Source organism: Musca vetustissima, unplaced genomic scaffold (assembly GCF_032173495.1).
Source record: "Musca vetustissima isolate MV318-11 ecotype Yass unplaced genomic scaffold, APGP_CSIRO_Mvet_v1 utg4171, whole genome shotgun sequence".
Taxonomy (NCBI): domain Eukaryota; kingdom Metazoa; phylum Arthropoda; class Insecta; order Diptera; family Muscidae; genus Musca; species Musca vetustissima.
In genome coordinates this window covers 1-279,603 of record NW_026879586.1, presented here as the reverse complement: position 1 = coordinate 279,603, position 279,603 = coordinate 1, and the positions used below count along the sequence as shown (strand labels likewise).

Genomic DNA, 279,603 nt, shown 5'->3' with positions numbered 1-279,603 from the left:
CGCCTTATGGTCCTTGAAAAAATATTATCCTTGGAAAAAATATTCTTTAAAAAATCCACGCCTTATGGTCCTTGAAAAAATATTATCCTTGGAAAAAATATTCTTTAAAAAATCCACGCCTTATGGTCCTTGAAAAAATATTATCCTTGGAAAAAATATTATTATAAAAATCAACGCCTTGAAAAAATATTATCCTTGGAAAAAATATTCTTTAAAAAATCCACGCCTTATGGTCCTTGAAAAAATATTATCCTTGGAAAAAATATTCTTTAAAAAATCCACGCCTTATGGTCCTTGAAAAAATATTATCCTTGGAAAAAATATTCTTTAAAAAATCCACGCCTTATGGTCCTTGAAAAAATATTATCCTTGGAAAAAATATTCTTTAAAAAATCCACGCCTTATGGTCCTTAAAAAATATTATCTTTGGAAAAAATATTCTTTAAAAAATTTACCCCTTTATTTAAGTTTGATAACCCCAATTTTTCATAGCCACTGTTTAAACTTGCCACCGAATTTCCGTAGCATTTACAGATCACGTGGAAAAAAATAATAACTGTTGGAAAATCTTATATTCAGTAGCCTTTACTTCTGTATTATGGCATAGTTTTCCACCCCGCCAACAAATGGAAACCCCCAAAAAAATATTATTTCCAACTACCAAAGATGTATTGTCTGTATTTTTGGTCATAAATTGATGGGGCGGCATAGATTTTTAGTTTCAAGATAAATGTTTTGTTTTGTGCGATTTAACTACCATTGGCTGTTGGAAGCAGCAATTGTTGACAGACAGTAGCATTGGCGGGAGATCGATCGTAGAGTAACAACGGCAAAGATCGATCCACACACAACACCGTCGTCTCTCACAGAAGTTCATGCGATCAATTTCGTGGAGTTTTTTTAGTTTGGTTTATTTGCATGTGATTGAAATGTGACTTTAATATTTGTATTGATGCAATAAATTTATATGAGACTTTGTCTGTCTGCCTGCCCTTCGATCGTTCCTTCGGTTTGTCTTTCTTCGTATTGATTTTGGCATTTTTTGTATCGATCGATGCGGCAAACAACAATATGAAAATAAAGATATGCAAATCAGTGGCCTTATAACAAAAGGAGTTTTATTTTTCAGTTTTTTATTCTGAAGAAAAGATCTACAATAAACAGCTTTAATGATGTGCCCTGAGTTGTTGTTTTGGGATTTTTGGGGGCTTTGGTTTTGGATTAGAATAACGACAAATAAAATATTGTTTGAAAATCGTGAGAGAATTGTTTATATCAACATGATAAATATTTATTATGATTGGAAAAACGTTTCGTACATGAAGAAGATAAGTTTTGTGAGGATCAGAATATTTTTGTTATGAAAGGGAAATGTGGAGTTATTTAAATAGCAATGTTCATAGAGAGGTAATTGTTATTCTATATATCAAAAAAATAATATATCAGAATATTTTACATTAGGGGTTTCCAATATGGATTTGACAACTGTGAATTAGATTATGCTCAATTTTTTGAGAATGCCCAGAAATTGGCTTCTTTCGATCGTTTGATTAGGACATCTGAGCGGTATTGAATTATTAAATAATATCTGAATACGTAAACACCTGTAAATATTTAAGTGTAACTCCCAACCACTCCTCTTCTCGGCTCAATGTCCTTCAGGGGTAAATCTATACGCTATAGAATACAAATTTTGTAATTTTTCACACAAAAGTCAGGGTCCATTTGACAGCCATGCTTATTCTTTGGCCCAATCCCCTTCTCCATGTAAGAGAAGTTTGGGGCCATAATTGCGGCCTCTGGAGCGACTAGAAAAACCGGCAAAAATTAAGTATTTGGTCCATTTCATCCCCTAAATATTAACCGATCTTTACCAAAAACAATAGGGGTCTTCATTGGCCAGAACCGGTTCTACATGCAACATTTTGTGGAGATTGATCCATAACTGTGGCCTGTATCGTGTTTACAAAATATAATGGACAGACGGACGGACGGACACACATGTCTAGATCGACTCAGCTAGTCGAGATATGACGATCGATATATATAAAGGTGGGTCTAGGACCAATATTTCGCGGCGTTACAAACTTTTGGGGCTGCACAAAGCTATAATACCCTGACAACATAGTTGTGTAGGGTATAACAAGCCGAATGTTTGAATTTGTATTTAATGTCGATGGTTTTGCTGCATGTCCCGAACACAAAGTGTCTGAAGACAAAGGTTCCGTATGTAATATAACTAAGGATTCAAGAAATGGAAGACTTTTCCACAAGACTTTTCGGATCTCCAATCCGAAACGACCCAACTCTCACTCACCTCAACAACAACAACAAATTGTAGATTTCATGAACGTGTTATGTACAGCCTTGTTTTTCCTCCTAATATTTGGATTATAGAATAGGATTTTATTATTCGAAAGTCTGCATTTTTGAGGTTACTTTATGGACTTGTATGATGGAAGAAAGAAGATCATCTCGAAGAACAATTGAACGACTACTTCATAGAAGAACATAATGTCTTCTTCATAGAAAAACTCTAATGAAATCACATTTGCAGTTTGATCTTCCAATATTTGCATTCTGCTTTCTGGTCGTCATATTATTCGCATATGGCGAATAATGTACCATGTTTTCAAGAATTTTCAGATGTGTAAACTTTGATTGTTTACCACTAATTTTTGAAACATTTTCTGCTCCGAATGCTTTGATATTTAAAGATGCATTTTTAAGATCCGTAAACTTAGCTTGAATAAGAATTAAATGTCTTCTCATAGAAGAGCTGAAGGACCTCTCTGAAAAGAGCACAAGGCATTCTTCTCATAAAAGGAAATAATGTATTTTTACAGAAGAACATAAAGTCTTCTTTTCATCGAAGAGCTGAAAGTATTCTCATAGAAGAAACGAAGGACCTCTAAAAAAAACAACTCAAGGCCTTCTTTTCATCGAAGAGCTAGTCGAATGGCTTCTCATATAAGATCGGAATGACTTTTTTAGAAGTCCACTAGGTATAACATGGGAACTCTCATTCACCGAAGCTTTTATTTAAGCACACAATAACTTATTATTTGGAATTAGGGAAAATATTGGGTTGGGGAAAAATTAATACATTATTTTTTCGGCAGTCGGCTGTACCGATAGATTCCGTTCAGGAATATTTAATGTTAAAGATGCAAAACAAGATGCAAAATATATTCAAAATAAGTAAAAAAGTGTCAGTCGGTATTGCCGACAGATATATACCCTTAGACTATGGTTTGCGGAGGTCTTCGGAATTACACAGATATAATAATTCAATTTACATAAGGTATATGTTTTTACAAAAGTGATATCGGATTTAATGTTTATCAAATCGGTTTCAAATCGCTTCAAATTGAAATTTATAAAATATTGACCCTTTGTGGGGGAGGTACCAGAAAGAGTGGGTCAATGGATCCCATTTTGGACTTTATCTATGCTTGGTAAAGATAATAGGTTGTACAAAGTTTGGTTCAAATCGGATAGTCCGTTCGCATGATATTACTAAAATTTATTTTCTGCAACATTTTGAGCAATTTGTGTAGAAAGTACCAGAAGGAGTGGACCGATATTCCCCATCTTCTTTGCTTCCTGCGAGAGTTATCGTGAGCACCAGCCGACCAGACAGACGGATGGACATTTGTAAATCGACTTCAAATTGTCTGAAACGGATTTGGTCCAAAAAAATATGTGGTCTAAAACTAATATTTTGTTGAGGCACATGTTTGCCGTAGCAAAGTGCATATACCCTCATTAGCCATAAGACTGAGGGTATAAGAATAGCTCCTTTAGATTCATAGGTGTTTCTTTCGAAATCTCTTCATTTGGAAATAAAACTGATTCACGTTGATAGTTATGCTCCAGAAGATCTTAAGTGATGACTAAAACTATTGGCATAAATCTCTCATTAGAGCTCCTTTTTCTTTGTGGCGTTTTTATGTAATGTGGAGGAACACCGGTGGCCCCATAAAGGTTATATTTTTAGAGCAGGATAAAAGTAGTTGTCGATTTGCTTGTGTCCGTCTATATGTTGAAATCTTGAGATCACAATATTTTTTGTGGAACTTTAAACAGTTTGCCCATGTATTGGTGCTACTCGGTTCATGTATATGACACACATAACGGTGCAGCGTTTTAAGTATATATATATAACAAAGTTTCCTCAAAATGTAGGTATTCGGCATTTCAGATTTGTTGGTAAACTACTACAAAATTTTGAAATTTGTGTCTATTTTTTAAACAGTCTCCTGAATTTTATTTTCTCTTCTCAGATGATAAAGAGCTCCTGGCAATTTAAATTGTAATAGGCTTCATGGAGATGTCTCGACCCATTTTGGGAATCTTGAATATGGAGGGTTTATAAAAGCCCTGCCAAACTTGACGAAGTTTTGGAGAGGCCCGTAGAAAAACCAGTAAGGAAAGTACTAAAGTCGGGCGGGGCCTACTATATGATATCCTTCACCACTTTGGGTATATTCAACAGATGAATGCTAACAGACGTCCGATTGCCAAAATTGTGTGGCAATCGGACAAACTTTGGGTCTTTAGTGCACAATTTACATAAAATCGGAAGAAAAAATACGTAGGAGCTATATAGAAATTTGAACCGATTTTCATATCACTCCAGACTCATTTCAGTACACTATGCCAAATTTAGTGCAAATCGAAATATGTATAGGGACTTTGGTACACCATTTATATTAAATCGAAAGAAAATTTATATAGGACCTTTATGTAAATCCAAACCGATTTTCACGAAACTTAACGTGCACTATTCTAGACTTAATTAAGTACGATATGCCAAATTTCGTGCAAATCGAAAGATATATGGGGACTTTGGTACACCATTTAACTAAAATCGGACGAAAATATATATGGAAGCTATATCTAAATGTGAACCGATTATATCATAAATGTGACCTGTACTTTGGTAACAAGAATACATGGACGGACAGACGGACGGATCCTATGATCCTATGCATATTCTCAAAAGGAACCTTGGGTATATCTCGATTATTTTTGCCTGTTACAAACATATACACAAAGACATTATACCCTGTACCACAGTGTGGGGAAGGGTATAAATACTCTTCACTACGAGTGAGTAATAAGGAAAGAAGTAAAACAAAATAAAGGTCAATAATACTATCTTTGTGATGATTTAGTAAATGTTCTCGATACCGGTTAATGTTTGGGTATAGCTCCGATATAAACTCACAAGCCTTTATTTTTAAGGCCATAAGCGCATTTTTCAACCGAAGTGACAACATTATCGCGCGTCATTTCCGGTATGTTTAAGGTCATAACCTAATTCTCCAACCTGAGTGTATGTAGTTTTTTTTTTGCAATTTACGATAGCATAGCCTCCATTTTAGGTATTTTGAATGTCCATTTTGTTGCGGAGTGTATAAAAAATTGCCCGTCCAATTTTATGCAATACAGGGCTAACTTTTCTATAGTTTGGCATTTTTAATTTTTTGACTTCGAATCCAACAAAACAAGCCACCTTCTTTAGTTTGATTGTGAAGATTATATTGTTAACAAAATCCACGATGTTTGATGTTTTGCACATCTGCTGTTCTGCACATTAACTACAAACGTCTGTAATAGAAAAAAATAAGATTGTTTCTGAGGGAACTGTTTTCTAATATAAAGTTAGATTTTGTATTAGGAATCTTGACTGAAAAATGTTGTTTCCTAAAGGCTATTCAAATAAGCATATCCCTGAGGAGATTTTTCCTAATTCCATATATCATGTTTCCAATGTTTACCATTAGAAAACTTGAAGGGGACATTTTGGTTCCTAACGAATATATCTCCTTCAAAATGGCTGACACTAAGATGTTCGCTATTACTTATAACTTTATTGCCAAAAAACCTCCAAAAGTTTACTTTGAAAATAAAAGAATGGCAACAAAACTCGTAACCTTATCAAATCATGCATCTTCAAACCTAATAAAGCACCAAATAATACCTGATGAAAACAAAAATCCATGGCAACCAGAACAAAAGTGGACAGAAAAAAAGAGCCAAAAACGCCTGATGACCATAAAAAATAATGATGATAGTTATAATCATAAGCTATTGTTTTCTTTCTACTCAACACAACAACTCAAATGAGCATTTCGTTTCGTTCCATCTATCCATTTCGAAACAATTGTTCCGAAATCAAGCAAAATTGAGGAAAAACTCCACTCCACATGGCCATTAAGGGACGACGATACGACGTAGAACCTGAAAAAACGTGGGTCTCTTATTTTAGATGATTTTTTTGCAGTTCGAAAAATTTCACGTTATAATGAACCCTTTCAGAAAGGATAGGCACATGTCGCTCTCGCTTTCACAGTGGGATATTCGGTTAGATATGTGTGTCGGCCATGCTGACTGCTGGCCTGCCAAGGAGGTGGTTCCTTAGCGTTCAATCGCAATCAAAATTTTTCTGATCATTTGTTTTTCTTTTGTAGTGGATTCTGGTTTTTGGCTTTTCTTAAGCCCAGTGATGCTGATGATGATGACAATGATGATTCCACCGCCAGGAAGAGGACAGCCAAGGAACATATGCCGCCATGCCAGCGAAGTCGGTGCCCCTGTCGCTTTCAATAGCCAAACAAAATGACTTTGTAAGGCACCGTCCTTGTTGCCATTGTTATGGTTAAAGGTAGCCTTTTTTCTTGGCAAACAATTGAAGTTTTAGTTTTTTGGCCAACTTCATTGAATGCACTTGAATGGAATAGCAGCTTTGCATCTCCTCGCCGAAGCCAAGCAGCATCGCCAACAACAATTCCTTAAACTGCGTTTAATCAGATAACATTTGGGAGTTTCTTTTGTTCGTCTATAAAACGGCAATCGTTGTCGTTTTTTCACCGATTTTTGTTTCTTTTGTAGAGAACATTTGTCGTTGTCGTCCTCCTCAAAACGGCAGCAATAGCTACAAGTCAAGCAATCAACAGTAGCCAATGGTGGCAGTCATACCGTCTGGCATAACAGTCAAATGAATATAGGCTTTTGTATGTGTGTGTCTGATGGAGAGGAATTGTCAGTCCAGCTTCCGAAAACTTCTCAACTACAAATACACACCCAAAGTGGCGGCATAGCGGCCTTTGATGCTACACCAACAGCAGGGACATCGGTTAAACGATACTGCCGAGCCGATCTGTATAATAGGAAATGTTGCAAGTACTTCTTGCTTCTGTTGCACTTATGATCGTTGTCATCATCATCTGTAACATCATCAGCAACAGCATGTAACGAATTAAAGAAAAACTGCTACGAACGTACACCCCACTGTTGTTGTAAAACCGTGGACGGTGGGACAGTGTTTTTGGCTAGAAATATTGTTGTGTTTTAAAGATTGCGAAATATTGATTTCAGACCAGCAACGGGGTGCAACTATAACAGGTAAAACAAAGTAGGTAAAGATCGCCGGAGCCGAACATTGTAGTCCACATTCAAGATTCTATAAAAAATACTATGGGAAAATAAATACAAAGTAATAGGCTCTCATGTTTTAAAATTGAGCTCTGAATTTCAACATACCATATGTGAAGGCTATGTATAAATATGAAATCCGGATTTCGAAGATACAGTCCATTCAATGTGAAAATACGACTTAAATGGGATGGGAATCTTAATATGGGAGTTATGTTAGAACTTGGCCCTATATTAAAAATTGTCTAAAGAGTTGTTATCACCCTTCCAGAAGCCGGAATGCCAAAATTACTGACGGAAAATAGGTCATGACTGTTATATACACAGAAGAAAATTTGTATTGCATAAATTCTGTTGCTAACAACCGCCGATTTTTCACTCGCTTGATTGTCACTAGTTTTTGCATCCCATTGTTTCCTTATTTCAAACACTCTTGTAGACCTCTACATTGATGTTACAAAATTCACATGTGTATTTTCCAAATTATTTCGATATAAATGCCAAATACAATATATCAAACAAGTGTTGATACGAACAACACGCCACCATCCAACACATACACCAAAGTTTTTTAATCACTCCGTCTCTCTCTCTCTCTCTGACAAGAAACCAGTATTAAAAGTTTTATGAATTGAATTTATTAAATTCAGAAATGCTGACATCGGCAACACTTTCAGAACACTATTTATATTATGTAGGATTTTTTCTGTGTCAAAATATGGGTATATATCAAAATATTCTGCCAATGGTTTTATTCGTCCTCCAAGAACCCGGAATTAATTACAAACAATTCGGTGCGAAAATACGGCTAAAACTCTTGGAATATTATAAATGGGTCGAGAATTTTAAATTAGCATGGAGATATATTGATAATATTCTGCATAAATATGTTTTAGTTTCCAAATGCGGAAAATGGGACAGTACCGTTACATGGGATTTAAACCAAAGTTTGGATCGGTATACCCCATTTGTAATATTAAACATCATACGGGTAGTAGAAATGTCTGTAATTTATTTAAAGCCACTGTGCTTTACTACTACCACTATTGCGGCTGCTGTCATTCGCTGACTACTGTTGTATGTAGCCTGTTTTCTGCTACTGGTTATATGGCTTATGCAGTTATGGTTGGAATAGGCAGCATTAATTATATCATTATCCTTGATCTGGCGATTAATTTTGTTTTTTTTTTTGCCTCGGATTTCCTTCATTGTCATTGTATTGAAGATCTTTTTAGACGTTATAGTGGATATGAAGCAGTCATCGCATTATAAAATATTACGATTATGTTTCTCGTTTTATAGAAATTCTATACTATAGACATATCCATCGTATCTGCGGGTCCGACGAAAAACGTAACGTGTTAATCCGTCATTTAATTGGGTTCAAACCACTTTCCTATTATCATATCTATCAATAGATCACCGCAATTCATAACCTTTGGACGCATGGGCAGCGAGATTAGCGAGCGATATACGCTTCATTGTACTAATCCTGCTGACCTTTAATCAGCAGGTTAGTCGGCGAGCATTATCCGAAAAAATATCGGGGCAACATTTAAGTCGCTCTCGGACTTCTGTCTAGTTTAAAGGCGAAAATATGGACGAAGAGAAGGGTATTGCGCCGTAAATCATATCTTCAAGTCGGTAAAAACCACCACAATATATTTTGGAGGAGGTTTAATAATCGGACTTCTGTCTAGTTTAAAGGCGAAAATATGGACGAAGAGAAGGGTATTGCGCCGTAAAGGTAGAGAGAAGGGTATTGCGCCGTAAATCATATCTTCAAGTCGGTAAAAACCACCACAATATATTTTGGAGGAGGTTTAATAATCGGACTTCTGTCTAGTTTAAAGGCGAAAATATGGACGAAGAGAAGGGTATTGCGCCGTAAATCATATCTTCAAGTCGGTAAAAACCACCACAATATATTTTGGAGGATGTTAATGGTGGCAGCAGAGGCACAAAATCATCCAAGGCGCTTGGACCTGTTGAAGTATCTAAGACGCTTGAGCCAATGTTACAGCAAAAGGTCTGTCTGTTGTGAACTACGCGGCTCCAATATGGTCCGTCAAAGTTAGTGAAACGCAATGGAAAAGGATTCAACCTGCTGGGCATACTCACTCACCAAAATCCATCTTCACTATGAACACAACTAATATAAGTCACAGCCTTTTGCTTGGCATTTTGGCCAGCCTAGGAATTAGAAACAGACCCCATTAGCAGAAAAATTCAAGACAATAAAAGCTGCTACAACACCAACATAGATCCTTTTTTGGTAAGAATATGCGAAAATACGAAATTACAGTCAAATTAGATGGATTGGTGATATAACCATTAAAATGTCCTCTGGCACTGCCAGGTTTTGAAACTCAATTTTTGGGGAAAAAATTATATTTATTAGTTTTATAAACGAAAGTTTTGATGATTATCTTCAAATTACTAATAATTTTCATTATTATCACCAGCTCAATCTGCATAAATGACAGTATTTGCATCTAATATTTTGGCACAAGTCAATGTTATATAACATTTTTATACCCTTGGGCAAACGGAAACGAGATAGACACATGGTTCCTTTTGAGAATATGCATAGAATCACTATCCGAGTCGATTTATGCCTGTCCGTCTGTAGATGTTAAATTGTAAACTAAGTACAGGTCTCATTTATGATATGATTTGGATGAAATTTGGCATAGCTCACCTATTCGCCCCAAGGACGAACCCTATTGAAATTGAAGAAAATCGGTTCATATTTATATATAGCTCCCATATATAGTTTAGCCCAATTTAAGGTAAATGGCGCACCAAAGTCCCTGAAAATCAATTTGCACGAATTTTGGCACAGCGTACTGATTTAAGTGTAGAATGATGTGTGCAAAGTTTCGTGAAAATCGGTTCAGATGTAGAATATTCATTCAAAAAGGCGACGTCTTTTAGGATACATATGTAGAATATTCCCAAAGTGGTGAAGGGTATCATATAGTCGGCCCAATTCGACTTTACTACTTTCCTTACTGATTTAGATATAAATATTGTCACAAAATATGGCCTTTTGACTTTGATATAATGTCATTTCTAAACCGTTCTAAAACCGATATAAAATTTTACTTTTGTAAAGCTAAGAGTCCGCAGATTCGAAATACATAACATTTTATCCGTTCTAACTGAAATGGACTTGAATGCGGATTTCATAAACGCAACACTCAATGTGCGAACTCCTTACCAAAATTCCAATCTCAAACAATTCATCGATTTTTTTTTGGTTCGCTCCGCAATATAAAGTAGACAACTAATTTAGTTCCATAGTTGTGTTCTATTAAATCGTTCAATGGTAAACGTCAGTTTATTCGGCCAATAAACGGATTGAGGCAAACTTTACAATTTGTTAGCTAAAACGGCTATCGTGCCTCCCAATATTCAAATGGAACAATAAAATGTGATACATACGAGGTCTGTTCAATGACCATTATTTTTCAACAAGTACACATTTCTGCATTAATTAATAACTGTATTTAAAATAATCACCATCAGATATATCCCAGCGTTTTGTCCAAATTTGGGAAAAGAATATATTCAATGGGGACCAAGTCCGGTGAATGCATGATAACCGTTTACTTTTTGTGTATATGTGAAAATCCGTATTTGTTTCCTCCACAATTTATGCAAACGGCACATAATTTCAAGGTAGTATTTTATAGTGACCGTACGACCCTTTGAGAAGAATTTAAGATGCGTCATGCCATTCGAGGAAAAAAGTGAATAAAACCTTTGACGAAACTTTACGCGCTTCGAACTTGGGTTTCTGGGAGTATCAGTTGGCCTTTTTGAGGAAATCTGACGCTCGTTTCCGGACGATATGCCAATATCATCATCGGTCGTTGACGTGTTCGATCGACCTGAACAAGCATTGTCATTGGCATCTTCTTGGCCTTCCTTAAACCAAACACCAGAGCGAAGTTTTTTCGTATTCTGATAGGGGAGACTGGGGCACCTTCGGCACTTTTTGTTTAGAGCTCTATATCTCAGTACTTGTTCAACGTATATAAAAACTTTATGGCTGATTATTGTCCTCTGACATAGTATTAGTTAAAATTTTTTACAGTTTTGTAAAAAAAGTAAAATTCGCCGAATGTGCCCCAACCCAGGGTAGCTTCGGCATTTGATGGGGCACATTTGGCACCATAGTCATAGCCTGGTAATTATCATCGCTACCAGTCTGGTTGAAATTCAGATTCTCTAAAGGCTCTATTTGGTTTTAATACGCGACACAATGTTTGAATTTTAGGGCTATATTTTCTAGCGGCGAACGTTGAAATCTCAAGGTCGCACACACCATCAGAAATAAATTTTTTCTATCTCATTTTCGTCAATTCAAGCACGTTTAGTCTCATATTTGTAATTTCGAACCATATTAAAGGATTATTTTTAAAGACAAACTCAAAAACATTTTAAGGAAATAATATTGCACTATCTGTATATGGCCGAATATGCCCCACTTTAAAATGCCGAATCTACCCCGAATGTACTTTTTAAAGTTTTTTTCATTTTTTCTATCAGTCTTGTAAAACATAATATTTTTAAATATTTCTATAATAATACACATCGTAATTAACGACTTTTTAATAATATTGCCTTAAAATTTTAAAAGTTTTATACACGAAATTCTTACGAAATGGAATGGAAATATTATAAAAACATCTGTAAAAATACAAAACCCCGTGCATCTAAATAAATTTATAAGCTAGAAATTTCAAACTTTGTGACAGTTATTTATAATATAATACCTATATATCGAAACTAGTGATGTACGGTGAGAGCTTCATATCGAAAAGACGATTGCCGAATGTGCCCCGATCTCCACTACTACTCCTAAGAATTTTGGAATATGCATAGCCCTCATACAAACGTACCGTGCAACAGATGGCTGTTAAAAACATTTTCAATAAAATACCCTCTATTCGTTGACTATTTCGATTTTTAAAGGATTATCAACAATTTACATTAGCACCAAAGCATATGCATTTTAAATTCCAATACATAGTGTTATTTGGTATTTAGAATTCACTTGACCAAATTCGGTATTTTAGGAATAATTTATATCTGTCCACGTTATGGATGAGCCCCCATATAACGGTACCCCCAACTACTCGGTATTTAAGGAATTTTTGGCTCTTTGGCTGTCATTTAATATTTTGAATATTGGTCCACTTTTTACAATAGTCTTCATAAAAACGGTATGGGCTATTATTCAGTAATTTTATTTGTAATTTTAATGCTTTTGAGGTCAAATCCTACCAAAAACGTACCATGGCATAGCCGGCGAAATATGTAAAAAATACAGGTATTTTGAATGTCCTTCGCATGATTGGAGATATAAAAAGTTCGGCCCGGCCAAAATTTACAACGCTTTTTTTTAAATATATATTTTTGCAGAATGCCATCATGTGGTGGTAGTGAAACGAATGATGTCCGATATTTATGAACAAAAAACACTCTTTGAGTATCACTATGTCAGCTCATAATTTTATAAGATTCGGAATTTTATAATTTAAATTATTCAGCCCATATAAATATTGTACTATATACGTAAGTTGATATTAAGATTCTCAGAAGTATACCAAAATCGTTTAGAGTATGTTAGCGGTAGTGTTATATTTTCGAACATAAAGTGTACAACTACGAAGCATCTGTAGATATTATTTGGAATAAAAGTCAACATTTTTTAATTTAAATCACATTAAGCATTAGCAGAATCTATGCATTTTTCGAAGAAGTATCTAACTTATAAAACGAAATTCCTTTCTGTAGTTTATAACATCATACATTTCTATTAATTTTCAGTGATCAATAAATGTGTAACTAAATGATGTCTCAATTCCCTTGTATTGGTGTCTCTTGATCAATGCCTTAACACTATCGGGTAAGTTCTTTTGTACAAATACTTTTTAAACCTATAACATATGAATCCAAAGTTCCCAATAAAATAATACTAATGTGTGGAACTTGGAAGATGCCAACAAAATTCCCACAAGGAGGGATCTTTGACATGTTCATACTATCAAGTGCAACTAATCATATCATAACATGTCATATCATTTATTTTGACTAATTAATAATACAAACGTAAGACATGTCAACTAACCACTAAAGGAGACCCAAATCGAACCCAAATGAATGAAATGTCCCCAAAAATTTGTAATATTTCTCCAATCAAACAAAACATGTCATTTTGACTGCCAGACAACAGTGCTGATGGGCCAACAACCTGCAACCGCAAACATTGGCCTCAAAGGAAATTCACCTAACAAAAAGTTACTGCTTGCATACATGGTTGGGCATTGTGGGAATTTTGTAGAACGGTTGCATGTTTGCATTATAAAATGTAAAGAAGCCCAAAAGAGGCAGTAACAACAACGATAATACAAAAGAAACAACAAAAACAAACACATCATTATTCAAACAAATTATTATCCAAATTTCAAAGATATGTTGCATTGATAAACGACACACAGGCGTAAAACACTTAATGAAGGGCCATGCAGCAGGAGAAGAAAAAACGTGCTGCAGATATGTTTCGAAGAGGATGGTATTGCAAGTTGAGGGCTTATAGATGACATCTAATCTATTAAATAAAATTGATAGACGACTTTATATCGGGATTCTATAGATCGAAGACGACTAGAAGGAATTCTAAGGGCAATCGGTAGTCAGAAGTTAGAACACCTTATATGAGTTATTTATTCATGGAAAACCTAATATCAGAACTCATATATCTGAATATAGAACTTCTAACAAAAAAAGGTCTACTATCGATAGCTGATATAGAAAGACCTCTTATGAAGAAGAACTTTAAATTTTCTATGAAGAAGTACTTCATCTTATACTTCTGAAAGAAGAAGACCTTCATCAGAACTTTCCATGAATAAAAACTTTCTTAAGATTCTTGTTTAGAGAAAATCCTCAACAGTTCCTACTATGATGAAAACCTTATTAGGATTTTTCCATGAAGAAGACCTTCATTAGATATTTCTATGAAGGAGACATTCATCGGATCCTTCTATATAGCTCTATATATGCTCCATCAGATGCTTCTACTATAAAAGCTCCATCAGATGATTCTATGGATCATACCTTCATAAGATACTTCTTTGAAGAAAACGTTTCACAAATCCTTCAATGAAGAATAACTCCATCTTCATCTGATACTTCATCAGCTCTTCTATGAACAGGACCTTCATCGGCTCTTTTATGAACAGGACCTTCCTCTGCTCTTCTATGAATAAGACCTTCCTCAACTCTTCTATGAGGAAGAAGATCTTCAGCTCTTCTATGAGGAAGAAGCTCTTCTATGAGGAAGAAGATCTTCAGCTCTTCTATGAGGAAGGAGATCTTCAGAAGACTTTCTGGCTCTTCTATGAAGAAGACCTTCTAGCTCTTCTCTGGAGAAGACCTTCTGCAGCTCTTCTATGAAAAAGACCTTCAGCAGCTCTTCTATGAAGATGGCCTCCAGCAGCTCTTCTATGAAGAAGACCTTCAGCAGCTCTTCTATGAAGAAGACCTTCATCAGCTCTTCTATGAAGAAGACCTTCATCAGCTCTTCTATGAAGAAGACCTTCATCAGCTCTTCTATGAAGAAGACCTTCAGCAGCTCCTATATGAAGAAGACCTTCAGCAGCTCTTCTATGAAGAAGACCTTCAGCAGCTCTTCTATGAATAAGACCTTTAGCAGCTCTTCTATGAAGAATATCTTCATCAGTTCTTCTATGAAGAATATCTTCATCAGTTCTTCTATGAAGAATATCTTCATCAGTTCTTCTATGAAGAATATCTTCATCAGTTCTTCTATGAAGAATATCTTCATCAGTTCTTCTATGAAGAATATCTTCATCAGTTCTTCTATGAAGAAAACCTTCTTTGGCTCTTCTATGAAGAAGACCTTCTTCGGCTCTTCTATGACGAAGGCCTTCTTCAGCTCTTCTATGAAGAAGATCTTCATCAGCTCTTCTATGAAGAAGACCTTCATCAGCTCTTCTATGAAGAAGACCTTCATCAGCTCTTCTATGAAGAAGACCTTCATCAGCTCTTCTATGAAGAAGACCTTCATCAGCTCTTCTATGAAGAAGACCTTCATCAGCTCTTCTATGAAGAAGACCTTCATCAGCTCTTCTATGAAGAAGACCTTCATCAGCTCTTCTATGAAGAAGACCTTCATCAGCTCTTCTATGAAGAAGACCTTCATCAGCTCTTCTATGAGGAAGACCATCAGCTTCTCGACGAAAAAGACCTTCAGCTCTTCTATGAGGAAGATATTCAGCATCTCATATGAAGAAGATCTTCAGCTTCTCGATGCAATTGACCTTTACCTCTTTGAAGAAGAATATCTACAGGTCTTCAATTCCAGATCATTTTCACACCACCCTCTCTCTCCGACTCACCCAGTATTTACAAAACGACAATTTCAATATGACACTGAAATTAACAAACAAATACGATTTACGTACACACAGACACGAACTCCAAAAAAGAAGAAGACGACTAATCCGAAGGTAGGTATGTGTATAATGAAAAGTTAAAACAAATATTTGTCGAAGATTGTAGTTAAAGTTAGTTCATTTCTTCTGATTTTTTGTTCGTGAGTTAAAGGCGGCAAATATCAGGTAGCCTTTAGATAGCTACCACACAATAAAAAAAAAAAAACAAAGTGAACAAAAACAAACGACATTAATGATAACAACCAGAGAGGAGGGATATTTAAGATGTGGAACTGTGGCAACAATACCCAATATTTACCCAAGTACAACGTACGTAACCCAATAGCCGCAACTGAAGCTCAAATTAATTTTTACGACTCCCTCACAATTACAAAAAACAACAAAAAACAAAAACAACAACAACTAAAAGTCAACAGCTGGAAGCTTAAACATGCTTCGAACAAAACTTTTAATGCTGAAGAGCGTAGAGACGACGAACTACGTTCGTTCGGAATGCATACCTTCAAAATATCATTGATATTGAAAAATGCTCGTGTTAGGTATCTTGTCCTCTGGCCTCATTGCTTGTTAAACAAGGAGGCAAATTTTTTTCACCATCTGAATGCCGATCTATTATCAGTTAAAGGCTCGCTGAACAACAGCAGAAGCAACCTAAAAAAACAACAACAACAAAATGAAAAGGAAAACAAACAGAGTCACAAGACTGCCAACGAGGTTACCATCATCAGCAAGAACGACAACAACAGGGCATATAAAAATGCCATGGACAAGTCACAGCTACACCTCCAACTCCAAAGCAGCGACCAGTGTCATCAGTAACCTAGCTATATGTACCACCAACACACAGATCCACACAAACATCCTGAAAAAAAAACAACAACAGCGATTGTGTCCTTTGTTATTAACATTTGGTTACTATTTGTGCATATTGCGAAATGAAATAACAGGGGCGGTGGTAGATGAATTACTCAGGGGAATAAAATAACCTATAGAGAGAGATTTACTTCTTCTATACATATGAGATCGATATGAAGAAGACCTTCAGTACTTCTATGAAGAAGATCTTCATCAGTCCTTCGATGAATAATACATTTAGCTCTTTCATAGAAGACACTTAGTACTTTAGAACAGGACCTTCAGATATTTTGTGATAGCAGATCTTTAATTTGCGGAAGGTCTACAGGAGCTACAATATTTATTTTTGACCTAATAATGAAATGCGAATTTTTATCATAAACCAGTTTTGCCAAAGAAACGAGGTACCATTTGATTCGAAGTATTTGATACAAGAAAATGTTTCTATGCATTTGGTTCATCTTCAGAGACCCACACGGTCGATTACTATTTTGGTTTCATACGCAGACGGCGATAATATTCTAACTTCTTCTGAAGCACCGTAATTTTGTGCGGAATCAAATGAGCAATACCGAACGTGTGCTAAGAGCTGTCAATCCATGCTCGTGTATTTTTATATACATGGGATCAACATTACCTGGATAGCTTGCTTCAGATTCTACGGGAATGAACTGAATCGAGACCAACACCGGACCATTGCTCTGCTCAGTTTGTCATAACCGCATCCATCATAGGACCATATCCGTGAGATGCATAGAATGCTGAGAATGTGCATATTTCTGGTATTGTTGTTTTACAGTAGTATGTGACCAATGCAGACCTGAGTGAGATGTCGTCTTTGTATTACGTCACTTCCCTGTAATCACCACAACAGCATTCTGCGAGGGCATCGCTAATAATGTATAATTTCTCCAATTTAATGCAATTTATTCCACGGGATACTCAATGAGTTCAACGTTTTGCAGGGAGAATGAAGTATGACTTAATTTATCATCCCGTAATTTCCAATCATCGCTTCAGAGACCTGTTCAACCCTTCTGATGTTCTGGTAGCAGAAAAAAACTTTCGAGATAACATAACAGCTGCAGCTCATCGCTATATATTTGCGGATCGTGTACCCGAATTAATACCTAACATCCCAGCAAAGACAGCGGGATTAGCAAACGAGTAACGATTAAGTCGCTCTTGAACTCAGGAAGGAAGGATGCTCGGACTCCTTTAACAGCGTCGAGGTGACAGGTCGGACGATTTTTATCCGGCGATTTTCTTCAAAGAACCAGAAGCGTAAAAATATCAAAGGCGTCTGGATAATTTGCATTGCAGATTCCCGAAGTAATCGATGCTGCTGAAGCTAGGAAAGGATGCCACCACAGTAAATCTAACAATCCGATTTCATTGTTGTCGCCGGTAGTTAGGACTTTTGGGACATTGTTATGCGAACACCACCGAACCTATCATCTACAGGAATTCCGGAAGCTGCAGAGCACAACGACAGATATTCGGTTGCCTTTGAATGTACAGGTGGATAGGTTATAATTTCGACCACTAATTGCACACAAGGTTCTAGGGTCATATTCGATAGCCGATAGAAATCGTTCGCGCATATCACATCTATTTGCGATATGGTCTGGAGTAAAAACATAATGTTCGAAATTCGCTAGGCGGTAGTACTTGGGGAAACTTTGGTGAACAAAGTATATAGCAATAGATCGATCTGTGGAAAACTATGCGCCTCTTGTGTGGTCGGCCAAGGTAAGTGCAACACAATGAAAATATATTCATTTCTGTCCTAAGGACTGCAACAGTATGTCTCCTCATGACTCAAATTACCACTTACAGGAGGTTGTCGATGCAATATCGGTTTGGGGGTTACAAAATCAGTCATCTTAACCACCACATGGATAAGCATCCATCATCCATACATTCCATGTTGCGCCCTGAAGACTGTAACAGGTTGTTTCCTCATGACTCCAATAGACCATTTACAAGAGGAGACAAAGATCCTTCCATGGCATCCGCACAACAAGATTTCGATGCCATATCCGATTGATATCACAAAATCTGTTATCTGAACACCACCTTATCTGGAGAGGTCCAGATATACAAAACAATGCCGAAGAATATATTTGTATTCACACTGATGCTGTTGAGGACACATTTCAAGAATACAAGCCGAATACATCGATTGCAAAAGTTACGGAGACAAACCAGAGTAGTTTTGGCACAATTGAGATTTGGGCGTGAAGGCGTCTCAATGCGTATTGGATGCGAATTGATATCATTATGGATTATATCTATTCGGCATGTGGTAATGGCTCAAAAAATTTAAAATATATTTAGCTCCAAAGTGCAACGCACATCAAATTCGCGTATTGATATTATCGTTCCCTAGTGGTTGTTGTATTTTCGATAACACATAACTCCTTAATTTGAAGATTCTAGGTTTATTCCTCCACAGTTGTCAATTTCGTACACGTTCACAACTATGTTCCTAGTTCGCTCTACTTTACCACTACATGCGCTCATTTCTCTCTCTATCTCTCTCTTTCCGACAAAAATTCTTACCTCTCTCCCCTCACTTGGTGATTGTTAAATTGTTAGCCGTTTATTTGACTATTGACACTCGATTGTGGGTAGTTTTGTATTCAATTCCACTCATATCGTCGTCTACATTCGTGTTAGAAAATTCACATATGCATTTTCCAAATTATTTCGATATAAATGCTAAATAAAGAAGTGTTGATACGAACCACAAACCAAACCCAATGACGCAGAACATATAATAGCGAATTATTTTTGTTGGTGTATTAACCCTTTCAGTGTCAAAAAAAATTTTTGTCGGAATAAAAATTTACAATTTTTTACTTAAAATCATATGAAGGCACAGAGTTTAGAAAAAAAGCAATTCTTATTTTAACCCTCGGACAGTTTTGTCTGTCTTTCAGCAAAAACAAAGACATCAATTGTAACGGTACATAGGATAACCGAAAAATTGCAAAGGAAGAGAGTAATTTTAAATGTCGAATATATTCGACAAAAACACTGAAAGGGTTAAAGAAAATAAAAAAATTGGTTCTAAGAGACTAATAGAAGGCCTTTTATTTGTAGAAGAAACTGCCCTAATTCTGGAAGGTCAACAGAAGAATGTCTTTCTATAGAAGTCCAATATAAACCTCTGGTTTTCGCTACACCTCTGTGTTCTGGCACATTGTCGCAAAACAAATATCGATGCTCTTTGGTGTAGTAATAGCTGTTGTTGTCGTTGTTTTTGTTCTCCATGTACTTTGCTATTCAGCGTAGCGCCCTTTAGCATCTCATTGAACATGAGCATTAAAAACAAGCGCACACACAGTGACACAACAACAACATACAAAAAAAAGAAAAACCCAAAAGTTCCAGGAGTCAACAACTGGCAACCGGTGGTGTTGGTGGCAATGTTCTTGGGGAGTTGGTCCCGGTGATTTCTTCCATTGCCGTATGCTGCTGCGGTATTGTTGGCGGTGGTGGTGATGGTGCTGATGGTGTTTTTAGCTTGTCCTGTGGTCCCTTCCTTGTCAATGTCGTCTTCAGTTAAACGACAAATATACTTTCTGTAGGCCGTTGCACCCCCACACTTTGCATTTCGGGCGAGTATTTGGCAGATCATGTTATCTCTAAAATGGTACTGTGCCGGGGTATGAACTACAAGACAACATGGTCAGTAGGTTTAAATTACAAACAGTTTGTGGTGTTTGATGTTTTTTTTTTTTTTTTTTGCGATCCTTTAGTTTGTGGTGTTTGTCCGGGTGTGCACCTACTTCTCCAATTCCGCTGTGTACTTGCATGGAATCCCAAAGAGAGCAAAAAAGAAACGGAAAACAAAACAACCAAAAAATTGCACCCAAAAAGTATAGAAAGAAAAGTTTCCACCAGGTTCATTATGTTTGGAAGTTAAGTAGTGCAAGTGTTGTTGTTGTTGTTGTTGCTGGTGGTGGGGTTTTCGTAGATGTTTTTACTCTTTTGTTTGCTGATTTTTTTCGTAGGGAGTTAAGTTCGTGCATTGGCGGCTTTTTGGTCTTTCATCCTTTTTAGAGATTTAAGTGGACAAGTTACAACTTCGTACATGGGTGTTTTTTGCATCGCTGTTTTTTGTTGTTTTTGGGTTTGTTTTCAAAATTTACCTTGATTCTGATGAGGGTGATTGGGATGCTGTTGTTGTTGATGCTGTTGCTGTGGCGGCTGTAGCTGTTTTCACATGTCGAATTAGAACATGTAATTTTGTGTTTCTCGTCTTGTTCTTGATTCTAATTTTGCATGTAAATGCTCTGTTTAGTGGTGAACTTTTCACCAAACCGAATCCACAAAAAATAGTTTAAACAAATGTGTCATTGTAAAACGATTACACGGTGATTGAAAGCAGTTGTTTGTATGAAGTTTAGTATTTGTTTTATTCTGTACAGGGTATGTATGTAAATATTATATATCTTAAACTACGATTTTCCACGGAACCTTGAATTTTGTGCTACATAGCAGAAACAGGATTGTTTGCAAACATCTTTCTATTAATAAAACTATGCAACAAAATGGAGCTCATGATCTGAATGGTGTAGACTTAATTATGGACATGAAATCCATTGGCGAGTATATTTTGAACCCAGAAGAACAATTTACCCCATATATCAACTTGTTGGATTATGACAGGATGATTTTTTTGCTGGTAACTCTAAAAAAGTTTTAGTAACTAGATGAACGAAAGAGTATTTACTTAGCTGGCTTGTGGAAGAACGTTTGTTCCAAAAGCAGAGCATAAAAAAGGTTTCCAGGCGTCCAATTTGGAAGACCATGTTCCGAGATGTTGTCTACGACTTGAGCTTTCCATCGGATTTGTGACCTTCGCCTTCTTCTTGAATCATCAGCTGGTTCGCTTTAGTATACCTTTTGAGCTGGGGCATTCTCATCCATTCTCACGCCTAGTCAACGTAGTCGCTGTAGCTCAATACGTGTGACTATGTCCATGTCCGAGAATAGATGGCACAGCTCATGGCTCGTTCAAGGGCGATATTCTCCGTCAATGCAGATCGGCCCATAGATCTTTCGGATAATTTTTCTCTCAAACAATGCAATAGCTGCCTCATCTGCTTGCGCAAGTACCCATGCATCCATATAATAGCACGGGTAGTATCAGAGTCTTGCAGAGTGTGAGTTTGGTCTGGCGAGTGGTGGCCTTGTTTTTGAATTGCTTACTGCTTACTTTGAATTGCATCTGTTGGTCAGCACTATATTTCTACGGATTTCAAAGCTGATGTTATTAGTTTTGTTCATTGTGGTACCGAGGTATATAAACTCGAAGCTGTAGTTTTTAAGTTCCACAGTTGGTCCGAGTGCACTGGATATCTTGCACGTTGATACCATTAGCATGGTCTTCTCGTTTGATCTGCACGCAATGTTCGACCCAATATGTCGATGTCATCGGGGTAGGCGAGTTTACATTTACATCTCGTATTATCTTTTCCAGCAGGATGTTAAAAAGGTCACACAACAAACTGTCACCTTGTCTGAATCCTCGTTCGGTATTGAAGTGCTCTGAAAAGTTCTTTATCTGCTGACCTTGTGCCAATTAAAGTTATCCTGCATAGCCGTATTATTTTGCAGAAGACAGACATGGCTTTAACACTAGATAGCCGAAGGCAGTCATTTTGACCGTTTTTCAATTTCAAGTTCAAAAACAATTGTGTATATTATGACCCAGCTTTTTAAAATTTGGTGACTTTTTGTACCACATAGAACTACGTTTATTAATCATAGTAGCTGCTTCCTCCCCTCTTTCATTCCCCGTATTCACATGTGCTATACCTATATAGCCTAAAAGCGGTCATTTTGACTTTTTGTGAAATATTAAATAATCAAACTACTTTTATTATTGTATAAAGTAAATTTCTTATATGACAAGATCACTGCAACAACATCGAAAACCGTTTGATACTCTAGAAACACAAACGAACACACAAATCGGGAGAAATAAATTTTATATTTTCAGTCGATTTCACTCTTAGAGTAAAGACTTCCTCTTTTTTACCATTTTGCCCGCGTTCTTATTTTTCATAAAGGGAAACTCGAGAGCCCTCCCCCATAAAACAAATAATAACAACGTTTTGTATGATTGTAAATAATGTAAAAAATATGAATAAAGAAGTTAAAAAAAAATTCTTTACAAAATAAATTTTTTTTCAGAATGAAGTCATTTTGACCGATTTTAGGCAATATAGGTATATACAAAATTCCCGTCTTTCTAGTGTTAAATACATCTGAACGGATAGTGCTGTCGAATGCGGCTTTATAGTCGACGAATGTGGCGATGTGTTTTTCGTGGGTCTTTTCCAGGATTTGGAGCAGTGTGAACATCTGGTCAACAGTGGATTTGCCAATAATGTCATTGACCATTGGCTTCAGTCGTTCACACAGCACACTGGATAGCACTTTATATGCGACGGGAAGAAGACTAATTCCTCTATAGTTGGCACATATCGTCTTGTCATCTTTTTTTGTGCACGGGACACAGGATGCTGAGATTCCAATCATTGGACATGCATTCCTCTATCAAAATTATACTAATCAGTTGGAGCATGCTCCTGACCAGCATCTGACCACCAGTCTTGAATAGTTCGGCTGGTAATCCATCGGCTCCTGCTGCTTTAATACTCTTCAGCCGATTGATTGCTATCCTGGCCTCATCTTGGCACTCTATACCGTCATCTCTTATTGGTTCCGGGGTATCTTCTTCGCCGCCACTATTTGATACCAGAAGCTTTTCAAAATGCTCTTTCCAGATCCTCAACACGCTGTCTGTATATGTCACCAGGTTTCCATCTTCATCTCTACAGGAAGATGTGCCTGCACCAAAGCCTTCGGTTTGGTGTTTTACTCGTTGGTAAAATTTTCGGACTTCATTCTGACTCCTGTACATTTCGATTTGCTCACGTTGACTTTTTTCTTGTTATTTCTTAAAATAAGTTTCTCCCCTCTCTTTTTTTCTTCCGATAATTCTCCATCGTATTACGTGTTGCTACTGTCTGCAGGGATCCTTACACGCCGCGTTTTTCACATCAGTAGCATTGCGACACTCCTGATCTTACCATGGTGGTTTTTGGTACCCAAGTGTTGCTTTTGCTGCAGTTTGTTGGGAGTGGGCAATTCTTTGCCATTGTGCTTCTATACTATTATAGGGACAAGAAGTGCTATCGTCTAGCAAGTGGGTAAAGTTGGGCGAAGTAGGCCACTGCTACCTGTTGTGTCTGCAGCTTTTCGACGTCGAGTTTCCGTGTTACATTAGATCTCACCTTTGCTTCTACATTAAGACAAGTACCAACCTTGACTGCTACAAGGTAATGTTCCGAATCGATATTCTGTCCTCTGATCGATCGAACATATAAAATTCCTTGCTTGATCAGGAGAAATCCAGGTGGCCTTGTGTATATCGAGATGCTTGTACATATGGTGCTGTTAACTACCATGTTTTTTGCTGCCGCAAAGTCAATCAACCTCATGCCGTTGTCGGATGTTTCTTCATAGAGACTGAATTTTCCGACGGTAGGGCCAAACATATTTTCCCTCCCGATTTTTGCATTAAAATCTCCTGGCAGAATTTAATGTCATAGCCAGGGCCGTGATCATATTCAGATTCTAGGTGCTCATAAAAATATTGTTGAACATCGCTTTTATACGGATTATAGCAAGTATGTCATCTACTGGAGTGAATCTGGAGACGAGGTGTTTTATTCTCCTATTAACCATAAATCCGCAGACAAATTCACGTCTCGTTTCATCACAGCTATAATACAGGGCGTAATCGTCTGATTTACTTACGTCAGTCCCTTTGCATCGCATTTCCTGTAAGGCAATAATATCGACTTTGTACTTCTTGAGTACATCAGCCAAAGCGAAAACTGCGGCTATTCTGTACAACGTGCACACATTCCAAGTGCAAATTCCCAGATCGTGGTTCTTTATAAGTTTGCGGGGGTTGTCAATATTAGGTGGGTTTGGTTTTCTTTTCCGTTGCTTTTTCATAGTAAGAGGTGTTCTCCGAGTGAGGGCAACTAACCCGACTCTTCAACCCATTTTTTTAGTTCTTATGGATAAACTAGCGACGTATATCAGCTCACTATTTCAACATAAATATGAATAAGTGATCCTACATTATTTCAAATAATTTTATTTGCCTCATCAATTAAAATCCTTGTAAGGCCGAACATCATTGTTAGATGATACGACAATATAATTTCGGTACGCATAGAGAACAGCCTGCCCTCGATTTAGTCATGCGATGACAGTAAATAAATTCCTCTAAGACGGCACATATCAAGCTAATTAAGAATGACATCAAAGGCCAGAGCAAGTAATGTAACAACAACAAAAAAGTAATTCGCCCAAAGGAGACAGAGAGGCTTTGCTATGCCTCTTAAGACGACACATAACAACATATTAAAGTTGGAAAAATAGACACAGCCCCGTGTGACTGGCTGGCTGGTTGGTTGGTTGCCTAGCTGGGCATCCTTTCATCTAAATGGCGGATTAAATGGCAACATTTCGTTTCATTATTTATCACCATTGGCCCATGGCATTAAGCCACGCGTTTTACTTTATTTTCGCCACACACAAACATCTAGTAGGCTTTAAGGGAATTGCAATATATTAGTGTGAGTGTGTGTGTTTCACATGTGGGTAGGTCTCATTTGTCCATGTCGTCGTCCTTATGGTCCCACCAACATCGTCGTCATCATCATCACCATCCACTGAGATAGCTAACGTCTTCCCATAATCTGCCATAGATAAAAAACGAAAAACAAAAAACAAGTCTGATAGGCGGTCATTGCCAATATTTTTGCAAAATTGCAGAGCACACAAAAACCTCCAACTCCAACATAATGGTTGACTTTATTCCGCTGATCCTTTTTTCTTCTCTCTAAAAACCTTTTGCAAGAAATACCAAACACAACTTTGCTTAATTGAGCAACATTACCTGGTGGTAACTTGAAACGCTCTACTCCGATCAGGCTCGGTTCGTTCTTAAATATTTCTCTACCATTTTTTTCCCTCGATGTTCCCAACCACCAAGTCGTCGTCCCCATCTATGCCATGATGACAATCGCGTTACTATCGGTAATTAGCGATTGATTGATAATTAACAAGATACAATTTTGTAAGCGCTGATGTAGTTGAAAGATAACTATTCTCTTTTATTCATAAAAACAGCAACAACAACAGCAGCGATTTAAAAAAAATAACAAACGATGAAATCCAATCTTTATATCGAACATAGCTCACAGAATATCTCATTAAGGAATACTGTGGGATAAATGAGTACTGTGCAAACGGAAATTGATTAGAGCTACAACAACTTTTGTCGATTTTCTAGCTATAATTTAGACTCGATAATAACAGGTTCGATTAGGTTAACATGTGGGTCAGAGATGGCGAGAATAAAATAATAATTAACGTCTAGAGAGCTAAATATCGTGTGGATTGAAAATGTTACATCTTCCTTATGAAGAAGCCAAACCATTTTTAGAAATATCTAACGTGATTTTAAACATGCGTAATACCGATCGAAGGGCTGGCGTATGGGGATGATAGATACCAAGTAATGGCTCTGATTTGCTTTAATATGGCAAAGCCCAGGTATCCCTTGGTCCCTTTTTCATCTAAATTGTTGATACTGACCACCCCGCTGTGTCACCTACGGTAGCTACTTTCATCATCCCTTGCGCTGATATGTACCACGAGTCCACCCATGAGAACTATAAAAAATGGGTTGAGACGTCGGGTTAGTTGTCCACACTCAAAACCCGACGACCCCCGAAAACGTATAAAGGACCACAATCTGCAAACCTGCACTTGGAATGTGCACAGGCGCAGTTTTCGCTTTGGCGGATGTACTCAAGAAGTACAAAGCCGATATTATTGCCTTACAGGAAATGCGATGGAAAGGGACTGGCGTAAGTAAATCAGATGATTACTCCTTCTATTGTAGCTGCCATGAAACAAGACATGAATATGGCAGCGGATTTATGGTTAATAGGAAAATGATCTCGTCTCCAGATTCACTACAGTAGATTACCGAATAGCTATAATCCATACACATGCGAAGTTCTTCTATATCAGTCAGTATGAACAGACTGAAGACAGTTCACTAGAGCATAAAAAAGTCATATGACCACTGTACTGGTCATGACATAATAATTCTGCTAGGAGATTTTAATACAAAAATCGGAAAGGAACATATTTTTCCCCCACCGCCGGAAAATTCAGCCTCCATGAAGAAAAATTCGTCTACGGCATGAGGTTAATTGACTTCGCATTTCAAAAAAGAAAGAACAAAAAACGTGATCAAATCAAAATGTACAGGAAATTTTATCAAGGAGTAAAACACCAAGCCGAAGGCTTTGGTGCAGCCACATCTTCCTGTAGAGATGAAGATAGAAACCTGGTTACAGATACATATATTGTGTTGAGGATCTGGAAGGAGCATTTTGAAAAGCTTCTGATGTCAAATAGTGACGGTGAAGAAGATACCACAGAACCAATAATAGACGAAGGTATAGAGTGTATACCACCTAGCCGAAATGAGATCAGAAGAGCAATCAATCGACCAGCCGAACTATTCAGATTCTGGTCAGCAGCATGCACACCCTGATTAGTACAATTTGGCTAGAGGAATACATCCCCAATGATTGGGAGGCAAGACGATATGTGCCAACTTTAGAGGAATAAGTCTCCTTTCCATCGCATATGAAGTTCTATCCAGTGTGCTGTGTGAAAGACTGAAGCCAATGGTCAATGATATTATTGGACCATACCAAAGCGGCTTTAGACCAGGCAAATCCACCATTGAGCGGATTTTCACTTTGCGCCAAATCGTGGAAAAGACCCACGAAAAACACATGGACACATTCCACCTATTCGTCGAATTTAAATTCGAGCCCTTTATTACCGAACGAGGATTCAGACAAGGTGACAGTTCGTCGTGGGACCTGTTTAACATCCTGTTGGAAAAGGCCATACGAGATGCAAATGTGAACAGAAATGACACGCTGTACACCAAACTGCATATGTTACTCGCCGACATCATCGTCAATGGGTCGAATATTGAGAGCGGTAACAGCCACCTGTGAACAAATTAAGAAGGAGTCAGCCAAAGTGGGACTGACAGTAAAAAGCGAGAAGACCTAGCTGATGGTATCAACGCACAAGACGTTCAGTAGACTCGCACCAACAGTGGAACTTGAAAACTACAGCTTCGAGGTAGTGAACGATTTTATATACATCGGTACCACCATATATAAAACTAATAACATCAGCTTTGAAATCTGAAGGAGAATAGGGTTGGCCAACAGATGCTGAGCAAACAACTCAAAAGCAAGGCCACCTCCAGTCAGACCAAACTCACGCTCTATAAAAATATCGCCGTCGAATGAACTATGACCTGTACCATCTGTTCTCGAACATCGACATAGACATTGGAGCTGCAGCGACTACGTTGGCTAGGCCATGTTGTGAGAGTGGATGAGGATTTTCCCACTCAAAATGAATATAAAAGCGAGCCTACTGATGGTTCACGAAGAAGGGGAATGCCACGGCTTAAGCTCGGCTTATGGAACAACCGTTCTGTCACAAGCCACCTAGGTCAGTAAATGAACAGCAATACGTTGGGCTAATCACAAGATGTACACCCGATTTTCCTTATGAAACTCATTCTCAATACCCACTCAATTAGGATAGGAGAAATTAATATGTTAATGAGTGTTAAATGGATCTATTCCAACTTCAAAAAAAAATTATTCTTTCTTTGACAGTATAGTGTCAAAGAAAGAAACTCTTCAGCGTATTCTCCTTAGGGGCGGAAACACTATTGGTTGCTTGGTCTTAAGTCCAGCCTCACGTTTTCACATAAAAAGTATTGATTGAGGAATAGATCTGGTTGAAACAGATACAAACATGCCAAGGATCCGGAAATGAATCTGCCTTATCCATACCATAAAAAATTCTACCTCTCAAAAATCTCCCGCTTTGTTGATTGTGAATATTGCGACCAGATTATCGTTCTTCTGTATAGTATTTAGACCTGCATTTAAGACCTTTGCATTTAATCCAGTTCCAAAAGAGGAGATGAAAAACGTTTAGAGAGCACCATCCAGCACGATGCGCCTGACAGTTCATTGTCATTCAAAGCCTTAGTTAGGCCGGCAAACCTTTATTCTGGAGGACAATCCTACCTAATCGTAGTCTTTGGTGGTCAACGTCGAGAGAAAGATCCAATGACTATCGTCGATGGGCTCGTTGAAATCAGTGTAGGCAACATTGCAGAGGAATTAATTTTTATTTAAAGACTTAATTCCGGAGTTTCTGATCCAGTGCGGATCCAGGGTTTCTGATCCAATGTATACGAGAACAAAGTGGCAATAATTGATTCTTTGCAGCAGATTATTGTTCCTCCGGCGATCTCATACTCTTAATTTCCAAAGATGAGAATTTGCTTTCTTTTGGAACAGCTCCCACTAAAGTCGCTGTAATTGCTACGAGCTCTTTTTCTGACTTTTTACTCATGTTTGCCACGATTTTTCCCCTTTAACACCATAGGTCTCGACAGGAGTAGCCACTGTACGCGATGTAGAAATTCTATATATTTCTGGTCCTATTCAGTTAGCTCCTTTAATACGACTTTACGAGCATTAGGTATTTCCTGATCCGATATGCATATCATTCGAGGTATGATTTCTTTCTATACAACTGTATGCCAATTTTTAGTATGCGAAAGTAACCCCTTTTCCAACTTTCAATCCGCTTTTAGTCCACTGTACCCAAAATAAAATACAAGCAAAACCAAAAAAATATATAAGAACGCACATTAACTACATCATTGGAGACAAGTATGAGATTTTTTTAAGCATAATTGGTGGAACGTTTAGTCTGTGATCTGCTCTGCTCTACCATAGAGGGACAGTACAAAAAAGTCAACATCATCAACATTGTTATAGTTTCTGGATGTGTCCTCATCATAGTCGCCTTCACAGCTCTTCTCAACTCTGATGTTAATGTTTGTCTGTCTGTGTGGTTGTTCCTTCCTTGCTTCGAAGTTTTTTTTTCATTTGGGTCGATCGCTTAACTCTGGGGTGAAGTTATCACGATCGGCAATAAATCATCTTTTACAAACAACGCGTTACTGTCAACGATTTTACGCTTTACGCCACATATCCTATACGGATGACGACGGTGCTGATGATGATGATGTAGGAAACAAACTCACAACCGATGAAGAAGACATCTTCTTTGGGAGAAAATATATAGACGCATTGCGTTCGAAGTTGAAGTTAAACAAACAAACCAACGATTGGACAAACATAAAACATGACTTGATTGAAATGTTTCGTTGTCGCTTCACTAACCAGGGGAGAAACAACAACAACAGTACCACCTCGTCGTCGTCTCATTTCGTCGTCCTCGTCATCATCATCATTATTATCAGTCGAATAAGATCAGAAAACAACAGCTTCCAATTAATCCATGGTCAAAAGTTTGTCATGGTCGCCTATCTTTTTTCGTTCTCATCTGACTTCAACTTGACTATGGTTGATTGGTGTGCTATCCCAGCTTCGTTTTCATCGTTGGCCCCTGAATTGAGCTTATTATCCCTCCCAAAAAAATGTGTTGCATGGATTCCTCAAAAGGCGTATATGAAATCTACTGCCAATTTTATTTAATAAAACCGTTTATTTTCCTTATGCACATATTTTGGAGGACCCTACATATTTTTTGTTATCAGCATCACCAGTCATGCAGTTATTCCATACGCTGAGTAATCCCCAAAAGGCGAACAGTGGGGGAGAGGGGAACTAGAATTTGAAAAATAAATTCTTCTAAAGAGCGTTTTTTTACATAATTTGAAGACCTATACAAAGTCTTTCATCGTCAGAAGTACTGTAGAAGAACTTCTAGCTCTAGAAGACCTGTCACTAGAAGGTCTATAGAAGCCGTACCAACCTCAGAAGGTTTATAGGTCTTCTATATTCAAAAGGTCTTTAAGGGGACCCCCCCCCATTCTCGGGGTCAAAATTTTTGTTGACTTAATTCTAATATACACTAATTCAAGAATGTCTCTGCAAAATTTCAAGTAAAAATATCAAGAACTCTTGAAGATATAGCCGATTTATTGTGTCAGCATCAAGTGACGGCTGAAGGGCTTCTCAAACTTAAAACGCGTTTTTCTCTAAACATTTTTCTGCGAATGGCGGGCACGATAACTCAAAAACTAATAATCCAATCGGTTCCAAATTTTGCAACGTTTCTCTGGGAGTGTATAGCTCTCGTATGAACTAGGATAAAGCCAATCGGTGAAGATCTTCCTTATTTTTTAACTTGGTTTTTGGTAAAAAATCGGCGATTTTTCAAAAATATTTTTTCAAAGGTCCGCCATTTTGTTAATTTTGGAGCGAAGTCAATAATCCTAGTTCATACGAGAGCCAGACATGTACTCTTTCTAACACCGTTGGAATTTTCGGATTCCGATGTTCCAGTGAGGAGTTATCATGCCCGCCATCAAAAATAAGGACTTTTCTTTAATTACAAAAAACAATAACAAAATTTTTTTGTAAATTATTTTTCTTCTCTTTTAAATCTTCAATTATATATGTGCAAAGTTACAAACCTTAACAAGCATTGGTATTGATTTACCAGCCCATTGAAAATCTTGAAAAATTAAAATCGAGAATGGGGGGGGGGGGGTTCCCTTAAACAACAGAAGACCTATAAAAGGTCTTAAATGACTCAGAAGGCTTATAGAGGGTCTTCAATATTCAGAAGATTTAAAGAAGGTATTTTAAATGCTGAAGACCTATAGAAGGATTTCTAACACTATACGACTCATATAAAGTATCCTAAGTATCTTCTGCCTCCAGAACACTTATAGAAGTCCCACTAACTCCAGAATGTCCTCTATCGCGAAAATACCTATTCAAGGTCTTCTATCTCCAGAAGACCTATAAATGGTCTTCTATCTGTAGAAGATGTTCTACCTCAAGAGGACCTAGAGAAGGTCTTCTATCTCCAAAAACCGAGGAAGTCCAATAAAGGTATTATATCCGTCTTCTATCTCTAAAGGAACTGTAGAAGGTTTCCCATCTTCAAAAGCTGAGGAAGTCATATAGAAGGTCTTCATCTGTAGAAGACGTGTAAAAGCTATAGAAGACCTGTAGAACGTCTTCTATATCCTAAAGACCTATAAAAGGTTTTCTAACTCCAGAAGACCTATAATAGGTCTTCTATCTGTTAAAGATGTTCTATCTCTAGAGGACCTATAGAAGGTACTATATCTCTATATTTAGAAGACCTCTAGAAATGGCGGATATGTAGCAGGTTTTATATTTCTAGGGGACAGAAATGGTCTTCTATCTGTAGAAGACGTAAAAGTTCTTCTTCCATTCTCTAGAGGACCTGCTTTCTCTTGAGGATCTGTTGAAGTTCTTATCTCTCCAGAAGACCTATAGAAGGTTTTCTAACTCCAAACGATCTACAAACGGTCTTCTATCTGTAAAAAAGAGGACCTGTAGAAAGTCTTCTATCTCCAATAGCTGAAGAAGACCTATATAAGGTATTATATCTGCAGGCGACCTGTCCAAGGTGTTCTATCTCCTAAATACTAATAGAAGATCAATAGAACGTCTTCAACCTCTCGAAGACCTATGAAAGGCCTTCCAACTCCAGAAGTTCCACTGAAGATCTTCTTCTTTTTATAAAAGACTGAAAGAAAGTGTTCCCAGAGCCTATAAAAGGACCAATGAAGGATCTTCTGTCTCCAGATGGTGTACAAAAGCCTGTCTTTATCCAGAAGGCAAGAACAAGGCCCCCTATCTCTAGTATAACTTTTATCTCCAGCAATCTTAGGAAAAGTCCTATATCTCCATTAGAACAATAGAACATCTTCTGCCTTAACATGATGTGTAGAAGTTCTACTACATTCAGAAGGCCTCCCATCTCCATTGGAAAAATGTCTCCTACAAAAATGTATTCTTTATCCAGAAGACCTCTTAAAGGAGAAAAAAAAAATATCTTCCGTCGCAAGAGGAAATTCTTCTGGCCTTTAGAAGGTCTTTTGCCTTGAAAACACCTATATATGGGCTTATAACTTCAAAATATCTGTATGAGGTATTTTATCTTTAAAGGCCCGGTAGCGAACCTACTTAACTCCAGGAGACCTATATAAGGTATTCCATCTCTAGAAGAACTATAAAGCCTCGGAAGGCCTATAGAATCCCTTCTATCTGAGGAAGTCCTATTGAATATCTGTTGCAGGTCTCCTGGAGGCATATAAGAGTTATTCTACAGACTTATATAGGGACAATGAAAACATATAGATGGTACTACATCTCCCAAAGCCTTTATATCTGCGGTGGACCTAATGCAGGCATTCTGTCTTGAAAACATCTCTAGGAGGGCTTCAATCTCTTGAAAACCTATAGAAGTTATTTTAATTGCGATCTTCTACAATAAAATTAACCAAACATCCCCCACTGTTCTCAGCATTTTCATCACAGTCTCATTGCAAAAAAAGCGTAGTTTTGATTTTTGTTCCCCCTTTTCTACTCCTCTTTCCCCCTCCTCTCATTTCCATATGATGTCATCGTCGCAACGACGACGACATATCGTTAATCTTGTGTTTATTGTACATATTTGTCTGAAATACTTATGGATGAGATATATTGCCAGTTTGACTGGGATCTTTACCTTCCTCCATGTTTTTCCCTTTTTTTTAGTTTTCGTTTGGGTTTCACTTTTGGGGGTTAATTATTCTTATCAGTGTTGATAATTAGTAACTCTGGCGAAAGAGGCCATCTCACAACGACTAAAATAAGTAGCTTTGCAATTAACACTTCACAAGGATCCCAATGATCGCCTCGTTCGTTCGTCCACAACCAGTGTACGTGGGGATCCCATCCACACTCATTGTCGATAGAGTATGGCATAAACGCTTATCGTGACAGTTCATTAAATTTTTCATCTTCGGCTAAATTCGCTAACAATATTATTATTTTTTCTTCAAGTCGAAAATTTATAAGATTTAAAATTTTCGGAAATGATTTATGGCTTTTGGTGTGCAAAAAAATGCAAATGAACTTGGTTGGCTGGTTTGAATAAATAAATGAGGAACTAAATAAAAAGGCAAAAGGGATGGGAAACATATTGGGTATTGGGGAAATAATTAGCCAAAGCCATGCGGTATTCATAATTAGATCTGTTGTTTACGGAAGAGAACATAGGTAGACGAACTCGTTCCGATTTCCTATTTCATGGACATTTTGTATTCTTCCTCCCAACAGGGCTTCGAAAGAGACATTAACGATGAAAACCACTCTGAAGCTTATTATCCCTTAAAAATACCTGTAATCGATCCGAAGTTAGTAGGTATATTTATAATTATCCAAGTCATACAGATAAAATTTCATCAAATGAAAATACACAGTTGACACGTTTCCTTCGATAGTCACCAAATACAAGGATAAGTAAAATGGTAGAGGAGGATGGTTCAGGTCACCTGCTAGAAGTCGTCGTAATAAAAATAATATCGTGAAGACACTGGAAGTCCTTATAGGGGAGATGTAGGTAATCTATACATAGCCAATCGTACAAAAACAAGGACATTGAACTTCTATGTATCGGAAGTTGTTCAAGATGTGAAAGGCAAGTGTCAGGGTACACGAACAGTCCGGTATTGATTGTGAAGGGGTGAACCTCCAAATAACACCAATGAGGGAGCCGTAACGATAAATGCAGGCCATCAAAATAATCTTCAATAGGAGATAGACATTGTATCTTCGAACAAATTTCGAACTCAAGTTAGTTAAGAACAAAAAGCTAAAACTATAGGCATCACTTTAGCTATAGGTATTCACATTAAATTATGTATGTATTGTTCATGAGGTAGACAAGTATCAGAGCGAACTAAGATATCAACAAGGATAGTGAAGAGGTTATCAACGAACTGGCTCCCTGATTTAAGCCCGGCTTCAGCATACAGGTCATATAAATAAATTTCCATAGGAAAGAGTAGGCAGTGCAATTCGTATGGTGATATAGATATTGGATAGGACGATTCAAGAGACGTAATCAAAATGACTGGAGAAAATTGTAATAAAGGCAATTTTTCGTCGGGAGCCTTTTCAGCCCTCCTTCTCTGTCGTTATTGTGGCCCTATTTCACAATAATATCTATTAACTAATATGGTGTACATCGTTACTAACGAAAGTTGCCACGAATACACTAAATCCAACCCAACAATCTGTAATTTTCGACTCTCAAAATGGAGGTTATGGTCTTGCGGGATTAATGCCTTTGGAATGTATATGAAGAACCTAGAAGAATAAAATCAACATAGGTAAAGGTTTTTAGTTATGGATTGATTAATTTTTCACTGTTAAATTTAAAGTTCTGGAAATAATTTTTGGAATGGAATTTCTTCAGAAAAATCGAATGAGGAATATTTCTAAAGCTTGGCCTATGGTGAAGTTGTCCTTCTGGATTCTACAGACAAATTATTAACCAGATTCGCAAAAATTAGTAAAATGGCGGATCTAGGAAAACTATTTTGTGGAAAATCGCCTATTTTCGATCAAAACCCAAACTTGAAAATAGGACAGATCTTTACCGACTTGATTTACCTAGGGTAAATCATACAATAGCTATGCTCGTATCTCCAGAATAACGTGCCCGGGTATCGTGCCTGCCATCCGTATAAACACTGTTTTTGAAAAACGCGTTTAAAGTTTAAGAACAACTCATGTCATCGTTGATGCTGACATAATAAATCTGTTATATCTTCAAAAGCTGCAGAAATTTTAAGAAGACATTCATGAGGAGTTAGAGGTTCAAATTGAAATAAAAAAGAAAAATATTTTTTTTTGAAACTGAGAATGGGGTCCTTCGCAAAAACTGAACATTTGTAGTATGAGTCACTATCGTAAAAGCGGCTATATACTCAACATCCGTAAGTGTAGGTAAACACACGATTACATCTAGGAGGTTTGGTATTGCTGCAAAAGCTGTAAAACGGCCTACGGAACCAAAATGATTATAATTAGACATTCCGAGTTATTGGATGTTGACATAAATCAATGCAAACAACGCGCAAAAAATGACGATTTAGGTCCATGTTTCGGCATAACCCTCATATAGAGGTCCCGCCCAATTTTGGATATAAGCCCATTATTTCATCCCGATATTTTTTTACTATCCAAATATTCTTCAAAACTGTACCTAACAATATTCCGGAGAATAATCTCAAAGACCTTCTGCTGGATGTGGTATCCTTCCAAATTTATACTTCCTGTAATAGAGTCCCCAAGAATAGGGTTCTTTCAGTTTACCTTAATATTTCTGTAGAAAACACTTTGAAGGCTCCAGTCGTGTATTGTTTGCCTATAAGAGAGTCTATGTTTATAATTCCAATAGAAGACTCCCTAAACCAATTTTTTGTCAAAAATGGGATCTTTCCTGTCACAAAAATTATCTGAATATATAGAAGCACTTCCTTTTTTAAAGAAATTTTAATTCTATGTAATACCCTTTATAGAAGGCCTCTAATTGTTTTCTCTACAAAAGAGTTTCTAGGTTTTCTTATAAACACATTTAGTAACCAGAATAATGATCCTATGCATAAGTCGCATATAGTGCGGCAGGGACGAACGCAGGGGCCCTCTTCAAAAAGACATTCGGTAACGTCCATTGAGTCACAAATAAAATATGAAAAAAGAGAACATTTCATATAAAATAGTTCGATCGATTGTCTTGGATCGCATATTCAGATTTAGCATAAGGTGAAGACTGCGTCTTATTTTCAAATAAAGGAGGGTGCGGAAAGGGCAACCACTAAGACCCAAAATTACTTCTGTCGCACCCATGTACGTGTTAATAGAAATAATAGGAGAATACATCCAGAAGTCGATTGTTGAAGAAATGAAAAGTGATGTACGCTTTCGGTTTTAGGGGATGAAACTACGGATATTTCTGGAAAAGAGCAGCTATCAATATGTTATTGATTTCGATAAGGTATCTTAAAAAAATCAAAGAATATTTCCTTGTTTATCGACCGCCATAACAAACACAATAATCAGGTTGGGTTTGGATACAACATTTTTCTCAGGCTGAATTTTTCGTAATAAAATTCTTTTTGTCATTTTACACAGAAAGGTCTAGGTTGATTTGACCCAATGAATATTAACCTTCCAAAACAGACATTCTAATTGTCGGCCAGATTCTCTTTCTCATGTGATGTGTTGTGATGATCGGCGTATAACTTAAGCCAAAGGAAGAGCGACTTGAAAAAATTACACATATATCATGTTTTTCTTCCATTTCATTCCCTAAATATCATCTGATCGTCTCCGAAAATTATGGGCGTCATCCTTGATCATTACCGTAACTTCGTGTAAAATTTCTAATCGATCAGCGCGAAAAATAACCACCATCTATTGTGGTAGAATATGTAGATCTCCCACATCTGAGAACTCTCTCATCTGAGTACATACAATAATAAATTTGGTATCAATTTTAAGGTCAACCACTCCGCTTTGATGTACTTTTAACTTATCGGGTCTATATCCCTCAGGAGTACATATATTCTCCATAGAATACAAATTTTTTCATTTTTCACATAAAAAGTCTGGTTCCATTTGACCCTCTTTATATTGACCGATCTTCATCAAAACAGTCATGTTTATACTATGATCAGGCCCCGGATCATAATTGTGGTCTCTAGAGCGATCATAAAAACAAAACAAAAAATATTAATAGAGTCTTCATTGGACAGAACCCTCCCTACATGCAAATATTGGGGTGTGAAAATGTTTGTGTTCAGCCGAGTACTCCATTCATTTATATTAGATTGGAGAAAAATAACTTATTATTTATATATGAAATATAGAACTTTATTTAACATGCTTCGGAATGTCCGATTTGGCCAAATATGCACCTTTGTTGTATGATTTGTTGCCATTTAAAAAATAATTCCATAATGCCTCTAATAGAAGTCCTGCTCTCTATTTGCAAAAAAAAACTCTAGTAGTCGATTTTCACAATCCTCCCTAGATACCGATATTTTTATCATTAAAGCTCTCGAAGTTTCTGACGGTCTAGCGTTGTCCAGGTGGAACAAGGCGCATCTCATGTTGGCCAATTCTGGCCGTTTCTTGCCAATTGCAAATTGTTCAAAACAGTTTTATGGTCGCTCCTGTGCGCTGTTACGACGGCTAACATGCCGGTCAAATTCGATAATTTCTCCGATTTTATCGAAATTTTCGACGACCGGCCTACCTGTGCGAGGTGCATCTTTAACATCAAAAATTTCTGAACGGAATCTACGAAACCAAAATTGCACATAATTGGCAGTTACAGTATCGGAACTTTAAACACCATTCACAATTTTAGCCGATTGGCTTGTATTTTCGCCTTTGTCAAAAAAAGTTTAAAATTTGCCAAAATTTCTCTTTGTTCACTTCCATTTTTAACACCCTATATAATTCACAACTGAATGTACTGCGAGAAGTCACCCTTCCAACGAACAAAAATCTGAAATTGTTTGATCGAGAAATCTACTAGTACAGCCATCTGCCGAAAGAATAATGGATTTTACCTCAACCTATTATCTAATTTACAAACATATTCCTTTTATAGGGATGTGTAAACAGATTGAGTACACATTTGAACTCAAACACCATTCTCAATTTTAACCGCGTATGCAAAGTTTGGACCAGATTTATGCCTCACTAGGTTAGTATCAGCATTAACTAGACCGACTAACAGACTTTACTAAATCGATTCCAAATTGTCTGAAGTTTATTTTGCAAATGACGCTGAACCTAAGTGATCGTATCAAAGTGTCATTATCCTTAATGCTGAGAGTATAAAAGTAATATTAATTCGTAGTAGGGAATCGAAAATACGTAGTATTTCCCATCGTGAAACATTTTGCCAAAGCCTAAATTAACAATGATCTTTAATGTATTTTTTGCATTTCACGAAATGTCCCCTCTCATATTTTGGTCACGACAATTAACAATAAAAAATACACCTTAATTTTCACACCTATCAATGTCATGTTACGCCTTAGGGGATCTTATTAGGCGGTGTTCAGTATTCTCTGTGGTGACACGAAAGCTTTTTTCTGGCATGCAGTTCTCTCTTTTCTTTATGGCATAATGCGACACATTTCATACCTTAATGAACACCAAAAATAAAAATTTAGCTAAAGATTAATTAATTTCAGCAGTAAATGACACCTTTATTCCAACCCCTCTGCATACAAACACACACATACATATGTATGTATTTGCAATATTAATTTTTGTACAATTATGTACTTTCCAAAGAACGTGAAAAGTACTCCATGGCTACTCCATCCCACAGACATTTCATAATTGTGACACAACATCGTTTAATCTTCGTGGTTTTACATTGCCACAGTAGCAGCAAATGGCGGAAGGAATAACAATTTGATGTTGTTGTTCTTGTTATTGTTGTTACCTTTTTCGCGGTTTTGTTTCATTTATTGGTCATTAATAATCGTCACCAGCAGCAGCAGCCAGCAGTTGTTTCGGTTTCTGTTTCGTTTTGGGGCACAAAATGGCGAACAGCCGGAACAGTTGCATTTTATTTTTAGTTGGTTAGTTTGGTTGCTTGCTATTTATTTTAATGTTTTTTGGTATTTGCGTTTTAGCCACGTTGTCAAGGTGGACATGGCTTTTAATTAATTAACTTGCCCCGAAATCAATTTATCAGAATTTATCATTCACGCCAGTGTCCTATCAGGGGGTCAAATGTTTGTTGTGACCAGTTGTGGCTCGTTTCACTTGCATCTCGTTCTTATTCGGTTAGTCCTTTAATGGTTAGGGCGTCCAAATGTGCTGATCCTGCCGATAACAACTTCATTAACTGAAATAATGAGCCACACCACAAGAAAAATTAACCATTAAATAAACATGAACTTTTGTTGTAAAGGAATTGTATGAATAAGTATATTTTTGGGGAATGGAAGTATCCTACGGTAAGTTGGGAATTAAAAATTACAAAGTAATTTATTTTTTAAACGCATTATAAATTATAACGATACGGTAATAACCGGCTGATCGAAAATATGCAGATCAGTTTTTCTTCTTCCCCCGTAGTTATGTGAAATGCAACTCTGCTCCGATCAAATATCCTTCTCTAGTAGATTTTGAGAGAATTGGTTTACGAAAGTGAAACAAAACAAGTTCCGTGTTTTGTTTCACTTTCAAAAATCTTCATATGGAAAATCATTGATTTTATTGTCAGTTTAATCGACCCACTAAAGCTTTGTGACTACATATCGCACCAAATTTACACTGTTGTACATTAAACCTCAATCAATTATCGATTCGTCGCCATTCGCAGCAATTGGCTCTCTGTTACTCAAAAACGTGGAAAATTTTGCGGAAGGATTAAGGTGTGAAATCTGGTTCAAGAATTGAAGCCGAACAACCTACCGCAACGAAAAAATTCAAACAATTTCTCAATGGGTACGAAAATATTCAGATTTGTCGATTTGATGTGAATATCAGTCAAAAGAATTGGAAAATCTGTGAATGCATGCAGAAACCAGTGAGCAAAGCAGTATAGTCGGACGGGGCCGATCATATGATACCCTACACAATTACCACAACAATCTTTCTATCTGCGGTTCTATATTTTGAGCTTGGACAATATATCGCAATATTTGAACCCTCTTGGCCGATTATAGGTCAACAACTCCACTTTCTAACACTGGCATACTTTCCAATTCTTGTTGTTCCAAGGTGTATATTTACGACATAAAATAAAAATTTGGCCACTTTAGGTTTTGGTCGATTTGACCCTCATCTAAACCGCCTTTCTAAGTATTTTGTTAGATCCCTTTCACCGTGTAAATATGTGATGTTCGGCATATAATAATGGACTCTAGAGCGACTAGATATTTTGAAAAATTTTCATTGCATCCAACAAATATCATCTCAACATCACATGTGTCTTTGACCATAAACGGAACTTCAAGTAAAATTTCAAAGCAATCAGCGTGATATTTCCGCTCCATATTGGGGTAATAGTAACACAAAATAATATAATAACACACAAACACCTTTAAATACTTACGTATAACGCCCACATCCGACTGCATTGTCACAATTTGTCATCAATTTACCTGCTAAACATTGACCGATCTTCGCCAGATTCCCTTCCTGGTGTAAAGTTGTTGGCCAATTTTATCCCCTAAATATTAACCGATCATTATCGAATAAAAACAATAAGGGTCTTCTTTGGCCAGAACCCATCCTTCATGCAAAATTTCGTGACAATTGTTCCATAACTGTGGACTGTCTAGATCGACTCAGCTAGTCGAGATACGACGATCGTTCTAGTATCTTTCCCATAAAGGTGGGTCTAGGACCAATATTTCGCAGCGTTATAAACTCTTGGAGCTGAAGAAATCCATAATCCATGTGTATGGTATAAAAATCACAGTTTGGTGTGGTTTATTGGCTTCTTTAAAGATGCTGAGAATCGTAGTGGTAAATGGTGGCCTTGCATTTTCACACCAAATGCAAGAGTCTGACTTGCATGACGTGTGGGGATATGTCATAATTCTGAGTGTATAAATATTACCAAAAACTAGTTGTGTGAACGGCCTAAAGTGTTAAAGCATATGTTGTTCGTCCATTCCTCCAAAAAATAATGTTTACTGCTAAGACCAATTTCTATCGCCGTATTCATATAGCATAACTGTCGTATCTGAGACTCTAGACTAGTGCTGGGCAAGCATAGGAACTGGTGCCCTTGTTTACATGGATCAATAAGTTCGCTCTCTGCGTTCTCTTTTAGCAAGTCATTTCATATGGACGTTTCTCATTTATTCTCCGAGCATATTCTCTCTGCACACCCCTACTCTAGACTTCCAAGTTTTTTTTTAAGCTTCTCCATCCTCTTCCAGTTATTGGTTGATGTACATTATGGTCCGGGTGCATTGAGCCTTACTTTTTGAGATCAAAAGTTAGGGTTAATAGAGAGATGAAAACTTAAAAATACCGGAAATTATATGAGACCTTTATAGGGGGCTAAGTCGGACCATTGACGTATATTGAGAATGTTCTCCAGAGATGCTTTTCACCCTCCAAGAATTCGAAATGCCACATGGTGGGAAATACACCTAAAACCTTCAAAACACAAGAAATGCGATGAGTCATTTGTGGGGATCTGTAACAAATCGCGGGCCGATATATTCTATTGGTAATACCAAATACTATCCTCCTGGTAGTAGCAATTTATGTGAAAAATTTCAAAGCTCTATTAAAAATAAAAAAGAGCAACCGACCGGGTGAGTCTTCGAAGACGAGCCAAATCCAACGAAGTATGAAGAAGTCGCCAATTTCTTACGGAAAACTATCCATTTAGCAATTTTTTACCTAATCAGCCTAGGACGGTCAATCCTGAGGGGTACACCACAATTTATTTGGAGAAATGCGAAAAACGATGATTGTGTATCACGCATCTGCTCCAACCATCACCTTTTTGACCGGCCAAGATGTGGACTAACTTGGCAGCCAATGACATCTTTTCAATTCAACATATGAAGATAAAATGCCCGGTCAACGATTTCCGAAGTTAGAAGATACTGTATACCGTGAAAGATTCTGCATTCAAAAATCAAATTTTGGAGGTGACTCCATATAGGTGGAAAATGCGCTTCGGCAATTTGTTTGAGTACATGAAAAATTTCATAAATCAAGCTGGAGAATATTTCATAATCAAAAAATCTATATTTTTAAATCCAATATTAGGCTAAGGGTATGTCCGATTTGATCCAAACTGTACACTTCGGTCCACTCCTTCTGATACCTCCCCCACAAAATGGTCAAAATTGTGCTATAATATCATGCGAACATCAAAGTCAAGCCAAACTTTGCACAACCTAATATTTTTTGAGAATACCTGTATATTATTGGAATATGGGGCTTGTCGGTACACCCGTACTAGTACCTCCCCCACAAAAGGCCAATATTTTGAAGATGGGGCTTATCGGAACACCCGTTCTAGTACCTTCCCCATAAACAGCCAATATTTTGAAACTCTCTAAATCTTATATGAAACAAACTTGGGTCATTGTAATATTTTTACATAGCCTAAATCGAGTCCTAAGATGGGTCAACTCGTTCTGGTACGTCCCTCACAATCTGTCAAAATTTTAAACATTTTTAAACCAAAGCAATAGTGTGGAATGTCCGATTGCTCATCGTTTCTTTCAAACTTACTTCAAGTTGAAGGATGGGGCCAACCGTTCCACTCGTTCTGGTAACTCCCACACAAAATAATCAACAATTTCCTTATAATAAATTTTATAATATCATCCGAACGGACTATCCGATTTAAACTAAACTTTGTACAACATAATATTTTAAGCATGCCTGTACATTGATGGAAGATGGGACTTAACAACCTCATTTGAAACCTCTTCAAAGATGGTAACTCTTAAAAAAATATATACCTTATATAAAGCGAAACTTTAAACTTGTATTTTTTCCGTAGACCTCCATTAACCATAGGTTACTACTTAGGACATTGAATAAATCAAAAACTTTTTTTGTCTGTTTTTCTAGTCGCTCATAAAGCCTCGATTATGAACCGAACATAGCAATCGCCTTTTTGTATTGAAAATTCAAAAAGTCGAAGTCGAAATTTGATCTTTGAGGAAATCGCAAAGTCGACTTTTCACGATCGACTTTCAATTTTCTTCATAAATACTCAATTTGTTTTCACAAAGCCCAAATTGCCCAAAAATTACACATTCCAGAACTTTATTTTATTTGTTGCCTACAATTCATATAAAAAATCAAATTTACAGTCCATTTCGAAAATCGGTTTTGGACTGTTTTGTCAAAATCGAAAAGTCTGAAAATCTACTTTTTGGTAAAGGCAAAAATCGTCTAAAGTCGACTTTTGCATGAAGTTGGGGTTATGGTCAATTACGGCATCTATAGTTTTCAGTGGTGATCGGATGATATATAGGGGATGGCATAGACCAAACTTTTTTGTCTGTTCTTCTAGATGCTCTAGAGTTCATAATTATGGCGCCAACGTCACGAATTGTACTCTTAGAAGAGGTTCCGCTAACGAAGAAGCATGGCTCTTTTGCTGATAATCCGTCAATATTTCACGGGTCAAATTGGTTGTCTAGAGTATCATATGATCGACGACTTCCGACATTACTGCTCTGCTCGCAGGGGTTTAAATAAACATATTATACAATTCTACCCCATTGTACCAAATACTACTTAATCTATATGTTCCAACTATAAAAAGGTGTTGCAATAAGTTATGTTCATCACCTAATGATTCATTAGGTCAACGTATGTGTGTTTTTTACTATCGACATCATCTTGGACCTCTAATGTACAACAAATGTTACTCCACATCGAATGACAATCTAACACCAGAAATCAACTTAATCAAGTCATTTTGTCCTCCAGCTAACCAATTACCAGTGACAATACATGAATAACATTGTCCTCTAATGTTGGCACTTAATAAATTTCTTCACACAGTCTTTGGCATCATCATCTCCCCCCTTCTTCAAAGAATTCAACATAACTTTTTGGCAATTTATTATGGTGCAGTTTAAATTTGACATATTTTTTCATTGGTTGACAGAACACCAAAAAAAACCGCAGGCACCATCACAACAAAAATGGTAGAATTAATGAAACACCAAAGAGGATGGATGGCAACTAGGACGTCGATATTGTCGACACTAGCACACTTTAGTGCTGCGAGAAAAGAAGGAACAACTTAAGGATATCCTACTGTTCGGTATTTTTGTGTAGCAGGTGTTTGTTTTATTATCGGAATCGTTGCTCACTTCCAAGACAGTAACAAAAAAGAACGCCATCAACAACAATAAAGAACTATCAAACCACACCAGCAGTAGTCTCCTCATTTGTTAGTTCGTTTCAATTGCAACACCAAATAGAAATGGTGGTGGTGGCGGTGCAACATTTTAGATACAATATGTTTTATGCCTGGTTGTGTGGTACCTATTTGAATGTTAGTTTGTCGAGGCTTAGCTGAAAGTCACGTCATCTTAAGCTGAAAGAAGAACAGCTGAAATGCCTTATTGTCCGTTGTTAATATTTGCCAGTATGGCGAGACAATGTCGATTTTGTTTGCTTGCAGAAGCAGCAGCAAGTACTCCACTCGGAATGATGATAAGAATTTACTGATAAAATTGTTTAATCATGTTTCGCTTCAAATAACATTTCCATTTCATCCCTAGATGAAAATAGTTTCAATGTTTGTTATGTTGTAAGCATTAAATATTTACTGTTGCCAGTAGCATGCAAATAATAAACATTACATTTTGATGTCAATGTTTGCTGGGTTGTGATGAATACATCAATGATAACACTCGTTGCTTTTTTTAAGATTAAGGTCTTATATTTAAGCCATTTTAATGGCGTGGATTTTTTAAAGAATATTTTTTCAAGGACCATCCAACAAGGCGCGGATTTTTTAAAGAATATTTTTTCAAGGACCATCCAACAAGGCGTGGATTTTTTAAAGAATATTTTTTCAAGGACCATCCAACAAGGCGTGGATTTTTTAAAGAATATTTTTTCAAGGACCATCCAACAAGGCGTGGATTTTTTAAAGAATATTTTTTCAAGGACCATCCAACAAGGCGTGGATTTTTTAAAGAATATTTTTTCAAGGACCATCCAACAAGGCGTGGATTTTTTAAAGAATATTTTTTCAAGGACCATCCAACAAGGCGTGGATTTTTTAAAGAATATTTTTTCAAGGACGTCAGATTAGGTTTTACTTTCATTCATAATGACTTAGCTCAATTAGCAATTGTCACATAAAAACTATACACATTTATATATTTGCAATCAGTCCATGATTTTATCAAGCTGGCAAATCTTTACTACTTAATGCAAAAATCGAATTTTATTAGCATTTTCAACTGGAAAATGTTTCCAATATGTGCAAAAATTTATAATTAAAATTTTATTACATTAAAATATTGCAAATGAGTTAATTGGAAGTACAGTCGGACCTTCATAATACATAATGGTGGCCCAATTTTTCATGTATATTTAAGCAGTAATTAATAAAAAATTTAGTGTCATCTCGCCTAATTAAGAATTTTTGAACTACTCGGAAGTTCAAATCAGTTAATTGAGGCCCCACTGTAACATTTATATTAAATCGACGTTGTTTGCTTCGTCAAAACCTGTATAAATAACAATTTGCTATGAGTTCGTTGAGTCATTTCAACTCATTCATTCCGACACAGTTGGACTACACGATTAGTTTATTCGAAACGTCATTTTAATTATGGATTTTTATTCGGAAAATGTAGTAAACATATATTCAGCGGTACAATTAAAAACCAGTTAAAAATTCCGACTTAATTTGAAAAATAACTATATTGATAGTCGGAGAGAGAGGGAGAGCAAGAAGAGAGTCATAAGTGCAAATATTTACCGTATTCTCTAAATAATTATTTTAATTGAAATATTTTTTATTTATTTTCAGAATACCCCAGATGAATATTCTTCCCGAAGATTTTCGTTCTGTTTTTCCAGGTAAGAACATTGTTTTCATTTTTTAATTAATGTTGAGGCGTAGATTTTTAAAACTAGATTTTTTCCAAGGACCATGAGGCGTAGATTTTTTCCAAGGACCATCAGGCGTAAATTTTTAAAAGTAGAATTTGTTCCATGAGGGCGTGGATTTTTAAAAGTAGATTTTTTCCAAGGACCATGAGGCGAGGATTTTTAAAAGTAGAATTTTTTCAAGAACCTTAAGCTTGGATTTTTAAAAGTAGATTTTTTTCAAGGACCATGAGGCGTGGATTTTTAAAAGTAGATTTTTTCCAAGGACCATGAGGTGTGGATTTTTAAAAGTAAAATTTTTTCAAGGACCATGAGGTGTGGATTTTTAAAAGTAAATTTTTTCCAAGGACCATGAGGCGTGGATTTTTAAAAGTTGATTTTTTCCAAGGACCATGAGGCGTGGATTTTTAAAAGTTGATTTTTTCCAAGGACCATGAGGCGTGGATTTTTAAAAGTAGATTTTTTCCAAGGACCATGAGGCGTGGATTTTTAAAAGTAGATTTTTTCCAAGGACCATGAGGCGTGGATTTTTAAAAGTAGATTTTTTTCAAGGACCATGAGGCGTGGATTTTTAAAAGTAGATTTTTTCCAAGGACCATGAGGCGTGGATTTTTAAAAGTTGATTTTTTCCAAGGGCCATGAGGCGTGGATTTTTAAAAATAAATTTTTTCCAAGGGCCATGAGGCATGGATTTTTAAAAATAGATTTTTTCCAAGGACCATGAGGCGTAGATTTTTCGAAAGAATATTTTTCCAAGGACCATGAGGCGTGGATTTTTAAAAGTTGATTTTTTCCAAGGACTATGAGGCGTGGATTTTTAAAAGTTGATTTTTTCCAAGGACTATGAGGCGTGGATTTTTAAAAGTTGATTTTTTCCAAGGACTATGAGGCGTGGATTTTTAAAAGTTGATTTTTTCCAAGGACCATGAGGCGTGGATTTTTAAAAGTTGATTTTTTCCAAGGACCATGAGGCGTGGATTTTTAAAAGTTGATTTTTTCCAAGGACTATGAGGCGTGGATTTTTAAAAGTTGATTTTTTCCAAGGACCATGAGGCGTGGATTTTTAAAAGTTGATTTTTTCCAAGGACCATGAGGCGTGGATTTTTAAAAGTTGATTTTTTCCAAGGACCATGAGGCGTGGATTTTTAAAAGTAGATTTTCAAGGATTACTGTTATTTAATCCTTTCAGAAATTCTGGAAGATTTACAAGATATTGTTCATGACTATGGACAGCACGAAACATTCCTGTGGCTTAAAAGGGTAAAGTGATTTTGATACAATTTTATCCACTATTTTGTTTTTATTAAAATTATAAAAGCAATAATTTAGGCTTTGGAATATAATTTCCAAAATGCAAATATGAAAATTGCCCAGCTCTCAATTCGTACCTACGAAGAACTAGTTAAGTCGCAAAACTTTAAATCTCCCAACCTGAAACATGCCTACATTTTGGCATGGTGTGCTGAAATTTTTAATATTGCCATCTTAATATTTGACGATGTCCTCGATAATGGTGAAATGAGGAGGGGTATTCGCTCTTGGCATCGCCTGGAGTCTATTGGTCTCAACGCAATAAATGATGCCTTTATAATGGAACAAATGATATATGCTTTGCTTAAGAAACATTTCTCTCATCTGGAATGTTATACCAGCATATCGTGGAATTATTTCGTGAAGTTTCATTGCGTTCGGCATGTGGTAAACATATGGATGTTATGTATTCGAATAAATCTGTGACAGAATTCGATCGGGTGAATTACAATAAAATGGCTATAAATAAGGGATCGTATTATAATTTTTATTTGCCATTTGCTTTGGCAATGTATTTGGCTGGGTAAGTACTAAATCATGTGAATTTTAATTATTTGTATTTATATCGAAACTCATTAGTCTTTCAGATCCCAAAATCCTCCAACAAAGCATGGACATCTTCTCGGAAATTGGTTTATATTTCCAAATACAAAATGATTTTCTAGATTGTTTTGGCAATATTCAGAATAGTGGTAAAATTGGTACTGACATTGAAGATAAGAAATTTTCTTGGCTGGTCGTTACTTGCCTGGAACTGGCAAATGAGGAACAGAAAGAAATTTTAGTGGAGTGTTATGGTTCTAAAGGTAATAACAAAATTGGGATTTAAATTTTATTGTTTTATCAGAAATCGTTTTTCTTTTAGATCCCCATAAAGTCGAAAAAGTGAAAGGCTTGTACAAAGCCCTAGATTTGCCAAGCATTTATTATACCTATGAGAAAAAGTCTTACGACAGGACTAAAGCTCTTATAAATAACTTATCGAATGGAGTGCCACAAGAAATATTTTTAGATATTTTAAATAAAATTTATCAATGCGTTTTCTAAAGACTCAATTACAAACCTCAACAATTTTTTTCAATGGGTACCAGTGCCTTAGGTCTATATTTAAGTGTTTTAAAAATCAGTGTTCATTGACTATGAGGCATAGATTTTTAAAAGAATATTTTTCAAAGGACTTTAAGGAGTAGATTTTTAAAAGATTATTTTTCTCGAAGGACTATCAGTGCGTAGATTTTTAAAAGAATATTTTTTTCGAAGGACTATCAGCCCGTAGATTTTTAAAATATTTTTTTTAAGGTTTTTAATATCTTTTTCAATGACCATGAGGCGTAGGTTTTTAAAATAATATTTTTTAAAGGACTAGACGTAGACGTATGAGGCGTAGATTTTTTAAAGAATATTTTTTTAAAGGACTAGACGTAGACGTATGAGGCGTAGATTTTTAAAAGAATATTTTTTTGAAGGACTGGACGTATGAGGCGTAGATTTTTAAAAGAATATTTTTTTGAAGGACTAGACGTATGAGGCTTAGATTTTTAAAAGAATCTTTTTTTGAAGGACTAGACGTATGAGGCATAGATTTTTAAAAGAATATTTTTTTGAAGGACTAGACGTATGAGGCGTTGATTTTTAAAAGAATATTTTTTTGAAGGACTAGACGTAGATTTATAAAAGAATATTTTTTTGAAGGACTAGACGTATGAGGCGTAGATTTATAAAAGAATATTTTTTTGAAGGACTAGACGTATGAGGCGTAGATTTATAAAAGAATATTTTTTTCGAAGGAGGCGTAGTACTTTAACAGAATATTTTTTTTTGAAGGAGGCGTAGTACTTTAACAGAATATTTTTTTCGAAGGAGGCGTAGTACTTTAACAGAATATTTTTTTTGAAGGAGGCGTAGTACTTTAACAGAATATTTTTTTCGAAGGAGGCGTAGTACTTTAACAGAATATTTTTTTCGAAGGAGGCGTAGTACTTAAACAGAATATTTTTTTTTTTCATAGGACTATGATGCGTAGATCTTTAAATGAATCTTTTTGAAGGACTATCAAAGTGTAGATCTTTAAAAGAATATTTTTTCTAAAGGCGTAGATTTTTTAAAGAATATTTTTTCGAAGGACTATGAGCCGTAGATTTTTAAAACAATATATTTTTCGAAGGACTGTGAGGAGTTGATTAAAAAAAAAATAATATTATTATTGAAGGACTATGAGGCGTACATTTAAAAAATAGTTTTTTCGAAGGACTATGAGGCGTAAAACAATATTTTTTCGAAGGAATATGAGGGGTAGATTTTTTTCGAAGGACTTTTAAAATATTTTTTTTCGAAGGACTATCCGAAAGGAATATGTTTTCAATGACGTTGAGCCGTAGGTTCTGAAATATATATTTTTAAGGACAATGAGCCGTAGGTTCTGAAAAGTATATTTTTAAGGACAATGAGGCGTAGGTTTTGAAAAAAGACGTTCCAGCCTAGATTTTGGAAAGATTTTTTTCAAGAACTATCAAGCGTATATTTTTTTTGAAAAATGTTTATTTATGAACTATGCAGATCACATTTTTTAAGCATTATGAAGCATTGATTTCTTTAAGATATTTTGTCAAGGACTATCAGACTTAGATTTTTAAAATAATATTTTTTTCAGGGACAATCTAGCGGAGATATTTTAGGAATATTTTTTTAAAAAATATCAAGCATCGATTGCTTCAAAAATACTTATTTTCAGTACCTACAACGTAATTTTATTAAGAATTCTTTTTCAAGGACTATCAGGCACAGATAGGCTTAAATTTTTTATTAGAAGATATTAAATTTAAAAACATCTTCACATATTATCAAGTGCAGACTTTTTAAATAACACTTTTTTCATAGACTATTATTAATTTTTTTTTTAAAGATCATTTTAAGGTACATAGTCCATAGTCCTTAAAAAATATTGTTTTAAATTTTAACGCAGTTTTTTGCATAGTTTTGAAAATCTTAGATTTTTATAGAATATATTTTTTTCAAACACTACAGAATATTTTTGTTAAAAGAACTATCTAGTCGTAACCAGGATTTTTATTCGAGACATCGTAAAATTTTAAATATATTTTACGATTAATTGTTCGATATACGATATAACCCCCTAGTGGTGATTAGTATAATTACAAAAAATTTGTTTTGGTTGGTGTCTTTGATATGAGTAATGTCATTTAGCACCATGCAACAAAAGGTGGCATTTTAGTATATATCGTAAAGTAAGAGAAAGTCACACCGAATATTCGATGATTTAAGCCGAAGATTACTCATTGTTTTGATACTCGTAAACATTATGAAAAAAATGTATAAAAAAATCAACTATCAAATACCTTAAAGTAACTAGAATCGTTTTGGTTTGTCAATAAAATTCAGGGCTGAAAAATGCATGACTTGGTTTTATAAAATATACCGAATATTTTTCCAATGAATAGCCAAATTTTTAACATTTTATAGTATCAAGTTATAAATTATAAATACAATTCTCATTATTTCTCATTTAAATATTACAAAGACAATTATCAGTATTTTAATATTTCCCTTCATAATTATTTTTTAATTACCATGAATTGTATAAATGATTACAGCAAATTGTAAATCATTTAAACTGCATTTACTTATATGCCCACTAATTAATATTTATATTTAACAATGCTTTTATAATAATGACGATGCCATGTTTCTATATTTTTTTCATCATTTTTATAAATATGTATTTCCTGGGAGTGGAAACCCCAAATTCTTTCACCAAAAGTTCATTCGGGACGAACTCTTTACAACTACCACCATAAAAGAACCGGAAGCAGTTAAAAAAAAATAAACACCATATACAGACAACCTTATGATTGATCTAGGTTTTATAAAAATATTTCAAAAGCAATGAGCGGAGCAGTATAGTCAGTCGGGGTCGACCATATGATACCCTACACAACTTCCACGAAAATATCAGAATATAGAATCACAGAAAATATCACTTTCTGTGATTTTATATTCTGAGCTTGGGCAATATATCGCGATATTTGCACCCTCTTGACCGACCAGATGTCAACAAAGATTACTAATGGTCAGTGCAGCCCTTCTAATTACTTGTCCATATTCCCTTAATTGTGATTTCGGCTTTCAATTGTGGTTTTTTAGTTTTTGCTCCACCTCATCCCAATATTATTATCTGTTCATCACCGAAAATTAAACCTGGGTCTTCATACCTGGATTCTCATGGAAAATTTCAAAGCGATTAGCGCTATACTTTCGCCCTCTAGTGTTGTTATGTGTTACTAAATATTATCTGAAATATTTAAGTGTAACTCCTACATCCGAGTATATACATCAATATAATTGGTTTCAATTTAAAGGTCAAACACTCCTCTTGGGTATACTATCAATATAAATTTCGTCTGGAGCGACCAGAAAACCCGACAAAATTGTCTTCATTGGCCAGAACCCAACCTACATGCAAAATTTGGTGAAGATTGGTCCATAACTGCGGCCTGTATCATGTTTACAAATTATAATGGACAGACGGACGGACACACATGTCTAGATCGACTCAGCTAGTCGAGATATGACGATCGGTATACATAAAGGTGGGTCTAGGACCAATATTTCGCGGCGTTACAAACTCTTGGGGCTGCACATAGCTATAATACCCTGACAACATGGTTGTGTAGGGTATAAAATGTTTGGGCAACTCAAACATTCCGTTCGCATTATAATCAACATAAATGTTTTCTCAAATGTTAACCTTGTTTTTTATGATATAACATTACTAGTGAATTGACTGAGTCTTCAGTCGTCATCAGTCCGACGAACTCATATTGTATGAGGAAAGAAGAAAATACTCGTTAAGTTCAGCAGGGCTAAACATTCTATAACTCCACCAATAAGTGTCTACCTTTTTATTTTAAATACCTGTAATCGTTCGAAACCTTTCTATGTGGTGGGCTATGGTAAATTTTGGTAGGATGATTTTACCCCAATGAAAACGAAATTAGAACCAATTCTATTAAAATCATACCCATAGTCCTCATAATACCGGATAATTGGACATGAACATAAAAAACATATTTGGTCACTTTAGGTTTTGATTGATTTGACCATCGAAATATTGACCGATCTAAAACGCCGTTCTATGTATTTGGTCAGATCCCCTTCACCGTGGCCTCTAGAGCGACTAGAAAATTTAACAAAAATAAAGTTGCAACCTCTAAATCCTATCTCTAAATCGAATCTCAATAACACCGAAAATTATAGGAGTCGTCCAAGACCATTGACGGAACTTCATGTACAATTTCAAAGCGATCAGCGTGACTTTTCCGTTCTTTAGTGGTAATAATAGTAATACTAAACAATATCAGAATACGAAGATCCCTGTAGATATTTACGTATGAATCCTACATCCAATTACATACAACAATATAATTGGTATCAATTTAAAGGTCAATCACTCCTCTTGGATATATTATTGTCTTTCCTTCTGGAGTAAATACATACAACCGATATTATAAACACAAAAGTCTGGGTCCATTTGACCCGCTAAATATTGACCGATCTTCATCAAAACAGTCCTGCTCATTCTTTGACCAGATTCCCTTCCTTGTGTTCCCTTCGTGATTACAAATTATAATGGACAGATGGACGGACATACATGGCTAGATCGACTCAGCAAGTCGAGATATGACGATCGGTATACATAAAGGTGGGTCCAGGACCAATATTCCGCGACGTTTCAAACTCTGCACAAAGCTAGAATACCCTGACAACAAAGTTGTGTAGGATATAAAAACCGTTGTTATGTCCGATCTAAACATGGATCTGAGTCACAAAGTTTTCATAAGGAGATTGGGACTTTAAAAAAAATTCCGAAAACAGGCTAGCACATTTATACTGAAGTTTTTTCTACCCTCAGCCTTTGCTACGGCTAAAATGTACCTCATCTGAAACATGGTTTTTGGCCACATTTTAGTTTCGACCAAATCCGTATTTTTTCCAAACATAAATCAAATTCGAAACACTGGTTCTGGTGACTCCTCCACAAAGAGTCAAAAGAGTCAAAAACCAAGCCAATGTGATATTTTGACGGAACAGGAACCTCAAGCACCATCGTCCATAATTTAACATATTGCTTGGTCGATTCAAGCAGTCGAGTGAAGGCAATTGGTATACCAAAAGGTCTACGACAAATATTTCGAGGTGTTTCAAATATTGTTATTACATTATTCTTAGCAATATTTTAAACGTCAACTTTTTTAGCTTTATTATTTAAACCATTTCGATTTTTTTTAATATTTTTCACATTGATGCTAATGTTCAATTGTTTTCAATTGCCAATTGTTGTTATTGCTGGCCAATTACAATTCCCATTCAACGTCTGGCGACGTACTAAAATCGTCAATTAACCTTAGCCCGACAAAGACGCCCACAAAACAATTTCGAAGTAATTAGAGAGCCAGAGAGAGAGAGAGGAGAAACTGAAAAAAGACGCACTAACCAGAAAAAAATCTGTGTGCACAAATTGCGCCCCATCCATCAAACGAACGAAAGTTTCTGATGACGACGATGTTTGTCTACGGAACGAACCTTCGAGACAATCTTATCAAAAACCACAAACAAACAAAAAAAGATACTCTATCAACAATAAGAAGAATACAGTAACAACAACAGCAATTACTGAGTAAAAGTTTATAATTGAAATAAACAAAAATAAGAAAAAATGAAAGAAAAGTAAACCAAATGATAGAATATGTGGCTCATTGGTTTCAGACTCGCCTAGGAAAGTCTTGAATGTTTGTTTGTCAATATCTTCGAATAGTGTCGTAGAATTTAATTACCGGCTCTCCATCATAAGATGAATGGTATATTATTGTTCCATTCCGCTTGTAAGATTGTGAAATATTGGTAATTTTGGATTTATAATAATGGAAATATAGTTATTCAGTATCAAATGTTTGAACTACTCTAAATTAAATAGGACGTTTGGTATTGAAAGCGGTATATATCGACCTACGTTTTGGAAAAGCCTCTATATAATTGTTCCGTCCCTGTTTCGGTATACTGAAAAATTAGGTACCATTTTCTTTCTATGGGTGTAAAATACCTCTTCGTCGAAAATTGCAGGTGTTAGTTCGGGTTTTATCATACCTCTTTTTTAAACAAATGTTTTTAATTTTATTCCTGGTTAAAAATATTCAATATATGTCCATGTATTTGCATAGCCTCATATAAAGGTCCCAACCAATATTTTTTTATCTTCAAGACCACAGTCAGTTAACTCCATATAAATATCCCACACCCCTAAAATTTTGCACAGACATTTCTAGTACTCCCAGGATATTTTTGTATTGCAAATGGCACATATCGGTAATCATATTTCACGTCTTTTCGGTATATTCAAGGTCCTGCCAAAACATGAGATTTCTCCTAGGAGCCCCCATTATTTGCACATAATTTCAATGTCATCCAAATCAAACATAACATCGTTTTAATTTGTTTTCTAACAAAAGGGGTATTTGGCATTTCCTGTCCTCCTTGTAAAAGTTCCGCCCATATTAGACTTTGGATGGTCGAAATCACACTAAGTATACCTAATTTTACATTGCAGCCATTCAGAGGATAAAATATTTCTTGGCAGGGATATTCAATACAGGCCCACGTTCGATTTGTCTATTTTAGTTCCATAGTTCCTATCAGTTCCACCCGTCTTTCTTTGAAAAAGGTGGTTCCGGAAGGACCAAACCATTTTGTTTCGCCTTATCTGATGATAATAAAAAGAAAAATTTCACTATTGATATATTCTTTGGCATATCCCTCACATAGACCCGCCTAGGTTTTTAAATGTAATTTCACAGCGGGTTTGGAACAACTCTAGTAAAAACGATCAGACTTTTATGGAATTAAAAAATTATTTGAAATTTTATTTCTATGGTTCCTCTCCAATCCTGTCTCAATAGCCTGATAGCCTATAATGTGCCCTTTCCAAAATGGTGCCATATGTGGACCCTATAAAAATAAGGGAATTCTTTCTACATGACAGAATCTCCTTTTAAATAGAATCTTTTTTTTTTTTTGCTGGACGGCCTTCGTCCGGGTTTTTAAGCCTTTGACCAATGGACAGATACCTACACCGGCTAAGCGACAGAAACTCCTTTTAAATATAATATTTTTTGTGTAGCCGGCTTTCGTCCGGGAATTTAAGACTTTCTCGTATGGACAGATACCAACACCGGCTACGCGACAAAATCTCCTGTTAAAAAAATGGGCTTATGTGTTGACGGCCTTCGGCCGGGGTTTGAACACTTTCTCCTATGGACAGACACCAACACCGGCTACGCTACAGAAACTTCTTTTAAATAGAATATTTTTTGTTTAGCCGGCCTTGGCCGCGGTTTTCAGACTTTCTCCTGTAGGAAGATACCAACACCGGCTACGCGACAAAATCTCTTGTTAAAAAAATTGTCTTATGGGTGGGCGGCCTTCGGCAGGGGTTTTAAAACTTTCTCCTATGGACAGACACCAAGACCGGCTACGCGACAGGGGTTTGTAGGGTTCTAAGGTCCATATATTTTGATCCACAATAGATACAGCCACATGTCGTACCATTTCGGAAAGGAAAAATTTTGTTCTATCATTTGATTCAGGATTGGGAAGGAACCATAATGGACCCAAGTACGACTTTTAGGGAGTTTTTAAACCATATCATATCACCACTATTTATTTATAAGCTTTAAATGATACCCATTTATTTTATTTATAAGCTTTAAAATTTATTTTATTTATTACCTTTAAAATGATACCCATTTTATATTAACCGAATCCGTAGAACCGGGTATAACCGGATACGGGTACCCGAACTTCCGTGTCAAATAAAAATCTCCTAAAACTAGATTTTATTTCCAGTTCTAAATCAACGTTTTCTAAAATATTCGGTTTCAATTTCGGTTCAACATGTATACAACACTAACTAGCTATCAGATGCTACAAAGATAAATATTGAATGCAACATAGAGAAATTGTTGTTGTAATGTTTTTCTAAAACGCATTACTGTAGAGCTTTAAGATGATTCGATAAATAAACAATTTGGAGCCGTAATGAATTACGGAGTTAAATGATATTCAAAAAACGAAACTACTACGACGTTTTCAAGCCGAAAAAGTGCATCGTAATAGAAAGTTGTTGGTTTCAAAACTTGATTAGTACTTTTAATCGTTAATATTGTTGTTGTCATTTAAAACCTCAACAAACATGAGAGTATATAATTGTTTATATAGGTAGGCATTATTACCTGGATAGGTAAATAAGATTGATGCACTCAACCTCTACAAAATCTTTTTTGACAAATAAGCCATTCCGCACCACACCATTTACAATTTGAAAAGCACAATGGGTTGAATCACATAAAATTCGAAAATAACTCCAAAATTTTTTAATAGTCCTCATGGACTCAATAATTACAGAATGTCGGATTTTCATTGGATACAAATTGACACGTTTCGTTAGAGCTTCATTATTAAAACAATCGATATTATCTTTATTATATTTCATACATAAATTTCACATAAAATTGAATTTCTATCAATATATATATATATATATATATATCAAATATATATCAAAATTCTTGCCCCCCATTTTTAGGTTACCCCCGACGTAAATTTTCAAAACGCCGATACACATGTCTTCTTTTTAAGCCCCTATTTCATAATCTGTTGGAATTTCCCGGTAATTATCAAAAAAATTAAATTTGTCTTAACTTCTTAGAAAAATAAACTAAACTAACTATGTTATTTTTCTTTATAAACGGTATTCACTGTTGTTAGCAATTTTATAAAATGTCATTAATTTGTTTTCAATATGTCTACATCCGTTTTGCCAAATATTAATATTTAAATTGATAAGAAAGTTGGTCAGCATTATTTATTTGATTATTCTATCTTAAAACGAACAGATAGAACACTACACATACAAGAGATCGGAAAAATTAAATTACTTTGAAAATAAATATTAATAAAAATACATAAAACCACAAAATCTGAAAATTATTATAATAAATATCCTCTTCAGGATACATTATAGAAATATTACCAGGATACACACTGAGAGGTAGTTAAACTATAGCCCATTGCGGTTTTAATTTATGAATGTAAGTAATTGCAAATAGTAAAACATTTTCATTAATTCACTTAAATCTTTAAGCTAGTGTTCGCAAACTATCGATACTATCGATAGTTTCAGACTTTTTTCTTTCATGAATACTTTTTTGTGATATGAATATACTTCGCAAAAATTTAATTTGACAAAAAAGTATACAGTATTTTAATGCTGATTTGTAAATTATGAGCATTAAAATACTGTAGGTTAACTTAGTTTATAGGATGTTTTGGCACCTATTATGTAGTAACCGCTTTCACTCGGGGACGGTTAATTCTTTGTGCTCATCTCATATTGGATGTGAGGGACCTAATACTTCAGTGACATGTTATGGTCCCTACTGTTACTTTTCTTAGTGACAGATTTTGCAGTTCTGCACAGAGGCTCATCACCCATCTAATGAATCCTCAATCGGATGAACCTAAATGAATTCAGAGGAAGAGGAAAACCTTGCACGGCTGCGACAAGAGGATTGATAATAAAGCTGATAAATTAAAAAAGGTACAAAGCAATTTAAAATATCATTGAATACAGTGCTACAATGTTATTTAACGAAATAGCAGATAAGTAAAAGTTTGAACAACGTGTCCGTAGACGTAGCGCTAGAAATTTGGGGGGTAAGTGCAGTAGGGTGGACCCTTCATCGACCTCTGAAATTATAAAAATAATTTAAATTTACAAATCTGTGATGTGACTGTATACCGGAGATTGATCGATAATAATGTATATTCCAGAAGTCCTACAAAGGTCCCCTTTTTGACAAGAAAGCATCCCATAAAGGCTGGCCACTAGAAACGTGGCGTAACATATTATGAACAAATGAAACAAAAATTGTCATATATGGAAGAACAGGCTCCAGATACTATGTTTGAATTCCCCCAAACTCAGAATGCCAACCTCAATACACAGGCATTTCAACAGGATAATGAACCTAAACATACCAGCAAACTCGCAAAGGTATGATTTGTATCCGAAAGAATTGGCGTAATGCCACGGCCTTCGTAGTCACCTATGGGATGTAGTTCAAGAAACATTATCGTTTTGAATTTCTTACAACTATTTTTATGAACGGAGCAAAATTTGGACTATATTCTTTTATTTATTTTTTTATGGAACAAATATTTTTTAAATAAATTTGTTGAAGATAATAAAAAGAAATAAAGCTGGTTATTTCCGCAATTATTTAGAAAAAAATTATTTAAAATTGTTTTATATGTGCGATATACCACAGCAGTATGTGGTATATCGCACATATAAAAGTATTTAGAAGGTTTCAGTCAAATTTCCCATATATATTCCGGATTTTTCTAGGATATAAATTATACACAGAAAATATTCAATTTAGGCACTGCCACCATATGAATGTCCAGCAACACTTAATGTATATAATCCTACCGATGCGGCTATAATTTGGCGGAATGTTTTTAATAATAATTCATTGCTTGACATATCCCCCGTATAAAGATCCCCCAATTTTAAGTAATATGATAAATTTAGAAGAACTTTCCAAATCTAAATTTCGAACCCAAATAGATGCGTAGAAAATTTTCTCTTAATATAGGTCAAGGTGCCACACTACTTCTAGAGATGGCAAACTACTTCTAGAGCTCTGAGATATGGGTTCACCCAGCACTATTCGAAACATATCGAAGATGGAGAATATCGAACCACTCCCACTGGTTTCTCCCACCCATAATGGTCTAAATTTGTCTAAATTGTCGGGCCACTTCTTTTGGTACCTCCCCCACATATTTTAAAATTTAAAACCTAGAACGAGTTCTAAAGTGAGCCCTATCGGTCAGCTCCTTTTGGCAACTTCCCCACAAAATGTCATTGTTTTTCTACTCTCCACCACAACACCTCGAAATAATCATCGGAGACCCCATAAATATATATGTATGTGTATATTCTTGATCAAATTAAAATTCTATGTCGATTTAGACATTTCCGCACTCTCTGTCTGTTGAAAAAACGATAGAACTTGCATTATTGAAGAAGAACATTGGATTTTTTCACATCCAATGTAACTACTCATAGGATGACAACTATGAAATATTCGGTATAATATCATCCTAGAGAAAATTTTCAAATTGTTCCAAGTTTCCAGAACCTTCCAAATTTCATTATTTGTTGTGAATTCATGCACTTTTTCAAACAAATTGGCTTCAATTTGATATTATGGATTTGCATTGAGTAAAGTTGAAAATCTCCCTACCAAAAAGTATCAATATTGGTCCAAGTTTCGTTGTTGTCCCCATAGAGCGGTACCCGCCATTATTCGGCAGTTTACTGACTTTGGACACGGTTTATAAGCTAATCAGCTGTTATTTGGTATTTTAGATTCTCCCTGGGTGCAATAATTATATATAGATCCAATTTCCAGGTTGCCCCATATAACGATACCTTCAAAATTGGCGACTTTAGGCACGTTTTTTAACCTATTTGGTCTTTTATATTTTCATTAAATCTTTCACTTGTTAGAATAAACTAATAATCGACTAAAAATTAAATTTTTTATATGAATTTTAGTCAACAGACAAAATAAATTTCTGGGATGTGTAATTTTTGGGCTTTGTGATAATAAACCAAGTATTTATGGAGAAAATCGAAGTCGGTCATAAAAGGTCGACTTTGCGATTTTTTGCACACAATACAAAAAGTCGATTGGTCGAAAGCAGATTAACTTATCCCTAGCGTGAAATCTTTCTACCAAAAATTTACAATGACATAGCCCTATATATGTAAAGGTACCGAACGATTATAGATAGTACTTCTCATGGTAAATTATATAAAAAATCGGCCTGGCTGAACTTAACGATGTTTTAATTTTGTACGAATTTCCAAATCTAAAATCTATTTAAATTGGCAACAATTCGTACTGTAAACCTAAAATTGGGAAATTCATAAAAATTTTCTCTTCTCATACTTTATCGCTCGGGCACAGTACACATAAGAGTTTTGAATAAAAAATTATTTAAAAATATACCAAACGAATCGAATGTTATTCAAAACACTTTTCCCTTCAGGTGTGTGCTAATTAGGTGACCGGCACTGTATATGCCTCCATTTTAAATGATCATGTATAAGGCTTAATTTGGATTCTAATGTGTAGATTCATAATTCCGAAACAAATATCAAGACGATTTAATTTCCACACAGAGTTCTGATATTACAAAATCCTACAGTATTTCCAAGAAGTCTACTAATTCCTACCACATGATCAAACACACCAAAAGAACTATGTACAATTGTAATATACAATTACAGAATTTATAAATAAGACCTAACCCAGTATATATGTCCATGTACAGTGGCGACATTTTAAATAGCACGCTTAGTGGAAATTTTTTCACACACCTTTTGCTATTTTCTTTCTTTTTACAGTTATTTTTTTAGTAACATGTTGTTGTTAATATACAATGTAAGCTTAGTCAAAAAATAAGTTTATTTTTAGAAACTGAAAGTTTTTGATTCTTTCAGTCTGTATTCGCCGACAATTTAAATAGCACGTGCCCTAAGATAATTAAAAAAATAAATTTTTGTTATTCAAATAAACGCTGATAAAGAAAAAAAAGGTATACAGTTGAGAATAATTTATTTTTCACAAGAAATATTACTATTCCCATAGAATGGGGAGTGGTCAACACTCAAATCCAATCTTTCGAAGATTTGTCCTCCAATACCGCAATGACGGCCTAACATTTTCCGAAATATCGAAAAACTACATTGTTCGAGAAAAATAGTTTATAACACAATTAAACATTATGAAAAGAACCAATCTTTTGAGAGCATCACACGAAAAAGATCCAGAATAACGTCGCAAAGGACGGATCACTTAATAGTTAAAATGAGCAAAAGTGATCCTTTTTTAACTGCACCGAGGATACGGGAACAAATTCAAGAACAACTGGGACTAAACATATCAACATGTACAATAAAGAACAGATTACGAGAAAATAATTTGTTTGGGCGCATTGCCAGGCGTAAACCACATGTGTCCCAAAAATCGAATAATTCGAGTTAATTTTGCCAAGGCCCATTTAGAAAAACCCCTTTCTTACTGGAATAATGTACTTTTCACGGACGAATCTAAGTTTAACCGCTTTGCCTCGGATGGAAAGTCATACGTAAGGCGAAATATAAACACAGAATTTGATCCAAGGTACACGACAAAAACCATCAAACACGGTGGGGGAAGCGTGCTTGTTTGGGGAGGCTTCTCGTGGTACGGTGTGGGTCCTATAACACGAATAGAAGGTATAATGGACCAATTAGCATACAAAAACATTTTAATGAATATAATGTTACCATACGCTGAGGAAGATATGCCTCTAAAGTGGAAGCCTGTACAGGATAATGATCATAGATCGTTCTAATGCTACAAATTTGAACATTTTATGGACTGAAATCCAAAAGGCATGGTATTCCATCCCTTTAGAAAGATGTCAATCGCTGATTCAGTCAATGCACCGTCGATTCACAGCCGTTGTTAAAAATAAGGGATTTCCTACAAAGTACTGATGGTATTAACAAATTTAAATTTATTTAACACATAATAAAATTGAATTAATCATAAGTTTTTAATGAATTTTAGATGCACTATCATGTGTGCTATTTAATTTGTCGTGAATAAAATCGCTTTTTTTTGTTAAAAAATTATGTAAAAATATGTATGAACACAAAATAAGAAAATGAATCACTATTAATTAATTAACAGCAATATATGTAACCTAAATATAATAAAGGTTTTTAATTTTTTCGTAGCGATTGAAGGAAAATTATCATTTATTCCTCTATATATGAAACGTGCTATTTGAGATGTCGCCACTGTACATACATAGAAACATACGTCACCAAAACATAAACAACATCATGTAAGTCTTCCAAAACCCCTAGTAGTCAACATATGCGTTTACTATGGTGCCGTGTAATTTTATCAAATCAGATATGACCAACAGATTAAGATTAATCACATGTAAATACATACATACGTATGTTACCTTTTGTATGTACTTAGTTTTAACTGTTTAGTTCTTTACTAAAATCGTACACCCTATTCAACCCATTGTGCGTACAGATACAATTCAATTGATTCGGTTTACTTGGCTATGTGTGTATTGGTACGTTCGTTCGTTCAGTCTCTTAACGTTTTCTTCGTTTGGTGCACACCGCACTACTCAGCTTAAAAAACAACATCGACTTTTTTCAGTACCTTTTTGCCCAAAAAAGTACCGTAGTACCCCCGTGACCATTTCAGTACCATTCCAATCCTCCATTAAACCATGATATATATAAATTTTTTGGATTAGAATTTGTTATGACCGTCAAAAGTATTGCAGATAAAGATATTGATGTGATTGCAATATTCTTCTTAAAAAATGAATGGGTTTACGACTAATAACTGTTCAGTTATGATTAGAATTACAAACATTAAATTAATTTATCGGTTCCAATATTTTTTAACCGGATATGTTTGTCAGATACTTAATTTGGCGTTCATAGTCGCCGTGATTACTTCAATAATTTCAAGAGCACTTTGGAACTGAAATTCATGTTAGTTTGGGGTATATTGACTTTCGAAAAAGAGGTAGTGAAATTAACAGGGACCGAAAATAACAGTTATTTTTTAAAATGCGAACAAAAAAATCTTCATGTTAGAGACATGGGACACTAATAGTGTCATATACCAATAGATTCGTACTGAGGAGCCCATTGAGGATATTGAGTGATCTTGAGAAAACACTCTCAGTTCCCATGTTAAGGATTATTTTTTAACGGAAAAAATAAACGTTGATTTTTAACTGTTAAAAATGATTTTTATTTTTTCCGTCAAAAATAAAAGTCTTTTTGTGACTTTTATTTTTTCCGTCAAAAATAACAGTCTTTTTGGGACTTTTATTTTTTCCGTCAGAAAATAAAAGTCCTTTTGGGATTTTTATTTTTTCCGTCAGGAAATAAAACTCTTTTTATGTAAAGAAGTTTATACAACTTGTAATCAGTTATAAAATTACAATTTATAAATCTCTGTCCTTATTACAATAAGTGTACACATAAGTAATCAAGATCAAAGGAAAAAAATATCTGTTATAAATTTTTAAAAAATAGTCTAGTGTACCAAATCATGAATATAAATTAAAGAATCATTCCCCTGACTATTAGGTCAAAGGTTATATAACTGGTACCAAACTCTATATGTTTATTTACGTAAAAAGACTTTTATTTTCTGACGGAAAAAATAAAAATCACAAAAAGACTTTTATTTTTGACGAAAAAAATAAAAGTCCCAAAAAGACTTTTATTTCTGACGGAAAAAATAAAAGTCCCAAAAAGACTGTTATTTTTGACGGAAAAAATAAAAGTCCCAAAAAGACTTTTATTTTTGACGGAAAAAATAAAAATCCCAAAAAGACTTTTATTTTTGACGGAAAAAATAAAAATCATTTTTAACAGTTAAAAATCAACGTTTATTTTTTCCGTTAAAAAATAATTAATTAAAGTGGATTTTTTTTATTTAGGTCACATAATAACAGTTATTTTTTACCTGATTTGATATAAGTTATAACCGTTACGGTCCCTGGAAATTAAAATTAGTCAATATCATACATATTCAAATGCAATCGAAAGAAGCAAGAATTCTTATATTGTTACCATCAGAGAGATAGACTAATCTTGAAAATCGATCTTTATGAATCTGAATAAAATTTTTTTTTATTTTTCTTGAAAAAAGTACTCTTTTATTAAAAAAAGTACTCTTTTGGTACCTTACCACATATTTCATTTTCCATCCCTGCTGTGTGCACACGAAACCGTTTGGCGCTGTGGTGCGGAGAGCACACATTCAAGAAGAAGACAATTGACTCAACGAAAAGTACCGAATTTCATATCTATAAAACCGCATACACTGCATACACCGGTCATCAGTCGACTAACAGTCAGCTAAACATAACACACAACCAACAAACTAAACAAAGTGATAAAAACACAAACTTTTGTGTCTTCTCTTTTTCCGTGAGTGAATTTTAATCTAAAAAATCAAAACAATCAACATGCCTTGCCCCTGTGGAACTGGTAAGTACTAAAAAACACCTCGCTTGCTCTCTCTATAAACTTCTAATCGGTGATAAGGCAAAGTAATGCCAAAAAATTGTGAACGTGAAAAATAAAAATAATTTGTAGAAATTGTGCCAATTGTTGTTAGTTTTTTTCGGTTTTGATTTTTGGCAAAGTTTTCGCTATTCCTTTTTGAAAGGGTAGTTTCGGTTGTGTGATTCGTTTGAGACATTTAATGAAAATCAAATAGAATTACGGGTTATTAAACTGAAATGCTTAAAAAACGAATTTCGGTTGCGTGATTCGTTTGAGATCTTTAGAAAATTTTAAAGGAATTTAAGGATATATAACCCAAATTCTTGAAGAAAAAAAGTTTTATAAATTGTACAAATTATTAAAAAGACTAATTACAACCTAAATGCTTACTTTGCGAACACCGTATTATAAGTTCACAAGGACGAAAAATTATTATCCGGTTTTAAATATTCGGACTATTATTTTTTTTTTTTAATTTATGAATATCACCTTCTAACCCTGTATTTCCTTTCTTTTTTCCCCCCTCCCGAAAATCAGGTTGCAAATGCGCTTCTCAAACACAATCTACCGGTAGCTGCGGTTGCGGTTCATCCTGCAAATGCGGCAGCAGCTGTGACAAGGGTAGCTGCGGCAAGTAAAGGATTCTCTACGAACTGAGATCTTGAGATTCTCCTTTCTAGCTAAACTTTATTCATCTGTAATGCTTCCATAAATGTTTCTCATGCCTGAGATCGAATTATATACTACATATATCATATTTGTAAATTAGTTTTAAATACACATTTCCAAAATTTGTCCTTTTACTACTATTTAAAAACATTATTTTTATAAAATAAAAAAAATCTAAACAAATTATAAGTACTGTTTTTATTGTAACTGATGGGTTTAAAATTTTTGGCTACCACACCAACAACTGAATAGTGAAGAAAACAACACAGGCAATTGGAAAGTTGTAATCAAAAAACAAATTGCTTATGTTTTGATCGTAAGCAAATTAAAAAAAAAGAGTGAATGAACTTTACCGGCTTTCATAAGCAAATTACACATGGCCATGATACACATGACACAGTGTTTTGAAATCGAAATTAAAAGAACAACAAAATTAAAAAAAAATAATATTTGAAATATTTTCTAAGCCCACAAAAATATATTAAATACCTTGGGTTATCAATATTAGACTTCGAAGTCCGGCACTATTTAATCTTAATATATTAAAGATTAACTTTAAGCTCTTTTATATATTAACATGAGTGAGTGACTTAGTGACTGACAGATCATCGCCCAGACGAAGCAACTACGCTAGAAGCTAAACATTTTGAGTGTGGCTTGTTATTGGTAGGCAGGCGTGAGAAAAGGTTTGAAAATACGAACTAGAAGGACATATTTAGTACTAAAATGTACTTTTAGTTGAGCGTATAGAGATGGAATCCTGAAAATAGGAATTAGGATGGCTATTGGAGTACAGGGTTAATGTAGCTTTAAAAAATCGTACTTATGGGTACAAAAAGTACTGTATGGCACTAAATTTGGTTCAAGTTGGATTTATGTGAACAAATAGAGCGGGAGTCTTCAAATTCGGAATTAAAATAACTGTTGGAGTGTAGGATTGAGGTAGTTTGGGAAATTCGTACTTATTGGTGCGAAAAGTACTATATGGTACTAAATTTAGTACAATTTGGATTTTGCTTGAACGGATGGAGCTGAAAACATGAAATTTTGAGTAAAGATTGACGTATAGAGACATCTTTGGAAATTCGTATTTATGTGTAGGAAAAAGTACTATTAAGCGGCACTAGATTTGGCACAATTTGGGTGAACGGAGAAAGCTGGAAACCTAAAATTTGGAATAATGGCTGCAGTTGAAATATAGAAATGAAATATGAAATCATAGTACTTATGTGTACTAAATTGGACTATATTTGTACCAAATATAGTCCAATTATGTGTGAACGGATAGAGCTGGACTCCAGAATTTTGGAATAAAAATTATTATTGGAGGGTAGGATTGAGGTAGTATAAGAAATTCGAATATCTATGTGAACGAGTAGGGATGGAATCCTGAAATTTATTATAAAAATTACTAATGTAGCGTAGAAGAGAAGGAGTTTTGGAAAAACGTACTTGCGTCTACGAAAAGTAATAAATGGTACTAAATTTTGTACAATTTGGATGTTGGTGAACGGATAGCGCTGGAATCTTTAAATGTGGACTTAAGTGTGCATGACTGAGGTAGTATTGGAAATTCGTACTTATGGGTACAAAGTACTAAATTTAGTACAATTGGGACTTTGGTAAAAGGGTAGAACTGGAATCCTGAAAGTTGCAACTAAGTTTACGGTCGGAGTGTAGGATTGTGGCAAGTGTGGAATATGAGTACGAAAACTGGAATTTTTAAATTTGGACTTACGATTACTATTTGAAAGCAGGATTGAAGTAATTATGGAAATTCAATAAAGTGAGTTTAATTACATATAACGATTTTATAGTATATAAAGTTATTTCAGGGTGAACGTAAACCAACAGCTAAAGTGCAACACTAATTACTGTCTTCGTCCAAATTTAAAATGAACTGTCAATTTCCAACAAATTTGGCTGAATATTAATATAATAAATATGTATAGGCCAAAAAATCTAATTTTGGAGGAGTATTGGAGGTATACCAAATAATGATCCGGTCTATCCAGTTTTTCTTCAGTTATTTCATAGACCTAAGTATATGTAAATGTAGGTATCCGAATCTATCAGATCAAATCTATCGATTTTTTGTCACTTTCTCCAATAATAAACACTTGTACAAAATTGCATAAACTTACAATAACTCCTTCTATTTTTGACCGCTGTTAATATAAACTCGTGACATAATGGCTCCGCCACAAAGGGTCAACATTTTGAAAAATTGTTTATCACTTATGAAGCGATACTTTTCAGAATGTTGTATATTTGGCGGTTGGTCTACTCCGACTCACAGTGTCAACATTTTTTAAATTTGTTAATCCAATATAAAGCGAATTGAATGTCCGATTCAGCCCAAGCTATACACTCTTTTGGTATATCCCAATAAAAATAGGATAAGATTTTGGGGCGTGGGGTTTTCTTCCTAACTAAAACATACCATGAAATAGCCCTCGAAATATAAAAGTCCCGAACGACTACAGGATTAACGAATATCCTCTATAAGACAAATTAAGATTTTAATGTGTAAATTCATCCTTTAAAATATATATATAAAACCGATTTAATTTCAGCAAAGAGTTCTAATATTACAAAATTGTATAGTATTTTCAAGAAGACCCTTAATTCCTACCACATAGGTTCAATGCTGTCGACCACAACACCTCCAAAGAACCATGTAAACATTTAACTTACTTACAAAACTTATCAACAAGGCCTGACCCAGCATATATGAATGTCTATGTACATGCATATAAACACACGTCACCAAAACATAAATAATCTACCAAATTCATGTAAGTCTCCAGAACCCCTAGTAGTCAACATTTTACTATGGTGCGTGTAATTTTATAAAATCAGATATGACAAACAGATTAAGATTAGACATATGTACATACATACTTATGTTACCATTTGTATGTAAAACTAAGTACATTTTACACCCTATTCAACCCATTGTGCTTACATAAATAACAGATCCAATTCAATTGATTCGGTTTGTTTGGCTACGTGTGTATTGGTACGTTCGTTCAGTCAGTGCACACCGCACTTCTCAGCTTAAATAACATCCACTGTGTGCACACGAAACCGTTTGGCGCTGTGGTGCGGAGAGCAGCACATTCAAGAAGAAGACAATTGACTCAACGAAAAGTACCGAATTTCATATCTATAAAACCGCATACACTGCATACACCGGTCATCAGTCGACTAACAGTCAGCTAAACATAACACACAACCAACAAACTAAACAAAGTGATAAAAACACAAACTTTTGTGTCTTCTCTTTTTCCGTGAGTGAATTTTAATCTAAAAAATCAAAACAATCAACATGCCTTGCCCCTGTGGAACTGGTAAGTACTAAAAAACAATTTGCTCGCTCGCTTGCTCTCTCTAAAATCTTCTAATCGGTGATAAGACAAAATAGTGCCAAAAATTTGTGAACGTGAAAAGTAAAAATAATTTGTATCAATTGTGCCAATTGTGTTTAGTTTTTTTTTCGATTTTTTTTTTTTTTTTTTTTTGCAAAGTGTTTACTATTCTTTTTTGAATTGTATTTTTGATTCGTTTGAGACCTTTCGAAAAATCTAAAGGAATTTAAGGATATTATATATCCGGAATCCTTAAAACAAAGTTTAACAAATTGTAAAAAATAATATTAATAAAAAAATATTTAAAATAACCAACTAAATGCGTACTTTGCGATCACCGTTCATAATGACAAAAATTACTATCCGGTCTTAGAAATTCGGATTTTTTAATTTATGAATATCATATTTTAACCATGCATTCTCTTTCTGTTTTCCCCTTATTCAGGTTGCAAATGCGCTTCTCAAACCCAATCTACCGGTAGCTGCGGTTGCGGTTCATCCTGCAAATGCGGCAGCAGCTGTGACAAGGGTAGCTGCGGCAAGTAAAGGAGTCTCTACGAACTGATATCTTGAGATTCTCCTTTCCACCTTAAATTTATTCATCTGTAATGCTTCCATAAATGCTTCTCATACCTGAGATCGAATTATATACTACATATATCATTTGTAAATTAGTTTTAAATACACATTTCCGAAATTTGTCTTTTTACTAATATTTAAAAAAAGACATTATTTTTAAAAAATAAAAAACTCAGAAAAAACTATAAATAATTTTTTGTATTGTAATTGATGGGTTTAAAAGTTTAGCTATCACAGACATATACAAGAAAACAATAAAAACAAGTGGGAAAGCTGTAATAAAAAATGCTTATGTTTTGATCGTAAGCAAATTAAAGAGTGAATGAACTTTGCCGGCTTTCATAAGCAAATTACACTTGGCCATAAAGAATACGGCACAGTGGTTTAAAATCGAAATAAAAAAATGAAACTACAAAAATATGTTGTAGATATTTGAATGTCTCAGGTTATCAAAATAACACAATTAGCCGAGCGTCTGGCGCTATTTAATGAGGACCTCTGAACTTTCGATGTGGAGCATAAAATCGACAAAATATATACACTGGTGGCCAATACTAAAGCAACTGAAATTCCAATGTTTTAGCGTTATAATTACCATGTTTTGGTTTGGTTTCGCTTTTTATATATAATTTTTAATGGGATTTTATTACAAAAATATGTGTTTGTTTTCGATTTTGACTTACTGCCAAAATTATATACAAATGGCTACTAACAAATACAGCACACCTATAAAACAGCAAATTATCATGGATTGTGATAAAAATTTATAACAGAAAATTATGTTGGAGAAATATTCATTTAATAAATCCCTGATTCCTCGAACTATAAGTTGGTTCAGCACGGAGGAAGGCTGCAAAAGAACATCAGTTCATTCCAATCAACAAATTGTCCGGGAAGTAAAATACACCCATTTAGGAGGACAACGGAATTCGTGAGAGGGTTATTGTTACCCGCAAACCATCAAGAAAGCCATTTATTTCCCAGAATGAATCGGAAAAGCCAGATTGCTTTTCGCAAAAGCTCACATCAATTGGAATCCGACTCAGTGGAGAAATGTTATCTTCTCTGATAAATTAAAGTTTATTTTTTAAGACTCAGAAGCGAACAAATTTGCGATTAGAAAGCCTAAAAATTAAAGACTCAGGCCTAAATATTGCAAGGGAAGCATCGATCAATTTACCAGATTTATGAAGTAATGGATCAGATTGTTTATACAAATGTATTGGAAAATGCAATGGCTCCCTTCGGTGAAGAAGAAATACCGCTTGTTTGGGTGTTTAGGTTATCAATAACCTCAAATATAATTCAAAAGGTTGGTTGCGGGAGTAAAAAATCAGATTTTTATAATAAAAGAAGAGTTTCACAAACAAACAGGCATACCCTTTTCCAAAGGTTCAGGAGGCGAGTAGAGTTGCCTAGTAGAGTTGCAGCCGTAATCAAACGTAATGTTTATGCTGTCGTTTACTAATGTTTATGAGTTGATTTAGTTTTATGTATACCGAAGATCCTAGCCTCCTTGAAGCTAAATATTTTAATTTCTTTTCCAGAGTATACACGATTTTCATATAGAAAATGTTCTCAAAAAACAAAATCTCCTGAATCTTGAATGAACTAATTGGTTTTTTAGCCGAAATTTCTTTATGTTGACATTTAGGATACCTACAGGGTAGGCCCAGTAATTTTTTAGTATTTTCAATTTAAAAACTAGGCCACCTCGCTAATACTACCTGTGCTGTTGTATTGATCAGAAGCATATGAGGCAGCTCTTGGAGAGAAATCTTTGAGAAAAAAATTATCCAAAAGATCTGCGTCGACGGTGAATATGGTCGTCGAATGAACCATGAGCTACACCATCTATTCTCGGACATCGACAAAGTCAGGCGGATCGAATAGCTGCGACTACGTTGGCTAGGTCGTGTTGTGAGAATGGATGATTCCCCCTCACAACAGGTATATAAAAGAGAGCCAAGTGATGGTTTACAATGAAGGGTAAAATCACGAATCCACTCTGCCACAAGCCAGCTAAGTAAGAAAGAAACCCAAAACCTCCTGAGAGAAAATTGTAAATGTAGCACTACGTTTTTTTATGTATATGGAAGGACCTAATTTGTTTTCTAAACGATATTTCTTTATGTTAACATTTAGGGGATTTTTAAAGGGTGGGTTCAGTTTTGGCATAGTTTCGATAAAAAAAACGCTGAGCAATTTTGAGTATTTTCTAGATTGTAGAAAATTTCCTATATACCAATTATTTAATACAAGCCTGCTTTATTGTGTTCTCAAGGTCATTATCGCATTTTTAAATCAAAATTAGTGCATGTTTGCATTCTCAGAACATAAAATGGTTGCCGAAAAAAGATCAATATATGTAGGTTTATGTTCTGGTATTGTCCTATATAAAAGTCACATTCCATTGTTGGTATTTTAAAGTTTATTTCTAGGGTATTACTGATTACTGTAATTTGGTATTATGGGCTTTCCAAACGGGAAATTTTCTATTCCGTTTGCAACACCTCGAAATATATTAAGTATATATATTCTTGATTAGAATAATTTTTTTGTCGTTTTAACCATGTCTGTTAAAATCACGAAAATAGGATATATATAACGTACCCCAATATCCGACATTTAAAGGCATTTAGACACGTTTCTCACTGGGTAGAAAATATTCCTAATAAAAGTTATTAATATTGATCCAAATTTTAGGGCAGCCTCCATATAACACTACATCTCAAATTTCAGCCGAATTGGATTTAGATTCTCATTGAGTTAAAAATCTATTGTAGAAAATTTCCTATATACCAATTATTTAATACAAGCCTGCTTTATTGTGTTCTCAAGGTCATTATCGCATTTTTAAATCAAAATTAGTGCATGTTTGCATTCTCAGAACATAAAATGGTTGTCGAAAAAAGATCAATATATGTAGGTTTATGTTCTGGTATTGTCCTATATAAAAGTCACATTCCATTGTTGGTATTTTAAAGTTTATTTCTAGGGTATTACTGATTACTGTAATTTGGTATTATGGGCTTTCCAAACGGGAAATTTTCTATTCCGTTTGCAACACCTCGAAATATATTAAGTATATATATATTCTTGATTAGAATAATTTTTTTGTCGTTTTAACCATGTCTGTTAAAATCACGAAAATAGGATATATATATAACGTACCCCAATATCCGACATTTAAAGGCATTTAGACACGTTTCTCACTGGGTAGAAAATGTTCCTAATAAAAGTTATTAATATTGATCCAAATTTTAGGGCAGCCTCCATATAACACTACATCTCAAATTTCAGCCGAATTGGATTTGGATTCTCATTGAGTTAAAAATCTACCTACCTATTGACCCAAGTTTCCGGCTAGCACTCATATAATGGTATTCCTCATTATTTGGGTTATTTTTAGGAGTTTGAGCAGGTGTTTCAACAGATTTGACTTTAATTTGATTTTTGATGTATCATAAAGTGTCAATCTTCCGAACAAAAAATAAAAAAGTGTCAGTCAGTGTTGCCGACAGCTATATATACCCAGCCTATGGTTTGGAGGTCTTCAGAAAGAGACACAGATTTTACTTTTACCTTTAAATAAGAAAAATTTTATCAAAGAGGTTTCGGATTTAATTCTGATAAAATTTTATAAAATATTGACCATTTGTGAAGGAGGTACCAGAAGGAGGGGACCAGTGGGTCCCATCTTCGGACTTAATCTAGACGTAACGATAATCGGTTGTGCAATGTTTGGTTCACATCGGACCTTCCATTCGCCTGATATTGGATTTACAAATATTGAAAATTGTTGTCATTAGTAGGGGAGGTACAAGAAGGAGTTGACCAATGGGTCCCATTTGCCTACTTGATCTAGGCTTGGTAAAGATAATAGGTTGTACAAAGTTTCATTAACATCGGGTAGTCCGTTTGCATGTCATTATAAAATTAATTTTTAGCACAATTTTGACCAGGCTTAGTAAAGTTAACATATTCATATATAATGTATATAAATTTTTGGGATCTAATTTGTAAACTCAATATTTTCTGGGATAATTATTTCATAAAAATCTATATGAAAATTGTTTTTATTTAACAAAAAATAAAATGTAAAAAAAAACATTGAATGAAAATAATAATGTCAAAATGTGAATGTATGGAGATTTCTAAAACTAAAACACGTTTTCTTACAAGTACAACAAAAATAATATTAATCATATATAAGTATTAATACAAATTTTCAAAATTTAGATATCATACAAAGTTTAACTATATACACAATAACGACGAAAAAGTAGAACGTAATAGAAGAAGAATAACACTAATGATAATAGGCAAGATAAGGCAAAAATAAGGTTGAACAAAAAAAAAACTATTTACAAACAAATAAAAAAGAATGTCGTCTTGGATTTCAACGAAAAAAAATACGAAGAAAAAAATAACAAGTAGTGGCGCATTTTGTTGATGGCTACACAAGAACAAATTACGTAGTTACAAATGTGTGCATATGGGTCTTTCCATATAAATAATTAAAGATTAGTGACTTAGTCTTATTTAATGACAATATTTTGTGTTAGACGCTTAACTAAATCGACATTGAAAACATTGGCCAACATGGTGAGTACGGATTTTTTTGGTGGCCGACAATGACGCAGGCCAGCCTCCTGACAGCAGACATTGGGGAAACAATCCAATGTGGAGGTACAGGCTTTGGGATGTAAATCGAATATGGGTGGTGGTGGAGCGGTACATTCCAAATATTCAGTCACTGCGATAAAAAAACAAACAAATTATTAGATTTAGATAAAATAAAAAATAAAATTACGAATCTTTCCGAATTCGATCTACTCGATCAATGTACTCACAATAATTGAAAGACCTCTGCACCGGTACCGGCACCGTATTCAGCTCCGGTTGCGAGGTACGACAATAACGCCGCCTACCATCAGGACAGCAAACTCGCGGCCAACAATCCATATCTGTTTCACATTCCTTCACCTCCCACCATAATTCCGCCAATGGTCGATCGGGACACTTGCGCGGTATCAAACCCAATATTGCTTTAATTAAATCGTTTAATGGTTTTCAATTATTGATCGGATCAGTTCACTTAACTCATTCACCAACTTACGTGAATGTGGTGTCTCTTCCAGTGGTTTAGGGATGCCGGATACACAGCTTTTGGCACCGAATATTTCACAACATATTTCACCACGATTCCACACCGCACAATCATCATCGATTTTACAAATTTTCGGGAATAGCTGAAATCTCACTTCACTCTCTCGGGGGCAATTAAATTTCGCTCGCAAATCATTACTCGAACTATCTTCGACGTTACGTTTATCTTTGTCGGTTTGGGAATTGGATTCTTTGCGCACACCAAGAATATTAAATGTTGGCAGAGCTATACGAAATGGACCATCATCCTTGTGAGTGGATAATGCTGTTACATGGTTGGTTGTAGTTTCAGGAACATATTTTGCAATAGATTTTGTTGTCGTTACTGGTGCCGATGTTGTTGTTTTAATTTTCAGTTTTTCTTCTTTACCCGATATCTGTTGCTGTTGTTGCTGTGGTGGTATATATTTCTTGGGTGGTTTCTTGGTACTCGATGGAGCCGTCCTTGCTGCAGCTGTTGCTGGTCGATGTGGTGCTCTTGTTGTCGGGTTAAGAAATGTCCAAAATTCCGGTGAGAAAATATTGTACTCATTGGGTAGGGAGAAGAGGCCTCGGGGTGCTGAAATGGAAACAAAAATTATAAGTATTTATTAGCCTCTTGTAACCAATAATCGGTCGACAGCTAAAATTACAACTTTTGGTCATCAACATTACGGCGTCCATAACCGAAACCATAAACACTTAACAATTATTTATTTAGAAATTTTGTAAAAATTACAAAATAGTTTATTCGACGACTGGGAGATATCTCTCGCTCACTTTAGCACTATTTTCCCTCTCAATCTCTCTCTCTCCCTACAAACTGCAGCAGTATAGGGCAACAATGCAGACAGTAGCAACACGTAAAGCGATGGAAAATTATCGGGAGAAAAGGAAGAACGAGAAAAACGTGAGCGTGAGCAAATCGAGATGTACAGGAGTCAGAATGAAGCCCGGAAATTTTACCAACGATTAAAACACCAAACCGATGGCTTTGATGCAGGCACATCCTCCTGTAGAGATGATGAAGGAAAACCTGGTGACATATACAGACAGCGTGTTGAGGGTCTGGAGGGAGCATTTTGAAAAGCTTCTGGTATCAAATAGTGGGGGTGAAGAAGATACGCCAGAGCCAATTAGAGATGATGGTATATAGTGGTATACACTCTATACCATCATCTCTAGCCAAGATGAGGTCATAAATCGGCTCAAGAACACTAAAGCAGCAGAAGCCGATGGGTTACCAGCCGAACTATTCAAGACTGGTGGTCAGATGCTGTTCAGGAGCATGCACCAGCTGATTAGTACAATTTGGCTAGAGGAATGCATGCCCAATGATTGAAACCTCAGCATTCTGTGTCCGTGCACAAAAAAAGAGTCAAAACGATATGTACCAACTATAGAGGAAAAGTCTCCTTCCCATCGCATATAAAGTACTATCCGGCGTGCTGTGTGAAATCCTAAAGCCAATGGTCAATGACATTATTGGACCATACCAATGCGGCTTCAGACCTGACAAATCCACCATCGACCAGATTTTCACTCTGCGCCAAATTCTGGAAAAGACTCACGAAAAAAACATCGACACATACAACATATTCGTCGACTATAAAATCGCATTCGACAGCCCTAACCGTTCAGAGGTGTTTAAAGTTCAGCAGTTAAAGTCGAAAAGGATCTATCGGAGCCCTTCAATACCGAACGAGGATTCAGACAAGGTGACAGTTTGTTGTGTGATCTTTTTAACATCCTGCTGGAAAAGGTCATACGAGACGCAAAGGTGAACAGAAATGGCACTCTGTACACCAAACAACACATGTTACTCGCCTACGCCGATGACATCGATATAATGGGTCGAACATTACGAGCGGTAACAGCCACCTTTGAACAAATTGAGAAGGAGTCTGCCAAGTGGCCCTGGCAGTAAATGGCGAGAAGAACAAACTGATGGCATCAACGCGCAAGACGTCCAGTAGACTCGGACCAACTGTGGAACTTGAGAACTATAGCTTCGAGGTAGTTAAAGATTTTATATATCTTGGTACCGCCATAAATAAAACGAATAACATCAGGTTTGAAATTTGGAGAAGGATTGTGATGGCCAACAGATGCTACTATGGTCTAGTAGCAACTGACCATAACTCACCAGACCAAACTCACGCTTTACAAGACGCTGATACTACCCGTGCTGTTATATGGATCTGAAGCATGGGTACTTGTGCAAGCAGATGAAGCAGCTCTTAAGGTGTTTGAAATAAAAATTCTCCGAAAGATCTACGGGCCGATCTGCGTCGATGGTGAATATCGGCGTCGAATGAACCACGAGCTCTACAATTTATACGCCGACATGGACATAGTCAGTCGTATTGATCTGCAGCGACTACGGTGGCTAGGCCATGTTGTGCGAATGAATGAGAATGTCCCAGCTCAAAAGGCATATAAAAGCGAGCCTACTGATGGTTCCCGTAGAAGGGGAAGGCTACGAATTAGATGGAAAGACCAAGTAGAAAACAACATCTTGGAACCTGGTCATTCAAATTGGAGGAGATGCACACAAGACCGACGCGTTTGGAAATCTTTTTAAGCTCGGCTTATGGAACAACCGTTCTGTAACAAACCAGCTAAGTAAGTAAGATTTGGTCCAAAGAAACATAGGGTCTAAAACCAATATTTCGATCAGACACATTTTTGCCGCATAAATGTGTAAATGCTTTTATTAACCAAAAGGCTGAGGGTATACAAATATGTCGATTTGGTAAGAATTGAAAGGAATATCTGGGGCCCAATTTTTGTTAGATGTCCGCAGATGAAATTTGATCCTTCAATTTAATAGGCATGTACTAGACGGTGTTGAAAGAAAATGAATTTGTTTTTCCGAATACAGAACAAATGTTTGTCATAATAATAGGAAAATTTGAACTTCTTCTCGTTTTGATATTCCTCATCACACTATGGAGGCTTTATTTGGGTAAAATACCTCCGAGCAATAAACTTTTAGCATAAGTCCAATTTTCTATATAGTCCCATATATCGTCACCCGTATGAACAGTTAAGGGTTTTTACATATTATCCGCCGATTTTATTATATAAAAAGGTTCGCAGAAGAAATATTAAAAAATTCATTAAACTTCAAGATTAATTAAAAAAAATCCCACTACTGTTTCGCGTTACTCATTGTATGGAAAATGTTTCTTAATTTCTTTTGTTTTTTATTTAATATAAAACAATTAAGATAAATTACACAGATATGTAACCGTATTATCGTCGCAAGTTTTTACACCAGCCACATTACAGACTGACTGGCTGATAGACAGACAGTTGGGAGAGTAAAAGACAATAAAAATGTTGAGCATTACAAAAGCTCAGTCACTCAGTTTGAAGAAGTGATGGACAACTGATGCAATTTTTTTGAATAAGAAACACTATGCGTAACCTCAATACGGTTTTTTATGATTTTGAAAAGAAAAATAAAAAATGGGTGGAAAAATCTTAACAATAGAATGTCAAGTAACTGTTTTCTGCTGTTGTTGGGGTTTATACAACAAACAATTGTATATCAGATATCATCATATTACACAATGGTAGTCACACTGTACACACAACCAATTGTAATTCTATCATATTTACACCTACACTGGTGATTATTTGTATAGGGTTACCATATAAGGAATATTAGGGTAATAAAGTAGTTATGGCCCAAACTGATTTTATTCGCCTATTAAGTTTAAAACTGCTCCCATTTAAAAAATCAGCAAGCATAAATCAAAAATAAGAAAAAATCAATATTTTTAAGTCAGTTTTCTCTCTTTCGAGTAGAGCTTGATGATTGAAGTTCTGTAATGAAAAGTAAGCCGACTCGAAAGAGAAAAAAATGGACTAAAAAATAATTTAAATGATCATTGCCCTAACAGGGCATAACGCAAATAAATATAAATTACAATATTTAAATATTCGTATATTTATTCCATCGACTGTCAAAGATCCCAACAAAGGTGAATATTGTTATTAGTCATAATAAAAGCATAGGTCACTTAAATGCATTCCATTCATTTACGAGCATATACGAATGAAATTAATAAACTCCAAGTTGATGTGAAGGTAATTCAAGTTTGCTCTCTAATACGAGAGCAAAAGATTACCTTCATTCGAAATTATTATAATCATTAAATCAGCAATAAACTATATACATTTTTATAGGTCTTTAAGGGCATTGTGGTTTCTCAAATGAAACCTAATAAACATCTCTCTATTAAATAGTGCAACAAAATCAAATAACTTAATTAACGAATGTCAAGTTCAAGATAGTTGTCATGAAGACGTATTTATATATGGTAATTATATGTTAATTTTTTTATTATATTTTTTAAATGTCTTTCTCATGGTTGCTCATTTCATTTAGACTATTTTTATTACACACATACGTGTATGTATATCGGAGAAATAAATTAGATCAATGGAATATTTATTAACATATCCAGATGTGTAAATTGAACTATTTAAAAAAAAAACTGTTGATATATACAAGATGACAATGATACCTACAGAGATCGAGAATATAAATTTTAATTATTTCAACAAATATAGTCATGGTTCTTTGATATCAAAAATGTAAAACACCAACATAAGTATTGTTTTGGAAAATGTACCATTGCTTCACGTATCAGCTATTTTGAAAATTCAGGGCGGTAGCAAGAAATCGACTGTCCATTGAAAATCGAAACTGTCTAATAAAAACCTATTCGTGTAGAAAATGCTGTAATCACTCTAGCCTCTAAACGAATTGAAATAGATCGGCAACATTTTGCATAGAGTCATATTTTGTCTGCAGGCAGATCAAGTTCGAAGATGTGCTTTATCGGTCCACGTTTAGGCATAGCTCCCATATAAGGGTACCCCCAATTTTCGGTATTTTGGGGTTCATGAGCGCATTTGCCCTCATTTTGGGGTAGTCCCCATATAACCCCTTTTTATACCCTCCACCATAGCATGGAGGGTATATTTATATTGTTTTTCCATTTGTAACTAATCGAAATATTTATTTATTTCTTGATCAGTGTAAAATTCTATGACGATATAGCCATGTCCGTCTGTCTGTCTGTCCGTCTGTCTGTTGTAATCACCCTAGCGTCTAAACGAATTGAGATAGATCGCCAAAATTTTGTCTGCAGGCAGGACAATGGGCTTTATGGGTCCACGTTTAGGCATAGCTCCCATATAAGGGTACACCCCAATTTTCGGTATTTTGGGGTCCTTGGGCGCGTTTTTCAACCGAATTCGCTGAAATTTGGTACATTGGGCTCCTATGGGGTACTAAATGTCTTCACAAAAAATTATAAATATAGGTCCACTTTTTCTAGTAGCTTCCATATAACGGTACCTCCTAATTTTCGTATTTTCCGCCGAATTTGATGTAATTTAGTATTTTAAGTTCTTAATAGTTACCAAACCTCTCCATGTAGGTCCATTTTGTCGGATAGCCTCCATATAAGGGTACCTCCAATTGTCGGTATTTTGGGGTTCTTGAGTGCGCTTTTCAACCGAATCTGCTGCAATTTGGTATTTTGTAGTCGTATGTGGTAACAAATCTCCCTACTAAAAAGTATTCATATTCGCCCCCTTTTTGAGGTCGCCCCCATATAACCCCCTTTTTTATATTAAAATAGTTATATGATTTGTTCCATGTTTGGTTTTAGTTCTTAGACTCTGTTGTAATCATTTCATCTGCGGAAGATACGAAAAAAACTGGAACATAAGGTTCGATAATTAACCTTGTATATATATATATATATATATGAACTGTAACCCGCATTTAGGCCTAGCCCCTGTGTGGGAGGTGCTAGAAGGAGTGGACCGAAGTTTGGATAAAATCAAAATTTTTTGAAACAAATTTGGTCCAAAGAAACATGGAGTCTAGGACCAATATTAAGAACCATAATCGGTTTGTAGAAATATCGGTATAGGTACACTTTTTGGTATGTTCCCTATATTTTTATTTCAAGTACCTGTCTGGAGGTTTTTTCACAAAAACCAGATATTTCTCCGTCAGTGTATCTTCAAATTATGGTTACACCAATTGTTACACTTAATCCAAATGGTATATTACTAACAACAAACACTCGAAATAATAGAACGCCAAAATATTAATTAGGCCCTCCAATCCATTAACTTTACAAAAATTGCAACCACCATCAAATGATGTTGCAATGGACGGACATTGCAGCAACAACAACCGCGGCACAACATCGTTTTGGCTGTTTTGTATTGTGGAAATAGTGCAAGATGTGCGTGCTAACAAAATGATGGCATAAAAATATTATTTATTATTAGTTTTTATGAATGCATTTAACACTCGCTTGAAATTCAATTGATATAAACATTTATCATTTATGATTTCAAAAATTACTGACAGTTTTGTGGCATTGAGATTGTTTTTTGCAGATTTTGATTTTATTCCAAAAAAATCACAATGGTTGCCTAATATTATATGAAAGAAGTAGACAATTGCTATATTCCGTCTGGGTCACCCATTATCTGATGGTGGGGTGTAGTCGTCACTGTTTTTTATAATTTTTCTGTGACGCACAGTGTAATTTTTCAATCCAAAGAAAACATAAAATGCAGTGCCAATTTGGTTGAAAATCGTGTCCAAAATACCAAATATCGGGGATACAGTTAGATGTGGTATATACCAACGTGGATATATATCCCATTTTCAATATTAAACATTTTAGGAATGCAAATAATGTGTGCGTAAAATTTAAAAGCTCTATCGTAAATATTGCGTGATATATCGTGGCTTAATCAGACGAACATGACTTAATCGAAATATAATTTTATTCTGATCGAGAATATATACATTATGGAATATCCGGTGAATATATAGGGTCAGGTTTTGATATAGACCTAACCGGACCGGTTTACCGTTAATTTCCAACATCGTGGCTGTAATTTGGTATTCTGGATTTTTGGGAGGGCAAAAATGTTACGTATATGACTTTGTTTTGACATAGCATCCATATGAAGACCCATCATCATTTCGACTATAGATGGGACTGTAATTGAACCCTTCAGATTCTTAGCGGATAAAAACCTTATTCACAAAAAATCAATATTGATTCATATTATGACATAATCCCAATATGATCCCGACCCATTTCATTTATTTCCATAGACCCCGGGGCATTTTCTCACCGAAGTGGATAACTATTTTCAATATTGGTCCATCAATTGAAATATGGCCGTATAAAACATAATCACAGCAAAATATTGGTCCATATTTTGACTTTTAAATGGGAATTTAATTCTCTCGCACCATTTCATGTACTTTTATGGTCCTCGGCGCATTTTCCAACGCAAGTGGCTGTAATTTGGCACTTAATGTTCATAGTGGTTTAAAAACTTATTTGTAATAAAAATTTAATATAGTTCAATTTTCTAGGTCTCAATAATTTTGCTCTCCAGGTAGATTAGAAATTATTAGAAATGATCAATGTTTGGAATTTTGTTGACATTGCCTCTTTGTACAAGTTCCGCGCATTTGATGTACTTTCATGGTCCTCGGCGGATTTTCCAAATTTTCAGAAATTTGCAGATTGTTAGCAGAGAAAACAATTTGTTAGGAAAATTTTTGGCATAACCTCTTTGAACAAGTTCTACGCATCACAGGTATTTTCCAACCGAAGTGGCTGTAATATTCCATTCCATGTTATTGGTAGGTATAAAAAAATGTCCATATTAGTCCATGTTTAGACATAACCCCCTTACAAATACTCAGTGCCATTTTAAGTATTTTAGGAGTAAACTTGGTAAAAACTTGTTCCCAAAAATGTTTGATATAACTCCATGTTCCATAAAAGGTCCCTTCCCCTTATATAAATGTCCTTTACAAATTTTTCTATGATTATAATCCAAGGCGTGCATTTTCCAGCCGAAGTGGCGGCAAATTGGACTTCATGTTCTTAGTGGATAAAAAACTTCTTCGGAATAATAGGTCAAGGTTTTGACATAGCTCTCATATGATGGTCCCAATTAATTTTGTTTATTTTCATGATTCTAACCATATGTCCAACCGACGTTGCTGTAATAACGAAAGTGCTGCCCATTTTAGGTATTTTCATCTCCTTAGGCTCATTTGTAACTGAAATGAATGTCTTACTATTTTTTAATATTTTATGTTACGAATTCTGAATGTATACCAATTTATTTTTAAATTTTACTTTTTATTAATAAAAAAATTATAAAATTTTTAATTTTATCTATGATCTCGAATATTCTATCTGCAGAATAATAAAAAAAACTGAAAACGAAAGTTAGGTCAATGTTATTTACATTTTTGTCTAATTAAATATGTAGCAGAACAGAAAAAATACTGCAACTATAAAAGCAAAAACTGCAACAACCTGTTCATTCAATATATAAATATTTTACATATATGTATTTTTTGTTAATGCAATTAAAAAATATTAACAATAATATATCGTGTGTATGTTTGATTTGAACGACTCACACTGACCTAACCAATAATTTTTGCTCATATTTGTTCTGGGCAATTTGATCTTGGCTTTGTGGTGGCTCACCATAGACCTCATTTCCACATCACATCACATCGCAGCCATCGACATAGTCAGTTAGGGAGTAGACAACAAATTAAAGTAGCCAAACAACCAGTCAACAAGTCATTGTTCATGACCAGTTATTTCTTCGATCAATCGTTCGTTCGTCTCTTTTCTGTTTGAGATTAAAGCTGCACAAGAAAAAAGTCAGCCAATCTTTTTAAAGGTAAACAACTTTTCTGTGCCACTACTGCGCAGCGTTGCAGAATAATTGAGGTGCGTTTTTTGGAGACATAGACAAGAAATTGCAGTATATTCCAACCACTGCTGATAATGCACGTAACATCCAATTACAGTAGGAGCAAAAAGTCTGTGGTTGTTCTTGAATTAGTGTAATCATATGTTGACGCCCACTATGTTTTCAAATGGGATTTATAAAAATAAATTGAATTTTGAATTCAAATATGGCCGAAGAATGGAAGAATGGAGGCTTTTTCAATGATAAAAAAACATGAAGCTATATACCTTAATGGAACTTATACCCAATACAAAAAAATGTTTTCTAAACGATGTCCTTCAGTTCGTCCCATTTTCACCCCTCATGTCATTTTGATCATGGCAAATGTTAAAAAAATATCTTTGTAGAAAATTTTCAATTAAAGTCTATATTTTTACATAGCTCTAATATAAATGTCTCGCGCCACATAATGTATTTTATTTTTTTGTAGGAAAAACAACTTGTTTGCCAAAAATTTCCAATACAGGTACATGTTTTTTTACATAGTTCACTTATTAAGGTCCGCCCCAATTTATGCATTTTGCGGATCCTAAGAATATTTTCTTGCCGAAGTGATTGTAATTTGTCACAACAGGTTTTTAGTAGTACAAAATTCATTCGCAATATTTTGATATGGGTCCATATTTTGTTAACGCCTTCAATTTGAGTTTCGGGAACCCCAGGTTCTCAGTTGTACAACATTTCAATATAAGTCCATATTTTGATTTAGCTTCCTTTCAGTTGGCTGAAAATCATTCGCTGGTGTCAAACATTTTTAAACCATTCAAAATACCTAAAAACGGTTCTAGCCGTTTATGGGGGGTTTGTCACTGTTAGAGATGGTATTTACCGGGTAAATACCCGGTACCCAAAAATTGGGTATAAACTCATTAACTGGCAAATCACTTGGCATAGGCGGCCAAAATTTGGCTCGGATAGTTTTTATATCAATACAACTACTGGTATTGGAAATGTGGTCCCTGGGTCCAAGTTTTGATGTAGACCCCATATAACCATACCTCCGGTTTTATGTTATTTTTTGTCTATTAGACATTGGTCGTAAAATGTGTCTAATAGACAAATCGGAAGGTACGGTTATATGGGGACTATATCAAAACTTGGACCCAGGGACCATTAGCAATATTTGCTTTGACATTAAAAACATGTGAGCCAAATTTTGGCCGCCTATGTCAAGCGGTTCGGCAGTTGATGAGTTTATACCAAATTTAAATACTCGGTATTTACCCACGTCTTTATAGTATTGATAATAGAAACCCGGAAATAGGGTTAAAGATCTTGTATTACCGATTCAATATAATAAATACCCACAAATGGTTATTTACCCATTTTAGCGGGTATTTGCCCACTGCCCATCTCTAGTCATTGTTAATTGCGGTTAGAAATTTTTTTCCCGTGGTTAAACGAAATACCAAATTACAGACTCAGGTTGGGAAATTTGGCCAGGAAAATGGGGGATATGCGTCTATAACCATAGAAATAAATAAAATATGGTGGGATCTTTAATATACTCTAAGAAGCCTTCTGGGTTCTTAATATACTCTACATATTCTTATATATGTATATTGTTATTTCAATGCAGAATTTTCTATCCACAAAAATCTTGTTGCACAGTGCTATTTAAAACATCCTGCCTGCGAAGTCATGGTTCATTATTCGCAAAATATTGACAAGAGAACTTCATTAAAATCCACAATGGCCATGGTAACTATAATATATATATATATATATTGTTATTACAATCTTTTCATGAAATGTAAATCTCCTTGATTTTTCATTCATAAATGTGTATATGTTTGTGTATTCAATGCCTACCACCATTACCAATTGAATAGTTAAATTATCACAATAAGTAAATAAGTATGTAGTTCAAGTTTAACAACAATAAAAAACAAGATTTGTTCGAAGGTTTCTTTCACGAAATATGTAGTACCTTATACTTGGCAAAATATTGGTAAGATTAGGTGTTGTTGGAAAATGTGCTTGTACGAGTATACCTACAATCACCAACAATGTACAACATGCTATTATCACCTTTTGACCAATAATTGTTTAAAGTTCGTTTTTGTATTGTTTTCATTGCATTATTTTTTGGTTTACTTTGCATTATTCCCTGTTAATTTTAGTAATATGAAAACAATTACTGAAAAGAAAATTTAAGGATTGGTAAAATAGTCGGGATTAAAATACTATTAATATTAGCAAATATTGTATTCCATGGTGGTACTCTTTGGACCTGTGTACTGTTCATCCAAGCGAAAATTGATTGATTCGTATTGTAACCTACAGTAGTACACATACAGCTTTTAATGAAGCTTCAAATGTTCATCCTAATGATTTTAGTTGTAAGAGTACAATATTCTGTCCATTGGACAGGCGTTGGTTATTCCGAACACAATTATCATGAAATCGACCGAAAATATATATTAGAGCCAATCTGAGCGGTTTTACAGATAACATAATACACGCCATTCTAGGCTCAATTCTTATGGCTAATCGATGAGGCACATTAATACGGCAAAAATGTGCCTCATCGAAATCGTTTCTGACCATTTATAATCGATTTACAAATGTTAGTCCGTCTAGCTGGTGTGCACAATAACTCTCGAAGAGAGTAGCCGATTTCATCTAAACTTTGCAATTTTCAATTTTAAAAAAATTTTAATCAGTCAATTGAAATTTGTATGCCCTACAAAACTATGTTGTCATGGTATTATAGTTTTATGTAGCCCCAAGAGTTTGTAACCCGGCGAAATATTGGTTATAGACCCCCCTTAAGTATACCGATAATATACGGGTCATATCTCGACTAGCTGAGTCGATTTAGATATGTGTGTCCGTCCGTCCGTCTGGCCATTCTAATATGTAAACACGGTACAGGCCAGAGTTATAGACCAATTTTCACGAAATTTTGCATTTTCTGGCCCATGAAGACCCTTTTTGTTTTTGGTAAAGATCGGTTTTTATTTAGGGGATGAAATGGTAGCTCTAGAGGCCACAATTATGACTTGAACTTCACGACATTTTCCCTCTGGAAGGGAATCAGGCCAAAGATTAATCATGACTTCGGGTCAAATGGAGCCAGACTTTTGTGTAAAAAATGACAACATTTTTATTCTGGTGCGTATATATTTACTCCTGAATGACCCGAGAAGTTGATAGGAGGAGTGGAGTAAGCGTTAAAATTGATACCAATTATATTGTTGTATGTACTCGGATGTGGGAGTTATGCGTAATTATATTATTTAGTATTACTACTACACCACTAGACAGCGGAAATTTCGTGCTAATCTCTTTAAAATTTTACATGAAGTTCCGGTTATGGTCAAGGACGACGCCTATATTTATCGGTGATTTTGAGATGATATTTATTTTGTCAGATTCTAGTCGCCATTATTACATGCATAACATCACATATTTTACACGGTGAAAGGAGATCTGACCAAAAACTTAGAACGGCTGTTTAGATGTTGAACGGTCAATATTCCGAGGGACAAATCAACCAAAAACTTAAGGTAACCAAATTTTTATTTTATGGTGTAAATATTCTTCCCGGGAAAACAAGATCTGGAAAATATGCCAGGGTTAGAAAGTGGAGCTGTTCACCTATAATTGATCAAGAGGGTGTAAATATCGCGAAATATTGCTCAGATTCAGAATAAAGAACCGCAGAAAGTTTGATTTTCGTAGTACTTGTGTAGGGTATCATATGGTCAGCCCCGTCGTACTATTACATTTTTATTACAAATGGTGGTAAAAATAAATTGTATAATAACATGCAAACGGATTATCCAATTTTAACGAAACTTTGTACAACCTATTATCTTTACTAAGCCTAGATTAAGTAGGAATATGGGACTCATTGGTCCACTCCCTCTGGTACCTCCCCCACAGATGGTCAACATTTCAATATTTATAAATCCAATATCAGGTTAATGGAATGTCCGATTTAAACCAAGCTTTGCACAACGTATTACCTTTACCAAGTCGACATCAAGTTTAAAGATTTTACCCATTGATCCACTTTTTCTGGTACCTCCCCCACAAAATGGTCAAAATTGTGCTAAAAATTAATTTTATAATAACTTGCAAACGAACTATCTGATTTTAACGAAAATTTGTACAACTTATTATCTTTACCAAGCCAAGATCAAGTAGGAAGATGGAATCCATTTGTCGACTCCTTTTGGTACCTCCCCCACAAATGGTCAAAATTTTCAATATTTGTAAATCCAATATCAGGCGAATGCAATGTCCGATATGAACTAAACTTTGAACAACCCATTATCTTTACGAATCCTAGATGAACTCCGAAGATGGGACCCATCTGGTACCTCCCCCACAAATGGTCAACATTTTCTATATTTCTAAATCAACATTTTCAATATTTATAAATGCAATAATAGGCGAATGGAAGTCAGATTTGAACCAAACCAGTCAATATTTTATAAAATTAGTTTAACATTAAATTCGAAACCTCTTATATATATCACTAATAATAAAAACTATGTGTAATTCCAAACACCTCCGCAAACCATAGGCTGGGGATATATATCTGTCGGCAACACCGACTGATACTTTTAAACGATTTAAAAATGTGTCAAAAACAACAAATAATAGGGACATACTAGGGTCAATATTTATAATTTTTGGTAAGAAATTTCTATCCAATTACAATCCAAAAAATCGAATTTATTTGAAAACCGTGTCAAAATTCCAAAATTTGGGAGGTTCCATTATATGGGCGCTACCCTAAAAATATGCCAATGGTGGTTGATTGTAGAAATATTTGCTATCAAATTAAAATCAGACTACCAAATTACAGCCAATTCATTTGAAAAGCATCCCCAAAATACCGAATATTGTGGGATGCCGTTATATTGAGGCTACACCAAACTAGGACCACTATATTCCATTAAATTAAAGATTATTTTAAATTTTGTTAGGGTATAACGTACATAGATATATCCATATAACCTTATCCCCAACTTTCGGTATGTGAGGATTTTGGACAGATTTCCCATGGATTTTGATACCCAATCAGAACGAGTTCCTACCAATTGGATTGATTGAGCTTCTCGATATATGGCTATCATTATACTAAAATTTGCGCCATTAATATTTCGTAGTTTCAGAAACTCTTGGGCCACACAATCTACACTAGTATGTTGTGAAGGTATTGACAATTATATAAACATGTATTATTAATATAAAAATTTACAAAGTTTGGATCAAATCGGAATTTCAATTTGCTTGATATTGATATTAACAAATTCAAAATAATGATGACAACGAATGGGCCGATCTTCGAACTTAATATAAGTTTGAAATAAATATTACGATGTGCAAAGTTTTAATGAAATCGGTTACTCCCTTCCGATTTGGGCCAAAGAAACATGGGATATAAAACCAATGTTTCTCATTAGACATACGGCTGAGGGTATAAGAATGCATGGAAGACCAACTCGTTATCAGAAAACTATGAAAAAATATATTGTTCCAAAAATAAATCGATCGGATTTGATATTTTTGATATCGTGATATTTTGTCATATATGTCCATTTAGATACACTCAGTCTATTTCATTATCTTTGAAAAAATGCGCCAAACAAAAGCTTTTGAAAATATATCTACCTCGTCTATGCTTATCTAAACGATAGAGATTAAAATAATGCAGTCCTTTGGCAAAAGTATTTATCATGCCTAATGTTTGTTTTATCAACACACCATTACAAATATTGAAAAGTTTAACAGTCTACTTACTTGTTGTAGCCACTGCTGTGTTGCTGTTATTCCCTGGCGATTTTCTATTAGCATTTGATCGGCCGACATGATTAGCTGAACTATTTTTCGATTGTAATGTTTGTCCATTCGCTGTGGCTGTTACAATTTTCTGACCATTACGTTCCGATGATGTTGGAGTTCCATGTTGGCGATTTGCAGGTCTATGGTTGGAGCTATCGTTATGGCTGTTCCTTCCAGCATTTGTTGCCAACGACGACGAACTGTGATGATTTGAATTACGTGAGGTTGTGGATGGCACATTTGAATGTTGGGAATTTTTCTGTGCACTACCACTAGCGAGACGTGACTGTGATTTAGGCTGTATTGTGGTTGTGGATATTACCGCCGTCGTCGTTGTTGTTGTCTTTGATTGTTGCTGCCGACCCAAATTGGTGAGAGAACGCAACGTGGATGCAATGGTTGATTCTATTACATTTGTGTGGGAAAAACGTGATCGATTTGCATTTGCTGGCGGTGCGGAACGATGCTGTTGCTGCTGATGTTGTTGTTGAGGTTGACCCCTTACTGCAGTGGGGTGACTTTTTTGCACTGCTGGAGGTATATCGTATTGTTGCACAACAATTTCATTTTGCTTTGATCCGCCAGCATTGTGTCTTCTCGTAATATGCGATGTAGTTTCCGCAGGAGGTACGTGTGTAGGCAGGGTTAAATATTCATCGGGTTGATTGGGTAGTCTTCTTTTGGGGGAGTGACGTGCTCTATCACGTTTATGGGTTGTTGTGGTTGTGGGTGTTGCAATTTCTTCTCTTCTTGATGCACCTGGAACACGATTTTCTTTTCCACTTCGAGATCTTTGACCTTCCACGGTTCTGTGAGTTGTTGTTGTGGAGGAGGGAATATTTTGTGGTTGTTGTCTTCTAGTATTTGCATAACCGTTATTATTGAAAGTTCCCTGAACTGTCCTCTGTTTTAAATTTTCTCCTGCGACCTGTAGCACTTCATTCGTTTGCCCTGTTAACTTTTCACCAAATTTCAATGGCTTTGCTGGCGATATCTGCTGCCGAACAGCATTTACTTCCGCTTGTGATGTTGCATAAGTGGCCGCCACAAAAAGCAGCAACATACCACATGTTGCCTGCAACAAATAGTGGTCGAGCTTGGTTTTCATAGTTGTTTATGGGTGACTTTCATAAAAAACCTATCTATGGATACTTTTAAATATAAAAACACACGTACACACCGACCGACCGGCATATATACCGACACACATAAATTTATTTTTTGTTTCGTTTTGTTTTTTATGTTTTCTTAATTCGCATTGATTTTATTTTGTTTTTGTTTATGCGCAAGCGCGTCTAGTCCGGTTGACTTTACGCAGCATCTAAGAGAATGTATGTTGAGGTCAGGTTGACCTTAAAACACCATTGTGGGGCTAATCAACAGCAGCAGCCGCACCATATATGAATGGGGTTATTGTTCTCCGAGCTTTTTTTGTGTGTGTTTTGATTATAAATTTCGATTTCGTTAAGATGCCGAATATAAAAATAATAAAACCAAAACAAATCAAATCAAATGGCGCTGATTGCCCGTTTATTGATCAACAATTTTTTTAATTAAATTAATGACAATTTTTTTTTCTTTTCTTGGTTTGGTTTCTGTTTTTTTTTTTTTTTTAATTTTTATTATTTTTTAAAAAGACTTAAAATTTGATCAATTATTTTTCTTAAGCTGTGTTAAACCTTTCGTCACTTTAATCTGTCATTTAAAATTTTTTGTTAAATGTCTGCTGTTAACGTCTGTTGTTCCGCTCGCGTGCTCAATGGTCGAAGTCTCGTTTTCGACTGTTGTCTGTTTGAAACTCCAATTCTTTAACTTGCGCACAGATTCGCGCATTCGCATTAAGCCTCAATCGCTACCATGGTTGCTGCTGTTGTTGTTGGCTTAGTACTGCTCTTAGCACTGACTCCAATGGCATGGTATGCATCCGTCCATTTCTTCTCTTGCTCTGAGGTTTAGCTAAGCAGCTAGCTAGTTTAGTTAAGTTTAAAGTGCAGAAAAAATACCAATAGCAGCAGTAGGAGCGATACTACCAATGTACAGTGGTGTAAATATTGAGAGTAATTTTGTATGATTTAAATATAAAATATGTTATTGAAAATGCGAATATAGGTCGGAATGTAGCTCAGCTGTCGTATTTACATTTAGGTGTCTACTGTACATAAAATCAGCATGTTGAGGCCCTCCCAAACCGCTTTGTTGATTATAATTTTCTGCAGAGTCCCACCGTTGTTATTATAAAATTAACGTGCAGTTACTTAAAAACCAGTGAAGTATAGTCGGACGGACTCGACCATATGATACACTACAAAACACACTGAACTTTAACTATCTATGGATCTACATTCCAAGCTTTGGCAATGTTTCTCTAGACCTCTAAACACATTACAATATTTCCCCAAATTCAATAGAAATTTTTATATGAACTGTAGGACTTTATTTAACATGCTTCGGAATGTCCGATTTGGGCTAAATATGCACCGTTTTGTTGTATGTTTTGTTGAAGTCCTTGTTCTCTATTTGCAAAAAACTCTAGTAGTCGGTTTTCACAATCCTTCCTAGATACCAATTTTTTATCATTGAATAAATTTTGCATTGCAAGAAAAAGAATATAATCGCTTGGTGCCAAGTCCGAACTGTATGGCGGATACATTAAAACTTCCCAACCAAGCTCCCGAAGCTCATGGCGAGTCACTGTAGATGAGTGTGGCCAAGCGTTGTCCTGATGGGACACGACACCTCTCCTGTTGGTCATTTCTGGTCGTTTCTGGTCAATTGTAAATGGTTTAACACAATTTAATGGTCGATTTTTAACGATGTAACGAATGCTAACACGCCGGTCAACTACGATCATTTCTCTGATTTTATCGACATTTTCGACGACCGGCCTACCTGTGCGAGGTTCATCTTTAACATCAACAAGTAAAAAAGTGTCAGTCGGCGTGGCCGACAGATATATACCCTCATCCTATGGTTTGCGGAGGAGGTCTTCGGAGTTATACACAGTTTTTATTATTCGTTTTATTTAAGGTATATGTTTAATTATAGTCCTTTTTTAGGATGTACCAGAGGAGAGGGCAGGCGGGTCCCACCTTCGGACTTGATCTAGGCTTGGTAAAAATAACAGGTTATGCAAAGCTTGAAAAAATCGGACATTCCATTCGCCTGATATTGGATTTAAATATTGAACACTTTGGCCCTTTATGGGGGATGTACCAGAAAGAGTGGACCAATGGGTCCCATCCTCAAATTTGATATATTCTTGGTAAAGATAATAGATTGTGCAAAATTTGATTCAAATCGGACATTCCATTCGCCTGATATTGGATTTATAAATATTGAAAATTTCGATCATTTGTGGGGGAGGTACCAGAAGGAGTGGACCGATGAGTGCCATCTTCAAACTTGATCTATTCTTGGTAAAGACAATAGGCTGTGCAAAGTTTGGTTCAAATCGGACATTCCATTCGCCGTATATAGGATTCATAAATATGAAAAATTTCGATCATTTGTGTGGGAGGTACCAGAAGAAGTGGATCAATGGGCCCCATCTTCAAACTTGATCTGGGCTTGGTAAAGATAATAGATTGTGCAAAATTTGGTTCAAATCGGACATTCCATTCGGCTGATATTGGACTCATAAATATTAAACATTTTGTCCCTTTGTGGGGGAGGTACCAGAAGGAGTGGACCGATGAGTCCCATCTTCAAACTTGATCTAGGCTTGGTAAAGATAATAGGTTGCACAAAGTTTCGTTAAAATCAGATAGTCCGTTTCCATGTTATTATAAAATTGATTTTTAGCACAATTTTGACCATTCTGTGGGGAAGGTACCAGAAGGAGTGGACCGATATTCCCCATCTTCGAACATAAGCTAAGTTTGGATGAAACATTAAGATGTGCAAAGTTTGGATGAAACATTAAGATGTGCAAAGTTTGGATGAAATCGATTATTCCCTTCGAGAGTTATCGTGTGTACCAGTCAACCAGACAGACAGGCGGACAAAGGACGGACATTTTTAAATATACTTCAAATTTTCTGAAACGGATTTGGTCCAAAGAAAAATGGGGTCTAAACCCAATATTTCGATGAGGCACATTTCCACCGCATCAAAGTGTATATACCCTCATTAGCCATAAGGCTGAGGGTGCTAAAAAGGGTGAATTATTATTTATTGAGAACCCAAAATATTAAATTTGAGCCAAATTCGATTTAAATAGTTCCCAAACTCCCCAATATATATATAAATTTTGGAGGTACCGTTATTTCGACGTTACCTTTAAAAAGTTGACCAATATTGATAATTTGTAGTAAGGAGATTTTTTAAATTGTTGAATATCGTGCTCCAAAGCTACCCCAAAATACAAAATTATAGGTACTTCGGTTGAAAAGATCCAAAATTTGGGAGATACTGGTGTCTAACCTAAAAACTGGGCAAGTATTGTTATTTTTTAGATTTAAAACCCACTGAAAATTCAAGATATCAAATTAGAGCCGGGTAAAAAAATGTGCACAAACTTCCCAAAAAATGAAATTTGCAGTATGATATGGCTATCCTAAAAAGTGGACCAATATTCGTATCTTTATTGGAAGAAACCACAATTCCATTGGAACCAATTTTATTAAAAAGAGTGCCCACATAAATCCAAAATGAAAAAACCAATGAGCGGAGTAGTATAGTCGGACGGGGCCAACCATAATGGTACCCTACACAACTACCACGGAATTCACACTTTCTGCGGATATATATTCCGAGCCTGGGAATTAGAGGTCAACAGGTCCTCTTTCTTACCCTGGCATCTTTTCCAAATCTTGATTTCCCGGAGTGGGCATCGACACTTCTCTTGGATATACAATCAACTTCTAAGGGTCTATCTCCTAAAGGGATAAATATATTCGACACAGAATACACATTTTGTAATTTTGCACACAAAATTCTGGGTCCTTTTGACCCGCTACGTATTGACCGATCTTCATGAAAAAGTATTTATTATTCAATGGTCAGGCCCCTCTCCTTGGAGTGGTGAGTAAATAAAGTTTTTGATTCATTTCATCCCTTTAAGTTTAACCGATCATTACCAAAAACAATAGGGATCTTATTTGACCAGAACCCGTCCTACATTCAAAATTGCGAAACGATTGGTCTATAACTGTGGCCTATATCGTGTTTACAAATTATATATATATATATATATATATATATATGAAAAACGAGTCCATACTCTCCAAAAATACGAATTTTGGAAGGAAAGGGAGATTCCCTAAAATGTAGAAGCATATTGATTTTTTTTTTTTTTTTTTTTTTTGCTACCCAATGAAAACCCGAAGTACCTAATACGGTTGGAAAACATCCCCAAAATAAGAAAATACTGTACCAAAACGTGGACAAGTATATTCCATTTTCAATACCTAACACCCTATGAGTAGTAGCAACTTGTGTGCAAATTTCAAAGTTCTATCCCCAATATTGCAAGTTTTATTTTGATTTTAACAAAGGGTCTTTCAGACTGGCGAACATGGCTAAATCGATATAGAATTTAATTCTGATCAAGAATATCCCTTTCAGACTTTGGACTTTGGACACTAATAATTCAATTCAAAATAGGATTATAAACTTCTTATTCGATACCTCCAAATAAAATATACTAGATCGTTCCATATGAGAACCTCCTTTATATTATATTAAAAATATGACTGTCTGTTCTATTTAAATAAAAATTTTTGACACTTAATCCAAACACCAACATTATTCTACCTCAACAAAACACTCCTTTTGTAACCACTGTTCTGTTATATTCATACCACCTTAATTGTGGAAAATCATACTCAATAACAACAACAAAAACTAAGTTGTTGGTTTTCAGACTATTCGTGTACGACTTTAAAATTTAAGTCACTGTGGCTCTGTGCCGCTGTGTTTAAGGTGGCAAATTTTTGTTTTATTTGGACGTTTTTTCAATTCCACACTCTTCTCACCTATCGGCTGAAGTACGAAATATTTTGTTGTTGGATTTTTTCGTTATAATAGTATTATCATTTTTATTAGTATACTTTTGTTTTTAATGGTGTATTAAAACCTCCTGAATTTATGGCAATAAACGTGAATGTTAGCCCCAAAAAATATTATTCTTCACATATTTCAATGTAGCAACAAATGTTTTTTTTTTTGCTTTTTAATTTAATTTTTAATTTTACAATAGACTTTGTGCAATTTGTAATTGTTGATTTTTTTTTTTTGCTTTTAATGAGAATTGCCAAAGTCCAATTACCAATATTTGTTGACCCATCAACAAAAGGTTTGAAATTTGAAAAACAGGAAATAGTAGATTTTAGTAAATGTCATACTAAATCTTCTAAAGTTCATGTTACACAAAAGGGCTGCTGTAAAGTTTTTCAAATAAAAAATTTACCTCCGATTAGGACTTTGGATTGCCTAAAGTAAAACAAAATAAAGCTTGGTCATTAAATTTCACATTTTTCAAAATAATATACTTGAAGCTTTTGAGGCTTCAAATTGCATTTTTGAAATAAATAAATAGATTAGACAAGACAACTATAGGTTACATCAAATTAATAGTTTATATACATTTTTGATTTCAGATGTTCCAGTGGTAAGACGTCACATGCCGACGAGAATAAATTTTGTTTAGTAACTGAAAACAAACAATAAGGTATGTACAAATTAAAATTTGGTATTTCTTTTTAAAGTTTTCAAATAAATTAATGTGTTATGTATTTAAATAACAGCTTATAGAAAATCGTTCAAATATAAAATAGGGAATGGAGGTGTAATAGTTAAAAATAACACACTCTTTCTACTTACAAAATTCCCACAACGCACTAACCATTCTAATTTGGCATGACAATATTGTAACTTTTCGAAAATCAGGTATTCTAAAGCACACAATTTCCTTTAAATGGCCTGTATCTACGATTTAAAACTTTAAATCTGCCTCCAAAAATTATTAAAAGTTTCAATGATAAAGCCTTGAATAATATCCTCCAGTTAGATCCCAAAATATTGTACAAAACTCCCTTCTATGCGGCTATAATATTCTCTATTCTAATCCCTTACATGTAAAAAAAACAAGTGAAAATGTCGGGGTCGAATTTGTTATACCTTTCCCCACAAGGTGGGCATTTCAAAATACCTAAAATCAATCGGAGGTAAATTTTGGGGGCACGTTTTTCAATACGTCTGTAAAACGTGGCTCCAAAACCGAAAATACCGTCCACATTTAGAGTTGCCCCTATGCCATAAAAGTTTAATGGCCGGATGCAAAAAATTATATTGGGTTTCTATTTATCTCAAACCTACACCAATTCAAGAATGTCCCTTTAAGTGGAAATCTCAACAACTCTTGATGATATACAAGATTTAATGTGTCAGTATCAAGCGATGGACAAATTGCTTCTCAAAGTTTAAACGCGTTTTTCCCGAAAAAGTATTTTTTACAAATGGTATAAAAATGGGCCCATAACTCAAAAACTAATAATTCAATCGGTTCAAAATGTTAACACATTATTTAGTTTGTACATAGCTATATGAACTGGGACAAATGCAATTGGTCAATATTTTCCTTATTTTCTAACATGATTTTGGCCGAAAATATGTAATTTTTCCAAAAAAAAAACACTTCATATGTCCGCCATTTTCCTAATTTTTGTGCGATGGTAATTATCCTAGTTTATACCAGAACATTATGTCTATTAATTTTCTTATCCTTTAAGTCTTCTCGAACATACATATATGCAAAGAAACAAGACTTCAATATAATACCGTACATTGATTTCCCAGCCGTTTGAAAATGATCAACATTTCAAATCGAAAATGGGTGGGTTCCCTTATGCGGTATTTAAGATTAATACCGCCTCTTCTACCCTATATCTCGTGGTGTTAAGTTTTAGAACTCCTACCACTTATATTACAGGAACAGTTTTTGGTTCATGGTTCAGATCATCACCATTACGTTAAGTTGCTAACTATTTAATTATTCTGCAAGACCATTTCACACATTCTATACATTTCATTGGTGTATTATATTTCTCACATCATTACATCGACGACGTAGACGATGAATTTGTTTAGCTATCATCACAAAAATCTGGAGTGTTAGGAAAATTAAATACGTTAAGGTCTTTTGTGTTATTATTAATATCCTGAACAAGTGTGGAGCCCATTATTTCTGGAAGTATGGACATCCGCATTAACACTAGAACGCCGAAGGCAGTCATTTTGACCGCTTTCCAATTTCAAGTACAAAAGCAACTGTGCATTTAATGACACTTTTTTTTTTTAAATATGGTGACTTTTTGTACCTCATAGAATTACGTTTATTATAAAAAATTTACCAGATTTTAAAAACAAGTGTCATTAAATGCACAGTTGCTCGTCGTCGATGTAATGATGTGAGAAATAGAATACACCAATGAAATGTAAGCGGTCAAAATGACCGCGGTCAAAATGACCGCCTTCGGCGTTCTAGTGTTAATAACAAGTAAACAATTTTTGATACGCTCCATCATGAGAGATATTAAAAATAAATAAAAATGAGATATTAAAAATACCTATATTCGTTCCCGATTTTTATGTGGGGGCTATGCCATCGCAAATTGCTACCAGGAGAAAGCAGTATATCAAACAACAGATACTAATTCTATACATTTCATTGGTGTATTATATTTCTCACATCATTACATCGACGACGTAGACGCTGAATTTGTATAGCTATCATCACAAAAACATCCGCATTAATAACAAGTAAACAATTTTTGATACGCTCCATCATGAGAGATATTAAAAATAAATAAAAATGAGATATTAAAAATACCTATATTCGTTCCCCATTTTTATGTGGGGGCTATGCCAATATTTTGGATACCCAATTTCGTATTTTCAATGCTCAATTTTAGCTCTATCTTAAATATTGCGAACTCTATTTCTACTGACAGACGTATATGGCCGGGCCTTAAACTTGTCGTAAGTCATTATATACATTGTCCGTTTTCTAAAGAAATATTAATGATTCGCACTATTTTATTATTTACTTTATATTTTATGAGAACAAATGCGTCAAATTCTATTTATATGAATATTCTCCGATTTCTCTATTTGCAATTAATGCCACGTTTTTTCATTTCCATACAATTTATTTTGGATATACTATTCCCTCAGAGGATATAGAAAAATACCAGTATTTGTCCCACAAATAAACTAAAACCATAAATGTGGTTTGTCTACTGGTTCAAATTACGTTGCTCTGGTAACATAGACTCAATGCCACAATTCAATTTATTTTGTAATAGAGCGTATGTACTGCTTGCTACTCATATAACCAGTCTGTGCAACAAGTGTCGAATTTGTCTTTACCATTAACAGGAAATTACATTCATTTTTCTTTTCAACAAAAAATATAGCTGCTTTTAAAACGAATGGGAAAGGATGTCAACACCCAACCAATAAAAACTAGATGAACATGTTAACTTTTCGTTAAATCATTAATAATTGACAAGTTTATAGAAAATAAAAAAAATAAAATGTGTGTTTTAAATATCTTTTTTATTAACCATTGGAAAATGTTTTTCCAACAATATGAGGAAAATTTAGTTATTTATTAAACACCCCCACTGGCCATATTTAACTAAAAAAAATGGTGACGCATTCCATTTGCACTGTGTGTGCAACAAAAGTCCATAAGACTTTCTAATGGTTGGGGTGTGGCGTTTCTCTTCATAGATGTGGTCATCAAAAAAGCGGATTTAATCCAACTGCAAAAGAAAAGAACAAAGAAGAAAAACATTAATAAATTTGAAGGTAAAGGGAATGTGTACAAATGCAGTCTCTTACCTTCTTGAAGCCAATGTCGTTGGCGTATTCTCTGAAGCATTGACGGCAGATGTTCAAGCCATATTTACGGATCAAACCGTGACGGTTAGAGCAGGCACGGCTGTAATGAAAAACAAATATGTATTAATTTATATGTTTATTGCCACCACAACAAAAATAGAAAAAATAACATTTGGTTTTGTTGTTGATATCTTTCTCATCACTATATGATATCCCCCCACATGGTTCGAGGGAACATCTTAATAAACAGCAATGAAGAAAATTTTAATGTAGCCACCCTTAATTAAGGAAAATGCAAAGATTAATTGTAACACAAATTCCGAACTCAACCGGGGGCACACTATTTCCAACATTTGTTATACATATTTCATTATGAATTCCATTGCAATAGCGTTTTTTAACAAAAGCACATTGTACCAATGCATATACGCGTACACACATCACAACATAACCTCACTTTTTGGTTACCAACTTAAAAACGGAATTTTCTGGAAATTCTTGCAGGGAAATTTATAATATTCCTACATCATTTTGCAGGATATTTAATAACGTTTCCAAACTTACCAACATCTGGAGCCTTGGCCGTATTTACGAGGATGAGAGTACCAGAGATTAGCAAAACCCATGTTGGCTTTATCACGACGTAGTTGCAAAAGAAAGGAAACCTAGAGATTGGAAAATAGCATCGATTTTAATGAAAAATCGATTTTCGATAAATGAAAAACGATGTATTATCGTTTTCAGCACATCACTACAAAATTGAAAACAGTTCCACTCGTTTGGCTGTTCGGTGCAAGTGCATGGTCATACATCGAATTCAAATAATTTAAAAATATATAATTATATTTCTAATATTTATAAAAAATGTGTTTCAAATCACTTGTGATCTACTCCAGAACATGGATTTCACTGAAAATAATTCATATATTATGATTATATTAAATTCTTGACCGAATATACTAATTTTTCAAATAAAATTGGGACCATGATACAACTATTCAAGATTGGCCATAGCAACCTATAAATTAAAATTTTTTCAGGCTGTGGCTTGTTATGCCAAAGTCATATATAAAATATTTGACTGTTTGTTTAATGTTTTGAAAAATATAACAAAATATATTCGAAAATCGATTTGTTTGAAGATGAATTTTATAACATTTGTAAATGAATCAACATGTAAATCATATCCCCAACTCAATTTTGAAGATGCATTTTACAACATTTGTGAATGAACCAACATGTAAATCATATCCCCAACTCGATTTTGAAAAGAAAACCTGACATTTCATTAATTTTTCGCGTTTTTGGTAAAATGTTAATTTTTACTATTTTTTTTCTATATCATAAATCCTGATTTAGGTTAGGCGAGTTTACTTTTCGATCTGTTTTAAACTTGCTTCATGCGTCTATACGGCAATTCGGCTTCAAAAATATTTTTTTACATTTGACAATGTTCTGGATTGATGTATCAAATTAATGACACTACAAACAAAATACACAAAACGAATTGCCAGAAAATTGCCGGTATGAGCAATTTTTTCAATTTCTATTCCCGTTGCCCCTCTCTCCAGCAAACAAAGACTTGCGCAAGTAAACTCGCCTAATCTAAATTGGGACTAAAGGAAAAATTGTACAAGCATGCATGTTCAGAAATATGGCTACAATTTTCATAATCAAAACAAAAATTGATAAATAAAGCGTAAGCAGCAACCACTGGTATGTTCCCGTACTGCAAGAATCTACTAGATTTTACTATTTTCTTCGATAATATAAAGAAAAATTCGGTATCGTAGTAAAAACCAGTAAATTATCGCAAATCGCGTCAACGCACGCAAAATGTTAAATATATTTAACTCCGATGTGCAACTCACATCAATTTCAAACGTCGACGATAAAGGGCTAAACAGAATGCTCGAGTTGAGCATTTTTTTGTTATCGCGTATCAACTTCAACATTAGTGCTATCGTTTCTTTGTGGTTGTTGTATTTTCGATAACACATTCTACCTAGCCCTTAACATGGCCTATAAATAAGGACACCCTGGGAGACCAGCAGGAAATCGATACCTCTCAAGTTTGCTGTCAAAATGCATTATTGTGAATTGACTTCCATTGTGAAAACGTAAACAAAGTCGACATTTTTGACATTAGACTTGAGAAAACAAATCCAACAATTCCATTCTGTTTTCCCTTTAATCGCAGGCATTTAAAGGCAACACACAAAAAAAATTTGGACATGAGTGTCATTTAAAAGTGATAGTGTGTACACCGTTTTAATATTCTTGTAATTTATCATTTTATGTCCGTCACCATTTAAGTATCTCCTTATATATTTTTTGTGGAATGCATCTGACTTCGGCTGTGGGACTTAAAATCTATCGATAACCGTTCCATTCAAATATATATTTCTTATTTACACCAACGTTTTTTTAAATGAGACTAGATGGGCATTACATTTGACTGTACCACACTATTCTACCAAACATTTTTGGAAGTGCAATCTTTCTACATATTCCGAACCTTAATTTTCCATACAGCCAGCAAGCGACCGTTGCCTGACCAAGTTATTCAAACAATTGGTCTGTTCCCGTACTGCAAGAATCTACTCGATTTTACTAGTTTCTTCGATATCATAAAGGAAAAAAGTGTTATCGGAGTAAAAAATAGTAGATTCTTGCAGTACGGGAACATACCAAATGTATCGATATTATTCGATTTATCATTATCGATACTATCGATTAATTTTTTTTGTGATTACATTTTCAAAACAGTGCTCCCGCCATTTCATTTAATTCATTATAATTAATTTTAATTAAGGACATTAAAGAAATAATAATTAATAATGGAAAACGTATTAACGTTTGAAGAATTTTTCGAACAAATCCAGAGTAAAATAAATCGCCTCAATGACTTCATTGCATTAAGTTTACGACGAAAAAAGATTAGTAATGAGTTGAAACAAATCATTGATAAATCTATAAAAATTAAAGATGCATTGGTGCTAGCCCATCAAGCTTTGCAGGAAGAATTGAAAAAAGTTGAAGATGATTATGAGAGTGTTATGTCCGATATGAGAAGAAAGCAAATGATAATTATGGATTATGTTATAAAGGAGAAACAACGTAAACTAAAGGCGGCAGAAGAGGAACAGAAAAAAGTACAATTACTACTAAGTTGTGGTAAAAGTGCACCCGGTGGAAGTGCGGTCAAATCGTCGGCTGTGAAAAGGCTTGGTGGCGATTTGGCTAGTCTGCATTTGAATCCGGCCATTACACCGCGGTTGAAAATGAGTGACTATAAAAATTTACCTTTGGTGAAGAAGAAAATTGCTCCCATACCTATATTTTTTGCGGAATTTGATGTACACATAAGTCCACAACAATTTGATAAAATACCAAAGTAAGTCACATTTAAAATATTTTGTAAAAACGATTAATAACCTATAAATTATTATTTTTCTAGATACATGAGCGGTCGTGAAACTGTGGATCAATTAAATGGTTTCTTGGAAAGCGTAATTATACCATGCTTCAACGAAAAATATCAATTAATACATAAACAGCGTAATATTTTACGCGGCAATGATTTGGAATTATGGAAACTGTACAATGACCAGGCCAGTTATTTACCAGGAAAATATTTCATAACACCCGGAGATATTTCACGTCATCAAAATAAAATGTTGGATAAGAAGACACAAAATCGTCTAACAATGCTGCGGCATATAGGAATATTGCAGGAGCAGCGTATTAAACAGACCGTGTGTTATGTTTGGTCATTTAATGGTTGAGTGTTTACGTGCTGGGAACCACATGTTTTATTTATTTAAGAATTTATATTTAATTTTATTATTAGATGCAATATTCCAATTTAATTGTTATATTTTAATAAATATATGCATGGAGACGTGATGGCTTTTATTAAAATACGATTTTCCTATAAATCTATAAAATTCGAAATATTAAATAGTTGATAAATTAGCCGTATTTGTATCGGAGATATGATTTCCACATTATGGTGGAGGGTAAACAAAGTTAGGCCCGCCCGACAACTATGTCAGCCTTCTGCCGATAACGATCTCTCTTACACAACCTGTTTAATGGACCGAGTAGTAGTAGGACTTTGGAGTAGTTCATGTGCTATCGTTTATGATATGACAATGCGACATATTGCTAATTTTAAGTTTATGGAGTAGTCCATGTAATGAAGTTTTTGGAATCCCTCAAGGGCCTTTGGGTCATGGATCTTGGCTTCGAGTTTTCTGCTACCTCTACCACTGAGTGTCATTGATGGAAAAACTCCACATGGGAACAGTATAAGTTTAAGGCTTTGTATGACCTTAAAAATACCTCTTTATCCTTACCCCATTTAGAGCTTAATGTATCAAACTTTTCCAAGGGGTCTGCACGGATCTCGGATATTGAATAAAAACACGTTTTTATTTTAATATACTAATTCGATATTTTAATAAATAAAATTCAATTCAATTTTAAAGAAGAATGGAAACTAAAAATCGGAAAAAAATAAAAAAAAAATTCAACACAAATAAATACAAAGAAAAAAAACTATAAAGATTATTTAGTGACAGATTTTAAAATATCATTCTCATCGAGATCAAACATTAATGATTCAATCATAGATTTAGGAAAGGGGACATTACCAATCATTACAATATCATCAATATCTTGATTGCGAACATTGTTACTGGTTGATGGATATTCAACTTCAGATAGAGGCAAACGCGTTGCTGTATTTTCCCCAACAGAATGATTTCCACAAACTGCTGAAATTTTTCTTTCAATAGAGGAAGGATTACCACCAGACTGCTGTTGAGTGGTGGCATTACTTGCTTTGGCCGCCGCTGCCTCCAATTGCAATTTTTGCATTTGCATCATTAGCCTAGCATTGGCATCCAAATGTGAATGTCTGGCTCTCATGTGTTTATCACGATCACCACGTTGTCGGAAATTTTTCGTACAAAATAAACAACCGAATGGTTTCTCCCCAGTGTGAATACGTTGATGATTTTTCAGAGCATCAGCACGATAGAAACGTTTGCCACAATCTTCACATTCATAACGACGTTCACCACGATGTATCAAACGATGTTGATAGAAAACCGAACCCGTCAAAAAACGTTTATCACAAACCAGACAATGATATGGTCGTTCTCCCGTATGACACTTGCGTATGTGATCATTTAAATCGGGACGGATGGTAAATTTGCGGCTACAGCCGGGTTCTTTGCAGGCAAAGGGTTTTACACCTAAAATATGGTAACATTTATTGTCAGAATTATTATATATATATTTTTTTAATTGTATGCAGTATTACCTTGATGAAATCTTAAATGCTGTCCCAAATGACTAGACTGTGTATAGGATTTACCACAAATATCACATAAATATAAACGATTTCTATTCGGATTTACAGAACCCTCCTTTTCCTTCCTATGTTTCTTATAGTGATTATCTTCATAGTGCGCCAAACAATCTTGAACATTTTCCGAAACATGATCGCAATATTCACAAGGTATTTGCAAAATACCCAATCGATGGTTCAGACGGGGAAAGAAATGGTATAAAGTGTAACTGAAGAAAATAACAAAATAAAAATTATGGAAATAGTCTAGTAAGTAAGGATACGGAAATATGTGTAAAAGGGGATTTCTTTTATGGGAGAGGAATTTGCTAATATTTGAATTACAGTCGAATTGTTTATAAAGACATCATTTATAATAACATATCGTTTATAACCACTTCTTATAAAGTCCCGATAAAAGTTCTGCCCTAGGTTAGGTTTGGGGAAGTGCAGTCACTTATGTGGCTGCAGCACTCTGAAACCATCAGGTCCATTGTGATCATCCACGAAAAGAAAGATATATGGAGAGATCTATAGGGGAGAGAAGAAGGAGGGATAGAGAGAGCTTCTCATGCTTACAAGAAAATGTAAGAAGTTAAGTTTGAAATAATATCGATGGCTATAGAGATCGGACAGAAGATATATTACGTATCAAGGTTGCACTTTCCAACCAATTTCAGGTTCAGATGTTGAGAAGAAACTAAGACTCGGTGGAAAATGAGCACCCACTAGTCTGTGTCGCCTGTAAGCCAGGACTGCACAGTGACACAGTTGTCTCCGTCTTCTCGTCGTCAACGCAGAGTCTACAGTAATCAATTGCATCATGATCTCATATACTAGTAAAAACCGTGATATTGCAATGACCATTCCTGTCATTACTCTTATTTCGGCATTGCTCAGGTTCAACAGTGAGTATGTCCTTTTGGTAGACAGAGTCGGCCAAATAGATCTTGACACAAATTTCCGATAAAGATGACTTATGGTTGGTTTGATTGAGTCATCAATTGCTAGATATGTGGATTGAAATCCTCGTCTAGCTAATTCGTCTGCTCTTTCATTACCCATGATGTCCCAACATAGCCGATAGCTTTTCTACACTGTTCCAAAGCTGTTCTACACTTGAGGACTGCCTCAGATTTGAGTTCTACTCTTGACCGTCGTAATAAGCGATTTCGACTGTAGTCCCAAAAACGCAATTATCTTTTAAGACAATTTTAAGTTAGTTGTTAAATTTCAACATAAATTTACCGATGTTCATGCAGCTGGTCCAGTGTCGGGAACTTATTCTCACACACGTTACAAACAAAATAACGCTGAACAGCGATTTCATGTAATTTTGTATTTTCCCGCATAAAAACACATTCCGTTTGCCAATGATTTGTAATTTCTTTCGTTGTTCTCACACAAATATCACACGAGAAGCATTCGAATTTTCTTTCGGGTGAATGGCAAACTGTGTGCACGAATAAATATGAGACATCGGAAAAGACAAAGTCACAGAATTCACATTGTAGGATACATGTTAAGATAACCATTTTCAGCAACTTTGAAGTTTTATCACTTGCCGTAATATCTTGCTCTGGGCTTTGATATGGTATATCGTTTTTAGCCTACAAAAATATAGAAAATTCAATAAAAATCCTTTTGATATTTTGTATTAGTCTCTTAAAGAATAGTATAACTTAGCACATACCTCATTCTTTAAAAACTGCAAAGCATCATCAATATACATTTCATATGGCACATCTGAACAAATATCCAATTCTTTTTCTTCCATCCAAGTGCTGGGAAAGTGGCCATATAAATGTTCCAAAGCACTACGCGGTTCAAAAAGTATTCTACCGCAAAGGGTACATTTAATTACCAATCTAAGACCACTGTTATTAGGCAACGAGGTGATTGTTTGTGATACACCACCTTTGCCCGAACTCGATGGTATCAAATCCATTGCATGTTTTTCCATATGACGCAGTAGACCCGATGAATGTACAAATGATCTTTCGCATAGGGTACAATCATGTGGTCCATCTGATTTCTTTGCATCAGTTGTTGAAGATAAAGCCGATGATGTGGATGTATAAATTGTATCGCTGCTAGTATCATTGCCATAAGATTTAGTGCTAGTCATTTTAAATGCTGCATTTGTGGTAACATCGTATTTTAGTTCATATTTTAGAAATCGTCTCAGACGAATTTGATTTTCATTTAATAATCGTATACAAGCAGGATCAGTTGGCAGCATTGGCTTTTTTCTAATAACGAATTTAACAATGTCTGAAGGATCATCCGCAGAAGACGTAGTAGGATTTTCTTTTGGTATATAAATTTCAGTAGTATTATGTTCTGCTTGCGAAGTGGTAGATATTATAGGTGAGGAAGTGGTAGGTACCACCATGGGATATGATTGAGGTACGAGCGAAGTTTGAATTGGATTTTTGTTTATGTAGTTAGCACAGATATGGGTTTGAAATGCCACTACATCAAATAAGCCATTGCAATTTGTACACTTGATATGTCCAACACTCGATGTGTGGGGAATCGACTGATATAAATATACTGATTGGCCTGCAAGGGAAAAAATAACTATTATTCGAATATAATAATAAATGACGGGTTGGAAGCTTATTTCCATGAGAATTTTTGTATAAAATACTACAAATTATAAGTATATTTAATAAAATTATAAAAAATCAAATATATTAATAACAAATACCCCTCCCTTCTGTTTGATAAGTAATACACTTGCTTTTTACTTGATCCCGGGTCTACAAATCATTTCATTACCTTGTGATGCCACAGATAAATCCAAAGCTTGTTGAGAACAATCCAAAACCTGTTGTGTTTCATCTACAACTTCGTCATTTGCGTCGCTTAAGGGTAAAATAATATCCCCATTTGTAGTTTGAGAACTTAAATCCAATATTTCCGACTTTACTTCAAAAGATTGTCCAGCATTTGTGGCATTTGCAAGGGATAGAAAATCGCATGTGGTAAGTTGGCTTGTCGTCGTTAAATCACAATTCTGAACATCAAGTCCAGAATATCCAAGTTCAGGATTTAAAAATGTATTCGTCTCGTAGCTTGAAAATATGTCATTTGATGATCTTTCATTGTATTCCGGATTGAATAGTCTGAATTGATTAACAAAAAATTGTTCCGATAGCCAGGCACAATCGGGTGCAGAAAATGTTTCATCATTCGGATCCATAATTGAGATTTTTATTTATGAATTGGTTATAAAATTAATGATGTCGTTTTTATTTGATGCGTTTTTCTTCCATTGAAACAATCATTTTTAAATTTGACAGAAGCATCAATGCGCACTATTCCGTTATAGGTAAATGACAATCTTTAATGTTGCCATCTGTCGATTGGTAAATTAGCACACAATCAGTCGGTCTGTTCCCGTGCTGCAAGAATCTACTAGTTTTTACTATTTTTGTCGATATCATAATGGGAAATTTGTTATCGTATTAAGAAGTAGTATATTCTTGCAGAAGCTCGAAATAACAATATTCTTGCAGAGCTCGAAATGTTTGCATTTGAAAATGAAAAAAAAAATAATTACAACTATGGAAATGTTTGAAATGCTGTGATTGTTAGGAATGTGAAAAAACACCTAAAAACACAAAAATACTATAAATAATTTTTATTTTCTTTGATCCTTCATTTTTGTATTTGGCAACGGTTAGATTTAAAAACAAACAGCATGTGAAAACAGTTGCAAATTTAGGAACATTGTGAGGGAGTTGTATTTTTTCGTACAAAAACCGCGTTGCATCGCAGTAGTATCATGACGCACAATGATTTTAATTTGTATGATAAATCATGGTAAATTCATCCTGATTAAGAAAATAAACCCTGATTCAGCATTTAAACATGATTAAATATTATATGTAAATTCCCTTTTATTCAAGGTAGGCCATAGCAATTTATAAATTACAAGTTTTTCATATATCTGTGTGACTGCTATAAAATTAAATTTGTTTAAAAATTAATTCTACAACATTGGTAAGAAGAAATTTAAGATTTGTGAATGAATCAATATCTAATTCATATTCCCAACTCAATTCTGAACAGAAATCCTAACATTCCATTCATTTTTCACCTTTTTAGTAAAATGTCAACTTAACAGAACGACTTGTTGCATTTGTTTTTCTTCATTTTGACATTATAACCCACAAGATAGAGGTGTATTTTCTCTTTGTTGACAAAAGATACCCTACCTTGTATTATTGTACCATGTACCAGTACGAGAACAGACAGAACAGATCTTTCCGGATTTCAGTTCTACCCGTTCATCCATGCCCAATTTTACCAAATTTAGTACTTTTCGTACCCATAAGCCGGTATTTTCAAAACTACTTCACTTATGATTCCAGCTCTATTTATTCGTAGACGTAAATATGTCTTTCCAAATCTTCCTCAATTCTACACCCCAACAGTCATTTTTATCATAAATTTCAGGATCACAGCCCTTTCCGTTCACATAGATCCAAATTATATATAATACAATTTAGTACTTTTCGTACTATTCTGAGTTTGTTGGCGAGAGGGGTGCGATTCGGTGTATTTTAAATACACCTTGAATTGTACCATGCATATTTGTGAACAGAACATAATAATAAATTTAATATGTGGCTATGTGATTATAGAATAACAAAATAGTCTGAAATGTGGCAACCCTCATACGGTTGTCTCACTGAAAGTTCTCAATTCATTCATTCCTCAATTCAGTCAATGAAGGTGGTAAGTGCCGGTAGTCGATTCGGGTTGCCTTTATTTTACTAGAATATTAATACCGAAGTCTGTAATAGCGTTAAACCAATAAGAACATTTTTGTTTATATTGTTCTTTCCGCTGTTTACAGATTTATTGCCGCACATAAACAATTTGTTTATATTTGACAGTTTATTTATTTGTGTGCTTTTCAGATAAGATCAAGTAGTTTTGCACTCGAAACTGCAAAGTGAATAGCAAACAAACAAAAGGAGTTTTAACCTAGTGTTCTTCGAATTCGCACACCCAAACACATACAATAAAATTATGCAACTTGCAATAATAGGTGGTACCGGTATGACCGGTCAATGTGTTGTTGATTATGCAGTTGAAAAGGGTAAGTGAAAATCAATATTTGATTTTGACTAATAATTAATAGTTTCAATATTTTAGGTTTCCAAGTACGAGTTCTTTACCGCACAGAAGCTACTGTACCAGAACGTTTCAAGAAATCGGATAAAATTAAATTGATACAGGGCAATGTTTTGAATTTTGAGGATTGTGAAAAAGTTGTTGATGGCGTCGATGGTGTTTGCATTATTTTGGGTACTCGCAACAAATTGGAAGCTACCACTGAAATGTCCACCGGAACTGCTAATCTTATTAAGGCAATGAAATCGAAAAATGTCAAACGTTTCTCCATTGTCATGTCTTCGTTTTTATTCCGTCCCGTCGCAGAAGTTCCGGCCATGTTTCATCGTTTGAACGATGAACACAAACGTATGTTGGAACTAACAAAATCTTCCGATTTGGATTATATTGCTGTGCTGCCACCACATATTGCTGACGAACCATCTAGTGCATACACCGTCTTACACGATGAGGCTCCGGGACGTTTAGTTTCTAAATTTGATTTGGCTAAATTTATTGTAGATTCATTGGAACAGCCGGAACATTATCAGCAAGTATGTGGCATAGCCAAAAAGCTTGATGAATAAGTCAGAAATGTAAAATCGGCCATTGGTATCTACTTTATTTAAGAAATGAATTTTTTTCACTGATCCTCGCCTTTAAAAAAAAACTATAAATATTTATTTCGTGCATTGCAATTTAATGCCCTAGTCTAACCTATGTAAAGTATTGCATTTAAGAAAAAAGAAAAATGAATTGTATTACGTGATAGTAATACCACACGAAAACACACACACACCCAATCTCATTTCTAATGTGCCTTTTTTCAATTGAAATAGAATCTAAACAAACCGCAGAAATGGCAATTTATTACTGCATTTAATTAAGTATTCCCACGGAGTATTGTAATTATATTTCCGTAAAAGAATTTATTTTTAATTGGACAAATGTGCTAGGGTATAATGCATTTTTTACTATTTATGAAATAATAAAATTGGTATATACAGTATATTGAATAGCGTACTCGAACTGATAATTGAAAATTGCATTTTGATTAGTGTCATGCAATTCATTTTTTTAATTCCTTAAAAATATATTTATTTTTATGGGAAATATGGTTACAATTTTATTGTCATATACGGTTTTCATGATAAAGAAATCTGAAGCACTATAATATTGAATAATAAAAACTTAAACAACAAAATAGTTTGTTCTTATTTTGTTTTAGTTCATGTGAATGAAATTTTCGGTGGAAATGGAATGGTACACCTTAATATATTGAAAATCTTTTGGAATTAAAACATATGATATCATCAATTATGTTGAGTCAAACAATATGCTTGTTGAAAAAAGTATTTGATTGGTATAATTAATACAACAACAATTGTTCACCATTTCGGCGGATAATGGAATGGTTCTCATGACATGAGGGGTAAAATAAAACCATGACATTTATTTCTAAAATATATTTTTGGGCATCTATATATATTGTCGATAATGGCGTGGTTTTGTAGCATACTTTTCGGTGTTCTGAAGTTGGAAAATATTTCTAATCGTGCTATAATCTACATTATACTACATAATCTAGCATGCGATATTTTTTAAATCAAACACTGTTATCGACATTATTATATTGTAATTTATTGCAGCATACTTTTCGGCGTTACGGTTTAATTTGTTTTCAGTTATACGTAAGACACTACATTGTATTAAATCGAGGGAAGATTGGAGTTAAAGCAAGGAGCACAGCCCAAGGACATCAAGGAGGACAGGGCTCCGAGAGGTCATTTCCGACTTTAACTGCTGATCTTGTGCTAGTTAAAGTTATCCTGCATAGCCAAATTAATTATGCAGGAATGCCAAACGCTGACATGGCTTTAAACACCTCTGAACGAATAGGGCTTTCGAATGCAGCTTTATAGTCGACGTGTTTTCCAGGATTTGGCGTAGAGTGAAAATCAATTGGTCAATGGTGGACTTGCCAGGTCTGAAGCCCCATTGGTATGGTCCAATAATGTCATTGACCATTGGCTTCAGTCGTTCACACAGCGCGCTGGATAGCACTTTATATGCGATGGAAAGGAGACTTATTCCTCTACAGTTGGCACATATCGTCTTGTCTCCTTTTTTTGTGCGCGGGACACAGGATGCTGAAGTTTCAATCATTGGACATGAATTCCTCTAGCCAAATTGTACAAATCAGCTGGTGCATGCTCCTTACCAGCATCTGACCACCAGTCTTGAATAGTTCGGCTTGTAATCCATCGGATCCTGCTGTTTTATTGTTCTTCAGACGATTAATAGCTATTTTGACCTCATCTTGGCTAGGTGGTATACATTCTATACCATCATCTATTATTGGTTCTGGGGTATCCACTTCACTGCTACTATTTGATACCAGAAGTTTTTCAAAATGCTCCTTCCAGATCCACAGCACGCTATTTGTATCTGTCACCAGGTTTCCATCTTCATGTCTACAGAGGGTGTGTCTGTGCCAAAGCCTGTTCTGTTGGTCTGTTCATATTTATCCTCGGTCGGAGGCTGGGTTTTCCGAGAGTGGGCAACTAACCCGACGCCTCAACCAATTTTTTTTAAAGTTCTTATGGGTGAACTCGCGGCACATATTAGATCACTATTTCATCGGGTGATGAAAATAGCTCGCCAGGTGGCACCGCGGGGAGGTCAGTGTCCACAATTGAGATGAAAGAGGGACCAAGATAAGCCTGGACTTCGCCATGTTAAAGCCAATCAGAGCCAATTAATTAATAAACAAATAATTAATAAATTAATTTCCTACAATTTAATAATGACTTGGGGTAGTGTATCACTTGTTTGGTTCCATTATAGACATCCGTTTCACTTGTTTATCATATATATACATATATACGTACATATATAATATCCGCCTTTGCCAAACTATGGTAATAAACAATTTGTTGGCCCATCAACCGCGGTTTCCAATTTGCTATTTAAGGAATTTAGAAAAGTGATGAGACGTTTCTTGAATTTGACATTTGTCGCCATTTGCATCAATCTTCTCTTTTTTATTTTGTGGAACAATGCCTAAAATCCATTGGCGTAGCTAGACATTTCCCAAATCAATAGAGTCTATGCGATATATAAATATGCTAGCCACGTCAAAGGTAGAAAAATTATTTAATTTGAACACAAAATAAGAAAGAAATCTTTGTATAATTATTACGTAGCAAAATACAAACAAACGAAGACTATTTTTAAATCAGATATTTTTTTATTTTACTTTCATTTGCCGTCATTGCAAACACAATCTTTTGGGGCGATGTTTTAGTTGTTTTTATTTCGTTTTCTTTGTGATGATGAAAAGCACGAGATGGGCGTTTAGTTTTTCATTTCGGTTCTTTCTTTTTTTTTGTTAAAAAAAAACATTTTTGGGTTCAACATACATATGTGTATATATAAAGACAGATGTATGTTTGTGCCTTTTGAATATCATGAACTTGAACTTGGCAATAGAGACTGTGTAACCAAAAAAATAAATGGCCAACGACATGTACTGTTTGTGTGTGGGCATCCCAAAAGTGTTAAAATTCTAAATATTTCAAATGTTTATATTTTTTGTAAGCAAATTTAAAAGAAAAGTTGGCAGCAGACAGACTGCACTGCAGTGTTGTGCCTCGGCATGTTTTCTAGACAATTTGTTAATGGGATGCTAATCAAAAATCATTTCAAATGCTTTTGAGTAATTTCTTTCTGCAGTGGCCATTCTATAATTCGTTTCTTTTTTATTTTTATTTTTTTTTTTTTTGTGACTATGCCCGTTTAAAAAGAGGAAGTGTTTTCATCATTTTTAAAATATGTTCATCATTTATTTTAATTTTTTGTTTGTTTGGGTTAATGTACATATACATTATATGTGTGTTTTTGCTCTAGGTATAGAAACTATTTTTACAAAAAAATAATTTATTTTGGGTTTTAGTTTTTGTTTTTAGCTTATGCGGAAGTTTAAACTAGATATGCAGCATATGACTATGTATTATTTATTATAATTATTTTTATATTTTGCAACAAAACTGTTATTTCGTAAGTCCACTAGTTTTGTAAATTGCTTTAATGGAAGATTTATGTATATATTTTTATTCTTCTTATTTGTTTTAATTATTTATTTAGATATACACTACACGCAAGTATTTAGTAGATATTTCCCATAATATATTTTGTTTTATAGATAATCTTGATAATTGATATTAATTTTTTTACATATTTAGATATGCACTATAAGCATTTAGAAAATACTTTGTATAAAAATATTTTTCTGTAAATATTTTTTAATAATTGTTCTTATCATATAATGTTTTATTTTTTTCTATAGATAATCTTGATAATTTATCATTTCTATATTTAGATATGCTCTATAAGCATTTGTATAAAATAATTTCTATAAAAATATTTTATATAAACATGTTTCTTAAAAACATTTTCGTCATTATTTCTGGGAATTTTTTTCTTTATTTATTAAGTCAATATTCCTTCATTTTTCTTAGACTTTTTACAATTTTTAAAACCTACAACTTTAAATGTTTTATTTTTTTACCATCTCATTTATATTAATAATTTTACAAAATCCATGGAAAATAAATTTGTTTTTTTTTCAATCCATCTTACATTTGTATATTCTGATGTATCTCCATCTGGTTCCAATTTAAGTCTATTCAGTGTTACTCACAACTCGTATATTTCTTTATTTCACGCCAAACCTGATCTGTACAAAAATATATCGTTTTTTTCTTTTGGTGTTGTTTATTTAAATTGAAGGATTCAATCCCACTCCATCCCATGTCTCTGTAAAATACACAATTTATTGCAGCCTAACAAGTGAAAATAGGTTAAGTTCGGACGGGTAGAATTTTTAATACCCTATTTGCTATGTCGTTTCCTATTCCTACAGTCAATTATTTAAATAAGAAAGAATCGAAAAATGGAATTGCAGCCGATTCGGGTTCGGGTTATCTTGAGAATCCATATATTCAATTACAGTCAATTCGGTTGGAAGATGTGCTGAAAATTCTTGATATACCGAATAATGAGAGTGATGCGGTTATATTGGGGATAAAGTTGAAGGTGGAAATTAAAGTCTGGTGAAGATCAATGGCATGACATTATACTTGCCTACATTCGTATTCTTCAACTCAGGTAGACCCTGTGTATTGGAAATATGTGTACAATTTCAAATGTCTATCTTAAATATAGAAAGATTTATGTTGATATCAACAGACAAAGGGAAACAAGAAAAAAGTGTCAGTCGGTGCTGTCGACATATATATACCCTCACCCTATGGTGTGCCAAGTTTGGATGAAATCGATTATTCCCTTCGAGAGTTATCGTGCGCACCAGCCAGAGAGACGGACATGTGTAAATCGACTCCAAATTTTCTGAAACGGATTTGGTCCAATGAAACATGTGGTCTAAAACCAATATTTCGATGAGGGACATTTTCATCGAGGGTATAATTTATGATCCGGAGCGGATCGTTTAAATATTTTAACACATATTTTTTCTTGTGAATATCCATACTTCCTGATTACAACGATAAATATGTTTTCTTGTGATAGCCCATATCTCCTAGTTAGATGCCTTTTAAATTTTGTAGGTATCTTGTGTCAGGGTAAATGAAGCAAGGTAGACAAAGATGGTTCTTATTTATATAAACCTTCCATATAAAATTTTATATAAATACTCTCACAGTATCTCTGCTTCAATATACTTCAACATGGCAGTTCGGAAAGTTCTTAGCCTACCATAAAAAGCGCGGTATAAACAAAAAAAGTTAAGTGTTTTGGAAACTTCCATCTCTGCTATGAATACATGTTAAAATTTTTTCGGTCTGGCAACTCCTTCATATACAAAAATGTGTTAAAAAAGACACATCCGCAATTGTTTACAATGGAATTAGAAATGCGTGTTTTAATGTAAAAAAATTACGGATGCAATTTATTAAATATTTTTTGATATGGAAACTTCTTCATATAGAAACAGGTGTTCAAAAAAGACGCATCCGCAATTTTTTACTATGGAAAATTTAGAAATGCGTGCTTTCAATGTAAAAAAAAAATTGCGGATGCGTCTTTTTTGAACACCTGTTTGTATATAAAGGAGTTACCAGATCGAAACAAAATTTAACATGTGTTCATAACAGAGATGGAAGTTTCCAAAACACTTAACTTTTTTCTGTTTATACTGCGCTTTTTGTGCTAGGCTAAGAACTTAACGAACTGCCTACGTAGACTGTTCAAAAGCATTAACCCCTCTGGTTTATTGGCCCCATATACAAAAATCTATTTAATACGACGGCCTTAATACATTTTAAATGGGGCAACAGGTTTAAATCGATATGAAACTTCAACTTGATTTTAAATATGAATTCAATAAATTATTAAAAAGGAGACTAATAGTACGTTTACATTTAACAGGATTTCGTTAAACCAGGTTTCAATTGTCAATTATTTTGCATATATGTCAAATAAATCCTCATTAAGTAAGTTAACCCGGTAAAAAGTTCTAATGTAATATATATTCAATACTAAAATTACATCTGAAAATAAATATATTTTTTTGTATAGAGTCTAATTCCATACTTAAAAATACTCAGCCGATCTGATGTCCTTATTTCGAACCAATAAAATTCTTTATACAATTTCTTGTTAGTTTTTGTAATATTCAAAAATAATTTTTTATTAGAATATTACAAAAAAAAAACAATTTTTTTTTTAAATTATTTGAGCAATTTTTCTTTATATGTATGTAGCAAAAATATATTTATTTACTGCTTATAAATACGTAGGTATGGTATATTCACAGTAAAGTTATTAATATTCTATGGACTTACAAATTAAATTTGTAATAATATAATTTCTTAAATAAAAACAAATAATTTTAAATATGACAAAAAATTGTTTACTTTTTTACATGTTTTCTTACATATTCACAATAGATTTTTAAAGTTATATTCTTATACAAAATATTTCTTAATAATATTTGTTGTTTTGTTTCTTCTTTACAAGAAGTAAATCTGCATAAAGCCATTGTTACTATGATTTTTGTGTTATTTAAGTTTAAATACAGGTTTTCACTTGTTTTTAAACTTCAAAACTAAAATCATTGCATAAAGAAATATTCCAAGAGAAATACATTTTCAAAAAAGTTCATAATCAAACAATAAACAGTAATAAAGACAAACCAAAATAAAAAGAATACGAGAAAAAAGAATGATAATAATAAGTATATATGATTTCTTTATAAGAAATGGAAATGTGAATAAAAACTTAAATAGATAAAAGATGGCATTTACTTTTAATGAAGCATATTAATTAATATTTTTATGTTGTAATCTAATTAAAATGTTGATGTTATTACTGTTCTTTTTTTTTCTTAAGTTCGTTTTTTGCTTTGGACTCTGTATTTTGTTTTGTGATTTATTTATTTTGTTTCTAATAGCTCTAATGGTTTCCCCCTTGATTTTTTAACTATGCGTTGTTTTTGTTGTTGTAGTAGTATGTATCTTTAGCTTTGCTTAGCTTTCTTTTACTCTGTATTTCATTGGAAAAAGTTAAACACTTACTGCAACCGTAGTATTCGTTGTAGTTGTTGTATTATTTACCTTTCGTTTTGCATGTATTCCTGTTTCGATTGTTGCCTATAAAACTTTCTTCATGTATTTCTTTTTGGCTGTCTGCAGACTGGGCAATTCACAATGTCTTGGGCCGTACATTGAGATTGGGGCACAGAATTCATAACCTATTCTTTGGTAAAAACCTTCTTGATCAATTGTTGACAAATATAATACTTTTAAATCTAATACGACACGACAATAATCTTCGGCAAATTTCATTATTAATTTACCGAAACCTTGACCGCGGCAACTCTTATCCACCACCACCGATTCAATGAAGCACGATTTACTCTTCGATGGTATTGGACTAAGCTTGCAATGGGCAATAACACGGCTGAGACCTTCGGTTGTTAGAACCAAACTGCAGGGTAATGTATCACATGATGCTTCTAGGGAACGCATGCGCGCCGTTTCACTTCGTGGCCATTCGGAATTGATGAGGGCGCATGTATCCTTCATTAGCTCAGGATATTGATGTATTGGCACAACATTGAAGGGACTGCCGGATTCATTAAATGGTGGGAGACCCTTTATAGTGAGATATACAACATAATAAAATAAAAGATGTAATAAATATTTATAGAATATTAAATTTTAAATGGTATAATACTACTACTGGAGTTATGATTAAAATTTTATTATTTATTTCTGCTACATTTTTGTGTTTTTAATTTGAATTTGTTTCGTAGAAATACCTCATAGTATGGTTCCGGTTTTATATAGCGCATACCAACTAAAGCCACTACAAATACTGAAGACAATTTTTAATGTAGTAATACAAATTCTTATGGTGCTCTAAAAAATTAAAAGAATTTTTATTTATTTTTTAGTAAAGACGACAGCGTTGTTTTTGGAAATATAGGTTTTTTACCCAATTACAAAATACAGGACTCAACATTAAGACCTAATTATTTGGATAGACATTTATTTGACAATACTTATTAAAAATGGAAGAGGAAAAATTTATATTTTTAAATTTGCGGCGAATTTATGACACAAAAATGAAACATTGTATTCAAGGAGAGCACAAAAGGAGAGATATTTAACTCTTTAAACAATTACATTTACAAAATGTTAACAAATGTAAAGGCCATGAATTACAAATAAAACAGAAACAAATTAAAAATTAAAATTGTTTTTAAAATATTATTATTGTATATTATCATTCAAGGATAGAACTAAAGGAAGGACTGTTGCTAATTTATTAAAAAAATACATTTTGCATTATAAGTTATATGACACAATTATAAGTTATATGACACAAATACTGAGATCAAAATGTTCTATGGCCTCAACTGTGTATGTGTGAATTAATGCATAATATAACATAGTGCGATTTGCTTCCTACTGTTTGATAAAACTTTAAAAGGGCGCAATACTGTTTGGAGGTTAAAAACATTTGCGAATTAATGAAATATTGCCTCTCAATGGTCAACAAAAAGATGTGTGTCCTGCTGAAAGGAGGGGAACAAATTGATCACATAAGCTTTTAGTATCAAATAGTGACCGTGAAGAAGATACTCCAAAACCAATAGGAGATGACGGTTTGCATACAACCTAGCCAAGATGAGGTCAGAATAGCAATCAATCGGCCGATGGGTTACCAGTCATACTATTCAAGATTGATGGTCAGATGCTGGTCAGGAGCATGGACCAGCTGACTAGTACAATTTGGTTAGAGGAATGCATGCTGTTTCCCGTTCACAAAAAAGGGGAGATGAGGAATTAGCCTCTATAGAGGAATTAGCCTCCTTCCCATCGCATATATAGTGCTATCCAGCGTGACGTGTGAAAGACTGAAGCCAATGGCATTATTCGACCATACCAATGCGGCTTCAGACTTGTCAAATCTACCAAAGACCAGATTTGCACACAGCCCCAAATCCTGGAAGGAATAAGACTATGCAGGGTAACTTTAACTGGCACAAGATCAGAAGTTGAAGTCGGAAAGGACCTATCGGTGCCCTTTAATACCGAACGAGGATTCAGACAAGGTGACAGACCAAGTGTGGAACTTGAGAAATACAGCTTCGAGGTAGTCAAAGACTTTATATGCATTGGTACCGCCATAAATAAAACTACTGACATCTGTTTTGAAATGCGGAGAAGAATAATGTTGGCCAACAGATGCTACTATGGTGTAAGTAAGCAATTCAGAAACAAATCCACCTCTCGCCAGACCAAACTCACACTCCACAAAACGCTGATACTACCGGTTCTGTCATATGGATAGATGAGGATGTCCCAGCACAAAAGGCATATAAAATCATGCCAACAGATAGCTCACGCAGATCAAGTGGAAGAGAACATTTCGAAACATGGTCTTTCAAATAGGAAGAGCAACGCGCAATACCGACGCGCCTGGAAATCTTTTTTTAAGCTCGGCTTATGCAAAAAATGTTCTGTCACAAGACAGCTAAGTAATTAAAGTATTTTAAATAGAGTTTGGAAAGAAGTTTTTTTTACACCAGGATAATAGGGGTAGTCCCATATCAAGATAGAAAAGTTCGCTGCTACCCAAAAACGTGGACCTACATACATTTTCAATACCAAATATCCTAGAAGCAATAACAAAATTGCAAATCTCTATCTTCAATATTGCGAGGATTATCATGAATTCAAAACACAGGGTGACATGGCTGAATCGGCATATAATTTTATTTCGATCAAGAATAAATATACTTTATGGGGTCTCCGTTGAGTATTTCAAGGCGTTGATAATAGAATGACGCCCTACACCATAGATATATAAATATATAATGAATATATTAATTATTGTAATTATTCACTTTTACTTAAAATATCTTCATATTTTTTTTGTTAATAAAAATTTACGTATTGTACTAAATATTAAATTTGAATGAATAAAAAAATTAAAAACTATCTGATGCTCCCAGCTAAATATCTATCAGCAATAATTGCTGAACATGCATTATTCATGTTCACATGCGTATTTATAGATATACGAATATAAACACCAATCGACCGCTACCAACCAACAACCACTTGTTTTCTTTTCATTCACACAAGTTCCATGAGTCCAATGTATTCGCACATGAGAGGAGAAAACAAACAAAACATTGGCACGCATTAAGTCAACTCATGTCAATTTCGAGGCGAACCAAACGACTCCGAGATAAATCAAGGTTAATAGAGGCTAAATAGCAACAGTTCTGTGTGCGGATGCGAGGACAGACAGAAATTTGTTGTTTGCCAATGGACTAGCTATGTATGGAATGTTTGATACGCACGCACATATTGGAGGAATGATTCGCAATAATGCTGGAAATCGCAAATGATATTGCATAAGATGTAAAGTTAAACAACAGACAGTAGAGAAGGTATTACAACAAAAAGGGGGACGAATGGACGGGCCCGTTACATATTATCCACAGACGGAGGCAATTTTCACATTCAGATCCCATAAACGACAACAAAGGATATGAACCACTACCACACAATATAGCACACAATCCAGAGGATGATTATTTCTACCAAGGCTGTATGAGTTTAACATTTAACAATAGCACAACAGTTTTTATTTTTGGTAGTAATTCAATTCTCAATGAATATTACGACCTAACAATTATCGATTATTTCCACATATGATGAACGGTATTCACAAATTAGTATAAAATTATTTCGAATTAATTTTTATTACCATAATTTCGGTTCTACGTTGTTTTTCTTTCTGAGATATGCCGCCACGACGATGCAAAGCACAGAACGAACTGAGGCTGAAAAATCCACCAATTTTCCTATTTTCCCAATAAATTTTGAAAACAGAGAAATATAAAAACACACAACACACGAAAAAAAATTTTCTTTTCTATTTTATTTTTGTTTCTTTTGTTATCTGTTGTTGTTTTTTGTTATTATTTTGTTCGCAAAAGATCGAAATCAAAGTTCGAAGCCGTCGTGTTTTAGTGGCAGGGCATGCCGCCGGCGTTTATATCACAACATTTATCGTTTGTCATGTGAAGATGTTATATTTTTGTTATTGTTGGTTTCAAAACAACTGGAACTGGTCATAACTGAAAGGATGTGATATTAATTAGTTCCCCAGTGTTTCAATAAAGCTACATTCTATAGCCTGGGATATTCCTTGCCGAGCAAAGTAAATACTTTAACGGCGTAAATGTAGGTTTCCTTTAATCAATAATCGATTTTGCCATTTATCGATTCATATATTTTTACACTTAATCGATTATGTTATCTCTATTTTCCCAGCTATTTGTCTCAAAAAAAGTTTGAAGGCAATTCATTGCACACCAACAATTTATTTTCACTTATTTTCAAAATCCCCCCAATATTTATAAACAAATAAGGTGCAATAACAACAACGTCAACATCAACACGGTAAAGAGTGAAATTCGAAAAATGATACATATTACCTGTTGATTTCTGGTATATTTTAGTAGCTAGACCGGACGCGACTCAAACACATCGATTTCGGTTGAAAACTAAATAAATAAACGTTTATATTACACAACCTTTGCACAGAAGCACAAAATTAACTAAGATAAATCAAATCACTAAAATGAAATGTAAAAATAATGCAAGTGTCCACATAAACATAAAGTAAACAACGTGCATTCCGCGTCTGCTGCCATAGCGGCACTGACCTCCAATTATGTGTGTACGCGAATAGGAAGTGCACAAAATAGATCAAAAGTAATGACGTGCTGCTAACAATTTGTTTATACAACAAAACAATAGACGAAGAAAGCACAACAAAGTAAAAAACCGAGTATAAACTGAAAAAGCCGGTGGTCCCGCAGAATCAATTGCCAAATAAATAATTGATTATTATTGCATTAGGAATGGTTTGGTCAACACAGGTGTCATCTCCATGTAGCCTAGTGAATAAATTACTTGCCAATTGTAGATAGCGTTAAACAGCTGTGATAAATTGTAATTTTGGCAATTTATGATTTGAGACCCTATCGGCATACAAGGCTTGGAACAACTCTAGTTTAGTAAAAACGATCAAATTTTTCTGAAATTTTTTCCAGAGGTAGGGGAGAGGGGGGCACCTTTGAACACTTTTTGCTTTCAAGCCTTATAAATTTTTTTATTTTATCATTTTTGGTATCTTATAAATTTTAACTAATAGGTACATGTGTAACCTTTAAAATGAATATACATATGACATACTATAAGCTTTAGAAATATATTTTATTAATGTTTTAATGGACGAACTCAAAGTGTTCAAAACTGCCTCCCCAGGGGGGCACCTTTGAACAGGGGTTGGCATTTTTGAACGACATGGTTTTTTACAGTGTTTATGTTCAAATATGTATGTATTTTATTCATACATATCAGAAATGCATTAATTCATTAAAAAATATATAAAAAATGTTCAAAATTTAAAAAATTTAGATCAAAAGTTATTAAAACATAAAATGACTTAAAAATACAAATTAATATGGTGAAAAATACAGTTAATTTCGTAATCTTATTAGCCCATTTGAAATTTTGAGAAATCGAAGCCAAAAGTTAAAAACTCATTTTTTTACTCGAGTTTAATGGGCATGTTCAAAGGTGCCCCACCCATGGCATTTTACGGAAATTTAAAATTAATTTTTTTGTAATAAATATATATGAAAGAAATTACATTAGTTATGTTTGAAATGATTGTTGGAATGCAAAAAAATTGTTTGACGAAAGAAAACTATCACAGAATTCTTCCTGCGCCCTTACAACCAAACGAATAAAAGTTTACAATGACACTGAGAAAACATGGTCACCCATGAACAATTTTTCGACAACTGAAAAAGCAAGCCAAGGTGGTTTACGCATATAGAGAACAAGATTGCCATATACAAAAATGTGGTTGCGGGTCGGAAAAATATTAAACCAAGATTTTATGAGCGCTGTTCAAAGGTGCCCCACGTTCAAAGGTGCCCCCTCTCCCCTAGGTATTTTTACCCTAATTATGGGGATATATTTTTTTCTTGGGGGACGTACCCGGTTATTTGACCCGGAAGTTCGGGTACGGGTACCCGGTTATATCCGGTTCTACGGATCCGGTTAATATAATATGGGTATCATTTTAAAGGTTATAAAAATACCTTTCCATTGAGTGGTAATATGATGCGGTTATCTCGAACCATTTTGGGGATATAGTAAAAAAACTGGGTTTTGGTCCCCGATTTTTTTGAAAAACTCCCTAAAAGTCGAACTTGGGTCCATTATAGTCCCTCTCCAAACAGGACCCAAATGATAGACCACAATTTGCCCTTTCCAAAATGGTGCGATATGTGGCTGTATCTGTGGATCAAAAGATATGGGCCTTAGAACCCTATAAAACAAGGAAAATCTTTCTACATGACATCTCTTTTAAATAGCATGGTGTTTTTTGGGTGACCGGCCTTCGGCCGGGGATTTAAGACTTTCTCCTATGGACAGATGCCAACACCGGCTAACGCGGCAGAAACTCCTTCTAAATAGAATATTTTTTTGTGTAGCCGGGTATTTAAGACTTTCTCCTATGGACAGATACCAACACCGGCTACGCGACAGAATCTCTTGTTAAATGGAATACTTTTTTGGGTGACCGGTTTTCGACCGGGGATTTAAGACTTTCTCCTATGGACAGATGCCAACACCGGCTAACGCGGCAGAAAATCCTTCTAAATAGAATATTTTTTTTGTGTAGCCGGCCTTCGGCCGGGGATTTAAGACTTTCTCCTATGGACAGATACCAAAACCGGCTACGCGACAGAATCTCTTGTTAAATGAAATTCTTTTTTGGGTGACCGGCCTTCGGCCGGGGATTTAAGACTTTCTCCTATGGACAGATGTCAACACCGGCTAACGCGGCAGAAAATCCTTCTAAATAGAATATTTTTTGGTGTAGCCGGCCTTCGGCCGGGGATTTAAGACTTTCTCCTATGGACAGCTACCAACACCGGCTACGCGACAGAATCTCTTGTTAAATGGAATATTTTTTTGGGTGACCGGCCTTCGGCCGGGGATTTAAGACTTTCTTCTATGGACAGATGCCAACACCGGCTAACGCGGCAGAAACTCCTTCTAAATAGAATATTTTTTTGTGTAGCCGGGTATTTAAGACTTTCTCCTATGGACAGATACCAACACCGGCTGCGCGACAGAATCTCTTGTTAAATGGAATCCTTTTTTGGGTGACCGGCCTTCGGCCGGGGATTTAAGACTTTCTCCTATGGACAGATGCCAACACCGGCTAACGCGGCAGAAAATCCTTCTAAATAGAATATTTTTTTGTGTAGCCGGTCTTCGGCCGGGGATTTAAGACTTTCTCCTATGGACAGCTACCAACACCGGCTACGCGACAGAATCTCTTGTTAAATGGAATATTTTTTTGGGTGGCCGGCCTACGGCCGGGGATTTAAGACATTCTCCTATGGACAGATGCCAACACCGGCTAACGCGGCAGAAAATCCTTCTAAATAGAATATTTTTTGTGTAGCCGGCCTTCGGCCGGGGATTTAAGACTTTCTCCTATGGACAGATACCAACACCGGCTACGCGACAGAATTTTCTTGTTTTTGTAGGGTTCTAAGGCCCATATCTTTTGATCCACAACAGATACAGCCACATATCGCACCATTTTGGAAAGGGCAAATTGTGGTCTATCATTTGAATTTGGGTTAGAGAGGTACTATAATGGGCCCAAGTTCGACTTTAAGGGAGTTTTTCAAAAAAATCGGGGACCAAAACCCAGTTTTTTGACTATATCTCCAAAATGGTTTGAGATAACATCATATTACCACTCAATGGAAAGGTATTTTTATAACCTTTAAAATGATACCCATATTATATTAACCGGATCCGTAGAACCGGATATAACCGGGTACCCGTACCCGAACTTCCGGGTCAAATAACCGGGTAACCGGGTACGTCCCCCAAGAAAAAAATATATCCCCATAATTAGGGTAAAAATACCTACCTCTGAAAAAAATTTCAGAAAAATCTGATCGTTTTTACTAAACTAGAGTTAAGCCCAAGGCTTTAGTGTCAGAATCGAGAAATTTACAAACATCAAAAAAATTCAATTCGTGTATATCTAAGTGACCAGAGTCGATTGTCTCCTCTATATATATTTTGCATACCCTCCCTGGCAAACTTGCAACCTCCTATTTGTTTTTCAATTTACCAACAGCTAATGCCATATATATATTTTTTTATTTTAGATCTCCACATTTGGCAAAATGTTACCCAGACAAATACCACCACCAATTTCGCAGGAGAATCCATTATGGGTCTCTTGGCATGATACACAAATTATGGCCTCATTGGATCCAACAAATGTTATGGATTATTTTTGTCGTAAATCAAATCCATTCTATGATCATCTTAGCAATAATGAAACTATTCGTATGCAGCGTTTAAGTTTGGATAATTTAAAGTAAGTCTTTTTGTTTTAATTGAAAACACATTTCTAATTTTAATTGTATGTTTCTTTTCTAGCAATATGGTCGGTGTGGAATACATATTGCTGCACGTTCATGAACCCATTTTATATGTTATACGCAAGCAACACAGACACAATCCACATGAGGCAACACCAATGGCTGATTATTATATTATTGGCGGTACGGTATATAAGGCACCGGATTTGGGAAATGTTATAAGTTCACGTATTGTAAGTTAAAAGAAAATTTGATTTTATATAATAATTTTATATTTAAATATACGTTGTTTTATTTTTTGTAGTTATCAACTGTTACAAACCTACAATCTGCATTTGAGGAAGCCAGTAGTTATTCACGTTATCATCCAAATAAGGGTTACACGTGGGACTTTAGTTCAAATAAGCAACGTAAGTTAAAAAAAAAAACGATATTTCCATAACACATTTCACCAATTTATATTTCCCAATGTTTGTTCCTGGACAAGAGCAAAACATTTAATCGAACTTTTACAAATCTTAATGTGCCCATATTTATTTGTATCGAAATCCGATTGTATATAGTCCATATACTATTATATAATCCATATACTATTAGTTATTCAGCAGTTTTGACTTGAATTGCATTTTTACAACACTTGTAAAAATTTCAGTGCAGGAAAGTCAAAAGTGCAGATATCTAAAATTACTTACCTGCCTCAAGCTGCACGTATATGAAATCACTACATAAATAGGTGACAATGTTACACCACACTGTGGTACATGCTATTATGTCTTTGTGCATATGATTGTAACAGACAAAAGGAAACGAGATAGACCCATGGTTCCTTTTGAAAATATGCATAAAATCACTTTCTGAGTCGATCTATGCATGTACGTCTGTTGATGTTTAATTGTAAACAAAGTACAGATCGCATTTGTCATCCGATTTGGATGAAATTTGGATGAACCCTATTGAAATTGGGAAAAATCGGTTCAGATTTAGATATAGCTCCCATATATAATTTGGTCCGATTTAAGGTAAATGTTGCACCAAAGTCCCTATATATCTTTCGATTTACACGAAATGTGGCACAGCGTACTGAATTAAGTCTGGAATTATGTGTGCAAAGTTTCGTGAAAATCGGTTCAGATGTAGATGTAGCTCCCATATATATTTTCGTCCCATTTAATGTAAATGGTGCGCCAAAGTCCCTAAATATCTTTCGTTCAATTTCATGTCAATGTTCGTTCGAAAAGGCGACGTCTGTTAGGAGACTATGTAGAATATACCCAATGTGATGATGGGTATCATATAGTCGGCCCAGTCCGACATTACTACTTTCCTTACTGGTATTTATTTTGATATTATCTGTGCAGCTAAATACAAAAATTTTAAGTTAGTAGAGGGAAAAAGTACAAATGTCCGAAGCCGTTATATTTAATGTGCAGGTATGAATGAAATATTTGAGAGGGAATCTGAGAAAAAGTGCTAACGAGATACATTTTGTGCAGCTAAATCCAAAATGCAATTACGAACAAGCCAGCTATATCAAAACTACTGTAATATGTTTATATCACAGTAGGGCCCATCCGAACGGTATCGGACGGTAAAATTGAATACATTGCCTTCATATAAAAGACTCTTCCCAATGTAGTCCTAAACGTATTTTCCAATCGTTGTGTTTCGGGTTCTACCTTTGACCATTTTTACATAGCCCTCATATACAGATCCCGAATTATTTCAAGTATATTAAAGTTTCTAGAGCTATGTTACAATTGAAAAATCTGTAATTTGGCCAAAAGATAAAAGGCCTCCTCGCAAGAAAATTTCAATATAGGTTCATTAATTGACAAGCCACACAAAGCGGTTCCGTCTCGTAGTTCCCCCGAGCTTTGAGCTATGAGAGTAAAAATATTTGAAGATGTGGAAGTAAATAAAAACCAATTCACACGGCTGAAGAGTCGATAAAAATAAATAGCCAGTCACTTGTTGCATTTTGAAAAGGTTTCATTGTCTGCAGTCAATTCGGCTGTTGTTCATAGGGTGAATTTTTGTTTTCGTCGGTAACAACCTCTTTCCAGCGTCCACCAACGTTAGTGCTTATTTTACAATGACATAGCTTTACGTGGAAAAACTTGTCGTCAATTGGATTTTCACCCAATTTTCTTAATTTAAGTACTAATGGTCCGCCCGGTGTCAAATGAATACATCCGGTTTTTCAAGGGGATTTAATTCTAGTTGCGCGTACTATGTGTGTCTGCTAACCTATCAGCTAGTCTGATATTCATTACCTCCATTAATGTCACAATTTATTTTATTTCCAGTTGCCGATAAAAACAAGACCACGGCTAAAAAAGAAACCACTGCCAAAGATGACAATGGAACCGTTTTTCAAATGCAACGAGTTGACATGTTATTAGCGGAATTATTGCGTAAATTCCCACCACCTATTCCTCCAATAATACATCAACAACAACAGCAGTTACAAGATGGAAATATTAATAATCCGGAAGGGAATAGTGGTAATAATCCCTCAGAGGCAAGTCCATCAGGTGGTAATCAACAAGCCTTAGATATTAAACAAGAAAATGTCGATATGAAACCACCACCAGAGAAAAAACCAAAAACATAAGACTATGTGAAAAAAAAACAATTTTGTAATTTATATTTAAATATTAGAAAAAAATATTTTATTTAAGCGTATGAAATGTTGATTAAACATAAAATTAAAAAAAATAATGAAAATCCGTTTGATATAAGGAAATAATGTGTCCCTTTTTTCCCTCTTTGTATCATTTACTGCTTGCAGTAATGATTTTAATTGATAATTATTAAGTGGGTGTGCTGCTGAACGCCTAGGTGGCCTCCATCTAAATTAATAAAATTGTGTATAATAAAGTAATTAATATAGGTAATTTTTCCATTCCATTTGTATAGGGATTTTTTATGTCATTTGCATTTCATCTTCGGCTGAAAACTCGTCAGAGTTATGATTTTTCTGTCCATGTGTCGATAGACTGTGATTGGTGTAGTCCAGAATACTTTTAAATGTTAATTTACAAATATGACATGGTACGGTTTTGCTAGGCGTGCGATATACTCCCGAATGTGCTGAAGATTTGGTTTTAGGTTTTTGTATAGATCCACAAATACCCGTTGAGCTGGTGGTGCTATTTAAAGAGGACTGTGATCCAGTAGTGTTTGAGGCTGCCGTTTCTGTGGATGGTTTACCTCTTGTATCTATAGATAAAAATAATTAAATTATTATAATTCAAATTATATTACCAATAAATATTTGTGGGACAATCACGAATGTATACATACAATATCTACCTTTTTCACCGGAAGGTTCAACCGGTTTTTTCACAGTATGTGAAACTTTTTGTGCTGTAGTAGTAGTCGTTGGGGCACTCATTTTAGTTGCCACCCGAGGTGTTGCTTGCACCGAATTTCCACTGTTGTGACCATTACTATTGCCGCGATGAAAAACATTTGGCAAACGTGCCTTTTCAACATGATCTAATTCCGTGAATTGTAATTTCTTTTTTTCACCTGGTGGAATTTTGGAGCAATGCAACATTAGATGTTGATGCAAGGCCCGAACCAATGCAAATTGTTTATCACAATATTTACATTTATTTGAATGCGAATCGAGTATGGAATGTGGTTGTTTGGTGGAGGATGGCTGCGGCGGCGGGGGTTTAACGGTTGCCGTTGTTGTAATAGGCTTTTTAGGGGCCGGTGCACTATCACCCTCATGTGAACGTCTATGGGCATCTAACAATGATTTAATGCGAAATTGTTCCTTGCAGGAGGGACAAGATAAAACTGTGTTCTCCTGAATTTTCAACATGCCTGTGTTATTCGTTGTTGGTTGTGTTGTTGTAACCTTGCTTGCCGCTGTCTCTGCTGATTTCTTTTGTGTTGGAATTTCTTTAACTGTACCCAGAAATCCTGTTCTCCCAGCTTTCATATTGTTTGTTATTCCAATTTTACTACTCGGTAACATACTTCTGCGAACACCTGACTCAACTTTAGCTTCTGATTTTCGTGTGGCCATCATACTTCTTCTTTGATGCTGCTGCTGCAAATGTGTTGTAGTTGAACCCAGTGTACTTTTTCTTGCCATTTTACGTGCAGGACTATTTAAGGTAGTCTTCACCACAACCGACATGCGTTGTGTGAAACTAAATGGTCTCTTTTCACCCAAGGCAGAGGGCAGCAGGGATGATCTACCTTTTCCCGCTCCAGTGGGTATGGCAGAACGTCGTTTTTCCAATTGTTTGCTGATTGGTTTTGTGGATCCGGATTTAACAGATTGTTCTGGTTTGTCTGATTTCTTGCTGTCGGGTTTTATAATTTCCTCCACTTCAGACTTAGCAGTTTGCTCTGATTTGTTAGATTTTGTTATCTCTTCTTTTGTGGACGTGTTTGATATTTTTAACATTTTACTCATAAGCATTGGTATCTCCACATCAATATCCATTGGCATAGTTTGTTTCCTAGTTGCTGTTGGTAAAATTGATTGCCTTTTAGGGCCTTTTGAATTTAGAATTCGTGAAGGTTTATTTGTATTCAAATTTGGTTCACAAACCGAGCGACGGCCAAGCGATTTAAATACGGGAATTTTTTGTTTTTCATTGGGTTTCTGGATGAAATTTGTTTGTTCTTTTTCTTTGCTAGGAATTATAGACTCCAGCTTGTCGGATGTTTCTATAATTATTTCAGAATGTAAATGAAAGATGTAAATAATTAAAATAAAATATTAATTCTTACCTTGCCTCATTTCAATTTCTTCGTTTTGAATTGCATCTTCTAACACCATTACCGGTTCCATGCAGGAAACAGTTTTTTCTTCATTTTCAGGAATATCAACACAAGGTGGCTCCTCATTTTGTTTTTCTGTTGCATCTGTGTTTTCCAATTTAATATCTATTTTTTCTTTTGTTTCGGTAGGAGTTGGAGTTGTACTGATGTCGGATGCCTCAGTTTGTATTTCCGGTGTTTGAGGTACTTCTTCAATAACGAAGAGGATCTCATTTACTATTTCACTGGATATATTATTTTTACTTTCCAACTCATCATCAATTTCGTGGCATTTTGTCACGGATTCTTCAACAATTTTTCCATTCGAATCTGTTGAAACAAAAATTGAAATTATTGGGAAAGATAAAATGCTAAAAATTGGGGCTATTTTTAGACAGGATCCTATCTATACTTATAAAAGAGTAAAGTGATTGACTGTCTGACTTAACGATTCATCAACACTTAGACGAAAGGTTTGAGGCTAGAATCTGGAAATTTCGGTGAGGGTCACCCTAAAACTTAAAATTTGGAATGCGAATTAAGGTTAAGAAGAAGAGTCGATGTAAGGAGGTGCTTTGAAAGCGTACACTATTTAGTACAATATTAATTTGGAGGCAGAAATGGAGCTGGAATCCTGAAATTTGAAATTAACATTACTGTCGGAATGTAGGATTGGAATATGTACGTAATTTTGCAAAATTTTTACTTATATGTAAGAATAGTACTTAATCGTACTATAATTGGTGCAATATCATGATATTCGGTGTAAAATTTAGACGATCAGATCGTATCGTATTAACCTGTTTGTTTACAAATTAAAATGGCCCCCAACATACATAGGTAGATTGATTAAGCAATAACATAGTTATGTTACAAAATGTAGCTGTTTAGAGTATATAAACAAATAACTTACCAATTTGACAATCAATTACTGATACGGCCTTTTCATCTTCATTGTTAGTCATGTTTTCAATACCGGTATTTGGTTCGCCGCCAACCAAATGATTCTTAATTTCCACCACTTGAATTTCCTGGCTTTCATGTACAGATTCTTTCACAACATTTTGCGAACATTTTTCTTCTACCATAGAAATTTGCTCCATGGTCATAACTCCTGCCGTCGACAAACATTTTCTCTCAATAATGGATGTGGCTATTTCTACAGAAGATGAAACTGACAAGGTAGATCCATCCGATATATTTTCTTTATTCTCTTCGCAACGTTGTTGTTGATGATGATGTTGACGTTGAGTTGTAGTCGCTGATGATGGTGGCGGCGGTGGAAAAAATGCCGGCATTCCATCATCAACCCCTAAAAATGCAACACCCAAATCATCATATCTATTGACATCCGAGCCACGGGTAACATCGACAGTTTTCAATAACTGTTCCTTGGATGGTGTCGAACACAACGCCTTATATTCGCGCATAATATTTTTGGGCAAAACTCTCAAAGGAGAATTTGTTGTCATCGCAACGTCTATTTTCTTTACCGTCTTGAGGGGACTGGCTTCCACCGAGGAATTCTGATTTTCCAAAGTGCTGTTACCATGTTTTTGTTCTTCCGTCTTGTCACAAACATCTTCAATTTTGGAAATATTCGATATACTCGATATATCACCTTCCAGTGTCCGATAATATGTCTGTCCGGCAATTGTGCTCTCCGCATCAAAAGATAAATAGACAGATGTTGCTGTTGTACAGCTGGCATCCATCAAACTTGATCGACGCGATGTATTATCCATGCTCTCTTTGCAATAGGTCTAATGAAACTAATGTTTTTATTTAATTGGAAATTTCTCCAAATTCGTCCTTCAATAGTTTATATTGTCAAACTACAAACACTGTACTTTTTGTTTTTGAATTACTACTGATGATCTTCACATCAGCACAAGCCACCAAGTCGAAAATGCTGCAACACACAACAAACACACCAAATATGTAAGGAGGTCACAAATTTCTTTTATTGCTTGAAAATTTCTATTAAACTAAATTCTAATTGATAGTATTGCATAAATTTTATTTGGAAAAAGTTTAATGCATAATTTACATAATAGAAATTTGTAAAATTATGTCAAGGAAAATGCTTCTGATTTTAACTTGTCTTGGAAAAATTTACGTTTACTTTTGAAACTTCAAAATAGTTGTTTGGCGGTGGTTAGGGATAAGTAAATCTACTTTCGACTAATCGATTAATCGGCATTTTGTATTGATAAGACTAAAGGGCCCCATACACTATGCGGTGAACAACGTTTGGCCTGTTCCTGTACTGCAAGAATCTACTAAGCATTCTTCAATCATTATTCCAAAAAATTGTTCTTATTTCTTAAAAAAATATAATTGATTGAACGATTGAAACTTTAAAATTGTTATCTGGCGACGGTAGCAGATGCAACAAATTCAATAGGTTTCGATAACACCAAAATCGAAATAGTGTATAAAGTAGCATGGCCACAGGGCAGATTCAAGAAGGTAGATTCTAGTTTACAAGCAACAGTACAGTTAATAGGATATTTTCAAGTTTTTCAATGGGCTAGTAAATCGATACCAAAGCTTGTTAAGGTTTGTAACTTTGCAGATATATATATTTGAAGGTTTAAAGGGGAAGAAAAACAATTTACAAAATTGGTTTGTTATTGTTGTTGTTTTATGGGATTAAAAAAAATCCTTATTTTTGATGGCCTTTATCGCGTATAAAGTTTGGGAAGCCCTCTTGCCGTCACTTGATGCTAGCACAGTAAATCGGCTATATCTTCTAGAGTTGTTGAGATTTTCACTTGCAATTTCATAGGATTGAATTAGTGTAGATTGGAATTAAATCAAAATACAAAATTAAATTTTTTGAAACCGAAAATGAGTTTACGTATCAAAATTGCTTCCATGCCAAATATTGGTAAAATTGACAGAAGTAATAAACCATTTACATGATATCGGAAGAAAAGTCGAAGGTGTGTAAACATTTGAAGAAGGAACAGATTTTGTTACAAATTGAGCATGATTTATTTTATAACCAACATGCATTCCGTAGAGGTCATCATCATTGCTACATGTTACTGATATTGTTAGATATAATGCTAATATACATATTCATCGGCCTGTACTTTGTTTATAAAAATATGTGAACACAGGCGGAATGGCATGCGTAAAGCGACTAGAAGTAACAATCGATTTTTTTAAAAAGGTTTTTTCTAAATATCTCGGATCTGAATCCACTCGTCGGGATCGAATTATTTTAATGCTTCTTTTTTATCTTTTATTTGCACCATATTAATCATGGCCCAAACAAGAATAACAATTTATATGATATGTAATAGAGGTAAAAGAACGAAAAAATGAGCCGTTAATTCAGCATTAATTTTGCCTCTTTTGCGTACTTCAATAATCTGCTACTTTTCTAATTATAACAAAATTTCCTTTATGATATCGATAATATATTAAACAACTGTAGTATATGAACAATTGGTCTGTTCCCGTACTGCAAGAATCTACTAGATTTTACTATTTTCTTCGATATCATAAAGGAAAATTTGTTATCGTAGAAATAGTAGTAGATTCTTGCAGTACGGGAACAGACCAAATATGTCATATCCAACAGCTACATTCTTCGGAGACTTCTCTATTGGGAAGAGGTGGTGGTTCAGGCATGATATCAGTTTTGCTGTTTGTCACCACTCACGCACAAATATCAATGCGTAAGCGGAGTCTTTACAACGGGCTCCACACCATGGTTCAATTATACAAGGTACCTTGGGGCTATAATGTCAGAAATATCAGAAAAACAAATGCAACAAGTATTTCTGTTCATTTGAAATATTTTTAACAATTTACTAAAAATGCGGAAAATTAATGGTTTTCTTTTCTAAATCGAGTTGGGAATATGATTTAAATATTGATTCATCCACAAATTATTGGTATGTTCCCGTACTACAAGAATCTACTAGATTTTACTATTTTCTTCGATATCATAAAGGAAAATTCGTTATCGTAGTAAAAAGTAGTAGATTCTTGCAGTACGGGAACAGACCATATACATTTTTTCTTACCAATGCTGTAAAATCATATTTAAACAAATGGATTTTAGAATATTTTTTATATGATCCACACAATGGTCGCTTTACGCATTTTGGCGAACAAAAAGTTAAAATATATGTATATTTAATTTCGAAGTGCAAGGCACATCAAACTGTCGTTAAAAATTTATAGTTTGTACACCGCTTAAAAACTACAGAATCCAATTCGATTAATCGATTTGTTGATAATCGACCTTGATATCCCTATGATTGTCATTGCAATTTTTTTATTTACCGGTAGTGTTTGTCAAATTTCGGTTGCATTGTGGATTTCCATTTTTGCACAAATATATAAGTACAAAAATCAGTTTTAGAAACTCTATAAAGGTATGTAGAAATATGTAATTTCAAAACATTGGAATATTATTAAATACCTGTGATGAACTCAGGCAAGATAATTCCAAATTTGTTGCGTTTCGTGGCAGTGTCCAAGACTATTGTTGTTGACATAACCTTTTTTGCGTAAATTACGATTTTTTTCATTATTTTTCTTTGTTGATGAACGAAAAAGACAAGTCATCCAAACATATATGATTTTTGGGCGTTCCTTGAACTCTTTTAAATCTCTATTGGAATATTAAAAGAATTTATATATGATGAAGTATTTTATTTTTTTCGGAAATTAAAACTTACCTGTACCCATCAGTACATTCATTCCCCTTCATGTAACATTCTGGAAAGTATTTCGGAAGTATTGAAAGTGATTCTTTGTTCTTTACAATAAATATCATTATTTATAATCTCATTGTCATTACAGTTAAAGGCCTTTTGTGGTGGAGATCAACAATGAAGCTCAATATGAATCTTATTTTTATTATATATATTTCTTTACAATTCGATATGATTTGAAGATTGAAAACGTTGCGACCTTAGTCATCTTTCTATCCACGACCCAATTAGCATTTTATTTACCAAGCTGCATACACGAATGCGGTTAAAAGTAATTAACATATTGGGGAAATGTGCACACACAGAATAGTCATGTATATGTATTCAAAAGTAGTATCTAGATAAGAATTTAAAAATCTGCAATGTCATCAAAATCATCGCTGTTAACAACTAACAAAGAATAATATGGAAATTCAAAAGACTTATTAAATATTCACCACCCACTAACTGGTTTCAACACCACCTCCATATCCATAAAGAATGCTTAACTCATGACTTTATTTTTCTTAAATTAAGAAATTTTGGCCCACAATCTCTATCAAAATTTAACAACTATATCTTTCCTTCTTTCAGTTACATTCGATCTTAGGCAAACTATTATATTCTAAAAAAACTTCATTTATAGTACAAAGTAAGTACATGACGGCAATTGATAGTGATTTCATTCAATTAATACTAGCAATTTTTTGCAGATCTTATTTATTAGTCCACCATCAAAGCTCTTCATTATAATTTATTATTATATAGTTCATATAAAATAATCTTCACAAAATGCTAAAGCTAAACACACAAAATTTCACAAAATCTCTTCGCATATTACAAAAATGTACAAATTTGCATATCCATACCAAACATATGGCCTATATTAGGACCAAGACAACAACAACGAAACAGCAACAGATTTGGACAACACATAATAAATTGAAATTATATTCAAATAATTTAAGGTATTTAATTTCATAAACTTAATATGAATTTGCTAATTTTTTTATTTTTAATTTAAAAAATTTTATTGTATTCTATTTGGTTATTTTTAGCTTATTGCAAACTAGAAGTATGACCTCATCAAATGCTTCCCATTTTGTATTGCCAAATACCCAGCCAATTGCTGATTTGGAATGCAAAAGTGCTTTTGAAAATTTAACCGATAAGGAGAAATTGTATGCCCATTATTTTAGCAAGGCCTCATGGGATGGTGGTCTTGTTGCTCTTATCCAATCTAGTCCAGAAGGTCCTTTAATATTTTCATTGCTGCATCGCATCTTTGTCGCTGAACCATTGGAAGATTTGAAAAAGAAGGCATTGGAAAATGGCATCACTGAGGATGAATTTACGGTGAGTTGTAGAAATCATGGAAATACCTTGGTATTTCTTTTAGTTTTTCAATAAAGAGAAGATGCACAACTACTCCATTTCTCTTCATCCATCGACATCTATATTCATTTTCTAAAAAATGAGAAATAATTTCGAAAAATATAATATTTAAACTGAATCCTACTAATTTAAATTCATTTTCCCCCCTTCTAGGCCTTCTTGGTATATTCTTGTGGTGTTTTTGCCAACGCCGGCAACTACAAGGGCATGGGTGATAGTAAAATTATTCCCAATCTAAGCGAACAAAAATTCGAAGCAATTGTAAAACTTTCTGCTGCCTATGCCAATGATACAAAAGTTCCAAAAGTATTCAACAAAGTCATTTCGTTGATTTATGCTTTGCAACCACGTAATGAAATTTTGGGTTTCGCACCCAATGGCATTACCACCTATTGGTCTGATAATTGTACTAAAGAAGATTCAGATATTGTTAACGAATGGTTGACATCGAAACGTTTGGAGCCCTATATGTGTCGTACATTTAAGGTCGAGGAGGATGGTAAAACCATTTACGATGTAAAATTGGGTTCAGTTGCAACCAATGATAAAGATGGCATAACATTGCCATTGGAAGAATACAAGGGTAATTATTTCCGTGTAACAAGAGGTGACTATAACAAGTTGTTGGCACGTGTAAATGCCAATTTGGAGGAGGCCAAGAAATATGCTGCCAATGAGAATCAAGTGAATATGATTGAACATTATATTAAATCCTTCCAAGAAGGGTCGTTGGCTGATCATAAAGATGGTTCTAGATATTGGATTAAGGACAAGGGACCCGTAATTGAAACCTATATTGGTTTCATTGAAACCTATCGTGATCCTGCTGGTGGTCGTGCTGAATTTGAAGGTTTCGTCGCAATGGTTAACAAGGAAAGTTCGGCCAAGTTTGCCGAATTGGTGGCAAAGGCTGAAAAATTGTTAGAATATTTGCCCTGGACAAAGGAATATGAAAAGGATTCATATTTGAAACCAGATTTTACATCTTTAGATGTGTTGACTTTTGCTGGCAGCGGGGTACCGGCTGGTATTAACATTCCCAATTGTGAGTTGATTATAATACTATTGTAATATATATTTTTAATAACGGATGACTTTGTCTTCCAGATGACGAAATCCGCCAAGATGAAGGCTTCAAAAATGTCTCCCTCGGCAATGTTTTGGCCAACATCAACAAAAAAGACCCCATACCTTTCCTCACCGAAGCCGATCAAGAGCTAATGAAGGAATATAAGGTGAAATCGTTTGAGGTACAAGTCGGACTCCATGAACTTTTGGGTCATGGTAGTGGAAAACTTTTCCGTATCGATGAAAATGGCAAATTTAATTTCGACAAGGATTCAACAAAGAATTTAATTACCGGCGAACCCATTACTACTTGGTATTTGCCTGGTGAAACTTATGATACCAAATTCGGTATGATTGGCTCCTCTTACGAAGAATGTCGTGCGGAAGCTGTTGGCCTTTATCTCTCACTGAAACCTGATATTTTGGAAATTTTCGGTTTCAAAGATCCCGTCGAGCAAGAGAAAATAATTTACATCAATTGGCTCTCATTGATTTGGAATGGTATGGGTGTGGCCTTGGAAATGTATAATCCCAAATCGAAACAATGGATGCAGGCTCATTCACGTGCTCGTTTTGTTATTATGAAAGTATTATTGGAGGCCGGTGATGGTTTGGTTAAAGTTGAAGAAACCGAAGAGGGTAAAAACTTGCTTTTGACTGTGGATCGTACCAAAATTGCTACGGTCGGCAAGAAAGCCATTGAGGAATTCCTGAAGAAATTACAAGTCTATAAGAGTACGGCCGATATTGAAAGTGCCACCAAAATGTATGAACATTATTCCGAAGTTACCGAAGGTGGTTCTCATCCATGGGCTAAATGGCGTGACATCTGCTTGGCCCACAAAAAGCCGCGAGTTATTTTGGTACAAGCCAACACCAAGGAGGAAAATAATGCTGTGCAATTGAAAACCTATGATGCCACCCACGAAGGCTATATTAAGTCATGGGTGGAACGTTATCCCACTACGGATGTTGATGACATTCTGGAGGAAATTGTTGAAAATGACAAAAAATACTTCCCATGTGCCTTTGGCAACTGAAATAAAATAGGAGTTGTTTAAAACAACCGTTTTTAAAAGTACAGTAAATACACATACGTTAATACCGTCAATAGCATTTTTTTGGAAATTTTAAGACTTTTATAATGTTTGTTAATTTGTTTAAAAAACAATAATAATAAATGTAAATGTTTATTCAAAACTGAGTCTTGTTTTATTTATTTCCTTTAAAAATATCATTAAAAAATCGTCGATATTAAAATATCTTTGAACTTTCACATGATGCCAATTTTCTGTTACATAACATTAGTTCATATATGCATTGCCAATATGGAATAAAACTTCAGAATTCGGCCTAACCATTTCTGCCAAATTTATGAAAATTGGTTAAGTTTTCGCTGAGTTATTAGCATTTGAATTCAACGTTGCTCCGAAATAGCCTTACTATTCTGTGCTGGGCGCCTATTACCTGAAAATGAAAAATCACGTAAAAATCGCACTTCTAAAAATGGAAATATATTTTTTTTGTAAGTATGTTTCTTGTGAGTATGTATGTAAAGTTATTTGTCCTATATATATATATATATATATCGGTTTAAATACAAACAGCGTTTGACCTAAAAGTATGCTATACTTTTCGTTACAAACCAGCAGCCATTGTGAAAGAAAAATTGCCGTTTTTTAAAAATGCATTTTTGTGTGGTTTTTCATTTTTGGGTAATAGGCGCCCAGCACCGAACAGTAAGGCTATTTTGGAACATCATTGAATTCAAATACAAATAACTCAGCAACTACTTAACCGATTTTAATAAATTTTGCACAAATGGTTAGAGGGAATTGTAAAGTTTTATTACATATTGAAAATACAAATATAAAATTATGTTATGTAAGAGAAAATTAGCATTATCTGAAAGTTGAAAGATATTTAAAATATCGACTATTTTTTTGTAAAATGTAAAAAATGCAGTGTAGTCGACATGGGCAGACTGTGCTATACCCCACAAACATAATAGATCACATGAAAAGTGGACGGCTTTAGACATAACAGATGAAGGAAGTGGACTGATAAGTCCCATCTTCCAACATTATTCGCAATCTAAGCGAAGACAAATTCAAAGCAATGAAGCTTACATCATTGATACAAAATTTCCAAAAGTATACAACAAAGCCATTTTGCCGATTTATGCTTTACTACCACGCAATGAAATTTCGGGTTTTGCACCCAATGCCATTGGGTATTGGTCTGGTAATCGTACCAAAGAAGATTCGGATATTATTAACTAATGGTTGATATCGAAACGTTTGGGACCCTATATGTGTCGTACATTTAAGGTAGAGGAGGATGGTAAGACCATTTCAAAAAACAACAATAATAATAAATCTAATTTGTTTATGCAAGTTTGACTTTTTTTATTTTATTCAATTTTATTAACAATATTTTTAAAACGTTTAATCAATCAATATATAGTTCGTAGTACTAAGTCCATTTGTCGCTGCCGTTTTTGTTCTGTGGTCCACATTAAACTTTACGCACTTGACATCCAACATAATTAAAGAGATTGGCTTCTTCCTTGGGTGCTGGGGGATTGATAATGAATCGGGCAAATGTACCACCACTGCTATCTGCCAAACGTCCGGGATTTATGGCCAAACATCCATTGACAACCTGGAAAGAAACGATGAACGTTGCGTTAAAAATTGAATTTATTTTGAGCAAAAAGTAAAAATACTAGGCGACTAGAAATTTGAAATGTACTAAATTTGTAGCATGTGAATGGATTGAGCTAAAAACTTGAAATTTGGAATGCGAATTAAGGTTGAGAAGTATGGTCGATATAAGGAGTTGGCTTTAGAAGCGTGTACTCATGTATACGAAAAGTATTATATGGTACTATATTTGGAACAAATTTAATTTGGAGGTAAAAATCGAGTTGGAATCCTGAAAATTGAAATTAACATTACGGTAGAATGGAACTATTTTGGACGTTTGGGAAATTCCTACTAATGTGAACTAAATTTTGTACAATTTTAATTTTGGGTGAACCGATGTATGAAGTTTTGGGAATTTGACTAAATTGTAGATTTGGGTGAACCGGTGGTGGGCTTTGAATATTTTGGAAATTCGTATTAATGTGTACTAAATTTGGTACAATTGAAATTTTAGGTGAACCAATAGAGCTGGAAACCTTGAAATTTGGAAATAACGTTACCAGAGATGGCCTCTCAGAATCAGTGACCTAAATGACATACATTTCCGACGTATAATACATACGTCAGAAACGTCGGAAACCTACCCAAATCCATTAGGTTTTTGACAAAATAGCTATTTCCATTAATCAATTTGGAAATTACTCATGCTTTACTCAAATTAATATAAAATTTCAAAATTTTCTTCTCAAAAAAAAAAAAAAAAAATGTAGAAATTTTTATCAGTTCTAGTAAGGAATAGTCAGGTATATGTAAAAATAATATATATTCTTGAAAATAACTGTATATGCTGATAATATTGAAATAAATGGCGTTTACTATATTTATTACATTTTATACAGGTATGTGACGTTTTCGACGTTTACACCTTTTTGACAGTCAAAAACCTAAAAATTCGTCACACGGACCATCCCTGATATTCATATGTATGAGCACTATATTGTACGAGAATTGTTACAATTTGAATTTTGATGAACTGATAGAGCAGGGATCTTGAAATTTGGAGTTTGCGTCATTGGGGTGTAGAATTGGGCTATGGAGAAAATATTGGAAATTCGTACTAATGTGTAGTAAATTGTACCAAATTTGGATTTGGGTGAACCGATAGAGCTGGAATCTTGAAATTTGATTTTAGAATCACTGTTGGCGTGAAGGATTGGGCTTTGTTGAAAGTTTTGGAAATTCGTACTGATGTGTACCAAATTCGGTACAAATTAAATTTTGTGTGAACCAATACAGCTGGAATCCCGAAATTTTGAGTTAGGGTTACTGTTGGGATTGAGCTATGTATAAAGTTTGGGAGATTTGTACAAATGTGTACAAAATGGTACCAAATGTGGATTTAGGTAAACATATAGAGCAGGAATCTTGACATGTGAAGTTAGGATCACTGTTGGGGTTTTGGATTGGAGTATGTAGGAGGTTTTGGAAATGGCACTAAATTTGGTACATTTTGGATTAAAGCTAACCGATAGAGCTGGAGTCCTGAATTTTATACATATATGTATTAAATGGAACTAAATTTAAAACAAATTGGATTTAAGTGAACCGATAGAATCTTGAAATTTGGAATTAAGATTGGGGTATGTGGGAAGTGTTGTTGTTTATGATTATTAAATTAGGTAGTTTTGGAAATTTATTTTAATGTTTACTAACTGGTACTTAATTTGGATTTGGGTGAAGCTATATTTGAAATTTGGAAATTTTACAAGTGTACAAAGTGTAAAAAATGACACCAAATTTTATTTAGAGCTAGATTTATTTTGCGGTCATGTGAATAGAGTTGAAATATGGAGGTAGTTTTGGACAAACTTACTATAAGACAACGTAGGTACTAAATGGTTCTAAAGGTGCTAATAATGGTCGGTATTGGGTTTTAAATACTCCCCACATTCGCAAACGAATACATGCCCCTACGCTTGCGACATTTATTTATGTGATGACCTCACAATTTTTCGCTAACTGGTTTCCGACATTTTTTGGACAAATTTCACAAAAATACCAGGCGCCCAGAATAAAATAGAAAGTAGTCCGCCAAAATGTAGAACAAAATTTGCATCTGGCAACGCCGAAACTGTCTAAATAACATATGTATGCTAATATGTCCGGATAAATGATATATACTCCATATACATAAGCTGAGAATGTAAACTAGTTTCCATTTTTTGTAACTTACCCTTAGGAAACACTTTTGAGTACTGGGCAAGATTAAGATATTTGGAATTTTATCAATTCGTGCATATTTATTGGCCAAATCACTGTCCAAGCACATTTGATCTTCTTTGGGGTGATTCAAGGGGTAGAACGATTTCTGATGTAGCAAATAGTTGACGACACGTTTGACTTTATCACCAGCATTTCTGTAAAATAGAAAAAATATTTTAATATATATTTTTAAATAAAACAAACTTGTCCCTACTTACACCGCCAATTCCTCTGCCAAAATATGATCTACAATATCCGTAGAAGTCACACCAATAACCAGACCATTTAAATCCACCATCGAAGGATCGGGTAACATATGGACATTTGGAAAGGTCTTTTTCATTTGTATGGCCATTGTTGGGTAGACACAATCAGCATGTGCATCACGATGTGATGCAACCACCAGTATCGTTGTCTCCTGACCAATTGCCTCAACAATACCGGTTATCATTTTTTCAAAGAATGCCTCAAAGGTTTCGGCCAGGGTTACATTATCACTAATGACTTTATGATCGGCTTCCATAAATGGACCGCAAAGTATTAACACATTTGGACGATTCTCTTTCAAATACATAACCAAATCTTGTAATGGATCATATACCAAGTCATCATCATTGGTGAAGGGACCAGCGGCAATGACAAAACTTAAACGGTCAGCAATTTGTGGGGGTTTTGGTGGTTGTAGATTTTGTTCGGTTATTACTTCCTCAACCATAAAGACATCACCTTTGGGATTCATACCCGATACCATGATAACTTGACCAGGGAAAATACCCACCGATTTGGTTTTGGAGAAATTCAAACGTACCGTGTGACAACTGTCCTCGTTGGAACCGACTAATATGGTGGATGAGGGATCCAAGGGGCCATCATAATCACTGTGTACAATACCAATTGTTTTGATAACATCCTAAGATATGATAGAGGAATGTTTGTTATTTTTTGTATTCAAATTTTATGTGATTTCAGAACTTACTTGAGAATGCATATCCACCTGCCACAATTCGTAATTATCATTCTCCTCACCGAATACCTTCTTGCACAATGCTTTACCAATTTCAAAAATACGATCTCCAGCTATTTCGGCCTTCTCATAGAGATTATCAAACATATATTTGGCTTTGGTGCCGGGTCCCAAACAATTTCCTTCATGCTGTAGCAGCTGCTTAACAGTAATTCTTGGCTGCGGTGTTGTAAATGACCATTGAGCGTTGGTTATAAGTGATGGATTACCGAAAGTGTAAACAATTTTACCAGAACCGGGTGCCGCTGTGTGCGTTCGAGGTGTACCACTGAAATTGGAGAAAATATTGGGTTCTTATAGAAGTTTTTTTTTGGAAATAGATATAAATAAAAATAAAAGATAACATATTCATAGGAGAGGCATAAAACTTGATATTGGAAATGATGAAACCATAAAAGTTTATGTGGCTTTACTAACAATGTCGTATGGTTACAATGGAACAACTTAATTTCAGAGTTCATTATTTCGAGTAGTCTGTCGATAAGGAAGTAAACGTAAGCTTGAGGTTCCATGGTTCATAATGAAAATTTGTATTGCAAAAACTATTTTATTGTATAAAACACCCTGCTCCCTTGTATGCGTCCCTGTTTCGGTCAATGTTGTTGTAGCAACTCCTAATTGGTTCTGTTACCATTTTCTGGTTTTAAAAGACTGCGACTTGGATTAGAATCAAGGCGCATCTTGAGACATTTTGACAGAAATAAAGTATCGTGAGGTTCTAGTCTACATGCCGGTTATGTGACGTACATTTCCAAGAGCTAAGGACCTTTCTACCACTTCCAATTTATTCTCAAAAAAGCAGAGGCTTGGACAGACGTCTTAACATTTTGAGGGTAATTGTGGTCGTAATTTGTGCACCATCGTTGATGTTGTTCATCATGATCTTCATTTCATCCCTATGTTAAACAGTGCGACTGTAGATTTGAACGTGGATATTTTCCAAATCCGCGGATTGAACTCTAATTTAACGATCATGGAACCCGGCGCAATGATCCCATACGCACACATTACGGTATCCATGCCCACACTTTTTGGGCTTCCGGGTGTTGTTCGACGAATATTTTCATCCCCATTTGCAAGCATTGAAGAAGTTGTGAAGTGCCGAAAATTACTCTGGGCTACACGAGATTGGACAGCTGTTCGAAGTGGAGATTGGTTATTTATTTGAATCGTATCCAAAGGATATGATGATGGGAAGATGGTTTGAACCAGGGTGCGCAAAAATTCGCTCGCGAATGAATTAAAATACATTCATTTCGTTTTGTGCTCATTTTACAAATGAATTTATGGCGATAAATTCTTTATTAAACGAGCATTCGCCAAAGAATGTTCGCACACACATAACAAACGAGTGAGAGCACAAAACAACGATCGTTCGTTTCGTTTGGTGGTTGAAATTCTTTCTGACATTCTCTCATGAATGAAAAAAAAAAACATTCCCGAATTCTCGCGAATGCTCAAACAGCAACAACAAACGTTCGTGAACTCAATAGTTGTTGGATATGTGTTTTGTTATTCCACACACTTTCTGCTACACACACATTCTTTCGTTGTTTGTGTGTGTTTACTTTTTTTATTAAATTTGTGTTGTTGCTTTTAACAGGGCTCACGAGCATTCACGAACATTTGTTTTTTGAGTTATTCAAAAGAATGTTCTTCAGCAACAAATGCTCGCGAAAGAACGAATCGACGACGCTTGCAGCGAAATTTTATCGTTCGTGAATTTTTCGTACAACGCGAACATTCGCGAGAGAATGCAAATACTTGTTCATTCATTGTAACTTTATAATTCGCTATAAATTGAAAACATTCGTATTCTCACCGTAAGCATTCGTGAGGAAGAGTGTATTTTAATCACCCTGGTATGAACTGAGGGAAATGAAGCGTTGTCTGGCTCCCTCACGATGCTGATATGTGGTGAACTGTGGCACTTTCTTTTAAGTATATGAAATCGGGAGGTCTATTAACGGATACGATGATGGGAGGTGATCTGAATCGCAGGAAGTGATTGGTAACATCAGGCGAATTGTGTCAATCTCCTCTAATTCTCGAGGTATTAAACTCCTGTAAGTATATTAAATGGGTGATTTATTAACGAAGACAATGATGGGCAAGTGATCTGACCTCAAGGAACTGGTGCTTTGAATAAAGCAACAGAACAATAGGTGTATCGAAATTTGCTAATATTGAGTTTTACTAGGTGGACTCTGGTTACCCTTTGACATTTTCAGTGGACCCTAAAAAACATTGGTTCAAGGCTTGTCGTCAATTGTTATACCCTCAGCGGGTATATAAACTTTAATACGGAATAAAATGTGTGTCATCAAAATATTTTTTTGACCCCATGTTTCTTTGGATCAAATCAGAAAATTTGGAGTCGATTTAAAATTGTTCATCCGTCTGTCTGGCGGGCTGGTGAGAGCGATAACTCTTGAAGGGAGTAACCGAATTTATCTAAACTTTGAAAAATTTCTTCCAATCTTAGTTCAAGTTCGAAGATGGGGGAATATCGGTCCACTCCTTCTGGTACCACCCCCACAAAATGGTAAAAAATTAATTTTATAATATCATGCGGACGGACTATCCGAATCAAACATTGTACAACCTATTATCTTTACCAAGCCTAGATCGAAACCGAAAATGGGACACATTCTTCAGGTACCTCCTCGCACAAATGGTCAAAATTTTAAATATTTACAAATCCAATATGAGGTGAAATGGAATGTCCGATTTCAAATAAAAGTTGCATAACATCTTGCCTTTATCAATCCTAGATCAAGTCCGAACCCATTGGTCACTCCTTCGGGTACATCCCCCACAAATGGTCAAAATGTTCAATTGATCCTAGACCAACTTTTAGTGTAGCGATCGTCGTATCTCGAATAGCTGTCGATCTAGACATGTGTATCCGCCTATTATAATTTGTAAACATGCTATATGCCAGTCGTCAAGACATCTTGCATTTAGGTTCGGTTCGGACCAAAGAACCCTCTTTTTTGTAATATTCTGTTAATATTTAATGGATTACATTTATGAACATAAAGTTTTACAAGGAGAAGGGGATATATCCATTGTATAAGCATGATCCTTTTCATGATAGACTTTTGTGTGGAAAAATTACAAAATTTGAGTCCTATGTCGTATATTAATGTTCCGCCGATCGCGTTTAATTTTTATATAAAGTTCCTTTTATGGTCAATTTTATTCGGAGATGTTCAGATAAATTTTGTATGTTTTTCTAGTCGCTCTAAAGGCCACAATTAAAAACTGAAAATCACAAATTTTCAACGGGTATTAACTAAATGGAATGATAAAATGAACCTAGTTGTGAGAAAAGAAAAAATGGCATCTTATGACGTAAATGGTCACTCCGAGAAAACATGATCCAGAAAAGAGTAGTTCTTGATCTTAAACCTAATATCAATTATAATAATGGACGATGTCGGATATGGAAGAAATTTTAAAATATATTTAGGTATTGGTTTGTCTTACTAATATCTCAAAATATTGTCATATTAATTAATTCGGCCTGTCCTGCTATACTGCTCCGCTCACTGGTTGATTATTATTATGTAGCTGTAATTTGACATTCCGGAAGCTTGGTAGAAAAAACTGCTTCATCATAGATCATTTCAAAATAATTCCACGTTTCTAAATAGCTCCCATACACAGGTTACGCTTCATTTTCGGTATATTCAAGATCATAGACCATTTTTTTTATTCTGAGTGGTTGTATTTTGTATTTGGTTTTCTTCGGGCAGCAGCTTACAGTGACAAAGCCGCAATATAAAATACCCAACCTATTTTATGTATTTTTAACGTTCAACTTATGGTGGAGGGTATTACAAGTTCGACCCCGCCGAACTTTACTATTTTGTACATGTTATACTATTAATTTGATCATCAACATTTACAGTCAATATTCCTCTTAAAGTGAATTATTTACCAGCTATTTGACTGGCAGATAATACAAAAATATATTTAAGCTTTGTCAGGTCATAGAAGCGGGGGTTAACATACATACCATCCACCAACTAACAAAATTAACAGGAAAAATCGATTTAGTTTTAGTTACTTTTTTTCTTCAAACTTTTAAAACAACAAAATGTAAATCATTCCGTACAACAACAAACATACATGCACATTACAAGAACTTCATTGGCGTGTGTGGGTGGATGATTTAATGGCAAGATTTACAAAAATTTTCGCAAAAAACATGGTGAACATTGCAAGTGCACCAACTTCGACAGCATGGACTGACTGACTAGCAGTCACTGCAGTTCAGGCAAATGTCAAATATTTGATCTAAATTTTGGATTAAATTTATAGAATTTAGCGTTTTTTCGAACTAAATTCCTATGGCATTTCTTTTGAACGTGAGGCTATCGTAGAGAGTAACCTCCTCGCTGCTATGAAAATTGTGGTGTTTTTGTAGCTAAGTTCACCGTGAGTTGGGCCATCGCAAGCGAACCAAATAAAAAACAACTTAAATAAGAAATGTTTAAAGTTTGTTTTCGATTTTGTGTTTTTTTGTTGTGGGGAGCTTTGAAAAATGGAAAAGGTGTTTGTAGTGTTGCTGTTGCTAACCATTGTAAGAAGAGGTCTGTTTTTATTTCCCCCCTACAAGTTATACTGAAGCCGATGATTTTATTTAAATTTTTTTCTTTATGTCACTAAACTTTGTGGTCACACACACAAGGAGTCAGCCACGTTTATTTATTTAACATTTTCGTGTGCCATGACAACAGTCAATTTGTTGTTGGTGCTGGCTGTTGTTGTTGCTGCTGCAGCTTCTATTGTCATTTGTTTCTAAATTCGATGGCTATACTTCTTCTTCTTCTTCATCGGCTGGCTGGCTGTTGCTGCACCAAAAAACACACAAATTATAATCATGATATGACTTTTAGTGGATAAATTTAGCAAACAAAATTGAAAAAGAAAAGAAAAAAATATTTTTTTTGTATCCAAAAAATGGACAAACACCATGAAGGTTCAAAAGATCGCCTAAAGCTTTCTTTGCATTTAGAAGAAAAAAATTGTGCATGAAACAGTTTTGTTTTTTGTTTTCTGGTAGTGGCATAGTTTTAGTCTTTGGTTTGTTGCACAAAGATTTGTAAAATTAGGTGTTGAAATAGAAGTTGTGTTTAGCGGGGCCTTTAAAGGTAATATACACCACAATTTTGTATAATGTATCGAAATTTGGCTGGGACTGTCATTATTTCGTTATAATATTTTCTAGTAGGAATTTGAATTCTTGTGTATAAAACGTTTAGTATTCAAATCTATTTGAGTTCTGAAGTATACGAGGTCTATATATTGTAATATACCGGTCTATAAGTTTGGAGAACTATTTTCACATGTTCTCTATCCTCAGCCTATGTTTTGCGGAGGTCTACGGAATAAACCACAGATTTTATTATGCATGTAGTTTTTTTATTATGTATTTTTTCAAAAAGTTGGCCATGTTTGGAAAGGTTCCAGATGAGGTTATTGGATAAAAGTAGACACTCCATTATCTTGGTGTTGGATTAACGAATTTTCAAAATGGTGACACTTTGTGGGGAAGGTAACAGAATGAGAGATCGACCAACCTCTTTGGAGAGGTTCCAGATATTGTTTTAACAAATTTTCAATATGGTGACACTTTGTAGGGAAGGTACTAACCAGAAGGATTGGATCAACGGATCCCATATTCAAGCTTGATCTATGTTAGGTAAATATATTACCATGTACATAGTATGGATAGAATTGGACATTCCGTTCCCTCTATATGAGATTTACAAATTTTCACAATTTTGAGTTTGTGGGGGTTGTACTAGAATGACCCCATATTGGATAAAATCAAACACTCTATTATCTTGATATTGGATAAAACAATTTTCAAAATGGTGACACTTTGTAGGGAAGGTACCAGAAGGAGTGGACCAACTTCTTTGGAGAGGTTCCAAATGAGATTGCTCTATAGACCTAATCTTGTATAAAATCAGACAATTTATTATCTTGAGATTGGATTAAAAATTGATTTTCGTTTTGTAAAGTATATATCAAATCGGATAGTCATTTGTCTCAATTTTTTTTACCATTTTGTGTGTGGAGGTATCAGAAGGAATGGACCGTTGAGTTCCATCTTTGAACTTGATTAAAGTTTGGAAGAAATATTACGATGTGCAAAGTTTGAATGCAATCGGTTACTACCTTCGAGACTAATAGTGCGCACAAGCCGGCCTGAGGGACGGATATTTGTAAATCGACTCCAAAAGGATTTGGTCCAAAGAAACATGTGATCTAAAACCAATATTTCGATGAGGCACATTTTTGCCGTATCAGATTGTATATAACCTCATTGGCCATAAGTTCAGCCACAGCAAATTTTTCATACCCTCAATCATGAGATGGACATTCAAAATGCCCTAAAATAGATCAGAACTTTTATGCCATGGTAAATTGCTGCCAGTACAAAACGAAATAGCAAACTTCTGACGCTCAGGTTGGAAAATAGAGCCAGCACACCGAACATACCGAAAATTATGGGACTTGGTATGGGCGCTATGTGCAACTCTTATTGGTAATGTTTTGTAAATAAGTTGTTAGCCACCAAGGTACCGGAATGAAAAATTACAGTCACTTCTAATACTAAAATGCACACAAGCACAACTTAGAGTCAATACGGTTGAAAAGCGTGCCCAAAATCATCAAAATGCCTAAACGTTATGTGACCGGGGGCTACTTGATCTTGGATAAATATTGATCATTCTTGGTAGGGAGATTTTTTACCCAATGTAAATACAAAATATAACATTACACCTAATTTTGTTGAAGACCTCGCCCAAACTCACCAAAATATTGAAATTTGGGTGTTAACCATGTACTATGAGCCATAAATCCCATTTTTTATATCATAATTAGAGATGTGGTCCATCTGACCCGCTAAATATTGAACTTAATATTCAAGACAGTCTTTCGAATTAATTGATCAGCTGGCGTTCTCCATAAACAATTTTGTATGTTCGGCTGGTAATTGCTGCGTGAGGAGCGAAAAGAAATTAGATAAAAATAAAGTTTTCGGTCCCGAAATATCTTCTTATAATCACACCCGAGAACATACAACAGCATAAATGGTATCAAAGTACTCCACTTCGATTTACAGTCCACTCCTCGGGTCTTAGCCTTTCAGGAGAAAATATATACCCCATAGAATGCAAATCATTAAAACAATCATGCTTATTATGTGGAACGGTGGGTCTAGGACCAATATTTCGCAGCGTTATAAAGTCATGGGACCACACATGACTATAAAACCCTTAAAACATAGCTGGAAAAACATACAGGGTATAAAAACATACATACATACACAAAAAAAAAAAAAAAAAAAAATAAATAAAATGAGAACCAAATCGATTTTCTTCATTTTTGATCCAGATATTCAGAAATAAACCCGGTTTTATATGCATATTATTCGAAAGCTAGTAAACAGACGCGCTAAATTTATTGCACCGGACGGATTTACAAATTTAAAAAAATAATTCGAACGAATCCGACTGTTCAGCATAATAAGGAATGCATACTTAATTTATTGCATAAATATAGATTTATTGACTTTGAGAAACCCACCTTAAATGTCATGAGCAACATTTTTGTAGAATATTGAAACGATACACAATGATGGTTAAATACATTGTCACATATTGGGTTTATTACGCCTGATCCTTCTGCGGCAAATAATATTCGTAATTTCAATTTACGGTTATTCAAAATGTTAGATATTTTCATCGGCAACAACCTCTATTTAGTGTCCCCGACCTTCATAGGTGCACATTTTTTCAAGTCTATACTTAAGAAATTGTAATACAAATCGATAAATTGAATCATTTTAGGATTTCAGGGGATAGAGGTTCTTTTGACACTACCTTTGTCAACAGATTTTAAGTATTTCGAAAAAAATAACAAATCTCTTGGCATGAACATTAAATCCTCAATTTGGATTGAGCTTCATTTGCAATTTCATTGAGGCCCCTCTTTTTCAGGCCCCCATCCCGCAATCAAATGCAACAAATCTACGAAAAATCTATTGCATTAGTTGCAATGGAGGCAACCAAAAAAACGCCACCAACCGAATCGTAACAACTAACCCAAAAAACACCAACACATTGCATAATGGCTCCCCCTAAAGCAAACACCAGAAAAACTCACCGTGATTTTCGGCTACAATTGCACACTAAATGTGGCACCACACTCACTGACACACACACAAATAGACATACAAACACAACATGAGCCAGTAATCACGTTGTGAACACGATTCAACACCAACTCTTAAGAGTCCAACATACGTGCCGTGCATACCTCACCATGGTTTGGGTATAGTTGGTATGCTATGGGGCTGGAGGCATGGTGTTGGTGGTTTGGATGCTGATGTTGGGATGACTGCAAATGTGACTGTTGTTCGTCCCTAAAAATATTGCAATGAGTAGACATTTAGCGAGAAAATATAATCTGCAAGGCAATGGAATTATGAACTGTTGCGGTAAAAGAAAAATAAAAACTCGTAAGTTATACTATATGGTCAATCGATGTAACTCCTTCAAAACCCCTTTATTCCGCCAAACTTTTCTGGTTTCAGGTAATGGGTTGTGATTTTTTAGAGGCGAGGGTGGTTCATGTAAACTGAGTATATGAGGAAATAAGTGACCATGGTAGGGTGGGTATGTGCGTGAACATAGAAACAATATCCTTATAGAGGATTATCTGAAAATCCCTTCAGGGTTTGTCTGGAAATTCTACAATTTTTTAACTATTCGGGGACACGATGCAGCAGCTTCGATTTGGACTATTGAACTTTGTTCGCCACTTAAGCCCTCTAGAGCATATTTCAGTGGTTGCGAACTAACTAGTATTTTTTTTTAATGTCGATGCCACCAAGATTTCAAATATATGAGGCTAACGAAAATTTATGAAAAGTATAGAATCCTTCCAAGAATTTTTTATGGCTGAAACTTATTTTTCTTCTTCAGATCCTATTGTTAAAGATCAATTACAAATTATTTTTTAAATCTGGAACAGTCCCCAATTGTTCAAAATGTTTGTAAGAAAAACTAACAAAAACCTCCATAGAGTGATTTCTCCTCCGAGTATCTTGAATTAAAAATCACCTTAGGTTAACGTTTTTCTTTGTAAGGAACAAACACAACAACAAAAAATACAACAAATACATACGAAACACAAACCGAAATAGACGACAAACGCGATAGAGTAGAGCTATTTTTTCTCCCTATCAAAGATATACATATTTACAGAAATATTTTGTGTTTGCCTGGTAGGCTTCCTTCCATAAGCAACATTTTATCGAAGAAAGAACGGTGTGGGGTAGGATAGAAAAAATCGCGCGCTTTTGTTTGATATTTTTTCGAAAAAAAAAAATCTAAACCAAAAATGAAACTCCATGACAAGGTTTAACACAATAACCCCCAGAGAGTGGTTACCCCCAAATCTGTGGTGTTCAACAATTTTCTTTTTGGTATGACTTTGAATGGTTGTCAGATATTGGCATACATATTGTGGTTTTGGGACATATCAAACAACCTAGGCCATGTGGACTATAAATTATTTTATGTATATGTGGTAAGAGCACATAACCTTACATTATGATATGTAAACGGGAAATGTATGGAATTAAAGGAAAAAATGAGAATATTGGTCTGTTCCGTACTGCAAGAGGCGAGTGTGGTCGATTTTACTATTTTCTTCGATATCATAAAGGAAAATTCGTTATCGTAGTAAAAAGTAGTAGATTCTTGCAGTACGGGAACATACCATATGTGTTATATAAAATATTTAATAAGTTTTTTAGTTAGTTCTTATATTCAAATAATGAAGTCTCTTCCGAAAGAATGGAAATGGATTCCATTATCGATTCCATTCCTTAAAACACTAATTGCTAAATTATAATTTCACGCACCAGTACTATATCTCCTTTTCATTTTAAGGCGATGTAGGACAGACGAAGAATGATACCACCTTCGAAATTTATCATGGTGCAACAGACGATACAACAACCACATGGAAATTTGTTGTTGTAAGTTATACTAGTGTCAACGTCATTTGACAGAAAAATGTGAACAAATAAACAAATTATCAAAAATTATATTTATTTTGAAATTTTAATATTTTCGAATCTTCAAAATAAATTTGAAAATCATGAATGAAAATCTATCAAATTTATATTTCTATCGCTTTCACATCTTTCCTAAAATTGAGCAATTGCCACTTATATGTGTAACACATTTGAAAATGCTGGGAATTGCAAGTTATTCCATAAAGAAAGATTTGCTTCCCAATACGCGTTCCCAATTTTCATGTTGGGTGGTTTTTAAAAACATAATTTCACACATTCATATTTACACTACAACTTTTTCAAATGTTATTCAAAACATTTCAATTGCAATTCGAGAACTTCATTTGTAAACAAACTCAATTTGCAATTCATAACATTTCAATTGTAATTCGAATATGTAATTGGAAATTCACAACTTTTCATTTGTAATTATAAACTTTTCATATGAAATTCAAAAAATTTCAATTGAAATTTAAAAAAATATATTTTGTAATTGCTATATTTCCATTTGAAATTTGTAGATTTTCATTTGAAATTTGAAGAAATCCGTTTATAATTCAAAGAATTCAACTTGAAATTTATAACATTTCGCTTGTAATTCAAAATATTTCAGTTGAAATTCATAACAATTCATTTTGAATTCATAGATATTCCTTGTGTGTTACCAATAATATTTTTCGAATTTAAAGAAAATGTTATAAAAAACAAATGAAATGTTATGATTTTCAAATCAAATGTTAAGAATTTCGAATGAATATTTTCAAATATCAAATTTTATTAATTTCAAATGAAATTTTATGAATTTCAAATGCAATACTTGGAATTTCACATGGAAGTTTATAAATTTTAAATGGAATTCTATGAATTTTAAAAGGTATTCTATTAATTACAATTGAAATCCTCGAATTACAACTGATATGTTATGAATTGCAAATGGAATTCTCGAATTGCAAATTGTATGTTGCGAATTACAAATAGAATTCTCGAATTACATTTAATATGTTTTGAATAACATGTGAAAAAGGTGTAGTATTACGTTGGAATCAAATCAGCTGGGTTTTGCTGTTACCTTTTATAATTGTACCATGGAAATTTATTAAAAATGTAAAGAAAAGTTGACTGGAAATTGCACAGAAAAAATTATTCGTATATTCGTGGCGGGTTTTATATGACACAGAAACTCTTTGTCTTTTTGATTTTATGTTATATTTTCTTTGTTGACATCCTAGTTTCTTCTCATTTATTTACTAGAATGTTCTTGTTTTGTCCCATTTGACCAATTGTTGCTCATATCAAGACTTGTTTGTTGTATTGTATTTGACATTTATATGGAAATAATTTGGGAAATGCATATGCGAATTGCAAAACCCCAATTCGCATATGGTGAATGTCTGATATAAAGAAACAATGGAATGCAAAACTAACCACAATCAAGTGAATGGGGAGGGTGGTTGTGTGAGGCGGTGGCCGATACCAAAACAAAACACAGCCGAACAACGATCGAATTGTTTTTGCCAAAAAGAATAGAGAGAGGAATGAATCAATGTGCGCAAGTAAAGCGAAGTAGGAAAATAGTTTCGCAAGCAGAGCGAAGTAGGAAAATAGTTTACATTATTTTTGGAAAAAATTGAGGATTTCTCACGATATTAACAATTTTAACTTTTTTCTGTGTAATAGACACATTCACGATATAAAATCGGCTTGAAAGAAAATAATTTTTACTCCAGTCGTGTTGTATCGGTGGTTTCAATCAAAACAGCAACTAAAATTATTATCAACTTATTTGGAAAATCAGTGCTGAAATGGGCACAACATGATCACTAGTTCTAAATTTATCAGCATATGTTGCTCAATCGGCGTGAGGTGTGGTCAGCTTGCTTGAATTGCTCCGGCAGGCGAGTGCACCTATGAAGGAACAATGTGAAGGTAACAAATCAAGATTATAAGGCACTAAATAAGCCCACAGAAATATCTATTTCATTTGGGTCAATTCGAATTCTTAATGCGATTCGTAAGAGATCTAAAAATTGTCAAAATGTTGACTCTTTGGCAACATAAGGATTATACATGTCTGTCTCATCTGTGGCCATTTACACAGCACATTTATATATATATATATATATTAATAAAATACTATAGTAATTGACTGACTTACTGTCAGACAAGGCTGGGGTTTGAAAATGTGTATTACAATGGCACGAAAAGTAGAGCTAGAAGTCATAAATTTTGAATATGGGTATAGAGATTTGAACTATAAATACGAAAGTACTAAAATGTACTAAATTTGTTACAATTTCGTAGCATGTGAACGGATTGAAATTTGAAATACTCATGTATACCAAAAGTACTAATTGTTACTAAATTTGGTACAATTTAAATTTGGAGGAACGGATGGAGCTGGTATCGAGGAATTTGAAGTTACCAGTACAATGTTGATTGTGAATCGATGGAGCTGGTTGGAAAATAAGATTTCTATTGGATTGCATGATGTAGGGATTTATGGAGATTTATATTAATGTGTACTGGATGGTACTAAATTGTATACATTTGGAATTTGGAGGAACGGATGGAGTTGGCATCCTGAAATTTGAAATGTAGTTGCAACATGAAATTTGTAAATGAGGTAGGTAGATTTGGAAATTCGTACTTATATGTACTAAATTTGGTACAATTCGAATTTTGAGTGAACCGATCGGGCTCACTCACGTGTAAAAAAATAATAAAAATTTGGTTAATTCAATTTATAAAAAAATTGACCGCCATTTTCGATCGAATTTTTACGAGTCGTAATCTGCGTCGCCATGTGATATTTATTTCGTAAACCTGCCAAATTATGACCAAAAAATGAAATATCTGGCCCATAGTGCATCGGAAACATCCTGTGAGTACTATAAAATTTCTGCCTTTAGTATGGAACGCTCTATTGTGATTTCGGAAAAGAGACAGAATTCTATGCCCCTTGATACTATGGAACAGAATAAAAATATTATTTTGAATCTTAAAAAAAACATTTGAAATGAATAAAATACCGATTTATATGCATTTACAGAGTTGTATTTTTACGATTTCCCCAGTATAAATCCATGTTTTTACATTTTCCACATATTATGGTTTCACCTAGTTTTAGGTATTTGCATTTTCCAAACGAAGTCCCAATCACATTTTGTAATAAAAGTTACTTCATTTGATGTTCCGGGTGATCCTAGGCACATTTCAGGTACTTGGTACCTCTTCCTATGTTATGTGATATCCCACCTGTTTTTATTTTCGAACCTACCGATCTTCATGTATGCTCTTTTAAATCTCTTCATAAATATAACAATTATTTTTTCCAACAATATAATTTTTCCTAATTTCACAATTGTATTTCTTTTAACTTCATAGGAATTTCTAGTTTATTTCACAACAATTACATTTCATTCTACTTAGCAGGCGGAAAAACATTACAATTTATTAATGCGATTATCAATGAACAATTTGAAAAAAATATTAACACCTGGCTCCAATATGGGTTAATCCACTAATTCGGTAAAAACCAATAACTTATTGGGAATTTCAATATTTCCGCAAAACATTTTGTCTTGGCATCAATTGATATATCTAACTAGTTTTATTGTTTTTGTTGTTTTTGTTTTAGGAAAATAATTTATTGTTATTCTAATTTATAGCACCACCCAATACAAATTGCTTGGCATCGATCGAATAGAAAATGTAGAGCAGCCAGCCAAGCATTTTTTATATAAATTACAAGAAATCACATTAAAAATCAATAAAACGATAATTGAACATAAATTAAAGCCAGCTAACAATGCAAAACATAACAGCACAAGGAGAGGCATAGGGAGGGGAAAGAGAGACAAATAAGAAAAGTGTAGAACGGTTTGGAGTGATGAAAATTAATATAGGTACTAAATTGAATAAATGATTCGAGGACATTGTTAATTACTATTGCATTTTTAAAATACATTTAATATTAGAGACACATATGTTGCCTTAACCTCTACTAGATGACATTGTTTGCAATTTTATAGTAGCAAAGAGAAGTTCCTTTGGAACTTTGATAATTTCTATCATTCCATATATGAGTGCTATCATTTTCCTGATTTATATCTAATTGACTGTGGCATGTTAACTAAAACAAACTAACGCTTACAACACATCAACAAAAAACTGGGTGTTTTCCCGCTAGCACCTTAGACGACAATAGACCATTGCCGGATAATAATTACAACAACAAGAAGAAAAATGTCTATTGTCTAGCAGGATTTAACTACTAAACAAGCAATTGATATTGCAGTTTATCGTAATGACACTGACACTTACATGCAATTTCTTGCATATTTCAATATTTAACGACTAATTTGTATCACTTCCATTTTAGAATGGAGTTAAACATTTTTCTGGATTTGATTGGATTGGTATTTGGATTTTTGTACGCAATGACGAGAGAGAATGTTAACGTTGTCATAATGTCTGTATCAACTCGATAGTGAGGCCACATTCCTAGAAGGTAACAGTCGACATCGCCCACATATATAATAATCGGATACTCTATTATATTAATATGATATTTCATATGACATTTGCACATTTTTGAAACATTTGAAAAAACCATCTTTTGGTGAAAATACTATGATGTTCAATTCACTGGTACCCTAGTCAGGGTACCACCAATGAAACGGTACTACCCAATATTCGGTATTTTGGACAGGTTTTCCAACCTTATAGGCTGTAATTTAGAAAGGAACGATCGGACTAGTTCCAGCTCTTTAATTAATATAGTTCCTTTTTCTGATCTCGTTCCTTTACTCCCATACTCTTCATTCGTTCTTTTCCGATTTTCAAATACTGTCACAGGCCGAACTTAACAACGTTTATACTTAATGATTTCTAAATTATGATCGAATAAAATAGGAAAAGGACGTTGAAAACACACGAATGTCGATTTCATGCCGGGGACTCAATCTAAAACTGTAATAAACTACATTTTTCTAGTTGCTAAAAAAAAAAAATTCCTTATTCGATGTGACTGAAATGTCATCTTAACTAAATAACAAGCAATAGCCGCATACAAAGATATAAAAGTTTCTTGATATATGACAAATTTGTCCTTCTGGATACTTAATATACTACCAAAGAGCTTTTATCCTCATAGGGAATTTTCAAACACCGATCATAAGGTCGATTTTGGGTCACTGTGTAATCCAAAAAGTAGTAAAAACGTAGTTAAGTTCGTCCGAGATGTACCCGATATAGGTCGGCACATTTATATGAGGGCAATGCCAATGTTACAGAACTCGGTTACGGTCTTCAGCATATGCCAAAACTATTAACTATATTGACAAGATGTTTTGTGTCGATAAATAATGTTCAATGCAATTAAAGCCACTTCCATTGGAAAGTCGTAGATCATGATGATGCCTAAAATGAATAACACGGGATCTTTAAATGGGGAATATGTAAAAATTTGAACCTATATCTAGAATATGCTGGGAAGAAGTATGTTCTCCTACCAAAACCTGCAATGCCAAATTCAGTAGGAATATATATGCGCCTAGGACCCTTAAAATGCTCTTAATATTGCGTGAACTTTATGTGGGACATGCCAAAATATTGCTTTATATCGAAAATGTCTTGCAAATATATTTTCGCACCCTCTATGAACGCAGAATGCCAAATTACAGCTACCTCGGTGGTAAAATGCGCCTAAAAACTTCAAAATATCCAAGATATTCCAAGATCTTGGAAACTACGACAAAAAGCTTTAAAAAACAAAAATCGAACGAGTTCATAAATATGGCCTCGCCAAAACATGGACCTGTATTGCAGGTTTTTAACCATCCAAGATGCCGGAATGCCTAGTAACATCTCCTACGGATTGAAAATGCGGATAACCCGTTTAAAATATCGAAAATAGGGAATATGAAATCATCTTCGTTTACAAAATATGTAAAAACCTTTAAATGTCGAAAATGGAGCTGAACCAACATAAGGGACTGAAAGCATAGATCTATATCAAAAATTTCCTGTACAGATTTTGTTCATCCTCCTGGAGTTCAGAATTATAAACAACAGCTACTTCGTTGGGAAAATCCGATTAAAACCTTTAAATGCCGAAAATGAAGCTAAAGGGGCTATATTAAAATGTTTACATCATATTCATTTGTCAAATGCGGATGGAACCCTTAAAGTACCAAAAGTATAGCGGGGACTTTATATGAGGCTATGCCAAAATCACGGATATTGTAAATTTTCTGCAGAGCTTTTCCACCATCCAGGTAACCGGAAAGAAAAATGACTACCTCTTCTACTTGAAAATGCTACAAAAACCTCCATATAAGAGGCTATATAAAAAGGTGGACTTATACAAAAATGCTTCCGTTCTGGAATGTCTTATTTTCTGTATAGAGATGCTCCATATAACACGAAAATGGAATTGCTATATGGAAACGTGGAACGATAAATCCCAGTTTAAATACCAAAAAACCTAGGAGTGATAACAACGAATGTGCAAAATTTCAAAAAATATTTTTGTATTTTCTTTTGGACCTATAAATCTATTTATACGGACGTTGATTATATACCTACGGAAGTGAGCCAATTTGACTCATACCAGAAAATGTATTTTTTAGACGCGGGCAAAACTGTTTCAATTCAATTTAAACAAAATATTTCTTATTAGAAAACTCAATTTTAATACACGCAGCCATAGGGATGAAATGTTAAATATTTTTACTAAAACTTTATCGTGTTCGAAGAAATTATTTGTCTTCTCTTTCAAGTATCTCCCCCACAAAGGGTTCATTTTTTTAAATATGTAAATACCTTTTAATGCGAACGGAGTATTCGACTGTGCACATCAAAAGGTTTTTGTCGAATTTTGTTTGAATCTGAAAATGGAATTATAAACCCACTCTTTGTAGTAACTCCCCAATAAAGGATAAACATTTGTAAACGTGTGGAAATCTAACACGAAGCTTATTGAGTTTCTGATTGGATCCCAACTTCACACAAATGGTTTAAAACTTTACAAATCGTAAGTCTATAGGCCTGATATAGGAATAATGGTTAGGTTAGATTGAAAAGAGGGATGGATGATACCACCACATGTCCAACATGTGAAGAACATACATTTAAGCCATAGAAGGCCTTTTGTGCGCTCTAGATGTGCGGAGAAAGTACAAATCAAGAATTGGTGAAAGTGTATATTAATTAAGAAAAACATTTGGGTTTGATTCCTTATGAATTCCGTGTTTTTTGCGAACTCCTGCAGTCTTTTCCATTCACACCCCCTCAGATCGCTTAGTCCGTGTAGAGTGTCATTTCCCAAGAATTGTCTCCGAAGGCATGCACGCTCTGCACTCGTTACTTCCTTCGCATCCAATCTTGAGTAGATGTGCCTTTAGGCCGAGGTGTCCCGTCAGTTGGCTTATTTCTTTTTTGTTTAGCGTTAGGATTTGCTTAATTTTGTCTTCACTTGGGTCGCCCCATAAGATTTTGGTGATTTTTCCTGTCCCCTCATTATCCTAAAAGGGTTTTGTGGGTCTCATGTGCACATTCCCTCATTTCTTGGCGTGTTTCGCTAAAGGGTTTGGCGGTATACACCTCTATTGTGGGTAGTGCAATGGCACTCCTGGCAAGTTGATTGCAATCTCGTTGCCTATGATTCCTTGGTGACCCGGTACCCATATAATTCGTGCAGGTCCTTGTTGTGAGAAATCATTAATGGTTTTTATACATTCCAGTACAATTTTGGATTTAACTGTTCTGGAAGATATTGCATTTATAGCTTGCTTGCTGTCCGTAATAATATTTACTGTATTTTGTCTTTGGTTTGAAACTAACCAGTTAAGACACTCTGTTATAACTTGAACCTCCGCCTGTAAGATCGTGCTGTGATCTGTAGGACGAAGAGAAATGTCGGTACTCGGTTCTTCGATAAAAGTCCCAGTCCAGTTTTTCCTCCTTGTCGAGAGCCATCCGTGTAGCAACAGTTACCAGGCGGCATCTGAACTAGTGTTCCGCTATTTCATTGTTCTCTATCTGGTATTATAGTTACGCACCGTGTCACTACTCTCGTTTCAGGTATACGATCTGAATCAAAGATATTGAATGTCGACTCATTTGTTGCCTGTAAAATGTTTTTATGCGATGTGTTGTGTCCTGTGTCTATCCACTCGTCCATTTCTTTAAGTCTTTAAGCTGCAACCGCCGCTTCATATTTTATTAGGATGTCTATTGGATGTATATATAATATTGTCTCCAAAGCCCTAGTTGGTGTTGTACACATTGCTCCACATATTCCTAGGCAACACGTTCTTTGAACTTTCTGCAAAGTTTTTTCGTTACATTTTTTATCCATTGCTGTCCACCAGACAACAGACGCGTATGTTATAGGAATAATACATTTCAAGAATGTTTTAAAAATTAACTGCATAACCATATATCATTATATGAGTCGAATTGGTTCCTATCAAAAGGGGGGTTCATAAATATATATTATCCTATAAGATCTATAGATCATATTTCAAATATAAATGTCCCAGAAAGGTAATTTTTCTGGCATTTACCTAAAAAATATATAACTCAAATAATAACAATTAATATTACATAATCATCTTCTCTGTATCTGGTCTAAAATATCTCTACTGCTCTTCCTCTTCTTTTGCACATAAAAGCGAATTAAGCTCCATTAAGAAATTCCGATTTTATCCAATAAGAATTGTTTGCCGAAACCTGTATTTAAGCAATTATAAAATGAGCAACAACAGACACTGGAGTCTATGTACCATATTTAGTTCAGACTTACATACATCTGTATGTATGTAGATGTATATGAAAAATATTAGTGACTAGTTTTTTAAGTTCTACTTTTGCGACTTTTAGCCGAATGATTAATAACGTTAATAATCTGTAATAACAACATTTATGAAGATGTCCGATAATGCTTCCCATCACACCAGACGAGAGATGTGTGTCGGGTTGTTGTTTTTTTATTTTCTCGCGAATGAGGTGATGTACAATGTGTAAACCAGCAGCAAATGTAATAACTTTTAGAGGTAGAGACAAATAGGGTTATTAAATAAGGCTTATGAGAAGTAGAATAAATGGAAGAATTGGCATGGGTTTATTAAAGAAACATTTGATAAATCCTGATTTAATTTAGGCAAATTTTAATTGCCTAAACTATACAGATTATAGTTGAGAGAGTTCATGGGAATGGCAATCCTTTATCACTCTCGCCCACAAACGAAAAACGGTCTTATGTAAATCAGGACTAAGCTTATAATTGTAGGAGGACAGAACTAAGTTATAATCCATTGAGAATTTTTTTTATAAGACACCCAACTTTCCAACATTCCAACTTTTCTAATTTAGCCCTTATCTTATATTCCTCCGAAAGTGATTACCCATTACAACTACCACAACTGCCAAATTACAAGTAATAGTAAAAGAGTTAAAATTGTTGTTCTACACTTGCTCTACAGCTGCGTAACCAAACAAAACAAAGTAGCTCTGAGACTGGGCATCACCGGAAGTAGCAAATGCCGTTGTTGTTGCTGTTGCCGTTGAAAAACAACTTTGTATTCCCAACACCAAGATTTGTGATGTGGATGGTGGGTAGCTGCGAAAACAGGCCTATAGCCTCATCAGAGGATGATCACAACATGTGGAGTATCTTAACTGAGAAACATTTCCATTGAGATGACTTTGGCCGTCAATAATGACTTGGAAACAACTCAGTGAAGTGGTTTTTAATTGTGTGTCTGCTCGTCTGCGCCGTAGATTCCGTCGTCGTAGTTTACGTGCGGTCATTTAAGACCAGATTACTTGCCATGTAACAACAACGGGTATAAAAGGAAATGGCCCATGATGATTTGAAATTCTTGGCTGGTCTTCGTTGATGCTGTGCTGTGCGTAAAGGAAATACCTGTACTCACACACATCACAAAAAGGGGAAGTCTCTCCATTTGGAATTAGAATAACTTTATAAAAATAATTATGAAATAGCGGATGTAAACGGTGTTTTTATTTTCAAACCGAAAGAATAATATTCGTTTACTATCGATGTGTGGGTTTAGCTTATTTATTAAATATGTGAATATGCGTAGATAAAAGGAGGCAGCTGATATTTAGAAAAAGGAAATATTTTTATGATTTATGAATTATTGCCGGACAAATGGTGGAGATAAACTTCAAATATTGTGGATTATGATTAGATGCTGATAAAAGATTCTCAGGTTGATATTGAATGTAACGGATATTGTAAATATAAATACTAATGGCGCCCAATTGGTCTCCTAATAAAAAGAAGACAACGCGGTATTCTAATAAGGAGGGGACATCGCCTGATTATTATCTAGGTTAGTTCATATTCATTGGTTGTTAATTCATTAAATGAATAACCCTATCAAAATTGCCTAGAAACGATCGCTTTTGAAGAAAACTTGGACCTATTTTGAGACAAAGGAAAGCATAGTATCCAAAATTTGGAATTACGAGTGTTACTATGGTTACTGGGAAATTCTAATTGAGGACCTCGGTTCAAGAAAATTCTACAACAGCCATCCCAGGGGTCATGTTGTTGGTGGAATATAAAATTCGAAGAAAATTTTTGGCTCAATAGGGAGAAGGCAAAAATTTGGTCTTTGTATTATAACTATGTAGAACGTGATGTTATATTGTTTTGTGAAGAAGGTGTTTACCCACCACGGCCCAGAAATGTAGACAATTTGCTTGGAAAATGCACCAAATATAAAGTAGCTAAACTATTAAATGGGAAATTATTCTCAAAGATCGACCGGTATTTATAAGTTATGGTAACAAGAAAACAATTGAAACTAAAAATATCAGGGTAGAGTCAACTAGGTTGAAGAAAGAAGTAAAATAGTGTCAGTCGGTACTGACGACAGTTGTTTACCTCGCCAATGCTTTGCGGAAATCCAGGGAACTATTGACGATGATAGTGTCGTTGTGGATCATTTTTGTTAAATTTATATTTATAAACAAATTGTGACAGTTTGTGGAAGAAATACCAGAGATGATTGAGCTATATAGCCGAAAAGTGAACTGAATATATATTTAGTATAAATATGAAGGTCAATCCTGTTTGGTCCAAGGATTTACTATTCACTTAATTTTAAGTATATGTTCTTCTTTTCAAAGAGGAAGATACTAGAGGAATATGTCTTATAAATCCCATCTTCGGATTTAATGCCTATAGGTTTGGTAAAATATTACGATGTGCAACCAATGGATCGAATCGGCTACTACATTTGGTTCTAATGAAATTTAACTTTTGACTTCAGACTTGATCTAGGTTTGCTAAAAGTATTGCGGCGTGTTTGACATTTTTGGATCAAATGGGACATTCTATTCGTTTGATATTTGATTAAAAATTTTCAAGATGTTGACAATAAATGGGGGAGCTAGACAGGGCCGATGAATCCCATCTTCGGACTTACGCTAGGCCTGTTAAAAAATTATAATGAAATGAAATATTGGATGAAATCTTAATATTTCATTTACTTCATATGGGATTTACACGTTCTCAAAATATTAGACCTCTGTGGGAAAGGTACCACAAAAAATAAATAAATAAAATAAATAAGTAATAATAATTCGTATATTATATGGATAGTGTTCTGAAAGTGTTTCTGCATTTTATGAATGCAATTCCCAAAACTTTAAATAATTTTATAACACCATGGTCAGTAACGGTGTTTAATAACAATGAAATGCAAAACTAACTACACACTCGAGTGGAGAGACGGCGCACTATGTCGCGAGTTCATATAAACAGCGGCCAAAAATAGAAGGAGTTATCGTAAGTTAATGAAATTTGGTACATGTGCTTATTATTGGCCTAAAGAGCAACTGACCAAAAATTGGATAGATCGGACCAAGATTTCGTATACCTCCCATACAATGGGTCTTGAGAATGTCACCCTTTTTGGCCTATAAAATCTTTAATATTCAAACAAATTCAATGAAAATTGGCAATTTACATTTAATTAGGCCTCTAAAGCAACTGACCAAAAACTGGGTAGATCGGACCAAGATTTGATATACCTCTCATACAAAGGGTCTTGAAAATTTTACTATTTTGGGCTATATAATCTTTAATATTCAACTAAATTCAATGAAAATTGGCAATTTACATTTACTTATGCCTATAAAGCAACGGACCAAAAACTGGGTAGATTGGGCCAAGATTTGATATACCTCCCATACGAAGGGTCTTGAAAAATCCGCTTTTTGGACATACAAATTTTTTATATTCATCCAAATTGCAGGAAAATTTTCATGTCTTCTTCCAAATTACATCAAATTTGGACGAAGAAAGTAATAGGTGCTGTAATTCAGTTGTTGGCCCATATTTCAGGTACCTACCATACCAAAAGTCCCTAAAAATGTAACTTTCTGTACTATAAAATAGTTATATGCAGCTAAATTAAGTATATCAGTAATATTTTTGTTATTTTTATTATAATAAAATATTTGATATACTTTAGTTACTAATAAATTACTTTTTTATCAATTTCAAATTTTCAAAACACACATCAGAGATATATATAAAATATTGTCTTCCCAAATATACGATTTAGTATTATCCACGTTATAATCTCGGGCCTTTACTTTATGGCTGTTTAAGGATATTAGAAGGTCGGATTGTAATATAAAATTCTAAATAAAATCCTTATTTAACTCGGCTTTAACAAAAGTTCGGGCTGCTACTAATTATTTGTTGGCATGACTTGTTAGCAGCGTGAGAAAGTCGCTAAAAAGGTATTGTACTGCACTTTGCATATCCCATGCCATGAACTAATATTTTTCTGTATGAACTTTCCACATAGGTAACTCATGTGCGACATCTAAATTTAGATTATAAGATTATGTCTCAAATGATCTGATAAATAAGTATAATCTTCAAACTGACTGAACATTTATTTAAAAGCTATATTTAAAAACCAATTCTCCCATATCTTCGCTACGAATAACGTTTTTACCACTTAATTGTAAAGTTTATGTAAAATATTTTATTTTTTCCATGTTCTGAATACATATTCTCCTTCCTATTTGACCCTCAATAACTTATTTAATTGTATACATAACATATTTGACCATTCGCTTCTAACCATTTCATGAATATGCCATATTTTTTAATAAGGTTGTCACCAAAAAAGTTAAATAACTCTTAGGACCGCAGGACTCCGCAGCTAATTTTTGTTATTCCTTAAATAACACACTTTTCACCACTCAAATAAAAAAAAATTAGAGCTAACCTTTTTTAAACTTTTTTTTTCTGCTCCACTAATTTCAAAATTTGTTTTAAAAATTTGATGAACTAAGTACTACAAGTGTGGACGACTGTATACACCATATGATATCTATATACATACAAACTAAAGCGAATCCTAGTTTTTACATCCACAGCAACCAAAATAAATACTTTTATAATAACCGTTAATTTGAATATTCAAATATTTGAGCATGAGAAAAACACACCCAGTTTTCGAAAATATGGTAAAAAATCAGTTTATAAATAATTATCAGATTAGAGTAGAGACAAAACTACTTGACATATCGATATAAAATTTCATATTTATTATATTTGGAGTGTTTTCTATCAATCCTCATCAAAAATTTTGTCCTCCGTGGTACTCTGTTTTGACCATTTTTGGCCGCGGTCGTGACACTGTGCGGCGTTTGTAAGAAACATTAGTTTAACGGTTGCAAAACTTTGAAGACGATGCTAAAACAAAACACTGTCGAAGAACGAGTGGAAGTGTTTTTTTTTTTAAAGTTCAAAAGTCGGACGGATCCGACTATATGATACCCTTCACAACTTTGGATACATACAAGAAATGCTAATATATACAACAGAACAGACATATAATCTTTAGAGGACCATTGAAATGGAATGGGGTGAAACTAAATGTGTGATCTACATAGATATTTCAACCAATTAAAAAGCCATGTACATACCATTCTGAAATCTATGAAAAATTGTATGTCAATCGGATTCTTTTGTTTACCATTTGTATGAAATAGAGCAAAATAATGTATGTGGAGCTATATGCAAATCTGGACCTAATTGAGCAACCGTGTCATATCCCATTTGGTAGTCTGCAACACAGAGCGCTTTCCACAATTTTATCTCGTGTATATGGAGCAGACATAGGCTCCTCGGTGCATCATTTACCAAAAATCTGACGAAACTATATATGAACCCATTTTCACGAAACTTAGCACACATCATTCTGCACTTAATTCAGTACGCTATGCCAAATTTTGTGCACATCGAAATATATATAGGGACGTTGGTGCACCATTTACCTTAAATCGGACGAAAATATATGGGAGCTATATCTAAATCTGAACCGATTTTCATGAAATTCAACACACATCTTTCTAGACTTAATTTAGTATATATATATTCCAATAGGAATAGATATATATATATTCCAATAGGGTTCTTCCTTGGGCAAAACAAATGAGCTGTACCAAATTTCATTCAAATCGGATTATAAATGCGACCTGTACTTTGTTTACAATTTAACACCAACAGACGGACGGACATGCATAAATCGACTCAGAAAGTGATTTTATGCATATTCTCAATTATTATATTTGGAGTGTTTTCTATCAATCCTCATCAAAAATTTTGTCCTCCGTGGTACTCTGTTTTGACCATTTTTGGCCGCGGTCGTGACACTGTGCGGCGTTTGTAAGAAACATTAGTTTAACGGTTGCAAAACTTTGAAGACGATGCTAAAACAAAACACTGTCGAAGAACGAGTGGAAGTGTTTTTTTTTTTAAAGTTCAAAAGTCGGACGGATCCGACTATATGATACCCTTCACAACTTTGGATACATACAAGAAATGCTAATATATACAACAGAACAGACATATAATCTTTAGAGGACCATTGAAATGGAATGGGGTGAAACTAAATGTGTGATCTACATAGATATTTCAACCAATTAAAAAGCCATGTACATACCATTCTGAAATCTATGAAAAATTGTATGTCAATCGGATTCTTTTGTTTACCATTTGTATGAAATAGAGCAAAATAATGTATGTGGAGCTATATGCAAATCTGGACCTAATTGAGCAACCGTGTCATATCCCATTTGGTAGTCTGCAACACAGAGCGCTTTCCACAATTTTATCTCGTGTATATGGAGCAGACATAGGCTCCTCGGTGCATCATTTACCAAAAATCTGACGAAACTATATATGAACCCATTTTCACGAAACTTAGCACACATCATTCTGCACTTAATTCAGTACGCTATGCCAAATTTTGTGCACATCGAAATATATATAGGGACGTTGGTGCACCATTTACCTTAAATCGGACGAAAATATATGGGAGCTATATCTAAATCTGAACCGATTTTCATGAAATTCAACACACATCTTTCTAGACTTAATTTAGTATATATATATTCCAATAGAAATATATATATATATATATATATATATTCCAATAGGGTTCTTCCTTGGGCAAAACAAATGAGCTGTACCAAATTTCATTCAAATCGGATTATAAATGCGACCTGTACTTTGTTTACAATTTAACACCAACAGACGGACGGACATGCATAAATCGACTCAGAAAGTGATTTTATGCATATTCTCAAAAGGAACCATGTGTCTATCTCGTTTCCTTTTGCCTGTTACAAACATAAGCACAAAGACATAATACCCTGTACCACAGTGTGGTGAAGGGTATAAAAACTGTGACTAAAATTATGTTCATTAAAAATGTTTTTTCTGTGTAGAAGAAATATACCAACATTTTAAAGGCTTGGTTAATATATACAGTTGTGCAAAGATTGGTTCAAATCGGATAGTCTGTTATAATTTTATTTGATAGTTTCCAGAAAGAGTGTACTAATATTTCACATTTTTGTAGTTTATTTAAGTTTTGAAGAAACGGTCGGACATTTGTAAATCGAATCCTATTTCCTGAAACGGATTTGGTCCAAACAAGCACGGGGTCTAAAAACAATACTTCAGTGTGGCATATTTTTCGGTTACAAAGTGTATTTAGGGCTACGATTTTTCGACTCAAAAAAGATTAGCTGCATCAGAAATGAATAAAATTTTGCCTATTAATGACTAAAATAAGGCTTATTTCATTCGATTATCGAAGAACATTTGACGTTTTTATACCCTTCACCACACTGTGGTACAGGGTATTATGTCTTTGTGCATATGTTTGTAACAGGCAAAAATAATCGAGATAGACCCATGGTTCCTTTTGAGAATATGCATAGAATCACTTTCTGAATCGATTTATGCATGTCCGTCCGTCCGTCTGTCCGTCTGTCCATGATAAATTGTAAACAAAGTACAGGTCGCATTTATGATCCGATTTGGATGAAATTTGGCACAGCTCATTTGTTTGGCCCAAGGTCGAACCCTATTGAAATTGGGAAAAATCGGTTCAGATTTAAATATAGCTCCCATATATATTTTTGCCCGATTTACGGACTTTAGACCCTGAAAATCTTTCGATTTGCACGAAATTTGGCATAGCGTACTGAATTGAGCCACGAAAGATGTGTGCCAAGTTTCGTGAAAATCGGTTCAGATTTAGATATAGCTCCCATATATAGTTTCGGTCGATTTTTGGTAAATGGCGTACCAAAGTCCCTATATATCTTTCGATTTGCACGAAATTTGGCATAGCGCACTGAATTAAGTCTAGAATGATGTGTGCAAAGTTTCGTGAAAATCGGTTCAGATTTAGAGATAGCTCCCGTATATATCTTCCTCCGATTTAAGGTAAATGGTGTATCAAAGTCCTTATATATCTTTCGATTTGCATGAAATTTGGCATAACGTACTGAATTGAGGCTAGAATGATGTCTGCCCAGTTTCGCGAAAATCGGTCCAGATTTAGATATAGCTCCCATATATAGTTTCGTCCGATTTCATGTTAATGGTGCCCCAAAGTCCCTATATATCTTTCGGTTTGCTGGAAATTTGGCATAACGTACTGAATTGAGCCTAGAATGATGTCTGCCCAGTTTCGAGAAAATCGGCCCAGATTCAGATATAGTTTCGTCCGATTTCATGTAAATGGTGCACCAAAGTCCCTATATATCCTTCGATATATTTGGATAGAGCTTCCATATATATTTTCGCCCGATTTTAAGTAAATTGGACATCAAACTCTTCATGCTAGTCAGGTTGACATCAAATTTTGCACAACGTACAAAATTGAGCATATAATTACGTAGTTGCGTTTTCTAGAAGTACAGACATAGCCCAACAGATAACCTATTCATATTTGATTGAAGTCGATTTATATAACTTATGGATATATAGGTAGATTCACATTTAGGTAAATATCACATATTTTATTTCATCCAATTTCATGTTAATAGTCCTGTTTAATATATCCATAGTGGTGAAGGGTATCATATAGTCGGCCCCGTCCGACTTTACTACTTTCCTTACTGGTTATTTACAAGTCAGTGTGGTGGCTCAAAAGCTGTTTATTTATATACTTGCTTACAGTGACTAAAACAATTTTACAAAAAATCGTACAAATAAAAAATTGTAAATGATTTCGGGTGTGAGATTTTTTATAGAATCATCTATCATTTAGATTTTATTTAATCGTAAGCAAAATCTTATCAGAATATTGTACAGGGATAAGAGAATGTAAAAAAGTAAAATTTGAACCGATAGATCTCATTATCAATATAAAACATCCTAGGGATAGTAGCAATATGTACTTTATGGGATCAGCGGTGAATTTTTAGTTTCGTTTTGCAGACGGAATGACAAATGATGGCTACGGCATGATGGAGGCTATGGAAAATGTACACTTTTTATTTAATATTGACCATAACTCATCTATCTAATGGTTGTTTAAAATTTCCTCACATATTGAGTACAAATATGTTTTCATATTCACTTTAGCTATTTCATTTAATATCTTCATGTATTTACGATCAGTTGCAAATTTATGATTTAAAATAGCATAACAACAATGGAGATGCTATGCGTATGTATGCTATCTTACAACTAAAATTTCTGTTGACTGGTTGATTGTCAGTCTGTGGTCATCAATTTTTGATTTGCCACTATTGAAGTTATTCGCTACCACAAACATTTGAGTAAAATAATCGACTGGTGGTTACTCTACACTATTGTTGCAATGTAAAATCGAAAGACTTAAGAAACAAACATGATTTGTACGATTCTTTGACAACATTAACATTTGAAGGGGAATTTTTTAATTAAATGTTTTCATTGGGGGAAGTATAGCTAGGGATAGATTCAATAATTAAAGAAGTTCTAGACATTATTAATTTTTGAAATTTTCAAAAACCTGTAATTTATTTTTGAATATAGAACTCCCTTAGCCACCTTCCCTTAAATACATATAATAATTAAATACAAATTCGTTGATGTTCCCCACATGTCTTCAATACCCCATGTAGAGTATTAGAAACAAATGAACAAACAAATAAATTGGAATAAATGATAAAGGAAACGGAATTGCATTTGATGTCAAATTGAAAAACATTCAGCTGACTAGAAATAACAATATAAAAAACAGCAACAACTTACATTGGTGAATAGCTGGCAGGACTGAAGAGGGTCTCGTTCTGGCGAGCAGGTGTTCTAGCCAAAGCACTTTTAGCCTGTAAAGAAAAACAAAAAAGAACATTAATAAACGAATGAATGCGAATGCAGTCAGTCATTCAAACTCTAAATGTCTGTTGTATGAATCAATAATAATCGATTGAATTGAAGAAACGAAGGAATGAAAGAACAAATTCAACAATAGATGACTATATCCTGAAAGTGACGATAACAAAAGAAACAATTACAGCGACGTACATAAAGAATAGAACAAAAATATGAAATGTTGTGCAAGAACTTAAAGAAAGACCTGGCAAAGACCATTGTAAAACATTTCAGAATTGCCTCCCTTTTCTTCGCTAAATCGTCGTTTTCTTTTGTTTACCCACTAACAAGTTGCATTGCAAGAAATAATTGAAAATGGAACTGCTGTAATAGAATTGTAATGGGCGTTTTTCTGTATTGTTCTGTGTGAGTGTTGTTAATTTTCCCCTAATGGCCGGTAAAAGAAAAATTAACACCTGTCGATTTGCCGAGGATGGTAAGTATAAAAAATGGCACTGCATTGATTTTTTCCAGATTAAGGAAGCAAAACAAATATAATAAGTATGTTATGGTTAATAGAGCATTGTAAGCAGGTGTAATTTTAGGGAAATAAATTTTAATAAAACTGTAATTGGGCTTATAGATTTGGAGGAATTTAAGTTTCATTTAGTTTAGATATGTCGATTGCAATAAATATTTTAAAAAATCCACGCCTATTTATAGCCCTCCGAAAAAAATATTTTTAAAAATCCACGCCTATTTATTATCCTCCGAAAAAAATATTTTTAAAAATCCACGCCTATTTACACTTAGTTGCGCGTTGATATAATCAGCTTGGTCTTCTCGCCGTTTACTGCCAGACCCACATTGACAGACTTCTTTTCAATTTGTTCAAAGGTGGCTGTGACCGCTCTCAATTTTCGACCCATTATGTCGATGTCATCGGCGTAGGCGAGTAAAATGTGTTGTTTGGTATGCAGGGTGCCATTTCTGTTCACCTTTGGCTCTCGTATGACCTTTTCCAGCAGGATCTTAAAAAGGTCACACGACAAACTGTCACCTTGTCTGAATCCTCGTTCGGTATTAAAGGGCTAAGTGCTGATCTTGTGCCTGCCAAAGTTATCCTGCATAGCCGAATTAATTTTGCAGGAATACCAAACGCAGGCATGGCTTTAAACACCTCTGAACGGAATACGGCTTTATAGTCGACGAATAGGTGGAATGTGGCTATGTGTTTTTCGTGTTTTTCCCAGTATTTGGCGCAGAGTGAAAATCTGGTCAATGGTGGATTTGCCAGGTCTGAAGCCGGATTGGTATGGTCCAATAATGTCATTGGCTTCAGTCGTTCACATATCTCGCACTGTATATGCGATGAGACTTATTCCGCTATATCATATCGTCTTGTTTCCTTTTATGTGCACGGGAAACAGGATGCTGAGGTTCTAATCATTGGGCATGCATTCCTCTAGCCAAATTGTACTAATCAGCTTGTACATGCTTCTTACCGTAATCCATCGGCACCTGCTGCTTTATTATTCTTCAGTCGATTGACTGCTATTCAGACCTCATCTTGGCTAGATGGTAAACACTCTATACCGTCATCAATTATTGGTTCTGGGGTATCCTCTTCACCGCTACTATTTGATACAAGAAGTATTTCAAAATGCTCCCTCCAGATCCTCAACAAGCTGTGTGTATCTGTAACTGTGTTTCCTTCTTCACCTCTCCAGGAGGATGTGCCTGCACCAAAGTCTTCGGTTTGGTGTTTTACTCGTTGGTAAAATTTTCGGACATCATTCTGACTCCTGTACATCTCGATTTGCTCACACTCACGTTTTTCTTGCTCTTTCTGAAAATACGTTTCTTCTCTCATTTTCTCCCGATAGTTCTCCATCGCATTACGTGTTGCTACTGTCCCCGGAGGTAGCCCTAAACGCTGCGTTTTTCATATCAGTAGCATTAAGACACTCCTGGTCGTACCACGGATTTCTTGATGGTGGTCTTTGATACCGAAGTGTTGCTTGTGCTGCAGTTTGTAGGGAGTGGGCAATTCTCTACCTTTGTCAGTGGGTTAAGTTGAGCGGAGTAGGCTTCTGCTATCTGTTGGCGCTCGTAAATAATGTCTTTGGTCGGAGCATGGACGCAAATAATACTGATGTATAAGAACTTCGCTTTTATGCGGATTATAGCAATTCGATCATCTGCTAGAGTGAATCTGGAGACGAAGTCTTTTTTTCTCCTGTTAACCATAAATCCGTAGCCAAATTCATGTCTCGTTTCATGAAAGCTATAATACAGGGCGTAATCATCAGATTTACTTACACCATTCCCTTTCCATCGCATTTCCTGTAAGGCAATAATATCGGCTTTGTACTTCTTGAGTACATCGCCAAAGCGAAAACTGCTCCTGTTCTATAAAAGGTGCGCACATTCCAAGTACAGATTCGCCGATCGTGGTCCTTTATACGTTTGCGGGGGTCGTCAACATTAGGGGTGTTTGGTTTTCGTTTTCTTTGCTTTTTCATAGTAGCAGGGGTTTTCCGACGCCTCAACCCATTTTTTATATTTTTATATATGGTTGAACTCGCGGCACATATTAGCTCACTATTTCAACGGGTGATGAAAAATAGCTACCCCAGGTGACACTGCGGGGAGGTCAGTGTCCACAATTGAGATAAAAGAGGGACCAAGAGAGGCCTGGACTTCGCCATGTTAAAGCCAATCAGAGCCAATATATATTTAAAAATCCACGCCTATTTATAGTCCTCCGAAAAAAATAGTTTTAAAATCCAGGCATATTTATAGTCCTCCAAAAAAATATTTTTAAAATCCAGGCATATTTATAGTCCTCCAAAAAAATATTTTTAAAAATCCACGCCTACTTATAGTCCTCCGAAAAAATATTTTTAAAAATCCACGCCTTTTTATAGTCCTTCGAAAAAAATGTTTTGCAAAATCCAGGCCTATTTATCCAAGCCTTTGTATAATCCCTATAAACATTTATTAGGAAATTTTTAAAAAATATTCAGTTAGAAGACCTCTGACTGGTCCCCATCCTATATACCCATTCTTCTGTCTATAATAGACCTCAGAAAGCTCTTTAGTAATTAAGTAAATATATTTCCATTTACTCATGCACATTACTCCAATTCTAATTTACAAAGATCACATTATACGATTTCCTGCTAATCCATCCATCCAAATACCACACCATTCAGATCACTTAAATCTAGGAAATAACAACTAAAACAAAACAGCCGACTGAACTTATTTCCGTCAGTTAAAATAAACAAATGACACGCACCTAAATATAATTGTCAATGGAAATTTTACAAATAGTTAAGTGACAACGACACAACAACAACAACATCGTTGTACTCGTACACATTCATAGTTAGCAACTCTCCTACAAAGCATTTCGCATTAACTAGCCTTCAACGCGGTTACTAAGTACGACTACTGCTTGAGGATTGGCAGTAGTAGTTTCCCATCATTTGACAATACACTCCACCTCACTCCATTGGCCACAGATGTTTGCTGTCGTTGATGTTTGTACGGCACGTTAACCTCTTGAAATAACAACGTTCAGAATTCCACCTGTTGTTTTTAGAACTTCTGAAAAGAAGAAGAAGTAGAAGCAGCCACAGCAGATAGCTGAACATTGATAAAAATTGACATCGAACAACAACGAAATGAAAATATTTTGTGTTTTTTAAGTTTGCTATGGATTTAAAGAAGAACATCATCAAAAATTAAAAGTAGTAGCAAATCTAATGAAAAATATCAAACTATTCACAATATGAACACGAATAGTGGGAATGGAGGGGATAAATGAAAATACACAACTCTTAGCAGTTTGAACTTAAAATTTACCACTTACAACAGAAAACAAACCAACAAAGTCTGACCATAACAAAAGTGTTTGTTTATCCCGAAACAAATTTAACGCATTTCCGTTGAGATTTTTTATGACTGCTTAACATGAGATATAACACTCAGGGAAAAATGTAAGTTCAATGAAATAATACTTTTAAAAAAATCCAAGCCTATTTATTGTCGCTGAAAAAATATTTTTAAAAAATCCAAGCCTATTATTGTCCCTGAAAAAAATATTTTTAAAAAAATCCACGCCTGATGTTTTTATTGTCCCTGAGTGGCGTAGGGGATGATAGATACCAAGCAACGGATCTGATTGACTTTAACATCGCGAAGTCCAGGCTTATCTTGGTCCCTATTTCACCTTAATTGTGGACACTGACCTCCCCGCGGTTCCACCTGGGGAGCTATTTTCATAAGTAAATCAGATGATAACGCCCTGTATTATAACTGCCATGAAACGAGACATTAATTTGGCTGCGGATTTATGGTTAACACGAGAATAAAAGACCTCGTCTCCAGATTCACTCCAGTAGATGAGCGAATTACTATAATCCGTATAAAAGCGAAGTTCTTTTGCGCCCTTGCTCCGACCGAAGATAAAGATGAACAGAACAAAGACATATTTTACGAGCGCCTAGAAACAGCATATGACCGTTGCCCTGGCCATGACATTAAAATTCTGCTAGGAGATTTTAAAGCAAAAATCGGAAGGGAAAATATATTTGGTCCAACCGTCGGAAAATTCATGAAGAAACATCAGACAACGGCATTAGGTTTATTGACTTCGCGGCAGCAAACAACTTGGTAGTTAGCAGCACCAGATTCAAGCATCTCGATATACACAAATCCACTTTGATTTCTCCCGATCGAACAACGAGAAATCTAATCGATCATGTTGTGATCGACGGAAGGCATTCATCCAGTGTTTTAGACGTCCGATCGACTCGGGGTAGCGAATTCGGACCATTACCTTGTGGCAGCCAATGTACGCACCCGTCTTAATGTAGCAACAAACGTGCGATCTAATGTAACACGGAAACTCGACGTCAAAAAGCTGCAAACACCACAGGTAGCAGAGGCCTACTCCGCTCAACTTACCCAAATCACTTTTTGTTCCTATAATAGTATAGAAGCACAATGGCAAATAATTGCCCACTCCCTACAAACTGCAGTAAAAGCAACAATCGTACCAATGGTACGATCAGGACTGTCCTAATGCTACTGATGTGAAAAACGTAGCGTATAGGGCAACCCTGTGGACAGTAGCAACACGTAATGCGATGGAGAACTAGAGAGAGGAGAAACGTATTTTCAGGAAAAAGAAGAAAGAAGAAGGAAACGTGAGCACATCGAGATGTACAGGAGTCTGAATGAAACTCGAAAATTCTACCAACAGTTTAAACACCAAACCGAAGGCTTTGGTGCAGGCACATCCTCCTGTAGAGATGGAGAAGGAAACCTGGTGACAGGTACAGACATCGTGCTGAGGATCTGGAAGGATCATTTTAAAAAGGTTCTGGTATCAAATAGTGGCGGTGTAGAGGATACCCCAGAAAGAATAATAGATGTATACCACCTAGCCAAGATGATGTCAGATTAGAAATCAATCGGCTGAAGAATAATAAAGCAGCAGGTGCCGAAGCACAATGGCAAATAATTGCCCACTCCCTACAAACTGCAGTAAAAGCAACAATCGTACCAATGGTACGATCAGGACTGTCCTAATGCTACTGATGTGAAAAACGTAGCGTATAGGGCAACCCTGTGGACAGTAGCAACACGTAATGCGATGGAGAACTAGAGAGAGGAGAAACGTATTTTCAGGAAAAAGAAGAAAGAAGAAGGAAACGTGAGCACATCGAGATGTACAGGAGTCTGAATGAAACTCGAAAATTCTACCAACAGTTTAAACACCAAACCGAAGGCTTTGGTGCAGGCACATCCTCCTGTAGAGATGGAGAAGGAAACCTGGTGACAGGTACAGACATCGTGCTGAGGATCTGGAAGGATCATTTTAAAAAGGTTCTGGTATCAAATAGTGGCGGTGTAGAGGATACCCCAGAAAGAATAATAGATGTATACCACCTAGCCAAGATGATGTCAGATTAGAAATCAATCGGCTGAAGAATAATAAAGCAGCAGGTGCCGATGGGTTACAAGCCGAACTATTCTAGACAGCTGTTAGATGGTAGTAAGGAGCATGAACCAACTAATTAGTACAATTGGGCTAGAGGAATGCATGCCCAATGATTGAATCTCAGCATCCTGTGCCCTGTGCACAAAAAAAAGGAGATGAGACGATATGTGCCAACTATAGAGGAATAAGTCTCCTTCCCATGGCATATGAAGTGCAATCCAGCGTACTGTGTGAACGACTGAAGCCAATGGTCAATGACATTATTGGACCATACCAATGTGGCTTCAGACCTGGCAAATCCACTATTGACTAGATTTTCACTTCACGGAAACGACCTCCCTTTAATACCGAACGAGGATTTAGACAAGGTGACAGTTTGTCGTGTGACCTTTTTAACATCCTGCTGGAAAAGGTCCTACGAGAGGCAAAAGTGAACAGAAATGGCACTCCAAACAACACATGTTACTCGCCTACACCGATGACATCGACATAATGGGTCGAACACTGAGAGCGGTAACAACCACCTTTGAACAAATTAAGAAGGAGTCTGCCAAAGTGGGTCTGGCAGTAAACAGCGAGAAGAACAAACTGATGGTATCAAAGCGCAAGGCGTCCGGTAGAGTCGGACCAAATGTGGAACTTGAGAACTACAGCTTCGAGGTAGTTAAAGATTTTATATACCTTGGTACCGCCATAAAGAAAACGAATGACATCAGTTTTGAAATTCGGAGAAGGATAGTGATGGCCAACAGATGCAACTATGGTCTGAGCAAACAACTCAAAAGCAAGGCCACCTCCCACCAGACCAAACTCATACTCTACAAGACGCTGATACTGTTGTTATAGGGATCTGAAGCATGAGTACTTACGCAAGCAAATGAGGCAGCTCTTGGAGTGTTTGAGAGAAAAATTATCCGAAAGATTTACAGGGTTGCCCATATTCGACCGACCCATCTGGCAACGCCATAACTTTTGACAGAGATGTCACATCGCTTAATGACATACCGCGTTTGAAGCGTCAGTCCAAGCAGATTTTTACCATGAACCAATACACGCCACGCGAGCGCTCTGAAATAGTTGAAATTTACATTCAACAGAAGAAGTCAATTGTGAAAACCCAACGAGCTTTTAAAACATTAAAAAATGTGAGAAGTGCGCCTTCTAAGAACACCATTAAGCGTTTATACGAAAAATTTTCTACTGGAAAGGCTCTTTCTAATCCAATGAGGCCATATAAAAGTCGACCAAGCCGATCGGCCGAGAATATCGCTGCCGTACGAGCCAGTGTTGAGAGGTCCACAAGAACATCCCAAAAACGCCATTCTCAGCAGTTGGGCATAGCTCGGTCCACTTTACAACGGATTTTTCGCATTGATTTACATTTGTTCCCGTACAAAATCAAAATCAATTGACGCAAAGAATGTTGCCTGCGGACAAGCCTCGTCGATTGGAATGGGCACAAAGAGTCACCGAAATGGCCGAAGATGACGAACAATTTTAGAACAAAATTATCATGTCCGATGAAGCCCATTTCACATTGAATGGGACCGTAAATAAGCAAAATTGCGATTTTTACGCCACTGAAAATCCTCAGGAGATTCAAGAAGTGCCTCTTCATGACGAAAAAGTCACAGTTTGGTGCAGCGTTAGTGCGAAAACGGTCATTGGGCCGTTTTTCTTCTAAAATGAAAATGGCCATGCTGTTACCATCATGTCGCGTTATCGCGACATGATGACCAATTTTTTGATGCCAATTATTCGTCGAAAGCGCATGAGGCAGTTCTGGTTTCAACAAGACGGCGCTCCACCGCACACAAGTCGCATAACAATCGATTTTCTGAAGAATTTGTTTCCGAAAATGTCGAAAAGTGGTGATTTGTACTGGCCACCGCGTTCGCCCGATTTGACGCCGCCTGACTTCTTCTTGTGGGGATATTTGAAGTCAAAGGTTTACGTTAACAAGCCAAGGACTGTAGAAGAGCTCAAGGACAACATTCGTATAGAAATAGCCGCTATTCCGGCCGAAATGTTGGCAAAAACGATGGAAAATGCAGCAAACAGGGCACAATACGTCATCAACGCCAGAAGGGGAAGGCCACGAATAAGATAGAAATACCAAATGGAAGACAACATTGTCGAATTGAGCAAAAGACCGACGCGCCCGGAAATCTTTTTTTAAGCTCGGCTTAGGAAAGATCACTCCATCAGTGACCCTTATTAAAAATTTAAGAGTTCTAGCTCTACCGGTTCGTCAAATACAAATGGTATGACACTAAGTACTTTTCGTACCGTTCTAGTACGAATTCCCAAAAAACCCGGCCTTATCTATCACCTTTGGACCAAGAGTGACCCTCTTTTATTAGTAAAGATATTTGCATTTTTTTTTCTAAATTTTTCCTCGAGTGTTTTTTTGTTCTATCAAAACTTGCAAATATAAATATCAGCGTGTATGCTAAACATAGATGTCATTAAGTTTGCAACTTCTTCTACACACTTTTCAACTCTCTAAGCATGTTGTCGCTGTTGTTGTTGTGTTGCACTTAACGCAACACTCAATCGAACAAACTGTTATGGCAGCAGAACAAACAACTTTTTTGCAAGTTCAGACAAAGAAAGGATGGCATTGTTAGTTGTTCTTAGCAAACAGCTGTAAATTCAAGGGGACACAATGGCGACAGCAGCAGCAACAACAACAACAACGCATAACAAAACATCACAAACAGCCACCATCATCATCAGCAACTGCAACAAGTTGTAGTAGCCCCACAAAGATGATGACAACTTGATGATCATGTTGCTGTTGTTGTTGTTATGGGGATTTGAATGTTTTTTTCCTGCACAGCAATTTTTTCGAGTGCGGGAGCAAAACTATCATCATTTCTAAATCAGTGAATGTTAGTTGTTGACTTCTGGATGTTTTGCTGTTGTTACTGTCGCTGTTGTGGTGGTTGCTCCATAACCCAGCGAATCATGTTGTCATCATACCAACTACATACATGTTCGTTCTCTGCGCGAATTCGAGATGATAAAGCAAAAACTAAGAAATTGCAATGACAGCAACAGTTCGCCAACAACTAGAAGAAGAGCCATCGGATGCGCCATTCGACAGTTGTTTTCTTTTTTTGTTGTTGTAAGAAAAACGAACAACACGACCATGGTGACAGCGACATATAAACATCGAATAGTTATTGAAAATGTTTAGAATGTTGGTGATGCCAATCATTAGAATGTTTTCACCAGATGCTGTTGTTGCAGTCCACCGTAATCAGCAACAACAACAGCAGCAAAAACTTACTACTACAGCATCTGTAACAAAGCTTCCTGTCTTATTCAATGCTCAGTCAACATTCCGAAGTGACTTTTTATATTTCACACACACACACACAAACATATATACAGACATGTATGTATGTGTGTTTAATTGTGTGCTATAGTGCTCTCAGCGTCTTTCCTACCTCCTTGAAGTAACTTTACTTAAGGTGCCTATTTTTCGCGTGGTGGGCAAATGTATTTGACCAGCAATTTGTGCTGTTTACCTTTCTCTGTACTTGAGTGGTTCGGAAGAGCATTGCTGTTGTTGTTCCACGTTTGTTTATTTGTTACATTCACAGCATTTCATCGTTACATTTAATATCTGATCTGGAATGACTTTCCAAAAACATTTACCTTATTTTTTCTCGATGGTTTAGTCGTTACAAGGTTCAAAATACAATACAATTTTACGTAACAGATATTGAACTATAACTAAGCGAGGATTTTTAAAAATATTTAAAAAATATTTTTCAGGAGGACTTTAAGTAGGCGTGGGTTTTAAAAATATTTTTCAGGAGGACTTTAAGTAGACGTGGGTTTTAAAAATATTTTTTTAGGACTACAAATACGAGTGTGGGTGCCGTAGGAGATGATAGATACCAAGCACCGGCTCTGATTGGTTTTAACATGGCGAAGTCCAGGCTTATCATGGTCCATCTTACATCTCAATTGTGGACACTGACCTGCCTACGGTGGCACCTGGGAAGCTATTTTCATCACCCGATGATATAGTGAGCTAATATGTGCTTCGAGTTCACACATAAGAACTATAAAAAAATGGGTTGAGGCGTCGGGTTAGTTGCCCACTCTCGGAAAACCCCTACTACTATGAAAAAGCAAAGAAAAAGAAAACCAAACCCCCCTAATGTTGACGACCCCCGCAAACGTATAAAGGACCACGATCTGCGAATCTGCACTTGGAATGTGAGCAGTTTTCGCTTTGACGGATGTACTCAAGAAGTACAAAGCCGATATTATCGTTTACAGGAAATGCGATGGAAAAGGACTGGCGTAAGTAAATCAGATGATTACGCCCTGTATTATAGCTGCCATGAAACGAGACATGAATTTGGCTGCGGATTTATGTCTAACAGGAGAATAAAAGACCTCGTCTCCAGATTCATTCCAGTAGATGAACGGATTGCTATAATCCGCATAAAAGCGAAGTTCTTCTACATCAGTCTCATTTGCGCCCGTGCTCCGACCGAAGATAAAGACATATTTTACGAGCGCCTAGAAACAGCATATGATCGTTGCCCTGGCCATAACATTAAAATTCTGCTAGGAGATTTTAATGAAAAATCGGAAGGGAAAATATCTTTGCCCCCACCGTCGGAAAATTCAGCCTCCATGAAGAAACATCCGACAACGGCATGAGGTTGATTGACTTCGCGACAGAAAAAAAACATGGTAGTTAGCAGCACCAGATTCAAGCATCTCGATATACACAAGGTCACTTGGATTTCTACCGAACGAACAACGAGAAATCTAATCGATCATGTTGTGATAGACGGTAGGCACTCATCCAGTGTTTTAGACGTCCGATCAATCCGGGGAGCAAATATCGATTAGGACCATTACCTTGTGGCAGCCAAGGTACGCACCCGTCTTAATGTAGCAGAGCAAAGGTGCGATCTAACACGACACGAAAACTCGACGTCGAAAAGCTGCAAACACAACAGGTAGCAGAAGCCTACTCCGCTCAACTTACCCAACTGCTTGACGAAAGCACCTCTGGTCCCGATATAGAAGCACAATGGCAGAGAATTGCCCACTCCCTACAAACTCCTGCAAAAGCAACACTTGGGTACCAAAGACCACCATCAAGAAATCCGTAGTACGATCAGGAGTGTCGTAATACTACTGATATGAAAAACGCAGCGTATAGGGCAACCCTGCGGACAGTAGCAACACGTAATGCGATGGACAACTATCGGGAGAAAAGAAGAGGGGAGAAACGTATTTTCAGAAAAAAAGAAGAAATAGCAAGAAAAACATGAGCGTGAAAATTCTACCAACGGGTAAAACAGCAAACCGAAGGCTTTGGTGCAGGCACATCCTCCTATAGAGATAAAGAAGGAAATCTGGTGACAGATACAGACAGCGTGCTGAGGATCTGGAAGGAGCATTTTGAAAAACTTCTGGTATCAAATAGTAGCAGTGAAGTGAATTCCCCACCGAGCCAAGATGAAGTCAGAATAGCAATCAATCGGCTGAAGAATAATACAGCAGCAGGTGCCGATGGGCTACAGGCCGAACTATTCAAGACTGGTGGTCAAATGCTGATTAGGAGCATGCACCAGCTGATTAGTACAATTTGGCTAGAAGAATGCATGCCCAATGATTGGAACCTCAGCATCCTGTGTCCCGTGCACAAAAAAGGAGACAAGATGATATAGGAATAAGTCCCCTTCCCATCGCATATAATGTGCTATTCAGCGTACTGTGTGAACGACTGAAGCCAATGGTCAATGACATTATTGGGCCATACCAATGCGGCTTCAGACCTGGCAAATTCACCATTGACCAGATTTTCACTCTGCGCCAAATCCTGGAAAAAATCCACGAAAAACACATCGACACATTCCACCTATACGTCGACTATAAAGCCGGATTCGATAGCCCTGTCCGTTCAAAGGTGTATAAAGCCCTGTCTCCGTTTGGCATTCCTGAAAAAAGGTCCTGTGGAAAAGGTCATACGAGAGACAGAAGTGAACAGAAATGGCACTCTGTACACCAAACAACACATGTTACTCGCCTACGCCGATGACATCGACATAATGGGTCGAACATTGAGAGCGGTAACAGCCACCTTTGAACAAATTGAGAAGGAAAGGTCTGGCAGTAAACGGCGAAAAAACCAAGCTGATGGTATCAACACGCAAGACGTCCAGAAGACTCGGACCAACTGTGAAACTTGAGAATTACAGCTTCAAGGTAGTCAAAGATTTTATATACCTTGGTACCGCCATAAATAAAACGAATGACATCAGTTTTGAAATTGGGAGAAGGATAGTGATGGCCAACCGATGCTACTATGGTCTGAGCCAACAACTCAAAAGCAAGGTCACCTCCCGCCAGACCAAACTCACAGTCTACAAGATGCTGTTACTACCCGTGCTGTTATATGGATTTGAAGCATGGGAACTTGCGCAAGCAGATGAGGCAGCTCTTGGAGTGTTTGAGTGAAAATTTCTCCGAAAGGTCTATGCGCCGATCTGCGTTGACGGTGAATATCGCCATCGAATGAACCATGCCATTGACATTGTTAGACGTATTGAGCTGCAGCGACTACGTTGGCTAGGTTATGTTGTGAGAATGGATGAAGATGCCCCAGCCCAGAAGGCATATAAAAGCGAACCAGCTGATGGTTCACGCAGAAGGGGAAGGGCAAGGCTACGATGGAAAGATCAAGTCGAAGACAACATTGCCGAAAATGGTCTTTCAAATTGTAAAAACTGCGCAAAAGACCGACGCGGCTGGAAATATTTTCTAAGCTCGGCTTATGGAACGAAAGTTCTGTCACAAGCCAGCTAAGAAAGTAAGTACAAATAGGCGTGGATTTTTAAAAATATTGTTTAGGAGGACTATAAATAGGACTGGATTTTTAAAAAAATATTGTAAAGGAGGACTGTTATGTTTACAAAATACCTCTGATAGGTATTCTGTTTCCGTTCCTCTAGAAATCTTATCTTAAATTTGTAAGTTCAATCAAAATACAATTACTGTGTCCATATGGATTAATTCATAAATCAATATTATTTCAAAAATATATTTGAAAAATAAATTTCGATTTCCAAAACAAAATCTAAACAATTCGTTTTTAATTCAATTATTATCGGTTCTTCATCATGATTATGTTAACAATGCATTGTAGTTTGATTACAAAGTCCACGCTGCCCCGCACGTGTAATCAAAAACTCATTCAAAACCAACAACAGTATCGGGGCTATGGAACAATTGCTTTCAAAAAACAAAAATTACCTCTTCAGAGTGAAAAATAAAATGTTAGAGCTGCCGAAAAACCTGAAATAACAATCCATCTTATGACTGACTGACTGAATAACAAACTAGGTGACTGACTGACTTGTTGTGTGTATGATGGTGGTGGTTGGTGTTGGCAAGCCCGCAACTTGTCTTTGTAATAGATGGGGATATGATTAATGAAGACATGTACACCGAAAAATTGTACGCATAATGCAGCGCGGTAATGAAACAAAATTTCTCCCTCTCAAAAAAAAAGTGAAGAAAAAAAGAAAGCCTTAATTAAAAAATGAAAAAAAATAAACTATTGAAATAATTCTTGAAATGAGGAACACCACAACAAGACCTAGCAACAAGTAATTTTAACAACAACATAACCAAACAACCTACAACAACAACTGAACAGAAAAAAACAAATAGATCAACATTTTGTGATAAGTTTAACAACGAAAAAATAAGACAACAACAACAAAAACCAAACACAAAGGTCTATCACCGTAACACAGAGCGGGCCTTGTCTTAGCAACAATTAAGCCTGGCCTAAAAAAGAAACACCCGCTTAAAATGGTTATTTTGTATTTCTTGGAGTTTTTTGTTGTTGTTGCTGCTGCCATTGTTGGAAAAAGAAGAAAAACTAATTTTTCTTTGACGTAAGGTAATTTTTTCATTCCATTTCATTTCAGCGTTTTTTGTGGCTTAGTTTTTTTTTCATTTGGTTTGACTACCAGCGTACAACAAATGCAACAAAGCGTTAAGTGGTAAAGACGCATAACTTCATAACTCACACAGAAATACTGGACGGAATTATAGGGATTTTTAACGAGGTAGGTCTGGGTGAAAAGGGAATGAAATATTTAAGTATTCAACAACTCCAATATTGAAAAAAAAATATTTTTAAAAATTTACGCCCATTTATAGTCGCTTCCACAAAAATATTTTTAAAAATCCCCGCCTATTTATATTCGCTTCCAAATAAATATTTTTAAAAATCCACGCCTATTTATATTCGCTTCCAAAAAAAATATTTTTAAAAATCCACGCCTATTTATATTCGCTTCCAAAAAAAATATTTTTAAAGATCCACGCCTATTTATATTCGCTTCCAAAAAAAAAAAAAAAATATTTTTAAAGATCCACGCCTATTTATAGTAGCTTCCACAAAAATATTTTTAAAGATCCACGCCTATTTATAGTAGCTTCCACAAAAATATTTTTAAAAATCCACGCCTATTTATAGTCGCTTCCACAAAAATATTTTTAAAGATTCACGCCTATTTATAGTAGCTTCCACAAACATATTTTTAAAGATCCACGCCTATTTATATTCGCTTCCAAAAATAAAAATATTTTTAAAGATCCACGACTATTTATAGTCGCTTCCACAAAAATATTTTTAAAAATCCACGCCTATTTATAGTAGCTTCCACAAAAATATTTTTAAAGATCCACGCCTATTTATAGGAGCTTCCACAAAAATATTTTTAAAGATCCACGCCTATTTATAGGAGCTTCCACAAAAATATTTTTAAAAATCCACGCCTATTTATAGTCGCTTCCAAAAAAATATTCTTAAAAAGCCACTCCTATTTATAGTCCCTTCCAAAAACATATTTTAAAAAATCCACGCCTCCGAAAAAAGTCCACGCCTATTTACTTACTTAGCTGGCTTGTGACAGAACTTTCGTTCCATAAGCCGAGCTTAAAAAAGATTTCAAGGCGCGTCGGTCTTTTGCGAAGTTTTTCCAGTTTGAAAGATCATATTCGACAATGTTGCCTTCGACTTTATCTTTCCATCTTATTCATGGCCTTCCCCTTCAGCTGGTTCGCTTTTATATGGCTTTTGGGCTGGGGAATCTTCATCCATTCCATTAGCTTGGTCTTTTCGCCGTTTACTGCCAGACCCATTTTGGCAGACGACTTCTCAATTTGTTCAACGGTGGCTGTTACCGCTCTCGATGTTCGACCCATTACGTCGATGTCATCGGCGTAGGCGAGTAACATGTGTTGTTTGGTGTACAGGGTGTCATTTCTGTTCACCTTTGCCTCTCGAATGATCTTTTCCAGCAGGATGTTAAAAAGGTCACACGACAAACTGTCACCTTTTCTGAATCCTCGTTCCTCCGAGGATTGCCAAACGCAGAAATGGCTTTAAACACCATTGAACGGATAGGGCTGTCGAATGCGGCTTTATAGTCGACGAATAGGTGGAATTTGTCGATGTGTTTTTCGTGGTTTTTTTCCAGGATTTGGCGTAGAGTGAAAATCTGGTCAATGGTGGATTTGCCAGGTCTGAAGGCGCATTGGTATGGTCCAATAACGTCATTGACCATTGGCTTCAGTCGTTCCCACAGCACCCTGGATAGCACTGCGATGAGAAGTTTTTCGAAATGCTCCTTCCAGATCCTCAGCACGCTGTCTGTATCTGTCACCATGTTTCCTTCTTCATTTCTTCTTCATGTCTACACCAAAGCCTTCGGTTTGGTGTTTTACTCGTTGGTAAAATGTTCGGACTTCATACTGACTCCTGTACATCTCGATTTGCTCACGATCACGTTTTTCTTGCTCTTTCTCAAAATAATTTTCTCTCATTTATTCTTTTTCGTAGTAAGAGGGGGTTTCCGAGTGTGGGCAATTAACCTAACGCCTCAACACATTTTTTATACTTCTTATGGGTGAACTCGCGGCACATATTAGCTCACTATTTCAACGGATGATGAAAATAGTTTCCCAAGGTGACACCGCGGGGATGTCAGTGTCCACAATTGACATGAAAGAGGGACCAAGATAAGCCTGGGCTTCGCCATGTTAAAGCCAATCCGATCCGTTGTTTGGTATCTATCATCCCCTACGTCACCTATTTATAGTCCCTGAAAAAAATATTTTTTATAATCCACGCCAATTTATATTCTTCAGAAAAAAATATTTTTTATAATCCACGCCAATTTATATTCTTCAGAAAAAAATATGTTTTTATAATCCACGCCTATTTATAGTCCTAAAAAAATATTTTTGAAATCCACGCCTATTTATAGTCCTCCACATTTTTTTAAATCCATCCTCGTAATAACATTTAAATACACGGATTGAGGTTCAGCTAACTTGGCTTTACCAAAAAGAAAGGCAAATGAAAATTTGATTTTTCTAAAAACAAAAACTGAACTTAAAACAAAGTACAACAACAACGACGATATCCAAAAATAAGCTATAAACCATTTTTTGTTGCTGTTGTTATTTTCAGGTAAACAAATTCAAGCGAAAAGCAATTTAACGTTAAGTAAAGAGTTGATTCAACTTCTATTTTCCCTGTAATTTATTTTCCCTCTTCCAAATTATGGCAATGTAATAGCCAAAATGGCTAACTGACTGATTGATCGGTTGGTTGGCAGTACAAATATATAGTGGGGGAGTTATTTGTATTTTAGATGAAAAACAAAATTACAGTTTTGAAGTTTTCAGGGGAATTTACAAATTAGTAAACAAATTGTGTTGATCGAAAATAAATACCGCAAAAATAGAAAACTTTTTTTAAAGTACATCTAATCCAGTTTACTAAGTTTTTTTTTTCTTTTTGATAACATCGGATTTTGTCTCTTCTATAGGAAATTTCCGCAGGAACGTTTGGATGTCGAAGATTCCAAGATTCCATGTGTGGACCCCCTTTGACATTCCATATGCAGACCCTTTGGTCTTATATAAGAGAATCTCCTCTGACATTCTATACGAAAATATCAAAGACCCTCCATAAGAAGGTTTACCCCTACTGAATACTACTTTTCGCACAATTCTTCTTATTTCTTAAATCTCTCACATTCAATCATCTCATCTGACATTCCACTGCCGCTTAACTTAAGTATTTACTCATTTTTTTCCGATTGGCAACAATGTTGCACACACCAAGTAATTTAAATATGTGTGTTTATTTCATATTTGCCGTAATATTTTGAGATTACTGGCATTTAGACCAAATGGCCTAAAGGAGCTGAACTATCGCCGCGGAATAACTACTTGTCTTCAGAAGGGCTCGATGGTTGATGACGACTGCAGTGCTGGTACTTTGTTTTTTTCCATTATTTATCTTGATGTTTAAGTAGTTATCTTCTTTGGTCGTCTATCCACTTCGGACTTCTAGCACAAGTCTCTCTAACTACACCACTTGAAGTGATCGTTCATCGTTCGTTGTAGCTTCTCTTCCTGAGCTTCTTCTCTGCCTTCCAAAATTGTTTTGCGTTAAAGTGGATTCTTATTTTCTGGCAATGGTTAATGTTGTGGCATTAAATTACAACAAAAATGCTATTATTATGATTATTTCATTTGTTGATGTGATGGTTGTTGGTTGTTGTTGTTATTACAGCTGCTGAAGATGATGGGCCTTCTGTTGTCAGCCGTATGGTGGTTATGGCCATAATTCCGTTGAGGGTCTTAGGCTCGACGTAGTTAATGTTTAGATAACATTGTAATTTTGTATTTATTTTATACGTCCTCAAGTTAAAGGTTAATTTCATGGCGAGACTATCAGTCAGTTAAGATGACCGAGACGTAAATAGTGATGGCGATGATGATGATTGCGATAAGTTAATGTTATGTAATATGGAGTTCATTGACATGACCACCTATGGTAGCAATTTTCGGAAGAGGTTTTGTATTTTTAAAAATGGTTTGGTTTTCTATATGAAAACACCTTGGTCTCCTATAAGAAAAACCGTTGGTCTTCTATAAGAAGGCCATATTGGTCATCGAAAAGAGGACACCTTGGTCTTCTATAAGAAGGTCTATTGGTCTTCCATAAGAAGATACATTGGTCTTCTATAAGACGTTACATTAGTATTTTATAGTAAGGCCCTTTTGTCTTCTAAAACAAGACATTTTGGTCTTCAACAAGAAGACACCTTGGTCTTCTACTAGAAGACACCTTGGGATTCTTTAAGAAGACCCTTTGGTCTCCTATATGAGGACCCTGTTGTCTTCTATATGAAGACCCTTTGGTCTTCATTTTGTCTTTTATAATAAGACCCTTATGGTCTTTGTCTATAAGAAGTCCTTTTGGTCTCCTATATGAGGACTCTTTTGTCTTCTATATGAGGACCCTTTGTTTTTCTATAATAAGGTCCTTATGGTCTTTGTCTATAACAAGATCCTTTGGTCTCCTATAAGAAGACACCTGGGTCTGTAAGATTTCACTCTGCTGAGGCAAAAAAGGACCTTTAAAAATACCCCTGGGTCTTCTATAAGAAGGCCTATTGGTCTTCTATCAGAAGTCTCTATGGTCGCCTATAAGAAGACCCTTTGGCCTTCTACAAAAATATCCTTTGGTCTTCCATAAGAAGACCTTCTAGCTCTTCTATGAAGAAGTCCTTCTACAAAAATATTTTTTGTTCTTCCATAAGAATACCTTCTTGATGAGGAAGGTCTTCTGGCTTATCTATGAAGAAGAGTTTCTGCCTTTTCTATGAAGAAGACCTTCATCTCTTCTTCTATAAAGACAATCGGCTCGTCTATGAAAAATACCTTGAGCTCTTCTGTGAAGAAGACCTTGAGCTCTTCTATGAAGAAGCAGACCTTCAGATCTTCTATGAAGAAGACCTTGATAGCTCTTCTTAGAAGAAGTCCTTGAGAGTTCATCTAAGAAGAATACCTTTTGGCTCTTCTATGAAGAAGACCTTAAGCTCTTGATGAGGAAGAAGGCCTTCTTGGTGAGAAAGACCTTCTGCCTTTTCTGTAAAAATGACCTTCATCTCTTCTATAAAGAAGACAATCCGCTCTTCTATAAATAAGACCTTGAGCTCTTCTATGAAGAAAATATTGAGGAGCTCTTCTATGAAGAAGACCTTGAGGAGCTGTTCTATGAAGAATACCGTGAGGAACTGTTCTATGAAGAAGTCCTTGAATAACTCTTCTATGAAGAAGTCCTTGAGGAGCTCTTCTATGAAGAAGACCTTCCAGCTCTTCTATGAAGAAGACCTTCCAGCTCTTCTATGAAGAAGACTTCCAGCTCTTCTATGAAAAAGACCTTCCAGCTCTTCTATGAAGAAGACCATCCAGCACTTCTATGAAGAAGACCTTCAAGCTCTTCTATGAAGAAGACCTTCCAGCTCCTCTATGAAGAAGACCTTCAGACTCTTCTATGAAGAAAAAAATGAGGCTCTTCTATGAAGAAGACATTCAGGCTCTTCAATGAAGAATAAGACCTTCAGTTCGTCTATTAAGAAAAATACATTCTATGCAAAAGACCTTCGTCTCTTTTTTGAAGAAGAACCCTCTGACCTTCATGAGGAGAAGGCGAGGTCGTTTGCTTATTTTCTACAGGTCTTCTTTGATAAGACTTTGATGGCCTTCTGCAGGAAGATAAAAAAATAATTTCTAGACTTCTAAAGCAAGATTTTTTGACTTCTTTGAAAATAATTTTTTGACATCTATGAACGAATCTGCTTAATTTCTTGGAGAAGACCATCTTGATTTTTATTGAGGTGATTTTGGTAAGAACTTCTGGCCTTATATGAGGGGGATCTGGACTTCAATGGAAAGGGGAGGTATTTTGGCATTCTTTGACCTTCCTGATCTTCTACAGGAAGATATATAAGGACTTCTGTGCTTTTAAAGTAAGACCATCTGGCCCTTCTTTACTTCTAGGAGAAGTCTTTTTGAATTACTATTGAGGTGCTTCGGATGAGAACTTCAGACCTTATATATAGGGAAGAAGGAAGAACTTCTAGCCTTTTTAATAACATGCGCGAAGATCTAAAAGAATAACTTCTGGACTTCTAAAGTAAGACTTTCTGGCATTCTTTGAGAAGACCTGTTTAATTACTAGGAGAAGACCATCTACTTTTTTAGGTGATTCTGATGAGAACTTCTGGCATAGTGTGTGGAGGAGGATCTGGTCTTCTATGAGAAGAGGAGGTATTTTAGTCTTCTTGAGAAGACCTTCCTAATATTCCACAGGAAGATTTATAAGAATAACTTCTGGGCTTTTAAAAAGTAAGACCATCTGGTTTCCTTTGACAAGACTTTCTGGGCATCTATGAGAGAACCTTTTAAACTTCTAGGAGAAAACCTTCTGCCTTTCTATTAAGGTGATTCGGATGAGAACTTCAGGCCTTATATATGACAGAAGGATAAACTTCTGGCTTTTAACACTTTTTAACACGTTGACGGACAGTTGCGTCTATAGCCGTCAAGTCCAAGTCCACTATGTGAAATGACGGCTGTTGCAGCACAAATGTGCATTTATCAGCGTACAAGTAGAAGCCTAGTGTCATGTTTTCGAATTTCACTTGTTTCTACTGTCCGTCAACGTGGTAAGATTTTCTATGTTTTTATGCAAAATCCTAAAAGCCTCCTATGAACTCCTTGAAAAGACCGACGGAATCCTATAAGGGATTTTTCTGAACTTCTATCTCCGGCTTTATTATGAGAAGTCACTGTAGCCTTGTGGCCTTTATTATGAGAAGTCATTGTGGGTAGGATACCCTCCACACTTTTATGATCGTAAGACCTTCTGTTATTCTGTTTTTGGCACTCTCTAAGAAAATATCCTGGCCTGACTCGAACGTCTAGATTTGTGTTCAGGTTGCTTGACGTTGACCATCACGATGAAAAACTGTATTCATAAGTTTCCATCAACATGACATGATGGCAGTGTGTGTTTTCATCCACATATGGAACAACAGAAACAAACACATCACAACTTCGTCCCGAAGTAGGTTGAGACTAACTAGTGGTCATAGAGTGGGTTTCAGCACTTCTTACTCGTGGCATATCAGCGATCAGAGATTTTCGGTTTTAAAAGTTTTATCTAAACATTTATGTCGTATTTTTGTTTAAATGACTCTTTTCATCTGGTCTAGAGTAAGGCTTGGGGTAGGCAATCCGGGGAGGACTAGTGCATCTCTATGGCAGATCTTAAGATCTGCATGGAGAAAAAACTACACATAAAATGCATGTTGTAATTTGCATTAAAGGTGATTTTATGTCTTTCTTCTCGGCATATTTGCATTTGTTTGAATGTTTGTTTTGTTGTTTGCTTTTTTCGGGAGGCCTCCAAGATGGATGATGTGCTTGGCAGTGTGTCTGTCTGTTCGAATCTAGCTATGTTTTCGTAGATGGATTTTCTATGTGAATTTGGTTATGGGCAATTTTATGTTTTGTTTACTTTTTTTCGGTTCGCCATTCGCCTCACCTCTATTCCTTATGCTAATCAAAGTAGGCAAAAGAAAAAAATATTACCAAGAAATACGTCATTCTGTCCTCCGTGAGCGTGTGTGTCTGTACCGTGAAAGATCAGTGTCTCATAAAATAAGATTATCTTCATTAATACCCTACTGCTGCTCAGCCGTATTGTATCATTTTGGTGACGACTTTCTATGAGTTTGTCCAGCTAGCTAGCTTTCTGTCAGCTAGATGTCTTCCCAGCCAATGTTGTTTCGCGGTGGCTGGCCGGTAGCTGGGCAAATGGCCGATAAGTGATCATATTTGCTGTATTATGTTTACTGCAATTACTTCTCATTACGTGCCAGTTGTCCATATTTAGAGACATTGTTCGACTTGATCAATGGCCAGATAAATTATTTTGAAAAATCATTTTCAATTAAAGTAATCAATCATGTTCAGGTTTGGAACGGTAGTGTCCCGCAACACATTCATTATTATTATTATGGCAAAATGTGAAATATGTTTTCAAATTAATTTCACATAAAATAGAATTACCGCCTCGAAAAAAGATCAAAGCATTTAAAATTTATTATAGCAGCTCTAGGAGGGATGGATATGTGGCGGAATGGATTTAAATAGAAATTTGGATTAGGCTGAAACGGGCGTTCCACTACCAGATTTTTTCAAAATGTATGGCAAATATTTTATTTATGAATTTGATTATTTTTTGTGTTATGTTCATAGTTTTAGCCGATATGATCCTGGATGGATTTCTATGGATCGCTAGATTTAGCCAAAAAATTCCATTAAGACACAAGCTATATACAGAGACGTGCCAGTTTGGACTGAGAGAAATACGACCACTTGAATAGAAAATAGTACTGAAGCTATAAAATTAATTAGATTAGATATAGTAACCTGCACTAGAGTTGGGTAGTTCCGGAACGAATAAGTTCCGAGAAAGGAACGATCGGAATTAGTTACAGCTCTTTAATATAGTTCCTTTTTCTGTCCTCGTTCCTTTATTCCTATGCTCTTCATTCGTTCTCGTAGTTAATAACATTATTTATGAAAATAAATTAGATAATGATAAAGAAACTATTTTATGTTTATCCTGCAGTTTAATTTGCAGCTTCTGAATATTCTTCTAAATAGAAATTTATTAAAATATATTTTTTTATTTTTGCACAATTTGTTTACTTTTTTTATTCATTCACACGAAACTATGTGTGCAAAAACAAAAAGAACGATGAAAGATAGAGATTTAAAGGAAAGGAAATTGAGGAACACAAAATGAATCGGGACCACAAGTCATTTTACCAAAAATAACTACTGAGCTTGAATAACATTTTCTGTTCTGTACTTTATAGAAGTCCTTCTGACAATTTATGGGGACATATGCGTTGGCCTTCTTATATTCCTTTATTGAAAAGGCGTCCTTGGTATGACTACTAAGTTCTGAGAATATCTTTTGGCTTATATAATATATTCTCTTCTAATAATCTTTGAGAAGGTCTGCTGGGGAACTTCTTCTGTGAGAAGTTCTCTCGGTTTCGAAGGAATACCTTGGCCATCTATAAGAAGAGGTTCTGGTCTTTTGAAAAAAAGATTTTTTGGCCATCGATAAGAGAAGTTTAATAAATCTATGTGAGAATTTCTGACTTTCTATTAGAAATCCTTCCGCTCTTCTACTTTAACATTTTCTGGTCCCTTATAAAAAGAACATCTAGCTTTCTATGAGAATACCTTCTGCATTCTATGAGAAACACATCTGATTTTCTTTCAGAATACCTTTTTTAGCTTTCTATGAGAATACATCCTTATCCTCTATGAGAATACCTTATGGTCATCTATGAGAATCGCTTCTGATATCCTGTGAGGAGATCTTCGTATGTTCTACGAGAATATGTTCTGATCTTCTTTGAAACCTATTTTTTCTAATATTTAATACCTTTCGGTCTCCCATAAGTAGACAATGCTGATGTCCGAGAATAGATGGTACAACTCATAGTTCATTCGACGGCGATATTCACCGTCAACGCAGATCGGCCCATAGATATTTCGGAGAAATTTTCTCTCAAACACTCTAAGAGCTGCTTCATCTGCCTGCGTAAGTACCTATTCTTCAGATCCACATAACAATAACACGACTAGTATCAGCGTCTTGTAGAGTATGAGTTGGTCCATAGTAGCATCTGTTGGCCAACTCTATTCTTCTCTGAATTTCAAAGCTGATGTCAGTAGTTTTATTTATGGCGGTACCAACGAATAAATCGTTTACTACCTAAAAGCTGTAGTTCTCAAGTTTCACAGTATGTCGATGTGTTTTACGTGGGTCTTTTGCAGGATTTGATGCAAAGTGAAAATCTGGTCAATGGTGGATTTGCCAGTCATGAAGCCGCATTGGTATGGTCCAGAAATATCATTGACCATTGGGTTCAGTTGTTCACACAGTACGCTGGATAGCACTTTATATGCGATGGGAAGGCACATATCGTCTTGTCACTTTTTTGTGCCCGGGACACTGGATGCTGAGGTTCCAATCATTGGGCATGGAATCCTCTAGCCAGCTGGTGCATGCTCCTGACCTGCATCTGACCACCGGTCTTGAATAGTTCGGCTGGTAATCCTTCGGCACCAGTTGCTTTATTATTTTTTAGCCAATTGAATGATATTCTGACCTCATCTTGGCTAGGTGGTTACACTCTATACCGTCATTTGATATTGGTTCTGAGGTATATTCTTCACCGTTAGTATTTGATACCAGAAGCTTTGCAAAATGCTCCTTCCAGATCCTCAACACGCTATCTGTATATATCACCAGGTCTCCATATTCATCTCTACGGGAGTCTTCGCCTTCGTTTTGGTGTTTTACGAGTTGTGTTAGATCGCACCTTTGCTGCTAAATTAAGACGAGTGCGAACTTTGTCTGCTACAAGGTAGTGTGTGTATATCAAGATGCTTGAATCTGGTGCTGCTAACTACCGTGTCTTTTGCTGCCGTGAAGTCAATCAACCTCATGTAGTTGTCTGATTTTTTTTTTCATGGAGGCCGAATTTTCCGACGGTAGGGCTAAAAAAAATCTCCTAGCAGAATTTTAATGTCATGCCTTATTCTAGGCGCTCGAAAAATATATCTTTGGTCTGTTCATCTTTGGCTTCCGTCGGAGCATGGGCGCAAATAAGACTGATGTAGAAGAACTTTGCTTTTATACGGATTGTAGCAATTCGGTCATCTACTGGAGTGAATCTGGAGACGAGGTCTATTATTCTCCTGTTAACCATAAAGCCTCAGCCAAATTCATGCCTCGTAATATCGGCTTTGTACTTCTTGAGTACATCCGCGAATGCGAAAACTGCGCATGTTCGGTACAACGTAGATGTTCTGGGTTTCTATAAAAATATTTTTTTCCATTTTCATGAGAGGAAGCCTCCAAAAAATATTTTACTTCTCTAGAGAAGAATTTCTTGCTTTCTATGAGAGATTCTTCCGCATTTCTATGTGAAGATTCCCTGGTAATTTATCTGAAAATCTTCTGAGGAGATAACAAAAAAAATATGTTCGCTCTTCAAAGACGTTCTTAGTCTATAAAATAATATTTTGTACATTAGGTTCACCACCATTTGATCGTCTAGTCATTAATGGGAATATAAATTTCTAGTATTTCTTGAGATGGCCCAGGGAAGATTTTCCTGTCTTCTATGGGAAGATATTATGACTTACTATGAAAAACTATTACGTTCCTCTGAAAATCTACAGAAGAGATGTTATAGTAATCTATGACAAGATTTTCTGATCGTCTATTAAAATATTTTCTCTGCATTTTTAATGGAAAATTCAGCGTAGATATCACCTATGAGATGACATTATGGTTTTCTATGAGAAGATCTTCGAGACTTCTTATGAAGGTCTATGGAAAATGTTCTAGTCTTTTAGTGGAACCCTTCTGGTTTCTTATTAGATGTTCTACTGGACCTTTGACAAGATCTTTTGGCCTCCAAGAAAAAACAACCTTCACCAAGTTTTCTGATAGTGAATATATGTGGCCTTACGGCATCCTATAAAAAGGTAATTTGAAAATTCCACGCCTGTATTAATCCTGGAAAAATGTTCTTTAAAAAATCAATGCCTTTATTAACCCTTGAAAAACATCCTTTTAAAAATTCACGCATGTATTGGTACTTGAAAAAATGTTCTTAAAAAATCCATGCGCCTGTCTTGGTACTTGAAAAAATATTCTTTAAAAAATGTACGAAGAGTTAAGGTCTTCTTTATAGAAGAGCCGAAGGACTTCCAGCAGTGCTGAAGGTATTCTTCATGGAGGAGCTGAAGGTCTTTTTCATTGATCCTTAAAATAATTTTCTCTAAAATTCTTATCCATGCCTGTATTGGTACATCTCACACTTTTGTTCTTTAATATATATATTTTAAAAACCTTATAAGAATTCCTTAACTTATAACAATGGAAAATAACAACCTTTCACGTTTTTAACATAATAAATTTGCCGAATTAATATTTTCTTGTGGGAGAAATGAAACCGTTCCTATTGTAAATTGCAATGAAAAATTGAACAAAAAATCTAATTTTTTTTACTGTTGTTGTCGATCTTGTAACATCATTTATCATTATCACAGTTTACAATCTATTAACGCTTGCTGTTACATTGGCTCCCAATGTCTTTGCAATATTGCATTTTATGGTTGTGCTTTTAAGTGTTTTTTTGTTGTTTGTTGGTGAAATGAAATTTAACACCTCCATCTTCGACCTGCTGTGATTTTCGATTATAGTCGAAAATTGTGGTGATGGTGGTGTCAATTGTGTGAAAATTTGTTTCTCATATAAATTATAAATGTTTATGGAGTCCGGGTAGAGTGGATATTGATGTTGCAAAAAATCATTGATATTTCAATTATGGTTTTAGTATTTTATTGCAATGATTAATTGTGCGATATGAAGATAGTGTGATTTTTAAAAGGTCAATTTATGGATATTAAAAGGCTCTTAGAATATTTGTGTTTAAATAATATACAAATACTTACATATATTTATTGAAATGTGAAATAATATTTACCTTAAAGAAAAAAATAAATTAAAATTTTAGTAGTGTAATATAATTTGATAAAAAAAATCTATAGTTTCAGAGGTAAAAAATGGCTTCCTATTTTTCTACATTCCTCATAACAGTTGCTATTTTTAAAGTTTTTAATTGCTAAAAATCATTAAATTTTTTGTTGGTGTAATTTTTACAAGATCAAAATTAATTTTGTGAGTATAATTCGTATAATTCGAATAAGAAGCTATTTACATAATTTGCACTATATACACAAATTGGTATTGTACACATTTTTGCCCTTTACTATATATTGAAAAGCTCATAACTTGACCAACTTGACGCATCGTCCGTGGATTATCAGGTCTTAACATATGTAATTCATTTTTGTTTCAAGGAGACTCGACCAGGTTAAAAAAATCAATTAAAGGGTACCTCCTATTTTTGCGAAGTTTTTAATTCGAACCTACACTAATTCAAGAAGGTCCCTTTAAATTTTCTAAACATAAGGCCGATTTTTTGTGTCGATATGATTTTGAATTTGGAAATTTTGAGAACGTCAACTAAAAATAAACATATAGAAATATAACCATTCATGGTGGAACTGTCAAGGAGTTTTAATTGAGATACCTCCAAAACAATGGGATCTTGTGATAAAAATCGTTGAACACGAAAATCTGCTTGATGTGCGACAATAAAAAAGCATTCATAGGGCACCAATTCCTTGTTTTGATCGGTCATGGTGTAATTTTACCTTCGTTTTTCCTTGTTCGCTTTTGCCTAGCAGAAAATACGTGAAATGATTGGTTTTGTCAAAGAAGCAGTTGACCAAAAGTGAGCTTTTTACGAAAAAAATTCTTTTGATTTAACTCGTATTTAAAGACTAATTGAGCGATATATCCTTTAAACGTATTTTGAAGTACCGTAATTAAATTATACCTTTGGACCAGCTCCGTTCAGACAATTTGGAGTTGATTTACAAATGTCCGTCCGTGTAACTGGTGTGCACGAAGTAATACATTTTATCCATACTACACCATATATAAGTAATATTTCTTCAATATTAAGTTCTACCCGAAGATGAGGATAAGAAATCTTCAGGTACTACCGCCACAAAAAGATCAACAGTTTCCTGAATATTTATTTTATAATTAAGGAATATCCGATATGAACCAAAAGTCTGCACAACCTAATATTCTTACTAAGCCCGTTGATTGACTTCCGATGGAGCTTATCGGTCCACTCCTTCAAGTACTTCCGACACAATGGCTATTGAAAAGGCTTTTGGAAATTTGCAAAACTCATATCAACAGAATGCAAAATCCAAATTTCATCCAAACTTTGCCCATCATAATATTTTAAAAAAGGATCCACTCCTTCAGGTACCTCCCCCACATAAGTGTAATTTTTTCAATATTTAAATTTTTACCAAATCTAAATCAAGTTTGAAAATCGGACCGATCAGTTGATGCACTTCCATCAAAAAGGGTCAACATTTCCAAATATGTTAATAAAATCTAAAATTCATTTTTTGGATATTGCAGATTATTATATACACCTTGATACGACAAAAATGGGCGACATCGAAATATTAGTTTTATACCACATTTTTCTTTGGACTAAATCCGTTTCAGACCATTTGGAGTCGATTTAGAAATGTCTGTCCGTTTGTCTGGCCGGCGGGTGCGCAGATAACTTTCGAAAGGAGCAGCCGATTTTATCAAAACTTTGCACACCGAAATATTTCTTCCAAAATTAATTCATGTCTGAAGATGGGACCGATTGGTCCACTCCTTCTTGTGCCTTCTTCACATAGGGTCAATATTAAAACAACTTTTAATTTTAATTTAAAGCGAATTGAATAACCCATTTGGTCAACATGAAATCCGAAACCCCTTTGATAAAAACATATACCTAATACAAGCGAAGTGCCCGCTGCTACGTATTTTCGAAATCAATTTTTTCCATTATATTTAAAAGTGGACATAATTCCAATTATATAATTTAGAAAATACCTATAGATTCCACATTTGGTTCAATGCAGCACTTTTTGAACACATGTTCAAGACTACATCCATATATCAATCGTACTTCTAATTTTACTAAATTTTTTACTTTTCGTACCCATAAGTACGCATTTCCAAAACTATCCCAATCCTACACTCCAACAGTAATTTTTATTCCAAAATTAGGAATTCAGCGCTATCCGTTCAAACAAATTTAAATTGTTCCAAATTTAGTCCTGTTTACCGCAAAACAGTTTATAAATAAGAATTTTAAAAACTACCTCCTCAGTTCCACATTCCAATAGTAATCATTATTCCACATTTTAAATTTCCAGCTCTCACCGTTCACACAATTCAAATTGTACAAAATCTAGTGCCGTTTAGTACTTTTCGTACACATAAATACGAATCTCCAAAGATGTCTCTATAGCTCAATCTTCAACACTAACCAACCCCACTGCAAGAGTCATTTGAATTCTCAATTTAAAGACATTTTTTAAATTTTTAAAGCTACCCCAATCCTGTACTCCAATAGTAGTCCTAATTCCTATTTTCAGGATTCCATCTCTATACGCTCTAACTAATTGCAAATAGTACCAAATTTAGTAAAATTTTGTACTTTTTGTGCATATAAGTAAACATTTTTTCAACCATACGTACATCAATACCACAACCTGTATTCCATATGAAATTTCAAGATTTTAGCTATATACGTTCAATATATATACAATTAGAACTAAATTTAGTAAAGTTTAGCACTTTTAGTCCACATATTGGTCGAATTTCTAAAAAACCATTTTGTATATCTTTCTAACATTCCATCCGTGACTCAAATTCGAAATTTCAGAGCTTTAGTTCTTAACGTTCGCCTAATAAAAGCGTACCATATTTCGTACATTTTAGTACGTTTCATATCATTCTAGTTGGAATTTCCAAAAAGCCTTATCTCACTCCTACACACCAACAACAACCCCTCTAAAATTTTTAAATTTAAAAAATGGATTTATTTGTATTAGAAACCTGCCATTTGTACACTGTTATTGCAGGTTACTTTTCAGTCATATATGCATCTTATTTGATGAAGCCGACATGGAATAAAATTTCGACTCAAGATTCAACTAAACTAGGTGTTAAACTGTGGGTTTATTTTTATATTTAGTCAGACGGAATCAGTTAACGTCACGCGATAACTCTGAGACTTGACACATCTTTTTAGGTTCTTTATATGTTCGCAGTGTTCCACCCCCGACCAGGAGTTCCATTTTGTGTCTTCGCATTAATTCAAAAAATTGTTAATTCGTAAAATGGGATTGGCGCGTTACCATACACTTCTTGAACTCTACATCAAAAAATCTCAGCAACATTGTTGCAGTTCCACTCGAAGGACTTAAGCATTGAACTTTGAAACCCATTAATTACAGAAGTAAGAGAGAAAGAGACCTGAAGGAAAAAAACATTAACTGAAAATAGGAAGTTTGTTTATGGCACCTTTAAAGAAGAGGTTCACCAAATTTGGTGCCAACACAAATCCGCACACAAAAAGATATCACCTATGAAATTGTAAAGAAGAAAAAAGAAATAATACAATTTTTTGGCAACGACAAATTATGGTTACCCCCGAGAAAAAAGAGAAAGAAACAAATAACGGTCTAAAGCAAAAAAAAAAAAAAAAAAAAAAAAATCTCCGAACCCATTGAATTGAATTGAACGAATGAACATTCGAAAAGCATTAACCAAATGCATTTTAAGATACAGTTGGATAGAAAATTTTCTTTGAGAAAGATGCTGCTTATTGTTAGTGCCCTGGGTTAGGAGTGTGGGGTGGGCAATAAATCAGTGAATAAACAACATTGCCTTCAATCAGATCCAATGAAATGCAATGGACAACATTTCACAATGATTGATACATTTTGCTTATTAACCGACCAACCGAACCAAATCAAGCTAGGAAACTGGTCAATGATCCAACCACTCGCCCAATAACCGAACGAACAACCCACAATGCCAAGGCACCACCATCGATTTAAGTTGGAAGATGACCAAAGCAGTTGGAGTTGAAGAAGAAGAAGTACTGCATCATCATGGTAGAATACCAGCAGATCTAGCAGCAAATATTGAAATGTCTTGTAATAAAACATCCCTTTCACCAGATTGACAACGGTTGTAAATAAAACGACAGGACCTACCAGAATTGTTAAAAAAATCTAGAAAAAAAGTTTGTCTCCCAGACAAACGTCTATTATGTTCCTTGGGCATGGTTGCTGTTGTCTTCAGCATTGGCAGAAGATTAACAACAAATCCAAAATAAACTTAGATGTCAAGAAATTTTCCAATAACAACAACAAACGAATAAAATTTCAAGATCATGTGGTAGGAACATCAATTGATGTATCGTAGAGCAATGAATCCTAACATATCATTAATATGCAATAGTGAGTTGAAGAAGAGTGTCCGACTCTCGAGGAAAAATAAAAGAAATATGAAAGCGTAGATTTTTTTAAATATCAAGACGGGGATTTTTCACTTATCTGGTTTGTGGCAGAACTTTCGTTCCATAAGCCGAGCTTAGAAAAGATTTCCACGCGTCGATCTTTTGCGCAGTTTTTCCAGTTTAAAAGATCATTTTCGGCGATGTTGTCTTCGACTTGGGCCATCTTCATACATTCTCACAACATGACCTAGCCAACGTAGTCGCTGCAGCTCAATACGTCTAACAATGTCGATGTCCGAGAATAGCTGGTACAACTCATGGTTCATTCGACGGCGATATTCACCGTCAACGCACATCGGCCCATAGATCTTTCGGAGAATTTTTCTCTCAAACACTCCAAGAGCTGCTTGTGTAAGTACCCATGCTTCAGATACGTATATACGGGTAGTATCAGCGTCTTGTAGAGTGTGAGTTTGGTCTGGCAAGAGGTGGGAGCAAACTTTTGAGTTGTTTGCTCAGACCATAGTAGCATCGGTTGGCCATCACTATCCTTCTCCGAATTTCAAAACTGATGTCTTTCGTTTTATTTATGGCGGTACCAAGGTATATAAAATCGTTGACTACCTCGAAGCTGTAGTGCTCAAGTTCCACAGTTGGTCCGAGTCTACTGGACGTCTTGTGCGTTGATACCATCAGCTTGGTCTTCTCGCCGTTTACTACCCACTTAGGCAGACTCCTTCTCAATTTGTTCAAAGGTGGCTGTTACCGCTCTCAATGTTCGACCCATTATGTCGATGTTATCAGCGTAGGCGAGTAACATGTGTTGTTTGGTGTACATAGTGCCATTTCTGTTCAATTTTGGCTCCGAGAGGTCCTTTCCGACTTTAACTGCTGATCTTGTGCCTGTTAAAGTTATCCTGCATAGCCGAATTGATTTTGCAGGAATGCCAAACGCAGACATGGCTTTATACACCTCTGAACGGATAGGGCTGTCGAATGCGGCTTTATAGTCGACGAATATGTGGGATGTGTCGATGTGTGTTTCGTGGGTTTTTTCCAGGATTTGGCGCAGAGTGAAAATCTGGTCAATGGTGGATTTGCCAGGTCTGAAGCCACATTGGTATGGTCCAATAATGTCATTGAACATTGGCTTCAGTCGTTCACACAGTACGCTGGATAGCACTTTTTAAGCGATGGGAAGGAGACTTATTCCTCTATAGTTGGCACATATCGTCTTGGCTCCTTTTTTTTTGCACGGGGCACAGGATGCTGAGGTTCCAATCATTGGGCATGCATTCTTCTAGCCAAATTGTAATAATCAGCTGGTGCATGCTCCTTACCAGCATCTGACCACCAGTCTTGAATAGTTCGGCTTGTAACCCATCGGCTGCTTTATTATTCTTCAGCCGATTGTATCTGTCACCAGGTTTCCTTCTTTATCTCTATAGGAGGATGTGCCTGCACCAAAGCCTTCGGTTTGGTGTTTTACCCGTTGGTAGAATTTTCGGACTTCATTCTGACTCCTGTACATCTCGATTTGCTCGCGCTCACATTTTTCTTGTTCTTTCTTCTTTTTTCTGAAAATACGTTTCTCCTCTCTCCTTTTCTCCCGATAGTTCTCCATCGCATTACGCGCTGCGTTTTTCATATTAGTAGCATTACGACACTCCTGATCGTACCACGGTGAAATATCAAGACGGAGATTAAAAAAATATATATATATTTTTTTGAAGAAATATCAAGACGGAGATTTTTTAAAAATACATTCTTATCAAACCGATTGTTTAAGATCATTGAACACCATCCGCCGCTGAGGTTATTGCTTTAATAAAAGTAAAATCAAACAACAATAAAAAAAAATCGAACAACGCCAACAACCAACATTAAGGCGAATTCTAGGCCGGTATAAAAAAATAAATGCTGAAATAAGAAAAGTAGAAGAAAACAAAAGAAATAGGCGTATGGATTGCAGGTAATAGCATTCAGGGGACATTCGAGCGGATACAGCTATCAAATGTTGGCGGTTTGGTCTTCTACAATTTCATTGGAAAATAATCTTGCCGCTGTGCTATTCTTTTTCTGCAAGACTTTTTTACGACGAAGGGGAGTTTTGCTAATGTGAAAAATAAAACCGCGGTATTGTTTTACCCCCGTTGTTGCGCGGCAGGCTTTGTGAAGGCAGATGCATCTCTATTTTCGAAGAGGAAATACACCTTCTTTTCTATGATAGGAGGAAGGTAAGAATTTGGGTTTTAAAACAAATATAATTTTTTAAAAAATCTTAATCCATTTTTTATATACGCATAGAAATTTCTTCAAAAAATATTTTTTAAAAAATCTACGTCTTGATAATTCTTCAAAAAATATGTTTTAAAAATCTTTGCCTTGATATTTCTTCTTCTTTTTTCTAATTAAACCCCCATCCCTTCTCCACAATAAATTTCCAAATCCGTTAATATCCTTTCAATTTGACTTCAATTTGATGTTAATTTGCAATGCTATTTGATGACGTCTCGTCGATTTTGCCTAACCGGATTTGATTGATAAGTGGACTAAGCCTAAAGGAATTTTGCACTATTTAATAAACAAACAAGAAGGAGAAGAAGAATAATCGACAGAAATAACTAAAATAGTTATCTCAAAACAAAAATCCAATAATAATGACGTTTGACAATGACTGACTGACCAATGGAATGCCTTTTGGAATGATGTGACGACGCCAGTGTCTTGTCTTCACAATTTTATTGACGGCATATTGAACTGAAATTAAATCAACTAGCCACCAGACACTGCTTTTAATAGAATCGTAACAATTGTTCTTAAATGCTATCACACAAGGAGTACAAGAATGAAAGAAAAAGAACATAGACAAGAATAATATCTCTGGGGATTACTACTAGTACACATTGACATTCATTCATATGAAGATTATATTTAAAATCGGTTTGTAGGAGGTAATATACGATTATTTAATACGCTATATCATAACAGATGAAGGTGGCGTAGCGGTAGATGAGAGATACCAAGCAACGGATCTGATTGACTCAGGCTTATCTTGGTGCCTCTTTCATCTCAGTTGTGGATACTGACTTCCCCGTGGTGTCACCTGGGGTAGCTATTTTCAATATCCGCTGAAATAGTGAGATATGTGGCGCGAGTTCACCCATAAGAAGTATAAAAAATAGGTGGAGGCATCGGGTTAGTTACCCACTCTCGGAAAAAACTCACCTATTATGAAAAAACCAAACCCCCCAATTTTGACAACCCCAAATCGTATAAAGGACCATGATCTGCGAATCTGCACTTGGAATGTCCGCACGTTGTACAGAACCAGCGCGGTTTTCGCTTTGGCGGATGTCCTCAAGAAGTACAAAACCTATATTACTGCCTTACAGAAAATGCGATGGAATGGGACTGGCGTAAGTAAATCAGATGATTACACCCTGATTTATAGTTAACAGGAGAATAAAAGACCTCGTCACTCCAGTAGATGAGCGAATTGCTATAATCCGTATAAAAGCGAATTTCTTCTACATCAGTTTTATTTGTGCCCATGAACCGGCGGAAGACACAAAAGAGCAGACCAAAGACATATTTTACGAGCGCCTAGAAACAGCATATGACTGTTGCCCTGGCCATGGCATTATAATTCTGCTAGGAGATTTTAATGAAAAAATCGGAAGCGAAAATATTTTTGGCCCCACCGTCGGAAAATTCAGCCTCCATGAAGAAACATCCGACAACGGCATGAGCCTGATTGATTTCGTGGCAGCAAAAAATATGGTAGTTAGCAGCACCAGATTCAAGCAACTTGCTTCCTGGAATTCTCCCGATCAAACAGAGAAATGAAAGTTATCGTGTTGTGATAGACGGAAGGCATCCATCCACTGTTTTAGATGTTCGATCGATTCGAGGAGCGAATATCGAATATCGATACTTTGTAAGAGCCAAGGTTCGTACTCGTCTTAATGCAGAGGCAATGGTGCAATCTAACACAACACGGAAATTCTACGTCGAAAAACTGCAAACACAAAAGATAGCAGAGCCTTCTTCGCTCAACTTACCTACCAGTTTGACGAAAGCACTTCTTGCCCCGATAATAATATAGAAGCACAATGGCAAAGACTTGCCCACTCCCGACAAACTGCAGCAAAATCAACACTTGGGTACCAAAGACCACCACCAAGAACCCGTTGTACGATCGGGAATGTCGAAATGTTACTGATGTGAAAAACGTAGCGTATAGGGCGATGAAGAAGGTACCCCAGAACCAATATGAGATGACGGTATATATTGTATACCACCTAGCCAAGATGAGGTCATATAACAATTAATTGGCTGAAGGATAATGAAGCAGCAGGTGCCGATGTGTTACCAGCCCAACTATTTAAGTGGTCAGATGCTAATCAGGAGCATGCACCAATTGATTAGTACAATTTGGCTTGAGGAATACATGCTCAATGATTGGAACCTCAACAGCCAGTGTCCCGTACACAAAAACGCATAAAAAGTGTATATAAAGTGTTATCCAGCGTGCTATGTGAACGACTGAAGCCAATGGTCAATGACGTTAGTGGACCATAATAATGTGCTTCAGACCTGGCAAAATCCACCATTGACCAGATTTTAACTCTGCGCCAAATCCTGTAAAAGAGCCACGAAAAACATATCGACACATGAAACCTATTTGACGACCATAATGCCGCATTTGACAGCCCTATCCGCTCAGAAGTGTTTAAAACCATGCCTGCGTTCGTCATTCCTACAAAATTAATACGGCTATGCAGGATAACTTTAAGTGGCACAAGGTCAGCAGTTAAAGTCGAAAGGACCTCTCGGAGCCCTTTAATACCAAACGAGGATTCAGATAAGGTGACAGTTTGTCGTGTGAGCTTTTTAACATCCTGCTGAAAAGGGTCATACGAGAGGCAGAAGTGATCAGAAATTGCACTCTGTACACCAAATAACACATGTTACTCGACTCGATGAGATCGACATAATGGGTCGAACTCTGAGAGCGGTAACAGCTACCACAACGGTCTGCCATAGTGGCTCTGACAGTAAATGATGAGAAGACCAAGCTGATGGTATAACGCACAATACGTCCACTAGACTCGAACCGACTGTGGAACTTGACAAATTTATATACCTTGCTACCGGCATAAATAAAACTAATGACATTAGTTTTGAAATTCGGAGAAGGATAGTGTTGGCAAACAGATGCTACTATGTAGGCCACCTCCCGTCAGACCAAACTCACACTCAGAAGCATAGGTACTTGCACAAGCAGATGAGGCAGCTCTTGGAGTGTTTGTGAGAAAAATTCTACGTAAGATATATGAACCGATCTGCGTTGACGGTGAATATCGTTGAACCTTGAGTTGTACCATCTATTCTCGGACATAGGCATTGTCTGACGTATCGAGATGCAGCGACTACGTTGGCTATGTGATGTTATGAGAATGGATGAAGATGCCCCAACACAAAAAGGCATGTAAGTTCGAGCTTACTGATGGCTCACGGAGAAGGTGAACGTCACGAATTCGATGGAAAAATCAAGTGGAGGAGAACATTTCGAAATATGGTCTTTCAAATTGGAAGAGCTGCGCACAAGACCGATGCGCCTGGAATTCTTCTTTAAGTTCGTCTAATTGAACAAATGTTCTGTCTAGAGCCAACTTAGTAAGTGAGTACTCTAGACGTTTCATATAAAAATGTGACCAGTCTTTGGCAGGTTCCTTCTTCGATTTTGATTTACGATGTTCAAAGTTTGGATTCCATTTTATACTCAAAACAATTGATATTGGATTTCTAAATGTTCAAAATTTTGACACTTTGTGGGTATCAGAAGGGGGGGAGGGGGTAGATTTATATATTTTCGAAGTTTTGTGAGGGAATTACTGGATGGTACTAGATTTGGAAACATTATGCAGCCTTGTTAAAATATTAGGCTTAACACATTTGGATGAGACTCATTTCTATTGTAGCGAAATGTATATACCTTGATTAGGCATAATGCTGATCTATGTTCTCGATAGCTTCACAAATTCGATATTTGAGGTGCTGGTCTTTTCGATCCCGGTGGTCAATTGTAATCACCTGATGGAAAAATAACACGGCCTCTTAAAGAGACGTCATTACTTTGTATAAAAATGTGTCCAACACCAAGAACCGGGGCCTTTATCGCTGAATGGAAGAATCGGGTCGATTTTAAGCATTCGCGGGCCGTTTTTGACCCTAATCATCTGTAATAGAACAGTGTCAGAATAAAGCCAATCGTTGCATCAACAATACTTTAAAATAAGTTTTTCGATACGGCAAAAATTTCTGAATTTGTAAACTCTTTCGCTTTCTGTCACATTAATACAGAATTTTGTGACGAACACTACCACCGAGAGCATATCCTTGGGGGAAACTAGTCTTTACAATTTAAACACGTTATGTTAGGAACTGTGATAAATGCAATCGGTACGGAACTTCGTGACTAAATAATTTAAATTTCTAAACATATTCCAAATTTGCACACATCCTAATCCTATTTCATACTAAACGTCCACTATTTTAATCTAGTTCGAATATCCGGATGCTTCTTAAACTACTATTTTCTAATAATTCGAATCCGTTCCGCGTCCTACGAATCTCTAGTGTAGGGTGTATACAATATCTAAAGGAACACCAAAGCACATCTTTTGAATATCCTCCATCAAATTGAAGATTAATGAAGGCTAGAAACGACGACGACACAATAGCTTGTCTCATAAAAGTTGTGATGCTGGCGGTTGTAACTGAGAGTGCGACTACAACAGAATCAGGAAGTTACCAAAGTCAGCAACCACAGCGTCAAGAGTTCTACAGTACATCACAATGAATTACATCTATCAATACTTCTGATTTATTGAATATTATTTGTGTAGAGACACAAAGTCGAAGACATCAGCATAGTTGCATGTTTATATTGCCTGGCAGCTGGTAGCTAGCTTAGTGACACTAACATTTATCATCTACATAGAGAAGAAGAATAGCTTCTATATGTGGAGAGGAGGTGGAATTTCATCATCTTCAAAGTTTAGAATATTTCAATGTTTTCATTGAGATATGTATTGTTGAACAGAAATAATTGCATGGAATTATTTCACGTTTAGATGAGAGTAGCAATGTGAATGTTTCTTTCATTATTTGTGTTCTTTCTGCACCAAATTGATGATGACTGAAATAAGTGATGATGGTGATCTGCAAACCACACTTGAGATTAACTGAAAATTGTTAAGTTTGTTTCTCAAGTCTTTTAAATCAATTACATGCATCTCGTATTTTCAGATACATCACTTTGAAACAATGGACCTAAGCAGGCCATGAATGGATTTGGTTGACATTAGAAGCGACATGATGTCCATACTTTTGGTTCATTCATACCTCTATTCCACTATCCACCTTTAACATTGTTGCTATATTTTTGCGATCGTGTTCTTTTTAGCAAGAATTTCTGTTGCCATTTGGTGTTCGGTTCTCTCTCTCTCTCATTGAGGTTAAAAATCTTTGAAATTGTTTCGTTAATTTTTAATTGCCTTCACCGAATGTCTTTTGGCCATAAATCAGTGTCGCCATGCGGAGTGTGTCTGTATCTTTGCCTGGCAGGCAGACCGGCATAAAACATGAATGTTAGATTTTAATTAGACAACAAATTTGTTCGGTATGTTGTTGGATTTTTCTATTGTTGTCCGATTGTTTGTTTTCGAAATTGATTTAATTGTGGACAAGTTCTAATTAAAATTGCATTTGATTGGTTAGTTGCTTAGTTGGATGGATGGATGGCTGGTTGACCAACCAACCAGTTGGGTTCGATGGATTGATGTTTGTTCGGGAGTTAGATGGTTTGAAGTATTTATGACCATTTGCGGACTAAAGTGTCATAGTGTTTTGTTAAAATGTCATCATTAATTGAGATTGTAGAAAAACCGTATACTGTCATTGACTTCGAATTAAAATTGTATTCTGTATGGGAAGATATGAGATGAATTTTCCAACAAACATCGCAATTACATAAGATTCAGTCCATGTGAAATTTGTACACTTAAATAAATATCCTTTACAAGAAGAGAGAAATAGCAAGTCAAAAATTACAAAGTTGTATTGTTCTATTGTACAAGTATCCTCAAAGGTCCTACATTACAAGATCAGATCCTTGATTTCCTAAAGAGCAGATATAAGCTTATTACCTATATGAGGATGAATGAAGAAGGGCAAATTTTCCATAGGTGATATGTGCAGCGACTTCACCCATAAGAACTATAAAAAATCGGTTGAGGCGCCGGGTTATTTACCCACACTCGGAAACCCCGCCTACTATGAGAAAGCTATGAAAAAGAAACCCAACCCCAGCAACGAATTGCCCACTCCCTACAAACTGCAGCAAAAGCAACACTTGGGTACCAAAAACCACCATCAAGAAACTCGTGGTACGATCAGGAGTGTCATAATGCTACTGAGGCGCAGTAGGTGGGAGCAAATCGAGATGTACAGGAGTCAGAACGAAGTCCGGAAATGTTAACTACAAGTAAAACACCTAACCGAAGGCTTTGGTGCAGGCACATCCTCCTGTAGGGATGAAGAAGAAACCTGGTGACAGATACAGATAGCGTGTTGAGGATCTGGAGAAGCATTTTGCAGATTCTGGTATCAAATAGTGGCGGAGAAGAAGATACTCCAGAACCAAAAGGAGATGGTGGTATAGATTGTATACTACGTAGCCAAGATGTGGTCAGAGTAGCAATTAATCGGCTGAAGAGCAATAAAGCAGCAGGTGTCGATGGATTACCAGCCGAACTATTCAAGACCGGTGGTCAGATGCTGGTCATCAGCATGTACTAGCTGATTAGTACAATTTGGCTAGACGAATGCATACCCAATGAATGGAACCTCAGCATCTTGTGTCCCGTGCCTAAAAATGAGACAAGACGATATGTGCCAACTATAGAGGAATATGTCTCCTTCCCATCGCTTACAAAGTCTTATGCAGCGTGCTGTGTGAACGACTGAAACCAATGGCATTATTGGATTATACCGATGCGGTTACAGGCCTGGCTAACCCACCATTGACCAGATTTTCATCCTCTCTCTATTTTTTCTGTACTAGAGGCCACAATTATGACCTGAGCATCACGAAATTTTACACGGAGAAATGGATCGGGTCAAGGAAGAAGCATGGCTGTTTTCATAATAATCAGCCAACATTTTTGGGTAAAAATTACAATATTTTCATTCTATGGCGGATGTCTTTACTCCTGAGGGGCATAGACCGGATATATACTATATCCAGTGTATCCAAGACCTTTAAATATATAAGAGTTGTACCGAAATACAGGCAGGGACTACCTATTCTGATATTGTTTCGTATTACATGATATTTAGGGAATGAAATGGACCGAAAACTAAATTTTTTCAGGTTGCTTTAGACGCTTTAAACGTGGATGGGGATTCAACTAAATTGTTGGTAAAGTAAAAAAAATCATATGACCCCGGGAAATCATGTTTCGAAAAGTATGCCTCTGATCGCTCTGAAGTTCGGAGTTCAGTGGTGGTAATGTAGGTTACCATATGGTCAGCGTCCGATTATAATGCTCCGCTTACTTTTTTTTTGAATAATTTCTTAAAACCTTTGCTGTCGAAAGGCCAATAAGAGGTCATGCATAATATAGAAGTTAAGATGTTATGGGCCTCGAATGGTTTCAGGTGATGAGGAGTTTAATAGAGGTTCGTTCATCTGCTGAGAAGCTCTCTAGAGGATCCTTTAGGCGATGAGTTGCTTTATAGAGGAGGAAGTCTATAGAGGTCCGTTTGATAAGGAGCTGTATAGTTGTCCATATACAGAGGTCCTTTAATCTGCTTACGAGGTACATAAAGGTCCGTTTAGGTGATGAGGATCTTTATATAGGCCCAATTAACTGCTGAGGAGGTCTAAATAGGACCGTTTAGATGATGAGTTGTTCTATAGAGGTTAATTCTATTGCTGAGGAAGTATAGGTGATTAGGATCTGGAGTAAACAAATTTAACAATTTTTATTTTTCCATTAAATCTTATAATAATTATTGCCCCAAAATGTACAATAATTCAACTTCTAGATAATAGGTTTAGTTATCTTCCCTCGGTTTTAGTTTCGAGTTCGAAACTCAACAAACTTGAAATGATCAATATATTATAATCTACACTTTCCTTAAAATAAAAAAAAGCGATCATAAAAATTATCAAAGATTTCAGTCCACGGAATGTCTACTGATTGGTTGGAAATTTGTGATCGAAGGACCAAAAATATATGTTAAATTTGTCATAAAAATTTTGAATTTGAGACTGCAAATTTCAAAATGTAATCTTAACCAAGTTAAGACAATATCTCAAAAATGAAAACGCATACACACATAGGCCCCTTTATCCATAATGCGTACCTCATCAGATTCGCAACAAAGCTACTAACAACAACAATAATGATTTCTTAAAGAAACGTTTAGGTGCGCTTAGCTGTTTTTTTGGAAGAAAAGTCGTGAAATCGTGTTGTAAACATAGACCGAAATAACATCTCAACAACATCCATCTGACATTAGCAAAAAATAAACGAAAAACTAACAACGATAATAGCAGAGATAACAACATGAAAAGATAAAGATTAGCAGTAAAGGGAGAAAGGAACAGCAATGATTTAATAAAGAAATGAAAACATCGTTTATGTAATATAAAACCAAGCGATTTTTCTACTTTGAAGATAGGAGAAGAAAAAATGAATAACATTATGCTTTACAACACAAATATAGTTCTTAGCCACAACAAAGCAAAAACAAAAAATTATACATAAGATGTTAACAAAGTTATAAATGCTTTGTAATTGTTGTTTGATCGTTAGTACTAAGTGAATACTTGGACGGAAAAAAGGATGGATATAAGTAACATAACATGTTGTTGTTATTAATATATCATCCTTAATTCGCTACTATAGGTTGTAAAACAATATAACGCAATTAATATATCGGCTTAATGATGAAACCCTGATGTTTGCTGATGCTAATGTTTGAAGTTTTAGAATCGCAAAATACCGAAACATTTAACATATTTCAATACGGAATCTACGATACGAATTTGGGCAATATAAATCCCCATTTTTTGATTTTATCTGTGTGTGCAACATTTAAATGAAATCGAGATTCAAATATTTTTTTATGATAATATATGATTCTGACTATTAGTGTGAGAGGTAGCAGAAAAATAGACATTTAATGCACTATAAACTTATGTATGGTATAAAGAATTTGAAGCAATTTGAACAGTTTGTCGTGTGATCTTTTTAAGATCCTGCTGGAAAAGGTCATACGAGACGAAAAGGTGAACAGAAATGGCACTCTGTACACCAAACAACACATGTTACTCGCCTACGCCGATGACATCGATGACGTCGAACATTTCGAGCGGTAACAGCCACCTTTGAACAAATTGATAAGGAGTCTGCCAAAGTGGGTCTGGCAGTAAACGGCGAGAAGACCAAGCTGATGACATCAACGCACAAGACGTCCAGTAGACTCGGACCAACTGTGGAACTTGAAAACTACAGCTTCGAGGTAGTTAAAGATTTTATATCCCTTGGTACCGCCATTAATAAGACGAATGACATCAATTTCGAAACTCGGAGAAGGATAGCGATGGTACTATGGTTTAAGTAAGCAGTTTAGAAACAAGGCCACCTCCCGCCAGACCAAACTCAAACTTTACAGGACGCTGATACCTCCGGTGCTGTTATATGGATGTGAAGCATGGGTGTGTGAGAGAAAATTTCTCCGAAAAATCTACGGGCCGATCTACGTCGACGGTGAAAATTAGATGGAACGGCCACAAATTAGATGGAAAGACCAAGTAGAAAACATCTCCGAGCATGGTCTTTCAAATTGGAGGATATGCGCAGACCGACTCGTTTGGAAATCTCGGCTTATGGAGCAACCGTTCTGTTACAAGCCAGCTATGTAAGTAAGTAAAATAAGTAACGGACTATCCGATTTGAAACAAACTTTGCAAAACCTCTTACTTTTACTAAACATAGATCAAGTCTCAATGGACAAACCCTTTTGGTACCTCCTCCACATAGGGTCAATATGAGGCAAATGGGATGTCGGATTTTACTTATACTGTGCACATCGTTACTTTGTTTCAAACACAAATTAAGTTCGAAAAAATGGGGAATGGGTCAATTCCTTCTGGCACCTACTCCAGAATATGGTGCTGAAATGCATTTTAAAATATTATGCGAAATATTATCCGATTCAAACCAAACATTGCAAAACCTAATATTTAACCATACCTATATATTAGGTCGGGGAAAATAAAATCCATTATTTTTATATGAACTATAGGGCTTTCGATTTGGATCAAATATGCACCATTTTTTTTTTGACTTCATAATGCCTCTCTCATAGAAGTCCTGCTCTCTATTTGCAAAAAACTCTAGTAGTTAAGAAATTTTACAATGCAATCGCTCGGTGCCATATCCGGACTATATGTTGGATGCATTAAAACTTCCCAAATAAGCTCTCGAAGTTTCTGGCGAGTCATTGTAGATGTGTGTGGCCTAGCGTTGTCCTGGTGGAACACGACACCTCTCTTGTTGGCCAATTCTGGCCATTTCTGGTGTAAATGGTATCTCTTGGCGATGTTACGACTGCTAACATGCCGATCAACTTCGATTATTTCTACGATTTTATCGACATTTTCGACGACCGGCCTAATTGTGCGAGGTGCCTATATAACATCAAAAACTTCTGAAGGGAATCTACGAAACCAAAATTGCACATAATTGGCTGATACAATATCGGAACCATAAACGCCATTCACAATTTTAGCCGCTTGGCATGCATTTTCGCCTTTGTCAAAGAAAAAATGTGAAATGTACGGAATTTTTCTCTTTGTTCACTTCAATTTGAACACCCTGTAACTAACATATGAATGCACTAAACAAAAAACAGCAAAATATTTTTTTTTACTGCGAAATGTCACATCTTCATCGAGCATCAATCTGAAATTGTTTGATCGATATTTTACGAGAAATCTATCAGTACAGTCATCTGCCAAAAAAATAATGGATTTCTTTTTTCCCATCCTAATATTTGTATTTAATCTCAGAAAACATAACTTTGCTATTTGACTTTTGAATTGTTCCACACTTTGGATGGGTTCATCGTGTGCTTAAAAAAATCGTCGATACTTGACAGCTTGAACATATGTCCTGTGAAAAAGTTGGCATTTTGTGACCATTATTAGAATTCTGGGACATTAACGCCTAGAAACATTCACGCCTAGAAACATTCAAATTTCTATATAGGTCCAGCCGTTTGGACCTTTTTGTGGATCCTATACCAAAGATCGACCGATATTTTTAATTTTTAGTTGTTGTTGTAGTAGTCTTGTTGCTTTTACACAATGGTTTGCGGTGACAGACGTTGACCGAGTATGACTTGGGTTGTTTCGGATCGTAGACGCCTCTGTCGTGGAAACGCAATTTTTAGTAGGATGTCTAATTTTTAGTAGGATGATTTGTCATTTAATGAAAACTGAAAATATTAAATTAGAGCCAATTCGGTTGAAAACCAAATTGGCTTTCCAAACAGGGAAAATTACCGTTATATGGGAATTGTAACTGATCATAGTCCGATCGTGATAATTTTTGTAAGAAAGATTAAAAACCCCATGAGAATATTTAACTAAATTTCGGTTGAAAACCAAATTGGCTTTCCAAACAGGGAAAATTACCGTTATATGGGAATTGTAACTGATCATAGTCCGATCGTGATAATTTTTTGTAAGAAAGATTAAAAACCCCATGAGAATATTTAACTAAATTTCGGTTGGGAAATGTGAAAATATGCTATATAGCAGACAAAATTTTGGCAACCTATCTCCATTATTTAATAATATAGGGTATCCTTGTATCCTAAAAATGTGAATATCAAAAAACTTGATATAAAAATATTCAAACGTTTTTCATTTCCTCTCATATATCTGAATTTACTTCCATAACTCATTCTCATTTATTTCTCCCCAATCTAAGATATGTTTCGTTGACTTGTAATGTAGCAAAACATAGAAGAAATATGCAAACAGACGGAGAAGAAATCGGCAGCATCAGCAAACAAACAGTAGAACAAATTACAAATAAACATAATTTTCCAATCAAATGAATCGCCCAAGCAATGCATAACAAATTGTTTAAACAGAAGCAGCAGCAGCGGCGGCAACAACATCAATAATGCCAAAGAACAACAACAAACTACGTTCCATAGATGTTGTTTGGAGATAGGCAATGGAAAGCGGCGGCACAGGTCTTTCGGAATATGTCTTTGTAGGTTGCATCTGCCTGCCACAATGAATTGCTGGCATCTTTTAAAGTCCACAATGGGAGAAAAAAATCACAAAAATCAGAAGCAGCAACATTTCTGCAATACTCAAGCGGAATATTATTTCAAAACGCCCAAAGATGTTAGTAGTAACAACTGTTGCCGCGGATGATGATGATGTGTGGTTTATACATAATGGTTTATTAGTGTCGGGGCATTGATACGCAGCAGCGTACAAAACAAAAGACAATTGCACAACAGCAACAAACAACACCAACAGCAATGCCAATGAGGAAAAAGTCAACAGAAATGCGGCATTTCTTCTTCGTTTTGTTTTTCCTTTTCCAAGTTTTCCATCATTGCTGGCTTCGGTTTGGGTTTGGATTTGCACTCGCTCGCTCGCTGTACTCTTGAAAGATTTCAGATAACAGGCCCGGTAAAATTAATGATGTTGTTTCTCGCTGTCTCGATACTGAGGAATCACCAAGTATTCAAAGTTTTTTTTCTGCATCATGGTTTGTCGTTTCGGTCATAGCTTTGTTCTTTTTTCATCATCATGATCGTCTTTTTCTTTTTTCTCTATGAGCATTTCATTATGCTTTTCTTTTGGATAAAAGATGTAGGAACTACAAAAAAATTATGCTTTGTTTTCTATGTTGATTCTCTGTGTGCTCGGCTCTTTAGATTAGAAAAATTCGTTATGCCATGGCGAACAGCACAAACACACACACACAAACACCGAGATACAAATATTGCTTATGAACAAATCTTTGGAACGCTTTGTGTAAAATAATCAAATGCCGCCATCTAACAACGAAAAAATGATCCCAAGAGAAAAATTGTTTTAATAGAAAATCCATAATGTAATTTAATAGTTTGTTGTTGTTGCTGCTGTAGCTTCTTGTAAAGCACTAAAGTTTCAATTGTTTTTTCATCTCTTCCCATTTCTTTTTAACGAAATGAAAATATGTTTTTTTTGCAGTCACCTTTCGGAAATGTTTATCAAAACTAAATAAGCATGAAATTAAACAAATCATAATGAGAAAATAAAGTACATAAGTTACATTCCGAGAAGATAAGAGATCATCAATCAAACATTTGTTACATCCATGGCAACATTCTCATTAAAAATGATTTCGCTTAAATCAAAACAAAAGACTTAAGACACAAACTTGGAAATGGAGTGCTGGAGGGGTTTTGTTTTCATTACATTGAGTTTGAAGAATTTCTACTGTCTTTATGATATCTAGATGAGTATAAAAAGTGTGTAATGAATATGATTATCTCGAGTATGATGTGTTGACATTCCTAACCCCATTCAGATATTTGTCCTAACAACATAATAGAATAAATGACTAAATGATGGAGACTCAAACATTTTCTGATTTTCTCTTCTGACAGCATTAGGTTTATAAGAAATTCCTCAGCTTTACACGAACAAAATAATTTTGAACCCCCTTCGTACGTTACCCTCCAATATCCGGGAATGCCAAATTACGGTCAATGCAATGGGAAAATGCGGCTGAAACCTTCAAAATATTGACAATGGGTCATATGGGGCTATGTCAAAATATGGACCTATATTGATATTTTTCTGTATAAACAGTGGCGTACAAAACTGTACGTATGTTGGTAATTTTTTACTAAAACGTCAAAATTGTTTATAATTTATAATTTACCGTTATTTTTTAATGAGTTTTTGGTTAGATATCGACTTTGTTTTAAAGTGTTTATTATTGGCTTTTTTATTTAAAAAATCCTCGACAGTCCATTTGTAACTAGAAAATGAGAAAAATAAGTGTTAAAATTGAAAATCAAATAGTACTTCTCACGAAAATTCGACAGTGATGCAGACATATAGGTAAATATTAAAAAAAAATACCCAAATCTGTTTTACGAATGAAATATGTCATCGAAAGGTATGTTCGACATATTGAATGTTTAATGAGGAATAGAGATACTAGAACACCAAAATTAGCTGTCAAGGCAATAAATAAATACGTTAGTTATTGGACTGTTCGTAGGTCCCCTGGCAGAATTGGTCTAGTTGCTGCAGTCTAGAAAATAAACCGGCCCTATTAAACAACCTGTGAGCGGAGCAGTAAAGTCGGACGGTACCGGTCATATGATACCCTACACAACTTCCACAAAAATCTCTCTTTCTGTTGAACTACATTCTGAGCTGGGACAATATTTCGCGATATTTGCGGCTTCTTGACCGACTAGAGGTTAACAAATATTACTAATATTCAGTATAGCTCTAATTGTGCTCTAATTAATTGTGGACAAGTAATTAGAAGAGCCCTTCACCGTGGGTTTTGTTATGATGTTCGGCTTTCAATTGTGGCCTATAGATCGACTCGAAACACACACAAAAAATTGAGTTTTTGATCCACTTCAACACAATATTATTATCTGATCATCTCCGAAAATTATAGGCGTTATCCTTGACTACACCTAGATCCTCAGCACTATATTTCCGCCATCTAAGCACCTGCAAATATTTAGGTGTATTTCCCACATCCGAGTACATATGACAACATAATTGGTATCCATTTAAAGGTCAACCACTCCTCTTGGATATATTATCAGCTTCTCGGGTTATTTGACCAGTTAAATTTTCACTGATCTTTATCAAAATAGACATGCGTACTCATTGTAAAAAATTCGGTTTATTTCATCCCCTAAATATTAACCGATCTTTACCAAAAACTATAGGGTTCTTCATTGGGCAGAACTCATCCTACATGCAAAATTTTGTGAAGATTAAAATGGACATACGGACTGACAGACACACATGTCTAGATCGACTCAGCTAGTCGAGATGTGATGATCGGTATACTTAAAGTTGGGTCTAGGACCAATATTTCGCCACCAACATGAAAATCATCAGCGACAACGAGTATATCAATCTGTAAGACATGGCGGGGGAAGTTTTATGGTTTGGTTTTATGGAGTTGGAGTTAAAGTAGGAAAATACCTATCGGAACCCTTCAATACCGAACGAGGATTCGACAAGGTGACAGTTTGTCGTGTGATCTTTTTAACATACTGCTGGAAGAGGTCATACGAGACGCAAAGGTGAACAGAAATGGCACTCTGTACACCAAACAACACATGTTAGGCTACTCACCTACGCCGATGACATCAATATAATGGGTCGAACATTGCGAGCGGTAACATCCACCATTGAACAAATTGAAAAGGAGTCTGCCAAAGTGGGTCTAGCAGTAAATGGCGAGAAGACCAAGCTGATGGTACCAACGCGCAAGACATCCAGTAGACTCGGACCAACTGTGGTACTGCCACAAATAAAACGAATGGCATCAGTTTTAAAATTCGGAGAAGGATAGTGTTGGCCAACAGATGCTACTATGGTATGAGTAAGCAACTCAAAAGCAAGGCCACCTTCAGACCAGACTCACACTCTACAAGACGCTGATACACCCGTGCGATTATATGAATCTGAAGCATGGGTACTTACGCAAGCAGATGAGGCAGCTTTTGGAGTGTTTGAAAGAAAAATTCTCCGAAAGATATATAGGCCGATCTGCGTTGACGGTGATTATCGCCGTCGAATGAACCATGAGTTTTACCAGATATTCTCTCTTTGCCCCAGCCCAAAAGGTATATAAAAGCGAACCAGCTGATGGTTCACGCAGAAGGGGAAGGCCACGAATAAGATGGATCAAGTGAAAGACAACATTGCCGAATATGATATTTCAAATTGGAAAAACTGCGCAAAAGACCGAAGCGCCTGGAAATATTTTTTAAGCTCGGCTTATGGAACGAAAGTTCTGTCACAAGCCAGCTAAGTAAGTAAGAAATCTTAGCTGCCGTTTTGAAGGCTTTTTTTGAGTTCTCAGAAGATAAAATACAGTCAGTTTTCAACATCCTCCGGTCTATAGGTAGTATAAGGGTTCTAGCCAGGAGTTATAGCCTAAAATCGATTAGGAAGTTGCACATTCAGAATATTTAGTAGTGAGGGCTGAAGTTTAAGGAGCTTTATGAATGTGCTTAAGAACCACATACAATTCAGAACAAGTTAATAAAATCTTTATTTGAATCGATAGAACGGTCCAACGCGACTGTGCCTCAAATAGTCCATCTGCTTGTTGCAATTTTGGCATACATTTTCCAAAATGTCGGTTGAATAAATGTTTCAGTGTAGTCTTCCGAGACGACAATAGAAGCGGGCTTGTACGTTCAAAAATGACTACGTTATGTAAGTAAATTAAAATGTACACTTTTGTACGTTACGATTCGCGGTATCTTTGAGGAAACGCATCAAACTGTGACTTTTTCTGGATCTTCACTTTAAAATCGAACCATTAAGCCGAAAATTAGCTTCGACGCTCAATGCAGTAGTAATTTTTTATTCAAATTTCTGTGTTGCAGTTCTACCGGTTCATTCAAAGTGTACCAATTAGAGTACGATTTAGTACTTTTCGTACACATAAGTAAAAAATTTCCAAAATTTGTTAATTTTAAATTTCAGGATTCCAGCTCCATTGTTACCTCCAAATTAAAATTGTACCAAATATAGTACCATATAGTATTTTTCGTATATACGAGTACACAATAAGAAAATCATTTCCTTATATCGACCCTACTTATCAACCTTAATTCGCATACCGTATGTCAAGTTTTTAGCTCTATACATTCACCTGCTACGAATTAGTACTTTTGGGATACTTATAGTTCCAATGTTTAAAAAACTTCTAACTCCATCAGTGACCCCCATTTAAAATTTAGAAGTTCTAGCTGTACCGGATCCCCAAATACAAATGGTAACACATTTAGTACTTTTTGTATTTAGTACTCTTCTAGTGCGAATTTCCAAAAATCCTGCCTGACACCTTTGGACCAAGAGTGAGCCTCACCCAAAACTTTAAGATTCTAGCTTCAGTCGTTTCGTCAGTCAATCACTTTACTGTTTTATTAGTATAGATACCACTATTCCGCAGCCCTAGTAACATTTTCAACCGGAGTGACTGCAATTTCGTATTTCTGCTTCCCAAGAAGTAGAAAATATCTCCTTGCGACCTTATTGGTATCATAAGTTTTTCCAGGAATATATAGAATTATGGTATCACCGGGATTTTCATTCGTGGTGTTGGAGAGTATGAAAAAAATAGCTGCGACATTTTCACGATCTAGTTTTTTAAGGCTGAAATTGAATAAATAAAACGTATATAGCTATTTTGGGGATGATCTGAAAGCCTATTTGAAACCCATTATTATTTGTGTATAGCAATGCCTGCAGTGTGAGAATTTTCTTCGCTCAAAATACGCGATCTATGAAAAGTCATTTCAATCCGAAACAAACAAACTTAGAATAGAAATGAAAAAACTTTCACACTCTAAAACATTCCGATTTCAAAACTACCACCACCACTATCAGTAGGCCAATGACCGACCGGCCCTCATAAACAACAAAAATTCCAATACGCAGTTTAAAAGAATTTGCCCTTTGTTTATATTTAGCTGTTAAACTATTTACGCATTGCAATGTTAGCGACACGAAATATAAGTTTTGTATGTGCGCAATTAATTAGTGAATAAGCGGATGTTGACTGGAGAGCGTGTGAACCAAAAAGGTAGCAATAACAGCAACCCTTAAATAGCGGAAATGAAAATAGCAAAATATATCCTAGTAAGGGTTGGGCAAGAAAAAAGAAAACACCCTTAATCGCCAAGGAAGTAAGGAAGGTACCATGGGATTATCGAACCAGGTTACCTATGTTTGAATTTTCGGTAGCTACGCTGGGAATGACAGAAGTTAATGTAGATCGAAACAATAGATACCGGCATATTTTTGATAGCAGAACGTTAGTTGTCGGTAATTTTTTTTCACGTTTAAAAACAAATGACAGCTGTAGGACTGCATTGTTGTTTTTGTTCTTTTTTCCAATTTCTTTCACTTTTAGTGCATTTTATGGCTGTGAATTGTTTTTATTTATTTTTTTTTGTTTAGTTTTGTGAAGGTGTTTAAAGTGTTAACTTGGCTTAACAGTTTAATAGTCCCAGCAACAGCCTGTCAAAAAATACACCATACTTGGTTTGTGGGTGCAAAGTAGAGAACACCACCGCACCGCAGTGACGAATGAAAAAAAAAATAGAAGGAGAAACGTTTAAAAGCGGAAAACTCATTCTAATGCATAAAACGCATTTCACAGAATTTACACACGCCCACAACGTGGCGGTTGTTACGGTTGGGTGTATGAGAGTTCTTGGCGTTTTCTTCTATTCCTCAGGTTGTAACACATAATGCGTGTGGGTGTACCACAATGGAACAAGAAATTAATGTGGGCTGTATTTTTTTGTTAGCATTCCTTTTAGTATCCAACTATTTGTTTGTTTTGCTTTCATTGTAACTTTATTTTAATTGTTACAGGTTTAGAATATAAAGTTGTGAAACCGAGGAACCGGGTATATGTAATGAGATTTGAGAAACGGTTGTAGTAGTTGGTAACATTTTCTCACATCGGACTGTTCTATATTGGTTGTAACCTATTTTCTATAACGAAGTGAGTTCGCTTTTATAGACAAACGAAACAGGGGGTTAAATAAACATTTACAAAAAAATTAAATATTTTGGATTTGAAAATTCATTCAAACATTCTCGAAAATAAAAATATTTTGTATTAGAAAAGTCATATTTTTATATCTACTAAGTTATTAGCCGACACCAATTTAAGAGTCGATTCCGAAAATAATAAGTGAAATATTACTTCGAGACAAATATCAAAATTATTATTGACTAATAATTCTTCAGATAATTTGGATTATGTACTCGATCGGAGTATACATGCAATTTTATTCTATGAAAAAATTTATATTCCTCAGGACTAATATCTTAGACAAGATTATTTAGCAGGTTGTTACTTACATAGCTGGCTTGTGACAGAACATTCCATAAGCCGAGCTTAAAAAGGATTTTAAGGCGCGTTGGTCTTTTGCGCAGCTCTTCTAATTTGAAAGACCATGATCGGAAATGTTGTCTTCCACTAGATCTTCCCCTTTTGCGTGAACCATCAGTTGGCTCGCTTTTACATTCCTTTAGGGCTGAAAGAAGGATATTGTTATGGATAGTTTTGTACTGGGAGATAATTAAATATTGTGCTGGGAGAAGGATGTATGACCTAGCCAACATAGTCGTTGCAAGCCGATACGTCTGACTATATCGGTGTCTGATAATAGATCGTAAACGGCTCATTTGTTCATTCGATGGCGATATTCACCGTCAACGCAAATCGGACCATAGATATTTCGGATAATTTTTCTCTCAAACAATCCAAGAGATTTCACCTGCTTGCGCAAGTGCACATGCTTCTGATACATACACCAGCACGGGTAGTATCAGCGTCTTGTAGAGTATGCATTTGATCTGGCGGGAGGTGGCCTTGTTTTTAAACTGCTTTCTTATACCATAGTAGCATCTGTAGACCAACACTATCCTTCCCCGAATTTCAAAACCGATGACATTAGTTTTATTTATGGCGGCACCACTAAATATACAGTCTTTGACTACATCGAAGCTCTGATGGATAGGGCTGCCGAATGCAAATTTATAGTCGAGGTATACGTGGAATGTGTATGGGTCTTTTCCAGGATTTTGCGCAGAGTAAAAATCTGGTCAATGGGGGATTTGTCATTTGTGAAGCCGCATTGGTATGGTCCAATAATGTCATTGAACATTGGCTTCAGTCGTTCACACAGCACGCTGGATAACACTTTATGTGCGATGGGAAGAAGACTTACTCCTCTATAGTTGGCACATATCATTTTGTATCCTTTTTTGTGCACGGGACACAGGATGCTTATGTTCCAATCATTGGGCATGCATTCCTATAGCCAAATTGTAATCAGCTGGTACATGCGGCTGGTAACCCATCGGTAGAGTAACTTCTGGTAATGTGGACCAGGCGTCTAATGTGGACCACCCCCCATATCTAAGAAAATGCTTGAAATATGTCAATGCCGCCATGATAAATGTTTTCCTAATTAGTGAAAACAATCATCAAACTTGGTTTTTAATAAATAATTGCAATGTTGAAAATTTAGTAGTAGAAAATGTAGCTCTGATTGTAAAAGTGTGATTTAAATTTTTTTAGCACAATATTCGAACGTTTTTCCAAAGTAGTCGAACACTAGGTTTTTCTCGAATACAAAGAAGTTATGTGGTTTTCTGTTTTTTTAACATAAAATATACGTTTAACAGTAATTATAATCGGTGACTTTTAATTTTTATTCATTTTTGAAGCCGATAATTATTTTTAAAAAGAAAATATGCAATGTCGGGTAATGTGGACCGCTATAAAAAAGTGGGCATTTGCATGAGGACGAGTTCGAAACATGGGCGCATTTAATATGCGAGGTGGTATTCTATCCTCTGAAAACTCGATATGCGAAATTACAGGTGCCTCGGTTGGATAATGAAGCAAGGACCTTCAAAATACCGCAAATGGGGCGGTACCCTTAATTGCGGGCTATTCCAAAACATTAACCCATATATTTTTGCATTCATTGTTACCCAAGAGTGCAACAAATGGAAATTTATCAGAACCAATCCACAACTTACCTTTAACTTACTGATCCTCATTACCCACACATACTGGTCCACATTACCCGCCAAGTTATTTTTATTTGCAGTTTAGAGTTTTTTGAAATATAATGCAATAACATTTTTATAGGCAAATATAAATAATATTTCACCTGGAATATATTCAGCCAACAGATCTACTATGTTGTGAAAACAATTTGTTTTTATTTTTTACTGTTGTTACGCTCACAATATCAAAAATAGAAAATGGTGGTCCACATTACCCGAAGTTACTCTACCTTTATAATTCTTCAGGCGATTGATTGCTATTTTGACCTCATCTTGGATAGGAGGTACACACTATACCGCAATCCTACACCCCAAAATTGATCCTAACTCCATATTTCAGTATTCCATTTCTATTGATTCGCCCAAAATTTAAATTGTACCACATTTAGTACACGCAAGTACGAATTTCCCAAACTACCAACATACCTCAATTCTACAACGCATTTGTAATCTTATTTCCAAATTTCAGTGTTTCAGCTCTATTGGTTCACTCAAATCTTTTACCACATATGGTACAAATATCAAAAACTACCTACATATACCAATCCTACACTCCGACGATAATATTAATTTCATATTTCAGGATTCCGGCTCCATCCGTTCCTACAAATTTATATTGTACCAAAGTTAGTTGTTTAGTACTTTTTGTGTACATGAGTACATACTTCTAAAACCACCTTTTTATATTGACACTTCTTCTCAACCTTGATTCGGATTCCAAATTGTAAGTTTTGAACTGCATATAAGACTCACGTTAGGCGCCGCTCTTTCTAGTTAACAATGAGCGTCGAAAATGTCGATCAAATCGGAGAAATGATCGACCGGCATGTTAGTAGTCGTAACATCACCCAGCAGCTAACAATTTACCATAAAACTGTTTTAAACCTTTTGCACAAAGCTGGATTCAAAAAGAAGCTCGATGTTTGGGTGCCACACCCATTTACAGAAAAAAATAGCATGGATCGATTTTACATCTACGAAGCCTTAGCCAAACGTAATGACATAGACCCATTTCTTAAACGGATGGTGACTGGAGATGAGAAATGAAACCCATACGATAATTCTGTGCGAAAACGATTGTGGTCAAAGAGCGGTGAAGCACCTCAAACGGCGGACAAACCAAGACTAACGGCCAGGAAGGTTCGGCTATGCATTTGGTGGGACTGGAAGGCAATTATTTATTATGAGTTTGCTTACATATGGCCATACGCTAAATTCTGAACTCTACTATCAACAATTGGATCGTTTGAAGATAGCAATTGACCAGAATAGGCCACATGCATCTACAGTTAACCGTCAGAAACTTCGGGAGCTTGGTTGGGAAGTTTTACTGCATCCGCTATACAGACCGGACATAGAACCAAGCGATTATCATATATTTATAGCATTGCAATATTTCTTTATTGATAAACCAGGGAGCGGGCCAAAATAGTCGGACGTGGCCGACCATACGATACCCTACACAACTACCACGGAACTCTATTTTTCTGTGGATGTTTATTCCAATATATCGTGATATTTTCACCCTCTTGTCCGATTAGAGGTTAACAGCACCTCTTCCTAACACTAGCATATTTTCCGAATATACAGTAATACAGCTCTTCTAATTACTTGTCCAGATTCCCTTCACCGTGCGTTGTGTTGTGATGTTCGGCTTATAATTGTGGTCTAGAGATCGACCCGAAAATAAACACAACAAATTAAGTTTTCGGTCCGCTTCATTAAAAAAATATTATCTGCTCATCACCGATCATTATAGGCGTTGTCGGTGACCATAACTGGAAACTCATGGAAAATTTCAAAGCGATCAGTGCTATATTCCCCGCCTAGTGTGATAATGGGTTACTAAATAATATCTGACCTGTAAATATTTAAGTGTAACTCTCACATCCGAGTACATTCGAAAATATAATCAATGTAAAGGCCAACCACTCCTCTTGGATATACTATCAACTTCTTGGGTCGAACGAATACAAATTTTGTAATTTTTCACAAAAGTAACGGTCCATTTGTACCGCTAAATATTGACCGATCTTTGTTAAAACAGGCATGCTTATTATTTGGCCCGATCCCCTTCTCCATGTAAAATTTCGCGATATTAGGGTCGAATTGTGTCCATTAGGGCGACCAGAAAAACAGACAAAAAATAAAGTTGTTGATCCATCTCATCCCCTAAAAATTAACCGATCTTTACAAAAACAATAGGGGTCTTCATTAGTCAGAACCCATAACTGTGGCCTGTATCGTGTTTACAAATTATAATGGACAGACGGACGGAGGGACACACAAGTCTAGATATGGCGATCGGTTTACTTAAAGGTTGGTCTAGGACCAATATTTCGCGGCATTACAAATGCTTGGGGCTGCACAAAACTATAATACCCTGACAACATAGTTTTATAGGGTATAAACATTGGTATCTATGGAGGATTTTCAAAATCGACTACTACAGTTTTGTGCAAATATAGAGCAGGACTTCTATGAGAGAGGCATTATGAAGTTACCTTTAATTTGGCAATAAATGATACAGCAAAACGGTGCATATTTGGCCCAAATCGTACATCCCGAAGCTTATTAAATATAGTCCTATAGTTCATAAAAAATATAACTGCATATAAGACAGTCCAATAAGTAGTTGAAAATCAATCATTTTATCACTAAACTAATACTTATTATTTGCTTAGGATTAATTATTCAAAACCCTTCAACAAACCTAAAATAATGAATACGTGTTTAATACCCGGTTCTCATGTGACCTAATACAATCTAGATTGTAATTTTCCTTCGCTAAGGAATTTAATTGAAATGTTTATAAAGACGACAGCGTCGTCGACTATGTTTGGCTCTTAGTTTTCTTTTATTTTTCTGTTCTGCGCCCCTCGCATAGTTTTCCACATACGTATAACGGCTGTTTTTGCTGATTAATTTGCATTTTATAGAAATAATTCTAGTTAAGGGACCGCTGTTTATTTTCCATCTGATAGTTGGTTGGTTGGTTGGCGACCACGACCACCTTTTTATGGTTCGTTACAAAAACAAATGTCTAGTGTGTGAAAAAAGAAAGAAGACTATCTTCAGCTGTTGTTAACTATTTCCACTCACAATTGCCCAAATTTCTAAAAGGTTTTCCACTCTATGTTTCTTCTTCTTTGTTGTTCTCTTTTTCTAGGTTTACTGACTGTTGGGATCAGTGGTGCGCTGCTGCAGCAGCAGTCAGTGTTCCATTTATAATGACAGGTAAAATTTACACATTGCGTGATATTGCATGCATGGGGATACGTGTGCGCAGGCGTACAATGACTGTGAAGGTGGATGCCGAACAAATGATGTACGAGTACATGTGTAGAAATATAATAAATTCGAAAAAATAAGAAGGAAAAACAGAACGTTTTTCTAAATTGTTTTTCCATCGTGATCGTTTAATGAATGCGACAATGAGAGTTAAGTGCAACACATATTGTGTGAGTTGCATTACTTGTATGTATCACGTAGTATGTGTGGAGGTGGCATAAATTGAAAGCCGTAAATGATTTGTTAACCATTAGGGAGATGATTGTAATTATTTATGTCCTACACAATTAAATGAGAAGGGTGTATTGAGTTAATTGAAAATTATTCGTAAATTTGTGTGGTATTGACAACATTCGAAGAAGTCAAATATATTAAAAAAAGAGTCTACCTGTGACATTAAAAATAGAATACCCACAAACAGTGTATATTAGGCAGAGCTCCGAAATGCTCGCTCGAATTCGAGTAAAGAGTGAAACTCGCTCGAATTCGAGCGGGAGTACTCTTGCGAGTAGAAAAAGTAAATAGAGTATACTCTATTTTTCTCTGCCACTCAAATAAGAGCGCAAGTGCTTCGCTCGTTTTCGAGTGGGAGTGAAATACGCTCGAAATCGAGCAGATTACACTCTTGCCGAGTACTCTTTTATTTTTATTTATGTTTTTGTTGTGATACCGTTGTTTTACTTGATGTTGTTTGTGTGCATTGTTTGTTTGTTTTGTGATGTTTGGTTTGCTGTACTGCTGGGAAAGCATGCATCAACAAGCTCGTTCTCTGCGTTCACTTTATGTAAGTCTGAAATAGTGACAGCAAGACGAACCAGCCTCCAAATTGAAACCCTCGACAATATTTTGATACTAAAATTAAATAATGAACCACTTATGCATTCATGGGTTTTCTTTCAAACCAGCGCTTTTAATATTTTTGGAGAATACTTTTCCATATTTTTAATGAATACCATTTTAAATATTTGTATGGAGGTGTTTATGCTTTTAAAAAAATATTGAATTAATTAAATCACACGGTTGAATTCATTTTATAAATTGAAATAAAAAACATATAAAAATCTTATATTGTATAAGATTTTTATTTGTATTTCACATTTTCAGTAAACAAAATAATCGATCTCCCCACAGCACACAAAAGATCAACATCAAAAAATGTTTGCTACTACACACATACACACACACACACACAAAAAACCAAACAACCAACTTTATTTGTCCGCTCGATTTCACTCTTAGAGTGAACTCATACTCTATTTCGAACATTTTGACTCACACTCTTTTTCTTCATCAAGGAGTACTCGCGAGCACTCCCAAACAAAATAAAAGAGTGGAGAGTATACTCCCTAAAAAAACTCGTACTCTTTACTTACTCCCACTCGGGAGTATTTTTCACTCGCGAGTAAAATCGAGCAAATCGGAGCTCTGATATTAGGTTATTTCTGACATATTAGAAATAAACATCATTAGAAGTGAATAATTATATGACTTAATTATTCACTTCTATTTGTGGAACATTGAAAATTGGACCGTTGTTGCTTTGGCGGAGGTACTCAAGAAGTACAATTGCCTTATAGGAAATGCGATGGAAAGGGGCTGGCGTAAGTAAATCAGATGGTTATGCACTGAATTTTAGCTTTCATAAAACGAGACATGAATTTGGCTGCGGATTTATGGTTAAGGAGAAAAAAAGATCTCGTCTCCAGGTTTACCCCAGTTGATGAGCGAATTGCTATAATCCATATAAAAGCGAAGTTCTTCTACATCAGCCTTTTTTGCGTCCATGCTCCAACGGAAGACAAAGATGAACAGACCAAAGACATTTTTTACGAGCGCCTAGAAACTACATATGACCGCTGCCCTGGCCATGACATTAAAATTCTGCTAGGAGATTTTAATGCAAAAATCGGAAGGGAAAATATTTTTGGCCCCACCGTCGGAAAATTCAGCCTCTATGAAAAAACATCCAACAACGGCATGAGGTTGATTGACTTCGCAGCAGCAAAAAACATTGTAGTTAGCAGCACCAAATTCAAGCATCAACCTGCATTTCTCCTGATCGAACAACGACAAATCAAATTGATCATGTTGTGATAGACGGAAAGGTGAATATCGATTCGGACCACTACCTTGTAGCAGCCAAAGTTCGCACTCGTCTTACGGTAGCAGCAAAGGTAAGATCTAAAACAACACGGAAACTCGACATCGAAAAGCTGCAAACACAACAGGTATCAGAAGCCTACTCCGCTCAACTTACCCACACTTGGGTACCAAAGACCACCACCAAGAAACCCACAGTACGATCAGGAGCGTGTTAATGCCGACGCCGCGTATAGGGTAAACCTACAGACAATGGCAACACGTAATGCGACGGAGAATTATCGGGAGAAAAGGAGAGAGGAGAAACGTATTTTCAGAAAAAAGAAGAAAAAAACGTAAGCGTGAGCAAATCGAGATGTACAGGAGTCAGAATGAAGTCCGGAAATCTTGCCAACGAGTAAAACACCAAACCGAAGGCTTTGGTGCAGGCACATCCCTCTGTAGAGATGAAGGAGGAAACCTGGTGACAGATACAGACAGCGTGTTGAGGAACTGGAAGCAGCATTTTGAAAAGCTTCTGGTATCAAGTAGTGGCCGTAAAAAAGATACCGATGGGTTACCAGCCGAACTATTCTACACTGGTGGTCAGATGCTGGTAAGGAACATGCACCAGCTGATTAGTACAATTTGGATAGAAGAATGCATGTCCAATGATTGGAACCTCAGCATCCTGTGTCCCGTGCACAAAAAATGAGATAAGTCGATGTGCCAACTATAGAGGAATAAGTATCCTTCCCATCGCATATAAAGTGATATCCAGCGTGTTGTGTGAACGACTGGAGTCACTGAAATTATTGGAGCATACCAATGCGGCTTCAGACCTGGCAAATCCCCCATTGACCAGAGTTTCACTCCTGGAGAAGACCAACTTCGTCGACTATAAAGATGGATTCGACAGCTCTATCCGTTCAGAGGTGTTTAAAGCCATGTCTGCGTTAGGCATTCCTGCATAAATAATATGATTATGCAGGATAACTTTCGGTGGCAGAAGATTATACGGATTATAGCAGTTAAAGTCGGAGAGGACCTCTCCGGGCCCTTCAAAACCGAACAAGGATTCAACATGGTGACAATTTGTCGTGTGACCTGTTTAACATTCTGCTGGAAAAGGTCATACGAGATGCAAAGGTGAACAGAAATTACACTCTGTACACCAAACAGCATATGTTACTCGCCTACGCCGATGATATCGATATAATGGGTCGAACATTGCGAGCGGTAATAGCCACCTTTGAACGAATTGAGGAGTCTGCCAAAGTGGAACTGGCAGTAAATGACGAGAAGGCCATGTTGATGGGATCAACGCGAAAGAGTCCATTAGACTCGGACCAACTGTGGAACTTGATAACTACAGCTTCGAGGTAGTGAACGATATTATATACCTCAGTACCGCCCTAAACCAAACTAATAACATCAGATTTAAAATCCGGAGGAGAATAGAGTTGGCCAACATATGCTACTATGGTCTGAGTAAGCAACTCAAAAGCAAGGGCACCTCTCTCCAGACCAAACTCACACTCTACAAGTCGCAAATATTACCCGTGCTTTTGTATGGATCTGAAGCATAGGCACCTGTACAAGCAGATGTGGCAGCTCTTGGAGTGTTTGAGAGAAAAATTCTCCGGAAGATCTATGGACCGATCTGCGTTGAAGGTGAATTTCGCTATTCTCGGACATTGACATAGTCGAACTGCAGCGACTACATTGGCTAGGCCATGTTGTGAGAATGGATGAAGATGCCCCAGGTCAAAAGGCATATAAAAGCGAGCCAAGTGATGGTTCACGCAGAAGGGGAAGGACAAGAATCCGATGGAAAGCTCAAGTAGAAGACAACATTTCGGAAAATGGTCCTTCAACTTGGATGAGATGCGCACAAGACCGACGCGCTTGGAAATCTTTTTTAAAGTCTGCTTACGGAACAGTCGTTCTGTCATATGCCAGCTAAGTAAGTAAGTAGTGAAATTACCCTGTCAGAGAAATTTCCAAAAACAAAAATAAATGACACTAATTAATTACAAATATTTGGAAAACTAGCAAGAACACTACCTCTGAACTTTGTCAGTAAAATTCCACAAGGCGAAATGATTGGCTGGCGGGATGACTATTAATTATTTGAATGGAGCAAAAAAAAAACACGACAACAGTAGTTAATGTTAAGTGCCATCCGAATGAAAAACTTATAACGAACATGTCGAAACATTTAACCCAAAAAAAATAACACAATGTTGAAGAAAAACATCTCGAGTTGCAACTGCAACAAATTATCTCAGCCAATGTTCAAGGAACAACAACAATCCGCAAATGAGCTAGGCGACCGATTTAAATAGTCAATGAGCAAGCGAGAAGCCTTAGGTCGCGTGTTATTTGTCAATAAATTGCCAATGTTTACATTAACACACAGTCGGAGGCGACAACTGGGCTTTGTCTTCAAATTCAGGTCTTGCTGCTTATCTATCGGGTTAGTTAACTAACTGGTGTTGGCTTGCTGTTGTTCATTTATTTGATTTCAATTTATTTGTGGCTTTTTACATTTGAGCAAAACTTGTAGGTAATTGGAGGAGTAAGAAAAGTAGATTGGTTTCGAGGGGTGGTATTTGGTGACCAACTTGAATATTGAGAGGTTGGGTTCTGGGTTGGTTTTTCTTTCTGAGGCGAGAAAGATCATTTGGTTAGACTGTTCGATTCCAGTGTCATTTTTGTATATTTGCTGCTGCTCTAGGAGGTTGTTTGTAACGGTTAACTGTCACATTTCGTTCGATAAGCGCTTAAGATAATATGCCAATAAGCCACATTACTAAACTTCGACGTTATAGTAAGGTGGTGTGAATAATATTTGTCATATATGTTAATTATTACACTGGGCTACAGAGAAGAAGAAGTAATAAACACTGTTATAGAAATCTGACTTCTATAAATTCTATTCTGAAATCTGACTTCTATAGATAAATCGGACTGAATGATCCGATCTGCACATAGATTGGTTGATACAGATAATGACATGGTTCTGTACAAAACATATAGGCTCTCCACCCTTTTTTGACCCCAACACCTGGTAGGCAGTAATAATTACTCCCGAACATTATTTTACCCACTATAAAAAAATTGACATTTGAACACCAGCACCACCACCTATCAATAGCATTTTCAAAAATCAAGTGTTATATTGTAACGACCAACAAAAATAAAAATAACAGCAAACCCCCTATCTATCTGCCCGTAATGTCCATTTGGGCGATAGGGGGCAACATTTTGACATGTATGCACTCCCATCTGAAGCAGCAGCAATATCAGCGTTGTCGTCGTCGTTATGATTATTTTGGGCGTGTGGCAATTGAATGCTTGGTTTTCAGCAAAAATCACACACACACTCTCACATGTACATTTTTAAATACAGAGTGTAACATCAGACACACCTAGCTAAATACGAGTACAACAAGCTCCAGTAACTAATAATAACAAATGCTATAGCAGCAATAACAAATAATAATAATAGCTTGAGAAATACAACAAACATCCATGACTAAAGTTGTTGTTTTTTAAAAAAAGGAATAACCAGCAGCAAAGACAACGGCAATAAAATAAAATCACAACATCAACTTCTTTGTGGCAATTGATGGCACCAGCAGCCAAGTAAACATCATCTCGGGGAGGTTATTTTTTTTGGAGTGATAGAAATTGTAGAGGACATAATGAAAAGTGTAGTCAGTTGATATCGCCACTACGGGAAACAATGCGGCCTAGAAATATTATGTGGCATGTTGATTCCACACATTCTTAAAATCGTATTCTTCAATAGCACAATAACTTAATTAAAACCGAAAAAGCTAAGTTTAATCATTTGAGGATTTCTTCGGAATATCGTATTTGGATAACTGTGATGGATATTTTTTTTTTTTTTTTTGGCTAATCAACAAGGCATAGATTTTTAAAGAATATCTTTACAAGGATTTCCATATTACCCGGATTTTTATACCCTACACAACTATGTTGTCAGGGTATTATAGCTTTGTTCAGCCCCAAGAGTTTGTAACGCCGCGAAATATTGGTAATAGACCCACCTTTAAGTATACCAATCGTCATATCTCGACTAGCTGAGTCGATCTAGACATGTGTGTCCTTCCGTCTGTCCATTATAATTTGTAAACACGATACAGGCCACAGTTATGGACCAATCTTCACGAAATTTTGCATGTAGGATGGGTTTTGGCCAATGAAGTCCTCTATTGGTAAAGATCGGTTAATATTTAGGGGATGAAACGGACCAAATACTTAATTTTTGTCGCTTTTTCTGGTCGCTCCAGAGGCCGCAATTATGGCTCAATCATCTCGAATATTTGCAAGGAGAACGGGATTAGGCCGAAGAATAAGCATGCCTTTTTTGATAAAGATCGGTCAATATTTAGCGGTTCAAATGGACGCTGACTTTTGTGTGAAAAATGACAAAAATTGTATCCTATAGCGTATATATATACTCCTGATGGACAGAAGTTGACAGTATATCATAGGTGCCCATCAGTATACTTTAAAGTAGCTGCCTACTCACACGCATTGTTATGCTCTTTCAGTCAGTCGTTGTTTGACAGGCAACGAATGAACACATGCTGGGGTGCGCGCACGACGTCGTGTCCGCAGAACTAGAAAATCAACGAAATAACACTTAGGGATAAAAGTGTTTCAGTATATTTGGATTTTTATTTTATTATTCAAAATGCGTTTTGTATGTTTAAAAAATTTTAAAAACAACAGAACAATTTCTTTTTTTTAAAGAATTAAATATTTAATAATTATCGTAGTATTTAATATTATAATATGATTATTATCTCGGTATATGCTACTTTATAAACTTTATTAGATTTTTATGACATATACACTTTGTAATTCATATAAAAACATTTTTAATAATGCTTTTATTTTTTATAATAACAAAAATTAAATTCATCAATAATTTTTTCCGACCACAAAAATGTACACACAATTTTGTTCAGTATTGTTCTGTTTTCTCTCACACATACTAACGCATTTTAATTTTGGGCACCTATGCAGTATATCCAAGAGGAGTGGTTGGCCTTTAAAAAGACAACGCCTATAATTTTCGGTAAAGATCAGATAATAATTTTGGGATGAATTGGACCGAAAATTTATTTTTTTGTGTTTTTGCGAGTAGATCTATAGGAAAGCCGAATATCACAACATAACCCGCGGTGAAGGGTATTTGTACTGTACAAATATCGCAAATATAGAACCACAGAGAGTTAGATTTCCGTGGAACTTGTGTAAGGTATCATATGGTCGGCCCCGTCCGACTATACTGCTCCGCTCACTGGTTTAAAATAATACTTTTCAAGGTCTATTTAAGGTGTGGATTTTTTTTAGAGAATAATTTTCTAAGCCCTATATACAGCGTTTATAGACCCTAACACCGTATATATCAACACTGGTGGCCAAAACTAAAGCAACTGAAATTGCAAACTGAATAGATAGCCTGTATATTTTTCGAAAGTAATGTTATAGTGAAAGTTTTTCAAAAATAAATAGGTAATTTAATCATTTTTAAAAAATACAAAAGCAAAATTTATTTTGAAATGAACAAGCAAAAAAGTGTCAGTCAGATATATACCCCCAGCCTATAGTTTGCGGAGGTCTTCGGAATTAACACAGGTTTTATTATTGACTTTATATAAGAAATATGTTTTTATCCAAGAGGTTTCGCAAGGTTGTGCAAGGTTTGGTTGAAATATGACATTCCATTCGCCTGATATTTACTAATATTGAAAATGTTGACCATTTGTGGGGGAGGTACCAGAAGGAGTGGACCAATGGTTCCCATCTTCGGACTTAATGTAGACCTCGTAAAGGTAATGGGTTGTAAAAAGTTTGGTTCACATCGGACATTCCATTCGCATGATATTGGATTTACAAATATTGACAATTTTGGCCATTTGTGGGGGAGGTACTAGAAGGAGTGGACCAATGGGTCCCATTTCCTACTTGATCTAGGCTTGGTAAAGATAATTGGTTGTACAAAGTTTCATTAAAATCGTATAGTCCGTTTGCATGTTATTATAAAATTAATGTTTAGCTCAATTTTGACCATTTTGTGGGGGAGGTACCAGTAAGAGTGAACCAATGGGTCCCCTTTTCAAACTTAATCTAGATCTAGGTAAAGGTAATAGGTTGTGCAAAGTTTGATTCAAAACGGACATTTCATTAGCTTGATATTGGTATTATAAATATTGAAATTTTTGACCCTCTGTGGGGGAGGTACCAGAAAGAATGGACCAATGAGTACCATCTTCAAACTTGATCTAGGCTTGGTAAAGATAATAGATGGTACAAAGTTTCGTTAAAATCGGACAGTCCGTTTGCATGTTTTTAAAAAATAATTTTTAGCACAATTTTGTGGGGGAGGTACCAGGAGGAATAGACCGATATTCCCCATCTTCGAACTTTAACTAAGTTTGAAAGAAATATTAAGATGTGCAAAGTTTGAATGAAATCAGTTGCTGCCTTCGAGAGTTCTCGTGCTCACCAGCCATCAAGAGAGACAGAGGGACAACGGACGGAGGGACATGAGTAAATCGACTCCAAATTTTCAGAAAAAGGATTTGATCCAAAGAAACATGGGGTCTAACGCCAATATTTCAATGAGGCACATTTTCACCATATCAAAGTGTATATATCCTTATTAGACATAGGGCTGAGAGTATAAAAACATGATTTTCGAAGGTGGGGATTATTGGTCCACTTCTTTTGGTATCTCCATCTCCCGCCACTATGGGTCAATAATTTGAAAATTTGTAAATATTTGGTTGGGGGAAAAGAAATCCATTATTTTTTATTTAACATGCTTCGGAATGTCCGATTTGGCACAAATATGCACCGTTTTGTTGTATGATTTGTTGTCATTTTAAAGTTAACTTCATAATGCCTCTCTCATAGAAGACCTGCTCTCTATTTGTTCTATGACTTATTAGTAGATTTCCACAATCCTGCCTAGATACCAATTTTTTATCATTAAGTCCTGCTCTCTATTTGCAAAAAACTCTAGTCGATTTTCACAATAATCCCTAGGTACCAATTTTTTATCATTAAAAAATTTTGCAATGCAAGAAAAATCGCTTGGTGCCAAGTTCGGACTGTATGGCTTCCCGGACTTCTCAACCAAGCTTCCGAAGTTTCTGGCGAGTCACTGTAGATGTGTGTGGCCTAGCGTTGTCCTGGTGGAACACGACACCTCTCCTGTTGGCCAATTCTGGCCGTTTCTGGTCAATTGTTATGTTCAAACGGTCCAGTTATTGACAGTAGAGATCAGAATTTAGCATTTGGCCATATGGAAGCAACTTATAATAAATAAACCCCCTCCAGTCCCACTAAATGCATAGCAGAACCTTCCTGGCCGTTAATCCTGGTTTGGCCACCGTTTGAGGTGACTTCAACGCACTTTGACCACAATCGTTTTCGCACAGGGTTATCGTATGTGATCCATTTTTCATCTCCATTCACCATCCGTTTAAGAATCTTTGATCCATCCTATTTTTCTCTTAATTTCTGTGGCACCCAAACATCGAGGTTCTTTTTTAATCCTACTTTGTGTAAATGGTTTAAAGCAGTTTTATGGTCGATTTCTAGCTCCTGGGCGATGTTACGACAGCCCGGTCAGCTTCGATGCCGGCCAGCATCGATCATTTCTTCGATTTTATTGACTTTTTCGACGACTGGACTAATGTATATCTTTTTCCCCTACCTAATATGTTATAATGCAAACAGAGTATGTGATTTGTTTCAATATCTACACAATATCTTTGCTATTTGTGTCCTGAAATAGGATTTTACTTCTTCTAGTACCTCTCCATGAATCTCATACGAAACTATTTTTACCAAATTCTTTTCACATCTGGAAATGCTGCATATCGGTTTATTCTTTCTGGTACCTCCAGCAAAGGGTTACAAATTTAAAAATCAATTCCGAAATTAAGTCCTATTGGTCCACTCCCGTCACATATTGTCAATATTTTGATATGTTCTCTATTTTTACTTCTTTGTGTCATAGCGCATGTGTTACTTTAATGTTGCCTAGGTCTGATAGGACCGCATAACTTTAAACCATTCTATGAGTTAAATGGGTTCAAACCCGTAAAAGGCGTAATCAAATTTCAAATAAATCAAATTGGATCAGTTCGTAAATGTAGTGGTAATAATATGTTTACCGAACTTTTATCATGGACAATTGGCCTCATTTACCTGAAACTGTAAGAAGTAAGAATAAATTTATACTACAAATAGGCTGAAGACTGTATAAATAATCCCCATTGAAATGGGGTTATTAACAAAAATTGATCAATCCAAAAAATCTAGTCCTTGTAAACCAAAAGATTTTCAAATCGAAGAAAAAACGTTAAATGTTTATAATAAACTAGCACTTTGATACGCTAACGGCTAGTAAGGAAGGATGGGTGGGCAGAATGAAGTAGAAGAAGTCATAACATTAGCAGCATCCAATGGTAATAACAACAGCAACAGGAGCAGCAACCTGGATGACTGCCACCATCAGTACCATCACCACCACACCATGGCCATCCTGCACTGCTAATGTAGCATCAGCAATTTATTAAAATTACGATTACATCGGGTGAAAGATAATATTTCGTGGCAATGTTTTCTTCGTTGTTTATCATTCGAAGATGAGTGAGTGCGGGCAATGTTTGGCTGCTCTCATTGTTGTTGTTATTGTCGTCTTTGTTATTATTGTTTTGTTTGAAAAGCATTCATAATCACTGCAGGCCTTTTTTTGGTATGGCAACCGTGGACGAGTTACACCAAAAACTTTAATCTAAGCTGAACATCACCATCATCAGCAGCAGTCGTGGTCCTATTTGATGGCATTGTTCGTTCGATGCATCCTACAACAAAGCACCTTCTTTCTGCTTCTTCTTCCTTGTCGTCATTATGTGTGAGTGTGTGCCACCATCAAGCCATCAGCGTTTGTTTGAACTTTAGGCATTAGAAAGAAGAAAACATTAAAACCGTTAATGGATGCAGCAGTCGTTCAAAATTAAAAAAAATGCCCACAAAAAAGAAACACTTCGAAGTTGAGGAAAATGCGGGTCAATTATTATTACGATTAGTAGGAGAAGCTGTAACAGCGGTGAGTAGGCCGCATTAGCATCATGAAGCTCCTATGAGCATGTAACCACCAACCAACCAAACCATTCAACCAACCACTAATGCAATGGAGCTCTCACTTTGTAGCTATAAAGTGATGATCGGATTTCTGTGTTTGGCCTGACCGCGTGTTGTGAAATGAATTTATTTTTTGTAATTAATTTTATTTCATTTTCACCATTCTTTGTGGACAAGCGCACCCGATTTTTGCTTTTTGCTACTTAGCGGGGGAACTGAAAAAATATCCTGACCATATATGTTATGCACTGCAGGCTGGGGGCATTTGTTGATGTTGCCAAAGAAGGTGGTGATGCGGCTTTGCTTTTTGTGGGTGCTTGGGGTCGATCGCATTGAACAGCCTCGCCTTATCAGGTAGTATGGTTTTTGTTACACCTTTGATGTGTATGTGAGGATGTGGGTGAGGTTGGTAGAGATTTCATTGCTGAGATTATTACAAAGATGTGCTGTTTTACAATCAGAGGCTATAGGTGGCTATACTTGTACTATGGTCAAAAGTGGGTGCAGTCTTTATTATTGCATTATTATAATTTGTGGTGTGTGTTTATTAATGGACATGTCGAACCATTGAAGCTTCCTAGATTTCGAAACTCATTGAAAATTGTGAGAAAATAAATTAGAAAGAAATAAGAAATTATGAAAGTTATTGATTTTCAACAGATAATAAAGATTAAATGTGGTGGTCATAACCAGAAACAATATTAGCTACCGAACGTGAGAGACCATCCCCTCCTGATAGATAATGCTGGATAAATTAAAATTTGACGCTAAGATATTAAATATTGTTTGGATAGTAAGAAGGAGCTGGGAATTAGTTTTAATTTTAAATTTCAAAATATGAGAGAGGTGGGTATTGAAGACACATTTTATGATGAAGACTAGTTTAATAAAAATATGATGTGCAACATTTAATTCCAACTGTGGACTCTGTTCAATTTTTCAAAATTGTTACCCTTTGTGGTGAGTAACAGTAATGTCTACCCTATATATATTCGATATTGACACTAAATCTATTTTTATATCCTTAGTCTCATGAGTCCTAACGGTATACTATCCTAATATTCACATCCTAATATTTTAACCAAGCCTATGTAATGTCTGACCCTTCTGGTACCTGTCCCACATAATGTTACAAGTTTGTAAATCCAATATCAAGCGAATGGAGTGTTCGATCTAAGCCAAACAGAGCACGTCGTAATATTTTTACAAAGGCTCGATAAAGTCGGCTGTTTTTACCCCTTGGTCAACTCTTGCTGCAATCTTCCCAGTCAATCTTCAGTCCGAAGACCGTACCCATCGGTCCACTTCTTCTATTTCTATTCAATTTTTGTGCTTTCTTCTGGTAACTTTATAGGTTACAGTTATGACCCGGACATCACGCAATTTTACCAACATGGATCAAGACGTTTGCGTGGAAAAAAAGCAAAATATTCTCCGGACAGACAAAGCCGAATACGTTGACAATATATCCAACACCAACAGATCATATTTATGATCCAAACACCACGGAATTTTACACGTGAAGTGGATCTTATTGCCTGAGTGCGTAATAATGGGTGTGGAAATTTATAAATGTTTCATTCAATAGGGTACATATTTTTTCGACGATCTGTTGCAGATTTCAGATATACGAAAACATTCACAGGGCTTCGAATTGTCGGGAAAATTTGCATAAAATCGAAATTTAGATCCACTGACAATTTTTGTGGTAGTTGCGTAGGGTATTGTATGGTCTACCACAATCCTTCTGCACAGCATCGCTCAATGGTTTTATTCAGGGTTAAAAAGACAGCATCTGGTAACCTTAGGATTAGCCCTTCAGAGCAACCGCTATTAAAAATTAGAGACAATGTCTAATGTTGCAAAATAATTAGATATTTAGCTTAGACAATTGTTGCTAAGCTCATATTTTATGTGGTAGCTATTTTTAATTAGGCCTAAGTGTTAATGCTGCTACAAATTCAGCAGCCAAAAATAGCGATAGCCTCAATTTGTTGCATCGGGATCGTCTAAAACCAATATTTCGATGTATTTAAATCGAATTCAGCCTTTTGGGTTCTTTTATGGTAGCTATTCCTTTCATTTATATTTTTACTGATGTATGTACGTTATATAGTTCTGGGACCTGTTATGGTAGCTATCCCTATTCAATCAACATTCAATTTTGATAGATGTGTTTGTGACCGTCAATTTTTTAAATATTAGTTTGGGGAAAAATACATCAAATATTTTTATATGAACTAGAGGACTTTATTTAACATGGTTCGGAATGCCCAAATATGCACCGTTTTGTTGTATGATTTGTTGCCATTTTAAAGGTAACTTGATAATGCATCTCTCATAGAAGTTCTGCTCTCTTTTTGCAAAAAAACTCTAGTAGTCGATTTTCAAAATCCTCCCTAGATACACATTTTTTATCATTAAAGAAATTTTGCAATGCAAGAAAAATATGTAATCGGTTTGTGCCAAGACCGGACTGTATGGCGGATGCATTAAAACTTCCCAACAAAGCTCCCGAAGTTTCTGGAGATGTGTGTGGCCTAGTGTTGTCCTTGGCCAATTCTGGCCGTTTCTGGTCAATTGTAAATGATTTAAAACAGTTTTATGATCGATTTTTAGTTCATGGGCGATGTTACGACTGCTAACATGCCATGTCAACTTCGACCATTTCACCGACCGGGGTAACGACCGGGGTAACTGTGCGAGGTGCATCTTTAACATCAAAAACTGCTGAACGTAATCTACGAAACAAAAATTGCACATAATTTGCTGTTACAGTATCGCAACCATAAACACAATTCACAATTTTAGTCACTAGGCTTGTATTTCGTTTGTAAAAGGAAATCTGTAAAATTTACCGAATTTTCTCTTTGTTCACTTCCATTTTTAACACCCTATAACTCACAACTGAATGCACCAAACAAAAAAAGCAAAATATTTTTTTTACTCCAACGAGCATAAATCTGAAATTGTTTGATCGTTACTTTACTTCAACCAAATAGCCTATAATTGTATATTTCGGGTTCTCATTGAATAGAGATTGACCCTACCAAATTTCAATATTCCTGAAGTTTGGCCCCTATATATTGACAGCCTGCATTATTCGTTATTTGGGGTTTTTGAGCACCGATTGCTCTAATTCTTTAGGTTATGGGGTAAGTTGGTCGCACATTGGAGGGCAAAATATATTAATTATTTTGAATTCTCATTGAATAGAGATTGACCCTACCAAATTTCAATATTGGCTCAAGTTTCAGGGGGGTTTTGAGCACCGATTGCTCTAATTTAATTCTTCAGGTTATGGGGTAAATTGGTCGTGCATAGGTGGGTAAAATATATATTTTAGAAGGTGACGTCACATTTTTGGTTTTATAGGCATCCAACGAATTTTTGAAAAAGGTATTTTCAAGGATTTTGCCGAATATTCCACTAGTGTCGCTGTACTTCAGCAATCCCGTTTCTTTGAGAACAAAAAGAAAACCCATTTTAGACAAATTTCCACATCAGCCACTGTTTTGACGTAGCTCTAATATTATTGATATTGATATTATTAAGGTTCTATCTAAATTTTCTCATCGAAGTGGCTATAATTTGGCTAGTTTTCCAATCTGAGTGTCTGTAATGGGGAAAAATTATTTTTTTAAGGGGATGAACGTACTACCACAAACAGTAATAACATAGTTCCCATGTTAATATACACCAATTTACGGAGGATGGTATTTAAAAATTGGCCTGCAGAAATTATTGAGTTTTTAATTTCCTTTCATTCAAAATATGCCTTAGAGATTATTTTTTCATTTGCCGAATATATCTTCGATTGCTTTGAGACGTGGACACTGGAAATAGTCTCCGTGGGTCAAATATGGATGTAGTGGTAATTCAAAACACAATTTTTGGAATGGTTTTTTGTCGATTCTTTTGTTAAATCCAAATTTTTATCCAGGATTTGAAACACCAACATATATAACAGACATATTTATCAGTTCCCTTCCAAAGGTTTTCTAATCTATGCGTCTGCATTATCTATTAAAACCCGAACTAACACAAATAAACGAACAACAATAGTTTTTCTTACAATTTTCCAATTAATTGCAACTGTTCAGACAAACAAAATGACCAATGTCTACCTTGGGTAAATATATGGACAAGGTGTTGCCTGTGATTGAGAGATTGCTAGTAATGTGGATGCTACTTGGTCGGTTTGGTGGGCATGTCCAGTCCAGTGGAAGTGTATGGGATGTATGACTGTTCATTATAACAATCTTCTCTTAATGTTTGTTAAACATAGGACTGCAGTGAGGAGCCGAAGTAATGCCAGCCTTCCTACCTATGTAACTGCCATCCAGCCCGCCTCCCCACACGTAGGCCAAAAAACATCAATTTCCTTTCGTAGAAAATACAGCGTCCGCATCATATCGTAATTCAAAATCACTTCTTTATGTTGTGCGATGTGGCATTTAAGAGTGAGAATGCGTCGTCGCGGCCGTCTGGTGATTAGTTGCGTGGCTAGAAGTTGCTGCTGCCTCTCATTAATATTTCCGATCACATTTTCCAAACAATTGGTGCGTTGTTATAGCACTTTAGCTATAATTTCTTCTTCGTGGACGTCATCTTTGTCTTTGCTGTTGTTGTCGTAGTCTATGCGGTAATAGTTTTGTGGTGGTTATTTGATTTAAAGCTTTTTGGTATTTGATATACATACATACGTCCATGCGGAAGATCTAATGAATGTGGGGGATGGTGTGATAATGTTGGGGAAAATTGAAATCCGATTACTTTAGAAAGTGGTAGCTAGAAACTGAAGGTGATGTTATTTACTGAAAAATCCTAGATGAGTAGTCAAAGAAAGTTTCCTTCCGATTGTAATACCTCGTAACAGTGTATGACCGCGGCAAAACACCGAAAGAAAAATATTTTTGGCACCGCTTTCAGGCACATCCTCTTGTAGAGATGAAGATCGAAGCCTGGTGACAGATACAGATAGCGTGTTGAGGATCTTGAAGGAGCATATTGCATTCTTTTGGTATCAAATAGTGGCGATAAAGAAGATACCCCAGAACCAATAAGTGATGACGGTATATATTGTATACCACCTATCTAAAATGAGGTCAGAATAGCATTAATCGGCTGAAGAGTTATAAAGCAGCAGGTGACGATGGGTTACCAGCCGAACTTTTCAAGACTTGTGGTCAGATGCTGGTCAGCAGCATGTACCAGCTGATTAGTACGATTTGGGTACAGAAATGCATGCCCAATGATTGGAACCTCAGCATACTGTGTCCGGTGCATAAAAAAGGAGACAATATTTGCCAACTATAGAGGAATATGTATCCTTCCCATCGCATATAAAGTGCTATACAACGTACTGTATGAACGACTGAAGCCAATTGTCAATGACATTATCGGACCATTGCAATGCGGCTTCAGACCTGGCAAAACAACTATAGATAATTTTTACTCGTCGCAAAATCCTGGAAAGGACCCACGAAAAACACATTGACACATTCCACCTATTCGTCGACTATAAAGCCGCATTTGACTGCCCTATCCGTTCAGAAGTGTATAAAGTCGAAAAGTACAAAATTCATACGACTATGTAGGACAACTTTAAGTGGCAAAAGGTCAGCAGTTAAAGTCGGGAAGGACCTTCAATACCGAACTAGGATTCAGACAAGGTGACAGTTAACGGTGTGACTTGTTTAACATCCTGCTGGGAAAGGTCATACGAGAGGCAAATGTTAACCGAAATGACACTATGTACACCAAAAAACCACATGTTACTCGCCTAGGCCGATGACATCGACATAATGGGTCGAACATTGTCAGCGGTAACAGCCACCTTTGAACAAATTGAGAAGGAGTCTGCAAAATGTGGAACTGGCAGCTGATGATATCAACGCGCAAGACGTCTATAGACTCGGAGCAACTGCTTGAAAACTACTGCTTCGAGGTAGTCAACGATTTTATATAGCTTGTTACCGCTATAGATAGAACTAATGACCACAGTTTTGAAATTCGGATGAGAATAGTGTTGGCCAACAGATGTTACTATGGTCTAAATAATGATCTGAAGCATGGATACTTGCGCAAGCAGATGAGGCAGCTCTTGGAGTGTTTGAGAGAAAAATTCTCCGAAAGATTTATGGCCGATCTGCGTCTACGGCGAACAATAAAAGCGAGCCAACTGATGGTTCACGTAAAAAGAGAAGGCCACGAATTCGATGGAAAGGTCAAATGGAAGACTACAACTCGGAACATGGGTTTGCGAACGACTTATATAGGCTATCGCATGAGGACCCTAGTTCCTTGTAATAATTAGTAATATGATTTATAGATCCATCTATATGTACATTTAAAGGTAGCCGCATATCCGCTATCCGTTGACTTCGTGGTGGATATTTTCCTATTCCTCCTGTGGAAAACCATTTCTGCATTTCCGTAACATATCGAATATGTCATAAGTTTTTGGCTCAGAAGCAATGATCATGCAATCATCTACGTACGTAATGATTCTTGTGCAGTCCTGTGGGCATGGAATCCCAGATAGATAGAGGTTAAACAGTTCCGGAGATATCACCCCTAAAAATTTATCTGACCTTTTACGATTTTCTGACCAAGCGCTTTTCTTTAGGACCACGTATCTACGCCAATAGTCCAATGTCGATTCAAGACCTCAACGATAGAATTCATAAGGCTATCGAGGACATGTGGCCTGCAATTTCTTTCCTTCCCACCCTCCTTAGTTCGTTAGTTTGTATTTTTTTTTCGAAAGCCATTCAATGGATTCAATTGCATTGATGATTGTGGTTTCTTTTTATTATTATTTTATCACTACCTTTGATTGCAGCATTCACTTCACTTTTCTTCTTCTTCGCTGGTTTGGTTTAATTCTTAATGGGGTTGTGGTGTAGTTGTTGTTGTCTCGCTGCTGCTGTTTATTAATGCTTCTTATAATGTTGTTTTTGTTTTTCTTCTGATACTCTTCAGGTTACTTACAATCATCCAGTAATGCCAAAGAGACACACACATTTTCCCGATTCAATGTCGATGCCGAAGAAATGAAAAATTGAATTAATTCCATTTTGGGTTTGCACGCACTCCGCACTTTTGTTAGATTTAATGAAGCAGAAAAAAATGTTGAAGAAGACACACGAATGTTGGTGTCTGTCCGACCTCATCTTTAGTTACCTTCATATGAATAGCTTTGATCGTACTTACATACATGCATGTACTTCTATAAAGAAAGGTGTTATAAAAGTCAGGTTTTAATTAAAGACTTTTAATTGTTATGACGTGCTATTTATAAACTTCTTGGTGTAATGCAGCCAGCTTATGTGTATGCTTGCTGTCTATGCTGCGTGTGCATTCCAGTGTAGTTGGTTCTCCTTTTGTTTCCTTGACTTTGGTACAGAAATTGTTCATCAAATAACATTTGAGAATCCATACAACAAATTTTGTATGGCTTGCAGTGTAGAGAGTTAAATGGTATTCTAATGAAGCGTTGTAGTTGTTACTTCTATTCTAATTTGAGATTAAAAAATCTAAATTTGTTGTGGTTATACATTGGTGTCTTAATTATCATTTTTTTATATATTGTTTTGAATTGCAGGGCTGATTGTTTTGAATTTCAACACGTCACGTTAAGATATTTTCAAGAAAAAAAGCATAGAAACACCATTTTTTATTTAATACTAGATATTATTTTACTTCTTTTATTAAAAACCAGTGAGCGGAGCAGTTTAAGTGGACGGGCCCACCATATGATACCCTGCACAACTACCACTAAAATCGAACTTTCAGCGCTTCTATATTTTAAACATGGACAATATTTCGAGATATTTGCTCAAACTTGTGTATACTAAGCCCCGATAAAATCATTTACAGATAAAAAATTTTTGAAAAAAATCTGTAAAATCTATCAAAATTGCCAACAATTTGTACAGTACACCTAACATTCAGAAAATCACCTTTATTACAGAAAGTAAAGGTGCAAATGCACCAGAAATTGCAAGAATTAGCAGAAAACAATAAATAATTCCCAAAATAAATAAATATTTGAAATAAAAACTCAAAAAATGGGAATTAACCTAAAGGAACGATTAAACTTCGATAGCCTTCATTGAAGAAGGACGGAATATTTTTGCAGTATGTGAGAAAATATCCATCGATATTGGCATTTATTATATCAAATCGATTGTTCGAGTAGTAGAGAATATATTTTATCAAAAAATATATCAGTCACAACTGAACGAACAGAGATCAACGCCTATGTTGACGAGTAAAAGTTTCTGGCACACAGCAGCATTTCCGATGCTCAAAAAAAGACTTCAAATATTTGTCAAACTGAAAAAATGTTTTTTTTCTTTGAGGCTAAAATAGATTAAGTGGAAGTTATTCTATTCAAAAAATATTATTTTGGAAAAATATTATCATGTTCAATAGATTTTAAGAGTTAAGAGTTGACCATCAAAATTGCTGCTGTGTGCCAGAAACTTTTACTCGTCAACATAGGCGTTGATCTCTGTTCGTTCTGTTCGAGGGCTGATCAAAAAATGTTTACCACAATAAATGTTTTAATTACGTGACCACCACTGTAGGTCAGCAGCTCCATTTTCTGAGCCTGTTATTTTATCGAAATCTTGTTTCCCGAGGTGAATATTTACTCCATAATTTTAGGTTTTGGTTGTTTACACTCGAAATATTGACCGATCCACATCTAAACAGCCTTTCTGAGTATTTGTAAGATCCCTTTTACCGTGTAAAGTATGTGGCGTTCTGCATATAATAATGGCCCGTATAGCGACTAGAAAATCTAACAAAACTAAAGTTTTCGGTTTATTGCACCCCCATCTCATCATTTCCGAAAATTATAGGCGTCGTTTTTGACCATACCCGTAATTTCATGGAAATTTTAAAAGCGATCAGCGCCCTTGGGGGTTGATAGTAGTAATACTAAACAATATCATAACACATAGACACCTTTAAATATTAACGTATAAATCCCACACCCGAGTACATACAATAAATCAATTTAAAGGGCAACTCCTCCCTTTGGATGTACTATCAACTTCGCGGGTCTATGTCCTTCAGGAGTAAGTATATACGCCCAAGAATACAAACGTTTGTCATTTTTCACCTAAAAGTCTGGATCCATTTAACCCGCTAAATATTGACCGATCTTTAGCAAAACAGGCACACTTATTATTTGGCTTGATCATCTTATCTTCTTCATGCAAAATGCTCCGGACATAATTGTGGCATCTGGAGTAACCAGAAAATAGACAAAAAAAAAAAAAAAAAAAAAAATGGTTCAAAACTTTGTCCTGTACCGTGTTTACAAATTATAATGAACAGACGAACGGACACACATGTCTAGATTGACTTAGCTAGTCGAGACGATCTAAGTTTCTATCTAAACTTGTATATATAGGACATATTTTAGAAGTTTTTTATACATACAAGAAATCGGACAAAAAGTAGCCGAATGAGTGGTTTCGCCACATTTTTCAACCGAATTTGCTATAGTTTGATTTTTCAGGTTCCCATGAGGTGTCATAAGCTTACGGTCTGATATAGCCCCATATAACGGTACACCCTGTTTTCGGTATATTGAAGGCTTTTGGTATAAAGGGCCTTAAGGGCACACATACAAATACAGGGTGATATAAAAAGACTACAAAAACAGTCAAACGCCATAATCTTTAAATTTTTTAAATTTTTTCGAATGAAACCAAAAAATGTCAGAAATAACATCAAATTTTAGAATATGTTTAGATTTGTTCGAATTGGTCATCTTTGGTACGAATTTTGGCCGTCACACGGCCAATGAAACCGTCACACGCTGCCCAAATGTTGCTCTGCCGTATTTTGGTCCATTCGCAGCGAAGTGCTTGCTTGAGGTGATCGACACTTTGGTATTTTTTAGTGCCAACCTTGCTTTCTAAAATACTCCAGACACAATAGTCCAACGGATTGTTATCCGGAGATTTTGGTGGACATTGTGCGCTGGAAATGAAGAGATGAACCTCATTTTGTAACCATTCTTGGGTGCGCGTGCTGAGTGCGACGGTGCTGAGTCCTATTGGAATGTCCAAGGTCTGCGGCGAAAATGTTTGCGTGCCCAAGGCTTTAATACACCCTCCACAATATTTTCGCGATAATATTCGGAGCGGAGAGCGACCATCGGCTGTTATGGCGACTCACACCATCACCATGGCCGGCGCTTGAGTTCTTGTGACCAACCGAAGGTGCACATTTTCAGCTGACCTCTTTGGCAAGTAAACACGACTATTTTGTTTGTTTACAAACTGCTGGACAACGAATGGTTTCTCATCGGAGAAAACCAAATTCGGAAGTTCACCACTTTCGGCCAAGCGATGCAACTTTTTAGCTCTTTTGAGTTTATTTTCTTTCTGGTGCGGTGCACTTTTTGGAATTTCAATGGCTCATTTTTCAATATTTGCTCATTTTTCAATATTTGCTCATTTTTCAATATTTGTCGAATGAAATATTGCGATATGTTCAGCTCATTTTTCGGCCACTGCGACTCGGGAATTCCATCACGAATAACTTTGTTTCTGGAAAATTCTCACCAAAATGCTTTTGTACCCTTGTGGACAATATAATGATCTGTCACTGGAATAATTTTAACAAATGTCGGACGAGTGGTTTAGAAATGACAGCAGTCTGAAGTTAGTTGCAGCTTTTTCATCTCAACTTGTAAAAATACTGTCCCTTTTCGTTATAAATAAGTTTTAAACCCCAATCGAAGTATCTATAATTTTGCATAGCGGATTCGTGGTGAATTAAATAATGTTTCAAAAAGTATTCAATATATGCTAATGCTTAAAAAAATCGTTTAATTTTCGCTATGTTGAAGTTTTCCAACCTGAGTGTCTGTAATTTGGAAAATATTTTTTCGGAGCATGAAAGGTTATTTTTTTACTTGTTAATTAATTTCTTCTAGCAAATTATATGAGATTTTTTGTAATTCTATAATTAAATGATTCTAATATTTTAAACTCTTTTACATTTAATTTTCTTCTTAGCAATTAAATTTATTTTAATGGTGAATCCCAGCACACACCACACAAACTCTATTAAACGCAAATCACTTCGTCATATGTAACAATAAATCTATTGGGGAATCTTCAAATTGTTGTAATTACTTCAAATCGATATTATCTATAACGAATTGAAATGCAATTGAGAGCTACAAAATCAGACACACACATAAAATTTCAGTTAAAATCATTTTAAACAGCCGATTTTCACTCATTAAAGCACATAATTGTTAAAAAAGCACAACTTTACAAAACGCTTGATTTCTGAACGATGAACGAGTAAAGTCAAATCAAACTCATATTAATATTCATTAAATTTAATTGAATAACACCATAGAAATGGAGAAGAAGAATTCAAGTGGTGATGGGGAGAGAGAACTGCTTCAGATCTTCATAGCTGCAGATGATGGTTCGTCTACGGGATGGGGTGCATTCATATTACTCCCGTACAACGCAAAACAGACGTACTGCTGATTCCACTGATTGAGTGTATAAATCTAAGTGAAGTGATTGAAAACGACCATACAGATAGTCAATACGATACATACATATATGGACTTGATGGACAAACAGACGCCGTTACTTAATTGCCTCTTGAATGTGCAACTTTAGGATCACCACCACTACTCCATTTTCTTGTTAATATGCTTCCAATATAATAACAGCACGCTCACGACGATCTATCTATGCTGGTGCTTCTATCTTATTAGCCATTGGCTGCACTTCATTGTTTCAATCTTTATTTCGTTTATTATTCTTCGTATAGAGCAGCAGGATCACACACACAGGGGGGAAATGATGATCTTGAATGATTTGGTACAGATGTATGGCATAGCGTTTTTCCCATATTTACAATCAATTAAATGAAATTAATTAACAACAAATGTGTGTAATGTTGCAGAGACATAGTTGTTATTTATTTGTATTTGTTCATGATTGGCTCAGCACAAGAATTGATTGGGAATATATAGACGCCATTTGAAACCATTTGAGATTAAGGACTTCAGAGAGGAGTTTTGTCTACAGAATGCCATTTGAGAGATCATCGAAGACCTCCAGAGAATTTTCTATTTCTAGTAGATCTTCTGAACATTATTTTTTATATAAAATATAAGAAAACCCCAAGACCTGATGAGAGTTTTTTGTATTACCAGGCGACTTGTTGAAAATAACTTTGATAAGTTTATATCAATAGAATACCTCCTCACAGATTTTCGTCGATGGAAGATGCATCGGCGGTATTCTATCTGTGGATAGTCTATCAACAGCAGTTCTTCTGAAGCGCCTTCAAACAATAAAACATATTCTTATGTCCAAAAGAGACTTTCATCGACTCTACCTTCTTGTGACAGGTTTACTGTGTATAAATGTGGCCCATCAAGTTCGGTTTTCTAATATATAGATGTTAGATTCCGTCATTGTCATTGAAGAATATCGCACAACTTCTTATGGTAGCTCACTACAAAATTATAACATTTATTGCGCTATTTTAATTCTTGTGGATTTTTGTTTTGGCTCTAGGTCAATTGAAAAACTCGTTGTTTATGTTTTTCTTTTTTGTTTATTTTTATTTTCCAATATTTCGACTGTCTTCGGCAGTCATCTTCAGGGAAATATTTTATGAGAAAAGCAACCGATTTTCATCACCGTCTATGCTAAACTTTAACTTTTTTAATAAAAAAATTATTGTACACATTTTTGGGCGGTGCAAATGGACTATGGATATCCAAATTTCCTAAAACCGTGTTCTAAACTCATATCTTTCCTTCGACGAACAAAATATTTGGAACAAATGAAATATTTTATATAAGATGGTCACGGTTTACAAATGACATTGGGTCAAAGTAAAAAGTATGTTCCCTGTCAGAAATGTTTCGACCGTTTAGAACTTAAAAAAAACTTAACTTATTGCATGTAAAAATCTATACTAATAAAATAGTAAAGTGATTGACTGACTTAACGATTCGGCAACGCCCTGACGAAATGGATGAAGGTAGAATATCGAAATTTGGGTTGAGGGTCTTGGTTCAAAGGTGTCAGATAAAATTAGCATTACCATCGGAGTGTAGGATTGGGATTTTTACGTATTTTTGGAAATATTTTACTTTTGTGTACGAAAAGTGCTAAATTTGGTAGGATTGGGGTATGTAGGAAGTTTTGGAAAGTCTTACTAATGTGTACTAAATGTTACTAAACTTGGTACAAATTGGATTTGGATGAATCGATAGACCAGAAAGCCTTAAATTGGAAGTTAGGATTACTGTAGGATTTGGGTATGAAGGAAGTTTTGTAAATTCGTACCAATAAGTACTAAATGATCCAAATTTAGATTTGGTTGAACCGATGGAGCTTAAATCTTAAAATTTGAAGTTGGGGTGTAGTATTGGTCTATGTAGGACGTTTTGGAAGTTCGTACTAATGTGTCCTAAATTTGGTAATTAATTAATTTTCGGTAGAACCTAAAAGGTGGAGTCCAGAAATTTGGTGTTAGGTCCACTGTTGTGATGTAGGATTGGTCTATGTAGGATGTTTTGGAAATTTGCACCAATGTACTAAATGGTACCAAATGTGTATTTGGGAGAACCGATAGAACTGGAACACTGAAATGTTATGTTAAGATCACTGTTGGGATGTAGAATTAGGCTATTTAGGAAGTTCGTACTAATGTGTCCTAAATTTGGTACAATTTAATTTTTTGTAGAATCTAAAAGGTGGAGTCCAGAAATTTGGTGTTAGGTCCACTGCTGTGGTGTAGGATTGGTCTATGTAGGAAGTTTTGGAAATTTGCACCAATTTACTAAATGGTACCAAATTTGTATTTGGGAGAACCGATAGAACCGGAACACTGAAATTTCAAGTTAAGATCACTGTTGGGATGTAGAATTAGGCTATTTAGGAAGTTTTGGTAATTCGTACTAATGTGTACTTAACTTATTACAATTTAATTTTTGAAATTTGGAGTTAGGGTCACTATTGGGGTGCAGGATTGGAGGTATGTAAGAAGTTTTGGAAATTTGTACCAATGTGTACTAAATGTTACCAAATTTGGATTTGGTTGTATGACGTAGGTAGTTTTGAAATTTCGTATTTATGTGTACTAAATTTGGTACAATTTGAAATTTGGGTGAACCGATAGAGCTGGAATCTTAAAATTTTGAGTTAGGATCATAGTTGGGTGCAATTTGGGATAAGCAGGGTGTTTTTTAAATTCGTACTAATGTGTAAACGATAGAGAGCAGGAATCTTGAAATTTGGAATTAAGATTATTGTTGGAGTGTATGATTGGGGTATGTAGGACGTTTTGGAAATTCACACTACTGTGTACTAAACGGTGCTAAGTTTGGTACACATTTCTAATCAGTGACACTAGCTCTACAAAATGTTTTCAAAAAATATTTTATTAATTTAATTTTTAAAAATTGACCTCCATTTTAGATCCAGACTATTGAATTTGTAGTTTTTTCTTGCAAAATCGTAATGTGATATCTATTTTTTCATATAACCCATAATGAGGTGGTTACAGTTGTATGAGGGTCATCCTTAAAAGTGATCCGATATTGATAATTTTGGGTAGGGAGATTTAGAAAATATGTTTGAAAGAAATGTCCAAAATCCCGAAAATACGTGATAACGGCGATTTCGCTACATGGAGAGAATTCCAAAAAGTGGATCGATGTGGGTAATTTTTGGTAGGGATATTTGCTACTCAATGTGGCTCAAAGCACCAAATTACAGCCAATTCGGTTGAAAAAAAAGTGTAAAATATCCCGAAATATTGGGGTATCGTTATATAGCGGATATATTAAAACGTGAACCGGTATATTGCATTTTTATTACCAAGAATGTTAGGAGTATATGCAAAAATCCAACGCTCTATCTTAAACATGTCAAGCTCTTTTTGTTCTGATCAACAATTTACGGGGTTCGGTGATGAATGTTTTGATGTGTTGCAACTGCTGCAATTATCAAATTGCAAATAAAACTACGAAATATCAGTATAATGTTTTTATCTTGTTTTAGTACTTTTCGTATACATACAGTACCAATTATCAAAATCAACTCCATACCTGCAGCAAATAACGTTCGACATAAAATAAACAATTTATAAAATAAAAATTATACTAATTTTATAAACTTCTACTATATACATTGATTTGCAACCAAAATTTCAAGATAGTAGTTCTATTTGTTCACCAAATATCTAAGGGTACTAATTTTAGTACAATTTAATAATATAAATTCCCGAAACGGGAATTTAATTCAATTCTACACCGTTATTCTCATAAAAATGTCAAGTAAGTTTTAAGTGCTAATAAATTTAGTAAAATAAATTAAACTAAATTAGGTAGCATTTTGAATTTTAATGTTTTTCCTGTACAACAAGACAAAAGTCTTATAAGTGGCAGTACAGGATTATATATATAATCACATGTCCATAATTTTTTAATAATAAGTATCTTAGATATTATAGAAGTGGTAAAAGAATGGATACATTATGGAAAATAATATATATGATTAAAAACATGAGTTGAAATAAATTAACAAAATGATTGAACTACAATAAAAAATAAAAAAAAATGTTTCTATTACAATTGTTAACAAAAGGAACAAAAGGAACTAGTAAATCAAATAAATGGTTTGTATGATCAAACCTAACGTTTTCAATTATGAAAAATGTTGTAAAAGCCGTTTTTTGAAATTACTTATATTGTTGATGCATTGCAAATCAGATGGTAGAGCATTCCAATCGCGTATCGTGCCAATGTAAAATTGTCTCTCAGAAACCAGGCTCTTCCGACGAAAAGGTATAATTTTTCTTCCCTTATGTGATCTTGCAAATGTAATTTTTTCGAACAAATACGTTGGTTTTTGTTTGAGAATAGTTCTATGAAGGAGTTGTAGAGATTAGATTTTAAGAAGTATGTCGAAATTTACTCAATACAGGGATTTAGAATACTGTGAGACATTTTGTCTGTTACTTAGGCCGTACACGTATCGTGTTATGCTATTAAATGCGACATTCAATTTGTGACGACATAGGGAATCACAATAGGCAAACAGCTCACAACCATACAATAAACTTGGAACTATGAAGGTTTTGGCTAGCAGACAGCGAATATTTAGATGTGTGTATGAATGGGATAGCCACAGAGCTCTTAGTTTTGAGTAGGTTTGTCCTACGATAGCATTGATATGGTTGTTCCAGCTTAACGATTTGTTGAAAATTACTCCAAGCTCGATTTTTTCATTGTTGACAAGAATGTCAATATGCTGCAATGATATTTTTCTGTTTTTGTGAATGATCAAGCATTTTGATTTAAGCGGATTCAATAATAGGCCATTAGCTTTAGCCCACTCGCATAATCTAGAGAGATCCTGATTAAGAATTCCTACACACAGACTTATATTGTTTAGGGAGCTACTCAAAAATACTTGCACATCACCTCCGTACATGTGTGCTGGACTATGGTGAAGTTGATCAGGAAGATCGTTCGCGTATAAGGAGAAGAGGAGCGGACCTATGGCGGATCCTTGGGGGACTCATTTTTTTACAGCCATATGTTTAGAGATCAAGGTTCCCGTGTAAACTGACTGAGATCTATTTGAAAGATAGGACATAATTAGTTTTGTATAGGCTGTGGAAAAATTAAAAAAAAAAAAAAAACAACGAAGTTTAAACGGTTTCGAATGCGTTTGAGTGATCAAGCAGAACAAGAAAACATATCTTATTTTCGTCAATCTCGCACCTTGTAGACTCTGAAACTTCTATAAGAGCAGTGGTGCAGCTGTGCCCCGCACGAAAACCAGATTGAATATTATTGAGCAGTGAGTTTCTTTGAAGATACTCGGACATTTGTTCCTGCACGATTTTTTCAAATATTTTTGAAAGGAAGCACAGAAATGCAATTGGGCGAAATTCCGTATTTGATTTTGGTATAGGTATGATTTTTGCATGTTTCCAACGACTAGGAAATGTGCTGGAAGTGAGTATGGAACTAAAGAGATATGTTATGTATGGCACTACAGGATAGAGTAGTATTCGTACAAACTTAGGATCAATTCCGTCAGCACCAATGGCGTTAGATGTAACTTCTTTAAAGCATTTAGGAACTTCTTTATTAGAAACGCTGTGAAATTCAAAATTCCCATCACTAGCTAGATCATTTAATGTCCCTGAGTTAAATCCATTGTAAGACGCGTCAGTGACTAGAGAAGGTACGTTAATAAACTTTTCATTGAGTTCGTCCACACCTAGTTATGAATTTTTAATACCTTACTTCAACCTTCAATCAAGTTTCACATCAAGTTTCTGGCTCCATTCTTTCACTCAATACCAATTGTACTAATTTTAGTACCGCATAAACAAATTCCGAGATCAATATGTAATCCGCTTCCCCGTTAGAGAGTTATATTGTGCATACGACCGACATGCGGACGGGCATTTCTAAATGGACTTCAAATTTTCTTGAACAGAAAACCTGGGACTGATGTTTCCATGTTACACATTTTTAACCCTTTCAGTGTTTTTGTCGAATATTTTTCCGTTATACTATGTCCCGTTACAATTGATGTCTTTGTTTTTGCTGAAAGACAGACAAAACTGTCCGAGGGTTAAAATAAGAATTGTTTTTTTTTCTAAACTCTGTGCCTTCATATGATTTTAAGTACAAAATTTAAGATTTTTATTCCAACAAAAATTTTTTTGACACTGAAAGGGTTAATGTAGTAAGGTGTATACATCCCCATTAATCATAAATGTGAGTGCATCAGAATGTTTGATTTCAATTGATTAAACTTTTGACTTTAGATTTAATTTCAAAAGCTCAAGTTACTTACGTAGAGAAAATTACATGATGACTTACCTGAAAATAAAGAAAAATAAAAGAATAAATTAAAATTTGCATCATTTATATTTATCTATAAAAAGTTAAACAATTTTGGCTAATACTTATTTCAGTCAATATCTCTCAGATTATTTTATTATCAATATAAAAAAACTGTAACAAGAAGAATTACTATAATAAAAATCAATTCATTCGCGCTAATCTAATTCAATTTTATTCTTTTTGTTGTTAATATAATCACAGTTATAAAAAATGGGCAATGAACTGCATAGGGTATACCAATGCTCTAAAGGAAAGGTGTGTTAACCCAGCCACATTCACTAAATGGAGAAAATAAGATTTATTACCATCACAAGGCTGGCAACTACTGCCAAAATAAGAAAGCAAAAACATCGACGAACCATAATTTCATAATACACAATCTTTGCTGATAAAAATGAACATGGAGATGGAACAAGAAGAAGAAGAAAAATATAAATGGAATAAGAAATATACTACAGCAAAAAAAAAATAGATACTACTCTTCTTCCTTCCTCTATTTTTTGTTCAATATAATAAGCGAGTATAGAAGATGATGCGGCGTTCGTTACCTAGAATTGAATGGCAATGCTTAGGGAAAAGGAACATTTTATTTCAGGGAATACAGTGTTTAAAGACGAAGATACATTTTCTATACAAAAACATTTTAGCGAAAAATTTTATATACGGAAAAAATCTCTCTACAGCTGAAATATGTATTACCGTGGTGAAATATTTTCTATTCTGCAACTATATATCACTGAGGTGAATTACGAGGTCTGATCGAAAATGCAATGGTACCGGTTTATGTATTGCAGTTCCTATACAAGTTTTCTTACCAGTGTGTCTGTAATTCGGAGTTAATTTCTTTTTGGTAAAGGATAAACTGCCTACCAACTAGCACAAATTACACAACCAAGTCCCCATATGAAAGTCCCGTCTGATATAATGAATTTTGAATGGACACATCATAGTGGAGGGTATGAAAAGATCGGCCGATACGAACATAACCACGTTATTACTTATTGTAAAACACATATTTTTTGAAACACTGTTCTCCTCGCTTTCCTTAATTCAATTTTGCAAGCCTGGCCATAAATGCCCTTTCATGTAATGGACGCAAACGCATAATAATAGGCTGTTGTTGTATATTCCCTATTCCCTAGCAGTTTCTTTTGCTGTGGCCATTCTCACTACCATCATAATCAGCATCACAGCATAACCTAGCCTAGAAGATAGCCAAATCTCTATCGCCTAGTCAAAACACTTAAAATAGACTTTTATCATCATTTATGGTTGGGCACAAAAAGGGGTGCCAATGTACCATCAATGCTGGGCTTTTGGGAAAAATATAGTTTTTAGAAGGCATACGAAGAAATATCGAAGCTAAGAATACAACAAACAACCTATTCAAATGTGTGTATAGACACATACACGCACATAGTCATAAACATCATCCATAATAATACAGAAAATCCGCACAATGATAATAATAGACTACAGCGAAGGAAAAGAAGACGAAAAAAATGTGAACAGACCTTCAAGATACGCTTAGATAGATAGCCGAAGAACATCAAGCATCTGCAGTGGGATAAGAAAGAACCATTCGTAGAACATAGAACAAAATCAATGATTCGTTAAACCGAAAACGCACTTGAATGCATTGCAAATCTTTGATTTTTTGCGCGATCGTGGAACAAAAAAGAAACAAAAATATAGAAGAATAGTTTTCGTACAAATGAAAGGGTTGCCTTTGCCATGAGGACGTGCATGCTGCAGCAGCATTCATGTGAATGTGTTTTTTTGGACCGCGTATATGTCTTGTGCGTCAACCCAAAAGTCATGTTTCACCGATGTGATATGTATTTATCTCAATGTTCAGCCTTTGTTCGTTTGTACACAAGAAAGATATGCCTATTTCAGTATCGTAGTTAACATTTAGGGAAATGCGTTTTGAGATTTAGATGATGATGAATAGAAAATCATTATTGGGAGTTTGGTGATGATATATCCATTAGGATTTGTTTTCTTTTCATATATCTCAAAACATTATTCCGAAATTTGGTATATAGATGTAATAGATCAGAAATCGAAATATAACAAAAATTCACATTCAAAAATATTTAAAATGTAAAAATATCCAATTGAGTTTAAATTTTCTAGAACGCACTATGCGAGAGCGAGGTTTTATATTTTGCACATGAATTGCTACTACTCCTAGGATGAAAATATCGCTCCGCTTTTTATTAAAGCCCGGCACCGTTTCCTTTATTTTCCCAATTGAAGTGGCTGTAATTTGGTATTGCGAGTGTTTGGAGGGTGGAAAGCATCTGTGTAGAAAATGTTCAATATAGGCCCACTTTGTTTTCAAAGTCCGAAATTCCTGCCCAATTGTAGGTAGCGGAACAGTTGACCGAAATGGATGTCAATTCGAAACCAATGCGAATAGAAGTGAATATACAGCTGCCGTTTCTCTGCCAGCTTTGGGTATTGGTCCACTGCCTGGGGGAATGTTTCATATTGATCTAGGGACTCTTAACGGCATCATTGGTCCTGTTTTAATAAAGAAGGTTTCCCCAGACGAGTCTGCAACAAGAAAGCCTGATGGATTAGTTAGTATAAAATTTATGGGAAAGGTACCAGAAGGTGAGCACCTATTTGGTAAAATATTACAATGTACATTTAACGAATCCAATCGGATACTCCATTAGATACATAAAAAAATTTCAAAATTTTGACACATTATGGGGGAGTTACCAGAATAAATGGACCGGCAAATCCCGTCTTCGGACTTGATTTAGGTTTGGTAAAAGTACTATGACGTGCAAAGTTTGGATTGATGTTGGATTTAGAGGATCGATTGACCTATACAAGATCTTGGTCGGTTAAAAATAATAATATATGTCCAAATTAGATAACATTGGATATTCCCAAGAGGAGATAAAAGAAGGAGTGAACCGAAAAGTCAATTATACTGGTTTGGTTCAAATATTAGGTTGTGCAAAGTTCGAGTTTAATCGAATTTTGTCGGGGAGGAGCCAAAAGAAGGGGACCTATATTTTCCATCTCCGAACTTTATTTATAATTGGAAAAAATTTTATTTATGGTGGTTCAAAGAAACTCTAAAACCCATATTTTACAGTCATATAAAAAGGCCCCTGCCATTTATTGAAGAAAAAGTTTAGAAGATCGGTACAGATGACTAATCGTGGAAATTGGTCATTTGGTGATTGTGCTGTTTAAGCAACATAATAAGTAAAATCGAAGTCTGCGGGCAAAATAAAAAAAAAGATAAAGCAAGTCAATCCGAGTTCTCACATATTGGTTCAAACCATTGGAATTAAGGGGCAATCCAGCGTAATGAATGTATATACACTCATATGCGGCATAAAGGGTCTTATCGAAATATTGGTTTTAGACCCCATGTTTCTTTGGACCAAATTCGTTTTAGACAAGTCGGAGTCGATAACTCTCAAAGGAACTAACCGATTCCATTTAAACTTTGGATATTGTAATATTTCCTCCAAACTTCAAGTTTAAGTTCGAAGATGAGGAATATCGGACCAATCCTTCTGATACCTCTCATTAAAAATGGTTAACATTTTATGAACATTAATTTTAATGATATTCATGCGAACTGACTTTACGATTTGACCAAACTTAGCAAAACCTATTATTTTTACCAAGCCCGAATATTCGACAAATTGGTACATTCCTAATTCAAGATCTCTCCTTCTGATACCTCTCCCCAAAAAAGGTAAAAATTGTGCTGAAAATTCAGAGCATCCAATTCAAACCTAATTTTGCAGAAGATCTACATTGTTGGGAGATGGGACTTATCGGTTCAATATCAAGCTATTGGAATGTCTGATTAATGATAAAAAATTGGTATCAAGGTAGGATTGTGAAAATCGACAACTAGAGTTTTTTTGCAAATAGAGAGCAGGATGATCAGATAATAATATTGGAATAAAGTGGACCGAAAACTTAATTTGTTGTGTTTTTTCGAGTCGATCTATAGGCCAGAAGCCGAACATCACAACACAACCCACGGTGAAGGAAATCTGGACAAGTAATTAGAAGGGCTGAATATTAGTAATATTTGTTGATTTCTAGTCGGCAAAGAGGGTGCAAATATGGCGAAATATTGCCCAAGCTCGGAATATAGAACCACACAACGTTATTTTTTCGTGGAAGTTGTGTAGGGTATCATATGTTCGGCCCCGTCCGACTATACTGCTCCGCTCACTGGTTAAATGTTATCTTCACCAGAAGAAATTGTTAAAGCTTTCCAAAACCATGTTTTGAAGATGTCTCAAAGGGGTTTGAAAAAGTGCTTCGAAATTTGATTTACATTATACCGATCGCTATATCGCGTTCAATATTGGCTCTAAGCCTTTTTAACTTCGTCGGTTTATTTTCATAGACCGAAGGATGATAAAATGTTTTACAAGAAATGGTTGTCAATCGATTCGGCCAGACAACAAACTCGAAAGCTTATAGCTCGGTGCTCTCCCCACATTTCATCCAGTTCCATATCAGGGCACATATTTTCCAAAGCCCAATCGGAGAACCTACGTTGCTCCAATGACCCATAGACGTTAATTCTTTAGTCATCTTTATTTTGTAAGGGTGTAAAATGGTCTGGACGATGTCCAATTCTTGAGAATGCTGTAATATTGACTGAACCGTTTCATACGAACGTCTGAAAGGCGCCGATATTGGGTCTTTATATTCATCACGCAATGAATAGAAAGGCCCAAATTGTTACTCCAAACTTGTGATTTTCCGTCTGTTGCGAGAATTACGACTAACCTTCTTAAAGTTACGATCACTGTTCACTTAATGATTAGGGGATCAAGTGGACCAATTTCTTTATTCTTGTTCGTTTTTCTGGTCGCTTCAGAGGGCGAAATTATAACCCAAGCATCGAATGATATGATATGTAATAATTGTCAGGGTATGAATGAGGGTTTGACGTTTGATCTGATATCAATTTTAGTAATGCAGGAATCCAGGAATCCATTTTTTTTTGATCCGCTCTTTTGGACACATTTTAATTGATTTTCAAAATCTGACTTTACATTTGTAATTAGTGGTCATAGCTCTACAAAAATAATTTGATTACAAGTTAAAAAAAAAAATTGACCCGTTTTGATTCAGCCTATTGTTACATTTTTCTTGCAGAATCGTAATCAGCGTCCTCGAAACACTTATATGTGATATGTATTTATTTCATAAGCCCACTTCTTAAATTATGGCCCAAAATTCTGATCTATGGCCCATAGTTTAATATAAGAGAACAGATATCCGCAATATACTAATATCTTTAAGGGGGTGCACGTAATCCTATATGGTTCAATTGCGGAATTTTGTCAGGCTCGGGATGTAGCTCCTCAGAAAGTTATAGTTTAGTGGTAGTATGCATAGGGTATCATATAGTTGGCCCGTTTGTCTATTATCTCTTTTAATTGTGACCTTTTTGAATACAATAAAATAAGCGGGCCCAACAATTTAATATGATGTCCATAATATGGCCATAAATTTATTTGCTATTTTGATATCACACTATGAACAGTAAGGCTGAGGGTACGCTATAAATTTAATAATATATTCTATATAAGTTGTTTGCCTTTTTTCTTTATATATATGAACTATAACATTTTAAAGATCTCTCAAAAATCTAAGCTTCTATCTAAAAATTGCAATTGCCCCCAAAAAGAGGTACCATCCTCACATGAACTTCTATGATAAACCGCACATAAAAATTTATGTTTAAGCTATTTGGAAATTTTATACCTTTCTCAGTTAGTTTTAATGTTATGGCTTTCTTTGAAGAAGAAGAACAAAATAAAAAACCAACACCAAGGAAACCTTAACAAACTCAAAAATTCTATTGATGATCTTGATACTCCTACTGCTTTTTTGTGTTGTGTCGATAGATGTCATAGATGAGGGTACCTTCGGAGTTTCTTTTACTATAGATGACAGCAATACTGATGAAGATGACTGTGGTGGTTGGTAATGGGCCATAATGCGCTGCTGTTATGGCCCATAACCGTTGACATGGTTTAGCCAAACATTACCATCATCGTCATCATCTGCAGTCTTTGTTGTCACATCTTCATTGAAGCCACCATCATTTCCACTTTTTATCTTCGTTCTTTTTATACTTTTTTCCTGAGCTGTTTCTTACCCGATCATACATGGATAGTATTTTATTTTTATTTGTTGTCATAACTATTCTTAACCTCACTCCCTGTCATGGATATTGAACGTTAGCGTTTTTTTTTTGTCTTAATAGTGTGTCGATCTTCTTTAAAGATGGATTTTATTTTTTTTTTTGTTTTTAGAGAAGAAAAATCATAGGGGAAGGTAAGATTTTTTTTGTATTCTTTTATATTGCTGCCTTTTGCCAATATCGATAATAGAATTGCAATTTGATATTCATTGTGTTCTTTGATGCCTTCTAAAAGTCATCATTTTATCGCAAACAGCAGGCCGCCATGGTTTGATCTATAGCCGCACTAAAATTAGATTGTTCTGAATCAATGATTTATTAATGATATTAAATATTATTTGGGTTGTGAAATGAACTTTTCGAAATAAGCTAAAATTATTTATTTTTTGAAATTGCAACTAAATTTTTGGGGTTATGATGGACTGGTTGTGCATAGGTTGCATAGATTTGCCACGTCCTACTTTACGGTTTGAATGACTGTTTTTTTTTTTTAATTAAAATTTAAACAGTTCTGGTCCAAAAATTGCTTAAATTCTAGAGAAAGTCTGACATTGACGAAAATGGATCGCTCAACTATTTGGCAATGCATAAAAACCTGGTACAGCAATATTTTTGACCATTTTGTGTGGGAGGTATCAGATGGGTTTCATTTTCCAACTTTATTTATGTTTATGAGAAATATTACGATGTACTCATATCAAATCATATTACGATGTACTCATATCAAATCGGACATTCCATATCATTGCTATTGGGGACTGACAAACTTTGTCGCAAATTCTACCAGGAGCGTCCGCAGGTGGCGGATAGGGGGAAGGTGGATGATAACACTAACTTATTACCGGCAGTGAAAACTGAATGTAATGGGCTTGGGTCCACGGGGACCCCAATTGGCTGGATACTTGTGAGAGTATCTGGCTACTGTCTTGAGTGTGATCCGACGGGCCGGATATCCGAGCGGTTACGGTAACTGTCCTGTGTGGTCTGCTGGGAAGACGTGTTACGGTGATTGTTTGGTCACTGTTGTCTGGTTGTTGGTGTCGAACCGTCTGTATAGAAGTGATTGGCTAAGGCCCTTGGTTGTTCTTTGTTCGGGTGCCAGGTGCGACGGTATGGATATTCGTGAGGGTGTCTAGGCAATGTGTGTGATCCGACGGGCCGAATACCCGAGTGAGTTACAGTCACTGTCCTCTGTAGATTTGTTGTGTGGACTGTTGGGAGGTTGTGTTGTTGGGTGTGTGTGTGGTGCGGAATGTTCGTAAGGGTATTCTGGTGTTTATTTTTTTCTGTGCCTTTGGGTTTATTAGACCCTGATCATGAATCGAAACTAGTAGGGTTAATATCCCCGAAGTTTGTACGCTTGTGGAATAATCGTTGGTTGGGGATGGGAGACGGGGTTTTCACCTGTTTTTCATCATTTTAACATTTATTCCATTGTGGAGGGACTGCAGGTTAGTCTGTAGACGTCCATTCCCGAACTAGCAGGCTTGTGGAGTAATTGTTGGTAGGGGAGAGATTTATGGTGGCTACCAATGTCGTAGGATGCTGGTGGTCACTTTTGCTTTTTATCCCCTTTCAGCAATTGTTTTATTGCTGGGAGCCTGCAAGTTTTAGTTCCAATGGTAGTTGCATTGTCTATGAAGCAGGGCAGAAGCTATAGGCTGTGGGTGACCAGTCTCGAATTGTTTGGGATTCTACTGGTTATAACTTCGGCTAAGCTAACCTGGCCGAAGGTTTCGGTAGCACGGGTGTCAGGTCCCCTAGGTCTGTGGATCTAGCCCGGCAGTTGGTGTTGGGCCTTTAGGGAGTATCTTGCTGGAGATGGTCTATACCCAAATCTCGGATAGAGCTTCGGCTCGGTGTGGAATTGCATTACAAATGGGTGCCTGACCTATAAAAATGCAGGAGTTTCTGATATGTGTGATCGATGATCATCTTGGTGTATAGTCGTTGGTTGACGCTTTGCATTAATTGGTGTTTACAGCACCGTGGGGTGCTAGGTACCCACGTACTCTAAGCATCTCTGACTATGGGGGTGTTTCCCAAAAACATAGTATGAAAAGCAAGGCTATATATAAAGTTGCGGTGCAGAGCCTAAATGACTCAGTACCTGCGGGTGCCGTTGATCTGCCCACCAGTCACGTCCCGTCGTCATCCTACGATCATAGGCAAACATCTCTTACATATATGGGTGCCTTGGAATCTGTATTCGATGGTAGCGCTAAAAGCACGCAGACAATGAGAAAAACTTGATCTGAGTTTAAGTACCACAGGGAAGACCCCTCGGAGACAAGTAGACTCATAAGGAGGTGGAAGATGCGGTTAATAATAAGATATTGGAGAACCTATTACAAGGGGCGATGCCACTGACCTGAACAGCAGCAGTTTCAAGGGAGATTATCTAATGCTAGAATTTAAGCCATTTAAGCCTGCAAAGTACTAGTAGCGGATATTGTCCCAATAAATGAGACAATCAATCTTAAGCTCCTGAGTCACAAAAGTTAGTGGTCTTCGTTAGAGGTTGGGGTAGCGAGTTCACGACGGAACGCATACTTGAAGTCTTTGGTGTACAAAACAGTACATGGTTGGTGAAGAAATGGGAAACTTTATTAGCTAATCTTATAGAAGATACTGTCTGCTTATAAAATTTTTTGCCACATTGTTGAAAATGTACTGGAAGGAGTGGACATATAGGTTCCAAATTTGTTTGAAATTGAAATTTGGTTCAAAAAGGAAATTTTCAACGTTTTCTCCTTTTTCGAATTTGATTAAGTTTGGAAGGAATCTATTACTCCTTTCGAGAGTTATTGCCAGCAAGTTTCTTACCCTTTGATAAACATAAATATCGAATTACAAACATTTGACTGAAATTTTCAGGTAGGACGTTCGAAATGGAGCGGGACCTTCATATGCAAGCAATGTATAAATATTGAAATATGTAATAAGTGTCTAATTATAGACACATGTCGAAACCTACGCAGAAAAAATATTTAATGAATATTTTCATAATTTCATTCTTAGTTTATTTAATTTTAATTTTGTACGCTTAGCATAAAAGTTAAAATTCTTATCATCATGAGACTATTTGTTGACTATTTTTTATATTTTCTCTCCTATCCCATTGCAATAACAACATATTGAGAAATATTAATTAAATTACAAGAATAATAAAATGTTTTCCTAAATTGAATCTTCATAAATAATCCAGGAATTGTCCTTTTATGGACTACAACATCTAAAATTACATGCCATGGTCTGCGCGTTGTTGCCACAGTAGTAAAAAACCGACAACTTCATAAGCGGGATTTTCATCGACTTCTTCTATGGCTATGGTTGTTGTTGTTGCATCAATCAATACCATTTTTATATTTATTAAATAACAAACATTTCTTTGTTGTTGCTATTTCAACATCAAAGAGACAGCAGAAGTACAAGGCAATTATCAGGGAGACAGAAAATAAATAACATAACCTCTTTTTTTCCAGCAAAACCTTTTGTGGCGTTTAAGTCAGTAACCAACGGCAAACAAAAAACAATGGTAACATGTTTTTGTTATTTTTGCTTTCAAGGAAGAGTAACAAATAACAAGAAGTAAGTAAGAAAAAAAACGGCACATTTATAGATGCAAAGATGTACCGACAACTAACTACGATTGCAATGGTTTTGTGAGACCCCAAGTCAGTCAGGCAGTAGTCGAATCTCATATGAGAAAAAAAAACTGTTATTGAAGAACTCGGGGAAAAAGTCAAAGACTGGTATGGGCAAAAAAACTTAGCTATGAAAATAATGATGTTAAAAACTAAGTTAAACGTTTTTTTATGGTGTTACTACTGTCATGAAGAGGAACAGTGGGGTATTTTTTTATTGTTACAATGGCAGGAAGAAATAATAATAATAAATAACAATTAGAGTTGTGTTATATGACAAATCTCTATATTTGTCTCCGATGATGGGCTATTAATGCGGGGTATTATGGCAAAACATCGATCCATACTAATATTTTGTGGTGACTTCCACAACCTTAATTGGGATAATGCTAATTCGAAAATGAACGAGTTTCTAGTGATATGTCTATAACCATATGAGAGCTCGAAACGCGAACTTATAAGCCCGTCGGTTTAAAATGTTGATATAACTTTCAATGTATATAAATGGATACATTGGGATGCATGGGGATAATAAACAAATCTATGAGTATGCACTTTTACTTTCAGAATCCAGAATTCCAAATTATTATAAACTTAACTCTAGGAACTTCAAAATGTAGACTATTATAGAATATAGATGTATGACATTTTCTATACAAATACTCGGGATGACTAATTTATTATAAATAAAAATACTAGCCATTCAAATAAGGGGGTACCATGGGTGTGGCGGCTATAACGAAAAGGTAATGATCGACATTAGAAGAATAGTACATGAAGTGATCGAATGTTCAAAATAAAGATGACAACAAATCTTGGGCACCGAGAAATGTTATGTATGGCTTGAAAAAGACACGGTGGCTTTTAATGATCCTCCGAACTTGTCCATCATTTCCTAGAAAACAGTAGCCATAAAAGGTTAGACCTAACGCAGTATTATCAAGGAATTTTTGTGAAGACTTCCCGAATCGCACAGAAGGGGAAGACATTTCTCAAGAGGAGAAAAGTAAAAAAAGAATAGAACGTGCCCTATTAAAACTACACGTCATTCCGGCCCATATCTTCGAAATAAGTAACTGTAACTTGACAATTGCCATTGTACGAGCAAATGAGTCGCTCCTGTTATTTTTTGGATAGAGTGTTAATTCACGAAGCACATGTGGGGTTTCCTCCTTTCAAAAGGTGAACAAAAACGGTTTAATGAAACCTGAAAATTCTACCAAAAAATCTGTATCTTACAGAAGAGGAAGCCTAGCTGCAACTGTACCCCAAAGTTGCTAAAAAGTCTAAAACACTTCTTAAACTGTTCCTATTTTGATTTTTCTGTATTCTCCTCAATCGTAATTAAAAGGTCGTTTACATTAAACCGGATTTGGTTAACCCAGTGGGTTTAAATTTTCAATTCCTTTGAATATGTGCCAAATAAATCCTCTTAAAGTAGGTTAACCCGGTAAAAAGTTCTAATGTAAATGCCGTATAAACGGTTTCCTTTCATCGGTGTCTTGAGTTTTGGGAAGAGGAAAAAGTCATTGGTGCCAAGTCCCGCGAATACGGTGGTTGAGGCATGATAACGGTTCTAACGTTTTTCTCGAAACGATGGGTCCCCACGCGATTCTGAACCTTCATAGCTATTGTATGATCTAGGGTAAATTAAAACGGCGAAAATCTTCCCTATTTTCCAGTTTGGTTTTTGGTCGAAAATATGCAATTTTTCAAAAAATAATTTTCTTTCTCCGCCTTTTTGCAAATTTTCGAGCGAAGTCAATAGCCCTATTTCATACACTTATTTACTCTTTTTAATAACATTGGGTTTTTTAAATCATATTCCAGTGATTGGCGATCACGTACGCTGTCGAAAAGAATGTCTTTTTTAATGATAAAAAACAAAAACGTTTTAAGGTCGATGAAGTGAAAGGAAGCGTGGAAACGTTAATAACTTGTTTATATAAAAGGAGAAGCCAAGAAATACTACTAGAAATCAGGCAATAACAAAATCCCAACCACACCTTGAGAATCCGTTAACTCCAAGAATTTGAAACAAGCTAAAACGTGGTTCATTTGTCTGTTTCGAACTTTTTATATCTTCTCCCATGATATATACATTAAAAATACATAAATTTAGTCGATGAGTTTTTTAAACTGATACGAGGAGGTGCTATGAGGAAACGAAATACCAATGAATGAGATTTAGACCTAAAATATGGGGTAGTGTCAAAATATGAACAATTTTAATTTTTTTTCTGCTAATAATAATAATCGGCCGGTATCTTTATGTCTCAGCCAAGTGCGGTGTTTTATTCTGAAATCCGGAAATGTATATTACGCTCTAAGGACCAATAATGTAAAATTATAGCCAATTCGATTGTAAAATGCAGCAGAATCCTCAAAATACTTCAAATACGCCTGTACCTTATATTGGGTTTATTCTAAATCGTGTATCGATACATATTTTTACAGTTACTCCTCTTGGGAGTATAGTAGAGGTTCTACAAAACAACCCCTTATATAAAGCAAATAATAACACCAGTGTGTAATTTCGAAAACTTCGAAAACCATAGGCTAAGTGTATATATCTGTCGGCAACATCGACTGACATTTTTACTTGTATTGCTTCTTCTCATATAAAGCTATGTCGTCTTAGTTCTTGGTTTATTTTTCGTCGCCAGGTCGGCCAAGAAGGTCGACCTTGATATATCGAGTTTTTTGAATTACAAACGTCCTTGGAGAAGTACGGAATTTCCAAACTCTATGGGAAAAATTGATCATGATTTGAATAGGTAGACGGATATGACTAAATCGACAGAAGACTTTATATACGATACGACAATTTATTCCATATGTAACTTTCATTCGGTTTTTGTGGTATTTAGTTTATGGTTCATGAAAATAACGATCATGGAAGGATATGTTTTACAAAAATATTCCTCATTGGATTTCATTTGCGCAAATGACATCCCAAAAAACTTCAAGAGCCACAAATGGAGAAATAAACCCGCTTTTCATTAACATAGAGTTACCAACAACAACATTTGTCCTTGTGTGTTCCTAACTCATTTGACGCCTTTTGAAAGAACACCAAAAGTGACAATACCAATTGCTGTATTTCGTTCTATACTCTTCTAGCTTCAAGCTAAAACTAATTGTTATTTGAAATAAGCCATTTATTAATAAAATATTTAAATTATAAAATTAAATTTCATATTTTTTGAAAAAAATCTCTGGCGTTATCTGGGTTAAGATACTCGCTTTCATCCCCATAACCATGAACTCAATTTTGTTCACAGTGTTATTGAATAACTATTCGATAAGAAAACATGATTTATTATTTATAATCCATATATGCGTTTCATATGAAATTTACGAGCTTTCAAAATGTCCCATATTTGGTATGGATCTAGGTTTGGTAAAATATTACTATGAGCTTATACGAGATTAACTAATATGCAAATTGTTTACCCCTTGTGAGGGAGGAGTATAACGATAGGTCTCATTTTCAGATATGATATAGGCGTGGTTAAAGTATAATAGCCTAGACAGACGACAGTCTTAATTTGCATTAACAGCCTTAATTCAAATTGACTTGTACATTATCCTCATTTTTATGTGTTTTAAATGCACAAATTCAAACTGAATTTATACTGAATTAAGCAATTTCAATATGGCAATGCTGTAAAAAAGAAATTGATTGTTGTCAAATTTGTTTACGTTTATGAAAATAAAAATTAGAAAAAAAGGCAAAATACAACATTTCGTCGAATTGGGGGCTGTTTTATCATCATTATAGCTGTTATTCTACCTGTCTGTCATATATCCTTTTCATAAAGATGTAATCTTAAAAAATAATGACAATATTTTCTTCCTACACACAGACAAACAATAGTTTTGAAACAAAAAACTGATTCATAAATGCAGAAACTCTCGTCTGTCAGGGGTAAATATTAATTCAAATTAAGAACTATTTAATGCAAATTAAAGCTGTCGTCTGTCTTTGGTATTAGGTTGTGGAAAATTGTATCGGATCGGATTCAATAGATATGTTATACATTTATTTTTCGGCAAATGGTTTATTGTTTACTCTAATTAGACAGGTGGAAATTTGTAAATCTGCTCCAAATTGTCTGAAACGGATTTGTTCCGGAGACATTTGGTGGCATTAAATTTATTCACGCATATTCTGCAGATTAATTATATCTATAAATCATATGCTTTTATTTCAGTTAAGACATATACAAATTTATGTTCCGAGGCGGTTTAGGGATTCTAATCTGATTCCAACCAAATATATCTCTTAGTTTTATATACATATATCAACTTTTTATTTTTATATTATTTTTCCAAATTTCCTCCCATTGTCCAAAATATTAGATTCATATTTCCCAATAGCATCCATAGATATATACGTATGTCTTATTTTCTTACCATTGTATTGTGAGTATAAAAATTGTACAATTGTTGTTATGTGTGCAACAACGACAACATAAAATTGATGACTACATGTTGTTCGTTGTTACACATATACTCACTACTGTACTGTGCAATTCACACAATGCATCGCTATGCTACTGATGCGGCTGTGGCTATTGCCAGTTGTTTGCTGTTGTTATTGCATTGTGACACAATAAATTGTTAACTTTCTTTGCCGCGAAAGAATAGCTTAAGTTTTGAGATATAGAAAAATGCAGCGTTTTAAAAGAAATTATCCGATACACTTTCAAAGATATCTTCTGACAGAAGATGCGAACACTTAGTCGGCAAAATTGAGAAAGAAAGAAAAAACAATGGTCATGAATGAAGAGAAGGCTATATAATAAAACCGCAAAAGTTAGTCAAATATTAGTCAACACCAGATAACTGACAGACAACAAATTTAACTATTTGTAAATGAGATTTAATTGAATTTTGCATAGCGGAAAAGAAGTGTGATAAGTTATGGAAATTTAACAAAAAATATTTATTGAAATAATAAAAATCTTTACATAGATAATAAATTCTGTTTTGATGACATACATGTGATTAAATAAAACATTTGTATAAACTAAAAAAACAATCGATAAATTACAAATATAAATATTAATTAATATAATGTCTTTATGAAGAACTTGTTTTGTTCTGCAATATTGACTGTTGGTTTCATCATTATCAGAAATTGCCATAAATGACAAAGTAAAGCAAATACGCTCGAATGAGAAAATTAATTGAGGTAATAACTAATAATTATAGATATTTTCGTAATGTATGTAGAAGAGAATTTTAACACCTGACTATTCTTAATAGGGTTGTAAGTCAAATGTTTAAAATGTTGAACAAACATTATTTGAATTCTTATAAAAAAATATTTATTAAATTCATATTCCAAAATGCACCAATAGCTTTTAAAGTAAAGTGGCGTCGTCTGCTATTTTATAAATCTGAATACCCTATGCTTATGAGGAATGTTTACAAACAAAATCTCTTCTAGCGATTTAGACGCCTTTGATTGCTGCTACGATATTTAACGATTGGTATAAGGATCACTATTGCCACCATGATTATACATGCAGAGAAGCCTTCGACTCTTGAGCACATAAAAACCAACATTCGTATATCTGTGCTAGGCTAAGAACTTTCCGAAATGCCCTCGTAGTTTACAGAAGGCACAATTTTAATGTAATACAAATAATTGCGATATTTCCAATATATAGGTTTTAGAGGACTACTTCACCATGAATGAAAATTGTTATCCTCAATTTTAAAATTGATTGAGAGTTCAAAAAACGGACGTGGCGTATTATGTGACAACCTTCACCTCCTTGGGTACATACAAGAGATGCTCATATGTACAGTATCTTAGTCATAGTCAAAATTATCCACTTGATTTTTATACCCTTCACCACACTGGCAAAAGAAAACGAGATAGACACATGGTTCCTTTTGAGAATATGCATATTGTCACTTTCTAAGTCGTTTTATGCATGTCCGCCCGTCCGTCCGTCCGTCTGTTTATGTTAAATTGTAAACAAAGTACAGGTCGCATTTATTATTCGAATTGGATTAAATTTGGCACAGCTCATTCATTTGGCCCAAGGATATAAGATTTAGATATAGCTCCATTATATATTTTCGTCCGATATAAGGTAAATGGTGCACCAAAGTCCCTATTTATCGTTCTATTTGCACGAAATTTCGAACAGCGTACTGAATTAAGAGTAGAATGATGTGTGTTAAGTTTCGTGAAAATGGTTCAAATTTAGATATAGCTCCCATATATATTTTCGTCCGATTTAATATGAATGGTGCACCAAAGACCCTATATATTCCTCGATTTGCACGAAATTTGGCATATCGTACTGAATTGAGTCTAGAATAATGTTTGCTAAGTTTCGAGAAGATCCGTTCAGATTTAAATTTAAATATAGCTCCGATTTTACATAAATGATGCACCAAAATCTTAATGTTTGTCCGATTAACACGAAATTTTGCTCAACGTATAAAATTGAGACTTAAATGACGTTATTAGGTTTTGTGGAAATGTATGCAGCCATAGCTACCATATGTATTTCGAACGGGTGTATGATTGAGATTAAATGTTTAACAGTGCAGCAAAGCGAATAGCGTGTATCAATTTTGCTATAAATTGTTTTCCATAAATTTGCCCATGGTACGCAGACGACTCTTGTGCCCGAATGAAATTAAATTTATAATAGGTTGCAGAAAAACATGGGTACGTTCCTTCGAGGGAACCTTGACATACAATTGTAAGGATACATATGTACAATATACCCAAAGTGGTGAAGTCGGCCCAGTCCAACTTTACTACTTTCCTTACAGTTTTATAATAAAAATGTCATACAATTTGTATGTGAATTCAACATAAAAAATTATTGTTAAGCAAATGCAATCTCACAGTGAAAGGTATCCAAGATAGGTCGTATACCCTGCAGACAATAGCAACACTTAATGCGATGGAGAATTATCAGGAGAAAATTAGAGAGGATAAACGTATTTCCAGACAAAAAGAACAAGAAAAACGTGAGCGTGAGCAATTCGAGATGTACAGGAATCAGAACGAAGTCCCGAAATTTTACCAACGAGCTAAACTCCAAATCGAATGCTATGGTGCAGGTACATCCTCCTACAGAGATGAAGATCGAAACCTGGTGACAAATACATCATATAGCGTGTTGAGGATAACGGTATAGATTGTATACCACCTAGCCAAGATGATGTCCCGTGCACAAAAAAGGAGACAAGACGATATGTGCAAACTATAGAGGAATAAGTATCCTTCCTATCGCATATAAAGTTATATTCAGCATGCTGTGTGAATGACTGAAGCCAATGGCCAATGACATTTTTGGACCATACCAATGCGGCTTTAAGCCTGGCAATTCCACCATTGACCAGATTTTCACTCTGTTCCAGATCGTGAAAAAAACCACGAAATACACATCGACACATTCCACCTATTCAGAGGTGTTTAAAGCCATGCCTGCGTTCGACATTCCTACAAAATTAATACATCTATGCAGGATAACTTTAACTGGCACAAGGTCAGCAGTTAAAGTCGGAAAGGACATCTCGGAGGCTTTCAATACCGTACGAGGTTTCAGAAAAGGTGACAGTTTGTTGTGTGACCTGTTTAACATCCTGCTGGAAAAGGTCATACGAGAGGCAATAGTGAACAGAAATGACACTCTGTACACAAAACAAGACATGTTAGTCGCCTACATCGATGAAATCGATATAATGGGTTGAACATTGAGAGCGGTAACAGACACCGTTGAGCAAATTGAGAAGGAGTCTGCCAATGTGGGTCTGGCAGTAAATGGCGAGAAGACCAAGCGGAAGGTATCTACGCGCAAAACGTTCAGAAGATGCGGACCAACTATGGAACTTGAGAACTACAGTTTCGAGGTAGTCAAAGATTTTATATATAAATAAAACGAACGACATCAGTTTTGAAGTTCGGAGAAGGATAGTGTTGGCCAACAGATGCTACTATGGTCTGATTAAGCAACTCAACAGCAAGACGAAGTACATTTTTACTTAACGCAGATACAAAATACTGGCAAAATAAATTATAGCAATGTAACAGTGTAGTTAAGGGCAAACTTAAGATACTGGGTATAAAAAATATATCGACTTTATATAAAATTAAAGTCGATATCGACTTTTATTATTTATTATTAATTTACATATTACTATTATTTTATTAAGTGACCAAACCCCCGGTATAAAAGGAGGTGGTTCGGGGTAGTAACTAACATGTTGTGGTATCGATGTTTACTATCCGTTTAGAGGTATTTAAAGCCATGTTTGCGTTCGGCATTCCTGCAAAATTAATACGGCTACGCAGGATACCTTTAAGTGGCACAAGGTCAGCAGTTAAAGTGGGAAAGGTTCTACCGGAACCCTTTAACACCGAATGAGGATTCAGACAAGGTGACAGTTTGTCGTGTGATCTTTTTAACATCCTGTTGGAAAAGGTCATAGGAGATGCAAAAGTGAGCAGAATTGGCACTCTATACACTAAACAACACATATTACTTGCCTACGCCGACGACATCGATATAATGGGTCGAACATTGCGAGCGGTAACAGCCACATTTGAACAAATTGAGATGGAGTCTGCCAATGTGGGTCTGGCAGTAAACGGCGAGAATACCAAGCTGATGGTATCAACGCGCAAGACGACCAGTAGATTCGGACCAACTGTGGAACTTGAGAACTACAGCTTCGATGTAGTCAAAGATTTTATAAACCTTGGTACCGCCATAAATAAAACTAATGACATCAGTTGTGAAATTCGGAGAAGGATAGTGTTGACCAACAGATGCAACTATGGTCTAAGTAATCAGTTCGGAAACAAGGCCACCTCCCGCCAGACCAAACCCACACTCTACAAGACGCTGATACTACACGGGCTGTTATATGGATCTGAAGCTTGGGTACTTACGCAAGCAGATGAGGTCACTCTTGGAGTGTTTGAGAGAAAATGGGCCGATCTGTGGTGATGGTGAATATCGTCATCTGTGAGATGACCCAGCTCAAAAGGCATATAAAAGCGAACCAGCTGATGGTTCCCGCAGAAGGGGAAGGCCACGAATTTGATAGAAAGATCAAGTGGAAGACAACATTGCCGAACATGGTCTTTCAAATTGGAAAAACTGTGCAAACGACCGACCCGCCTGGAAATTGTTTTTAAGCTCGGCTTATGGAACAACCGTTCTCTCAGAAGTAATTAAGGAAAAACGTGCCATACTCCCCAAAATTTCGGAATTTGGATATGAAGACTATCTTAAAAAGTTGGGCAATATTGGAAAATGTTAGTAGGATAATGTGTTATCGTATGAGAACCCAAAATACAAATTTACAGCGAATTTGGTTGAAAGTCGTGCCAAAAATTCATCAAATATCGACAATTGGAGGATGGCGTTATATACTAAAACGTGGATCAATACATCCAATTGCCAATACCAAACAATGTAGGATTAATAGCAATGTGTGTGCAAATTTTCAAAGCTCTATCTTAAATATTGCGAGCTATAACAGACAAATATATAATTATATTTTTATTATTCTAAATTTCAAAACGGAATAACAAACCAAATTTGAACTTTGACAATAAAACCATTTGTAATTACCGGAGAGCTATATATGTTACCTGTAAAACAAATCAAAAAATTGAACCATTCTGAACCGCTGAGATTTGCTATCATTGAGGAGAAGCGTTTCAGAGTGTTATACCTGAGGGGGCTTAATTAATAAATAAACGGTTAAATTTTATTCAACCTTGACGGTTTGTTTTTAATCAGACATCGTATGTATGGAGTCTGCAACGAATATTCGAGGTGTTTAAAAAACATAATTACAGACTTATTATATATTTTATCTCAAGTTTGAAGTTATATTATAGCACAAATCAAAAGGTATATTATTTTTTATTATGCCCTCCATGTGTCACAATTTGCAAGGTTAACCTCCAGAGAATATTTACTTCCGGCCTTTCATGGTCTATTATCTATCAGTTTACAGTCCATATAATATTGAAAACCTAAGCAAATATATATTTGATACTAAAGAATGATTATGTTTTCTTATTAACTAAAATAATTTCCATTTTTTCTGTAATATTTATATTTTAATTAAAATAAAATCGTAAATAAAAATTATTATACTTACCTCATTTAAAATCGTTTAAAACAACATTCAACTTAAATATAATAATAAAGGCATCCACAATTTATGAACTTCAAATGGTTGGCCTGTCATCGTTGTTGGCAGGATAGACAAAGAAAAAAGAGTGGTGGCTTAAAGAAAGAAATTTACAATTTCTTGGTGATATTAAAATGTTTCGGTTTCTTCATGATGTCGGGCCGCTGTTCTGTTTTTGTAGTGGTGATGCTGTAAAATGTTGCAACTGCCAGCTTACTGCAACGATGTAGAATGATGACGACGACGATGCAGATGATGGTGTTCGTTATTTTAACGACAAAACGGTGATTGTGTTTTTTTTTTTTTTTTGTTTTCGTAGTCGCCAATGCGACAAACGTTCGCTTGTTTAGATGTTGTGTTTTTTTGTTTCGTTGTTTTGTTTTTGTAGAACTGACCCAACTTAATAGACGAGCATGAAATCTAGTCACGAACTTGATTATGAATAAACCGTGCACTAGATCCATGTTCGCCGACAAAATAGAGCCAGGTATAAAATGTCTTTCTTTCGTTTGGGTTTAAACGACAAACGAAAAGTAAGTAACTGAGAAGATTTCGGAATCTCCTTGTAAACTTCCTCTGCTT

At 35.5% G+C, this 279,603-nt stretch overlaps 9 protein-coding genes and 1 long non-coding RNA gene across 12 annotated transcripts; 6 read left to right on the top strand and 4 right to left on the bottom strand.

Annotated features, from left to right (window-relative positions):
* Positions 1–47,833: 47,833 nt before the first annotated feature.
* LOC133324540 (farnesyl pyrophosphate synthase-like) lies at positions 47,834–48,832 on the top strand. Its single transcript, XM_061533380.1, has 3 exons — positions 47,834–48,116; positions 48,373–48,591; positions 48,651–48,832. The coding sequence occupies exons 1-3, from the start codon at positions 47,834–47,836 to the stop codon at positions 48,830–48,832; spliced, it is 684 nt and encodes a 227-aa protein (XP_061389364.1).
* Positions 48,833–64,969: 16,137 nt separating this feature from the next.
* On the top strand, positions 64,970–65,678 carry LOC133324546 (uncharacterized). The gene is made up of 2 exons (XR_009754126.1): positions 64,970–65,021; positions 65,577–65,678. It is a non-coding gene; the product is annotated as an uncharacterized LOC133324546 (long non-coding RNA).
* A 33,429-nt stretch (positions 65,679–99,107) lies between these two features.
* On the bottom strand, positions 99,108–232,956 carry LOC133324543 (small ribosomal subunit protein uS14). Its single transcript, XM_061533384.1, has 4 exons — positions 232,952–232,956; positions 99,872–99,951; positions 99,308–99,407; positions 99,108–99,228 (listed from the first exon to the last, which is right to left on the bottom strand). The coding sequence occupies exons 2-4, from the start codon at positions 99,931–99,933 to the stop codon at positions 99,220–99,222; spliced, it is 171 nt and encodes a 56-aa protein (XP_061389368.1). The 5' UTR covers positions 99,934–99,951; positions 232,952–232,956; the 3' UTR covers positions 99,108–99,219.
* On the top strand, positions 102,148–103,095 carry LOC133324539 (spindle and kinetochore-associated protein 1-like). Its single transcript, XM_061533379.1, has 2 exons — positions 102,148–102,704; positions 102,768–103,095. Exons 1-2 carry the CDS (start codon positions 102,148–102,150, stop codon positions 103,093–103,095), a joined length of 885 nt encoding a protein of 294 aa, XP_061389363.1.
* LOC133324538 (testis-specific zinc finger protein topi) lies at positions 103,880–107,874 on the bottom strand. Its single transcript, XM_061533378.1, has 5 exons — positions 107,451–107,874; positions 106,349–107,231; positions 105,915–106,250; positions 104,640–104,896; positions 103,880–104,571 (listed from the first exon to the last, which is right to left on the bottom strand). Exons 1-5 carry the CDS (start codon positions 107,872–107,874, stop codon positions 103,880–103,882), a joined length of 2,592 nt encoding a protein of 863 aa, XP_061389362.1.
* LOC133324544 (flavin reductase (NADPH)) lies at positions 109,660–110,391 on the top strand. The gene is made up of 2 exons (XM_061533385.1): positions 109,660–109,782; positions 109,839–110,391. The coding sequence occupies exons 1-2, from the start codon at positions 109,713–109,715 to the stop codon at positions 110,381–110,383; spliced, it is 615 nt and encodes a 204-aa protein (XP_061389369.1). The 5' UTR covers positions 109,660–109,712; the 3' UTR covers positions 110,384–110,391.
* Positions 117,382–121,227, bottom strand: LOC133324541 (N-alpha-acetyltransferase 80). 3 transcript variants are annotated; one of them, XM_061533381.1, is made up of 3 exons: positions 121,104–121,225; positions 118,138–118,237; positions 117,382–117,970 (listed from the first exon to the last, which is right to left on the bottom strand). In XM_061533381.1, the coding sequence occupies exons 2-3, from the start codon at positions 118,168–118,170 to the stop codon at positions 117,467–117,469; spliced, it is 537 nt and encodes a 178-aa protein (XP_061389365.1). In that variant the 5' UTR covers positions 118,171–118,237; positions 121,104–121,225; the 3' UTR covers positions 117,382–117,466. The 3 variants fall into 3 exon arrangements, with proteins under 3 accessions (XP_061389365.1, XP_061389366.1, XP_061389367.1); XM_061533382.1 differs by having other exon boundaries at positions 118,138–118,193; XM_061533383.1 differs by lacking the exon at positions 118,138–118,237 and having other exon boundaries at positions 121,104–121,227.
* On the top strand, positions 125,638–128,467 carry LOC133324545 (mediator of RNA polymerase II transcription subunit 6). The gene is made up of 4 exons (XM_061533387.1): positions 125,638–125,834; positions 125,897–126,071; positions 126,143–126,248; positions 128,145–128,467. The coding sequence occupies exons 1-4, from the start codon at positions 125,638–125,640 to the stop codon at positions 128,450–128,452; spliced, it is 786 nt and encodes a 261-aa protein (XP_061389371.1). The 3' UTR covers positions 128,453–128,467.
* Positions 136,422–138,855, top strand: LOC133324537 (dipeptidyl peptidase 3-like). The gene is made up of 3 exons (XM_061533377.1): positions 136,422–136,700; positions 136,893–137,784; positions 137,847–138,855. The coding sequence occupies exons 1-3, from the start codon at positions 136,422–136,424 to the stop codon at positions 138,845–138,847; spliced, it is 2,172 nt and encodes a 723-aa protein (XP_061389361.1). The 3' UTR covers positions 138,848–138,855.
* On the bottom strand, positions 140,319–172,530 carry LOC133324547 (DNA polymerase alpha subunit B-like; the record flags this gene model as incomplete). The annotated part of the gene is made up of 5 exons (XM_061533388.1): positions 140,319–140,471; positions 142,689–142,872; positions 142,936–143,627; positions 143,694–144,009; positions 172,457–172,530. Coding segments are annotated over 5 exons (1,413 nt in total), but the record flags the coding sequence as incomplete, so codon positions are not given.
* Positions 232,957–279,603: the final 46,647 nt, after the last annotated feature.

What these genes read in the sequence shown, in the direction of transcription:
- LOC133324539 (XM_061533379.1), top strand. Translation starts at nt 102,148, where the DNA reads ATGGAAAACGTATTAACGTTTGAAGAATTTTTCGAACAAATCCAGAGT. An exon ending in CAATTTGATAAAATACCAAA is followed by an intron (nt 102,705 to 102,767) that starts GTAAGTCACATT and finishes TTATTTTTCTAG; the next exon opens with ATACATGAGCGGTCGTGAAA.
- LOC133324541 (XM_061533381.1), bottom strand. Translation starts at nt 118,170, where the DNA reads ATGCGCTATATAAAACCGGAACCATACTATGAG. An exon ending in AACCGGAACCATACTATGAG is followed by an intron (nt 117,971 to 118,137) that starts GTATTTCTACGA and finishes CTCACTATAAAG; the next exon opens with GGTCTCCCACCATTTAATGA.
- LOC133324540 (XM_061533380.1), top strand. Translation starts at nt 47,834, where the DNA reads ATGAAAATTGCCCAGCTCTCAATTCGTACCTACGAAGAACTAGTTAAG. An exon ending in ACATTTCTCTCATCTGGAAT is followed by an intron (nt 48,117 to 48,372) that starts GTTATACCAGCA and finishes TTAGTCTTTCAG; the next exon opens with ATCCCAAAATCCTCCAACAA. An exon ending in GGAGTGTTATGGTTCTAAAG is followed by an intron (nt 48,592 to 48,650) that starts GTAATAACAAAA and finishes TTTTTCTTTTAG; the next exon opens with ATCCCCATAAAGTCGAAAAA.
- LOC133324543 (XM_061533384.1), bottom strand. Translation starts at nt 99,933, where the DNA reads ATGGGTTTTGCTAATCTCTGGTACTCTCATCCTCGTAAATACGGCCAA. An exon ending in GGCCAAGGCTCCAGATGTTG is followed by an intron (nt 99,408 to 99,871) that starts GTAAGTTTGGAA and finishes TTTTCATTACAG; the next exon opens with CCGTGCCTGCTCTAACCGTC.
- LOC133324537 (XM_061533377.1), top strand. Translation starts at nt 136,422, where the DNA reads ATGACCTCATCAAATGCTTCCCATTTTGTATTGCCAAATACCCAGCCA. An exon ending in TCACTGAGGATGAATTTACG is followed by an intron (nt 136,701 to 136,892) that starts GTGAGTTGTAGA and finishes CCCCCCTTCTAG; the next exon opens with GCCTTCTTGGTATATTCTTG. An exon ending in TGGTATTAACATTCCCAATT is followed by an intron (nt 137,785 to 137,846) that starts GTGAGTTGATTA and finishes TTTGTCTTCCAG; the next exon opens with ATGACGAAATCCGCCAAGAT.
- LOC133324538 (XM_061533378.1), bottom strand. Translation starts at nt 107,874, where the DNA reads ATGGATCCGAATGATGAAACATTTTCTGCACCCGATTGTGCCTGGCTA. An exon ending in TTTATCTGTGGCATCACAAG is followed by an intron (nt 107,232 to 107,450) that starts GTAATGAAATGA and finishes TTTCCCTTGCAG; the next exon opens with GCCAATCAGTATATTTATAT. An exon ending in GACCAGCTGCATGAACATCG is followed by an intron (nt 104,897 to 105,914) that starts GTAAATTTATGT and finishes TATTTTCTTCAG; the next exon opens with TTACACTTTATACCATTTCT.
- LOC133324544 (XM_061533385.1), top strand. Translation starts at nt 109,713, where the DNA reads ATGCAACTTGCAATAATAGGTGGTACCGGTATGACCGGTCAATGTGTT. An exon ending in TGATTATGCAGTTGAAAAGG is followed by an intron (nt 109,783 to 109,838) that starts GTAAGTGAAAAT and finishes TCAATATTTTAG; the next exon opens with GTTTCCAAGTACGAGTTCTT.
- LOC133324545 (XM_061533387.1), top strand. Translation starts at nt 125,638, where the DNA reads ATGTTACCCAGACAAATACCACCACCAATTTCGCAGGAGAATCCATTA. An exon ending in ATGTTATAAGTTCACGTATT is followed by an intron (nt 126,072 to 126,142) that starts GTAAGTTAAAAG and finishes TATTTTTTGTAG; the next exon opens with TTATCAACTGTTACAAACCT. An exon ending in CTTTAGTTCAAATAAGCAAC is followed by an intron (nt 126,249 to 128,144) that starts GTAAGTTAAAAA and finishes TTTTATTTCCAG; the next exon opens with TTGCCGATAAAAACAAGACC.